At 44.1% G+C, this 288,358-nt stretch overlaps 1 protein-coding gene across 7 annotated transcripts; it reads left to right on the forward strand.

The window, feature by feature from the left end:
* Positions 1-31,033: 31,033 nt before the first annotated feature.
* NFATC2 (nuclear factor of activated T cells 2) lies at positions 31,034-165,968 on the forward strand (the record flags this gene model as incomplete). 7 transcript variants are annotated; one of them, XM_083508009.1, is made up of 11 exons in its annotated part: positions 48,884-49,364; positions 61,121-62,156; positions 64,036-64,204; positions 80,373-80,575; positions 81,593-81,765; positions 96,857-96,997; positions 115,703-115,758; positions 116,673-116,799; positions 118,431-119,114; positions 151,104-151,192; positions 162,663-165,968. In XM_083508009.1, the coding sequence occupies exons 1-10, from the start codon at positions 49,232-49,234 to the stop codon at positions 151,145-151,147; spliced, it is 2,766 nt and encodes a 921-aa protein (XP_083364135.1). In that variant the 5' UTR covers positions 48,884-49,231. The 7 variants fall into 7 exon arrangements, with proteins under 7 accessions (XP_083364136.1, XP_083364137.1, XP_083364139.1 ...); XM_083508010.1 differs by lacking the exons at positions 48,884-49,364; positions 151,104-151,192 and adding an exon at positions 31,034-31,332; XM_083508011.1 differs by lacking the exons at positions 48,884-49,364; positions 151,104-151,192 and adding an exon at positions 31,036-31,332 and having other exon boundaries at positions 61,124-62,156.
* Between the last annotated feature and the right edge of the window lie 122,390 nt (positions 165,969-288,358).

A 288,358-nucleotide genomic window follows, 5' to 3' on the forward strand; every position in this document is an offset into this window, starting at 1 on the left:
GGGGCGGACCACACACCCCGCAACCCCCTTCCTACGCCCCTTTTCAAATCCCCTCTCAGTCCTGGAAGCTCACTGATTGCTCTTGGGCCAGTGCCTATCTCTTAACCTAACCGACCTCACAGAATTATTTGTAGAGAACCAGTGTAGTGTAGTGGTTAAGAGCGGTAGTCACGTAATCTGGAAAACCAGGTTCGCGTCTCCGCTCCTCCACATGCAGCTGCTGGGTGACCTTGGGCCAGTCACACTTCTGTGAAGTCTCTCAGCCCCACTCACCTCACAGAGTGTTTGTTGTGGGGGAGGAAGGGAAAGGAGAATGTTAGCCGCTTTGAGACTCCTGAAGGGGAGTGAAAGGCGGGATATCAAATCCAAACTCTTCTTCTTCTTCTTCTAGATGTAACAGCGGGGGAGAGCCATCTCTATATGCCACTGTGAGCTTCTTGGAGGAAAGATGGGTTATAAATGTAATACATATCTTTAGGATACCCTTTTTCTGGTATAAAGATACGATAATTGCAATTACACAGCATTTTGGAGCTTTCAACATGCTTTCTTACAATGCCCCTCTAAGGCTAGCCGGTTTTATTAGCAATTTTGAGGAAGGCAAGAAGTTGGATCAGAGAAAGGGTGTGGCTTGTGAAGTTATGGTCAAAGCAGGATCTGACCTGAGCTGCTTCCCCCCAGCGCAATCCTGTGCATGTCACTCAAAAGCAAATTTCACTGAGTTCAATGGGACTCCCATATAATTGCAGCCTTCTCATTACTATGTTTATCCTTTGTGTGTGTTGTTGTTTTTTAAATGATAGGTCATCTTTCAATATTTATTGAAAATAGGATGAAGAAAACAGCAACCAATGACAAACAACAACGCAGGACTACTTACTATATATTTAAAAACTGTCTCTATTAAGCTGCCCATTAAAGTCCATTTAAAAGAGACAATGGCCAAAATTGGAAAACTTCAGTAAGGGTCAGACCAAGAAATCTCTCTCTTGGTTGTGGCCACTAATCTGAAAGATTTATGTGTGGCAAATCTCACAGAGCAGGAAAGTACATTTGTGAGAAGATGCTCCTGCAAGTATCCTGGCCCCAGACAACAAAGGGCATTTAAAGATAAGCGTCAGCACCTTGAATTTAGCCTAGAAGCAAACTAGTAACCAGTAGGTCTGGTCTTAGATGTTTCCTTCAATGACAGCAGAACTTACCAATCGTTTGGGGCTAGTGGGTACATTTGGAAGTGTGTGGATGCCAGTTTCAAAATGGCTGCCATATAAAGAAATGGAGCAGTAAGACGAGCAAACATTAAGGAAGGAATAAATTAAAAAATGGTCCAGTAGCACCTTAGAGACCACCCAAGTTTGTTATTGGTATAAGCTTTCATGTGCATGCACACTTTGTCAGACCAACGTGGCTATCTATCTGAATTAAGGAAGAAGTTCTGGAAGGAATATTTACTAAACCTTTCATGGGCATCATAAGAGGCAGAGGAGCCACCTCCTAGGGGCAGAGATCCCTTCAGTCTCCCCCATAAAATATTTGAGGGGGTTGCCCCCCCAGTTGATAGCCATTCTCATTCAAAGAGTGTGCATGTGTCATGTCATGTGGTTGATCATGACCTGCCCCCCCCCCAATATCTTATTCAAGTTGGCACCCCTGATAAGAGGTCCTGGTGAGAACATCACTGGTTCATTTATCTCAATGCTGTCTACTGGTAGGTAGCAGCTTTCCGTGGTCTCTGCCAATCCCACCTTGGAGATGCTGGGAATTGAACTTGGGAACTTCTGCATGCAAATCAGATGTACCACCACTAAAATGCAGCCCTTTCCCACCATAAACAGAGCCAGAGCATCGATCCAGTGCTGTTTGCTCTGACAATTGCTCAGCAAGCTCTTGTCTGAGCTCCTCAGACAAGAGATTCCAGGGATCAAACATCAAACCATATTTATGCATTCCATATGATGCCACAATCCCATCGCCGGAATAAATAGCTCACAATCTCTTGAAACCCCAACAGCATTTGCAGAGCAAGGGCACTTCCAAAACTCGCTTTTCGCTGTCTATTTCTGTCCTGTGGAACCTGTAACTATTGTAAATATTGACGAAGCAGATAATATTTGAGTCCTCCGAGACAAAAGGAACAGATTTCATTGTTACAGCAAAGGCTTTCCCTCCACATGTTCCCAATTTCCCATACTAAAATGGGTTACATAAGTTCTGTGTAGTGGGCCGTTATTCTAAAAAGCTGTCCTGAATTAATGGTGAAATGTAATTAAAAGCTAGAAATAGTTTTGGAGAGACAAGGGGAAGTTCTGCAATACTTTTTCACACACACACACACACACACACACATTGCACAATTCTAAAAATGTCACAGATTTCCATTGCAGCAGCTGGCAGAATTTTGGGAGCTCACACGTGATTGGTTAAGCTTCCAGGTTTAAGCTTGCTCAAAGAGTGTTTGTGCCCTTATTTCCCCACCCCCAGCCACATTACAGAATTATACCTATCCTATGAGTCCTGTAGTTTAATGGTTGCTAGCCACTATATTTCAAGATTAGCCTGAACTCTAAACTGTGGTTAATGCTAAACTGCTGTAAACGGAAAACTGAAACAAAAGCTTTCACTCTCGTCCTTGCACCTAATTGTGATCTGTGCCTTCTGCCTGTTGCTGTTGCTGCCCTTGCCATTCATTCTGAGTCCAGTCCTTACCTGCAGGTTTCTGTATCACCTTATCCATTCATCAGAAAACAACATCAGTGCTGATAACCACAATTTAGGTGGGAGTTCTCTCTCTCTTTTTTAAAGGGATGTGGGTGGCGTTGTGGTCTAAACCACTGAGCTTCTTGGGCTTGCCGATCAGAACGTCGGCGGTTCGAATCCACACTACGGGTGAGCTCCCTTAGTGCCTGCTGGCAAGTTGATTGCTCCGGCGGGAAGGTAAACAGCATTTCCGTGTGCTGCTCTGGTTTCCACTGTGCCAGAAGTGGATTAGTCATGGTGGTCACATGACCCAGAAAAACTGTCTGCGGACAAATGCTGGCTCCCTCGGCCTGTAAAGCGAGATGAGCGCCACAACCCCAGAGTCATCTGCGACTGGACTTAACTGTCAGGGGTCCTTTACCTCCTCCCCTCCTTTTTTACATTTTCTGGTTAGGAATTTGGATTTTTGTTACTATAGGTTGCATGTCTATCTAGGGGAGGAGCCAGAGACCCCCTGGCATCTCTAGCTAATCATAGCCGGTGATGGGAAAGATCTCAGATTGAGACTGTTGGGAATGTCTGCCAGGCAGAGGACACAATGCTTAGCTAGAGGGACAGAGTCTGACCTTGTTTTAGGCAGCTGAATATGCAGGATTGAACTTCTTGATTGCATTGTGAAGAAAGTGATATAAGCAGAGTAATATCTAACAGGCTGATGTCTCTGTTTGCTTTTCAGTGTTTGCGCCATTAAACATTAGTTAAGAAGCAACTGAAAAAGTGGGAAAGGTTATTTTACTATACAATGATACAATTTTGCTGCTCAAAATTCTTTCCCCACATATTTTGACTAATTGAATATCTGCCAGATATTTGATATACATAATGTGCAGTGTTATGCAATTTCAGTACTTAATATTTGACAGTATTTGATAGTTGACATGTAATGGTGTTCCGTATTTGACAGACCTAGCAATGTGTAACATTTCAGACACGAGTCAAAATCAATGCAACCGTTGATTACCGACAAGTCAATATCACTTGAATTTGGAAGTGAAATTTCACATTCAAAACACAAGATGAAAGCACTGGAAATCAATACTGGAAATCTTGGATATTTATGAACGTTTGCTGGGGCTACAACAGCAACTGGCAGCCATTGCAATGGGAAAGGGAAGCAAACTCCGGCAGTTGCTATTGGGCAGTACAATCCTATACATGTGTTTTCAGAAGCTGCTACCATTGAGTGGAACTCAAGTAATTACGTATAGGAATGTAGCAAAAACTAGACCTGTTCACTGTTATTTTCATATTGATCCAGGGCCATAACAGAAATGCAAAAAATACAATATGTAACACTAATAATAGCACAACTTTCAGATTGTAGCAATGGACAATAAGTAGGGCTTGGGATGGTGAGGCCCTGACTGACTACAGCTACAAAAGCTAAGGCTTCTGAACAGACTCTTGGGCTGGAGTGTTGTGCAGGGTTTTTTTTGTTTTGTTTTGGGTGGGGTTGTTGCTGGCTTTGATATTGAATTTTTTGTATCTTTATTTTAGCTCTTATGATTTATGTGGAAACTGTTTAATTTTGTTGTGTAGGTTTGATGTTTTATTGTGTATGGCTACTTGTAATAATGTATTTTTTCATGCTTTAGGCCTGCTTTTAGTTATGGAAAGGGGGCATACAATTAAATGATGGATGTAAAACCTTAGGCCTGGGATGGAGAACCTGTGGGCCACACCACTTGTTGGATTCAATTCCCATCAGCCCCAACCAGTCTGGCCAATGCTCAGGGGTGATGGCACTTGTTATCCAACAATATCTGGTGGGTCCTAGGTTCCCCATCCATGAATGAGGGAATAGTTGCTTATTTGTGTCTTTTTGTGTATGCAAGTTTGGAGAAGTGGGTTTATGGGGAATTGTGTCATAGGGGAATGCATGGAGTGCTCTGGTTCCCACAAAGACTTCAATGGGCAAGAGGGTTTCACAGGCCCACAGTCGAAAAAACAAAGCACAAATAGCACAAACCCCTGACTTAAGCGACACATCAAACATTCTGGTGTTCCCAAGTCCTCTGCTTTTTCTTTTTAGCTTTGCTTATGGCACATATGTACATAAAGAAGATGGTGTCCTGTTCAGATCCGTTCAAAGTGGTAGTAACAAGAACAATCTGTGCAAAAGAATTTAGTGCATTAAAGATGACGGTAATAGCCATTCTCATTTGTCCTTCTATGTGAAACAGATTTTTAGTTTAAATATGCACTTGGAGTAGGTTGAACTATATCCAGAAACTTGCTTGCCATGAGGAAAGCAGAATTATCCACAGTATTAGAACGAGGGAACAGATGAGCTGATTGCGCCACAAAACACTACCCCATCCTTTCAGAAATGCGGGCCAAATCATTAATCTGATGACCCATGAACTAAACCTTCTGTGATAAATATTCACATGCAGTTTATTCCGCTAAGTACTGCACATCTGTTCCCAACCTTTAAAACTCTGATTGCACTGTTGACACTTCTCACTTCAAGTCTCAACAATTCTCTTCTCGGTCATTCCAAGATCTGCCACAATGTAGTGGGGAAGAAGAGAGAGCAGGAGGAAGCATGAAAAGTGCTCTGTCTTTTTTGTTTATTTGTGAGATTCAAGATTTAAAGAGCAGGGATGGGAAAGAGGTGGTTGGGCTCCATCTCCCACCAATTCAAGTCAGTATGGCCAAAGGTCAGGGATGATGAGAGTTGTAACCCAACACTATCTGGAGTGCTCCAGGTTCTCCATCCTTGATTTAGATGGCTATTATTTATCTGAAGAAACTAACAAGACCCTGTGGACCACCCTCCCATCAGATGTCAAAGAAATAAACACCTATTTGACGTTGAGAAGACATCTGAAGGCAGCCCTGTTTAGGGAAGTTTTTAATGACTGATGTTTTAATGTATTTTTAATCTTTTGTTGGAAGCCGCCCAGAGTGGCTGGGGAAACCCAGCCAGATGGGCGGGGTATAAATTAATAATAATAATAATAATAATAATAATAATAATAATAATAATAATTATTATTATTATTATTATATCTACATAATCAGAAGTATTGCAAGATGACTGAGCTGAACAACCTCGAGTCATTCTCATCTGTAAAATGTGCTCACCAGAGATAACAACCCTACTTTTTAAAAAGATGTGACTGCTGCTAATAGGATTATAGATTTGGGGGCAATATATTTTGAAGCGGGGGGGGGGGACATTTTGCCCAGCATGCCCAGGGCCTTAGACCTGGCAGAGAAGCCCTTCTCGTTGTTCCATAACTGAGAGAAGTACATCAGTTGATGATACTAGTTGTGGCAAGCACGCCAACTAGGGGTGGAGGTGTCTTTGCTCCCTTCAAAATCTGCTGGTGGAGGGCTTGGCCCTTTCAATATTGAGGGGGCAGAGGAGACTGAGCACAGTGCAGTTCAATGGCTGGCTTCTCCTGAGCACAGTAGAGGAAGCCACACCATGGTGGGCTCTACACTCAACCTCCTCCTGACGATGCGACATCACACTCCTGATGTGCGATGGGCACATGACGTCACACACACAATGTGTCAGCTGCGCATGTTCTCACACATATATCTTAGATAAGAGCAGGGTTGGCAAAGACTTTTCTCTGTCAGAATCAACAACACTGGCCTAGATCAAGCAATTGGTCTCCTTCAGTATAAGGGAGATTTATATCAATGTTTATGCAGTGGTACCTCAGTCTACGAACTTAATTCATTACGGAAGTCTGTTCTTAAACCAAAGTGTTCTTTAACTGAGGTGCGTTTTGCCTCCCGCCACCAGTGCCCTTCCACCGTTCGTCTTCTGTTCATCTTCTGGGGTAAGGTTTGCTAACCGGAACACCTACTTCCGATTTTGCAGAGTTCGTTGCCCAAATAGTTCATAGACCAAGGTAACACTGTGTGTGTGTGTAATATTTAGGCACATGTTAAAATTATGGCTGCATCAAAATGGAAAAGTTGTTAAAAGTAGTGGTCCCAGTTTTAAACATTTAGTCCACTTTTAAAGCCAAACTAACATCAAATTGTGGTTCCAGTTACAGATAGGTAGCCGTGTTGGTCTGCCATAGTCAAAATAAAAAAATTCCTTCCAGTAGCACCTTAAAGACCAACTAAGTTAGTTCTTGGTACGAGCTTTCGTGTGCATGCACATCCTATCTGAAGAAGTGTGCATGCACACGAAAGCTCATACCAAGAACTAACTTAGTTGGTCTTTAAGGTGCTACTGGAAGGAATTTTTTTAATCAAATTGTGGCTTACTGTGGACAGCACTTAGAGCTATATCTTCCAGATTCCAAAAGCTGAAGCAAATCTTCCATCTTGAAAACTGATGTCACTCCAAAAGCACGCCGCTTTTTCTCAAAACGAATGATGTCACTGAAATGCTGTCACCTAACTTTGGTCCGTTATAAAGCAAAATACTCCGCACACAGAGAAGTACGATTTCTTTACATCATCTGTAAACTTGAAGCTGAGTTTTTGGATGAAAAGGCCACATTTACAAGGGCCACTGTTCTCTTCAACAACGCTCCCTTTCTGACAGAGTGGAGTCTAAAGAATTGCTGCATTCTGCAACTGCTGTTGGTATATGACTAACACTCTTGGATCTCTCTACAAACAGGGACATCCATGGAATTCTTGACGCAGCACGTATGAATCAGCTCTCTGCTGTTTGATTTGGATTTTGAAATGGTAAAGGGTCACCAGAGATACTAGGCCTTATTAATATGACGATATTAATCATGTCATAAAATTAAGCAAGGCCAGGGCTAAGGAAAAGGCAAACAGGATTCCTGTACCTTTAATAGCTGCCGGAAAAAGGTAATTTTCAGCAGGTGTAGATTTTCTTGCCCTCGTGTGACAAGTTGCACCTGCCAAAATTTTCTAACAAAGTCCTGCCTTCCTTTGGTTCTGGGTCACTCTGCTTGCAGCACTTGAAGTCAAGATGGAGTAGCGCTAATGGAGAAACTATCTCAGCATCATAAAGCATGAAATGGAGCTTGAGACTCATATGACTTTATAAAGTATGGTATAGATTCATAGCCTTTCCCAACACCAACAGAGATATCTGGCCCCTGCCAGATACACGTGTTGTAATATATTTTTGCTGACATTGTTGCCTGCTCCTTTTTGGGGAGGAGGGAGCTTTTTCTAATTGATACTTGCAAAATTGTGTAAAAAAAATCTGTTTTTAAGGGTGGAAAATGCTTTGGTGTGGGGAAATGATGTAGAATTGGAATGGGTTGCAAATTCCCTACCCTGCTAAGTTCAAGGAACAGGTGTACAAAGCCCTATACAGCTTGGGACCAGGGTACCTAAAATATCTTGCCCAACTGATCACTGTACTCTGCAGGAGAGGGCATCTTATACAAATATAGAGGAATTGGGCCTTGAGTTTTGTGGCATCTTCTCTTTAGAATCCCCCCCCCCTGTTACATATTAGACAGGTACTATCTCTGTTGCCTTTTGGTCACCTGCTGAAGACCTTCCCTATCCTTTTAAGTGGATCTCTTTATCCCTGTCTGCATCTACGTTGGAGCTATTTTTAAGTGATTTTATATATGGAAGTGTTTTTAAATGTTTGCATTGTTTTTGAATATGGAAGTGTTTTATATAATGAACTGTTTAATTGCTTTTTACACACATGCACACACAAACTCATATATAGTCTGCAGCCATTTTCTTTTTATGATTTTATGGAACCTTGTGGTGAAGGGCAGGTAAGAAATCTAAAAAAAGTTCTGCTAGAACATTCTGGAATGCCAAACAGAAGCGAACGATACAAAACTTTGGTACTTTCTCAAGCTGCACGTTTTCCTCCCTGGCTGAATTTTGCTCAGTCTCCTTCTGGGAGTCAGAACCATGTTATGTGTCCTTTTGCAAGTTGAGCTCCTCCTGCCCCCTGAAAAAATTCTTCTACTGCAGCAAGGTCTCTGTTTCCAAACAACTACAATCGTCTCCCTTCCCCCAGTGACTTCCATAGTGATCTGCACTCTGTTTTGAACTTCTGTGCCATGAGACACTGAATGATATTTTCTCCTCTGATACCTCTCTTCTCCTTCCCTTGCTCACGCAGTCTCTTCTTCTCTTCGGGGTTCCACGTGAACTTGACTTGTGGGGATTTCTTTTGATCTTCGCCCATGACGTTTCCAATGGCATACACATTCTAGACCTGGAGATTCCGCATTAGCACAGTAACTAGTGATCTGCTTCTCCTCCATGGATTTTTTTAACTCAGGGGTCAGCAAACTTTTCCAGCAGGAGGCCAGTCCACTGTCCCTCAGACCTTGCAGGGGGCCAGACTATATGTTGAAAAAAAATATATGAACGAATTCCTATGCCCCACAAATAACCCAGAGATGCATTTTAAATAAAAGCACACATTCTACTCATGTAAAAACACACTGATTCCAGGACTGTCCACGGGCTGGATTTAGAAGACGATTGAGCCTGCCCCAGTCCCCAGGCCTTAGTTTGCCTACACGTGCTTTATCCCCTTTTAGAAGCCATAGAAACAGAGATTATGCAGTGGTTCTCAAAAGGTGTGGCAGGAGAGGATGGCAGTTGTGGCAGGAAGATTCAAGGACAATCAAAGAAATATGAGTCATGTTCTTCGGTAGCTGCATTGTTTTATAGTTTCTGGGTGTCTCGTGATCATACAGTGGAACCTCTACTCGCGTATGGAATCCGTTCCGGAGGTTCGTTCATGAGTCGATCCGGGTCGCTGCTAGAAGCACCATTCTGCGCGTGCACCGTTCTGCGCATGTGCGCGAATCACGGCAAACCTCTTATTTACTTCCAGGTTTGTCGCAGTCATGACTTGAATTGTTCGCAAGTGGGGTGGTGGGAAGTAGAGGTGCTACTCTATTACGAAGTAGTTGTGTTCTGTGTTATGAATCAAGCACTGCTAGGAGTTGTCTTCACATGCAGTGGAACTCCCTAACTCACAGAGGGTTTGAGACCCATCGGCTAACCTCACCTGGCTTAACTGGCCAGTTAAAGCCATTCCTGGGGTGTGTCCGCTGTCACATGCTGACAGCTTCTAGGAGCCACAGGTGAGAGCTGAGTGCAGGTTGGGGACCAAAGGTGGGGAAAGTACCCTAGAAGGAGCATGTGTCTCCCACCAGAAATACTACCCCTCCCTTAACACTCCATATATGTATCTGCGTGTTCAGACCCAGAAACCTCCCCCCTAAATAAATTCACACTTGACTCAAATTTTGGTTTTGGTTTTTGGCAGAATTTAGGCCACAGCTTTATTGATTACAGAAAGTGACTGGTTGCATAGGCTCTGGTTCAACTAGCTCCCTGCCATGCATTTAGTGCTGACCCAGGGCACCAGCATAGGTCAGCCAAGGGTGAACACCTGGATAAGCGGAGAGCCAGGAAAAGGCTATCTCTGCCACCCAAATGTCCCCCTGGACTCAGGCACGGGCACAACCCCCTCTCAGGGGTTGACAAAACTATTGAGTCCCTGGATTCCTTTAATGGAATGCCCTTCACACAGGGATGGCAAGAGTGTTCTCCAATCCCTACCACCTGAACCAGAGCCTATCAGCAACCTTACAAGTTGTGATGATTTGCTATGCGGCAGGCGAAACCCAAATGGCAACAGCCAATCAGCCAAGTGGGGAAAATTCCTGCCGTGCCCCTGTCCCAAGGACAGATGACACACAACGGCATAGCAAGGCCAAGCGCAAAGGCCTAAAAGTAGGGAGAGGTGGGTGGGTGTTCCAAATGCACTCGCCGAAAGAGGAAGCTCTGGGTCAGGTGCATGGGCATAAATAGGTCCCTTGGACTGTTTGGACTGCGTCCCATTGGCCAGATAGCACCCAGCTTTGAGGGACCTACCAATCGGGTGTTGTGGCTAACCAATCGTACCCACCCACAACACAGGGAGTCGGTTTTCCAGGTCTCACCGCAATACGTGCCCTCTTTAAGGGAGGACCCGATATATGTATGTATCACAGAATCCCATTCACTGCTACTGGGAAAGTGCTCCATTTCAGGACACAGTAGCAGTGGGTACAAATCCTGCCCTGAACCCACAACTCTGGCTGCCCCCACCACCGGTGCAATGAGTTTCTGGGTGCAGAGCATACTGGGGTACGTTGCTACTCGCCACGGGTCCTTGCAATGTCTTGCCCCCATGTTCATTCATATCTACACATGGGCAGATTTCTAGCTGACCAAAAATAAAGACCTTGTGTAGTTTTTAATTTTCCCCTCTACCGTAGCTGTGGCTGTGCGTAGGCTACAGCTGTGTTCACCCCTTTGTGCTGTCAGCTAAGTGATTTATGCTCATCACCAATCTTCTTGGTTTCAGGGCAGCTCCTGTTGATGATCTGGCAGTGGGTGGGGGGAGGGGGAATGAGAGGACAGAACAAAGCGTTCAGTAAAACCAACGCCTGGAGGAAATATCAGGTGTTAACATCCAATAAAAGCTGAACATGCCTGAATCAAAGCGCATTGCAAGGTACCTCTTAAATAGCCCAGACAAGAACTGACCTAATGCTGAGGGTTTTTATTACGGTTGCAAGAAACGCACTAATTATAGAACCTGGACTGCATCATGAACTGACTTGTCAAGTTAACTTAGCATCCCAAGTATCGACAATTACATTGTGAAGGCTTTTCCGTCCTTAAATAACTTAGCCTGTTGGCCCATTGAAGCAGGGAGCAGCTAAATTTGAAGTGCTGAAAGAAATATAGCGCTAGAAAGAATGTTTTCGTTGATGGGGGAAGGGTTATTTTTTTCAGGCCAATTAATGTCTCGGTTGTTGCGTATATATTTCTTTTTGTTGCATTAAAAAAAATCCTCTTTGCATAAATATATACTTTCAAACAATTTCTTTCATAATGCCAGGTATTTTAACAACAGTGTAAATCAGATTTTACAGGGCTCACGTGTGCATGTGTGTGTTTTTTCAAACATGGAGCTCATTAAATGTGTGAAATTCAACATTAGCTGGAGGGTGTGGTCAGCGGCTGTGGTAATGAATAGCAAATTGTGCTCATATTTAAGGTTAGACTCTGTCTCCTCTTGCCATGATTTTAAAATAACAGCTCCTTCATTTAAAAGAAGGGGGGAAACCACACTGCTTTATTCACAAAAAAGCTGGGTTTTCTAAGGCTTTCTAAGGAAGGTTAATTGGGAAAACACATGCATATGGAGACAGTGGCTCAGTGACAATGTTGCGTATGGATTCTCTCTGTAAAACCTAATTCACAGCTTAGTTTTTATGCAGTACAGTATATCTAATGATTTCATTGCTGTACTTCCAACCGTTTAGAATATGAAGGTGGCACTGCTCCAGAAAAAATAATTGCAACTAACTTGTCCCATTGATTTCTTTAAGATTCAACTCTCACCTGACTCATGTTTAATCTCTTTAATTATTTTGGAATGAAAACAATGGGCTGAATTATTTAAGGGAAATATTGCCTGTATTTTCCGTGGCACATTTTTCAAATGTTTAAAAAGTAAACGAACGACACACGGCTTGCAGGTCACTTGAAGCGGTGGCAGCTGCCATTCTACAGTAGGCACAGTCGGGGCGGCTCATCCCATTTTGCCACCTGAGGCAAAACAAGAATGTGCCGTTCCCTGCCCCTGCTGTGCCACCCACTTCCGCCACTGCTGGGTTGCTCCCCTCTTGTCAAAACTTGGTGAGAGGTGGAGCGCTCCGCAAGACCTTGACAGGTTTGCTTTTGTTTTATTATGTATTTTGTCTACTCGTTTTGCGCTTTTATGTTGTGAACCAATCTGGGACCTTCAGATGAACGGCGACATACAAAATTAACAATAATAGCAATACTAGGGACATGGGTGGCACTGTGGGTTAAACCACAGAGCCTAGGGCTTGCCGATCAGAAGGTTGGAGGTTTGAATCCCCGCAACGGGGTGAGCTCCCATCACTCGGTCCCTGCTCCTGCCCACCTAGCAGTTTGAAAGCATGTCAAAGTGCAAGTAGATAAATAGGTACCGCTCCGGCGGGAAGGTAAACGGCATTTCCGTGCACTGCTCTGGTTCGCCAGAAGCGGCTTAGTCATGCTGGCCACATGGCCCGGAAGCTGTACACCGGCTCCCTCGGCCAATAAATCGAAATGAGCGCCGCAACCCCAGAGTCAGTCACTACTGGACCTAAGGGTCAGGGGTCCCTTTACCTTTACCTAATAGCAATACTAAAAAGAGGAGAGGGAACACCACACACCGGAAGTAGTAGGGCAGGCCGGCCACCACCTCTTACACTTCTGCCACCTGAGGAAGCCACTTTAGCATGCCTCATGGGGGTGCAATTTAATGTTTTTGGTCCGTTAAGCCTTAAGTGGCCTTGACCATGAATAACTGTGAGGCGCAGCTCTTTCTTCTGTATTTTATTAAAGCTTAACAAAATTGACCTCTTGATTATATGTTGATCAATATGCTCAAAAACTTCATTTGGGGAGGGGGGAGGCAGTAAAGCTCAACAACTTTTTTGTCTGGATTTTCACTTTCTGAAATATGGCAACCCTCTGAACAGCCTGTGAGCACCCTATGAACATACGGGTCAGTTTACTTCTAACCAGACATGCCTCAGATCAAGTTGTAAGCCAGTGATCACATGCTTGCTCACTTGTGTGGCTCGTCACCACTGAATATGCTGGGACTTACTTCTGAGTAAAAGCGTATCAGATTGGGCTGCACCCTCCTGGTGGTTGTCTAGGCAAATAATGTTGTTGGTTCGGCCTGGTTCTTGAGGTGAGACATATCAAGGCCTGACTCCTTTGTTGGAAGTTTTTAAGCAAAGGTCAGATGGCCATCTGTCATGGATTCTTTATTTGAGACTTCTGCATTGCCGGGGGTTAGACTCTACAATTCTATGACTATGATTCTATGACCATTACTAAAAAGTCTTAGTATGGTATCTAACCCAAAGCAATATCCATTACCAAATGATGCTTACCATATGAATCTATGCAAATTGCATATGTATCATAATATGCTTACTTACTTACTAGATTTATATACTGCCTTTTGGTCAAGGTACCCAATTTTAATAGACTAAACAATTATATGAAATGTAGAGTCCTCTTGGGCCATGGTATAGGTTCTCCTTGGCCTGGACTCCCTCACTTCTGCCTTCTCACAAGGCACACAGGTCAAATATTTCACTTGCTACATACATTTCAAATTCATATATCCAGCAACAACATATTTGTCTTTAAGACCTCAAGCAGCAATGCCTATAGCTTGTTTAAAAATTATGTCTGACTTTAAAATATCAGGCATGATTCTAGGCCCATTGTATATACAGTCATACCTCGGGATAAATACGCTTCAGGTTGAGTGCTTTCGGGTTGCACTCTGCGGCGACCCGGAAGTAACGGAGCGCGTTACTTCCAGGTTTCGCCGCTCGTGCATGCGCAGACGCTCAAAATGACGTCATGTGCATGCGTGGAAGCGGCAAAACACGACCCGCTCATGCGCAGATGCGCTGTCGCATCTTACGTTCCGTTCGGGATGCGAAAGGGGCTCTGGAACGCGCCGCATTCTACCTCTGTAGAATGTCCCAGATTTCCAGTTAAAGTGATCTCTGTTAACAGAGCTAAGACAGGTTCCTGCCTCAGTGCCTGGAAAGCTGGTTTGTTTAGACCACTCACTTTATAGAAAATTATCTTTTACAACAAAGCAATATGCATATACCAGAGGTGGGGAACTCTCCCACAGGCCAAATTTGACATACAGGAGGGGCCATTCACCTTTCAATCACCTGCCATCACAACAACATCAGATGACCTGCTTTTGCCCCAGGCAGAGTGCTGCTCTTTGAAGTCCTGCAGATCAGCTGATTGTCAGGTCTTCAAAGTAGTGCGCATGCTGTTATGCACAGCTGACACGATTTAAGTCATTTACAGCCACCCTTTAAATATGAAGTTCAAAAGCACAGTTTGAAAATGCTCACCATTTGCATCATGAACTTTTGCCGCATTTCTGCAGAAGTCTGTCCCAGCTCTAAAATCAGCTCTGCCCCACCCCTCTGCTCCCAAATCCTGCTGATTATAGATTTTCATGGGTTTTATTCCAAGTAGATTCCTGTGAGACACCACTCTGTCCCTGACAATGATCCTATCCAGACAATTCCGGTGTTTGGCTATCCTGCTTCACTGAGCTACAATATGCAGAAACAGTACAGTGCTTGGGTTTTTGTAGCTCTCGGGATGAAATAATGTTGGATTAAAAACTAACCTCTTAATCCTTGGCTTGATTTGGAATACTGATTTCCCTCCTTCCTTCTAAACAAGCTTTGCTTTCAGAATATTTGCTTTTTTTATTAAAAAAAAAATGCAATCTCCATGTCTGCACGCAGAACATGAGTCATAGAATTACAGAGTTGGAAGGAATCGCAAGGATCATCTAATCCAACCCTCTGCAACAGGGAATCCCTGGCAGATGGCCACCCAACCGCTGTTTAAAAACCTCCCATGAAGGAGAGTCATCAGAATTTATTATCGATTGCAATTCAGATGCGAGCGTGCACCTACTGTGGCTGGCTCAAGCGTCCCATGAAAAGAACATCAGACAGACAAAAAACAATTCATCATCCTTTGGTGTAAACCTCTTGCTTTGCATAAAATGGACTGAATCTTTCCTATGAACAAGCTGTCCACTGAACGCAGCTGATTCAGATGTTCCATTCTGAACTTGTTCCATCTCCATATTGACCACTGTCCTACGACCAGGTGGGTTTGCAGGGGGTGGGCTGTCCCCCTAGTATCACAACACAACAGTGGTAATCCCCCCAGAGCAGGTTACTGCAAGGTTAAAGGCTGGGGTGGGCTTCTGTTTTCCACAACCCTAGTGGATCTATGGATGTTTTAAGAGGTTCCATAAAAAAGTAAAAAGACTCAAGGTCTGAACTGTTCACAAGGGGCTGCCTTTATATATAATGGTGTGTTTTTTTGGGGGGGGTGGAATCTCTCAGTCTTGTCAAGGCCATCTCAAGACATTTTGCTTCCTGAGGCGAGGGACAAGATGGCTTTCCCACCACCCACATAATGGCTCCGCTTGCATGTAACCCTAAGCCAACCATGGCTTAGCAAGAAGGCATATGCTCTCAGAGGATATTGCACTGCTTTGTTCCTCTGGTTCTGTTGCTGCTGTGGTGTCCTGAGCTGCTTTGCCCATGCTAGCTCTGGGAGGAGGCACAGGAGCCCACACCTAGGGGCTGAGGGGGCTACGGACCCTCCAATAAAATATTTGAGGGGGGCTGCCCCCTCCAAAGTTGATGGGTTTCCCATTCAAATGGTGTTGGTGCATCGTGCCATGTGATCGATTATGCAGGTCAGGGCTTACCTGGCCCACTCCACCCCCCAATGTTTTATTCTAGTCAGCACTCCTGGGAGAAGGTGTGCAATTCCTCAGCTGGAGTAGGCTTGAAGCAGATGTCAGATGTGCATGTAGGAGCCAGGACCTGTGTCCAATATGACTTTGCAGGACTGGGGCCTTCCTAAATTTGTTCTGAAGAGGCAAGGCGCGGCCGCACAGGTGAGGCCAGTTGTTAACTCACAGCACCTGATGGTAAGAGCTGGGAAGGGATATAAGGTCAGCTTTTCCCTTCAGCTCTTTGCCACAGCAACACGCTTCCTGCCTTGGGCTTCTTGCTTCCTGATCCTTGAACCTCGGCTTTTTGATTCCCTGCTTCTTGATCCTCGGACTCTTGGCTTCCTGACTCCTGGCTTCTGGACCCCCGTTCCTGCTCCTGCTCCTGCTGGGATTTTGATCACCCATGAACCGGACCGTGACAGCAGGTGAGGGTCACCTGCCTCCTCAAGCCCAGATGCTGCAGTCAACATGCAAAGCACAAAACGGGAAGCAGAGCTGAGGTGTTGTGTCTGCCCAACTGCCGTGTTGATGGACCTCAGCTTGGATGCTCCAGGATCCCTGAGGGGCTGTGCTTCAGTCTGGACTTACTTGGCATACTGACTTCCCCCAGGTAGGTCAGGGGTTCGGGGAATGCGCTATCTCCAGTATCAGAAGTGAGATACCTCAGAATACCCATCGCTAGGGATGATGAGTGGGCAAAGCTGTTGCACTCATGAGTCCTGCTTGTGGCCTTACCACAGGTCTCTGGCGGCCACTGTGAGAATAGAATGAAGGACTAAATAGGCCTTTGGTCTGATGCAGTGAGGCTTTTTATGTTCTTATGACCAGGCAACCTTTAAGGTAGGAGACAGTCCTCTGTGTCCTACTTCGTAGGACACTTCTGGTTGCATGTTTGTTATGGCTGGAAATCCCCTTTATGAACTGCACTTACTATATATTTTTTGCTCGGTACCCTCCGCTCATGTGGATTTGGTTTATGATCTGTCCTCAGCAGCGCACAACGGCAGAGTCTTTGTGGGTTATTTACTTTGGAAGGGTGAGTGTCTTTTTTCAAAATTACTTATTGTTGCTGTGAAACAGGAATGCTCTTGCAAATGGAAAACAGAGTTGGCTGTTATGATAAGCCCCAAAGAGCTACCATGAAGGTTTTGGGAGCACATCCTCAGGAAACCTTGAGAGCGGATCTTCTAAAGAGCCTGAGAAAAAAATAATGTGGCAATACGGAGTCATTGCTTTGCTTTCCTGAACATGTCTTTGCATCCTGCTGTAGAGCCTTTTCCCACTGAGTGAGGTGGGTCAGGGATAGCCAATTGGCAGCCATATGAGCTAAATCCAGCCCCTTAAGCATTTTTCTTCCTTTGACCCTGGGTAAAAGCAGGGAGTGCGCCTACACCCTTGTGCAAATTAATTGAAACAAACAATGTAGTTTAGTGTACAAAACTCATACATACATGTAAAAAACTCACATGTACATTAGTAATGGATATGACCTCCGCTATTTTAAAGCAGCATTTGAACATGGTTTGGCATGGGGTCTACTAGCTTCGAACAGTCACTGTTGATTTTCGGATTCCTGTACAGTGGTGCCTCGCAAGACGAAATTAATCCATTCCGCGAGTCTCTTCGTCTTGCGGTTTTTTCGTCTTGCAAAGCACGACTATTAGTGGCTTAGCGGCTATTGACGGCTTAGCGGCTTAGCAGCTATTAACGGCTTAGCGGCTTTAAGAAAAAGGAAACGAACTCGCAAGACGTTTCGTCTTGCGAAGCAAGCCCATAGGGAAATTCGTCTTGCGGAACGACTCAAAAAATGGAAAACTCTTTCGTCTAGCGAGTTTTTCGTCTTGCGAGGCATTCGTCTTGCGGGGCACCACTGTACCACACTTGAATCAGCGCCTGAATGAGCTTCTCCATAGTCGTACAGTCTACAGCACAGAGGCGACTTTTGCATATAGCCCACAAATTCTCTTTATATATATATAATAATTTTTATTGAGTTTACTTTATTTTTACCATAATCACAATCTGTTAAAATCATAACATCACCTATAGCCTTGCTCAAACTGAGCACTGACTCCCCCGCCCTACTCCTTGGCTTTCATAAATATTCACTTACAACTTAGCCTTTCTATATCAACCTATTTACCTTCTTTGATGCTTATAAAATTTACCTTGATAATTGTAAAGAGGTTCCAAAAATTCACATTACAAAGTATTTTAACTCAAACCTGCAAACATTTTCAAATGTTTGCAATGTTCTCTCATATATTGCATAAATTTACTCCAGTCCTTTTCAAACAGCTCATCGCTCTGGTTTCGGATCTTCCCCGTCAGCTTCGCCAGTTCTGCATATTCCATCATTTTAGTCTGCCATTCTTCCAGTGTTGGAACTTCCTGCTGCTTCAATTTCTGGGCTAAAAGTATCCTCACGGCTGTGGTAGCATACATAAATAAATTTATATCTTTTTGGGGAATTTTTTCTCCAATTATACCCAACAAAAACGCCTCTGGTTTTTTGACAAAAGTATTTTTAAAAACCTTTTTCAGTTCATTGTATATCATAGCCCAGTAGGCTTTTACCTTAGTACAGGTCCACCACACATGGAAAAAATTCCCCTTCTTTTCCTTACATTTCCAACATTCCTTGTCTTGATTTCTATACATTTTAGCAAGTTTAGACGGAGTCAAATACCACCTACACATCATCTTCATTAAATGTTCCTTAAGTGCCATACATGTAGTAAATTTAATGTAAACCACACTATAAGAAAATCAATCTATGAGGTTTGGAATAGATACAAAACATTATTAGAACGCAAAACCCCATGGTGGCTTTCACCATTGGAAGCTGTTGCGGTGAAAAAGAAAAATATGGAAAGTGATTGGGGTACATATAAAGATTTGTTGATGGAAGTGTATAACAAAGCTTAAGTCATTTGAAGAATTAAGAGGAAAGCTATCAGATTGGTTGCACCTGCAATTATCACCAATTGCAGGATGTATTTAAAGAGGATAAGAAGAAGAATGGTTTTTGTAATACTAAATCAAAAATAGAGACTGAGTTGTTAGATAGTAAAAGGAAAACATTGTCGAGAATGTATAAGTTATTACTGGAATGATGACATACAAAGGATGAAGAAGTAAAGACGATTATGATTAAATGGGCTCAAGATTTGGGTCACAATATTGATTTTGAAATGTGGCAAAAATTGTGGACAAGAACAATATAGCCCACAAATTCTCAATGGAATTTACGTCTGGGGAATTCCCTGGCCAATCAAGTACCTGTATTTGCTGCTCTGTCATGAATTTCTTCACCACTTTCGATGTGTGACTGGGGGCTAGGTACTGCTGCAATATCTCAGTACCACCAGAATACCTCTTTTCCAGCTCTGGAATAACTCTCTTTCGTAGAACCTCAATATATTGTGGTGAGCGCATCATTCCTTCTATTGGCTGCAGGCTTCCGACACCATAATGATCAACTGTTTGTTTTGAGTACTGTACAGGATTATGAGTAAGATTTCTAGAAAACATGATTTGTTTCAATTAATTTGCACAATAGTGTATATCTTTTGCATCCAGAAAAGGTCCCTGGTTCAAATTATAGCATTTCTAGTTTAAAAAGTCGGGTGGGAACTGATGGGAAAGACCTCTGCCTGACATAGTAGAGCCACAATGCCAGTTGAGGGAAGTCGGCATATTACAAACTTCAGTGTTAAATCACTTTGGGATCTTGTGTGCCACAGCTAATATTGAGCATGTTGTTGTTGTTTAGTCGTTTAGTCGTGTCCGACTCTTCGTGACCCCATGGACCAGAGCACGCCAAGCACTCCTGTCTTCCACTGCCTCCTGCAGTTTGGTCAAACCCATGCTGGTAGCTTCGAAAACACTATCCAACCATCTCATCCTCTGTTGTCCCCTTCTCCTTGTGCCCTCCATCTTTCCCAACATCAGGGTCTTTTCCAGGGAGTCTTCTCTTCTCATGAGGTGGCCAAAGTATTGGAGCCTCAGCTTCACGATCTGTCCTTCCAGTGAACACTCAGGGCTGGTTTCTTTCAGAATGGAGAGGATTGATCTTCTTGCAGTCCATGGGATTCTCAAGAGTCTCCTCCAACACCATAATTCAAAAACATCAATTCTTCAGCGATCAGCCTTCTTTATGGTCCAACTCTCACTTCCATACATCACTACTGGGAAAACGATAGCTTTAACTATACTTTGTTGGCAAGGGGATGTCTCTGCTTTTTAAGATGCTGTCTAGGTTGCATATATGCTCCATAACCACAAAGCTGTCATTGCTCAATGCTAGCAACTTTATTATACAGCAAGACCTGGTGCCCACCGGGGTTCCATTTCTGCAGCAAAATACACTGTTTGGCAACTGAAATGACCCTGGAGACTGCAGATGCTGATAATTCCTAACTAGATAATTTGCAGAACTGTTTAGAGCACCAGACGCTTAATCTCGGGGTTGTGGGTTTGAGCCCCACGTTGAGCGAAAGATTCCTGCATTGCAGGGGATTGAACCACATGCACCTTGTGATCCCTTCCAACCTTGCAAATCCAAGATTCCATTTATTCAACTAACTCGGTGCAAGGAAAAGAACAAAGCAACAGGCTTCTGATCACAGTTTTCTTTTCTATGGAATAAGAGCAGCAATAATGAGGCTTTGTGAGGAGGGTCTCTGCTCTAGCAGACAACTCAGAAGAGGCCTGACCCTGCGAAGGAACACCTGGGGCAACAAAGCAACAATTTGTCCTCGTTTGACCCAAGCCCACCTCTAACAAGGGGACAGGAGACCCAGTGCAGATGGAAAGCAACTAATCCAATATTTGGGAGAAATGGTGACAGGGGAAACATTTGAAGGAAGGAGGAATAAATAGCCTCTTTTTTCTGCCGCCTACAAAAATAAAACCCATTTTTGTGTTACTAAAAAAAGAAAGGAAAAAAGCGGGGGAGGCATCTGGCCTTCCATTGAGAAGGAATTGAAATCTATAACTATATAGAAAACTCTTCTGGTTTCTAGGGAAACTCCTTTGGAGTTCCTGAGGGTTATGCAACATCTGAACTAGTTCTTTTGCCAGTCCATGGTCACTCTCAGGTCTCCTGAAGCAAGGCCAGAAACAAAAGGTTCCATCCGGAAAGTTTTAACTCAGCGGCAGAGCAGAAGCCTGTGGAGGATCCACATTTCTCTCGCTGGCTTTCTCCAGGAGCGCTTGGAAGGCTGTCAGATGCTGGGCTGGTTGGGGAATGCTAGTCTTACGGAAGGCAATCTCTCTCGCCAACCCTCCTCTCTGGAGCTGGATTGGAGTAGCAGGATTCAGCATTTTTCAAACTTGGAAAAAAAGAGAGAGAGAGAGGACACTGGTGGAAAATGGATATTTTAAGAAAACTCTGTCATGTGAACCACCAGGAGCAAATGGAGTTTTGGGCTATTTAAAGAAAGACAATGTATTTTTAAATCTGTCCTGGCCGAGGGAGGCCAAGCTAAGTGTCCTAACCGTGGAAAGGGGATTCTCCCAGTTGTAATGTAGGAATGCGGGGGCAGATCTTTCCACCTGGGCAGCCTGCATTCTCCATTCACTATGGGAAACATGCTAGTTTTATGAGACCCCCCTGTCCCTGAGCAATGCCAGGAGTTGCTATACTAGTCCTAATCTTTCCTTTCTGGTCAGCATCACCCTCCAGATGTTCAATATCACATTCATGCAGGATAACACACCTGCTCAGTTCCCCTTGATCTTATAAAAAATGTCCCTTCTCAACATGAAAGGTGTTACACCCCCACCATCAATATTTTTACATTCACACGACCTCTGAAGGAACCTTACTCTCATTCTGGACAAAATTGCAGTAAACTAGAAGGGAGATTCAGGGGTCTAAAGATAGGGGAAATGTTGTATTCTGTGTGGAGCCCCTGTTTATGCATGCATCTGCATTGTAGGATTTTGACGGTTTAGGTAGTGGCTCTGCTTTTTTATATATAGTTACATAGATACTTCTTTTCCTGACAGTGTTTGTATGGTTTCGTCATGGCCTTTGGCCAGTACAATAGAGCTTACTGACATTTACCTCTGCGCTACTTCTCTTCCCGGTGGTGTTACTCATTCAAGTAGGCCAAATGCGTTTTCTAAATCCTTTCAGTTTTCTGGATGTTTGAAATATATTATGTCCACTGTCTCATGTATGTGTTGCTCTTAATACAGTCTTCGTCTTAGCTTAAACACAATTCTTGCAAAAAATATTGCAATGCAACACCAGTGTTCGTGTGTGTGTGTTTTTTTCACTTGGAAGGGCTATTCAATTTATGATAATGGGAAATATTGCCCCAGAAAGCTGTTCTTGCAAGCTTTTAAGCAGGGATCATCAACAGGCAGCACCAGGGCATGGACCCTGAACTATTTTACTGCATATTTGTGCATCTGGAAGTCACAGCAGGAAATGACCCTCGTTTGTTTGCATTTGTCCTGAAGCAAAGCACTCCCTGGTGCATTTTAAATTATTATATGAAGAATTTTCACAACGGTTTTTTTAAAAAAATGCTACGGAGGGTACTTGAGACGTGAGTGAATGAACCCTCTGGTGAATTCGGGAAGAAGTGCTTTCCTCAGGAAATCCTGAAACAATTTTGGGTGAGAATGCCGGCAATTGCATGGGAGCAACCTGCTGCTGTTTTGAATACACCCTCAGAGTTTAAGGTGTCTCACATAGTCATACAACTTTATGACATACCACATAGCTCAGTTGCCAACTCTGAGATGAAAGGATGCATGTAGGAAGCACCTCTATCATCTCCTCAAAGTGGCCACGCCATGAAGTGGTCACTCTTCACCAAGGACAATGTGGAGCTACTACATGACGTCACTCTCAGCCATGTTCAGCTCCAAGACTACTGCTTGCCTTTAATTTGCATGCAAGCTTATTTCAGGGTTTTCTGGAGCAATTTCCACTACTGTCTTCATTTGTGTGTCTTCTGTGCTGAAGCATTGCTTCTTTAAAAAATAGTTGTGGGAAATCCTCACAGGATAATTTGAAATGTACAGAGAGTGATTTACCTTGGGGCAAACAAACAAACAAGGGACATTTCTTGCTATGACTTCCAAATGGACGTATAATATGCAGTAAAACAGATACACATGGTGCTTTTCACATGGCAACATGTACTGGTTTATACGTCTTTTCTACATCCATGTAAATAGAATATTGTGTCCCCATGGCATTGAAATCAATGGTGCCTATTTAAATGTGGGTGTCCTATTCCTTTCCATGAGATTTAAGCTCCCCTGCCTTCATCTTATTACACCCCCTCCCCGCCGCCCCATCTCTAGCCTTGCTGCTCATGGTAAAGTCCTCCCTTCTTAAAAACAATTGTCCTTAATGGGGATGGAGGAATGTTGACTAGAATTCTGGAATCTTCAGGGGTCACTGTGGCGTTCGTATGGAGCCCCTGGTCGTCTCATGGACTATTGACTCATACACCACTAATCCGCTGCCACCAACCATGTTCTCCCCTTAGTCTCAGTCCCCTTAGTCTCAGTCCGGTTCTCAAGTTAACAGTGAAGATTGTAGTTTATTGCAAACACAAATAGACTTTAAATGCATTTGAAACGCTGTTACCCTTTACCCTCTTAGTCTTATTTTATCCTGTCTCTAACTCTTCTACCTCCCCTCACACAAGAACCAACTGCACTAACTGTCTCTCTATTTCCATCTGTCTGCCAACTGCTTTTTCCCAAACAACTAACTGTCTAAACCTCAGGCTAAGCCCTTTTTATAAAGAGGTAGGCTCAGCCTCTGGCTTTTCTATTGGTCTACCTATTAACTCCTTCTCTCCCCAAAACAACAGGCAAACGCCACAGTCACCAACATGGCGCCCAGAGAGCACATTCACCTACAGAGGCCTTCCCTGATGCTCAGTTCCCGCTGCTGGCACAAGTCTTGACAGAAGCATTCCATTATAGCCAACAGAATAGCCTCTGGTGTAAGCTTGGCTGCTGTTTTTGTTTGTTGTACCCATGACAGTTTCTGCGGATTGTAAATAGTCCCTGCCTTATAGAAATACCCTTGTGAAGAGAGGTTTCCAAAGTGCTCTTTCTAATGTAAATTTTATCTGGTGTTTTTTAAAAATATATATTTTATTTCTTTGCTTTTCTGATAACATTCCACATCAACAAAGCATAAACAAAAGCGATACAACAAAGAAAAATCTTCCCTTTCAAAGATTTTGAACAATAGACAAAAGATCAGAAAACATTCACTGACTTCCTATTCCTCCCTTTCCATGGTTCCTCTTAACCCCTTTTCCTTGTGTTTTCTTAGTTCACTCTGTCTATCGCAGACACTTTTATATACTTTATTTCTTACTCGGCTGAAAATTTTACCTTCCTGCTAGGTAAATTGTTGGCTTATAATACTTTTACATATTTCCTGCAAATAGTATCCAGTCCTCTTTACATCTTTCATCATTTTGGTTTCTTATTCTAGTGGTCAACCCTGCTAACTCTGCATATTCTAACAGTTTAATATGCCAATCTTATTTTGTTGGCACTTTATCTGTTTTCCATTTTTGTGCTAATAATACATGGGTGGCCATTGTAGCATATAGAAACAAATGTCTCTATTTATTGGAAACTTCTGTTGTTATTAACCCCAGCAGTAGTGCTTCTGGGTTTTTAACAAGAGATTTTTAAAACATTTTTTTTTAAAGTTCAGTATAAATAATTTCCCAATAATTTTTAATTATGCTACACAACCACCACATGTGGTAGAAGGTTCCTTCTGTTGTTTTACACTTCAAACACTCACCTTTTATTGATTTTGACATTTTTGCTAATCTGTTGGGTGTCAGATACCACCTACCCTGCATCTCCACAAAGTTTTCTCTTAATGTATAGCATGCCATAAATCTTACATTTACTTTCCACTGTTGTTCCCATAGTATAAAATCAATATTGTGGCCGACGTCGCTAGCCCAACTTATCATTGTCAGTTTTACGGTTTCCTCCATTGTCTCCCACTCAAGTAATAAATTTATCTGGTGTTTTCTAATGCTTTGCTATTTTGAAAAATGCATTGGGTGCGAGTAATGGCAGGCAAGTGGTGTAAGGGAGTCTCATTGATTTCAACTGCAGAGAGTTAAGCTTGTGTTTGAAATCACAGAAGTGCTCATGTTTTGGCTGGATTGCACCCATTGTTTTTGGAGTCACCTGCTGACTGATTTATTTGTGCATAGCTTTATTCAAAACAATGGTGTTTTCAGTTGCGACTTTTAAATAGGTATGTGTGTGTGCTTCAGTAAGTCTCGAATGTAAAAGCTACATTAGCTAGAACGTACAGTCAATTACTCCTCTGCTTCCACACAAACAGCATTCACAACCGGTGCAACACAATGCAAATGAAATTCAGACTTAGGTCATTGTGCTTGAATTAAGAGCACTGGGCTAACTGCCTTTCAGAGCTGAATTGTTTTCTCCTTCCAGGACTGGGGAAAGGGATACAAAACCTCCTTAAGAAATAGACTCTTCCTCGCTGGACTCTTCCCCAGTGGTTTCCAGGCCCAATTCCAAGTGCTGGTTTTGACCTATAAGGCCTTAAAAGGCACTGGATCGCAATACCTCAAGAGACATCTCTCCCCATATAGACCAACCCAGTCCCTCCAATCATCAGCTGAGGCCCTTCTCTGTGTGCCTCCTCCACGAGAGGTTCAAAGAGTGGCAACGTAAGAACAGGCCTTTTCTGCAGTGACTCCCCATTTGTTGAATGCTCTCCCCAGGGAAGCTCAGCGGGCACCTTCATTCCATATTGGTAGTGGCTCCCACCCTGTGGAACGCCCTCCCATCAGATGTCAAGGAAATAAACAGCTACAGTGGTACCTCGGGTTAAGAACTTTAGCTAATGGGGCCGGCTGCCGCTGCTGCGCCGCCAGAGCATGATTTCTGTTCTCATCCTGAAGCAAAGTTCTTAACCTGAGGTACTATTTCTGGGTTAGCAGAGGCTGTAACCTGAAGTGTCTGTAACCCGAGGTACCACTGTATCTGACTTTTAGAAGACACCTGAAGGCAGTCCTGTTTAGAGAAGTTTTTAATGGTTGATGTTTTATCGTGTTTTTAATATTGGGAGCCGCCCAGAGCGGCTGCGGAAACCCAGTCAGATGGGTAGGGTACAAAGAAATTATTATTATTATTATTATTATTATTATTATTATTATTAATTATTTATATCTTTAAGCAGCAGGCAAAAACATTTCTCTTCTTCCAAGCCTTTGGCTAATTAAACAGGCCTTTTAAACCATAAGGGGATGGTATCATAATTGTCTGTTACTATGTTATGTAATTTTGTGCTTTTATATTCTATAGTGAGTGCCATGTGACCCTTGAATGAAGGGCAGTATAGAAAATTAATAACTAATGATTTGCAACAATAATTATGTACTGCATGCAAAGATACAACCCAGTGACCCACAACATGCCTTCTTTAGGAATTAACTATAAGAATCATTAAACTGGGACAGATTTAAACTGCCGCCCCCCCTTCCAGTTTTGAGAACCTTCGCTTCCTCTCCTTCTTACACATCCATTACATTCCAGGTCTCCCCCTTCCTCCTCTGCTGAGCTTATGCAGGCTGACTTGTGCAGCTTTTTTAGAGTTCAGCAGAGGTTGTGTTACATAACTCAGCCCCCCTGGGCACCGGAGCATTTCCACCTTAGTGCTTCCAAAAGTGACACAGCAGAGGAGGGGGCGCCACGTTCCCCCTCACCTCCGATCCAGTTGCTACTACACAAACCCCACCACAACAAAACCAGCAGCAGAAACTCCACAGAATGCATTTTGGGCACCAAGGAGAGGAAGGATGGAAAAAGGTCTCATCTGGTGCCAGCCAGCCAGCCCACAGTTTGTGCAGCTGGAATCCAAGTTCACTGGCAGGTTTGTCCCTCTCCCTCCAGAGTTCTGTAAGGGCAACACTGGGCCTAAGGAAGAAGAAACTGACAGGCGGTAAGAAGGCAAGTGGAGGCTGGTTGGGGGCAGGCAGAGACTGGTGGGGCAGTGCCCCACTTGCTCACATGCACTGAGTGCCACTGGTTCAGTCTCTGGCACCTCAAGCTAAGGGATCTGGTAGCAAGTAAAGGGAGAGATCTCTTCTGCCTGTAACCTCGGAGAATCATTAATCAATAGTAATGGACATGAAGAGGGACGCGGCTGGCGCTGTGGGTTAAACCACAGAGCCTAGGACTTGCCAATCAGAAGGTTGGTGGTTCGAATCCCCACAACAGGGTGAGCTTCCATTGCTCGGTCCCTGCTCCTGCCAACCTAGCAGTTCGAAAGCACGTCAAAGTGCAAGTAGATAAATAGGTATCGCTCCGGTGGGAAGGTAAACGGTGTTTCCGTGTGCTGCTCTGGTTCGCCAGAAGCTGCTTAGTCATGCTGGCCACATGACCTGGAAGCTGTACGCCAGCTCTCTCGGCCAATAAAGCGAGATGAGCGCCGCAGCCCCAGAGTCGGCTACGACTGGACCTAATGGTCAGGGGTCCCTTTACCTTTACCTTTAATGGACATGAACCAGGTTAGTAGATGGGCAGATTGTCTCACCTTGTATAAAGTGGCTTCCATTGTTCAGTCCTTCAGTGCTCGCTTAAGATTGAACGGGGAGTCTTGTGAGCCGCAGGCATTAGGAGCACAGAACAAGAGGTTGTTGTGTCTCCTAGGATTTAAATAGTTCAGGTGTTTGGCCATGTATTCATAACAGTTAAAGAATGTTATAGAAACCCGAGAAAGAGAATATGGATTTCTGCCTGCTTTCGAAGGATTTGCTTATGGGCTCTATTGATTACTTATTGAAGGATTGATTTAAAACATTTCTGTACTGCCCTTCATTGAATCAGATTCCAGGGCAGCATGCAACAATATATTGTAGATTTTAAAAAATTTAAAAAACCTAATGCAGTATTTATGGGAATGGGTGATTGTGACCATTGCAAAGTTATAAATCCAGAAAAAGATGATGTGTGTTACAACAAACTGATATGCAAAAGCTCTCTTCTGCAGGAAAGTAAACATCCCGCAAATATATATACCGTATTTTTTGCACCATAACACTCACTTTTTTCCTCCTAAAAAGTAAGGGGAAATGTCTGTGCGTGTTATGGAGGGAATGCCTACGGGTGGCATGCCTACGGATTTTCCTCCTCTAAAAACTACGTGCGTGTTATGGTTGGGTGTGTGTTATAGAGCGAAAAATACGGTATATATATATGGCAATAGTCTGAATATAACATAATCTATGATACATACTAGTGTGGTATAATAGCTAAGAGTGTTGGGTTAGGTCTGGGGAGGTTTGGGTTCAGAAGTCCCTGCTCTGTCAAGAAGGGTCCTTGAGTGACCACAATCTCTTCACCTAGCATTCCTCACTGGGTTGTTGTGAGGGCAAAAGTAGAAGAGGAAGACTCATATACACCCCTCTCAGTTTCTCAGAGAAAGTGTAGGATAAAAATGCAGTATCAATGGAATAAAAACACCAAGCTTGGGACTATGGAACTACTTCTTTACAGGTACACAGTTAAACTATGGAACTTGCTTTTTCCACAGGGTGGCTGCCAACTTGGATGGCTTTAAAAGAGGATTAGACAAATTCATGGAGGGTAAGCTCTCAGTGGCTACTAGCCACAATGTCTGCTCTGCCTCCATGGTTGGAGACAGCAATACTTCAGAATACCAGTTGCCGGTCGGATTAGACGACCCATTGGTCTGATCCAGCAGGTGCTTCTTCTGTTCAGTGGCCAGCCAGATTTCTAATTAGGCATACAAGCAGGACAAAACAGCAACAGCCTCTGCTATTTGTCCCCAGCTTGGTCCTTGGATAAACTGCTTCAGAATATGAAGATTGGTCATTTTACTATCTTAGCAGAGCTCACTTAGTGAAAACTGTTGGACATTCTGCAATCAGAGGTGCCATCTTCTCAAGAAGATTGAGGGGACTCCATGCTACGCCCTGACATCACACATGTGACATTGTGGGACGTCCTGACATCATGCACACAATGTCACAAGGAGTCAGGGAACAGGGCTCAATGCCCTCTGAAGACTGAGGGGGCCTGGCCTCCTCAAAAACAAAACACTGGTGGGTGAAAGTGCCTCGGCCCATAGGAGCTGGTGTTTATGCTCTCTAGCTATATTTGGTGAAGACAGGTTGATGTTCAGAGTTGGGCAGATCTTTCAAATGAAACTACACATACTTAAAAAAGATTTCAAATACCAATAGATTCTCACCTACCTCACTCTTCATTTAAGTTTTCCCCAGTAAATATCTGCCATCCTGTCACTAGATATATGGTAGAAATGGTGTTTTGTTTCAGAAGATTGCTAGACTGGAACAGAGAAGAAGTAGCAGCTGATTGATTTACAGCTGGGTCAGAATCCAGCATCTCATTTCATCAACAATAGAGATTTAAGCATCTGGTTCACTGACACTTATGGCTGGAATCCTACCAGTGTGTAGGTCTCTGGAAATCCAATTGAACTCAATGGATCCTCCAAGGCCTGACTATGTGTCCCATAGCTTTCCAAGGGGCCTCAAATCTCATGGTGAGCCCTATGGTGCAATGGTTGGAGAGGCCAGGGTTGAAATTCGCACACAGCCATGTAGCTCATTGGGTGACTTTAAGAACATCAGAAGAGCCTATCTAGTCCAACATCCTGTTCTCACCTTGGCCAACCAGATGCCACGGTCAACTTGCCAGCAGGCACTGAGTGAAACAGAACTCTCCTCACTTGTGATTCTCAGCAACTAGGATTCAGAGACCTAGTAAAAAGGTAAAGGTAAGCAACCCCTGGACGGTTAAGTCCAATCAAAGGTGACTATGGGGTTGCAGTGCTCAATCTTGCTTTCAAGCCAAGGGAGCCAGCATTTGTCCACAGACAGCATGGCTAAACCTCTTTTGGCACACAGAACACCATGATGGAAGCCAGAGTGCACAGAAACGCCAACTACCTTCCCCTCGCAGCGGTACCTATTTATCTACTTGCATTGGTGTGCTTTCAAACTGCTAGGTTGGCAGGAGCTGGGACAGAGCAACGGGAACTCACCCCGTTGCGGGGATTCGAACCACCGACCTTCTGTTCAGAAAGCGCAAGAGGTTCAGTGGTTTAGACCACAGCGCCACCCGCTCCCTGCTTAGCCTTTCTTACATTAATTTGCCTCTTTCCCCTTTAAAACCATCTCTGCTCCTCCCTTTCAGCCCTCCCTCTCCCCTGAGAGGGGGAAGGGGGGGAAATGGGGCAGCAGAAGGACCCTGTAGGTAGCCTTGAACTTTTTCAAGGTGTTAAAATGTTGGGGGCATGAACCAGAATGCAGTAAATGTAGTGGTGACAATTGTATTTAGATGAGTGCTCAGCTTAGGCAGGATCAGATTCCCCTGGAATTTTATTGGTGTTTTTGAAAAGTAAGCTGATGAGTTGAAAGGTTTTCCTGCAGTGGTTATTATTTTTTATTATTATTATTATTATTATTATTATTATTATTATTATTATTATTATTATTATTATTATTTATTTTTGGAGACTGGGGGTTAAAGGTGCCGAGAGAGCAAGAAAACTCCTCAACCATCTTTTCTCTCTCCCCCTTCGTGCGCCCTCTTTCCCCCCTCTTCGCTCCGCTCAACAATCGGGCGCTTGTGCTGAGAGAGAGAGAGAGGGAGAGAGAGAGAGAGAGAGAGAGAGAGGAAAGCCACAGGGCCGCCTTTTGGCTCCGGCACAGGGAGACGTCATGGATTCCTGAGTGTGGAAGTTTGCAGGAAAGCCCTCCGTTTAGGAGATGGAGCCGATCCAAGGGTTTCCATGGCGCTGGGCATAAACAGGAGGAAACAGTGAGGGAATCCCGTTATTTTACAGCATTCAACGACTATAAACACTCGGCGCAGGGAAGGAAGTGGCCTTTCCCTCTCGACTTACCCTCCTCTCGGGGCACGCAGAAGAAGCGCCCTCCGCGCGCTCCCAGGACCCACGCGCGGACCCTCCACGCGAAAGCGGCCGGCCAGCTGCAGCAGCAGGGCTGCCCGCTGCGCGCCTATGGTCTAGAGAAGAGCACCTACATCCATAAATATAAATATATATATATATCTTTGCTTCTTTCTCTCTCTCTGTGCATAGAATAGCTTTACAACCATCCAAATGCAGAGAGAAACGGCGTGCCGGCTGGTGCACTACCATCACATCATGAGGTCTGTGGATCAAGGTAGAGTCCTTGCATTTTTTTATTTTTATTTTTAAATGGAGTGTTTGAAACTCTTTTCTTTCCCTTTCCTCCGCTTCTCTATCCCTGGCCTTGATTGTGCCGCTCGCGGCTGAGGAATCTCTCGCGCAAGCTTCGCTGGGACAGAGCGCGGCCAGCTGCTCGCTCGCTCCTGCTGCCGCTTCCCTGCTTGTTCTCCGGGCTGCCTTCCTTTGGGCGCAGCGCTTCCCGAGGGAGCGAAGTCCCCTTGCAACCGGCGGAACTGAATTCCGCCGGGACAGGGGCTGTCAAAAAGCGCCATTGGTTTCCACGGGACATGCCAACAGGACCCGCTTCCTAACTTCTGGAGGTGGTGATGTCCGAGGGAGAAAATAGGAAACAGGGCATTCCCGGGGTTTGGGGAAGTCAGGGTGAACCGCCACCTAACATCTGACATGCCCCTTTTTTGTGACTGGGGATGGTGACTCTAGTAAACGGATGATTAATGGCGGGGGCTGTGCGAGAGCCAGCAGCGATATTCCTGCCCCCGCTTCACATTTCTCCTTGGAAGAAATTAGCTCTCTCCAATCTACGCTGAAAGAAATAGCCTTTCAACTCTACCCAGCCTCTTACAAACCCATCATCGTAGTCGGAGAAATTCGGGTTTGTAAACAGCCGGTCCGGTTTAACTCTTGATTCACTGTATTTAGAGGGTCAGGGGCCTTATCTATACATAATCTGAAATCGTCCACAATTTCAGGGGTGGGGTGGGGGGAGCTATCGTTTTAAATCAACAGCTCCCAGTCCCAGCAGAAGGTACTGTATATGTATATGTATATGTATATGTATATGTATATGTATATGTATATGTATATGTATATGTATATGTATATGTATATGTATAGATGGGTAGTTTATATATATATATAAACTACACACACACACCTGCTTACATAATATACGCGTGCTTTTATTAAATATAGATATTGCGCATCGCTTTGATATTTTTGATTATATAGCGGTACATTTTTTTAAAATATAAATGCGTGATATGTGTATGTCGACAGGGGATGTTTTAAGATTAGCCAGAGGGCTCCTGTAAACCAGGCAATGTCAGATGATCCTGGCCGTGTTTACTCAGAATAAAGCCCCCGCGCGTTCATTGGTGTTGCTTTCACGTAAGTGCACCTTTGCATTTTTACGCGGAAGTAAATTCCAGTCATTCCAGCGGCGTTTCCTCCCAAGTAAGCATGCTTCGGCTCGCAGTCCTGCGACTCCTTGCCCTCAGTGCCCCTTCCTTGCCTTAGAGGGCACCTACCGGTACCTACCGGATGCACAAACGCACCTTTATTCTCCCTGTTCGTCCCACACCCAGCCAAGCTAGGAGGAGAAGCGGGCAGACGAAACATCCTGGCCTTCGACCGCGAAGGCTTCTCTTGGCCTTCATATTACCCTCCCCGTTTTATAGGAGAAGATGGCATCCCACCAACCCTCTCCCCTGTTTCCTGCCCCTGCGCGGGGAAAGAGTTGGTGTCCAGACGGTGTCCAGTGCCGCGCGGCTTCGCCGGGGCGCTCTGGGTCTCCGGGGCGCATGACGCACGAGAGAGGCAGCCATTGGGAGAAGTGGAACCGGCCGCGGCGGGAGGAGATCCCCTGCAGGCTGTCTGGGAGTTTGTGCCGGGAGTGTGGAGCCTATGCTCGCGCTAGCTCACATTGCCTCCTCCACGTAGCGAGAGTTCAGGGGTTCCTAAGGGCAGGGGAGATTCAACAGGCAGGCTGGATGTAGGCTTGGTCGTGCTCCGCGTGAACGGCACCCGTGGCCAGAAAGAACTACTGTAAATTAAATTAGGTCTGCAACAGTGGCGTAGCGTGGGGGGTGCAGGGGGGGGCCGGGCGCAACACCTGGGGGTTAGGGTTAGGGGGCGCAAATCCACGGGTTAGAGGGCGCAAATCCACGGGTTACGGGGCGCAAATTACTTGCCTTGCCCCGGGTGCTGACAACCCACGCTACGCCACTGGTCTGCAATCAGAGCTAACCCCCTGCTGGAGCGCGGTGGGTTTTAGGAGGGCGCTGGAAACATTTATTTATTGCATGTGCAGTATAGCCCACCTTTTCTTCGAAGGTGGCGGACATGGTTCTTTCCCCTTGCAGATTCATATAATCCGCACAACGACCTTGTGAGGTAGGTTGGGCTGGGAGACGGTGGCTGGCCCAAGGGTCACCTAGCGAGGTCCATGGTCGGATAGGGGATTTGAGCCCTGGTCTTTCCCAGGTCCTAGTCCAACACTCTAAATACTAGACCAGGCATAGGCAAACTCGGCCCACCAGATGTTTTGGGACTACAACTCCCATCATCCCTGACCACTGGTCCTGTTAGCTAGGGAGGATGGGAGTTGTAGTCCTAAAACATCTGGAAGGCTGAGTTTGCCTATGCCTGCACTAGACCATACTGTTAGGCAATTCAAGAAAAAATAATAGCCTGGTGTCTTTATAAAGTGCCTGATCCGAACTTTGTAAACTTATCCCTAAATCCAAGTATCATTTGAGCTGTCCAGGCAATGAGGAATCCTTGGTTGGGAATCAGCAAACTCTGAACATTCTGGTTGCCACCCAGGATGACTATTCCTTTGCATGATTCCCTGTGTGCCAGTGGGTCTCTCAGATACTTAGAATAGGAGTGGGCAAACTGTGGCCCTGCAGATGTTGTTGGACTCAACCTGCCCCCAACCAGTGTGGCCAGTGGTCAGGAATGGTGGCATCTGGAAGGCCACAGTTTCCCCATCTGGCCGGGGATCAAAGGCAGAGATCAGGAATGAAGGAGTGATGGGTTTAAGGGAAGTCCGTGGCAGGTCAGGTGCAGCAAGGTTAGGGAGCGTGATTTGTGGGTGCTCCTCCCCAGCTCCTGTTCAAATGCATCAGCTGCAGCTTTCCCCCAGCATGGAGTCTCAAGGTGGCATGAGAAGCTGGTGGAGGTACTGCCAGCAGCATCTCGAGGGAGTGATTGACGCGAAAGGGGCTTTCATTCTCTCTTCCCAATGCCTGTGCATGTGTTTCTCCCCCTGTCCACAGAGACCATCCCTAGACAGCAGGCTCACAGTTGGGTAAGAAGAGTTGGTGTGGGGAAAAGGTTGGAAGAAAAGCAAATGGAGGGTTGTGAATTTGTGGGGAAGGTCTATACTTAGCTTAGTCCCTGGTTCAATGTCCAGCATCTCGAGGTAGGACTGGGAGAGAACTCTGCCTGAAACCCTGAAAAGAGCTGCTGGCAGTCACTGTGGGCAATAGACCAAGGGTATGGCTCACTTTAAGGCAGCTTGCCATGTCCTATGTTCTCCTACGACTGGGCAGAGTAGGCAGGCAAGGTCTCCCTTGTATGCACAAACAACCTGTCCCCTAAGCAGCACAGCAGTTCCTCTCCCACATTAAGCAATGCAGAATAACTGCTCCCTATTAGGCAAAATTGATCTGGACCTACTTTCCCATTTATCACAAAGCTGATCAGAATATTCACTTTTCCCCAGTTTTTAAAGGGTGGGGAAATGTTCTTCTCTTACACTTTTCAACCATTCTGCTTTTGAGCATGAAAGGTGTGACTAATTAATCAAAAATACTTAGCCTTTATTAACCACAACAATCACATTTATATAGTTGCTGTTTTCCCACCCTAGTAAGCTTATTTAGTTAGTTAGTTTCAATGTACTGTCAGTTTATACATTAAAAATCGAATACACAACGTGCAAAAAATGCACCTTAAATATAAAATCTAAAACCAGGAGAGGTGGCGGGGGACAGAGAATAGCATCGGTGCAACAGATCTAAAAAGTACTAAAATATTTAAGATGGAATTGCCTGGGGAAATAAAAAGGTCTTAGGTTGGCACAGAAAAAAAGAATAATGTAGGCACTAAACAGGCATCTCTGAAGAGGATGTTCCACAATTAGGCTACCCAAAATTCAAAGGGTCTGCCTTCTAAGTAGTCATTTCAGTTGGCAGGGATACTTGGAAGATGATCTCAGAGTCCAGTATACATGGGAAGAGATAACCTGCCCCAAGCTGTCTTGAGCTTTGAAGCAAGGATGGCGAACCTATGGCCGTCCAGATGTTGTGGCAGCCTCAGCAAGCATGGCCAGGGATGGTGGAAGCTGCAATCCACCAACATCTGGGGGACCATATGTTCTCCATCCCTGCTTTAAAAGTTGATGCCAGGACTGGAGCTTTCAAAAAGGGTTGGACAAATTCATGGAGGACAAGTATTCTAGCCATGATGGCTCTGCTCCACCATGCTGTCAGGCACCATGCCTCTGAATACCAGCTGCTGGGAACTGCAGGGGGACAGTGCTGCTGCAACCATGTCCTGCTTGCAGTCTTCCTACAGGCATCTGGTTTGACTATATCAGCAATCTTGCAGTCCTAGTCTGACCACCTGAAGTGTGTGGGTAGTTTTCAACAGCAGCTCTATGATATAATGCATCACAGTCATTGGACGAGAGGTTATCATTCATAATTGGGTGTGTTAGCCTAAGCGGATAAAAGGCACTTCATGCACACACTGCACAACATCAATTCACTAGTCATCATTGTTATTCCAGGGTCTGTATTGCAGGTGACAAATAGAGGATGAGAGAAATATGCCTTGCCTGTTGGTTATGGCTGTGGAGAAACTTGAACCAAGGTCTTCCTGGCTTGTAGCTCATACTCAGCTCCCACTCTTCCCTGGCAATCCAGAAGTGTTGAAGCAGTTAAAAGACTGGCCTTCCAGATGTTGGACTCCAACTCCCATCAGCCTCAACCAACATGATCAATGGGCAAAGATGAGGGGAGTTGTAGTTCATCAACAAACGGAGGGTCAGATGTTCCCCATCAGCATATTAAGTGGTATTATCTAGTTCAGGTTATGTTAAGTACTCTATGTTAAGTACCCTAACTCCACCTTCCCCATCCTGGTGCCTCCAGATGTTTGAACTACAACTCCCATCCCTACCCATTGGCCACAACAGCTGGGTCTGATGGGGGTTGGAGACACCAGGTCAGGCCAGGGAAGACTGCTCTATCTGCTCAGAAGGAAGTTCCACTGAGTTTATTGGGGCTTACTTCCAATGACTTTTTGCAAAGAATTATGGGAGCTGCAGTTTGTTGTGGGTACTGCAAATTGTAGCTCTGTTAAGGGGAAACTACAGTTCCCAGGATTCCTTGAGGGAAGCCATGTGCTTTAAACATGCATTGGGTGTGCTATAAATGCTTGGTGTGGATCTGGTTAGAAGGTCATTATGTGCTCTGTGAAGTGAGGATTAGAATCTGCTTTGGTGATTTTGAATAGAGAAATGGTAGTCAGTCTGGAGCATGCAGTATACATATATCTGTGTGACCTTAAAAACCTTTGCATATGGGCGAATCCCATGGAAATCCTTCACTTCAGGGGTGCCAACTTGAATAAAATATTGGGGTGGGGGCAGGTAAGCCTTGCCCTGCATAATGCGCACTCTTTGAATGGCAATGCCTATTAACTTTGGGAGGAAGAAGAAGAAGAGTTTGGATTTGATATCCCGCCTTTCACTCCCCTTCAGGAGTCTCAAAGCGGCTAACATTCTCCTTTCCCTTCCTCCCCCACAACAAACACTCTGTGAGGTGAGTGGGGCTGAGAGACTTCACAGAAGTGTGACTAGCCCAAGGTCACCCAGCAGCTGCATGTGGAGGAGCGGAGACGCGAACCCGGTTTCCCAGATTACGTGACTACCGCTCTTAACCACTACACCACACTGGCTCTCACAGACCCCTCAAATATTTTATTGGAGGGCCAGAGGGACCTCAGCCCCATGGAGTTGGCTCCTATGCCTCACATATACCCAGTGATTTTTTCCGGGGGGGGGGACGGGACACGCAGGTGTACGCATACCCCTAAACATTTTGTGACTCTAAGTTTGGCCTCATTGAGGGGCAGTATTTCAATATGAGTAGGAAAAAGAGTACCCCTAAACACTATTTTTATAGAAAAAAAAGCACTGCATATACCTATGCACGCACGCAGTCCTTTAATATGGAGCCTAGGATATTTTGCTTATGAGAAGTCATATTGAGATGGAAAAGGATAAAAGATCCCTGAGTACTGTACTAATATTTCCTTCCTAGCGCGCGGTTTACGCCTCGCACAGTAACGCTGCAGAGAGGCGTGTGGCTTGTTTCATCAGATGAAATAAGCTAGCGAGAGAGGCTTTCTGCAGCAGGCAGAAAAAAGACAGTACCTCAGCCCCACCCTGGCTGCTAAAAATAACTGCTTCATTCTCTTCTACTTTCACCTCCTTGGATAAACGTCCCAGCTCTCGGCGGCCGAAACTAGCTCCGCAGTTCAGATTATTAAACTTGCACCCAAATGTTGTTGCCCAATCGTAAAACGCGGCCGCCTGAGGACAAGTCGGGATCCCTTACTGTCAGAAGGGGGGAGAGGTCTAGATTCACCGCGGCAGACGGGAAAGCAGCCAAAGAAAAATCCCCTCCTCCCTCTCAACTATTGGTATAACCCTTTCAGGCACGCGGGACAGGTAAAAGTGAATGAAGCATCTCTCCCTCCCCTCGACGCCCCGGCGCGCCTGGTTCATTCACAATGAATTGGGCGAGCGAATCCCCTCGGTTCTGTTCAGTAAGCAGATTTCAAACCCATCCAATGCTTTTTGGCGAAATTCCACCTCTCCGCTGGTCGTCTCCACCCCAGCACGGAGAGCGGCCAACGGCTGGCAGAGGGAAATATGTGGCGTGACTCGAAGGGGCGGGATCCCGGCGGAGCATTTGCGGGAGAAACTCTGGAAGTCCGCCGAGCTTTCCCGGAGTAGACTTTTTAAAGTTCCCTTAGCAGCAAGGAAGGATTAGCAGGGGCGCTAAAGAAGGCAGCTAGGGCAGTGTTGGGCTTCTTCCTGCCTCTGTGGGCCACACAAGCTTTTACGTATTTATTACATACTAGTTCGGGCTCCCTTTAACAAAAACTTGCAGTCTACTGCACAGAAATTAAATGGGTTAAATAAAACAAAATTTTTTAAAAAATGAAATAAATTTTAAAAAATTTAAATAAAATAAAAAAGCAATGAAATGCAATACAGTGGAGAATAAGAAGTAGGCTAAAACAGATTTAACTTGGTGAAACAAATTTAAAGGCCTGGGAAAATATAAAAGGGGTTTGGCTCACACTAATAACAAATTAGTGACATACTTTAGAGTGTAATTCTGAGACACAGCTGAATTAGACTCTGTGAAATTGGATAAGGGTTGGATGCTGGGTTTTATTAATTAGTTATTATATTAATACCCCACATTTCCTTCAAGGAGATCACAGCAATGTGTGTGGTTCTTCTCCTTCCAATTTGATCCTCACAACAACCATGTGAGCTTGCAGATAGTAACTGGCCCAAAGGCACCCAGTTCTCTACTGCACCAGACTGGGAGAAGAAGTGCTAAATCCACATTTGTCGCCTGCATTTTTACAGTTTAACAAATTGGTTTGTGAATTCTGGTTAAGTCGCATGAGTTGTGCCAATGTGAGTGTGTCTGTGGCTGATTCATGCATTCCTTGTGCCATGCAATTTTATGCATGTTTGCTCAGAAGTAAATGCCACAGGTTTTTAGTAGACTTCCAGAGCAACCTAACCCACTCGCCCCTTATGCCGGTCTGTGTGGGGGTGGGGTGGGGTTTGGCTTGATCTGAGGTGTCTCATCTTATTGGCTCTGCTGGCTGAACTGGCCTCCCAGGTCACTCCATGAGTGTGGAACCTTTGCCTTCCCACACCAAGCATGCAGGCAAGCAGAAGACCCACTGGCAATATTCCCACCAGTGGAAAGCCCCAAAACAGAGTTCCAAGGGCAAGGAGAGGGCCTGTCGAGGCTTGATCATTGCACCAGCCTGGAGCTGGTGCAGGGATTAGGTCCAATCATCCTGCCTGCACTTCTGCTGCTGTTGCTGCTGCCATGAGAAACCAGAAGATGGAGGGGATTTAGGAGTACTGCCTAATTCCCAAAGAAGTGTGCATAGGATTGCAGCCCAGCTTCCCCAAGAGTAATTTGTAATTTCCCCCTCGCTAGAGATGAACAGCTGAGTTGGTCAAACTCAAATGGTGACTGGGAAAATATGAGGATGTTTTTTTATACGTGTAGCTTTTTTAAATCCGAAAGGGATATCCTTGTTAGTTCATCACAGCAGAAATAACAAAGAAAGCATCTGAGAAAGTGGGCTATGGGACACAGATGCTTATGCCACTATCGATGCCAGGCCACTCTAAGGGTATTTTGTGCCCTGGGTGAACTCTTGAGTGACTATCTCCCTCTTCAGTCTGGAACAATTGTTATGTTCATTCCAGAACAATTAGGCTGGGCCTCATTAGCTGCCTTGCCCACAACCCCTTGAACATAGGAATGGAGTAAAGTGAGAAGGGGAGGACACACACACACACACACACACACACACACACCTACCTGGTCTGCCACTTCAGACTCTGTCCTGTTTCTCTTTCCCACAGAAGTAAAAAAAGGTAAAGGACCCCTGGACAGTTAAGTCCAGTCAAAGGTGACTATGGGATTGCAGCCCTCAGCTCACTTTACAGGCTGAGGGAGCCAGCATTTTTCCACAGACAGCTTTCTGGGTGATGTGGCCAGCATGATTAAACCACTACTGGTGCAACAGAGCACCGTGACGGAGACCAGAACGCACGGAAACGCTGTTTACCTTCCCACCGCAGCGGTACCTATTTATCTACTTGCACTGGCATGCTTTCAAACTGCTAGGTTGGCAGAAGCTGGGACAGAGCAACGGGAGCTCACCCCGTCATGGTGATTCAAACCACTGACCTTCTGATTGGGAAGCTCAAGAGGCTCAGTGGTTTAGACCACAGCACTACCCAGTATTTGGGGTGGAGTCAGTGCAAGGTGATGGTACTTGGTCCTGTGTGACTGCATTGGGTACTGAGTTTGTATCGTTGGTTGTCAATGAAAGGCTGGTTATCCACATGGAGGGGGCACTGAGAGACAGGTGCTGAGTCTGTCCCTAGTGGCGGACCTTGGTGTCTCAGTTTTCAGTGGCTCCCTGTGCAATGCCAAAATCCGGTGCTGCCCTGCCTCTCACCTTACACTGGAGTAATAGTGGCAGAACCTGCCCCAGTGCCCCATAACCTCCATGCCTGGTGTGACCCTCCCTTAGAGGCACCTCTGCTGCCTGTCCCCCCCCTAAAAACTTCCAGTGGATGCAGACTGGCAACAGCTCAGGATGCAGTGCATGCAACTCTCCCATCCCATCACAATGAAGTGAAGAGAGGAGCTGGAGATGGTCCTGGTTCAGGCAAGCCAGGATGAGGCTTGGGGTGGCTCACCCCCCCCCCGCCAAAGAAACTGCTGGGCTGGCCAGGCTGAGACCATCAGCTGCGGTCACCTAAGCAGACAAAAGCAAGTCTCGCTGAGATCCAGAGGCTTCGCTGTGTAATCACTCTAGTGAGCTGTCTAGTGAGCTGGGAATTTGTCCCCTCCACTTAGCCCTCTGTAGCCCTAAGTACCATTGCCATGATAATAATGGTTATTTCTGAATAGACAAGCGCAAGTCTGTCATTCGTCTTTCATAAGAGTCAATGGTGCCAGACTTTCTCCACTGAAGGGAAAGCAAAGAAAGGGGTGCAAGATTTATTAGGAAATCTGCTTCCCACCCACCACAATTCTGAGCCTTGACAACGGGAGGTCTGTTGCTGTTAGCAGAGAAGTTTCTCAAGTCCTCCAAGTGGCTTGCCCTCAAGAGATTTCGGACCACAACTCCTATCAGCCCTAGGGATCCCAACCCATTGCCTCTGCTCTTTGGGGCCGATGGAAGCTGTAGCCCCACAGCATTCTGGGATGGCGCCATCTTGGGGAACACTGAACACATCCTCCTCCTCCTCAGCACCAGCCTCTTTGGCTCTGACAAGATCTCTGAAGCTGGAGCTGCTATTCTTCCTGCCAAGACCTGCTTGGGAGTTTTCCCCACAGAATAATGTGTGGTGGCACATTCTGGATAACAAAGACAACATGAAACTGACAGTTGCTTGCTCTTTTAGCACCACCATCACCATCAGTTGCTGCCTTTCAAATTTTGCCACCCAAGGTAACCACCTAGTTCACCTAGTGGTTAAACTGGCTCTAGTCACCATAAATAGATTAGGGAGAAATCTAACCCCCAGGCCAGCACCAAGGAGATTTGCATTGCTCTGCTAGTCTTTAATGTGTCACAACACTGTCTTTTTTCTTTCTTTCAAAGATACCCAAAGGAGGCCTACACTTAAAGAGAATGATAAATAAATAAATGCACATCCATAAAGCACTACAGTTCATGTCAGTAGGGCTTACATCCAAGAGGGAGAATTGTTGTCCTAAAAACCCTTAATATTGGATATCTCAAGCTGCAATTCGTTGGCAAAGTCTTAGCAAAAAAAAATCACATTCGAGAGACAAACGGAGTTGAGCAAACTTTCTTGCTCAACTAAAATAATTTCGTCACTCGCCTCTTTGGAGAACTGGCTTGGGATAATAATATCTTCGGAAGTCTTTCCCACTATTTGGCTTAATATATACTTTTTATTATGATATGTACATTCCATTGGTTTTCAAGGCTGCCTTCAGCATTTTTAATGGGAACATGGAGATTATGAGTAATTTTTCCATTGGCTGTTCTTACCCAAACCACACTGTGCCTTAGATTGGGAGAAATATCTGTGACTCAGACCGACCCCCAAATTGATTTTTTTTTAAAAAAGATGGACTTGTAATAAGATGCTTTTGCTATATGTCTATGTTCCTTCAATGTGTGTGTTTTGCTTTCACCAGTATATAATTATAATGGGCTTCCCTCTTGGCTGGAAACCGTGATGTGCCATTAACTGATTGTACGCATATTCTCTCCAAACTCTTAGTTATGCCAGGGTTCTGTATCAGCAGAAACTCTCTGCACCATAGGAGCCAACAATAAAATAGTTGAGGGGCCTGCCGCCCCCCCAGTTGATGGGCATTATCATTCAAATGATGTTCGTGCACCGTGTTATGTGATTTATTTTTCAGAGTGGGGCTTACCTGCCTCTCCCCCCCCCCCCAATATTCAAGTTGGCACCCCTGCTCTGCAAGGTATATTCTTCCAAATCCAAGACCATCCGAGGCCTTATTCAGGGCCAGGTATCCTTTGACCCTCTGTCCCTGGCTATTGACCATGCTGTCTGGGTTGAGTCCAACATCATCTCAAGGGCTGCAGTCCCTGGCATAATTCATACAGGATAAGAGTGGCAGCCTGAAAATGGTGCCACAGTGATGTCGTGCCTCATGGGAAGTTGTCGTCTGGTTGTTTGGCCATCTCTGTCAGGCCAATGTTCTCTTACCTGCTTTACATTTTCAGACAGAAATCACTCTGGTGGATATTGCAACCTGTAAAGAAAGGTAATAGCAGAGGTTGGCATCATCAGGCCCCTGCTAAGGCTCACCCAAGCCACAAAAAGGTAAAGGTAAAGGTAAAGGTAAAGGGACCCCTGACCATTAGGTCCAGTTGTGGCCGACTCTGGGGTTGCGGCGCTCATCTCGCTTTATTGGCCAAGGGAGCTGGCGTACAGCTTCCGGGTCATGTGGCCAGCATGACTAAGCCACTTCTGGCTAACCAGAGCAGTGCACAGAAATGTCGTTTACCTTCCCGCTGGAGCGGTACCTATTTATCTACTTGTACTTTGACATGCTTTCGAACTGCTAGGTTGGCAGGAGCAGGGACCAAGCAATGGGAGCTCACCCCGTTGCAGGGATTCGAACCGCCGACCTTCTGATCGGCAAGCCCTAGGCTCTGTGGTTTAACCCACAGCACCACCTGCATCCCCACAATAGGCTTGCTGCTAATCTCTGGAGCCATCTGTTGCAGTTTCTCCTCTTCCTTGTTGCTGCGGGTTCACCTGCCATCTCTAAGTGGCCAGCCAGTGAGGAGAGCAACAGATGGCTCAGGAAGCTTTGCATGCCTGGTCTCCTCCCTCTGGAAAATGGTGGATGTCGGCCCCTCAGGGAGGGGGGCACTCAGCACCACTTGCCCAATGGCCCTTAAAACCTGGAACTGGTACTGAAAAACCAGCTCCTAAAACCTGATTAATGAGAACCGTGCGGTTGGATGGGGTCAGAGGGCCATTAAGTTCAACCCACACTGCTCCAGGGTACTATCTTCCACACATCATGCCTCATATAAAGTTAACCCAGACCACCATGCAGAGAGCAGGTAATTCTGAGTGACTCAAGCAAGTGAGCCAAACCACAAAGGAAGTGTCATGGAGTCACTAGCCAATAGGCGTCAACTTAATTGTAATCCTTCGTATGGCAGTCAGCCTCAATGAATGGATTGCGTTTTAGTATGATGAAATCAGCTCAGCCATTTTGTGCACTGAGTATTTTGTTTGCTTCTCTTGTGTGGTGGGAGGTAATAATAATAATAATAATAATAATAATAATAATAATAATAATTGCCAGACTTGATAAAAAACTAAAACTCACCACTAGAGGGCACATTCAAACAAAACATTCAAAATTACTGTATCACATGATTATCAGTTCAAAATGTGATAGTATATGATTATGAGTGTGCAAACTTAACTTTTATTAATTTACCTCTTAAGGAGCTATTATTGGGGTGTAACTATTCAGTGAATAGAAACTGGAGTCTTTTTCTTCAATGGTGATGGAAATATTGATGGAGCGCTAAGTATTATATTGAAAATAAGTATTCTGAACATAAACAATTATTTATTATTATTTCTTCGTTATATCACAGCCTTCTTTGAAGGAATTCATATCAGTTTATATCTCACCCACCTTGTGAGACAGGTTAAGCTGAGAGTGATGGACGCTGGTTCAAGGTCACTCACATCTTCATGACTGGGTGGCAGTTTGAACCAGCATCTCCCTAGTCCTGGGCTGTGTAGACACCGTGTAGACACTGTGCCTTTAAAGCACATGGGCTGTGTAGACACTGTGCCTTTAAAGCACATGGGCTGTGTAGACACTGTGCCTTTAAAGCACATTCAAAGCACAATCTTTCTCTCAAAGAACTCTGGGCAAAAAGAACACTGTGAGTTCCCCTCTCACAGAATTAAATTTCCCAGGACTGCTTAACAAACTACAGTGCCCAGAATTCTTTGAAGGAAAGAAGGTGCTTTGAATGAGCTTCAAAGGTATAGTGCAGGGGCCTGCCACCCGCGGCTCTGGAGCCGCCTGTGGCTCTTTTACACCTTTGCCGCGGCTCCGGGGCGGATACTAGCGAGGGGAGGAGGTGCATTGTGCGCCCCGACACTCCCCACTGTGACGGGCACTGTACTGTCTGTGACGTCGCATGGGGGCGGTGTGTGCATTAGTCACGCACCGTCCCAACGTCACCTTCCTGCCCGCCCGCCCGCCCGCTACATTGTAAGGGGCATGGTCACTGTTTTGAAGGGGAGTGAAGAACACACACACACACACAAAAAGGTAACTTGTTAATTTAACGTTTATTTCTATGAGGAGGAGTAATTCTGAGGGGTCAAACAAAGAAATAATAAAAAAGTGACAAAAAAGTTATTTTTATAATGACGAGTTTTGCGGCTCCCAGTTTTTTTTTTCTTCGGAAATGGGTCCAAGTGGCTCTTTTTGTCTTAAAGGTTGCAGACCCCTGGACAGTGTGTGCACAGTCATGCTCTGACACTGACCTCTTCACCATGCTGGGTCTCAAGCAAATGTTTACATGCTTCATAACTAATCCTCTATCTTTAGTGTGTAATAGTGGAAGAAAACCAGCACTAATTTTGACCCACTGGCTTTGCAGACATCAAAAAGTGCTACCCCTTGATGAACATGAAAGGCAATTATTGCTTAGTAATCAAAATGTTATCCTTGCACTTCAGTATTGTCTCATCTCCTAAGGGATACTTTTGATACTCATGCATGATGTAGTGCTAAAAATAGTATCGTAGGTGTTTAAAGTTGTGTGCATGGTTAATTCTGCATGAAATGAAGGAACTGCCTTTTAAAACATTTGAATGACAATCCCTATTTAACCTGATCGTATCAGGGGGCCAATCTTCCTCCATCATAAAGGTGTTACCTATATTACCTATCTTCAGTTATCATTTCTGTAGAGAATCTTAGTACCTGAGATCATATTCTAGCTTGGGGCTACATCCTAGGAAGTGTTGGGTGTGGTTTTGCTAAGTAGACAACCACATTCAAAAAAATTTATATGCATGAAAATCAGTATGATTCATCATTATAAAGATACGGGAATGTTTAAGAGCTAGTTTAAGTGCCTCTTGAGAAAAAGCCTGCAAACATGACTTAAGTCTAGTCTGTTTGCTGTCAGCATCTTCTTCCTCAATTCACATTACCCTTTACAGAGCAAAAATAAGGACAGGCCCTTGAACCCAAGGACCTTACAATCTGAATACTGGCAGTGGGTCAGAGGGCAGCAATAGAGAGCAGTAACAAACAGGAGGAAAAGGAACAAGGGCTGGCTGAGGATTATAGTGTTAGACAGGCATGCCTGTTTTGCTGCTGTGGTAGATGCTTGGCTCTAAGACATCTAGGGCTCCTCCATGCACTTGTCTTGGTGGAACCATAGACGTGCATCTAACCATCCATACATGCATATGTTTTAAGACTGCTGTGAAAATGAATATGAAGACCAAGTAAGCTCAGAAGTCCTACTGCTAAAGTTTTATAGCTGCAGTCAAAACATGATTGTGTATGGAAGTACAGTAAGTGTGAAAGCACTATAAACGTTGGCTCGTTCTGTTGCTGTACTTTGTTCCATTTCATTTTTTCGATGCTGATTATGGGAGGCCATCCACAAATGTCATACAAATTATAGAGGGCTAGATTATTGCTGACTGAAAGCCCTGGGATTTAAAAACACTTAAAACACTTAAAGATACTTAAGTGTGTGAATTGTCACTGTAAGATGGGCAGCCTTGTCCTATTGTCTTTCAAGAGAGCTGATGCTGTGGCAAATTGTGGCCTAGGCTGGTTCCTCCCCCCCCCCCCCAGTTTTCTGGTTCAGTGTTTGATGCGATAGTCAAATAAAATTCTGAAAGGAACCATTTCCCTCAAATCAATTCAAAGGCTTTTAAGAGGGACGCGGGTGGCGCTGTGGGTTAAACCACAGAGCCTAGGACTTGCCGATCAGAAGGTCAGGGGTCCGAATCCCCACGATGGGGTGAGCTCCCGTTGCTCGGTCCCTGCTCCTCTCAACCTAGCAGTTTGAAAGCACCTCAAAGTGCAACTAGATAAATAGGTACCGCTCCAGTGGGTAGGTAAACGGTGTTTCCGTGTGCTGCTCTGGTTTGCCAGAAGCGGCTTAGTCATGCTGGCCACATGACCCGGAAGCTGACCGCCGGCTCCCTCGACCAATAAAGCGAGATGAGCGCCGCAACCCCAGAGTCGGTCACGACTGGACCTAATGGTCAGGGGTCCTAAGGCTTTTAAGAAAATGTAGCAGCTTTCTCCAGTCTCTTTTATACCAATATCAAGTCCTCTCTTGGCTCTCTGGTGCCCTCTGGTCATCATTTCCTCTTGTCTGGTCAACTGGACTGTACAAGCCACTCTAGGATTTGGTGAGAGTACACGTGAAACAACTGAAATGGCATGCCATTTGTCTGTGATCATAGAATTGTAGAATTGGAAGGGACTCTGAGGAATTCTTTCCTGAGGATAATTTTATTTTTGTTGTTATTATTGTTATTAGTCCCCTTTTTTCCCAGCAAAAAAGAACTCGAAGTGACCTAGAAAAAAAAGTTATAAAGAAGTGTAAAATCAGGGGGGAAACCAACCCATACCACACCAGTTTTTGCCGTTAAAACCTAAGGTACTTGAGGTATTGGGGTCCTCAGCTGCACAAGTCTTTACAGGTCAAAACCAGCACTTTGAATTGGGCCCAGATGCCAAGGCTTAGATCATGCACAGCAGCTCACCATGTCTTCCCAGCATCCTTTGTAATGTTGCAAGGGATTCTGGGAGCACATCTGGAATCACTCATTCTGCCTTTCTAGTACTTCTGCACCTAATTTCATATAGAGATAGGCATGTGTAAGCCACACTGAGCCTGCTTTACTCATAAAGGCAGCTTATAAAGAGTTTAAGTAAATAAATGCATGAATATGCATGCTCTCATCTCCCATGTTTGTGTAAAGACATGGGGTGGAGTTTGAAGGCTGTTCCATAATGGTTGATATTTGATTTTTTGACAATTTGAGGATATGATTTGATTGTGTTGACACAACACACTGTCACACTAAGGTCAACTTTTTAAAATACAGCCTTGCATCCCTCGAAAATCCATTCCCACGGCTATACGTCTCCTTCCCATGTTTACCAGCCGTCCCCACTACCAGCACATACAAAGAAAAACTTCACCTGATGGATTTCTGCATCTCCAGAGGGGAAGGTGGGTGGCAATTCGACAGATGCGGGTGGCCAAACGAAAAGGAAAAGACAGGGCTCCTGCAGCTTTAATAGTTGTGTAGAAGGTGGGATGTTGCCCAGTCTTGGCCCTGCAAAAGTGCCTGAGCCCTGCTTTCTGTGTCTAAACACCCTATGCTAGCCTTAATATTGCACGCCACCAACGACTGCATGCTCTGCACTTTTTTAAAGTATATTTTGGAGCACAAATCAAAGTGTTGGTGCTGACCTTTAAAGCCCCAAACGCCTCTGTATACCTGAAGGAGCATCTCCACCCCCGTTGTTCAGCCTGGACCCTGAGGTCCAACTCCAAGGGTCTTCTGGCGGTTCCCTCCCTGCGAGAAGTGAGGTTACAGGGAACCAGGCTGAGGAGGGCCTTTTTGGTGGTGGCACCAACCCTTTGGAACATGCTCCCATCAGATGTCAAGGAGATAAGTGGCATACAACCTTCAGAAGACATCTGAATGTATAGGGAAGTTTTTAATGTTCCATGTTTTGCTATATAAGTTGGAAGCCACCCAGAGTGGCTGGGGCAACCAAGTCATATGGGCGGGGTACAAATAAAAAAATAACAAAAACGATTAATGCAACCTCTTTCCCCTCCACCCCCATTTCTCAGACCATCCTTCTCCAACCTGCTGCCCTGAAGATGTTTCGGACTACAGTGGTACCTCGGGTTAAGTACTTAATTCGTTCCGGAGATCCGTTCTTAACCTGAAACTGTTCTTGACCTGAAGCACCACTTTAGGTAATGGGGCCTCCTGCTGCCGGAGCACGATTTCTGTTCTCATCCTGAAGCAAAGTTCTTAACCTGAAGCACTATTTCTGGGTTAGCGGAGTCTGTAACCTGAAGCGTATGTAACCCGAGGTACCACTGTACAACTCCCATCGCGCCCCAGCCAGCGTGGCCTTGCCTGATGGCTGGCTGGGGCCGGCCGCGGGACTTGCGCTGCCGAGCATCCTCAGGGCACCAGGTTGGGGACAGCTGCTGACCTCCGCTCGAGGCTGGGGCGGCGGCTGCCTGCGCTCCTCCCGCCGCCGCCGCCGCCCCCTCGCCGGCTGGAGGCCGGTCCCGCCTCCCGGGCGCAGGTGGCCGCTGCGAGCAGGAAGTCCCTACTGTGCATCTCGCCGCCTTTGCGCTCTCGGTGTGCAGCGGCCGCGGCGCGCCAGGGGCCAGGAGCCGAGCTAGGGCGGGCCGGAGGTGGCTTCCCCGTTCGCCTTGCGAGCGCATCTTCGCTCACACGAGACCCGGGGCAGGAAGCTCGAAACTCGCTCCTGAGAGAGTCAAACGGGCTGAGCGGGTGGGAAATCCTAGACGCGTAAAGAGAACCTCGGACTCCACTGAGAAAGGGCTTTGCATTTGGGGAAGGGAGGCGTGGGGCGCTTGGGATTTTTCATTTCATTTCATTGTAGAGGGGAAAGCGAGAGTTTCCTTTCCCGTTTTCCTTTGGCCCCCTTTTCACAATAAAGAGGCCACCGACAGATCTCCTGATGGCTTCCGGTCCAAAAAGTTCCGAGCCGAACTCCCAGCCCGGAGACCCCGCTCCGAACCCCAACATCAGCCCTCAGGAAGAGCTGGACTTCTCCATTTTATTTGATTATGACTACACGAACCCGATAGCAGGTTTGTGGCTTCTCGCCTCTGTTCTTTATTTCATTTCATTAAGTCCTCCTCCCCTCAAAAGACCTTGCTTCGGCTGCAATGGATGCTACCTTGGTGAATTCATGGCTCCAAAGGGGCAGAGATAGCGCTACCTGCTATCATGGGCGGGTGCCTGGAATAAAACAAGGTTTTTTTGGCACTTGGTCAGGGAACTGTCTGTATCTGCGAGAGAGGAAAGCTGTACTGCGCCGCACAGGAAAGAGTTGTTTTGTCCAGTTAGCACTAAAGAGGGCGACAGGGAAGCGTTAGGATGTTGGCTGGAGTTGGATGGGAATCACTTGTGGCAATGGAAGTTTTACCTTTCTGCCACCAGCCTTCCTCTGTGGCTACATTTTTCTTCATCTCTCCAAAGGGATGAATGATCAGAAGTTCTAATTGCGCAGGCTCTTATAAGGATGGGCAACGCGTTAGGGGTGTGTGCGTGTGGCAGAAGTTTTAAGCAACTAAGAAAATAAACGATAAAATATACTGTCACAGCACTGCAGCAGATCAGAGGGCTGTTCTCTGCCCAAGTATTTAACTGTATTGATATATAATGTGATTGTCTTTCAGCTTGTGGATATCATAGTTTAATGGCACCTGTCAGTTGCACTGTAGTTATTAGGACTGTTACAATATACAGTACAGACCCATAGTGAGCAATGCTGATTAGTCTGTAGAAATGGCAACAGTGCATACATTATTATTAGACCATGGCTTCTGTTGTTGTTTTTTAAAATTTAGCTTGCTTTATGGTGTGGCTTGAGTAGCTAAATGACAGGGCTGTACTGCTTTGTACAAAAGCACATGCAATTTAACATGTTATGTGTGTAAGAAGATGCCATGGATACTCAGATAATGTCTGTGCTAGGGCTATTTACTTATGTTTTTGGTGGTTCTTATTTTTTATCTCTAAGCTGCCTTGAGTCCCATCAGGGAATAAAGCAGGGTATAAATAAATAAATATAGAACAACAACAATAATCATACACGTTCTCCAAACAATTGGATGTCATAAAATGCCCACATCTTTCCCATGTTTTGTGTCATCCAAGGTAAATATTGCCCACACACTTTTGAATCCACTGAGAGCTGTATTCTGCCTCCAGTGTGAAAGCATGCTAAACATGCATGACCCATGCGTTTCCTTCCTTCATGGTACATCTATGTTTGAAAAAATGTCATATATGAAATAGTACTGTAGGTACTTTTAAAGAATGTTAGAATCCAGTATCTGGCATGGAACTTGCCTGCTGATGCAGGGTGGTCATCCGTTAACCCATGGTCGACATAGTGGTCACCAGTGACTCTACATGTCACCACTTCATGCTGATACCCTGAAGTTTTATTAAGCTTTCTTGAGCCAGGACTGCATATGTTCTGCACCATATTTTGTTAACAAAACTGGAACATGATAGTCCGATCCGAACACATGAAAAAGACAACATGTTGCACTATGGGCAACATCCAGTTATTTCCACCTGTTTGCAAAATGGAAATCTGCTTGCACAATGGGACTTACAGTTTCTTTTCTTCAGCCCTCATGCACACACACCCCAAATCTGCTCCACAAGGTCCACCAAGCCTTTGAAGCATCTTTTGGGGGTGCATGGGGGAGGAGGAAAAGGAGCAGCCCCTTTACACAAGTGGTCATTTTTCATGCTGCGTTGGGTCTCATCTGTATTATAGCAACCTGAAATGATAACATTATTTCCCATCATTGAGTAGTCACTTTTCTTTCAAGGATCAGACTACATGAATAGGTTTTACACTGCAATCTGGAAAATGTCCCATGGAGTTCAGTGTGGCGTACTTCCAGGAAAATGGGTATAGGATTGCAGCCTTAATGACTCCCCCCCCCCCGAAACGGTACAGCTCCACCTTACAGTGGAGTCTATGCTGCTAGTGCTGCTGATCCAACTTGCCACAAGTGAATTTGTGACCGAATCCTACCAACTGGTACTCTAACCAATCTTGCCTTTCAAACAATGGGGAAGAGTGCCCATCTAGGATCATTGGAAGCTGCCTTGTACCATGTCAGACCTTTGGTCCACCTAGCTCTGTACAGTCTACACTGACTGGCAGTGGCCCTCCAGGATTTCAGGCAGGAGTCTCTCCCAACCCTATTGAGATGCTGGGGCAGAATTTGGGACATTCTGCTTACAAGGCAGACACACTGAGCTATCACCCTTCCCCAAAAGAGGTGTCTATGTGTGTTCATCAAGGAGGACTTTTATGACTTCGGCCCTAAGACCTGGAGCCTGAAATGTAGCACCTCAATTGTGATTCAAATACAGACCACCAAACTCAGACAAGCAAGAACATGTAGGGAGATATTCTCTACTGTAGCCCCATTATCCTTTCCATAAACAATTAAATTAAAACTTGAACTTCCTCCAAGCCAATGTCTGACTCTGATATTTGGTGTGGCTTTCTGTGATTTCATTATTATTTCTCCACTTACCTTTTTGGAAACACACACTTTGGAACCTTAGACTGGAACATGATATTACAACATTCGATGGCCTGCTTGAATGTATAGCTTGAATGTATGCTTATAGCAGAAGTTGAGGGCATCCTATGCCAATTTTCATTGGATCCCAGCTTGTGGCTCAGTCAGTAGAGCATGAGACTCCTAATCTCAGGGTTGTGGGTTTGAGCCCCACATTGGGCAAAGGATTCCTGCATCTCAGGGCGTTGAACCAGGGTCTCTTCCACCAACAGCCAGTGGTAGATCTGGACTTATCACTGTAACAAGTGCAGTTCAACATAGCTTTGAATGTATCTTTTGAGTACGTAGTGACATCAATATAGGATAAGTGAACTTTTACTATTTTCTTTTGTATGGAAACAGGAGGTAGCACAGCTGAATGTGCTTTACAGTAATTTAAAATACAATAAGTAGTATTGGGATTTCAATCTAAGAATGTTAAAGGTGCATTATGGCTTTTGAGCACGCTGCTATAGTGAGTGTAGTGAAGGGTGCCGTTTGAATGAGTGAAGGCAATGAACGTGGCTAAGAATACTCTAAAATCATGTACTCTTACAGTGCCAAAACCGTGACTGAGAATATCTTTTCCAGTGCAATAAAAGCAACTGTAGCTGCTAATTTACATTTTCAGTGATGGGTCAAGAGAAATTAGCACTTTTTTGCAGAAGCCTATGAAGCTTGTGTGTGTAAATTCCTTTTATGTTTGTTGTAAGAAAAAGTAAAAACAAAAACAAAACAAAATACAACTGTGACTTTTTTAAAAGCAAAAGCAAAACCAAGGTTAAAGTCTGAAACTCGCTTATTAGGGAGCCTGAAACTTCGTACTGGGTAAATCTGCACAGGATTCTGTTGCAAATCCTTTCTACCTTGCTAGCTTTATACAGTACATCTGAGATATTTTTAAGGTGTTGTAGTGAATTTTAGTTGAAATGGAAATATGTGTGTGCATGCATCTTTAATAGCACAGTGCTTGCGTAATGTACCAGATACGGTGGTTTGTTTTTTATTTTATTATGTATTTTGGGTTCTCATTTTGTATATGTTGTGAACCACTCTGTAATCTTCAAGTGAAGGGTGATGTACTAATCAATCAATCAATCAATCAATCAATCAACCAACCAACCAACCAATTAAATAAATAGGTAAAAGACTGAGCTATGAGCTGAAAAGTCCCCTGTTCAAATCTCACCTCAACCACAAATCCACTGTCCTCCAGGACTAAGTCAGGCTTTAATCTTAGGAGCATTTACTAAGACGCGGGTGGCACTGTGGGTAAAACCTCAGCGCCTAGGGCTTGCCGATCGCATGGTCGGTGGTTCGAATCCCCGCGGCGGGGCGAGCTCCCGTCTTCGGTTCCAGCTCCTGCCCACCTAGCAGTTCGAAAGCACCCCTAAAGTGCAAGTAGATAAATAGGTACCGCTTTCTAGCGGGAAGGTAAACGGCGTTTCCGTGTGCTGCGCTGGTGCTGGCTCGTCAGAGCAGCTTCGTCACACTGGCCACGTGACCCGGAAGTGTCTCTGGACAGCGCTGGCCCCCGGCCTCTTATGTGAGATGGGCGCACAACCCTAGAGTCGGACACGACTGGCCCATACGGGCAGGGGTACCTTTACCTTTACCTTAAACCCTACTGACTTCGATGGGACTTACTTCTGAGAAAACATGCTTAGAATAAGTGCAAAGCAAAGAGTAGTTGATGGGTAGGTCTGTTATTTAAACACACAGGAGTTTTAAAGCACAAATCGGTCATTTCTCCCAGATGCACACAATGCATTTGTTCATGGCGATCCACACCTTTGCACTGCAGTGTCCTTGCAAACATCCAACATATGGCACTTGAATCACACCCACACCTGTGGTATTGGGGCTTGGGTTCAAATCCTTGCTTTAGTCGCAATAAGCTCTATGAGGGACCAGCTTAACCTGCATTAAGGGGTTGTTCTGAGGATAAAATGGAGTGGGGACCATATGTGTCACCCCCCAAGTTTCTTGGAGGAAGGAATTAACAGTTACACACGATTCTAATATTGCAATGATTGTGTGCCACTTCTTGCCCACACTTGATGTTGAGAAGAATATGGCGTTGTAGAGAGTAGAAAGAGCCCTCCAGAGACAGTTTTACTTGTACTGGATGCCTGGATACTGTGATTATTATTAATTTTGTATATTTTCAAGATGGAAATAATTAGTGTAAGGGAGATCACAACGAAAGTTATAATCTGGAGGACATTCCTTGTCTTTCAAAAGACACCATTATGAGTCTGTAAGTAATCCTTTGTACATCAGTGATCTTTAATGTACTAAGATTAAAGCATGTTTACAAAGAGATGGAAATTAAAAGAAGAAGAAGAAGAAGCTTCAGTCCACATGTCTAAGTGTGCCTGGCAGTTCTGGAAGTTGACTGTTTCCTAACTGATGTTAGTTGCATCTGAACTGAAGCTGCTTACTTGCAGTTTTGGGATGTTCGCCAGAAACGTAACCATAGCAGAGGGTCATGAGCCCAGGCCTTTTCTTCTTCCTCTGAAAGTTCTCATACTGCATCCAAATGATGTTTTCCAACTTGGATGGAGTGGAATCATTTAAGCCTCTTTGGATGCAACTTTAGGTTGGTTCACATGCATGTATTCGTCTGTTGAAGCCTGCAACAGCAGCAAATGACTTGCATGTGTGAATGGGTCTCTGCATATCGGACACTACAGACAGAACGGTCATGTTGTCTGAAGTCACCTTGAATTCACTGCTTCTCGGTAGAGTAAGTTCTCACATTCAGCAGCTGGCCAGGAACTTGAGACATCCAGTGATATATGCAGGGATGGGGAAAGCCCTAAGAAAAGACAATTTAGCCTGCAACTCCCACCTTGTCTTGAGGCCAGGGAATAAACGTATTAAATTGCATCCCATTTGGTTAGACCAGTGTTTCCCAAACTTGGGTCTCCAGCTGTTTTCAGACTACAATTCCCATCATCCCTGACCACTGGTCCTGCTAGCTAGGGATTATGGGAGTTGTCCAAAAACGGCTGGAGTCCCAAGTTTGGGAAACATTGGGTTAGAGTGCAAGGTTGGTTGTGTGTGAGAAATTCCTTGTCCCTCACCCTTCCCATTTCATCCCTGTGTAGCCCCCCAGAAGCCTGCCTTAGGGTTGGGAGACTCCCAAAAAGGACTGCGATAAGGAGTTGGGGGGGGGGTAGAATTGGGCAGAGGCAGATTGCAGCCTTATCCTTCCCCCACTACTGCACTCCAAATTCCAGGCCTTTCCTTAGAGCCCTCCAATCCTTTCAAAAGTCTTTTGGAAGGGCACAGGAATCTGCATTGGGAGGAACTGGTGGGGAATCCCATTTGCTTTAGTGAATACTGCATATACAAGCTCCTGTACAGATATTCCCGTGTGATTACGGCAGGCATAGGATATCCCAAGACACACACCCAAGCTGCAGTGCCATAAAGTAGTTAAGGGAACACTTGTCTCCTACCTGTGCTTCCTATGGGAGGATTTCTTCGCATGTTCAGGATCATTCAGGAGTACTACATGCTGGGAACAAGCAGCAGGCTATAAATCACATCCTGTTCGTGAGCACGCAAAGGCATCTGGTGGACTACTGTTGTGAAGATCAGCCTTCCCCAACCTGATATCTTCCAGATGTTTTGTACTACAGCTCCCATCATCCTTTTCTGTTGGCTGTGCTCTCTAGGGCTGATGGGAATGGTTGTCCAATAATGTTCAGAGGTGCCATATTGGAGAAGGGTGGACTAGATGAACCTATGACATAGTCCAGTAGGACAATCCTTATGTTCCTATGACCTTTACTTTGAGGAAAGTTCAGACCTCTGGTCTAGAATGCTCAGGCCAGTGAGTCGTAAGAATGGGATTTTTTAAGATGGGGCTGTAGTTTCTCCAAGCCTAGTTCTCACTTGGCAGTGGACTGTACCATTTCAGGTGAAGGCTGTCATAACCAAATGCTCCTCTATAGCAATAAATAAATAATTCCACATAAGGTGGAGAACCAGCGTGTCAGGGAGAAAACTAATGCATCTTCTCCACACCTAGTTCTATGCAGGGTATTTTGTATAAAGGAACAGCCAGCAATTCAAGCCCTCACTTGCCGCCTGAAGTGGTAGGGCCCAGCCATCGTGTGGCCCAAGTGATAAGGTTTCCTTTGATACGTTTATCTCCACTGATAATTTTTGTTCCTCTCATAAGAAACTATTCTCCACAACAGTTGATCACTGCTAGCCATCTCATGCAACCAACTGTCCACGACGTTTTATTAGCGCTGGCCATCTCATGCAGCCAACTGTGGCAACATGATAAGAGATGGAATAGCATGATAGCAAAAAGCATTGAGCTGGAAGTCTGCACACCAAACCTCACAGCTGCCACAAACTCAATTAGGCAGGTCTCTAAGCTTGACCCCCTCACCTCCATATGCAACATGTGGAATAATGCTGGTCTGCCTTGCAGTGCTGTTGTAAGGATTACCTTGAAAGTGTACATGAGGGATGTTGAATACTTGAAATGGATGATGATAACTGCAGCTTCTTTCCTTATTAGTCTTAAAAAGTTCCTGTTAGAGTTTCTGTAGTCTGGTGCTTATGATTACACTTCCCAGGATGCCCTGGGTGGGGAAAGCAGAGGGGAGAAAGAAGGATAGAGAAGTTGGTAGGGTCCCCAGCAGTGGCGTAGCGTGGGTTGTCAGCACCTGGGGCAAGGCAAGTAATTTGCGCCCCCTAACCCGTGGATTTGCGCCCCCTAACCCGTGGATTTGCGCCCCCTAACCCGTGGATTTGCCTAACCCCCCGATGTTGCGCCCAGTGCGGCCGGCCCCCCCTGCACCCCCCACGCTACGCCACTGGTCCCCAGAAATGTAATAATGATATTTTAAGTTTGGCAATCCAGCCTAGTGTTTTGACCTTGATGTGACAAAGCTACTGAAACCAATTCATAATTTAGATCTCTTAAAAAATGCCACACCCTTAATTCAAACTTAGACCTTTCCCTCAGTAATCAGGCTCGCCCAACAGTTTGTGCAATCCCACCCCCTCTTTTTTCTTTAGAGTCTCAGGGTAGGGGGCTATTCTTGCTTGTAAATTGCAATTCTTCAGAATGGGCAAGTGATAATTGTTATCTGATCTTAATCACTAGCCCATAGAATGGATGCAGGTGACGTCTTGTAACAAACAACCTTGTCAGAATAAACGACAAGGCAGAATGATGCCTGCTGGGCACTTTCTGCCTTCCCATGGTTTGCTGCTTGTGCTAGGATGTGAAGATCAGGACAGATCGTTCAAAAGGAAAAATCAGGAGCTGGGAGGCAGAAGGCTGGGTTTGCTAGATGTTAATTTCAAGTAGCGTTTTGAAGATGTGGACACCTAGCTAGTTCTAGCTGAGATCTAGCTTGTGATTGGTAGCAGTGGTTATTGCAGGGAAGTGTCGCTTTCTGCTGAAATTGCATTTGGGGGGGGGGGTTAAAACAAAATTACAGATAAGAGTAAGCATTTGTTCAATCAAACAAGAGCATCTAAGACTTCTTGGTTTATGTCTTTGGTTTTCTTCACGCTCCTCCCTCCAGATAGACAAAATGTGTGACATGAGGTTCTACTTTAAAGTAATAAATGCAGTGGAGATGCTAATGCTTAAACAGAATGTTTTATTCAACAAAATTAAGGGCAGTGAGAGAATACAAATGCTGCAGGCACTTGTGGGTAAAGTGAAAATACTATTTTCACACATTTCTCAAAATGTTGCTTCCTCCCATCCCCACCTCCTAACGTCAATTTGGGTAATTGATTGCAAGTTAAACTATTAATTTTAAGAAAAGCAGAGCACACTTAAGTAGGCACTCTAATTTTATAGTCTAAAATGAAGTGTGCTGGATTGTTTTAACTGTAGTATAACGCCAACAGCTACTGTATGTCTGCTTTTAGTTGCCTTTGTTCTCAAGAGTGCTATCTTTAGTTTGTGATTACAGCTAGATTATGGATTACAGAGATCCCATCATGGGAATGGTTGTGTCTCCAATTTCATCCTAAATTGTTTCATGCTAACTGGCAGAGGTGCTCTTAGCAGAATCTGCAGTTGCCATGTTACTCGGAGGAGTAAAAAGGTAAAGGTACCCCTGCCCGTACGGGCCAGTCGTGTCCGACTCTAGGGTTGCGCGCTCATCTCGCTCAAGAGGCCGGGAGCTGGCGCCGTCCGAAGACACTTCTGGGTCACGTGGCCAGTGTGACGAAGCAGCAGCTGGCGAGCCAGCACCAGCGCCGCACACGGAAACGCCGTTCACCTTCCCGCTATAAAGCGGTACCTATTTATCTACTTGCACTTAGGGGTGCTTTTGAACTGCAAGGTGGGCAGGAGCTGGGACCGAACGACGGGAGCTCACCCCGCCGTGGGGATTCGAACCGCCGACCTTACGATCAGCAGGTCCTAGGCACTGAGGTTTTACCCACAGTGCCACCTGCGTCCCTTTTGACTCGGAGGAATAGCCTTCTAGAAAAGCAGCTTCTGCCTTGAATTAGGTTGGGCTGCTGGCTGGCTATGTAGTGCTTTCCAGAATTGCATTTAAAAATACAACAGCAGTAGCTCCTACAGAGCCAAGTCAGGTTGGCATGACCAACAGCTGAGTGTTTGCTAATTACATGCCCAGTCTTGGTGGCAATGAAGTATGGGCTGGCTAATTAAATTGAAACCACATCAGGGGATTTAATCTTAAGGACAGGAACTGCTGTGTTCTAATCAGCCTCCTTTTCTTCCCACTCCACAGCAGAGTAACAAAGCTGAGCTTGTACCATCATAGCTGTTCCCATGGCTGCAGACTATGATGTCACAAACAGATGCATTATGGCCATAACAACTTGTACAACAATTTCATAATTTATTCTACACTTGTGTTATTTGGAGAGGTGATGTACCTCCAATACACATCTAAGAGCAGCAGCAAGAAGGCCAGCTGACGCCCTTCCTCCAAGTCAGAACTGGAGCTGGGTAGTTGAGTTTTGCCAGGGAGTTTGTTGTATCACTGCCAACACCATATTCTACATTCAGCGTGTCAAAAGGAGGCATTCATGGCTGTTCTGCAATCAACTGGAGAAGCCACTTCATGCAAAATTTCATTTGGGTTATAACCATTACTGTAGCAATTTGAACAATTTCCTTCTGGGTAGTGTAAAATAAAAATTGGATGTGATGTTTCACTCTAAGAAATGCTCCATCCTCAGGCTGTTTTAAATGTCGCAGTTACTTTTCCTGTATAAAAGGACTCACTCCTGTTTAGGAAAATGAATAAAAGCTGTGTGCAGATAGTCACACAGTAGGTGGCCCTTGATGGGAGTGGCAGATAGATGGTAAAGCATGAATGGCTAAGCCATAGTCCTCCGGATTTTGTTGAACTCCTTCTCTCTTCAGACCCAACCAGCAGGGCCAATGGTCAGGGATACTGGAATCTGTAGTCCAATGATATATAGGGACTGAAGTAAATCTGACGAACAAACAACAAAACCCTCCAGTGTGAACAGAATCATGATTTGTACTAAATACATTTGTTTGAAGTTAGTCAGTGCAAAATGAATTGGTTTCTGCCCCTTAGTTTGGCCTACCCAAATTTGTGTTCCCTAGAATTCAAAGGGAGTATTAAAAATGCTTTTTTAGAACTTTATTATAGTCTTTCTCAATATTATCCTTGTCCACATGAAGGAGAATTTTCCTGTCAAATTGAGGAAGGCGATAAGACTTTTAACTTAGATGAGATCTGAACACTTCCAAGAATGCACTTTTATATTGTCAATGTCTGCCTAGATAAAACTTTCACCTCTTATCTATTGGAATAAAATAAAGTTGTGTCTGAGATTAAATATGGAACTGTGTAATACTTGTTCTCATTAATTCTCTCCAGCCTTGGGGGTGGGGTGGAGGGGCTAGAATGTATCTGCCAATATTGTGTTGAGTGGAACATTTCTGAGTCTTTAAAATATTTGAAGTAAAATATGAGACTAGGGGAAAAGAGGCATATTTTGTCTATTTTGTCAGTTTATTTGGTGAGGTGTGTGGAGGACCCCACACACCTCACAAAATAAATCCGAGGAGGAGGATTCCCTCTGTCCCCCATTTCTTGTTGGAAACATTTACAACACGTGATCTTTAGAAGGTAAAACCATGGATTTTGCAGATTTTCAATTTGAAAGCCTACCATCCCCATTTTAAAGAATAAACATAACTGCAAACATGACTGCATGCATGAAACATACCTGTGATGGATAGACAGGAAATTAGCTGCTATGTCCCATAGTTCAAGGGAGTAGAGTAATAGGGTACAGGTCTGTGTTCCAGGGCTGGGAATCTAGCTGTTTTTGGAATCCCAACTCCCACCAGTCCAACAGTGAGTTGCAATCCAGAAACTCCTGGAGGGCAACCATCTTTGATTTATGCAGTGCTTCATTTAGTGTGATCGTTCACCAGGGTTCAGTTCTACCACCTGTTTTGAATGTCAGAATTCAGGTTTGGATAACAATCAGTGATCCTAAAAGTACTGGTGCATACAAGTAGATACACACATCCTTCTGTCACTGAGTTTTTACAGGCAGGCTATAAAATAACCTGCTTCTGTTTCAGCTAGACTGCAGTTTTCAGCATCTTTTTGTGTTTGTTATTTTAAAAAGTTCTGCATATTTAAAAGCTAGCAAGTTCTTGGAAATATCGGAAAACACATTTTTAAAATCTTCAGCTCAATTCAGCTAGGCAGACCGAGGGCCCAAGGCTTCTATGCATTTCATATTTGATTCATAATACAAAACAAAATAAGTTATATGCCCATGTCCTAGATAAGGCAACACCGGAAGGCATTTTTAAAATTTACGTTGGTACCAAAATGTGCTAACACAAATATATGCCAGTTATAAAGCAGGGGTGTTCTGGATCTGGCCGCTATATGGGAATGCTACAGGTTTAACAGAGTCTGGGCTAATAGGGCCTCATGAGAATTATCCAAGTGGTACCGGGAGTCAGGTGTGTGGGCTTAGTTGCCCTGGTTTGACTCTGCTGGTGCCTTACAGGGTGTGGGTGGTCTCAGGATGGTGCCGCTGCTGCTTCTGTTCTGAGAATGACCAACTTTGAAGCAGCTTCCATGTGTGATCGATATAAATATGCAATATCTTTACAACCTTTTCCTAACACACTGTTGCTAATGCCTTCTTGTTAACCCGTGATTGCTCAGCTTCTGCCGTGGTATGTCTAGTCTTAAAAGCCACCCTTCTTTTTCCAGAAGAACCGACTCCTTCACATAAAATCATCAGCCCACCCTCTGGAGTTACTTACCCTCATGATGATGTCTCGGATTATGGCCTCAAGCCATACACCCCCTTCGCTTTGTCTAGCCTTTCGGCAGATCACATGGGCAGATACGGACAGCCAGATAGCCTAGGGTCAAAATGCTACTTGGACCCGGGCAAGGCTGCCGGTCCCCCCACTTTGAGCCCTAGGATTGAGATAACACCATCTTATGAACTGATTCACTCGGGGGGTCCCTTCAGCAGCAGAGACACAGATCTATTGGTAGAACATCAGTCCAACTCAGCTACTGCTAGCCCAAGGTTTACCCTGCCTGTCCCTGGCTTTGAGAGCTACCGAGAACCGCTGTGCCTGAGCCCTCCTAGCAGCGGCTCCTCTGCAAGCTTCATTTCAGAGACAAATTTCTCTCCTTATACCTCACCATGCGTTTCACCAAATAATGGCCCTAGTGATGACCTTTGTCCACAGTTTCAAAACACCCATGCTCATTATTCCCCTAGAACCTCGCCAATAATGTCCCCACAAGCAACCATCGTGGAGGATACCTGCTTGGGGCCACGTTCAACATCTCCACGTCCCAACTCAAGGTCGTCATCGCCAGGAGCAAAGCGGAAGTACCCTTGCCCCGAGCTCTACGGGAGTCAGCAACCTTGCACTTCTCCACGGCAATCGAGGACCCCCTCTCCGCAAGCCTCACCCCAGATCCCCTTGAGAGAAGACGGCTCTTCCATCACTTACACCCAGTTATCCACCTCTTCTAGCCTCATGGATGCAATGAGCAACCTCACCACCGATCCCTCTTGCGGAGTCCCCACAAAAATATGGAGAACCAGCCCAGAACCTTCGCCGATGTCTTCCCACAAAGCCAGCATGCCATGTCACGTTCTTCAGCCTATTGAATACATTGGGCCTTGCGAGCAGGATGATCGGAGGAACCCACCACCAGAGTCTATCTTATTAGTGCCGCCATCTTGGCCAAAGCAGCTGATGCCTGCAATACCTATCTGCAGGTAAGCTTGCATGTCTTGTGGTCACTCTTGCTAACAGGTCTGATAGAATTTGTTCCTGATAGCCCAAACCTCCATTATGCGTGTGTATGGGATGGTCTGCCTTTGCCTACTTTCTAAACAATAACTACCACCGTGATACCCAAGGTATCCAAAGGCTCTTGCAATACAGAACCTGTTGTTTGGGTTGCCAGCCAGTTATTATGTTATGGATGCATCCAGAAAAATGCATTCTGATATGTAGCCAGTTGTTGGGAGATGTCATGTCCACCAAACATGGGATCACTCCGGGAGTAGACTCATTGAAATCATTGGTCCATCTAGCTCCATACAGACTGAAATCTCCAAATCAGGAGACATGCCTAGTTTCATTTGTGGATGCTGAAGATTGAACCAGGGATCTTCAGTATGCAAAGCAGATTCCCAAGCAGATTCCCAAGTAGGAATACAGTAGTACCTCTGGTTGCGAACAGGATCCGTTCCGGAGGCCTGGTTGCAACATGAAAAGAGTGCAACCTGAAGCACCGTATCTGTGCAGGTGCGTGGTGCGATTTGGCGCTTGTGCACATGCGTGAAGCATGATTTAGCGATTCTGTGCATGTGCAAGTGGCAAAACCCGGAAGTAACCTTTCCAGTACTTCTGGGTCGCCGCGAGACATAACCTGAAAGAACGTAACATGAAGCAAACACAACATGAGGTATGACTGTACTTGATGCACCAATCATCTAACTTGGTATAAGGCAGTCTCCTATCTCTCTAAACTGATAATAAGAGTACAGTTTGTACACAAAAAGGGACGTGGGTGGCGCTGTGGGTTAAACCACAGAGCCTAGGACTTGCCAATCAGAAGGTCAGCGGTTCAAATCCCCATGACGGGGTGAGCTCCCGTTGCTCAGTCCCAGCTCCTGCCAACCTAGCAGTTCGAAAGCACATCAAAGTGCAAGTAGATAAATAGGTACCGCTCCGGTGGGAAGGTAAACGGCGTTTCCGTGCGCTGCTCTGGTTCGCCAGAAGCGGCTTAGTCATGCTGGCCACATGACCTGGAAGCTCCCTCGGCCAGTAAAGTGAGATGAGCGCCGCAACCCCAGAGTCGGTCACGACTGGACCTAATGGTCAGGGGTCCCTTTTACCTTTGTACACATTAGATTTGTTTGCTGCTCTTGTTTGTCTCTGTGCATGTACAAGCTCACCTCCAAACAGAAGAAATAATTTGCTAGAGGTACTTTTTTACCAGGGACCTGTTTCAAAGGGTGGAGATATTAGCAAACATATGATTTTAATGAGATACTGAGAATGTGGGGACAGAGCACTTAGGTAGACATAAGAAAGGAGTTCGTAACTCTTTCTGTACCCACTAATTCTCCCTTTCAAGTGTTTCCCCCAGCTAGCATTCACTGAGCTGGACTTAATTGTTTTCAGAGGAAAAAAATCGTTTACGCATGTCCAGCGGAAGCATTTGCGAGGAGCAAGGCTAAAGCATCTCTGCTTGCCCACTAATTTCTCCATTCAGTGTTGTCTCTTCCCCCTCCCTGCATTAGTGTAGTCAAACATAAGAGAGGCCTTGCTGGATCAGATCAAAAGCCTATTTACTTCATCCAGCATCCTGTTTTCCACAGCAGCCAACCAGATGCCCCCAGGAACCCATAACACAGGGCATGAAGTCAACAGTCCTTTTCCTACTGCCTCAAAATCTGGAGGCTCCATAAAGTAATTGTGATCCATAGTCATTGACAGACCCTGTGCTAATTCTCTGAGGGAAGGTGAACCCCTCCATTTTTCTTAATGGAGGCTGTGCACCCTGACCTCTCTTGAAAGAAAGAGAAAAGCCAACCTGCATTCCATAATGACGTTCTCCAATTAATGTCCCTCTTCTCTGCCCAGCATTCCCGTGCACTCCCTCCCACCACTTGAATGGCCCCTCTCCAGTCATTCTGGCTCTTACGAGCTGCGGATTGAAGTGCAGCCCAAACCCCACCACCGTGCCCACTATGAGACGGAAGGGAGCCGAGGGGCAGTCAAAGCGCCAACAGGGGGGCACCCCGTGGTCCAGGTAAGATCTTTTTCTTGGAGAAGATGAACTGCAACGGCTTCTTGATAGCTCTGTTCCTCTTGGCAACCTGCCATAGCACCACATTGTTTGGGAAAACAAGGCTAGTGCAACATATTTATAAAAAGTGTGTATGAATAGCAGACAGTAGTCTCCTACTGGTCAGGGAAGATATAGTTCTTCTATCCACTTTACAAATACTTGGAGGCCAGGCCACTGAGTCATTTTCCTGACTCTTGTTTTCATTTCATCGTTTGCTTGTGTGTGTGTGTGTGTAGCACTTCAGTTTTTATAAACTGCTTATAGACTGCTTCTACATTATGTGATATATACGAAATAAAGTACTCTTGGCCCTTCCAGGACACAAGGTACAGTACTTAGCTCTTCCATAGGCGCCGACTCCATGGGGCCTGAGGGGGCCCGAGCCCCCTCAAAAATTCGTTTGGGGGGGCTCCACCCCCCCAATAATCTCGGGCGCCCCTCCAGCAGAGCGCCACCGCCGCCCCTCCCCAAGCCCAAAATTCACAGGGTCGGGCTGCATGCCTCCTGCCCTCCCTCCCGAGCAAAAGCTCCACCCAATTTCCTTCGGAGCTGATTAATAGGTGCAGCACGCTCTCCCCTATTCGCTCACGAGGAGGCGGTGCCACTTTATCTGCATATTCATGAGCTTATTTATTATTCATGAGCTTTCGCGGGCTCCCCCAATATTTTTTATAAGTCGGCGCCCCTGAGCTCTTCCCTATAAAACAGTCCTGGTCTAGAGATACCTATAAGTCATTTTAAATTCCTGACTTTAAGAGAAGCCTTCACATGCAGGCATAAGTAAGGTTGTTCTATGGTTTATTTTTTTCAACAATAAAAAAGTTATTGTGAGAAGAAGAAATGGGTGCTTCTCAGGGATTGAGATGATATAACAAGGTGTGAATAAAGCATTTTGAGTTTGACAAACAACTCAGTATGATTGCCTTGAAAATAACAGGTCTTGACTGATGTTTTAAGATGGAGCTGTATCGAGATACAATGGAGGAGGCCCAACTCTGCTGCTTCAGCCTTTGCTGAACTTCGCAGTGGCATAGAATCATTCTGTAGAGTTGGAATTCAGAAAGGCAGTTGGTAGTGAAGTCAACCTGTGTATATATGTTGCCCTTTGTAGGGCTTGGCAATATAAATCAAGCTGACATATGGGTGGTTTGGAGTCACTTATCTCTCCTCCTTTTGCAATATCTTCTTTACGCCAGGAGGAGATTGTTTCATTGGCCAGGGTTAGAGTGTGATAAGAGGAGAAGCACTTCACAGAGCTGGCACTTAGTTCAATGAGGCATTTGATGGCCTACTGTAAAGTTTATGTAGTTGTAAAGTGATAGGGCCACAAGTTAATTGAGTTCATGCATTCATAGAAGAAAAGTCACTGAGTTCAGAGTGAGATTTTTTTTAATTATCTTTTTTGCAAGGTGGATTGAGGTTGCAGAAGTAGAGATGGGGTGTCATGGGGATAGTGAAGGATCAGGTGAACTCTCTTGAGTTTCATTGCAAGTGTGCAACTCCAGGCTACTTTTAATGGGAGAATTCCAGCTTGGCTAGTCTAAGTTTATGGAGGAATTAAATTAGGACCCCTTAGTACTAAATATGACATGTGTTGCTATGACAGAGATCTAAAGAAGAGGCATGAACATGAACATGTAAGAAGAGACATGAACCGCTGTGTGTTCAGCTGGACTCTTATAGCTGCTTCCGGATAACCTGTTTATTGAGCGTTCTTCCTGATTTCTTTGCAAGGAGGTTAGATGATGTTGTGTCAAAGCTGGAGTTATCCCACACTTTGCATTTCCCACCAATTTCCTTATTGCCAAAGAGTCTGATCTTTTGGGGAAGAAGCAGATTTGTTGCATAAAAGCTTGTTGCATAGCTCATTCGGCAGAGCACGAGACTCTTAATCTCAGGGTTCGAGCCCCACATTGGGCAAAAGACTCCTGTATTGCAGGAGGTTGCACTAGATAACCCTCCTGGTCCCTTCCAAATCTACTATTCTATGAATTGCACAATCTGAATTTGCCAGTATGTATCCCATCCGAAAATAGTGATAGTCTAGAATTGCCCTTGACTGTACTTTCTTGCCACAGCAGTTCCTAGGGCATTAAAAACCAATCTGTGACTTGTCTCCTTAGCATTGCAAGTTGTTGAGGTAAAACCAACAAGCCTGGTTCTGTGTTTCTTCTGTCCTGCTCACACATGGATCCTAGCCAACAGATGTTTTTATCCCCCAAAGTAGTCTAGGTTTCCAAGTGCAGGGAGATTTTTTTGGGTGGGAGAGTATTTCGGTACCTCAGTCTCCCATCTGCAGCACATCACACCAAGAGCTGAAACATGCTGGTGATAGTCTAGCATGGTTTTGAAGCTTTCCCTAATCAGATGTACTGAAAGGGGCACATTGAATCCCCATAGAAAGGATGGCTGGATGCATCCTTTTTTATCTTTAAGGCTATCTGTTTGTTGCAAATGATTTAACACTGTGGTGTGTGGGATGAAAGGATACTAGAAGGGTCATCTGTCAGAAAGTTCTTCCTGATGTTTAGTCGGAATCTCCTTTCTTGTAACTTGGATCCATTGGTCCAAGTCCTATGCTCCAGAGCAGGAGATAGCAAGCTCGCTGCATCTTCCATGTGCACAATTGGGGTCCCTGATTGCATGGGGCACTTAAGGGGAAGTTGTCAACTCATGCATAGGCTCCCCCTTGCAGATATCCATGCTGAACATGTTCACAAGATAGCTCTACACATGTACACGATGCATGAAAAGGACAGATGTAAAGTATACACAGGATATAGGTTATTTACCTATTAAGTCAATTTGCATGGCCACCCAAAAACGTATGTTTTCCATATGGCATAAACACATCAAAAGACTAATATACAATGCTGAAAATAACACAAAAGGTTAAAGACGGCTACACATTCTCTCTAGCTCTGCTTTGCTTCTTTGACAACTGTACTTGGGCAGAGAACCTTGTGGGCATGAATGAATATAATCAAAGATTAATAAATTCCAATCCAGCGATTTCATTGTGCGCTTGTTTGTGTTTCCCTGTTCCTGACATTACTTAAGAGTTTGAGGGAGGAGGTGCCCATTCTGTTGAAGGAATCTCTGAAATACGACTCTGCTTACTTTTTTCTTTCTTTCTTTTAAAGTCGTCTTTATTTTTGTGGGAGCTACTTTGGTCAGGGAAGGGAAGCTGCGCAGCAGTGGATCTCATATCCTCCCCAGCTCTATCTTGTGGTTTTGCTCTCTGAGGCCACTTCTTCTTCTTTGCAGTCTTGGGAGTTTGGCACACGCCGTTGAGGAGTATGTGCTCGCAGGGTGCTCCTAGAACACCAGAACAATTGTCTGCCTGTTAAAGTGAGAGCCTCTGGCAGGACAAGATGCATTCAGCGAGGACATGGGCTTTTGTGTGTTTAACATCTTGTTCGAGGGCCCAGAATAGCAACAACTGGCTCTGTGTTGAGGACAAAGGCTGGTGTTGACATGGCGCTTCCCCTCCCCTCCCCCCCACCCAGGTTGGCACAGTCACCCAATTTGGAGAGGATGTGGTACACAGAGACATCCTTTGCCTCTCGGTAAACTCCCGTTTACCAGCAGTTGTTTAGACGTTTGTACAAAGGGTAGCCCCAGGCAGCAAGCTGCTATGAGCACAGAAAAGTAGAAGTGAACTATGAATGCTCAGCTGTGATAGATGCACTCGGCACATGCTCAGAGGCACCTGTTTTTGTATCAACGAATTCAGATGTGCCGGGGCTGGTCTTCATGCACTTGTAAAAGACTTAGGCCCTGAAGTTAAGGCCTGGCTCAAATTAAAGCCTAGAGAGACGCAGAGGAAAATAAAGAGCACCCTTAACCTTTTCTACTGTGCCTCGAATTCTGCATCTGTAGCAAGCTGTTTATGAAAATAATCCTAGACACGGGTAGAGAGGAGAGGGGCGGGTGCTTAACCGTTTCCCCAAACCAGCCCTTTTCTGCTGCAATTGATTTAAAACTTTTCTACGCCAGCCTCCCCCAGGACAGATTCAAGTGCAGTTTCTAAGCATCAGGCTGTAACAACCAGACGAAAATACATAACATTAATAAGGCAGAACAGATCGCATAACAGGACTTAAATACTACATGAAATGCTTTGGCCTGGGACCTGAAAACTAATAATGCTGGTGACAGGCAAGTCACAGGTGGGGGCCGCTGCTGGGAAGGGCCAGCAGCCAAGCTACTCTCTTTAGTTGCTGGATTAGTATTGCTTCTGATAGGAGAGGGACCCAGAAGAGGGCCTCATCAGATGATCTTAAACAGCATGGGCAGGATGATAGGGGGAAAGGCACTCTCCTGAGTCCCATACTTTGCAGGGCTTTTAAAGCATGCAACGCCACATTGAATTTGGCCTGGAAGCAAATAAGACAGCCAGTGAAGCTCTTTTGGGACCAGTGAAGTGTAATTTGAATTGCTTTCTGCCTAGCAACAAAAATTACCCCCTCGTTCAGTGACTTTTCCACCCCTTGGCGTTCTGGATGCATATTTAGCCTTGTAACCATGTTATCTAGAACTCTTCTGGATAAGAGTTGCCCCTGGAAAGTGGCAGGCTGGGGAAATTTTGTTTGCGGAGTTTTGTTAAGGTGGTTGGGGTTGTTGCTGGGGAATTTCTGTTGTTGGTATCTTTATTGTAGACCTTGCGATTTACGTGGAAGTGGTTCAGTTTGGCTGTGTATTTTCTGGTGTTTCTTTTACTGCCTCGGGCATGATTTGAACTGTGGAAAGGCGGCATACAAATATAATTATGTGTGCATATTAAGCACGCACACAGCTGCTCCCCCCCCCCAGCGCCATCCCTTCCAGAAGTGCTTTCCTCTAACATGAGTCACCATTGGGGATTTGTTCCATATGTTCCCATGTAACATGTAAGTAGAGGACTCTAGTCACAGTGACTGCAAAACACCAGCCACTGCAGACTGCATGCTGTATGTTGCATTACCCATGCAAGCCTCAGCACTCGGTTGCAGAGTGATGTGCATCGGTGCTTGTGTATTAAAAGAACAAGAGGAAGGAAGTGACAACAATTAGAAAAGGCTAAGCCCCCCCCCCGCCCGCTCCATGCACACACACACACACACACACACACACACACACACTTCACAAAACATTTCACAGCAAACACGGCCTTGATTCTTGCTTAGAACTAGTAACACATCATCCAGCTCCTGTGTAAGTCCCAGTGTTTATTACTACAGGCTTCCTTCCCCCTGTAACTGTATTTGTCATGTGTCTTTCTGAGCCCTGAATTAATGCAGTAGACCAGAACTTTTGGTGCAAATTAGAGGCTGGATTGCGGGTATTATGCAGAAATGTTTACTCACAGGAACGCAATGAACTCTGGACTGTGTGAAATCCACATTTCTCGGTTCTCTGTGTGTGACTAAAGCCTAGTGTGGAATGCAGTACCCCCTGATTGAAAGACTGAATTGTTTTTAACTATTTTTATTTTGTATTTTTCTTTTTCCTTTTTTATTTTGTAATATTTTGAAAATCTTAATAAATATCTTAAAAAATAAATAAATGGAATGCAGTACCCTGATCCTTTGCCCACCCCACCCCTCAGTAATTGAAAAAGTAAAGTTCTAGTCCACATGGTTCAAGGGGCCACTAACGCCTTGGCTCAAAAAAGGACAAAAGAGGACATGAATTCGTGAAACTTATGTATATGGTCATTTAGATGCAATTATAGAAATCCATTATTGTGATTTAAATAGAAAGATGTAGTCTTCCCCACTATGGTAAAATGTGCTGAGACAGGTGACCTGTATCACTTTGCTAGCCAGATGCTAACTGCTGATGGGCGACTTCAAGGCACCTTCTGTTCTTAGGGTTCTTTATCTTAAAGTTGGACAGATCGTCAAATAAAGGACTTCTTTAGATAGGCGCCTATCTTCTGACAGCCCTTCAAACGACTATAGAAGAGGACATGAACACTTAATCTGGAGAAAAGTTTCGAAATGTGTCTTGCTGCCTCTTTATGAGAAGTGTGGGGATGGGCAGAACACACAGCCTTTGTGTTCAAGGATGGCCTTTCAGTATCCTGTACAATTCCCTACTGCTGTCAGACAGCTAGTGGTACCCTAGGGCCGGACAAAACATGACCTTAAATTTGTGAATGCATTCAGAAGCATCTGCTTTTGAACTTAAAAAATAAAAGCTGCATGGGAGGAGCTAGTTTCAGGATTGAGACTGCAGCACATGGGGAGATGGATTAACCCTTTTTGCCCAAGCTGTGATTCTACCCTTGGAAGCTGCAAACAGGTGCCAAAACCAGCTTTCCTCCTACATAAAATAGCAGCTGGGAGGGGTGCTTTTCACTGGGACAGCACTGTGTAGGATAGATTAAACCCCTCCTCTCCCCATGCAGCAGAATCCTGATCTTGTCTCCATCATTATTACTTTGACAGGTAACAAGAAAAGACATGTTTAAATGCATTATAATCTTGCGAAGTTTGGCCCTTTGTCTCCAGAACAGACAGTCCTACTCCTTCTCAAAAATCCATATTCTCTGAAAATCTGAAGCTTGATGCAGAATGCATCTTCTTCTTTTTCTGCTAAGGCTGTTCTGGCTCACTATACGGCTGCATACCAGAAGGGTCATGCCATTTTCTTGGGGGAAATGTGTTATGGCCTCGTAGTTCAACAACAGGTAGAATTTGGGTTTGGATTTAGAACAGGGATGAGCAGAAGGTGGATTGGGCTATACTACGGGATCTCAGGATAATTTGCAGAAGACCATCAAGGGTTTTTCTGACCCTCAAATGTTTAACAATAGCAACAAAACCAAATTGTTTCCCACCTAAATTAGGTTGCTGAAAGACTTTCATTGTGTGATAGGACTAGGAGGAGTTCTTCTGGTGCTGAAAAAGAATTCCTAAACGTAGAATATACCCAGAGGCACCCTGTTCTTCAATTCTAAGCATATGTCTTTTGCACCTGCCTGTGGTTGGCAAAACATACCCTAGTCAAAAAATAAATAAAGTGGATTTGACTGGACTGCCCTGCTTGCCCCAGATGTAGAAGAAATTTATATCCCTGTTTTATAAAGCAGAGTGGGCCAGTCTTTCCAAAGGATACGTGAAATAAAAATGACAAAGGGCTTCGTATGTTAAAAAGAGCGCTGGTGAAAACTTAGTGCTAATACGAGCCAGTGGCAGTCTTCTGCTTCAAGCTTTACCTGTTCCTTTGACACCAGAGGGAGAAAATGTCTCAAGTGCTTTCTTATCTACTTCCGTGCAGCAGGAAAAGGGAAGAGATGGGAGGAAGAGACTTCTCACTTAGCTTTGTATTTGCTTTTAATTAACTGTAGGCAGCGGGGATTCCATGTTCCAATTTATTTATTTATTTGACACAGAGGTCAACAAACGGGTCTCTGAACTACCACTGGCTTATTGGGAAAATCTGGCCACACAGTGTGTGTGCCCCATTTGGAGCGATGTTGTATTTTAAAGACTTCCACTAGAAATATGCCCAGTTCTAAGCAGAAGTGAACAGGTGAGCTGCCAGTCTTGAATGGAGTTGGTCAAATGCAATAGGAAATGCCCCCAAGAGTATTGCATTGAAAACTGGTATATGCACACACCAGATGAATTAAGGCGGCCATTTGCCAAGTAATAAACATACAGAACTGCAGTGTACGTGTGTTGCTTGGTAAGGTGGTTCCTTATTGACCTGTGAAGGGTTTAGTTTCTGATCAGGGACTTGCAGAGAAATGGTGGAGTTTAGTCTTCTTATCACACGGCTGGGTGCTATAGATATATGAAATTGTCATGTACAGAACCAGACTGTTTATCCATTTAGCTTGTCAATGTCTCCCCTGAGTGGCTGTCCAACAGGCAGAGAAGGTCTTTCCCGGTCCTGCTGCCTAGAATCATCTTAGCCAGAGACACCAAGAATTGAACTTGGGCATCCCATTCATTTCAGTGTGACATATTGCAAGTAAATATGTTATAAGACTGAAGCATTTGATGTATATACATCACCTGCCATGGTATCCTCTCCCACTCCAGCCACCCCAAACATCATATTGTTGACAGGGGTTTATGAGCCACTATCAACTTAATTTATCAACTGAAGGCCGAGTAAATCACTGGCTCCTGTGAATTCATTCACACACATTCCATTTTTCCTTCTGGAAGAGTGGTCTGTGTTGTCTAGACAGGAAGATGAGTGTGATCATCATTGAAGATCCTGATTTATGAGAAAAAGCGTACCACTCCCTAGAAGCAAGTTCTCTGGAAGGAGGAAACAGGCCATCCCTTTCTAGCTCCTTCGCTATGATGCAGACCACTTCTGTTTTCACAAAGTGTGGTTTAAGCTGTACTTCCCATCTTAAATCCATCAGAACCTATCCTCAAATCCAACTTCACATATGCTAGGGCTGCCATGTGTCCTACTCTGCAGAGGTCAACCACCTGTTTTGAAGGGCTGGCAGTCCTCTATTTTAAGGTGACTTTTATTTGAGGGCTGTCTAGTCTCAAGTCTGGTTTAAAAGTAAGGAACCCTAAGAAAGGAGAGCAGGAGCCCTGAAGTTGCTCCTCAACAGTTAACAGCAGACTGAACTATTACCCATCACCTGTTGCCTCCTCACTAGGGTGAGCCATATTGCATTTCTCTTTAAATGATTGTTGTTGTTGTTTAGTCGTCTTAGTAGTGTTTGACTCTCCGTGACCCCATGAACCAGAGCATGCCTTGGAAACTCTCACTTTCTTCTCAAAGCTTCTCCTTTTTTATGTCCATGGAGTTTTCTTGGTAAAATACTGGAGTGGTTTGCCAGTTCCTTCACCAGGTGGATCACATTTAGTCTAAACTCTTGGCTATGACCTGCCCATCCTAGGTGGCCCTGCACAGCATAGCTCATAGCTTCTCTCAGTTATTCAAGCCCCTTCGCCACAACATGAAGGGGTAAATTATTGTAGCTGTTGCTAAATTTTGCATCTACACAAATCAATTAGTGTATGGAAATGTTATGTAAATTTGTGTTACATTTTGTTCTGTTTTTTGGGCGATGCAAACCCTCTTTATAGGCGATACATAAGTGGCCATTCTGATATATGTTTCTTCATTGCAGGATATCACTTTATCTCAGTCACTATCCCAGTTCATCCATTGCTTGCTTGCGTTTTCTTTTTTTTACCCTTTTACACATGTGATAGAGAAGTTTTTGGCTTGATTTTTCTTCTCAGTGCTAAGCTACATCTGGTCAAGTTTGCATTTTTTAACTCCTTCCTATGGGGGTATAAGGACCTGTGGGCCTTTGGGAATCTGAGTCGTAATCTCAAAAAACAGAAAGGCATGAACAAAGTTTGTTGGCATGTGTTGTGAACTGTGTACTTTGAGCTGCATGCATAGCTATGCTATGTATACTGAGCTGGGATTTTTACCTAGGCTTTTTTATACAACATAGCCATTTCTGCACATATGGTGCTAGGTGTTTGTGCAAAATAAACATTCTTATGTATGCATGCATTTATCAACATAACATAGTTCTGAAAGTGACCTCATTTTTGCACATCCTGATGAACAGATGAGAGAATGAAGCTCATTTTAAAAAATGGTGGGAGGATAAATTTAATCATGCATACACACACACATTTGCATAATCAATCTTTGCAATAAAATCAACAAGAAAAGCCTCTCCTTGTTTGCTGAATGATGTTATTTATTCATCTGCCAAAGACCAATTACAGACCAATCCAAGTCTAGCTGTGTTAATATAACTGTTATGCAAAAGATGGGAAAAAATACAGTAGTCCATTTCTACCAAAAGAAATAAATAAAATCCCAAAATAGAATATGGAAAGGTACACATCATGTCTGTCTTCTCTTTCCCTTTTTTGGTAAATGTGACTCAAATGAGTTGATTTTTCTTCAGTCTAGTCTATATATAATATACTTTGGGCAGGGGGTGGGGAGGCTTATTGTGAATAGCTTACCTTAGAGTTCTTTTCAGGGTTACCATGTCTAAAAAAATGTATATATCCCACCTTTCCTTCTAGATTTTTCATTTTCTCTGAAAATGGAAACAATGGGATGTTAAAAATACTTATCAAAATGCAAAAATAAAGTTATAAAAAATAAAGGTCAGTGGCTTGATGTTCAGCAGTGATCTTTATTCCTAAAGGTGTGTGTCTATATTAACACCGCCAAAGTGGCAGGTGCAAAAACTTGACCTCTGTGCAAAAACGATAAACATTTTTGTGTGTGATTCAGAACACTTTCTTAGCAATGGTGTCTCCACATGGGAGTGGGGGACACAGAAGACCCTGGTGACTGGTCTTCAACTCTGGAAGACATTTTACCTGGGGTCTGGTCTATTCATGCAGCAGAATAAGGTGGGGATAGGATGGTAGAGCCATAAGATGGCAGAAGAGGCTAAACTGCCCCCCAGCCAAATATTTCAGTATTTATCTGATTTTTTGTTTTCTAGAAACTTTTAATCTCCCCTCTGGGTGACTTACAAAAATAAGATGCAATATACAATTTCAATATAACAACAACCCCCCCAACCCCCAACCCCCATATGACAGCAATAGCCACAGATCAATAAGTGTTCTGATCTAGAACATGCTTCCATTCTAGATTGGGGACCCATGTCAGTTTCTTCTTGAAAATTGCCCCATTCCAGTGTTTATTTGCCCCAGAAGGCAGGCAGTATTTGGGGTTAACAGCACCTTCAGAAGGTGGATAGTAGCTAAGGGTAGGGGCCAAAGTATTTTTAGAAGGGGGAAGGGGGAGAGGACCATGTTCCAGATCAGGATTCTGCAACTGCTTTTTCTTGAGAACAGAAGAGGCCAGTTGAAGCAAACCTGAGTGATCGATAGACACAGAAATGACATTTATGAACCAGGAGCAACAAAGAGTCTTTTGGCACCTTAATAATAAAATTCATGTACATGACTTTAGTTTGTTGTTTTCAGTGGGTTTGCTTTGAGTATAACTTAATTGGAAGCAAGCTTAATAGGTGCATGGTGGGACAAGCTGCGGGAGCCTGGATCCCATCTCATCAGATGCACGAACTGTTGTTAACTACAGTAATGAGTAAAAAATGATGGGTGTTCTTCCCCCTCCACCACCGTCTGTATAAACATGTGAATAATAGGGAGCAGTTTTTGGCCTTTCTGCTTCACATAGTGCCATATATTTAGTGCTGTACGGGTGAAAGCAAGATGGATCTGAAGACTGTGTGTCTCGTGGGTTCCTCTTCATTTACCACATTGTGGGAAGGTTGCCAGCGATGCATAGATGTTGCATGTGGTCTCATGGGGGGGACGGGTTAATTCTTACTATGCAAGGATACCTCCTGCTGACTTTTGAAAGGGAGAACAAACAAAGAGGAACTCTTTTGACCATGGATGCTATTAGCTTAATGTTTCTGTTCTCTGATCTTCCTGTCCTGTTTGCTTTGTACGGCTTAATCAAGGGTTGTTTTTTGTGTGTGTTTTTTTTGGTATATAATGTGGACCAAGTAATTGAAAACAAATTTAGCATGTCTCAGACCATCAAGTTCCCTTTCAGCTGGATTGCTGGCTTCGCAGTAGACATGTCTGCTTTCAATTTTCAGTGATGTGAGAAACATAGAATGAATGGCTTGATTTGTAATTGTGAATGTTAATAATGAAAGAGATATTCCCTGGTCTCAAGCCTACATAGAAATTCTGTCTCCGTTATGCTTCATATAACAAACCCCAATTCAAAACTCCGCTGCTATTCTTTACTGAACATTTTCATTCTTTGCTATGTGGTTGGGTTGTTTTTTGCTCTCGAAGTGCCCAATTTATTTCATGAAAACATGTGATGTACATAGAGCACACAAATATTTGTACAGAGAAAGATTACCATGAAAATGCCAAAACCTGCTTGTTTAAATAAACTCCTATTTTAGCTGGCAATGATTTTTTTTTTTGACCTGTGTGCCACTACCTCTGTCAAAACCTGTCCAGAGAAGATGGCAGAAATCTGGTTTATAACACAAACTTGCATTTTTCACAGTGTTCTCCTTTCATTTGTGAGTGTTTGGTTTTCACCTTGAAAGCAGAGAAATGCTTTCAGGTTTCATGTAATTCAACAATATGCAAATATTTGAGAAGCGAGTAGCATATGTTGAATTACATGAAACCTGAAAGCATTTCTTTGCTTTGGCAGTTGTGTGCAAGCAACCCCAAATATCAAGTCTTTAAAGCTTTTTGGCAACTGTGGGCTCCCAAGCCAAGAGAGCAAGGGAATTGTTCATCAAACTGACTTGAGCTAATCTTTAGGCATGGCTGTTAACAATAACATAGGAGCCCCAGAGCTCTTCTGTTCTTAGCTAGACAAACTAGGGGTTTGCGTAATAACATATGTGTTGCTAAGGCCAGGGACCTCCTAAGGGTGGTTTGTTGGTTTGTTTATATATGTGTGTTTCCTTCTAGTATCCAGGTTAAAAAAGCAGACAAAGTTTTAAGGAGTAGTCAAAAGGAAACGTCATGCTTTTGGGTGACAGCCATGATGATGATGATGATAATATTATGAAATAAAATCAGGGTTTGTGGGGATCACTCTTGAGTTCCTTGGAAGAAGGGCAAGATGGATGGATGGATCCACAAAGAGGGGATGGGAATGTGGAATTTCACATGTTTGAGATAAGAAGGTCCCAGGTTTCCAGGTACACTTGGGGAAATCAAGAAGAGCTGCTGTTTGTCCCTATAGAACAGCCTTTCCCAATCTACTGCCCTCCAGATATTTCTGGACTACAACTCTCAACAACTCTAGGTCAGAGATGATGGAAGCTGTAATGGTCCAAACCACCTGGAGGACACTAGTTAGTTAGTGAAGGCTAGTTAGCTACTTCTAAGCTTTATGGACCAGTGTATTTCAGCATAAGGCAACTTCATATGTTCATAGCTCTAGTTTAACTCTTCTAATTGTGAACCTAATATGTTGTTTCCTAACTGGAAGCCTTCAGTTTTTATTTTAATGCATTCCCTACAGTAGCAAATGGGGATGCGGGTGGCGCTGTGGGTTAAACCACAGAGCCTAGGACTTGCCGATCAGAAGGTTGGCGGTTCATATCCCCACGACGGGGTGAGCTCCCGTTGCTCAGTCCCTGCTCCTGACAACCTAGCAGTTCGAAAGCATGTCAAAGTGCAAGTAGAGAAATAGGTACCTCTCCGGCGGGAAGGTAAACGGCATTTCCGTGCGCTGCCCTGGTTCGCCAGAAGTGGCTTAGTCATGCTGGCCACATGAACCGGAAGCTGTACGCCGGCTCCCTCGGCCAATAAAGTGAGATGAGCACCGCAACCCCAGAGTCGGCCACGACTGGACCTAATGGTCAGGGGTCCCTTTACCTATACCTTTACAGTAGCAATGGGTTTTACTGCTTGTGGGTCTTGCAAACTGTCTTAACTAAAGAGATGACATCAGAAATATGAGACTCTTGCTGGGCATCTGCCTTCTCCTAGGTGGGGTTGTCCAAGCCATTGCTAATCTGCCCACACAACATTGCCCAAAGCGAGAGAGCTCGGGGCAAACCACTCCTTCCCAGCATGTGGTCATGTATGATAGTTGCTGGAGAACATCACTCACAAATGTCAAGGCATAGTTTTCCTCTTCCGCTGCATCTCAGCCTTGCGCAAAAGAAAATTGTGAGCATGTCCAGTCTTTTCTCAATATGTGGGATGGGGAGGGAGAGAAAGTAGTGAGCCGCTTGTACATTTCATTTTGCTGCCTCTATGGAATCGCAAAGCGGCAAAGGAGCCTTCTTTGTGGAAAAATATATATTCTGTTTTGTTATTTTCTTCTCTGTCTCTGGAGATTGTGTGTGTGTGTGTGTACAGCACACACACACTTCCTTGGATTTAGTATAATCATGACTGCAGATTATTTCTTCTACTGCTAGATTATTTCCAGCTATTCAGAAGCAGGAAATGCTTTGTCAGCTGGCAATCTAAACCACCAAAGACTTTGGCTAAACTTTTGACTCGATGCCTCACCTATTGAAATTAATCCTTTGGGTTTAGCTTTGAAGTTTATCCTTGGTTAGAATATCCATGCACCCAAAAGAGCCAAGAGACAGAATTCCCCAAATATTCAGTTCTCAAAACGAAGACACAGATTGCTGATGTTCTTCTGTAGGCACTCTCTTTTCAAAGTGACTGAAGTCTGGGATTTGCTGGGACTCATAGGAGAATTTTGTCATGCAGATTTATGAGGCTGCTATAACAGAGCACTCGTCAAGCCTTCTCTAGTGAGAAGTACCACAAATATCTAGTCCTGTTGTGTATAAAAATAAAAAGCAACTTTCCTAAAGATGTACAGGCTCCCTACCCTATTCCTTCCACTTTTTTTTTGTAGGATTGCAACCCAGCAGAGAAAATGTTTGCCGACTAATTGTATGAGCTATAGTCAATTAACCAATTAAATCGGGGTAAATTTGCATATGAGGAAAATAGTTCTAAAGTAAAATAAAGAACATGCTTTATTTTACACATATGTGCTGAAACAAGCATCATCTGGGAAGAGGCATTCATTCTCCCATCTCTTGCATGCCTCTTTTATTATGGTGCATGCTACTGACACTTTTTAGAGGGACGCGGGTGGCGCTGTGGGTTAAACCACAGAGCCTAGGACCTGCCAATCAGAAGGTCAGCGGTTCAAATCCCCATGACGGGGTGAGCTCCCGTTGCTCGGTCCCTGCTCCTGCCAACCTAGCGGTTCGAAAGCATGTCAAAGTACAAGTAGATAAATAGGTACCACTCCGGCGGGAAGGTAAACAGTGTTTCCGTGTGCTGCTCTGGTTCACCAGAAGCGGCTTAGTCATGCTGGCCACATGACCCGGAAGCTGTACGCCGGCTCCCTCGGCCAGTAATGTGAGATGAGCGTCGCAACCCCAGAGTCAGCCACGACTGGACCTAATGGTCAGGGGTCCCTTTACCTTTACCTTACTGACACTTTTTATGTGCTTACTTAAAACAACAACAACAACAACAACCAAAACTTTAAAATATAAAATTTGCTGCCTATTTAATCAGTGTCACCTCTTTAGTCAGTTTTAATTATAATAGTTTTAATGATTAAACTAACTCATTGACTATGTCTTTGGAATGGACCAGAAGTAGCCTAGACCCACTCATATCTATTCATTCATGCAAATGTCATTTGCTTTGATTAGGAAGAGCTAAGCTGAGCTGCTTATTTTAAAGTTTTTATTGTTTTCATTATATTTATATCTTTCCCTTCCTCCCAAATAAACCTAGGGAGGCAAACAATAAGTAATAAAACAACAAAAACACCCTGAAAATTATTCCAATTCAGATGCAGACTGTATGATGAAAGGTTCAAACAATTCTCCCTATGCCATCTCCTAATTATGTAATTTGAGGATTTGTAAAATACTTTTACAAAAGTCGCTTTAGATTTGTTTTGCACAAGAGCAACAGGTAACAGTCCTGTGAAGAAGGTTAGGATAAGAATGAGTGACTTGCCAAAAGCTACCCAAGGAGCATCATACTTGAGGAAAGATTAGAACATGGATCTCCAAAATAAACTACTCCCAATGCCTGCACTGTTAACCACCCATGAGAAGTGTCAGAGGTTTCTAGAAAACAGTTGGGGATTTCACAAGGGAGCCTTGGGCTGGTTAAATGATCGCTTTTTAAATGTGTTATGTGTTTGTGTTTTTGTTGTAGTTATGTTATGTATTTTGTGTTTTACATTGTAGACCAACCTGTGATCTTTGGATGAGGAGAGTAATAATAATAATGATAATAATAATAATAATAATAGATTCAACATTCTGAACCTGAATTTATTCTAGCCTTGCAAAGTTAGACCACAAAAGTTAATAACTTGTAAATATTTTTCACTAGCCAGCATGCTCTTGGTCATTGGTAGCACATCAATAAACTGAAGGAAAGACATACACACACACACACACACACACACACATGTTTTTTTATAAAAGCTTCATGTCTAGTCATCTAGAGGTGATCCTCATTTGCTCAAGGTGATCAAACAAGTTATTACTGTACTTATATATCTCTCTCTTTCTGATACTATTTTTATTTTGATTTATCTACTCCATTTGTCATTGAAATGATGATGTAATGATTTGGTCTTTTGCCAGCTTCATGGATACATGGACAACAAGCCCCTAGGTCTTCAGATCTTCATTGGGACAGCAGACGAGCGGATTCTTAAACCACATGCTTTCTACCAAGTCCATCGCATTACAGGGAAAACCGTCACCACCACCAGCTATGAGAAAATAATTGGCAACACCAAAGTGCTGGAGATTCCCCTGGAGCCAAAAAACAACATGAAAGCAACGTAAGAGTGCTATTATGAAAAGTGTCTTGTTACAAGATATTAATGGAACAAAACTGGAGACTTAATGTTAATGCAGAAGGCACCTGCATTTAGCTTGAACAAAAAAATACTCAAGGGCGAAAGACTTACAGTGACCCAGGTTTGATTCACAGTGTACGTGATCTGTATGAAAAAGCTGCCTGGTTCCATCCCTTGCATCTCTGTTAAAAGGATCAGGTAGCAGATGACGAGGAAGACTTCTTTCTGGCCTGAGACTCTGGAGGTCTCCTGTCATTTAGAGTAGATGAACAAGTGGCAAGGTAGATGAACCATTGATCTCACCTGTTTATGAGGCAGCTTCCTTCTGAGCCTTTTCCAAAAGGGACAGACTTCTGCAGGATCATTGTGGGTGATGATACTGGGCCCTGGGAGTGATTTAATACCTGTTGGAGGCAGAAATGCTTCTGAATACTATTTGCCTGAAACCATAGGAGGGGAGAGGGCTCTTCCGCTTGAATCCTGCTTTTGGATTTCCCACAGGCACCTGGTTGGCCACTGTGAGAACAGGATGCTAAGCTACATGGGCCAGTAGCCTGCTCCACCAGGCTCTTCTTTCGTTGCTATGTTCATGTCTCAGTGCGCATTAGAATTTCAGTCCTACTCTAACGACTACACCACACTGATTCTTTAATTTTAAATGTATCTTTTAGAACATGGCACCATTGGGGCGATGTTTGGGGAGTCATAAAGCCCTGTTCTCCCAGGCCTTTTAAATAAATAGGTTGGGGCAGTCTGTTTTTAATCATTTTTTTTTAAGTGTAGTGAGGTGGTGGTTGTTGTTGTTGTACTTAGGCAGTTCCTGATTTTATGTTTTATTTTCTGGTGAAAAGTGACATTTAAATCCATCGTTGTAATCAGTGAGGTAAAAACAAAATGCAGTGTGAGCCTCATCTTTCCCACCTTGCAAATGTGTTCAGGTGTCATTGGGTTGTTAATTCTGTGGTCGGGTATTAACTAAGGCTTTGGCTTGTTCCGCAGCATTGACTGTGCAGGGATCCTCAAGCTGAGAAATGCAGACATTGAACTGCGGAAAGGGGAGACAGATATTGGCCGGAAGAACACCCGCGTGCGACTGGTCTTTCGTGTACACATCCCCGAATCCAGTGGCAGGATTGTTTCCTTGCAAGTGGCATCCAACCCCATTGAATGCTGTAAGTTGCATTTTCTCTTTAATTTCACTATTTTCTGATCAGTGGCGATATTTTCCATGCTGCAACCTCTCTGTATCCTGTGCGTCGATCCTAAATTAGCTGAAGAAAGCATGTCTCGAAACCTGTGCATAATTACCTGGGGGTAAGTCCCACTGAAATCAGGAGGACTCACAGTCAAATTACACATTATGTTAGCTATTCAGATATGCTGTTAAGTGCAAGGGTTTTCTTTATGTATATAAATGCTAGTGATTCTGGGATCTTAGCATGGTGGTGAAATGACTTAGCACCTCTACCCACTGTAGTCTTGAGGCAGTATTCAACTAAATAGTTGCACTAGCACATGAATTGACACTAGTAGAATGGGATTTGTAGTTTGGCCCTTACCACCACCTTCTGAGGAAATCTGTTCCACTGTTGCTCTTACTGTCACAAAGTTCTTCTTGATGTTTAGTTGGAATCTCGTTTCTTGTAACTTGAAGCCATTGGTTTGGGTCCTACCCTCTGGAGCAGGAGAAAGCAAGCTTGCCCTTAAGATATTTGAAGATGGCTATCGTATCTCCTCTCAGTCTCCTCTTTTCCAGGCTAAACGTACCCAGCTCGCTCAACTGTTCCTCATAAGTCTTGGTTTCCAGACCCTTGATCATCTTGGTTGCCCTCCTGCACACGTTCCAACTTCTCAATAGCCTTCTTAAATTGTGGCACCCAGAACTGGACACCGTATTCCAAATGTGGTGTGACCAATGCAGAATTGAGTGGTCCTATTACTACCCTTGATCGTGACACTATACTTCTGTTGATGCACTCTAGAATAGCATTAGCTTTTTTTACTGCTGCGTCACACTGTTGATTCACGTTGACCTTGTGGGTCCACTAAGATCACTAGATTATTTTCACATGTCCTACTGTATAGAATTAGGCGATGCAGCATTAATACAAATTGATAACAGAAAGATGCTGCTAATCCCTTGACTCATTAGAGAACAATTGAAATTATGGAGGTACTTCCAGAACAGATAGAAATCTGAGATATGGTACACAAGTTGTCAAAGATCTCCTGATTATCTGAAAAGTCTGAAAATGAGACAATTGTTATGACTCTCACTCTGAACACATCATATCCAGACTGTTTTTGGGCAGTACTCCAAGAGACAGCAGGACAAGCAGCGCATGAGATCAACGAGAGGGGTGTGGGAGTTTCCCTTTGCACTCTTCGATAAGCCCCACATTGGAGAAGAGGGGATTTCCACTGGATGTCTCAGTGACTGCCGAATGTGGGCTATACTGTCTCAGCAGATCTCCCATGGAGAAAATGTTCTTGGCCCTCTAGCATATGTTCATCCCACCGGAGATCTCATTTCCAGCTATCATCCTTTCAGTGTAGGAGGTTTGCATCAGGAACGAAGGGTGCTCGGTGTCTTCACAGGATAGGACCGGTGGAAGGGCCTCCATTCTGGCACATCCAGAGATTCTTAGTCATTTTTGGAGGGCTTGCGCTTCTGAGTCTCTTTGCTCATCCGGTGATGCTTTATTGTTAGTAACCTGAGCTTTCTCAGTGGTTTGGGGATTTCACAGAATCATAACGAACCATTTTCACTTCTTTTATTGTGTGACTCACAGTAGTGTACAAAACCATGTTGTAGCAATAAACTGCCTGAGAAAGTTTACTTAAAAGACCCACTCTGTGGCTTTTGATTGTAATGTAAGCCTTCCCCTAAGGGAGCAGTGGGGAACCTGCAGCCTCTCAGTGTAACTCTTATCATTTTCCACCATTGGCCTTTTTGGCTAGGACTAATGAGAACTGGAATCCAACAACATTTTATGGCCACAGGCTCCCCATCCCTGCCCTGAGACACATCTGCACTGGAGATGCTCCCTGTTTCAACATGTTGTTTAGGCTGCAATCTGAACCTCTGAAAAATGTGTCCTTTTGAGGATCCCCAGGGACATGGCAGGGTGAAAAGTCTTTGCCCTGTGCATCTCTTTGATGATTGCCAGGGTACCTTCCTGGAAGGCATTTTGGCGATCTCTGCCAGGAACACAGCAGGGCAAAGCATCTTTGCCCTGGTGCATCCTCTGCAAGAGACGCTGCAGGGCCAAACGTCTTTGCCCTGCCACATCCCTTTCACAAAGGTAAGGTGGCTGGCGGCATGTGGAGAGATGGCAGGCCAAGTCAACCTGGCTGGGTTGGAGGGCTGTCGCACATGTGACGTCATGCACGCACGATGCCCCCCGCCGCCTCCACCAGCGCAATTCGGCACCTCTGGCAGATGCTCTGTCACTGAGATATACCATTTCTCTTAATGGCACCACTCAATTAGAAGAGGAAACTCCAAGGTTTGTGAAAGAATAAAAATCTTTTTTTGGGGGGAACCCTAAGTGAGTCGGACATCCCAAAGCAGCTTAATGGGGACTGTGCATGCTTAAGGGACACAAAATATTAATATTAATTGGAGAAAATTAAGAAAATTCAGAGTTGCATCCAACTAAGTCATACTTGGAGCAGACTCATGACTAACTTAAGGTCATTTGTTTCAGTGGGTCTGTTCTGAGCATGGCTTGGTCCAATGTGACTACAGTGGTATGCAGAAGAGGGGAGAAAAGACCTGTTGCAGACTAGAAGCCCCTTAAGGCAAAAAAAACCAGCTGTTGTTGTTTTATTCTCTCCTGCAAACCTGTTCTCTTTATAAATATTATTTTGGCAAAATTATAGTTAAAAGGTGTCCATTTGAGTGATTTAGACTTTTCTACAGTCTTCAGAAAGTTGGTTTATGCCAATGACTTTTGGTCAAATATTTTGTTTCCTTTTAATTAGCTGCCTTGGAAAGTTTCCTTTTCTTTTTGTTTCTTTCCTCCTCTCCAACTCAGTTTCCCCATAAAATTAGATATTCTGCATTAACGATATGTGTTGCAGTTGTAAATTCAGTGGAAAGAAATAGTCAGTTTAAAGAATGTATTCATCTTGGCAGGCTTTCTAATGCTTTCTTGCTTTCTTGCTAGTGGATAGATTATCAACAGTAGGCTAGCGGCTAGTTTAAGCGTAGCAAAGAACCATACTTGTGACTCCCAGGAGATTAATCTGCCTGCCGTTTTCAGGCAGCATGCTATGAACACTCTGCATTTTCAGTAGCTTCTCCAGTGAACTCTGAAAAGCGTACCTCTCGCTTTCAAAAAATGCATTATTTTAATGTTACAGCTGCTCTAATAAAACCTTTGTTATGGCTACGCTCATAAAGACTTTGTATCTAGGAACCTACGCTGAAAACGAATGATGCAAATCGGTGGAATAAATGCAAATAGGCTTACTTTTCACAAACACATTTTGTTTGCATGGTTCTTTCTGAACTCACTCTTTAATCTCTTGTGATAGGGAGGGTTGTAAAGACTAGCATAGTGGCAGGAAGAGTAGTATAGTCTTAGTCCCATCAGGGAAAAAGGCAGGGTATGAATTAGTATAATAATAACAATGACAGTAACAATAGCAATAACAGTAAGTAAGTAAGTAAGTAAATAAAATAACTGAGTAATATTCTAGGAAAAGCTTCTTCGGGAACTTTGCTTTTACTATTAAAATGAATATTTCTAGCTTGTCTGGTACCAGTGGTGGCCAGAGTGAGGTGGAGTTTAGAAGAGGCATTTCCCAAAGATTCAGAAATAAAAGTAGATCTTGGTGAAGCCTTTCACTAGTCTTTCCAAAGCCATTTGCACACTGCCTTCTTCTAAAAATGCATCTTACTAGAACTAGAAACGATAACAGCTTTCATTTATGCATTTTAAATAGTTGGACAGTCATCTGGCTAACAGAAGATGCAAAAACCTTTGGGTCTCGTTGGGCTTCTTTCCCCCTTTGAGTTTAGAATGAGCAGGAAGTGGGAGGGATAAAAAAAAAGTCTGACATGAACTACAAAGTTATTCTGGGTTTATTCTGGTGTGATTGCCTACACAGGAATCAAGGGTTGGGTACGGCACATAGTGAAATACAAGGCTGCATTTTGCTTGCTGGTCATCCTGTTTGAGGAGTTGCCGGGGTTCTGTCTCTTCCAGTAATTGCTATCGCCAAGTAATTCAAGCAGAATAAAACTTAAAAACCCAAGGTGGTGCATGGTTATAGAACAGTGCGTTTTAATCTCAAGAGATCACTTCCATGAAGGTTTAAGAGGAAGTACTTTATTGAGTCTACTAAGACATTCTGATAGTTAACCCTGCCGGCCATTTATCTCCTTCTTTGTAGGGTTGGTGTTCTGCAAGCATTATTCTTTAAAAAAAAAAAATACCAGGTTTAGTGATCCATTCTTATCTATCTTTACTGCTACGTACATGTCTTCCTGAGAAAGGCTGAGGAGAGATATTGGTTTTGGATTTTTGTGATGTTACAGTTAGGGTGTCAGCAATATCTTCCTGAAGGGCACCCAAATTCTGCTTGGAATAAGTGAAGCATATGCCTATCCATTTAATTATTTGCATAATTTATTACAGTTGCAATATTTGGGCTCTTGCAGAAACCAAAAGAAGGAAAGAAAGGTTTCCAGTTGGTGAGAAAGTGGTGTCCGGATGGATTTTTCGTAAAGCGGGCAAAATGTCTGAGAAAATGTCCGAATTTTTTTGGAGACTTTGTCCAAAAAGCTCAACAACTTTGTGAAATATGGCAACCCTAAGATACAGCAACTGCCCTTGGCAATATGGAATTCACAGCCACAAGATGTGGCAATGACTCACACAATCTCAGTCTAACCATACCTGTCACTGAACATGCCGCATAGGGTAAGGCTGGGATTAAAATAATAATAATAAAACCAAGTTAAGGGCGGCCTGATCCAGATTGAGACTGCAGCTGCAACCATCCTTAAACCCATGCACATGCATAATCTAAATCCTGGTAGATCACTGGTTAGTGTGTAATGCTAGGGACATCTTTCTTGACCTAAAGCAGCTTGCAATACAAGAACAAGACTATATATTGATGCATTATTACAATCAGCAGTCTAACACCAATTCATTTCAAAGCAAATAATAATGCTCCAAATATAAGAATTGATTTCAGTAGTGCTAACGTTATAACATTTAAAATGTATTGCGATATACACCATAGGAGTCATTAAAACGCAATACGAATTGATAGGTTTTATCAGTCGTTGCAATACAGAAGCCAGAATCAGATAGCCATAAAAATTTCCAGTCCACTGCAGTCAGGTATGAATAAATAATATCACCAGAAGCCAGTTTCTCTAACGTGCCAAGAGCAAGAAATAGCAACCAGATTTTTTTGCAGCCGGCAGTGCAGTAGCTTAAATGGAAGCTCCATGTGTCTGCTGCTTCTGAATGTCAGGAGTTGGAGGGGCGTGTGGCGGATGACAACCCCAGGAGGCTCTTCTTGCCTTCATGTTCTTGCCATTTCTTGGAAGCATCTGAGTAGCCACTGCTGAAAATAGGATGTTGAATGAGATGACCTTCGGTCTGATCCAATAGGGTTCTCGTTCTCTTCTTAGTACACACCTCCCTGATTAATTTCCAGTCCTTCACCAACTAATGTTGACAAACGCTCTCTTCACTTCTAGATGTGGGCTAGATGTTCCATTTTCAAATTGGAGAAACTCTGCTTCCATAAGCCAAATTCAATGCCAGATTCAGGAGCTTTGTGGCAACCTACCTTCATGTTAAGAATTTCTCCTACTCCATCAAGCCTCAGGATCATTGAGAGCTGCTACTAGTAATAATATCCAGAAATGCAGCCTTCATAATGGCTGCCGTTCCCTGTTAGATTTTGCGACTACCGACTTTAGCAGCATCAGATGGGTATTGCCAGGGCTTTGGGCATGCTATGAGTATGCAAAATGTGCAACATTCGATACAGAAACTACTTCCCTGAGAATCTAAATCTTTATCTGTTTGTTTTTAAAGCACATTTCTAATCTTTAAGCGTAAGGATGTGTTTTAAAGTATGTGGACAATGCCTGATGAAATCTCAGAAACCAGAACAGTACCCATAAGGGTAGCCAGGGATAGGAATGTAAAGATCGGTCCATTTTGGCTATCTCAGTTTCTCATTTTTCCAATCTTAAATTCAGGTTTCTACTGGCATTTTTAATGCAAGTTTCTCCTAATAATACATTTTTGTCTGCAGTTTTGACTAATCTACTCTTTTTTGTAAGCACTTTCTCATAACATATTCATTGCTATACACATTTCCCTGTTATATATTCATTTTTGTAAACGTTGATTGGAGAACTGCATCGCAAAATGTAGATAAGTGTGACGTCTGAAAGTTGGTTGAGCTTTGGTTCTCATGTTGCTTTGGAAACAACAAGCTCAATAAATGCAACCTTAAATGTGAACTGAATTGCATTTTTCCTCCATCCCTGCTTGGGACACATAGCTCTTTCCCTGTTTCTATGAGAAGAATACAAAAGAGGAGGGATCGTGTAAATTTGTATAAATGTGCGCAGGCTGCATAAATGTATACAGTCTACTTGTTGCTTCAGTTACACCAAGCCCTGGGCACTTCCATCACACTGAGCATGTGAACTTCCCTCTGGCATTTCCTTGACACAGAGTCAAAAATATTGCTGGTGAACTTGGTCTTGAAGCAGCCTAGCAGGTTGACTGGCTTATGTGTCCTAGCCTTCCTGGTTCTCCCCACGTTAAGCCAAATTATTTTGCTTCCCTATTTTGGCCCCTTTCTCTTGCAATTCTGAGGCTCAGGAAACAAAACTCAACAGAGATCCTGATAACCGCAGTTCCCTTTTTTGTTTCTCTTCCACTGCTGGCCATAATGTAATTTTTGGCACGGACTACCCGTAACATCTTGATTTGCAGGCGGTCAAATAAAATACAGAAAGAAAACCCCCTCACGCCCCCAGTGCCATTAGCAGAGTTGACATGCTGTTTCAAGGCAAAAGTGAGTGTTTCGCCTAGCATTTGCTTTCCTGCATTATGTCAGTGGCTGTTGCTATTGAAAGTAAACACCCCAACGGGATAAGTCAACAGTGTTATGTTTATACAGAGCTCATAAACTACAGTAGCTGTTGGTCTGCTTTATGGAGTGCCAGCCCCTGAGGGGAAGAGAAGGAGCAGTGTGAAATTACTGCCTACATTTCACCTATCCTGAGCTTTAGAAACGGTGAATTTACTGGGGATTAATTTAATAGAGCATACAAAAGAAAACAAGCTTCGTCCGAATGATACCAAGGTCTCTGTTTGCGTTACTCCCTTCCGTACACGAGAACGCCAAGCAGGCTAACGACAGACTCTCATTCCTTTTCATATCTTTCCATCTGTCCAAATTTGGAATCTAAAAATACAAGCTTCAGGGTTGTAAATAGAAAATAGAAAAATAGAAGCTTCAGGGTGGGTGGCCCTCATTTTTTTTCAAACAAGACGCACAAAACCAAATTTAAATACACACCAACAACCAGAAGGCAATTTCCACACTACATTGTCAATAGATAAGATTTAACAAAGACATAACGCACACATACCCGCTCCAACAACCGCAGTTAAAAACTCCCTGTGATAGCAGATTAAGACATAATGGTTACAGGTAACAGTGGCAACAAAATGGCCAAGTTCCTCCTGCATACATATAGCTTCCAGCTACTTTGGGCTGGTACTCATGGTAGTTTAAAGTGGATTTGATGCATCTGATGGGCATAAAAGGATGTCACATAGAGGAGGGAGAAAGGTTGTTTTCTGCTGCTCCAGAGAAGCGGACACGGAGCAGTGGATCCAAACTACAAGAAAGAAGATTCCACCTAAACATTAGGAAGAACTTCCTGACAGTAAGAGCTGTTCGACAGTGGAATTTGCTGCCAAGGAGTGTGGTGGAGTCTCCTTCTTTGGAGGTCTTTAAGCAGAGGCTTGACAACCATATGTCAGGAGTGCTCTGATGGTGTTTCCTGCTTGGCAGGGGGTTGGACTCGATGGCCCTTGTGGTCTCTTCCAACTCTATGATTCTATGATTCTATGAAATGTTCTTTGCGACATCCACACATTGTCCTAATCCAAGTGGCAGCCCGCATTTCCTCTCATTTAACTAATATTTTCCTTCCAGTAGCACCTTAGAGACCAACTAAGTTTGCTATTGGTATGAGCTTTCGTGTGCACACGTCTTCAGATACTAATAACAAACTTAGTTGTTCTCTAAGGTGCTACTGGAAGGAATTTTTTTTAATTTTGTTTCGACTACGGCAGACCAACACGGCTACCTACCTGTAACTAATATTTTCCTGATCCACTGATACTGGAGTAAGGGAGGGGGTGGAATCATAAAATCTCAAATTACCGGAATGGATGTTCTGTTGTGTGACTCGACTTTCTTTTTAAACAGGTAAACAGATGCCTGTGCACACGCCCACAATAGAGCTCATGTTTCTGTAACTCAGAAGGTAGAGAACTAGTAGGGTTGCCATATGTCTGGGATTTGTCGGTCGAAAATAATGTCCAGGCGAAATTTCCAAAATTCAGTAAAAAGGCGGATCCGGGGAAACCCGGGCATATGGCAACCCAAGTCGGAAGTGTTGGTTTTTTGCCGATTTTCCTCAACAATAGCTCAAACACTTCATTAAAAAAAGAGATTTTGAGAGAGAAAAAAATCATCAACTTTACTAAAAAAAAACACCTCAACAACTTTTTGAAATTTGGCAACCCTAGAAATAGTAACTGAGGGGAAGGAACATAGCACAAATACATCCCATTGAGAATGTCCACCAGTGTGGATGGGAAGCACTGAGATAGAGTTCAATTGAAAGTGCTTATGTGTGGACGAATGATCAGAAAAGCACACATGGAAAAATCAGATTTGTGCTACCCACGTGCACAATAACACTCTGGTGTGTACACAGCCTCAGGATTTGTGGCCTTCAGGAAGTAAAGGATTTTGTTCACAATCTGTTGCACTTTCCCACACAAGGTTTTTAAGCAGAATTTCCAGACAGGAATTCCCAACACTGGAAAGGTAGTGGAAGTGTGTTCCCTTCTTATGGGTAAGGACACATGTGACTCATGAAGTAGCTCTCTTTGTGTTGGCAGTGCAAAAAGAGTAGAAATAAATTGGTTGCACAAAATGTGGTTAGGTATTACAGCTCATCACCTTTCATTATATTTTTTTATTTGCTTGTTTTACACACTGTAAACATTTATAGCTGGTTTTATGCTTTCGTTTGTAGATTATACATTGTTTGCAGTATTGCAAGGCTGAGATTTGTTCCCTTGTTTGACAATGAATGATGGGCCCAAGCAAATAAATGAGACTGGCTGACTAATTGGCTTTAGGGGAAAGTGCAGAAACCCAGCCCTTGGTATTCTGTATTCTCATTTTGTATTTTTCTGTTGTTACCTGCCCTGGGATCTTTGGATGAAGGACAGCATACAAATTTAATTTGATGATGATGATGATGATGATGATGATGATGATGATACAAGAAGTGAGAACAGCACCTTAGCCCAGGCATAGGCAAACTCGGCCCTCCAGATGTTTTGGGACTACAACTCCTATCATCCCTATCTAACAGGACCAGTGGTCAGGGATGATGGGAGTTGTAGTCTCAAAACTTCTGGAGGGCCGAGTTTCCCTATGCCTTCCTTGGACTAAGGCAGTTTAGAAATGCCCACAATGTTGTTTGTCCCTTTTTTACTAGATATTTTAAAAAACAAATGTGTTTCTATTTTGAAGATTTCAGAGAAGTTGAATAAATCATTTGCCTTGGTTGGACCTCTTAAGTTTATCTTATATTCTCAAAGAGGCTGTGACTCAGTGGTAGAGATGTACTTTGCCTAGAAAAGATCCCAGGTCCAGTCTCCTGGATCTCATGCTCAAAGAGGTTTAAGATAGAACCTTCTCTAATTTAATCCATCAGGGATGTCGCTGGTCAACATAGTCACTATTGAGCCAGTCAACCAATAGTCTGACTTGGTCAGTGGAGGTAATCTCAGATTAGGGTGTAATACTGAAGAAGTAATAAGCAATACTTCATGGTGTTTTAAACAATGATATGGTTGTGCCATAAGGCATATTCACTTGGTCACCTGCTTTGTGTTGTAGCTCGCAGGCTCCACACATATTTAACTTCATTAAGCATATGTTTATATGCTGCTATTAATCATATTTTTGTATGTTGCTGTTCTTGGAATGATCTATTCAGCATACTTTTGGAATATATGTATTTCCTATACAGTGGTACCTCGGGTTACAGATGCTTCAGGTTACAGACTCCGCTAACCCAGAAATAGTACCTCAGGCTAAGAACTTTGCTTCAGGATGAGAACAGAAATCGTGCTCCGGCAGCGCGGCAGCAGCAAGAGGCCCTATTAACTAAAGTGGTGCTTCTGGTTAAGAACAGTTTCAGGTTAAGAATGGACCTCCAGAACTAATTAAGTTCTTAACCCAAGGTACCACTGTAATGCCATTCTTCATAAGACACTAAAATACTTAACATTAATAAAACTATAATGCAAAAATCATAATAATACAAAGCAATACCAGAATAACGGTGCAGTCCTTTGTGCGTCTACTAAGAAGCAAGTCTCAGTGAGTTCAATGGAAGCTTACTCTCAGATAAGTGTGTGTTGGATTGCAGTCTAAAATATTCAAACTTTTGGTTGTGGTCCTCCATTTTGGAACTCTCTCTGCATAAGGTGGCCCACAACTGCCCATGCTGCTATCTTTTCGGCATAAAAGGAACTGTTTAGAACCCCAGGCAGATTTTTATTTGAGTACCTGGGTGTCAAGCCATTTAGGGCTTTACAGATAAATGTAAAGGGACCCCTGACCATTAGGTCCAGTCATGGACAACTCTGGGGTTGCGGCGCTCATCTCGCTTTACTGGCCGAGGGAGCCGGTGTACAGCTTCTGGGTCATGTGGCCAGCATGACTAAGCCGCTTCTGGCAAACCAGAGCAGTGCACGGAAAAGCCGTTTACCTTCCCACCGGAGCGGTACCTATTTATCTACTTGCACTTTGACGTGCTTTCGAACTGCTAGGTTGTCAGGAGCAGGGACCAAACAATGGGAGCTCACCCCATCACGGGGATTCGCACCGCCAACTTTCTGATTGGCAAGCCCTAGGCTCTGTGGTTTAACCCAGAGTGCCACCTGCATCCCTTTACAGATAAATACCAGCACCTTAAATTAAGCTTGGTAGCAGAGAGCTGTGGAGCTCTTTCAGAACTGGGGTGATTCATTACTAACTAGCTGTCTTCAAGGGCAGTTGCACATACAGTTCTCAAATGTAATCCTTTCTGAAAGTACCGTTTGACTTCTGAAACGTTCGAAAACCAAGGCGCGGCTCCCGATTGGCTGCAGGAGCTTCCTGCACTCAAGCGGAAGCCGTGTTGGATATTCAGCTTCCAAAAAATGTTCAAAACCGGAACACTTACTTCTGGGTTTTCGGTGTCCGGGAGCCAATTTGTTCATCAACTAAGCCGTTCAAGAACCAAGGTACCACTGTATAATGTATTGCAGTATTCTGAATGGGAGGTCACTACTTCATGATAACTGTAGTCCCCATCCAAGAGAGATTGTAACTGACATCCTAAGGTAAAGATTCTTGGCTCTCTAGGGACAAAGCTGAATCCAGGAATATTCCCAGGTGCAAAGCTGATCCTTCAGGGAAGCGCAACTCCATCCAAAATAGGTTGAACACCATCTCCTTGAATGGAAGGAATTCTGGATAAACTGTAAGCTGGAATCTGGGAACTATTCTATTAGCTAAACTGAAGGCTTTGTAGCAGAATGTATATATTCAAAGCACATTTGTCAAGCTACATTGAAACTCCCTTTGGAAATGTCCACTCTCAGGACCAATACAGCTGAAATGCTCTCAAAGACAACCTTTAAGCTTGTTTTCTTTTGAATGCTGTAGTTCGGTTTATTTATTTATTGCTAGATATCATTTACTCTTGAGTTTTCAGAACCATAAATCTCCTGTTAGTGGTAAATCCAATTATGAACTCATCAGGATCTTGACTGTTTACAAAGAGTGATTAATCATATAAGCCATGTGGAAGAAATAAGCAACTTCTGTGAAAGTAATCTCAATGTATGCTCTTAACAGGCAGCCTTGTGAGCCAGCTGGGTGAATAATAAACTGTGAGCTCCTCAATTTTTAATATATTTTATTTTATTTTTAAAAAAAACACCTAAAATTGCATGAATGATTATTTGTGATAAGTGCAGAACTCTGCTTTGAAAAGTACTGTTAGAAGTAAATTTTTAATGATCCAGTGAATGGCTCTTAGAAATCCAAAACCCGCTGAGAATTAATAGACATGCTTCTAGTTTTCTGAAAGTCAGTATACAGGGGAGCAGAGCTCCATAATTTTTTCCCCCCTTCAGATCAGAAGCAATGACATAATTGGCCAGATCTTCGGGGTAACTGATGGACACATAGTCTCTGGCAAGTGACGGAGGCAATAACAAGGCTTTCAAGTTTCTTTGTGACAGTTTAGCACAGAGGAAGTTGGAGAATGAGAAAAATAATCGAGCAGAGGCTGCATACTTCTTTCCTTTCCTTTGATAGAGTTTCTACTTCATGCTAGCCATTTGTTATGCTTTGTATTGCTGCTGTTTGTTCTCTGTGTGAATCTAATCTATAGAGCGGATGGATATTTTATATTGAAATTTTATGTTGTGAATCTCCTTGTGATCTACGGACAAAGGACAGTATACATCATAATAGCTGCCTGTATTTTTGGTCTCTCCTTGGGGCTGCCATGATGAATCCCCACTCTTCAAAGTTCACCTCTAGATTATTGTTGGCAGAATTTTATCTCTTAAGGTCTAATCTTTGGAAGGCTTCTTTGTGTTCAAGCTTATAGAATTGCAGTAAGATTGTTTTAGCAGACACAGATGAGTAGGGTAGCTCAGTGGTTGTACAGGTGCCTTGCATGAGGAAGGCTTGATCCCTGGTTTTCCCTGTTAAAAATATCTCAGGCAGCTGGGCTGGAGGACCTCTGCCTACAATCTTTGGAAAGGTGGTGCCGTTCAGAGGAGACAGCCATGGTCTAGACCAGGAGTAGGGAACCTGTGCCCTTCAATATGTTGTTGAACTCCAAATCCCATCAGCCCTATCCAGAATGGTCAGGAATGATGGGACTTCTTCTCCAGCAATGTTCAGAGGGCCACCAGTTCCCCTCCCCATCTGTAGGTGGACCAGTCATATCAGCTTCCAAACAGAATATGCACCATTGTCACATTAATTTGAGGGTCAACCCTCAAAATGTATAGCCTATTGTAGTTTCTTTCATTAGCCACTGAAAGTAGCTTGAAACCCATCAACTCCACCGCTCTGCATACAGCCTAGTCTTCATTTCCTGCGTATGGTTTGGCTTGATTGCTGCTTCTTCTTTTTTTTAAAAAAGCTCTTTATGAAAAGGTAGGCCATATGACTTGTTAACCGCAAAGGCAAGCCGCATTTTTTACACACCACTATGAATCTGTGAAATGTGGACTGAGTGTTAGTGTGCCCAGTGGGAAGACTCCTCATGCCAAAGGTAGCCAGATGTGTTGGACTCCATCTCCCATGAGTCCCAGCCAACACATGGCCAGTGGTCAGGGATGACGGGAGTGGAACCCATAACAGCTGGATGGCATCATGTTGGCTACTGGAGAGGCCGTGCACAGATAATTATTTGATACAAGCAGGAGGAAATAAAAGATCCACCCACAAGCAGAGAGACTGTGTGAATTGGCTGTCAGGTAAAGGTTAATCACCCATCAGAATAAATCTTTTCTCTCCACCCCCCACCTCCGCCCACCCCCAAAAGCACAAGCAGTTAGGATGAAGAGATGTTAAACTGTAGAACAAAACCCTCCAGAGGCCTTCAGTGTAGGATGGGACAGATGTGGAGGAGTTTGAATTCACGTCCTGAACTCCTGGGTCACTTAGTTGCCCTAGAGATGCATCTGGACCAGTCAAAGACAGGAGTACTTGATCCTTCCCAGCTGTTGCAGTTGTGGGGGGAGATTTCTCAGATGGCAGCTCTCTTGCATTATTCTGCTTCTGATGACAAGGGAACTCGGTTATGTGGACGGATGCTGTGTGCTTCTACTGAGTCTTGTGCACTGATTTAACACATTCTTATGAAACTATGGTTCCCAGTGCTGAGCTTGGTGTCCCCAAGAAAGCAGGGCAGTTGCTAAGGGAACGATATGCGCCTCCCCACCACCCCTCCAACTCTATACTGAATCGGGAGGTAGGATGAGGAGAAGGTTGGAGGTCTTCTTGTGTTTTTTTGTGGTGTGTATTTTTGTGTTTTGGTATTGTAAATCGCCCTGTGATCTTCGCATGAAGGGAGGCACAGAAAATAATAATAACAACAACAACAATAATAATAATAACAATAACAATAATAACAATGTGAAATTCTTAATTACAGAGGGGTGAGAATAAGACGGGAATGTAATTTTGAAGGTCATGGTTCTCACAGATATACCTAATCATTTGGATTGTTGTCCGCAGACGTGTTTTGCTTCCAAAATGATTGGCATGGCACCACCATGGTTCCAGTATTAGAGGGAATGGTGCATATGCATACACACACACACACACACACACACACACACACGTATGTGTACATAACCTGGAGGGCAAAGTAATGAGCAGTGGACACTTCCCTGCTGCCTAGATGGCTCCAAGGCCTTCATATTTCAGCTTGGAACGAGTTACGCTCCAGTTCTTTTTAAAGGAATTCAGGGCTATCCACTGGAATCCAATCTGCAGGTGGTATATTGAAAGTTCCAGGGTTGTAGAGTACTTGCACTTGAATATTTGGCCATTGACTTGGAAATAGACATGGGCTGACTCCAGCTCATTCAGCCGAGTTCTCCTTTGTCAGGGACAAGGAGTAAGGCCAGTGCAGCTGGGGCACTGCAGCCAGCTCCTGATTATTTCCATATAAAAATGCTTTGAGTATAAATTTATTTTTCCTCCTCTCTTTTTTCTTGTCAGCCCTAAATTTAGACTCGTGGAGAAGTTCCTTTGGCAGGGAGGGGATGGCAACCATGACAAAATAGACCTTGTTGGTAGTTTTGAAAGTTCCTAGCAAAAAAGAAAGAAAAGAAAGATCTGGTTTCATTCATTTCTCTGTTTTGTCCACAGCCCAACGCTCTGCTCATGAACTTCCGATGGTCGAGACTCAAGATGTTGACAGTTGCTTAGTATATGGTGGACAACAGATGATCCTGACGGGCCAGAATTTTACTGCAGAATCTAAGGTTATATTCACAGAGAAGACACCAGGTATGCTGTTCGTTGTATTATTTTTCTAATTAGGCTGGTCAAGGAGAACCATGTCTTATAGGACTGGGTCCTACAAACGGTCATTCAAACAGGGCCAGCATAACCAGAAATGAATTACTTTATTGGAACACAGCAACGCTTTGATTTCTGACCTGAATCATACCTGACCTCAAAAAACAAAACAAAAATCTTGAGCGTGGACTCATTGTTTTCCCTAGCCAAACATCACACAGGTTCAAACAATGGTGATGACTAATAAGAATACAGCACATTTCATTCACATGCAATTATAAAGCAGTTAAGGCTGACCCTTAAAGCTCTGACTCATTTTGGAGCTAGTTAGTAATAGCTGCCACCCGCTTTGCAATCTCTCAGGGACTGGCTTCCCCTTCAGAGACGTGCCACAAGCACCTCATGCAACTGGCGATTTTAACCTTCTTTTGCCATTATTGTTTAAAGCAGCAGCCAGCCATCCCCGGTTTGCTACACTGTAAGCCGGTTCTGAAACTTGCAAGAAGAAGCCCCTGGGGCTGCACAGGAGCTGCTATTTGGTGGTGGTGGTGGGAGTTGAAAGCCTCATTGTGCCTGTGTTGGCCAGTGTGCATGCACAGAAGTGCACACATAATGGAGGCTGTTGGCTTTCTTGCCTGAATTAGGATTTGCTTAAGGTGGCTTTGCAAAGGTCCACAAAGTCTGTTAGCCCACAGTCAGTGGCGTAGCGTGGGGGGTGCCAGGGGTGCCGGCCGCACCGGGCGCAACATCTGGGGGGGGCGTGAGTCCAGAGGGAAGGGACAAGTTCCTTCCTCCGCCGGGCTCCCCGCCGCCACCGCCAGCCTTGCGCCCTAGCGCGCGCACGCCCCCCGCTGCCGCTGCGGCTGCGCTCCACTCATTGCTCGCAGGAGGAGCAGCCGCTGCAACAGCGCCAACGCCGCCACCGACTCCTGGCCGGGCACGGGCAGCCTCCGCACCCCAACGCTGACACCATCCCCTCGGCCCAGCCACAGGCGGCGGCTGCTTCTGCTGACTGGGAGGGAGGAGAGCTCCGAGGGGCCTCGCCGCGCCCTGCGCTCCCCAAAACCCTCCGAGAGGAAGCCGGCGGGCGGGCGAGGGTCTCCCAGCAGAAGGGGGCGCCGCTGGCTCCGGCTCTCAGCGCAAGTCTCAGCCTCGGGGGGGGGGCGAGGACGGAGCACGGCTGGAAGCCCCCGGACCCGGCCGGGAGGAGGAGAGGCGCTCGCCAAGCCCGGATCTGGAGCTCCACTTACAGCCCAAGGAGAGGAGGGGGCGGGGAGGCGCCCGAGGGGAGGGGGCTTCGGCTGCCTCGGGTCGCGGGGGCTCCGCAAATAATAAATTTCATAAATTCCTGCTGAGCCTTTGGGGGGGGGTCCTTGGCTCCTTCGCTCGCCCCCAGCCCCAGTGGCGTAGCGTGGGGGGTGCAGGGGGGCCGGGCGCAACATCTGGGGGGCGCTCTCACTCGAGTGCTAAAATCCACGGGTTAGGGGGCGCAAATTACTTGCCTTGCCCCGGGTGCTGACAACCCACGCTACGCCACTGCCCACAGTAAATTAGCCTGCCTGCCCATGCATACTCATCTTAGCCATTTGTGGAAAACTGAGGGTCAGGGGAGGGAGAAGTGAGGAAGAACCAGCTCTCATCTGCTTCCCTCTGTTTGGTGCCTTGGAGTTGATTTTTTACTCACCACAAGTGACCAGCAGTTTGCAAACATGAATTAATTGAGCTACAAGGCGGAGCCAAGCCTAAGCCTTGCCCCTCAATATGCTGCAATGCCCTGGTCCTTTATGGAACACCACACTATTAAAGCATTACAGAAAGTTCAGTTCGGTTCAGTTTATTGTGTTTTAGCAAACAGCCATTACACACATAGAAATAAGAAGAACCACAATACTGCTACTAATTGTGGTTTACATTTCTACTCCCTGACCTTTAGAGGATAAATCATTTCCTATACCCCCTTTAAGTTTAAGACCTCCCCACCACCCTTCTCCTTCACCAGACTAGATGCATAATATGAGGTGTGTCTTGTTTGCAAACCCCGGCGGCAGAAGGATGTCCTTTATACTTGGAAGCACCATTTTCAAAAGTCTTACAATTGGAGCTTCTGCACAGGTGGAGCACTTAATGCTAGTTCATTCAAATACAGGCAGATTTAGAGCTGTCCATGGCAACTTTTCTTAACAGCACAGTTTGACTTAGCTTGCATGTTTCCTACCAGAATGCTGATGAGCAGCTCTGAGGGCAAGCAAAGCCACAATAAACCCACTGTGAGTGGATTGTGCATCCTCCTCGGTGACACTGTCACTGCTAATTTCCTCTTTCAGATGGCTGAGGCTAAGAAAAGGCCCACATTTTTATGAAAGAAAGAAGAAAGTATGCCAGCACTTGGAGGGGGAAAGCATGCTTGCTTATCTCTCCATTTCACTTTGATGACTCATGGGGACATGTACACCCTAGCTGTACTTTCACTCATCACAAGACCAGACCAGCCACGCTGCTTAGTTAACACTAAGCAAAAAGGAAAAAAGCAGTGATTATGATGTGGGCAGTGGTCTTATATACTGCAAAGTCCTCTGGTGGATGCTGCATATTTTTGAACGAAGTACATTGCATGCCTTGCAGCCTCCCTCCCCAAGGGTCAGGCCACTATTACCAGAGCTAGGCTGCACAATTTACCCTTGATTGTGAATTCAAGTTATATCCCCTTATAGGATTGTATGTTAATTTATGTGGGAGGAAGTAAAGAGGTGCATGTGGGAATACTGCAGGTGTGAGGATCAATGCTTGCTGCTTCCCTCTGGTGACCCAGAATATTACTGAGAATAAACAGGACTGGCATTAGTACTCAGCCTCTCCAGGCATCTGGGCAAGGCCCCAGCAGCCCAGCAAGAGCTGTGGTGGCAGCTGGATCTTGGAACTCCGCATGCTCATTATTCACAGTGACCTCATTGCTCTAGGGAAGTGGCAGCCCACAAAGACCTAGAATGATGTTGCATCAGAGGCATGATGGGGGCAGTGTCAGATTTACGTATAAGATAAACCAGTGTGAGCCAGTGTGGTGTAGTGGTTAAGAGCGGTAGTCTCGTAATCTGGGAAACCGGGTTCGCGTCTCCGCTCCTCCACATGCAGCTTGGGTGACCTTGGGCCAGTCACACTTCTTTGAAGTCTCTCAGCCCCACTCACCTCACAGAGTGTTTGTTGTGGGGGAGGAGGGAAAGGAGAATGTTAGCCGTTTTGAGACTCCTTAAAGGGAGTGAAAGGCGGGATATCAAATCCAAACTCCTCCTCCTCCTCCTCCTCCTCCTCCTCTTCTTCTTCTTCTTCTTCTTCTTCTTCTTCTTCTTCTTCTTCTTCTAAACAAGCTATAGCTTAGGGCCCCACTCTCTCGGGGGCCCCAAAAAAATTTAAAGGAAAAAAACCTGGATGTACATTTCCAAAATAAAAAAACAAATAAAATAAAACCTACATACAGCAACAGTGTAGGCTCCTATTTGTTATGTGCAAATGGCTTTAGATACCTATTAGGTCCATAAATTACCATATATATTCAACACAAAAAGAAACCAGTGAAAATTTGTTGTTGACAAAGGACAGCTGGACATATAAGGGGCCTCATTACCTTCAGTAGCTTAGGGACTCATCAAATCTAAATCCGGCCCTGATGATGGACAGTCACAATGGTAGGCAGTTTGCAGCTACAGAAGTACCTCAGTTTTTCAACATCTCTGTTGACGAACATTTTGGTTTTTGAACGCTGTAAACCTGGAAGTAAATGCTTCAGTTTTCAAACATGCCTCGGAAGTCGAACATGCCACACGGCTTCTGCTGAGTGCAAGATCCTGAGGCCTAGCTGTCAGCTATTGAGTTTTCGGTTTTTGAAAGTTTCAGAACTCAAACGGTCTTTCGGAACGGATTATGTTCAAAAACAGATGTACCACTGTACTTGGCACATCTCACAGCACTGATCCTCTATTGCAAGCAGGTTGGCCAACCAAAAGGCCCACCAGTGTAGACACAGCAGAGAACACTGTGCTGGCATGGGTCTCAAACCTGGAGCCAGCCTTGAGAACTGAGTCTTCTCCTATCTGCACAGCTCTATCCTGGGCTTTGTTTCTTGGACTCACAGGAAAGTGACAGAACGTTGCCAACAGGCTTCTATGTAAGTGGATAGCTTAGTTACGGAAAAGTCATATGGGCAGTGAAAATCTCAAATGAATTCAATCTTCATTCCACACCACACAGATATTGAGAGTTGATGCAGTGCCCCAGCTAAGAGGGTGGGCTTTGCAAGTCCATAGTCAGAATCTCAGCTCAGCCTTAAATTTACTGGGCGACCATGGGCATTATCGTTCAACATCAACCCTCTTCCTTGTCCTCTCTAATGGGGGATAATATTGTCTGTCTGTCTTACAGGGTGCTTGTAAGGGTTATGGAGTGGATGCATGTGCAGTGTTTGGAACATGGGATGGAGAGTTTTTCCTAATCTCCTTGCCTCTCCCTCTCTACACCCTATGCTCAAATCTATCATTGAGGTCATTGCTTCAAGCAAAGCTTAAGTCCTGGCCAAGACTGAAGTTCCAAACTCAGCCCCTGTTCCCTCATACCAGACACAGCCCCCAAGCCCTGAAAAAGGAGGGGGCAAAAAGCAGTGAATGCCTTTGAAGGCGCAGATATGTGTCCATAAGTCTTCAATATTTGGAACCTCTGGCAGTTTCTCCTAGGTCACTTCTAAAGAGCCAATGTGGTGTAGTGGTTAAGAGCGGTAGTCTCGTAATCTGGGGAACCGGGTTCACGTCTCCGCTCCTCCACATGCAGCTGCTGGGTGACCTTGGGCCAGTCACACTTCTCTGAAGTCTCTCAGCCCCACTCACCTCACAGAGTGTTTGTTGTGGGGGAGGAAGGGAAAGGAGAATGTTAGCCGCTTTGAGACTCCTGAAGGGGAGTGAAAGGCAGGATATCAAATCCAAACTCCTCCTCCTCCTCCTCCTCCTCTTCTTCTTCTTCTTCTTCTTCTTCTTCTTCTTCTTCTTCTTCAATTTAATCAGAAAAGTATCATTTCTAAGTTCCAAATGCCTGCTGGAGCAGAGAGAGAGAGAGAGAGAGAGAGAGAGAGAGAGAGAGAGAGAGAGAGAAAGTTAGGTTATCCTTCCACATCATAGGGACCTCAAACCTGAAAGTGCTGTAGGTTCTCAGTTTGCTATATATCAATCTTGTGCCTTGAAAATAACTGACCCTTGCTGTGTTGATTTGACCACACTACATATTAATGAGATCAGCAAGCAGCTTATAAAAAGACACAGTCATTCTAAGCCTGGCACAGGACATGATGGAAGGAAGTGAACTCTGGGGGACTGGGAGTTTGCAAGCTTGAGAGCTAGCAGCAACTGAATAAAGCAATTGTTTTCAGGAGACCTGTGTGTGCACTGCACATGTAGCATGTTTATTTATGCCCATCTGCGAATGAGGCATAGTGTGTTGAGTTGCACATTGCGCACTTAAACGAATGTTGCAATGATTTAGCTGCTTACCCGCTCCTCCAGGTGGGTGGATAGGAGTAACAATTGCTTCTGGGGAAGTGTAAGCCTTTTGGCCATGTCTGGATTCCTAAGTTACTGCATCAGCTCTCAAATACCGTGTGCTGTGGAGTCATTTGGCATTTTCGCTAACCGGTGATTCTTTAGTTAACTACTGTGTCTATTTATATAGAAGCCAGTTTCCATTGTTCAGTCACACTCCTGCTTGACCAAGAAAGAAAACCCAGGATAGGCCTGTATAATAAATAGAATAGCCCTGAATGACTGGGGATAAGTATGGCTTTCACACTAACGGCACCCCCTGGTGCACTCAAATATGTGAATGCTGGCCATTCACTTTTCTATGGAAGAGTAGAGAGCTGCATTTAAAGAGACTGGCCTCTATGTCTGTCCTCTTTCCATGTGAACAAGCTGCAAGACCCTCAGTGTGGTGCAAGGTTCTGTTCTGAATGCACACACACACACAGAGAGAGAGAGAGAGAGAGAGAGAGAGAGAGAGAGAGAGAGAGAGAAATGTGCAGGAACAGTACCTGCCACAATGAGTGGCCTGGCAAGCTGCAATGTAGTCATAGAATCATAGAATTGCAGAGTTGGAAGGAATTCAGAAAGTAAAGAACTGTGGATTCTTCATTCGTCTGCTATAGCCAGTGTGGTGTAGTGCTTAAGAGTGGTAGACTCATAATCTGGGGAACTGGGTTCGCGTCTCCGCTGCTCCACATGCAGCTGCTGGGTGACCTTGGGCTAGTCACACTTCTCTGAAGTCTCTCAGCCCCACTCACCTCACAGAGTGTTTGTTGTGGGGGAAGAAGGGAAAGGAGAATGTTAGCCACTTTGAGACTCCTTCGGGTAGTGATAAAGCGGGATATTATATCCAAACTCATCTTCACAATATTCACTTGGTCCAATCCAATATAATAACACCCAAGAAAGTCACTTTCTGTGAACAAACATTACCTTCAAACCTCAATTCCAAATATCATTGTTTCTTTTTCATGAAGGGCTCTTCTTAGGTTCTTACAACTTTCCTTAACTAATATTTTCATACCTGCCTTATTCTTTTGGCTCTTTAATTGGTTTTAACTGATTTTGACTTTGTATTTGTCAACTGTTGTGACCCGCTTTGAGATCTCATTGTGGAGGGTGGGAAAGGGTGGGTAATTATTTCAATAATAATAATTGATCATTATGCACAATCTTCACTCATCTCTGCCGAAAACATGGACCAGTGCAGGGTTTAATGAAATGCTCTGCATGTTCTAGACTACAGGTATTAGAAGTGCTAAAACAGCATTTCTGGTCCCTATATTTATGGCTGTCTGGATCTGCTCCCAGATCCACTATATTCCAGGGCATGGCAGAACGATGGAGCTCTGGTATGTGGGGGCGAGGAGAATAATAAGGCAATGGAGGAACATGTAGACTCCCTTTCCAAGGCCAGACATCTAATGCTATCATCACCGTGGATAGATATGCAATGCCGTGACACTAGGCAGCGTGAGATTTATTTATTTTTTACCTTTTCGTTGTGGCCTCTAGTGTACTTGGCAGCAAGGAAAAGCTTTCCTGTAATGCAGCCAGCAAGTGTCAGAAGGAGAACGGGGGAATCCCAGAAAAATATTGCAAAACTTTGGGGGAGGGGGGTCTTATTATGAAGACAAACATATTTTTTTTAAAAAAGAGTGGCCGTGGAAACTGTGTTGCCATAGCTGAAAGAGAATCACTGAGACAGGGTGGAATCCAGTGTTTTGGAAGGTCTCCCCGCATGACACATGGTTTTGGAATTTTGCAGCTGGTAAGCAAGCCCTCATTAACAAAGGCAGCTACTACTGGCCTAGATTCCCTGGCTAGCTTTCCACTATGGGGGCGCCTAGAAACAAGCCTGTCTGTGATTACCCAGCTTTGCAACGTGTTTGTTTAAAGACAATGATTGCTTTTTAATTCATTTGTCTTGGAACGGACAAAAGGCAGAGGCAGGGAGAGGGACCATCTTCTATCACCTGTTGAAAGCTAATTGATCACATTAAAAAACCTGGCACAAGGATTGGAATTCCCTCTTCTCCCACTTAGTCATCCCATCCTGGTGTGACTCATTTTATTACATGGAGGTTCCCAGTGGTTTTATTTTGAGTGGAGCTTTTGTTTCGTGAAGTGTTGGTGCGTTTTATTCTTTAGATTTTCGCTAAGTATATTTCCATGAATTGGCAAAAAGACATTAGTCCAAAGCAATGCTGGAACTGCATTGGCCCCTGCTGTTTCACTACTCAGCTACTGTTGTTATGTTTCGTGGTGGCTTTAGCTGAATTTTTCAAACAAACAGCTGAGTGAGGAAGCGCCTTTAAACTTGTTCTCTGGTGCAAAATGTCAGTTTTGGGGCTGGGCTACAACTTGAATGACTAACGCCCCTGGCCCTTTCCCAACCAGATCTTGACATACATCTTTGGCCTCCATGAATCATCTTTGACTTCTCTCTCGGTGAAATTAAAGCATTGGCCGCAGCTCAACATCAGACCAGCTTAATTGGCTATAATGGGCTAGTCTCTTGACCTACATGAATCAAACAAGCCCACCTCAGGACCCAGTCCTTCTGAAGAAATAAAACAGTCTGTTGGCTCACCAACATCAAATTCTTTTAAGCTGCGGTAGCTTCTCTAAAATTACAGAGTTACTTCTTGTAGGGCAAGGAAGAAGGGGAACATAAGAACTGCTATGCTGGATCAAATCAAAATTCTGTGCAGTCCGGAACTCCTGCCTTCCACAGCCACCACTCTCGGAAATGTGAGAATCAGAGCATGATGGATATGAACAACTCTGTTCATACATCATGGACGGCTAATTGCACCTAACTGGTGACTGTGGGTAGAGATTCACTTCTCTATATGAACTGAAAGATGCAACCACCTTCTCGGTAGTGGTTCCCACCCTGTGGAACGCCCTCCCATCAGATGTCAAGGAAATAAACAACTATCTGACTTTTAGAAGATATCTGAAGGCAGCCCTGTTTAGGGAAGTTTTTAATGTTTGATGTTTTATTGCTTGATGATGGTGTTGTGAGCCACCCAGAGTGGCTGGGAAAACCCAGCCAGATGGGTGGGGTAGAAATAAAAAATTATTATTATTATTATTATTATTATTATTATTATTATTATTATCCAGCCAGTTCAGTGGGGCCTGGATAAGGCTTGCAATGAAGGTGAACGTCAGAATCAACTGTGCACCCAAGGGACTGATTTTGTATAAGGCTCATAAGAAAGTTGCCTTGCGCTGAGTCAGACCATTAGGTCAGACCAAATTCTGTAATTCCTGCTGATGTGACTCAGAGGAATTTCATCAACTGCAGTTGACATTTCTCCCTCAAAGATGACCGAAGTCTTGCTCACACTTTGTGGTACCAAGCTGTCGCCCTCATCCTAAACCCCCATATAGTTTCACAGGTATTTGTGTGTGTGGAATTATGTGCCCAAAATTACCCAGGCTTCACTGTGGGAAGATAGAAATGCTTTCAAGTTGTGGATCAAAAGTACTGATGCATTTGGAGAGTAGCTAAGGTATGTTTCTAGGTGAGTTAAGGCCAGCTCTGAAATCTGGTGGCAAAACAGCTGGTCCGCCATTCCCCATCTCTACTACCGCTCTGCAAAATACTTCATAGTCTGTTACTGTTACCTTTGCAACAGCTATGTTCACCATTATTCCCATTTCATAGATGAGGAACTGAGGCCAAGAAGATGGGCCGCAAGCCAGTTTAATTTAGCACCAGTTGGGAGCCTTGCCAGTGGCTTCTGTGAGAGGTGGATTGTACCCATAGCAAATTTTGGTCCAGGGCCATAGAGGAAGACTCTGGCAGAGGTGGGACTTGGACCCAGATTGGTCCCCCTCATTGAGGCTCCGATTTGTATTGTTTGGAGCAGATGTGCTATTGGAAGCTGCAAGCAGACAGCTCCTCCACAATGCGTTCAGTAAACGTTACTTACTTTGGACATTTCATTTGACAGCCTGTCAAGTCTCTGCTGTGAAAACCTCAGAGTGAGCTTGCGAGAAATGCAACGAGAATTTCCCAAACCTCCCAGTCCATCTCTCATGCCAGCTCAGCTAAGCTGCGGCAGAACCTACGTTTTTACTGCCATTTCACAAACCCGTAGTAATGAGTAAGGGACCGTGAGCAATGTGTACAGGCTTGGCGGACCCTTTAATTGGCTAATTAAGCCAAACAACTCTGAGGGTACTGTAGCAGATCAAGCAGGATTTACCTAATGCAGACTGACATCTTGACTTCCCCCAGAGTTTGGCACAAAACTTGTGGTCCGATCACAGCTCGGGATAGACGGGATAGAATTACACTTTTTCTTAAAAACTCCTTTCTTTCTGTAGAGAGTTGCTGACACCATCAGATCTGGTGCTGGAGCTTAATTTCATATTAAGTCTCCCGGTGCCAAAATACGTTGCTATACTGTAGTATGGAGTTAGAAGTGTTGCCCAACAAAGACTGGCTTGATGTGTACTTAGCGTGCCACAGTCTGATTTTTTGGGTAGGCATAATGGTTCTCACCACACTTACAAGTGTACCTTGTGTGTTCCAAGTATATATTCCAGTAATGCTCATCTGAAAGACAGACATGAGCCCCATGCATACCAAAACCCAGGGGCTTTTAGGGCATATCCATACCACAAACCTACAATGGGTTTAGAACACATTCGTCCACCAGTTATATCTATATTCTACTTTTTAGCTAAGATTTGTTCTTAGAGTGGCTTGCAATTAAAATCCACACAAAGGACACAATCAAAACATTTCTACATAATTCATAAGATACAAAAAAATCAACAATGGTAACCCTCTAAACAGTGCCCAAGCCCAAGAGTCTGTTCAGCAGCCTCGGCTTTTGTAGTTGGAGTCAGTCTGGGTCCTGCCAGGTGGGAAAAGGCCTGCAAGGCAGGGATAAGTTCTACTAGGACTTAGAGCTAAGATGAATATATCATTGTTATATTGGCTGTCATATTGTGGTACTGATTTTCCTGTTAGCTAATTTGGGTTTCCTTTTGGGAAAGAAAAGCAGGTTATACGTGGAACGAAAGGTCCCAGCCCACACAAGCATCCCATCTGCTTATTTTATACCAGTCTGATGTCATTTGTTTATTTCAACTTTTTGTACCCAAGTTTCCCCCAGTCCCTCGCGGTGGCTCACATCACCACTTAAATTTACAACAGTTACAACATCCCACTTTCTACATGCAGTAGGACCAAGCAAACTAATTAGTCAGCCATATACCTTGAAAGAAAAATCTGAACGGCAGCAAAATAAGAACCAAAGAACAGGAGTGTCTAGACAAATCTCTTTGGAGGAAAGGATACAAGGAATTGCCTTATATTAAGTCAGGCCACTGATCTGTGCAGCTCAGTACTGATTGTACTGACAGTAGTTCTCTGGGGTTTCAGAGGTGGAATCTTTCCTGAAAATGCGTGGGATTGAACCCAGCACCTTCTGCATGCAAAGCAGATTCTGTACCACTGAGCTGTAGCCCTTCCCCAAAGGGGAACTACAGAAAGGGGTTAATAATAATAATAATAATAATAATAATAATAATAATAATAATACATTTTTATTTATATCCCGCCCTCCCCAGCAGAAGCCGGGCTCAGAGGGGCTAACAACATTAAAATGATACATCATTCTAAAATCATTTCATTATAAAATCAGTTCAAATCAGATTAATGGCAACCATTGGGCTAGAGTTCTGTGAGGATTGCCAAAGGAGGGGGTCAGGCTGTGCCCTGGTGGAACAGCTCTGTCTTGCAGGCCCTGCGGAAAGATGTCAAGTCCCACAGGGCCCTAGTCTCTTGTGACAGAGCGTTCCACCAGATTGGAGCCACAGCTGAAAAAGCCCTAGCTCTGGTTGAGGCCAGCCTAACCTCTCTGTGGCCCGGGACCTCCAAGATGTTTTTGTTTGAAGACCATAAGGTCCTCTGTGGGGCATACCGGGTGAGGCGGTCCCGTAGGTGCGAGGGTCCTAGGCCATTTAGGGCTTTAAAGGTTAAAACCAGCACCTTAAACCTGATCCTGTACTCCACCGGGAGCCAGTGCAGCTGGTATAGTACCGGATGAATGTGATCTCGCAGCGAAGACCCCATAAGGAGTTTCGCCACGGCATTCTGCACCTGCTGGAGTTTCTGGGTCAGTCTCAAGGTTCAGCCCCACGTAGAGCGAGTTACAATAATCCAGTCTGGAGGTGACCGTCGCGTGGATCACAGTGGCTAGGTCAGGGCGAGAGAGATAAGGAGCCAACTGCTTAGCTTGGTGGAGATGAAAAAATTCCGCCTTTGTTATAGCCGCAATCTGCACCTCCATGGAAAGGAGCCTCTTCTCCTTCGTATTAACAATTGGTGTTCTCATAGCTACTCCCCACCCCCAAGAATCCTAGCAATTGCATTGTGATGAGAGTGCTGAGAATTCTGTTAGAGGTTACTTGCCTCCGTCCTTACAGAGTTACAGTTCCCTGGGAAGAAGGAACGGCTCTTAAACCAATTTGTCTATTAGGTGCAAGTCAGCCTTAGGTTTTGTAACAGATAAATCCTAGCTACTTTGTCGATGATGCATTATATCAGCCAAAATTGCTTTGCAAGAATATGTACGTTAGGGAGAATTGCTTACAAAAACGTGTGTATTAGGAGAAATTGAGACCCAAAGGCTGATGAATTTCCACGAGGACTTTCTTAAAAAACAATTCCACAAACTGATTGGGAAGCGTGGAGACCTGCCTTGGAATGGGTCTAGATCAGTGTTTCCCATACTTGGGTCTCCAGCTGCTTTTGAACTACTATTCCCATCATCCTTGACCACTGGTCCTGCTAGCTGGGGATGATGGGAGTTGTAGTCCCCAGCTGGAGACCCACATTTTGGAAATAAGTAAACCATGTCGTCCAAGAATGCCTACAGCTATCTCACTGTGGCCCTCTCTACCACCTTCCTTAGGAAGGAGATGTCTGCAAATGATCAGTACTTAGTCCAAACAAAAGGGCCCAGGGCCAGTTTCTTTAGGAGTGACCATATCACCGCCTCTTCCAAGGGGACAGGGGCCACCCACTCATGCAGTGAGTCATTGCCCGTGCTCTAGAAACAACCGGTCAGACCCCCTCTGTTGATAAGCCAAGAGTGACAGGCATCAAGAGAGCACGTGGTTGAGTGTATAGCCGTAAGCCCTTTGTCCACATCATCAGGCTGCAGAAACTGATTCCACACCACAATCACACACTGTAGCACTGGGTACTTCAGTTATAGCTGCAAAAACTACAAGTAAAGCTGACAGTTTTACAGAAAAGGAAACAGAAGAACCCAAGCTTTGGAATGTAGGAAAGTCCTGATCAGTGACGCCCAAAGGATAACTCTTTAGGCCCCTTGCACATAGATTGCAAAGGTGGATGAGTTTGTAGTAGGGTGCAAAGCCTCATCCCATTGCCCAGAGAAACTTTGTGTTCAGCAAATTTGTATCCCACCTTAAACAGAGGTTGCTAAATGGCTCACATGACAATATAATAATCTGAATAATCTGAAACAGGCAGCTGGCTATCAGCAATGCCAGAATTTTAAACCACTGCATAAAACTGTTCTTTAAAAAAATCACCCCATTTCCTTCCAAGCAGCAGTTTAGTAGTAGCCAGAAGAAAAAAATGCAACACCACATTTTAGCAACAACAGAAACAGAATTTGTTTCTTAAATTCATAGGTCCCAATTCATAAAATCCTTTAAATGTCAAAAGGTTAAATGGGGCCTGGGAGTTAATTGAATAAAAATTGAATAAATAACATGACACATTTTTTAAAAATGTAATAAACAATATCTGAAATATTAAGCACTAAATTCACACCTATTTCGCTTTCCCCTGCCTAGCAGCTGCTGCTTCACAACAAACAATAGGTGACAGGGTGGCCATTTTGCTCTCTTTCCCAGCAAAACAACACTGATTTCTTAAATTTATTCTAGCCTCGTCTATTTTGCCATAAACTCGCAGCAGTGCTAATATTCAGAGATGTTAAGGGAAAAGCAAATATTGACTATCTAAAATTAGGACTTGTACACTCAAGATTATAAAAGCAAAGCAGCAAGCCAGATGGAACATTGTATTTAAGCAGAAAGGTCAGTACAATTGCTGCGAGGTGTTTACTTTTTATATGAGGGTACCATATTTGAAGAAGCAGATTTGTCCCAGGCAACAAATTTGCTAGGGAAACATTTGCCGGCTATGCCCATTGATGCATCCGTGTAGAATTATCTGCCATTATCATTAGAAGCTTGTGCCATAAATCAATGAAAATATCATCAATTAAGGGGTGTGTGTGTCATTCCATAAACCAATGAAAACCTCATCCATTGTGTGTGGGGGGGGTGTCATTTCACCTATTTTGATCATACACCTCCTGTGGACTTTGGGGTTAATCTAAACGTCATCTGGTTATGCTCAACATTTTTGATTCACAAGGTTTTATTAGTGCCATCCCAGGGGCTTGGTCACTAAATGAAATCAAATGTTTCTGTGGCTTTAGAATGATTCACTGGTCTCTTGAGTACTGAATCTGATTTTGCAGGCGGTGCCTGATTGGTGTTAGATCTGTGCTTGTGACTATGTTTGTAAGGCTGAGTGTTCACATTCTGCAGACTAAAGTTGCAACGAGGTGGTAAATTTATTTGCAAGGTTTAAAACACAGAGAGGGAGTACAGTAGTATTGAAAAACTGAATCTTCTGCCTGTAGCCTAAAGTGGTTCGATCCAGTCTCATTTCAGGATTATATCTTTTTATTCTATGGCATGTGTCATTCAGGACAACTCCTTCCCAAAATACCTAGGGGGACCTACTTTTCCCTCTTCCTTCCAACTTCCCCTCAAAGCCCAACTTTTCTGTAAAGCATGTGGGATAATTACCTCTTAGTCACCATCTCCAATTAAAATGCAGCAGCGTTTGGTTGTCGTTCCTTTTTTTTACCCTTCCTTCGGCTATCTTGGGCACTGTTGAAATGTAGAATGCAAGCTCCTTGGGGGCAGAGACCTGTCCTACACACACCCACACACCCATTCATGTTTACTATGTGAAACCTGGTCCATAGGTGCATTATAAAGCAATAGTAATTGTCCCACGCAGAAGGAGAATAAATTATGCAAAGCAAGTAAGTGCAAGCAAACGTTGCAGAATTTTCAGCACATGGGTTGCAGAATTCAGCTACCGGTAATGTTGGCACAGAGTTATGCTATCATCGCCATCATCATCCTGGGTTTAAATGTCTGCCCGATGTTTAGTCTGTTGTGCTGCTGTCTAGGTCACCTTGACTTAGCTGAATGTGTGCAGCAACACTGTAATTAACCTGTTTCAAAAGCTAACTGTTCACTTGGGATGAGCAGCTGCTGTGCTTGCCCTGGGTGGTTTGGTAGCAAGGCAGCAAAACATTATTAAAATTTGGAAACCTTACATATTAGCTGACTTCAGAAACAATGGAGTACTTTGTGCCTGTGGGGAACCCCCTGTTAGTAAGGGCCGGGGTGTAAACTGCAGTCACAACAGGGGTAGTCCCAGAGGTCCTTCTGACTCAGACACATCTGAGTCATCACTCCTCTTCTGCCTCCCCCTTCCCTCCCTTCTGCACCAATCCCAAGGGGCAATGATTATACTCCAGGCTTTCAACAATACTGAAATGACTTCCATGTTTCTTCTTTTGAATTGGTCATTCCAGCTCATCAAACTAAACCCTTTCTCCTTACCACTCTCTAGAAAACACCCATACTTATTTCATGTTATCCAGAGTCAGCCCTGAAACCTTTTGCCGGCTTGACTCAGAGAGGATCGCCCCAGTTCCATAAATACCTTTGTGACACCTGTCAGGTGCTGCTTGCCTCCTAAGCTATCCTGCAGGGACTGGAGAAATTGCAGGTAGTTGACGTCATCCCACAGAGCAACAATTAAAGGAACAGAAGTATCAGCTAATGAGTCCGTCCTGTCAAAGCCATTCCCACCCACCAAAGCGGTGCAATGCAACACAGTCTCCCTGTGGCTCTCTTGCCTCTCCCTGCTCCAGGGCAAACCCCTGCCTCACTATTTTCTTTCTCCAAATTCTTAGAAACAGCAGAGGTGGTAGTAAAGTTCTGGGCTGCACCGCTTCAGAACTGCAGGCGAATGTCTGCATGAATGCTCCCGCACACAAATAATTATTTGCCCATAGAAAATTAGCGTAAATAGGGAGGCAGCCAGGCGGCCAGGCTGAACCTTTCCTCCCAGGTGCCTTCTTTTTTAAAAATAGGGAATTTTGTCTCATATGGTCAGGCAATGTCCCATCTGCAGCCTGAAGCGATTCAGTGCAGAAACGAATTAATTGCTTCTGGCACAGCCCATAAATTTACTAGTGCTGTGATGCAAGCACTGCCCTCATCAGAGGCGAGGCAGGCCACTCAGCAAGTCTTTTACTCTGACAGAGCAGGAGCTGTTCTGGTTGTACTGGGGCTTCTGTGATGGGGTCCTCCAAGCCAGAGGACATCAATGTGACATCCTCAGGCTGGAGGGACACTGGTGCCACAGGCTCTTCTGACCGATGTATTTCTGGAGTTGACCCTTCATGCACTTCTGCTTCTGAGTTCTCAATCTGATGCCCTGAAGGAGGAAGAACAGTGCTTTCTCTACCTACTATGGTCCTAACAACCTCATCTCCCAGCACTCATTAGGCCTAGAAGGCAATCTCCCATAGCCACTGATGGAGGCCTACCTTTCAGCTTGCACAGTCGCCACAGAAAAGACAGTCTTCATTGGAACAGCGGCAGAGGTGGAAATATCATGCGCTGCAGTCCTGGCAAATACCAGCCTGTCCCTGTGGTAGCTATTCATAGTTTATTTTTTAAAAAAACACACACAACCGTGGCACATCAGGAGACATGATTAGCATCCCATCTCGTTTGGCCCTTAGTCTCCTGTATAAACATATAATTTCCAGAATTTGAGAATCAGCACAGCCTGACAGAAAATGCTAGACTTGGACCCAGAAGTTGCCAGCTGAAATCATTGTTTAGCCATAGACTTATCCTAAATCCAGCACTGTGCAGTTTAATTGTGCTGTTTAATACCAATTTGTCCATTTGCTTTAACTTGAAATGTCAATTATTTCCAACAGCACACAGTCTTACAGTTCACTGTTCAATGCCTGACGCCTGCTACCTTAAAGCATTGTTGCATTTTAGTTTTTCCCCCTCTGTTATTAAGCAACCTACATATGCAATTATGCATCACTTATACGTTGAATATTTCGTCTGGTTGGGCTTTACTTTGTGATCACTGGACACTGCACAACTGTAAAAACCAAAGGAAACAGAAAGCCAAGCAAACCAGGACTGGTTTTGCAGTTTTTATTTTATTTTTCTTTGGACAGTCATTTGACATATGCAAAATGGGAAATAATTGACCAGGTGGCAGTATCGTTGAGAAGGAACAAAGGTTTTGAATGAGCCACACACTAAGAAGATGAATTGTTTTTTAAAAGGCAAATGGTTTTCTTGGGAGCATTAGTAGAATTGGGTAGGTAGGAGGTGATTTTCCATTCCGTTTAGCACTAAGCCAACTCTTTGCATGAATGTACCTGGGTGCAATCCAGGGAAGTTTAAGCATGTTTTAAGTGCCAATGAAATAGCTGTGTAAGTTGTGAAGACTGCACCTAATATGCTGACGAAGTAGAGAGGAAGGAAAGAACCTGGTGTAGGGTCTTAAGAGCAACAAGGAAAGGGCTGGAGGAACTAGGAAAATTTTAGCTCAAGGAAAAGACCAGAGTGTGTGGGAACATAATAGCAATTTGAATATTTGTAAAAGGGCTGCTCAAAGCAGGATGCTGATCGTGGGTTTTATTTCTTTCTTTCTTTGACACTCTTGAGAGTGGACCAAGATATGAATAACTAAAAAACTGGAGGGGAAATCTGTGACTTGGGTAGCAGATCCTCCAGGAAACACTTGTTACTAGAAGCCTTTGAAAAAGCTTGACAGAAGCAGCGAAACTCCAGCAAGCACATATTTGTTGTTATTAATCTCTGCTGTTGTTATGGAAATACTTAGGGTGGGTGGCCATTAAACGTATTTGCAATCATTTATTTATGAAAACTTTGCTACCACTCCAAGTAGTCAAAGGTTTATATTTTCACAGCTGACCCAAAGCCTTGGCCAGTGTTGGTGAGTTGGTAGGGTGGGCAACATTATGTATGTTTGTCCATTGTATTTTGTGGGGCTTGTTGTTTTTGTTTAGTCATTTAGTCGTGTCCTACTCTTCGTGACCCCAAGGACTTGAGCACACCAGGCACTCCTGTCTTCCACTGCCTCCCGCAGTTTGGTCAAACTCATGCTGGTAGCTTCGAGAACACTGTCCCACCATCTCGTCCTCTGTCGTCCCCTTCTCCTTGTGCCCTCCATCTTTCCCAACATCAGGGTCTTTTCCAGGGAGTCTTCTCTTCTCATGAGGTGGCCAAAGTACTGGAGCCTCAGCTTCAGGATCCGTCCTTCCAGTGAGCACTCAGGGCTGATTTGCTTAAGAATGGAGAGGTTTGATCTTCTTGCAGTCCATGGGACTCTCAAGAGTCTCCTCCAGCACCATAATTCAAAAGCATCAATTCTTCGGCGATCAGCCTTCTTTAAGGTCCAGCTTAGGACCATATGAGCATAGGACTGCAACCTGAATCTTGACGTGCTGCAGCGTTTGAATCCTACCTTTGCCAGGAAGTCACTAGGCAAGCTGCTATGCTCTCAGGCTTAGCCTTCCACCTGTAATGTAGGGATATCTCGTTTTAAAAAGTTGTTGTAAGAATGACAGCAAGAAACGCATACAAAGTACAGTGGTAGCTTGGGTTAAGAACTTAATTTGTTCCGGAGGTCTGTTCTTAACCTGAAACTGTTCTTAACCTGAAGCATCACTTTAGCTAATGGGGCCTCCTGCTGCTGCCCCACCGCTGGAGCACGATTTCTGTTCTCATCCTGAAGCAAAGTTCTTAACCCGAGGTACTATTTCTGGGTTAGCGGAGTCTGTAACCTGAAGCGTATGTAGCCTGAAGCGTCTGTAACCCGAGGTACCACTGTACTTTGGACATGTTATGGTGCTGTAGTGGTGAGGAAGAGCATGACCCCCTTTTTTCATGCTTGACTTAATATTTCTTTCAGATGGGCAACAGATTTGGGAGATGGAAGCCACCGTGGACAAAGATAAGAGCCAACCTGTAAGTAGTGGGCACTCAGCACATTCTCCCACTTCTCCTTCAGGTACCAGGTTTCATTCTGTAGCAGCAGAAATGCCTCTGAACACACAAAGGATGCAATCCAGTTGGAACTGGGTGCATTGTTGCAGACATTGGGATCAGTGGAGTAATTTTGTTTACTCATTAGAGTACTTGCACAGGCTGCCTTTTAGCAAACGGTTCTCAAAGTGGTTAACAAAAGCATGTTTCGATAAAACTTAGGCACTCTGTTTTGGATTGTAGCCTAAGCACACATGTTGTGGCCTTAGTGTGTTTCCTCATGGTTGGGTTTGCTATTAAGCATATTCATGAAACACTGGTGAGACTCGTATAGGCTGTGATCTTGCAAAACAGAGATGTGTGCAGTTTCCCCACTGCTGGCCACTTAAATCCAGCACCTTTCTACTGTGTTATCCAAACGTTCTTGCCCAGTTACTAGTAATGGAACTTCACATTCTCCTGGGTTTCTGCAGCGATAACTCTTCCCTACTTCTAGGTAGCTAGAATCTAAGCAAGAGCTAGAGGTCAGTGAGAACCTACCCAAAAGTAGGTGCAGTCTACATGAAAACAGAACTTCCCAAGGGTAGAACTTATTTGCCACCAGCATGTAAAGGAAAAAATGTCAGGCAAAATATACAAGGCAAGTTAATAGAAACAGGGGAAACTGGATAATTTGTCAGGGCAGGATGGTTGTCTTAAAGTTAGATTATGGATATAGTAAGGAAGGAAGCGTGCTTCAGATTTTCTGCAAGATCGGCTACGTCGTAACTGGAAAAGCAATACGCCTAGTACACCCCATGACAAATGTACTAACAAAGGGTACTGATATAAACAGAGTGCCTTCTAATATCATATTACTGTCTCTTCCCCACACCCATTTTAAAAATTACTTTCAGAATATGCTTTTCGTGGAGATACCAGAATATCGGAATAAGCACATTCGTTCTCCCATCAAGGTGAATTTCTATGTGATCAATGGAAAACGGAAAAAAAGCCAGCCACAACATTTTACCTATCACCCAGGTAATTATTTACGAAAAGGAATGGAATATGGCACAATATTTGGCAATTAAATATTATTTATCTTTTATCTATCTATCATCTATCTATCTATCCTGTTGAACCAGAATTATCAAGCATTCTGAGATGCTATCTTTTAGCCAGCATTACAATTAACACAGCTCAAACCATCTCTGAATCAATGAATTCTAAATGCAACATCCAAGGCTACAAATAAAGCTGTACAATAAATCCCTACAGCTTCTTTCTTCACACCTACATGGTTCTAGACTTACACATTTTAACACAGAGAGCAGTTTTCATGGCCAGCACCAATTTATTTTAAAACATGCATATCACTTTATTTTATTATTTCAAAAGTTTGTATACCGCTTAATCATGGTTATCTTCAAGTAGTGTTCAGAAGAAGAGATTCAGAATTAAATATATTTCGTTGAATGCTGCCCTATATCTCGCACAAGGGAAATTTTCCTCTTCTTCTCCCCCTGTACATGCCACCACATCTGTCCCCGAGCCTGCTCTGGAGGGTTGGGGGAACCTCAGAACAGATTTAGGGCGCATGTGGGGGGAGAAAAGAGGGAAAACATTCTGTTGCCCAAGGAGAATTCTTCAGAATTCCACTTTTTCTAGGCTGGGTATATAGATGGCCATGCTGCGGAAGTGAAATATAACAAATTCTCCAATTTTACAGCTAGGGAACTGTCACTAAGATGGTGGCTTGTCCAAGACCACTCAGTGAATTTCTGGCTGGCCAGGTTCAATGCAGTCTCCATCAGGCTACACTGTGGGGCTCAGGTCTGTGCAGTATTTGGAATGAACTAGTGTGATTTAATGAAGTTCAGCAGATTAGTTCAGAAGTCTCTGAACTACACCATAAAATAGTTCCCACGATTGTCAGGGGAACTTAACATGAATTAAGTCCATTTTGCGGTAGAACGTTGAGCAATTTCTAGTTCAGGTTCATTCTCCTACCGGTGTTTTTGACTCTTTGTCTCTTTGTGTCTTTAAGCTTCAAAACTGTAATTGTTGGGAGGAATAAATTAAGCAATTCACATTCTACAGTTTTGATGTTTTCTTAGCCTCCTTAAATATATTGTATACTTCTGCACAGCAACTTGTAACATTCTGAATACTGAATATTTTCTGCCAAGGATCCTTTGGTGAACTTGAATTGAACTGTGAACTGTATAAAGAGACAAATGTGAACTGGAAACGTTGAATGCTGGGATAGCTCAGTCAGTAGAGCATGAGAATCTTAATTTGAGGGTTGTGGGTTTGAGCCCCACATTGGGCAAAGGATTCCTGCATTCCAGGGGCTTGGACTAAAGGACCCTTGTTGATGCCCTCTAATGCTACAATTCTATTATTCTATGAACCTGCGAGTCCATGAAATAGATATACTTCCATTTTAAAATGAACTTTCCAAGCCATGGGTCTGTGATGGCCCATTCACACATTCAAGCCATCGCTTGGTGTTGCAGCAGCAGACAAGTGCTAACATGAATATGTGAACCAGAGCTAAGACTGGGAGAAAATGTGCAGTGTGTTGGTTGTTAGTACTCATTCTTCTCTCTCCTCTTAACCGTTTCCTAGACGTTTGTTTAGAGCTATGTCCTTTGTGCCCTTTGTTCCAGTGCCTTCCATAAAAACAGAGCCCATTGATGACTATGATCCAGCTTTAATCTGCAACACAGTACACAGTGGTCTAGGAACAGTAACACAGCCTTATTATTCCCACCATACAATGGTCTCTGAGTCTCCTTCCTGTCTTGTGGCCACGATGGCTTCTTGCCAGCAGTTGCGTTCCAGCCTGTCTTCTCCTGAATCTCGATATCCTCAACAAACCCCAGGGGCTGTAATATACCAAAGAAGCAAGAGTCTCAGTCCTAGCCACCTGGGCTACCAGCAATCCAGCTTGATGGCTGCACAAGTTTCCATTCCAGATGTGCACAGGTCTGTGCTGGTGCACACAGGCTCTCCCAGCCAAAGTGCAGCAGTGCTCCACCATTCTCCAGCCAATCAGCAGTCTTCCCCCGTGATTCACTGCTCTCCCACCACCAATCAGCAGCTGAGGTGTGAAAGCCATCAAGAATTCCAGCACATCATGTGTAGTGAAAATTTCACATCTAGCGGAGTGAGATCCACCCAACCTCAGGTCAGCCAAGCCCAAAGGTTAAGCCCAATTTCGTACCCTACCGTGATTCAGCAGCAGAGAACAGCCAAAAATGGACCGCCAGTAAGCGATCAGAAGGAAGCAGCGCCAGCTGGAGTCACGGTTAAACAGGAACAGAATCTTGACCAAGCGTATTTGGATGATGGTAAGCACGCTAATTTAAACATACCCTGTTTATCCAGTCTGCACCTCTGTATGAAAGTGGTGTGATGACCATTTTTGTAGGGTTCAACTCTATGGTTTGGAAAGTGTGTGTGTGTTTCAATACAAAATCTTTCATTTATTGAATTTTAAAAGCTGGCAGTGTTCTTTAAGGTCTGGAAATTTGTTTAATTCTCTTTGGAAAACATTTGCATTAGCATCAGATGCTTTAAATTTATGAGGCATATTTTTTGCAGTTTCACAAACAAAACTTTGAGCTGGAATTCAGAAATGTACACTTAACACCTGAATTTGTGCAGATGCTGCTTCTCTAAAATTCTTTTGTAGTGTGCTGCACCCAAAATGTTTTATATCATTCTATGAAGTTTGCAGCAGGCCTGCAGGTTTTATGTTCTGGACATTTTATAGAGGTACCTGAGTATGTAGATTACCGAAAATGTCGCTTTCTTCTTGTGAATTCAGAGGTTTCTGCTTTTGCAACCAATAAGAAAAGCTGTAGCAAGTTTTGGTTTGACTGCATCCCATGTTGTTTGCTTCATCAATAGGTCAATTAATTGTTTAAAGTTGTAACACACTTTCCTGTTGTGTTGTACAAAGCTGGGATGGGGAAAATTGCTTTAGAATTCCACCCCTGTTCATTTCCATTTCAGAACTCCTGGCTATTTTGCAAGACAACAGCCAGGCTCTTAATTTAAAATATACTAGTGTCTTTCATTATAATGAGAGCACCTCACTATGGCATCTACATTTAAATAGAGACGAGTTACCCTGTGTGATGGGTGGAAAACAAGACTTTGCCTTCTGCCACACAACAGTGTTCACAACGCAGGGTTTTACTTTCTCCAATATCAATGAATGACATTGAAAACCATTCGTTTATGCAAGAGGCAGCAGTGATGTGAGGAGCAACCTCATTGGACTAAACATGCCCTATATCTCTCAAACTGTTAAATTCCATAGAATTTAATGAGAGCCATTCAAGACCCAACTCACTGGTCCCAGTTTTAAAATGCACACCCTAGCAGGAATTTCCCAAATAACTTGGCAGTTTCGTTGCTGTTGTTTTTGATTTTCCTTCCTATGTGAGCTTTTGCTGAGAGGCTAGTCAACCTGGGGCCCTCTGCATGTTGTAGAACTACAACTCCCATCAGCCCTAGCTAGCAGGTTCATTTATCAGTCTCGTTCTAGTGGCTAGGAACTGGGTGAGGTAACTTGCTACTGTACCATACATGGGGGCCTGTGACTATTTCACTGAAAAGAAGAGGGCCACTCATAGCTCAAAGCCATTCAGGAGGCTTGGCAATTCTGAACATTTTAGGGTTTATCCACACTTCGGTTTTCCTAGGCATGAGACAAGCAGAAGTGTGGACTAACCCTTTCTTCGGTTGCTGTGAACAGAGTTGGATTTAAGGGAGGGTGACCGGTTCGCCTGCACTGGGGGCACCACAACAATGATAAACAATGGAGGTGGGGGACCACCAAATTTTGACAATGCACAGGGTGCTGCTGGAATTTTAAAGCTCAAAGTTTGCCACTGCTGTGGATACATCCTGAATTGCATATAGTTTGGGATACTGGCAGTCGTGTTAGTATGAAATGGTTTTCCTACCATAGGGAAAAGGAAAAGCACAACTAATGAAACACATACCAGAGATACCGACTAGGGAGTGAAGTACCAATAGCCGTCCTATCTAATCTTTCCAATGAAAAATTAGCACTGCAAGCCATAATCCTATTTATTTTTTCTGAGCTGCTGTCCACTCTTTCCCCCTCTCATCCCCACAATGAACTTTGGGTCTTCATCTTACTTTGTTCTGTGTCCAGTTTTCTAATAGCCAGGATTCCTTTCATATCTCATTCTTCTTGAGAGATTTTTCATTTGCTTGTTTTGTTTTTACCATACACCCCCCCCCCCTCCTTGAAGCACTGCCCTCGTTGTGCTGCTACAATTTTGAATTTATTTAAATCTGTATTCATTTATTAAAATAATGCATAGGCTGCTTTGCACCCAAGGATCCTGATTCAGCTTACAGAAGAACATCCCAGCACTTAGGGTGCTGTCCACCTAATCCTGCATTTGATTTAGTCCAGGGCCATTAATTGCACAAAAGTAACTTAAGGATTCAGTATGTTGGTTGAGCTGCAACAGTGCATGACCCCTGTTCTTTCCTCCTGGTTTCTCCATTTTTCTGCAAGTTGTCCTTGCATTGCATATTGTTACTTCTCCTTTTTTATTCTTAGAAAGTGGAAATGAAGTTGCTCAAAGCTGGCTCTTGGAAGGCAATGAAAGCACCCAGAGTGAACTGAAGGATGTTCTAGGACAGTAAAGGCCGCTATAGGCTTCATTCATAGACACTAGACCAGCCTTTCTCAACCCTGGATCCCCAGATGTTGTTGCACTACAGCTCCCATCATCCCTGATCACTGGTCCTGCTAGTTAGGGATGATGGGAGTTGTAGCCAACAACATCTGGGGACCCAAAGTTGAGAAAGGCTGCTCTAGGCTGACTTCTCCCATGGCGTTTAATAGCAACTACTTTGGGGTAGGCAAGGCTGTGCTCCACTTGGGAGGTCAAGGCAAAAATCTTGGCTTGGCACGCCAAAGGCTTGTATGCTTCATTTCCCCCACCAAACCATCCTCTGTTGTGCATGGATTCCGTTTTTGCTTTGACTCGCCAAGAATTGCCTCCAAACCATTTGCACACTTGCTTCATATCATGACTTGGATCCTTGGTTGGCATAGTTTGCCTGATTTGAACATGCTGCTTTGCCTAATGTGTACTTCACAGCAAACTATGATTTAAGGAACCAGGAAAATGAGGTGGGAATCCACATATGAGAGAAGGGAGAGTCAAGGCCGTGGCACATTCATGGTTCAACTTAGGGGATGGAGGATGGGACACACCTCTCATCTGTCTCTAGACAAAGTCATCAGCTACACCACATCCTTGCCATGAATGAGGAAAACATGCCTAAAGTGATGTAGAAAGTCTCTTGCATTTTCTAATTTCCCATTGCCTGGAAAACATCCATTCATACTTTCACTGTGATATTTTAATGTAGCTACTCTTTTCTGCCTCAGACACACTGAGCTTTGATGAAAGGACAGGAAATGCAAAGTTTTTCTTCTGCTTTCCCTCGAGCTTTTAGGGTGAGCAAGTTTGTATGTTTTTGAGGCCTGTGGTTTGATTAGAGAAATGATAAGTTATAATTAGAACAACTTTTTGTAGCAGGCATGACCATTTTTCTTGCAATTCATCCTGGGGTGTAGAGGATTTTTTTGAATAATAATTTTGCATGTAGCTGAACTACAGGATTAGGTATCAGTTGTGTCTTATCTTTATTGATTCTATGGGGTCTTCTGAACATATGCATGTGTGTATAAAATGTGTGAAATGTTCTATACAGTGTCAGGCCATTGGTCTTTCTAGCCCAGTATTATCTGCTTAGTCCAGCTGCACAAATATAAGATGGAGGACACCGGACTTGCCAGTAGGACACGTGAAAAGGATCTAGGGGTCATAGTAGACCACAAGCTTAACACGAGTCAGTGGTGTGATGCAGCAGCAAAAAAAAGCTAATGCTGTGCTAGGCTACAGTAACGGAAGTATAGTGTTCAGATCAAGGGAAGTAATAGCACTGCTCTATTCTTTCTTGGCCAGACCAGACCTGGAATACTGTGTCCAGTTCTGGGTGCCACAATTTAAGGAGGATATTCACAAACTGGAATATGTGCAGAGGAGGGCAACCTAGATGATCAAGGGTCTGGAAACCAAGCCTTATGGGGGAAGGATGAGAGAGTTGTGTATGCTTAGCCTGGAAAAGAGGAGACTGAGAGGCGATACGATAGCCATCTTCAAGTATCTAAAGGGCTGTCACATGGAAGATGGAGCAAGCTTGTTTTCTCCTGCTCCGGTGGGTGGGACCCAAACCAATGGATTCAAGTTACAAGAAAGGAGATTCCAACTAAATATCAGGAAGAATTTTCTGTTAATAAGGGCTGTTTGACAGTGGAAACAATTCCCTCAGGAGGTGGTGGACTCTTCTTCATTGGAGATTTTTAAGGAGATGTTAGAAGGCCACCTTTCATGGATGCTTTAGCTGAGATTTCTGCATTGCAGAGATTTCTGCATCTGCAGAGGTCCGCGAAGCCTGGACGTGCTGAGCTCAGCGCGCGCAGGCTTCAGCATGCAGGCAACTCTCCGCAAGCAGCAGGAGCGCTCCCGCTGCTTGCGGAGAGGTGTGCGAAGCCTGGAGAGCGTGAGGGGTTGGTGCGCACCAACCCCTCTCGCTCTCCAGGCTTCAGTGAAAGCCTGCATTCACCCCATAGGATGCACACACATTTCCCCTTCATTTTTGGAGGGGAAAAAGTGCGTCCTATAGGGCGAAAAATACGGTACTTTCCTTTGTATCAGATAGTCTGATATATTTCTAACTGATGGTCCTAGGGACTAAACTTGGGATCGTTTGGGTGCAAAACATGTTCTGGCATGGAGTTGTGCCTCACCTCTTTCCTTCTGTTCATGCCAGATTTCCATAGGAGAAGCCATGGCTGTTTGCCTTGTAGCTTGCCTCTAAAATAGCAATGGCTCCAGTTTCTTCGTGCCTTTGCTGCAAACAAGGCACTTGTTTCTCTAATGATTTAGAAAGGTGTCTGCTCTAGGGTAACCTATATGAATTTGCAGTTTTTTGCTAGCCAGTGTGACTTCTCAACCTGTGATGTGATAACATGTGTCCTCCATCCTCGTTTCTGTTACAGGATTTTATAACTTCTCTTGCGATAGGGCCTGACTCTTATCTCCAAAGAACTGTTGTTCCACAGAAGTCATGGAGAGGCTTGAATAGCTGTTTGTAAAATGCACAAAGATCTTTGGCTATAAGGTGCCACATACTTGGCTCGCTGCCCAGGTATGTCCATTATAAGGGGAAAAGGAGGGGAGGACAAGCCCAATTCCTTTTCAGAACTCTTCCTCCAGTAGTATTCTCAAGTGGCTTGCCCGACCATCTGACAACATGCGAGCTACAAATAAAAAACAATAAATCCAAACTCAGCACCGGAGGAAGGAAGAAAATGAATTGAATGATTAAAAAAAAAAAGTTGTTCTACTGGCACTTCTTTGTTCTTGAATTCAGGAATCCTTTAATTGGTACAGTACAATGCCCGCAGGCAAGTTTTGCTATAAAGTGTTTCCTGTTCAGAAGAACATACAAAATCTATTAAGAGAGCAAGATCACCACAGAACGGAACTTGAGAGCCTCGCTCAGAGTACATATTCACAATTTGTGTTTGCACCCATCACGCAAAGGGTCTCTCAGGCGACAGGAAAGCCAAGAGGGGAACAAAAAACCCTCATCTATTTGGGAAACAAATATTGTTAAATCAAAGGATTGGGTGATCCTTGGGGAAGATACCTTCACCTGCCTTGCAAGCTGAGCATTCTTCTTGTGAATTTTTTGAGTGCTTTGTGCATAAATAGTGAGAATTTGCCTGTCTTGGAGCTCTGGCAAATACCGAACTTCAGCATCCTCTGGAGACAAGGTAAAAGACCCCGACAGTTAAGTCCAGTTGTGAACGACTCTGGGGTTGCGGCGCTCATCTCGCTTTACTGGCCAAGGGAGCTGACGTTTGTCCGCAGACAGTTTTTCCAGGTCATGTGGCCAGCATGACTAAGCCGCTTCTGGCAAAACCAGAGCAGCGCACAGAAACGCCGTTTACCTTCCCACCGGAGCAGTACCTATTTATCTACTTGCACTTTGACGTGCTTTCGAACTGCTAGGTTGGCAGGAGCTGGGACTGAACAACAGGAGCTCACCCCGTTGTGGGGATTTGAACTGCCGACCTTCCGATCGGCAAGCCCAAGGCTCAGTTGTTTAACCCACAGTGCCACCCACGTAGTTCCAAATAAATAAGGGCAATAGCACACCAATTACCTTGACCAATGGTAGTTCCTGGCAGCAGGCAAATTGATCACCCTGAGCTGCATTGGATGATATCTCTCATCCAAACCATCCCTATGCATGGAGGGTTCAGCCAAGGACACTGGAAGAGCCAAAGTCCAGCACCCTGTTCTCAGTGTGGCAAACTAGATGCCCGGGGGAAGCCTGCGAGCAAGACCTGAGCACAACAGTGGTCTCCCTACTTTGTGATTCCCAGCAACTGGCATTCATACTGCCTTCCACCAGTCTCCCCCCTTCTGAGGGATTAACCATTCAATAGTGGCCGTTGTGCATTGGATTTTATGTGCATAGGCTGTAATCAGGCACTGTAATCAGGGCTGGCACATAGTGGTGTTTGGCAAAGATGCTCCCGTTCCCTTCCATTTGATGGACTGGTTTAGATTAGAAGTATCTTCCCGTCTCGGTTCTTGCGTTTCCTCAAAAGCTATAGCTGTGCATGTTAGTGCAAAACATTTCCATGTGGATCAGGCATGTTAAATGCAGCATTTGACCATGGAACTGAGCTTGGCGAAACATTCCCCATGGGCAAGGACCTGCCTTGGGCAGAAGAAAGAAGCTGTCAGGTTTTCCTAACCCTTCCTCCTTGCCCTGCAAGTTTTTAATACGCACCCTTTCCATATTGGGCTGTTTTTCTTTTCCGTAGTGAGATTCTAGGACAGGCATGGCCAGACGTGGCTCTCCAGTTCCCATCATCCCTGACCACTGGCCCTTTTAGCTGGGGATGATGGGAGTTTTAGTCCCAAAACATCTGGAGCGCCAAGTTTGGTCATGCCTGTTCTAGGAAGTGTGCCAGTTCACAGCTGCATCAGTTTGCCCCCTATTCAGATCTCATCATCTCCCCAGTTTTCTTTTTGCAAATGCCACAGGTGAGATGTGTGCAAAATTCACAGGGCAACTAGATGCAAAGGGGAACAGGAAAACAGAGAGAAATGCAAGTAGGTGCACCCTGCAGGTATGAGGAGCTGCTCTTGGTTGAATTCTTCCTTCTATATATATCTAATTGTTCCTTTGCATCTGGCTACCCTTTAGATACATTTACTATTCCAGAATATCCTGCGGGCTGTGCATCAAACGTTGTAACCCCTCACTCATCTTTTATACAGCACTTTTTAAAATTTGCAAAGCAGTCGGGGTGTCTGTCCTCACGATAATTTCGTGAGATAGCTTCCGGTCACTCCCATTCCACAGACGTGAGTACTGAGGCCAAGAGACGTTCCCCAAGGCCTTGCAGTGATTTCATCCCAGAGCCAAGTCCAGCTCTCTCTTCATTGGACCACATTGGCTCTAAAGCCGCCAACAGTTACCAGCACTGAGAAATCAGTTTCTAGATGACACACAACCACTTTCAGTGATGATTTTGAAATACGGTAAGAGTTGCCCAAGAGGAATGTGGCTGGGAACTCAACCACAATAAAACTCATTCCCAGACAAGCTGCGGACATGATTGCACCACAATGTAAATCACGAGCTACTCCCTTGCTCCTGTAAAGGAGGCTATAGAAATACCAAAGTCATTGACCAAAACAAGATGTAATGTCACAGTAATTTAGGGTTGCCACACGTCCAGACATATCCAGAATACTGCAGTCAGCAGCCGTGTCTGGGCAGAAATCAGCAAAAATGTCCGGGAACATCCAGACTTATGGCAGCCCATGTCGGCAGTGCCATTTTTGCACTAAAAGATAGCTCAAGACCAGCAAATTTTTTTGCATTTTTTAATCAACAGTAATTAATTTTTTAAAAAACTGTTATAAGGGATGTTAACAAACTCTGCATGAAGCATCAAGTCAGATTCTTCTTATTTTCCCCATTATACCATCTACAGAACTGAAGCATAAATATTTCTAATTGCGCTCAAGAGCAGTTGGTCTCTAACCAGGCTGCGCTATGATTTATCCTTGACTCAGGAACTTTTTCAACTGCTGTGGTTTAGCTCCTTCAGCTCCATTTTCCTTTATCCCCATTCTCTCTGTCCATTTACTGACTGGAGGTCTCTCGACTGTCGTTCTCCTGCTGCCCATCTCTGCTTCCAGCTCCTAACTGAATCCTTCCACACTCTCCTTGATTCTTACTCTAGCATTCATTTTCATGCTACTCTTCCTCCAAGGATCTCAAAATTCCTTGTCCCCATTTTATCTTCATAGCAACCCTGCAGAGGCATGTTAGGGTGAGAGAAATTCACTAGCCCTGCATCACTCAGTGAACTTTGTGAATGAATGGGGATATGAGCCTGGGTTGTACTGGCTCATGACTGAGACTTTACCCAAGGGTTGCCGGTGTTATTTTTCTCAAAGGACTCTCTTAAACATCTCCAGATGTTCAGCAATTGAAGGTTTTCCTGACACGGAGCTGGGGGGGGGGAGTACATCTGCTAAATTTCTGTGCCTAACAGATAGAAAAGACTCAGGAGTTCAATAGGAAATGGCCCAGAAGAGTGCCAAATATCTCCCTCATTTCACTGGGCCTTCATGCGGCTGGCCAATGTGAGCAGCCATCTTTTCCCCTCTAAGAATGCCCAGGGAATGATGATGTCACCTTGTTCCTATTCGGCCATTCTGCAGCAAATTGGAGCAGTGTCTGTGACTGGTGTTCTGCTGCTATTTCATGTGGTGGCATATTCCTCCCCCCTTACTTTCTCCCAGTTTAGGAGAACAGCCAGAGCTCAGTGGCAGAGCATCTGCTGTATGCGAAGAAGGTCCCAGGTTAACTCTCTGGCATCTCTAGGTAGGGTTGGGAATGGCGCCTGTCTAAAATTATGGAGTGCCACTGCAAGTCCATACCCTTCAACGTGTCCCAGAGGAAAACCAGGATGTGGGTCTTTCAGGGCCTTGCTCCCGCACAAGTCATTTGACCCATGTGAGAGCATGCCCCCCCCAATGTGCATCTTTCAGGGCCACAATCTCGTGGGAACCAGGTAACTCCTACAAGAACATGGCGCCCCAAAATTCGTGTCTTTCAGGGCCGCGATCTTTGCTGCCAAGTAGTGTGGTGGAGTCTCCTTTGGAGGTCTTTAAGCAGAGGCTTGACAACCATATGTCAGGAGTGCTCTGATGGTGTTTCCTGCTTGGCAGGGGGTTGGACTCAATGGCCCTTGTGGTCTCTTCCAACTCTATGATTCTATGATTCTATCTTGCAAGCATGGCACCCAAAAATGGGATGTCCCGATTAAATAGGGAGAGTTGGGGGGTATACCAGTCCCATCCACTGAGCTGGATGGGACCAGTGATCTCACTCAGTATAAGGCAGCCTCCTATGTTAAGGCGAGACAGAACAAAAAACCCTACCACGTCCATAGAACAACAAATAATGAATTTCTGACTCCTCCTTTAATTATTATTACTACTATCTCTCACCCCATCCCTGACACTGGCTTTCACCTTACCTAACTTGTTTTCAAAGTAATCGTGATACGTTGCATGGACTTGAGTTCTTAAACAAGGAATTGCTAACCTAGACCACATCACAATTTCTCACTGTTCGCTGCGATCAAACATTCTCCTGAACCCAAGGGGTTAAATGTGGGGACAAGGGTGCGCCCACACGCCCCTCTTCCAACATCCATGCATATGTTGCCCATGGCCATTAGCCACTGACTTTCCCTGTGTTGCATGGAAAAGTCTGAATAGGGTTTTTGCTCATGTCCACTTGAATTTTAGTAGATTCCTCTGCGTGATCAGAGACCCTGTTTTACTGGGATCCCCAGTTGCACAGGGAGTTCTGCTCATGTCAAATGAACAAAACCAGAAACTCCCTGCAGGCTTTGCTTTGGGTACCAGGGGTGAGGAGCATGAAGCACATGAGACTTGCCCCTGCCTTTAGTCCTTGCATGTTCAGGCTAACTCCTGAATACCACTATTAATTTTAACACAGATATTGGTCAGGAAGAGAGTCTGCCTTTTCAAAATAAATATTAGGAGAAGAAATAAAATTGAAAGCTTTTTTTTTTTCTAGATTCCACCATCATAAAAATTATGCTCACATTTCCACTGAATCTCATATTCATATTCAGCAGCCACTTAGAATCTCATTACAAAAATTTAGCTCCTGGACAAAACAGACCATGTAATCATTTATAAATAAATGTCAGTTTGATTTATTTGTTGCAGCCACAAGACTTAAGAACCACTCGTAAGCACTTGGAACAAAATTTGAATAGTATGAAACATCCACACACTGTAAAACAACAGGTACTCTCACACTTGTTCAGTATTAGATTCAGGTAGGTAGCCGTAGGTATTTCGACTTGTTCAGTAGTAAACAAGTATAAATGTTTTGATTGAATAAAAACATCCGGCATCAATACAGAACAGCTGTCCATATCAGAAATCTCCCGGTAATCTCACATTGATCCATATAAAGAGCATAGGAATTTGCAAAATGCAATTGCACTGTTGCCAGTTTCAGTTGAAATTCACAGATATGTGCAGTGCAAATGGCTACATGTCTACTCTGAAGTAATACCCATTGAATTCAGTGGAACTTTCTCCCAGATGTGTGCAGTGCCTTTTTTTCTTTAAAAAAAATGTTTAGAGATACTCTCATTTTCCTACTCACATTGAAATACTGCCCCTCAGTGAGGCCAAACTTAGATTCACAAAATGTTTAGGGGTATGCGTACCCCTGTGCCCCCCCCCAAAAAGCACTGGGTGCATGTATAGGATTTTGAAGCATAGCACTTAGAATCATTGTAGAGTTGGGGGGGGCACCGAGGGCCATCTAGTCCAACCCCCTGCAATACAGGAATCTTTTGCCCAACATGGGGCTCAAATCCACAACCCTGAGATTAAGAGTCTCGTGTTCTTCCAACTGTCTTTTATTGCAATATGGAAGGCATTAGCTGGAATCTAAGAAGGGTGAAAGCATGCCTAAAAATTGGTCTATGTCAACTAAATAGTTTTAAAACCTGTTTTGTTATTTAAGCGTAACGTACTATGGTGCTGCCTTAGCCTTGCCCAAAATAGCTAAGCCACATCGAATAAACACATCGTGTACAATGTTTCTGGCTGCAAGTGGTCTGATACCCATAAAGCAATTGACCAAAAAGCCAGATGTCTGAATCACTGAGACAAATTTTTGGGACCAGTTGAAAGTTAGGTTGACTAAATGTAATAGGGCCTTTCTCCAAGAAGCACATTTTTGGCAGTTTTATCATCCGGCATGGATGGTAATCTAATCCAGTAGTTGAAAAGGGTACAAATGTAGCTTAATTTCAACTGGTAAATGTCCAATTCCTGTACTTAAACAAACAGAGTGAACACCTGGCTGGGGGTTCCTTATGTACAGATTAGAGTTTTGCTCTGTAAGAGTTTGAGACAAGGCAACAGTGGGCGCTCCATATCTCTGCACGATGACGTAACTGTGGCCAATGAAATGTGACACACAAGTGGTATGGAAATGGTTTTCATGCCCCTTCACGTGACCTGTTTATTGAGCATTCATCCTGCACAAAACTTATGTGGAAGTTAGATTATATTGAGCATTTTCTCTGATTTGTTTGTGGGGCGGTTATCCGACAATGGACATCCATCCTGCATTTATCCTGATTTACTTTCATGCTGTTTATAGATCTCCCCATTAGTCATTTGTTCATCCCACCATTTACTGTGCGTTTCACTGTCACTTTCCAAACCACGAAAATATGCTTCTTTTTTTAAAAGTGCATTTACTGTGCTTGGGCAACAGAGCCTTTTAATCTACTTTAGCTATGCAAATTTAAAGTTGAGTCCCTCTCAAAAGAGTGACAGCCTGGATGCACCCTTTCTTATACGTATTACAGATGACCTTCTTTTATTGCTGTGCAGCAGAGGCAAGAGTTTGGTGATGGATTCTATTCTTGATTTTCTGAATATAAAGATTTTAAAGTCTGAGCTTTACCACCTCTGCATGTTTTGCCAAAACATCCGGTGCTTCCCCCACCCTGCCTTCGCAAGCAATGAGAAAGAAATTACCTGGTGGTGAATCACGCCAATTTTCCACCCGTTTTGCCAATCCCTTTTCTAAAGAATAGTTGTGTGTTAGGGGGAACCTCCTATCTACCCACAGCTGTATTTGGCATGAAAGCATGACTAAGTTTATTCACCCAATCTAGGACAGCTCTCTTAAGTTGGATGCTGCAGATTTCTGGAGAAATGTTTAAACCAGACAGGAACTAGGCTAGAAAGAAATACAGCAGCGAGGAAACTAGTGTTTGGATGGGCTATAGACCAGATTGATCTACCATCTGCAATTAGACGAGAAACAAACAAACAAATAAACCCAAGAGTATGTCTAGAACCAACCCAGGGACTGAGTCATCTGCAAGAACAACGATGAACACAAAATTACAGCATGTACTTTTGCAGCATTCGCACATAGGAAACATCTGGTTGGTTTAAATCTCGCTCCTTCCTTTTCTGGCCTTCTTAAGTTCAGAAGGTGGAGGGTATGGAGAACCCATTTGTGCAGGTTGGAGGGAAATCCTTAGAGCTTGAGATCCATTGGGGAGAGTGAAGCAAGTTGTCTCGGGAAGTTGATTTTGTGTGGTGTGAAAGGAGAGCAACTTGTTCGCTATTTGATTCATTATTGCTGTATTTTTTTACTGCTAGAGGGGCCTTTTGTATTATACACTTCAACCTGGGTATCGGGGTGCCATTTGTTGTTTTGACTTAGGTAACAAAGCACCTTGGGCTGTTCTTGTTAATTGAGGCCCATGCTTACACAGAGTTGTAGTCAACATTAGCAGACCCATTGATATTGATGGACACGACAAACTTAGCCCCATTAATTTCAATGGGTCTACCCTGGGTAGAAGACAGTTGGCGGCAGGGTGCTGTTGCTATCCCTGATTTAAGCAATATATTTCTTACATTGATTGCTAGGGTTGGCAGATATCAGTCAAGATATGTTTGCTTTTAAATCCTACACGGTCAGGATTTCCATATGCAGTCTCCAAAAGGGATCCTGTGTATTTAAGAGTTGCAAAAATGTCAGAACTTCACCATGCATGGCTTTCCTCATTTTGTGACATTACAAGAGAGAGTTCAGACTTCGTGGAGCCTTTCTTTCTGTGCTACAGGAATGTAGGACCTTCTCAGGAGTATAGTCTTGGGTTATATGTTCTGCCAGATGTATCTAGTAGGGTCATCAGAATGGAGCACACATGTGCATTTCTTCTTGTTGCGCTTCCACTTTGGTTCATACTCTTCATTTCTTCTCCATCCTTTCCAGAACCTTGACTGTCTTGCCCATCTTTTTGCAAGCATTTCTCCCCTTTGCACTTGTCATAGCTATGGCTGGGCTGCTTGTCCCGGGAGTGCAAAGTAACCACAGCAGATGTCCTCTTGCCTCCAAAACCCTGGACCCTGAAGTGTCAGTGCCTGCTGATGGAGGCAGCCATAAAAGAATACTGCAGGAGACTAGGTTTTTGCTCTGTGAGTTTTGTCTGAAGTCTTTGTTTCAGTCGGAGTTAGCAATGGTCCGTTGGGGGAAAGGGAGGCTGTTCCACCCTTTCAACTATACGGAGAGTTGCATTCCAGTTCACAGAAAAGGTGCCTCAAGAATGTTAACACTGCCATAAGGGGTCATAACCAAAGTTCTCCATTATACGATGCATGATTAACTTGTGGAATTCATTGCTGCAAGATGTGGCTGTGGCCACGGGCTTAGAGGGCTTTACAGGGGCACTAGACAAATTCATGGACGATGAGAGATCTGACAAAGGCTATTCAGTAACAGGTTTGAAAGGGATAGCTGGGGGGGGGCTCTGAATATGGGAAAAATTTGATTTCTCCCTCTCAATAAAAAATATGCATATCTGTGCATGCTATACACTAGTGTATCAGGGAGTAAACTGGGAGCAAACATTTAGGGAATTCTATAGGGGGCCGAGATATCAACAGAATGGCGGAGACAGTTCTATTTCATACCCCTCTAAAACGATAGCATTCTGAAGCAAATAAATCTACAATCCCAATAAAAATTGTAGGTGCAAGACAACCTGTTTATAGATAATTAATCCAGATTTGTTTGCAGAAATTTTGCAGGGACGTTATACAAGCTTGGTTGTTTATTGAGTGTTCTGATTTGTTCACTGGGAGGTTACATAAGGTGCAACAATCATTATCCTCACTTTACAGTGCATTTATTTTCCTGTCACTTTACTTATTGCAAAAAGTCTGCTTTTTTGGTTAGCAGATGTGTTGCGCCGGAGCACCGTATCAGCTTTAATGGCGTGACCTGAGTTTGCCAGTATGTGATTGAATCCCATTTGAAAATATGCAGTCTCGGAAGTGCCCTTAGTAATCTTCAAGCCAACAGTATTTTAACCTGGTCTCAGTTGTGTTGCATGTTCTGAACTAAGCAGCATCTTCTATATTTCATGGCGTTCTGGAGTGTGGGAAAACCCTTTGAAATAAGGCTAAGAGACATTCCATAATATAACAGACACATACTATCTGTACATTAACCAGGGAGGCAGCCAAACCTTGCATGCAGAAATGTAAGGTAATTTGAACTGGACTAAGAAATGCAATCAAATACATGGAGTTTGAATTTGTTTTCTTGATTTTCTATACAGGGCTGGTTGAGCATTCCCTAAGTGTGAGATGGCTGAAGTTGGTTTTGGTGTATGTGTATTTTTTGTTTAATAAAAAATTACTTCATCATCTATGAATGAATCAAGTCAAATATAGGACCGAGAAGAGAGAGAGAAATGTATGAATGACTCCTCTGACATTTGCAATGTCTCATTTGGGGCTGGTTTATTTGGATGGTTTTAAACCTCGATGGAAAGAGTGAGGATGACTTAAGGCTAGCAGTGACACACAGTTGTGTGTATCTTTCCTCCTCCTTTAAAAAAAAAAAATCATCAGAAGCATCCCCAGGAGGCTAAAGGTTTGAGCAGATGAACAGGAGTGGGGAAGCTGCTGATTAACCCTTCCCCTTCCAGTCATTCTACCCTCCAAAACCATCTTCCAGCTACTTTTTCCAAACTGAGGGGAAAGATATGGGAGCCTGTATATTTTCCTCCATGTGTAGAGACGGTTGGTTATGAGCATGAAAAACATGGGGAAAGGGTGAAACTGCCTGCCACAGCCAATCCTCTGCTTAATCTCCCACAGCTACTTTTGATTAAGGGAATCATCCACAGCAAGTTCAAACAGCAGCATGTTATATCTCGTGTGAGTAAATGAAAAAGTGCTACTTTTGGCCTCAAGCGGATGAGGGCAATCCAGGTGCAATATTAACCTCATCAGACTCAAAATACGGTCTGTATATGTAATATATTATTGGCTTTTTGCACAAGATCGCTACCCAATGTCACAAGCCAGCGCAGATTGAATGCACTGATTTCCGTGGCTGTAGGAATCTGAATGCATGCAAGTGAAGACAGATCTGACTTGGCAGCTCGGTGGCATACAGGAGCTCCCAGGTTCAGTTCCTGGCCCTTCCAGTTAAAAGCACCTGGTAAGAGGTGCTGGGAAAGACATTTACCTGAGACCCTGGAGAGCAGGTACCAGCAGCTGGGAGTACTGGTTGAGAGGGACAACTCATTTGACCTGGTACAATGGTATGTTCCTATATAGGTAGTTGTTGAATGAAAGGGGGGATGAACCTGGTTACCATATGCTGCTTCCCCTCAGGATTTAAGGCCGTGGTCCTCTGCTCACTTATGTGTGCAAGCACACAGACCTTTTTAGCTCCAGTGGGATTTGCATATGTATTGGCTGGGTTCGAGGTTCAGGTGAATCCCTCTACTGTGTGGACACGTATGCCTTCAATGAAGTGTGTAAAAAAAAGATTAAGGCAGCGGAGTGATTCATGATGTTTGGCATGGGAGGCAGAGAAGGCATCATGAGGAGCCCTTGCAACGGCAGCTTTTCTGAAGCAGCATTTGTGCAAGCGTGGACATAGACATGAAGCCTAGAAACAAGGACGGGTCAGGCGGTGGTCTAAGAAGCAGGCCCAGGAAAAGGATAAATCTCTAGAACAGCCCTTTGTGTAATTTTAAGTGGGGAAGAAGGAGGAGGAGGAGGAGGAGGAGGAGGAGGAGGAGAAGAAGAAGAAGAAGAAGAGAGAGAGAGAGAAGAGAGAGAGAGTCAGGATGCTGGTAGCATCCGGTTGCCCAGGAAAGTATAAAGATAAGGGAAGGCTTCTTACCATCCTTTTCTATTCAGTATTTACAGGCTATAGAACCCAACCTCTTGGATAATGGCATTGTCCCAAGTGAATCTCCACCCTCTCCATCTGTCCCACTTCCTCATTCGTCACTTCTATGGGAGCTGCTAAGTGCCCTCCATCTTTGAGCTCTTTGCTCTCCTACTTTCAAGACTTGCCTGGGGTTTTTTGGGGGGGGGTCTAGAAGACACCGTGTCACCCCCCCCGGTGCCTCCTCCTCCTCTCTCCCATTATTTCCCAACTTTCCCCCTCGTCTACATCTGAGCTGTGACCTCTCGCAAAACACTGTTGTAAATCCATACTGTCTTCCTCTTCCTGCTCCCTGGAAGGTTCAAGAGGGGCAGGTGGTCTCCACCATTCCTCCTCTGCCCAGCCTCTGACAGATAGAGACTGAGACTGCTTTTGGCACCAGTCTCTGCCTACCACCAGCTCTGACTGCCCATCAGCAGCATAACACCCTCCTTCACATATTACCTCTGAGGGAGAAGGTCCCAGGTTGAACTTCTGGCATTTCCAGGTAGGACTGGAAGAGTCCTGCCTGAAACCATGGAGAACTGATGACAGTCAGTGTAGACAGTACTTAGCTAGATGGACTGAGGTATCTGACTTGATAGACTATAGCTCAGTAGGAAAAAAAGATTTCCCACCCTTGGTCTTTAGCTGTTGCAGCTAACAGACACTGGACTAGGCTGTTCTTATTTATGGTAGCTTGCACAGTGCTCTAGGCCCAGAGATGTTTGAAAGGAACGCGTACAACTGTAAGGCTACTCCATGGGCCTTGCATGGTCTCTAATCCCCTCTGCTGTCACTAGTCTTTTGGCACTTGGGAAACCAGTGAAAAGTGTTGGTTGATGATTATGGATAAGAGGCCATATTGAACAGGGCAACCAGAACGATCAAGCGCTTTGAACACCTTCTGTGTTAGGAAAGTGTACCTTGTGGTTTTTTTAGTTTGCAGAACAATGCTAAAAGGAAGAGATAATTAACGATGGGGAAGAAAGTAATTCGGTTCATATTTTAATGTAAACCCACCAATTTTGCGCCAACGATAATGCAAACCGAGACACCATCCTTCAAAATTTCCACTTTTCCGAGTGTTGTGATGCAGTTCTGTGACCCAAAAATTAATAGAAAAATTCACAATTCATATTAGTGAAAATAGCATGTATAAATGCATTGTGTAGGAGAAAACTGCTGGAAAAACCACTTTATTGCACAAAATTTTATACAGATACATATGTGCTAAGAGAAATTTGCGCAATCATGCATGCAAAATCCCATGCAGGCTTTTCTTTTAAAAAAAGAATTGCAAACTAACATGGGCAAAGTGTGAACACCAGGTTGGGAAAATAAGTAACTGAGAGAAATTGAAATTGACAGATTCCTCCTTCCATAGAAATAATAGACGTCTATTAAACATTACATGTGTTTTGAATTCTGTAATACTTATAAAACCTTAATTAACAATAACTTTGGATAAAGAGAACTTTATTCTCCCTGTCCCATAATCCTAGGACTTGGGGCCACTTAATTTAAACCAACTGAGAGACAAAAGAAAGTATTTTTTTCACATGATGCAAAATTAATATGTGCATTTCCTCCCCACTAGATGTGGCAATAGCCATTGGCTTTAGCTGGCTTTAAAAGGAGGTTAAATTAATTAATGGAGGATAAGTCTGTCAGTGGGTATGAGTCATAGTAGCCAAATGCAGCATCCATGTTTAGAATCAGTATGCCACTGATTACAGTGGGAGAGGATTTTTGCTTTCTAAAGTGGCTGGCCAGTATGGGAATAAGTACTCTGAATTTTACTAGGTTATAGCTTCATCTACCAGGGCTCTTCTTGTGCTCAGTGCTATCACTGGCGGCAGACCCAGCAATAGTGGTCTTTCTAGTCCATGGGTAGGCAAACTAAGGCCCGGGGGCTGGATCCGGCCCAATCGCCTTCTAAATCCGGCCTGCGGATGGTCTGGGAATCAGTGTGTTTTTACATGAGTAGACTGTGTCCTTTTATTTAAAACACATCTCTGGGTTATTTGTGGTGCCTGCCTGGTGTTTTTACATGAGTAGAATGTGTGCTTTTATTTAAAATGCATCTCTGGGTTATTTGTGGGGCATAGGAATTCATTCATTTTTTTTTTTCAAAATACCAGTATAATATGGCCCCCCACAAGGTCTGAGGGACAGTAGACCGGCCCCCTGCTGAAAAAGTTTGCTGACCCCTGCATCTAGTCCATCAGGAAAGTATTATTGCTATTGGAAAGGCTTCTCCAGAGCTTGACCTTCTAAGTAAAAATGTTCCCTGTGTTCCACAAGTCATTAAAACCACCCTCTCTCCTCCTTGTTTGTATGTAGAGACGGTTTCTCCCCCCCACCCAACCTGGCAGTGCAAATAACTCAAGCCTTTAATCACAGCTAGACCATAATATTTACTAGCATTTCAGCAATATTGTGGCGAACAGATCAAGACATTCATTTCCTCTTTTGCATGCAGTGAGCGATACATGCAGTGCACGTCTGGTTTATGGCAGGAAACTCATGTTGCTACACACAGATGCTCGGCTGCGCACAGAACCCAGCTAGGTTTAATTGGGATGATTTGAAGCAAATGAAGGGGAGAGAGAGAGGAGGTTTAGGAGGAAACGCAGCCTCTCCCTTTGGCCCCCATGCTGGACCTGTTTTGTGTTGCTTTGCTCAGGCTGTTGTTGAGGGAAAGAGCCTGACGTCAGCAGCCATTGTGTGCTGAAATTGGGTATAGGCAAATCTGCCAGTATCAATTTCTCTCCGTTTTTCATTTTGCCAATCTGAACTTCAGTTTCCACACCAGTTGGCTTTTTTTTTTAAAAAAAAAAAAGTCATCATCTGCCTCTTAGTGTGAATTTCTTCTAAAACACACTTTTATAAGCAATTTTTGCCTAATATACACAATTTTTGCGGAGCATTTCCTCCCAATATAATTCGTGTACAGTGGTACCTCGGGTTAAGTACTTAATTCATTCTGGAGGTCTGTTCTTAACCTGAAACTGTTCTTAACCTGAAGCACCACTTTAGCTAATGGGGCCTCTTGCTGCTGCTGCGCCACCGGAGCACGATTTCTGTTCTCATCCTGAAGCAAAGTTCTTAACCTGAAGCACTATTTCTGGGAGTCTGTAACCTGAAGCGTATGTAACCCGAGGTACCACTATATGTTCTTTTCACAGATCATTACATTTCCTCTCCTCCTGGTCTTCCACTGACAATGCTTCATCTATCTACCCCGAATCCTCCTTTTCCTTTTGCTCACTGGGTCACAATTCTCCTCCCTGTAAAACATTGGAAATGCATGAACCATCCTTTGAAAGGATGCTGTTGCTTCTATCCTTTCCTCTCTCACTGTAGCCTATTTGTGTGTCAAATTTTGAACTGTAAGCTTCTTGGGGCAGGGACCTTGTTTGTTACTCCCCAAGATGCCCTTCATATTGCTGTGTTAGCCATCACTTCCACAGTCCAGGAAGTTAAAATTTCTTGCCTCGAGAATGCGAAGCACACTGTAGCGTCTTGCTAGATCTGTTATGATGGCAAAACAAATTCTATGGAAACCATTGTGAAGGCTGGCCTGGGACAGCTGGGGAAAGCCTTGTGTTGTTGATGTTTTTGGCATCATCTTGATCTGGATTGAGATCCTCGAATTCTGTGGGGGGAACCCAGGAGAGAGCATTCTTTTTTTCTTCTTTTTTTCCATACCCAAAGTGAAGCCCTGCCAAGCTGGCATAAACGCCCTCAACTTTCCAGGGGCTTCTTTCCAAACACAGTGTGTGCCGCCTCCTAAAGATAGTCTTTACAGTGGCCAGGCCTGGTGGAAAACATGAAGTCTGCATGGATTAGCCCAGGAATTCATTTGGACTGATGACTTGGGCTTCCCTCTATAAACAGCAGTAGTGTTTTCATCTTTTGGACTGGGCTACACATTTCGGATCCCTCCTCCTCCTCCTCCTTCTTCCTGATAGGCTTGCCTGAAGTTCAAGCTGTGCTGCAGAAGGCACATTGCAAAACCCTATTTCTGAGCGTGGAAAATAGCATGAAATCAATGTGGCATGTTATATATATAAAAAATAAATAAATTACCCAGTTCTGCTTTCAGAGGGGGCTCTATTTTACTTTTTAAAGAGCACAGGAGTAGGCTTTTTTTTTAAAAAAAAAAAGAATATTTTTATTTCCAGGTGAAAGGAAAAATAAAGTTTCCACTTTCATCATTAGCCTATGGCATGATTTTTATTTTTATTTTTTATAAAGTTCCCTTTGACCAATTTCCTTAAAGCATTGCACTCAGAGTGCATTCCACCTCTGGGTATCTTAGCGTGTGTGTGTGTGTGTGTGTGTGTGTGTGTGTGTGTGTTTTAAGGAAAGGGTACTGATTCTTTTAGTGGAAGCAAAAGCTTATATTGGCAGAAGAATACATAGGCTTTAAAGTTACACCAGATCTCTTTATTGGGCAGGAGTGCAACAAAACTTAAAAATAATTAATATGGAATCAAAGTGGGGTGGGATTGAGATTTCTATGAAATGCACAGTGCTGAAAATTGCTTTCACGTTTCTAAGCGCTAAAGTGCTTTAGCATTTTTCTCAGAAAATTTCTTTTCCTCCTCTCCCTAGAAAAAGGAAGCTCCCTTGTAAGTCCCCCCCCACCCAGGTACCAACCCTGAACTACCACAATGCCCTATTATTGCAATGCAATACCCCAATGCAAAATGATGGCCAGGGTGCTGAAACGCTGTTGCAAGGTATCAATCCCTGTTAAAAACTTAATTCCCTGGCCAGAGTGCTGGAAGCTACACAGGTGAGTGGTGAGTCCACTGCAGATCGCTCACACAGGCCTGCTTTGGCTTGTTGTCAGCTGGGCTACAGTATGGGCATGACTGATTTATTTCATCAGCTAATCTAACGACATATGCATAAAGTCATTTGCATCATATAGTCAGTCAAAGTGAATCTGTAGCAATCACTTTTCCTGCTTGTGAATCTTGGGTATTGACTTGCATTGTGCACAACATTCTGACAAATGGTCCCAGCTGTTCTGTGATGTGCACAACTTAGCAGCCCCAGCGTCGACATCCTGGACACTCTTTGCTTCATGAGGGGTATTTGGTCTGCCGAGGAATGGAAGCAGCCGTCACAATTCTGAACCGCAGGAAGCAAACAAAGCCCTGATGAGCTCCAAATTCTCAACAGCTGGTTGCAGATGACATTTTTAAAAATGAAAGAAATGAGGAAGGGAGGAAGGAAAAATACAATCCTTAGCCCTGCTGCTTTGGGGCAGGGGGCTTGTTTCTGTGCTGCCCTCCTGCAGCAACATGCCAAATCGTAGTGGGTGGTTCAGAAAGCAACCAGGAAAAATTACAACATAATATTTTGATGTTATGAAAAGTATACAGACTCAAACAACTATTTTGTGCAGTGACAGACCAACACAAGTCACTGGTAGAGTTGGGGGAGTTGAGTTCTGAGAATTAGTTCTGTGCTGAAAGCTGTCCTCCAGTTTCTTGGAAGTTTTCTTCCTCTGAGAAAGAGCTTTCAATTTTTCTACCTTTTTTTGCAGGGCACTTAAGAATTTCTTTAGAATTTTGGTGGCTGCAGAGTTGAGCATACCATATAAATGCAAGGTGGCCATGGGTGGTTTTCTTCTTTTCTTGCTATGAAATATTTCTGCAGCCCTCTGCTTTCTAATGCTTGCCCTTCCTGATCTGGAAGAAAACTCAAAAAAGGAACGATGTATTCACCTGAGCTTGAATTTCAATGCAGAAATTGGGAAGACTGGCTTACTGAGCACTTAAATGCAGTGTGCTCACAGATTTTGTTGTTAAGGGAAGTTCTTCCTTTTACCTTAAAAAGCAAATCCACACCAATTGCCTTAAAATGAGACAGGTCATCACTTCAAATAAAATAAAATAAGAACAAATGAACAGTTGACAGGCAGGGCCATAGCTAGGGGGTGGCGAGGTGGGCCCCCACCAGGGGCACAGGCAATGGGGGGAGCAAAATCGGCTAAAATATGTCCATAAACATAAATATTGATTATTGCCTCATAAGAAATGGTTTTCATTAGAGGGTGAATTGAATGGGGGGGGGGTAGAGGAGAGGCAGAAAGAAGAGCAAATTTGTCCATGGCTAGGGGGCGCGATCAGGACAGTTCTGCCAGGGGCGCAAGATCACCTAACTATGGCTGTGTTGGCAGGTGGAAAGTACGCAGTCTCCCCACCTTCCTGTGCTTACAGGAAATTCCAGCCAATGTTTTCAGGAAGCAAAAGCAGCCAGGAAGGCTGCACAGTGCAGACCAGAGATGTTCTGTAGAATTTCTGTAGAAATTCACTCACAAACACTCACTGGCCAATTTGAAAGACAGGTAAGGCACGGGGAGGGGGGACCCCAAACCCCACCTGCACTTCACAGAGTTTCTCTGAACTTTTCTGTCCCCTTTGATAATTTGCTGATGCAATGTATCTTCTCATTACTTGATGGAGAATTGGGGTGATTTCCTCTCCCCGCAGTGCTCATGAGAATAATTGTGAAACATCATCATCTATATCACCAATTCAAAGCTGGGTCAGGAATTACCACCAGGAACCATTATACTTTAGTGGCCAACCACCATGAAGGAGAAATTGTGATTGACACCACTGGCTTCCAATGGGCTTCTTGGTTGCCAGCCTTGCCCCATTCTGCTCTTTTCTAGCTAGGAATGGAATTTTCTGAAATAGCGATGTCAAGCTTATCCATTTCAGCAGCTTCTTCTGATCACAGGTCTGCCAGTTCCAGGATGTGAATGTGTGACTGAGCCATAAGGCAATTAGCTAAACAGTTTGTGTTGGACAGGACACATTAATTATTACGTAATTTTCTTTCTCTTCAAAACTTACAACTGCCTTTCTAAAGAATATTCAAGGCAGCAATAGAGCAATGGAAATACATGAAGAAAATATCAGTTTGCAGTGATCAAATATAGCAGAATAAAAAGAGCTAAAAAGGCAGCAGAAGTGTAGGACCAAGAGCAATAATCTGCAAAAGTTCCCTGAAATAAATGTGTCAAAGCTTCCTGTCTAAACAGGACAGCAGTGGGATCAGAGAGGCCTCCCTAGAGAATATATTAGGCACCATAGCTAAAGAGTTTCTGTCCTGGGTACACACTTGCTATTCTTCTGAGGCTCAAAACAGAGGAAGAACGGAGTCTTTGGAAAAGTTAGTATGAAGGCAGGTGATTCTTTTATTATCCATCCAGAGTCAAAGAGATCAATGCAAAAGTGAAGGCACTACTCCATGGCAAAGACTGCAGCCCAAACAAAAGGTGTGTGGGGAGAAATTAGCTGTTCTGATAAATAAATGGGTCCTTTAGAGAGGTGGGGGAATCCTCAAATCAAATCAGCACCTGTTTTCCATCCACTAAAAATTCGGGATCCCAGTGTTTACCATTTTTCTTTGGAAGCTTGCAGGTTTTAGTTCTTATGTGTGGGCATTGTCTAGTAGAATCTCAGAATCCAGAGTGATCTGCAAGCAGGAATAATGGGCGATCAGCCCCATGTGTAGCTCTATGACTCTCCTTATGAAATGCAGAAGCAGAATAAATCATGAACAACAGCTGGATCTGCAGATCAACTTACCGTACTTTGCCTAATTTATACAGGTTGCGGAATTCAACTTTTGTTGACCCATAGTTTTGATTTTAAAACACAGAATATATGAGGTCCCTGTCCACGTCTCATAAACTAAGGTTTTATGTCACCCTAAATGGATTTGCTTGGTTGCCAAGCATTTTTCAACTGTGTTTTGGACGTTCCTTTTTCATTTTTGGCTTGGGCAGGCAATCAGGGAAGGTAATTCCAAGTCTGGAAGATAGTTGACTACTGTTGGCTGCAAATAGGTGACTGCAGAGTGCATTGCACTGGGACATACCATTGCAGCCTGCATCCAGCTGTTAACAGATTCCTAGTGTGTACAGATTTCTACAGCCAAGTCTCTGCAGAACTATGAGTTACAGGGGAATGTTAGTTTGAATTTACAGCTGGTTTGCTGTTCTTTCCCATCAAAATTTGTATGGAAATCCTCCGTTTCTCCTTTTCAACCAAGCAATCCTCTGCAGATCACCTTAGTAACAACATTCTTAAGAATGGATACTTTCTGAAGTATGCTTGCAACAAGTGCATTTGCACTCCAGATTTTTTATGTCCAGCTGTTCCCTAATTATAGCTCAAAGAGGGGGTAATAAATGGGGGGAGGAATGCTGTTCAGAAAACAACACTTTTAACATGCACACTAGAACGATAGACAGCTGAAAATGCCTTGAAAGGGTCATTGCTTTCGCTCATGCTTTTCTTTTGATGTGCTATTGCCTCTGACCAGTCAGATGTTGTTAAATGTTTCTGAAAACCTAGTTGAGTCCAAAGGCAAATGTGAGATGGGTGTGCACACCCAAAACAGTGATTCTTCAATCAAAACACCCTTTACTTTCTAAAGAAAAACTACTATACCTCTTATGCTTTCCCAAGATGGCTTTGTTCTTTACTAAAGAATCAAGTTTAAAAAGATCCCATTCTTGCATAGGTATGAATGAGTAAGTCCTGTTTTAAATCAGCTGTGATTGTATGACCAGCGAACAGCTCTTCATTCAGTGAAGTCAAGCAGGCAGTGGAGTCCCCATGCCAGGCTTCCTCATCAAGGCTGCATGGCTGAACTCTTGCTGCCTTCTGGAGCTTCTGGGGGGGATGCGTCAGCTGGCCAGTCCACCAGGGGGTGCAACACTTGCCCCGGGGCACCGGCAACCCATGGTATGTCACTGCAAGCAGGAATCCTCAACTTTACCCCAATGAAGAAAAAGTGCAGGGGAAAGAGATGGAACAGAGTACTGGAGAAACAACTTTTCCTTTGGCATTCCCAACAGGCTCTTCGGTTTCCAACCTCAATTTTCATTGATCCTCTTAACCCTTACAAAGCTATGGGTTTTTCACACCAGCCACTGTAAAATCAAAAGTGTGCCTAGCGGGTTGCTTTTAATCGGCACCCTTTTCACCTCCAAACCTAAGGCATTACCGTCAGTGTCACTTGCTCATACTGAAAGTTTCTGACACCGAACATTTCTTCCTCTTCTTCTCTTAAACACAGTGTCGTTCTTTGCAATATGTTGCGGGCCTTGTTTATGAGACAGCGAGGCGTGCTGCAGTACCAGTTTCATGTTCCCTTCTAATTGCAAGGTAGCCTTGGGGGATTTTGACAGGGTTTTATGTTGTTGTTGTCTTACCACTTCTGTACCTAAAAATATACTTCTTTCTACCAGAGCTTGAATTGCCCTGGGCATGAGTCTTTGATGCTGTTTTCAGTGCCAAAGCTCAGTCATGGAGTGCAGGTGTGATATTGTGACTTAGCTGAAAGCCTGAGTGAAAGAGAGGCTACTTAAATAAGGCCCAAACCACATGATTCTTACAGCTGACTTTAAAAAAAAAAAAGCAATTTGGGAGGCTGCAAGTTTCAGTATGAGAATGGCAGTGAGCAGGGTCTGCTGAACCTCTTTCCATTCTGGTCTACTTTTTCTGCTCTGAGTTGCCCCACTCCTTCTGTACTAACATTTTGTACCCTGTGGGTGCAGTGCTGCAGATGACAACCGCAGAAGAGGAAAGCAACCATGCTCTCCTTTCTGGAAGCTCATAGCTCACCCATACTAAAACTGTAGTTTGACTTAGCTAGTCATCTGAATGAGAACAATAGCTCAATAAAAAATACTGTACATACATACTGTACATAATTTTATTTGTATGCTGCCTTTCCATAGCTCAAGGCTAACTGTGTTTTGGTTTGTGTATTGATCCAGGAAAGTGCAAATTGGGGAAGTTTGCATTAAAATGTGAGCCAAACCAATTTCTCCCTCATCCCTAATATGCATTAAAAGGTAAAGGGACTCTTGACCATTAGGTCCAGTCGTGGCCGACTCTGGGGTTGCGGCGCTCATCTCGCTTTATTGGCCAAGGGAGCCAGTGTACAGCTTCCGGGTCATGTGAACCAGAGCAGTGCACGGAAACGCTGTTTACCTTCCCGCCGGAGTGGTACCTATTTATCTACTTGCACTTTGAGGTAATTTTGAACTGCTAGGTTGGCAGGAGCAGGGACCGAGCAACGGGAGCTCACCCCGTCGTGGGGATTCGAACCGCCAACCTTCTGATCGGCAAGCCCTAGGCTCTGTGGTTTAACCCACAGCGCCCCCCGTGTCCCTTTAACATGCATTAGCACCACCTTTATATAAATTCCCCTCCTGCTTCATTTCCCTTTTTCTCCTGTTGTATAGTCTAATGTTGGCATTTAGATTTTAAGCTCCTCAGAGCAGGGACTTGTCTTTTTGATTATAATTGCTCTTTAAAGCACCATATCCATTGTACACACTAAATCTGCAATATGTTGCAGACCAGTAGTATCGATTGGACTAGCTTTCAGGTTTATGAGAGTGAACAGTGTTGCAATGGTTGTTGGGAGAGCTGCAATCTTAAGAGCTGCTGAAATTGTGCTTTCGCCTCTGTTAACAAGGATGGGATAGCGATGAAGGAGGAATCCATTTTAAATGGACTTATACACAAAACTTTGCAGTTCGAACCCAACTGAGCTTTCCCCACATAGAACCACGTCTTGCTTTGATCACCCAGCTTCATACAAGTAATAAACGAGACTAATTTCTACTTGGTTTGGCACTTAGAAATGAATGAACATAGGTTAGTTGTCGTTTTTAATTAAATTTTATTAGATACAAAAAAGAAAAAAATATACAAGTAACCAAATACAAAAAGAAAAAAGATACACGTTACCAAAAGAAAGGGAGGGAAAAAATAAAGAATACAAATGTTTTACCTATTCTCTTGCATATAATTATTTACACATCTGTAAAACAGTATTCAAAAAGAAGAAAAGAAGAAAATAAGAATAGAAAAGAAGTAGGTTAGTTATGTTCATTAATTTTAGTGAATCTGCTCTTGAGTAGAAGTAGCATTGGATTCAGCCCTATTCACTGAGTGCCCCACCAGTTATTTATTTTTAATAATGCTTCTTTCTGCACAAGCTGGAACAAGGTAGCTAACAGCAAAACCAGATAAGACAATATAGCAATAAAAATTACAGCACAATAAAAGAACAGATAATTAAAACAATATGAATCAGAGAGAAGCAATAAAATCGCGACAATGTTGACTGAAAAAAAGAAGCCCATTGCCTTTCATGCCTATTAAAAAGCAGGGAATGGACCAGGAGGTGGAAGAAGCAAACGTACCTCTTCTGGGAGGCTGTTTTGTAATCTGGGTACCACAATTCAAAAAGCTCTCTTTTCTTGTTCGCATCAACTGAAACCTTTTCGGAAGCAAGACTGTAAGAAGCGTCTCGGAAGCCGAGTGAAGTTTCTGAGCAGAAACAAAAACCGTAGGTTTTCTTTTTTCTTTTCTCAGGCTAACCAGATTCCCCGAGTTAGAAAGCTTGTGTCTGCTCCCTGAGAAATTCTAACGTGTGAATGAGTACACACTGACTTCAGTCATGTGTAAACTAAAATTAAGCACCCATTTAATATGTTCTCTGCAATTTACTAGCTAGGAGAGCCAAATGCTTGACTCAGACACACATGGTTTTCCTTTCACCACCCCCATCAACCAAAACCATCTGGCTACATATTATTTTTTTTATTTTTGCAAAATTGTACTTGATGATTACTTCATTGTTTGAAGCTAAATAAATAGTATACGCCACACACTAGAATTCCACAGCGCTCAAGGTTCCTATGTTTATCCAAAAAGGCACATGAACCTATAGTTATTCAGATTCTACCTATTATAGGACAAACTATTAATGCATTAGATAGTAAGCTTTTTAGCAACAGCTGCTCTGCTTGTCATGTGCTAATAGTCTGGCTGCCATTTGTTAAAGTCACCTGAGGTTGTCAATTGGTGAATTACAGCAAGGGTGGGGGACCTCTGCTCCTTCTATCCTCTGATTCCAATCCTGCACTCTGATGCACAGTTATATAGAGGCAAGTCCCCTTTTCCCAGCTGCAACAAAACATGTCTCTTCCATATTGGTTTCTACAGTCACAGTAGGCGCTGTAACCTTCCAAAAGTTTGACTTCACTCACAAAGGCACACTCTTCCATTGTCTCCTGAAACAGACAGACGCCAACAACTTTGAAATCCCATTGAACTCAATAGGACTTACTTCTGGGTCAACATAAGCAGGACTGGGTTGTAACTGGGCTTTTTTAAATATAAAACTTGTCCCTGCTCACCATTTGTTGTTTTGTCTTATAATCTACATTTACTTTACAGCATTATCCCTGTAACTTGATCTCCAGGGAATTAAGCAGCCTGCATGCACACAGTACCCCCATTAACTGATTAACTGTGTGAAAGTCCTCTGGCCATCAGAAATGTAATGACTTTTCAGCTAATCACTCTGCAGGCTCAGGTGTGGCATTAATGATTGACAGGGCCTTGGCCGTTTGCGCAGCAAGCTAGAGTGGGGCTTTGCAGACCAGTGACTCAGTGTGTGTGGATAAGGAGGCCCTTTGCTGGGAATGAACCTCTCTGCCTCTGCTTCACTCCCAGTTGCCTGGGGACATTGGGGAACGGGTGGCAGTTCATCAGTAGAGCACATGAAGAGCTGAATTCCTGGCATCTCCCAATAAGAGGATTAGATTGCAGGTGATGTGAAAGAACTCTGCTTGAGACCTAGATTCCTCGGGCAAAAAACAGGTGTTTGTTTTTATGTTAAAGTATTTTTATCCAGCCTATTTGCTTTTAACAAAAGAAGGGCATGAAATTCAGCCTTCTGGTAGTTCATAGAATCATAGAATCATAGAATCATAGAGTTGGAAGAGACCACAAGGGCCATCGAGTCCAACCCCCTGCCAAGCAGGAAACACCATCAGAGCACTCCTGACATATGGTTGTCAAGCCTCTGCTTAAAGACCTCCAAAGTAGGAGACTCCACTACACTCCTTGGCAGCAAATTCCACTGTCGAACAGCTCTTACTGTCAGGAAGTTCTTCCTAATGTTTAGGTGGAATCTTCTTTCTTGTAGTTTGGATCCATTGCTCCGTGTACGCTTGTCTGGAGCAGCAGAAAACAACCTTTCTCCCTCCTCTATGTGACATCCTTTTATATATTTGAACATGGCTATCATATCACCCCTTAACCTCCTCTTCTCCAGGCTAAACATGCCCAGCTCCCTTAGCCGTTCCTCATAAGGCATTGTTTCCAGGCCTTTGACCATTTTGGTTGCCCTCCTCTGGACACGTTCCAGTTTGTCAGTGTCCTTCTTGAATTGTGGTGCCCAGAACTGGACACAGTACTCCAGGTGAGGTCTGACCAGAGCAGAATACAGTGGCACTATTACTTCCCTTGATCTAGATGCTATGCTCCTATTGATGCAGCCCAGAATTGCATTGGCTTTTTTAGCTGCCGCGTCACACTGTTGGCTCATGTCAAGTTTGTGGTCAACCAAGACTCCTAGATCCTTTTCACATGTACTGCTCTCAAGCCAGTACCTGGCCAGCTAGATGCACCTGGGAGGTTCATGGCTTTTTTGCAGCCAGAACTTGCTGGAACTCAGTTCTGGCACATCTTTTCTAGAGAAATAGTACTGGGGAAGCTCACCTTCTCCCTCTGTGGCTAAACTTCATTTAGAGGAAGTTTGTCACACTGAGGGCCAAATTCCTGTCTGGGTCACCTTCTGGGTCCATGTGGCAATGGTAGGTGGGACCAGAAGCAAAAGGAAGTGGGGCAGCCAATGTAAATTTAAAGGTGCTGACCTTTAAAGCCCTGGACAGCTTCAACCCTGTATACTTGAAGAAGAATCAACCCAGACACTGAGGTCTACCTCCAATGACCTTCTGGCAGTTCCCTCACTGTAAGAAGCAAAGTTACAGGAAACCAGGCAGAGGGCCTTCTTGGTAGTGGCAACCGCCCTGTGGAGCATCCACCCATCGCATGTTAAGGAGATAGATAACTACACGACTTTTGGTGTTTTTATATCTTGCTGGAAGCCACCCAGAGTGGCTGAGGTAACCCAGTCATATGGGCTGCATATAAATAATAAAATTGTTGTTGTTGTTCTTGTTGTTGTATTATTTACAGTAGGCTAGTTTGTTCACACACCCCTCTATCATCCATTCATTCAACAAGGAAGCATTAGCTGAGACCAAGGACACATTCCAGACAGGGACAATTTATTTGCGGAGGGCGAGAAGCAGGGGCGCTGAGAGTGGTTACCTGGGAAGAGGGTGTGTGGCTGAGGAAGGGGTGTTCTGGAAGGGTCCTGAGGGTCAGATGGAGAGGCAGAAAGGGCCACAGTTTGGTCCCAGGTCTAAGGATTCCCATACTGCCTCTAAAAGCAGCAAGAATGGCCAGCGGCTTGGGGGTAGTCCAGGCATAGGCAAACTTGGCCCTCCAGATGTTTTGAGACTACAGTTCCCATCATCCCTGACCACTGGTCCTGTTAGCTAGAGATGATGGGAGTTGTAGTCCCAAAACATCTGGAGGGCTGAGTTTGCCTGTACCTGGGGTAGTCCCTGCTTTTAAAAGGTCCTAAAGTGAAAGGGTCGGTGGAGAAGCTGTGGGCCATTCTTTAAAAAAAGCAAAACGGCAGGTGTCATTTTTAGGCAATGGGACCAGGCAGCCCTTTTGAAAAGTGGCAGTTGCATTTATTGACTGAACGAAGATGTCTGGAAAGGGAAACGCTGAAGAAAATTCTACTGCAGTAGCAAAGAGCATTTATGGATGGCAATGCGTTATTATACTAATACGTCATTTAATGTTTCTGTCAAAGCAAATACTGTGTGGTGGGACTTTAATGAGGTCTGACTGGAAAAGTGAAACAATATTGAATTGAGGCCATGTGATGAGAACTTTCATAAAGACTTGTACGTTTCAGATCCCCCCCCCCCCTGCAGTTCTTTCTTAGTAGGTTATAAAATGTAGAAATGAATGTCCGGAGCAGAAATATTCCCCCGCCCCCTTCCATATATGATTTGTGCCACTTGCAGTGTGACTAAGGTTAAGCACTATACTCATGATGGAGAATGATTGTGTACAGCAGGTGAAACTGAGGGAGTAGTTATGACTAACTTAAGTCCATTGATTTTGGGGGCAGGGGGTCTACTCTGAATATGACTTAGATTCTACCCTGTGTGCCTAACATCCAGCTAATAAACCAAGGTGCTAGTCTTCAAGGCAGCATATAGTTTGTAAAAACAGAGCTGTTTGCAGATTATGCTTTAGTGGACTGTATTCACATGGTATCTGAAGAAGTGTGCATGCACACGAAAGCTCATACCAATAACTAACTTAGTTGGTCTCTAAGGTGCTACTGGAAGGATTTTTTAAATTTTATTTTATTTATTTTATTTTGTTTCGACTACGGCAGACCAACATAGCTACCTACCTGTATTCACATGGAACATCTTGAATATTGCCCAGTAAGTTTTCACCTTCAAGGCATGCGTGCACACACATATATAAATGAGCTATTTCCATGAACCTGTTGGGAAAATTACATTGCAATCTTTTCTAGAACGTAAAGGATACGCCTGTTGTAGACTGCCTATTAATACTGAGCTGTCATGGAATTTGCATCCTGGTTAGAGTACTGTACGTCAAACATGAAAACATGAGAAAGTTACTTCAAATGTACCTCCAGCTGTTGCAAGTGAAACATTTCGTGTGAATGCTGGCTAGTTGGTCCAGGGGTGTGTAGGGAAGCAATTCATGTGATAGCATTTAATGTGCAACAGAAAGCAAGCATTGTAACATTTGACCTTTCAACAGGGTCAAAGGTTACATTTCTTTCTCAAAAATGGTTTTGCAAATCTTTTTCAGAGCTGATAGACACACACCTTAGCTGGATACAAAACATTATATGAGGCAGAATGACTGTGCTTTTTTGAACCAAGCAATCAAAGTCCAAGGTAATTGACATTTTCCTGACTTTTGTCTAGCTGCAGATTTTCTTAAATTTTGTTTGATTTAGCTGGGTTTCTTCTGTCAATGTCATTTTGGTTTGGTTTGGTTTGGTTTTGGTTGAAAGGTTAATTGTAGAAATATATAGTATTTGGTGGGTAGGGAAGTGGTTGGGCGGCAGGGCTGTGACATGTCGCATGCTGTGTTTTAAAAATCATTGATATTTGCCAACACTAGCTGTTCTTGTTTATGAAGCATTTGGGGTCTGGAGTTTTCCAGGTATTTCAAACGCATTTGCCTGTTCCAAAAATGAACGTGGCCCCTGCTCCTCAGACCGCCCCATCTCCAGCATCATTTTCCTATGGGGACTTTTCTGTGCAATTGGTTTCTTAATTCTCTGGCTGTGCTCATTTTGTGTACAAAAATAAAATTAAAAAAAATCTGGTTGATTTCAGAAGGAATAATTTGCTTGGAGCAAGCCGTGCCGTATGGTGTGTATCTTATCTGCAGCATAGTTCAGAGACGAGAATGCAAGCTATATAGCAGATTAACTTCAGGTTCTTTTGCCAAACACTAGGGGCTTGATCCAGCTGCTGATAAATTACAGAGCAATCCTAAATATAGGAAACCATCGTAAATTGCACCAATTCCAAAATCCACTCAGGGCTAGGCTGGCAGATGGAAAACACACCCCATTTTATCAATGCAAGTTCCACATGTTGCCATAACCAAGCTGAATGGAGTTAGGATCCGCTGTACATCCCCCTGCCTGGTCCTTCTCCTGCCACTCTGCTAGAACGCCCGTTTTTCAGGGCTTAACAGCAGCTGAGCTGCAATGAAGGACGTTAACTCTGGCTTATATGCAGCTGTAGGGATGCAGGTGGCGCTGTGGTCTAAACCACTGAGCCTCTTAGGCTTGCCGATCAGAAGGTTGGTGGTTCAAATCCGCACAACAGGGTGAGCTCCCGTTGCTCTGTCCCAGCTCCTGCCTACCTAGCAGTTCAAAAGCGTACCAGTGCAAGTAGATAAATAGGTACCGCTGTGGCAGGAAAGTAAACGGCGTTTCCAGCACTCTGGTTTCTGTCACGATGTTCCGTTGTGCCAGAAGCGGATTAGTCCTGCTGGTCACATGACCTGGAAAGCTGTCTGTGGATAAACGCTGGCTCCCTCGGCCTGAAAGCAAGATGAGTGCCGCAACCCCATTGTTGCCTTTGCCTGGACTTAACTGTCCAGGGTTCCTTTACCTTTTACCTTTATATACAGCTGTGCTGGGCTGTGGGGTTTATACCTATTAGGTCCATAAATTACCATATATATTCAGCACAAAAAACAGTGACAATTTGTTGTTGACAAAGGACAGCTGGACATAGAAAGGGCCCCATTACCTTCAGTAGCTTAGGGCCTCATCAAACCTAAATCTGCCCCTGGTAAGAGGATTCTGCTCAGAGACTCCCATAATTCAAGCACTGGAAGTAAGGTGAGGGATGAGGGAAGATTCCGTTCTCTTCACCTGCAAATCCCTTTTTGAGATATAAAGTGGACACCTCGCTCCTGCTTTATGCATGAACTGGGTGGATGCATTGCATAGCTGCTGCCATCACTTCTATTGTGACCTTCAACCTTTGGTTTACAATGGAACTATGGTTTGGGTTAACCATGGCTGCTTAAGCATGCATTAAATATCGAACCATGTTTAGCACCAGGAAAGGGGAGGAAAATGGCAGGGGTGGGGAGATAAAGGGTAAGGGGCAAGAGAGGACATTTCCAAAAATGATCTCATTTGTAAAGATCTTTAAGCCATCTTCAAATTTATTTATTTTTCACCAAATTTAGTATAGAGAAGAGGAAGCCAGTGAGTCTAGATGCCCTTTACAGTGTATGCATTTCAATGAATACATTGGTACCTCCGGTTAAGAACTTAATTCGTTCTGGAGGTCCGTTCTTAACCTGAAACTGTTCTTAACCTGAGGTACCACTTTAGCTAATGGGGCCTCCCACTGCTGCTGCGCCGCCACCGCACGATTTCTGTTCTCATCCTGAAGCAAAGTTCTTGACCCAAGGTACTTTTTCTTGGTTAGCGGAGTCTGTAACCTTAAGCGTATGTAACCTGAAGTGTCTGTAACCTGAGGTACCACTGTACTGGTTTCTGGTGGGGTGGGGGTGGGGGAATAGGACATGGCTTTTTAAGGGGTGAAACGTAATTTTTGCAAATTTCTTCAGTGACAGTTCTCAATAATACGTTTTTGGGTGTGAGTGATTCAAATTTGCTATTATTTTTGTGATTGGACAACAATTAGCTTCCTAAGTCTACGCGTGATGAAAGAAGCACATAAACTGCTTGTGAAAAACCAAAGAATTTTAATTTTACCTTCTGAAAATGTCAGGTAATTCTAAATGGTAATCAAAATAATTAAAAATATTATTAATATAACTGCAAGTACTTCACAATCCTTTTTAATAATTTCTGTTCAATTTTGCCAAGCAAAACTCAATTACATCAATTAAACCAAAATATCTTTTGAATTCCCAAGACATGTTATGACTTTTTGGCACCCCTCATTTTTGGAATTGGAACATTCTGTAGGGGGACAGGCAGGAAAGACCTAGTTTGGGGCTTCCTGGAGCCATCTCCTTGCCACTGTGGGAAACCAAGATACTTGATTAAGTGGCCGCTGGTCTGATTCAACAAGAGTTTTCTTACATTTTTATCTCAGCCTCAATGATAAAATGGGAAGGGGACAAATTTAATCGACAGATTTAAAATTTGCCATAAAGTCTTTAAGCAAAATTCACACAACTAAATTGGTGTGGTATTAATGAACCTGTTCTGCTTTCAATAAATGATGAAGAGGCCACAAGAGCTTCAGGGCAAGCTGGCTGATTGCAATACAAGCCACATTTATGGTTCTGTTGGGAGGTGCTGAAATGGATAGAGCTGTTGCTGGAGATGGGTTAGAAATCAGCTCACATTTAAAGGTGAACCTGGCTAATAAGCACTTTCTGAAATAACACACAAACTGAAAAAACAGCCACCGTTCGAAATCTGCAGTTCCTCAGATTTAGCAATGCAGCTCACTAATACAGTAACGTGTTTCAAAAATGTACAGTATATGATAAAGTATGCATAAAATTGCCTACATTGGTGAAAATAACAAACAAAAATTCATTGTATTATGGGAAATTGCATACAAAAATACATATATTAGGAGAAACATGCTAAAATTGTGATGAATTTTCATGAGCAGTTTAGATATATACAAATATTTATGTGGAAGTATGGAAAATTGAACGCGACACGGATGGCGCTGTGTCTAAACCACTGAGCTTCTTGGGCTTGCCGATCGGAAGGTCGGCAGTTCGAATCCACACGACAGAGTGAGCTCCTGTTGCTCGTTCCCAGCTACTGCCAACCTAGCAGTTTGAAAGCACGCCCCCAAAAAGTGCAAGTAGATAAATAGGTACTGTTCCGGCGGGAAGGTAAACTGTCTGCGGACAAACGCTGGGTCCCTCAGCCTGTAAAGTGAGATGAGCGCCTCAACCCCAGAGTCATCTGCGACTAGAATTAACTCTCAAGGGTCCTTTAACTTTACCCTTACCCTATGGAAAATTGAAAACGGAACATTGAGAAATGGAGAGAAATCAAACTGAGACATTTGCCCATCACTAGATATAGTTTAACCAAACAATGGTTAAATTGCTAGTTTAGAAGAAGAAGAAGAAGAAGAAGAAGAAGAAGAAGAAGAAGAAGAAGAAGATGATGATTTATACCCCGCCCTCCCTGGCCAAAACTGGGCTAAGGGCGGCTAACATCAAATATATAACACATCACCATAAAATCAAGCAATCAATTAAAATACATCTTAAAATCAAGTCAGAATCAAAGAGAAATCCAATCAGATGGCAACCCGCAAAGTAGGAATGAGGACCTTAAATGCTCACCAGGCCTAACTGTTTATACTGATCTTATATGAGCTTGTGAGAAAGGTTGGGGGGGCACTTTCATGCAAGTTCTTATAAGGATGCCGAAGCAAATGCATAAACGCTGATGAGCATGGCGCATGTTTACATGGATCGGCTCGTGCCACGTGCACAACACACCAGCTGGGATGTGTGCCGATGCTTCTGCTCTGTAATACAGGCTGTTCTTGGGTGCGCACTCTTTCAAAATCTGTTGTCCACAACACTGTGATCCTGTGTACACAGCACTCCCCTTTATCTAAACCTCTGATTATCTTAATCTTTTGGATGCCGTCCCAACCATTTGAGGGCACATTTTTATTAGATATTTACGAGAATCAAAGTGCGGTATTCAGGCCTCAGGAATTTTTGGACTCTTTACCATCACCTCCCCCTTTCCCCCTCCACTGCAAAGGCAGAGTGAGTCATAATAAGCCTGAGATATCTGCTGTACAATCATCAAAAGTACATAAAAAAATAAGAGTGGATTGGAAAAAGTGAATATGGAACAGTTGTTTACCCTTTCATGTGATATGGGGACCGGGCAGGAGGGGTGATGACATGAACTTGTGGCAGGTTTTAAAAGCAATGTGCTCCACACCCCCGCTATGAATAGCATATATTTAACATGCCGGATGCATTCAAAATTAGTTCAAAAAGGGCCTAGATGAAATTACTGACAATTAATTTAAGGTGTTTCTCCAGCATGCACAACGCTGCCCACTCCATTGCACTTGAAAGTGTAAGGAAATATGACTTTAGAGACTTTCAACCAAGTAGAGGATGTTTCATTAATTAAACAACTGCTTGTGTTGCTAATTTAATCATTGGGTTGCCAAATGGCTGCCATAGATCCTATATACGAAATACTGGAAGAACTAGAAGGTTACTTAAATACTTTAGCAAAATAATCCACTCATTGGCACAATTAACACTCTCGTTGACATTCTCTTTCGGTTTTCTTATGATAAGGCATGAAAAATAGCCCTCAAAATGACTTTACTTGCAGCTCCACCAAATTGTAAATGTGTTGTTGCCTATTAAAATCGGCTCCTGCCAATTAATCAAGCAAACTTTAGTTGATTGATCTACTGATTAAATTAATCTAAGCTTGTGGCATGAGTTACGTTGTATTATTTATTTATTTGAAAAACCCTGGAATCTGTACGGCATAGCTCAGCCCATTGCCAATCTAGCTTCAGATTTTTTGCTGGCTCCATAGCATTAATCATGAACAGGCAATTGCACATGAGGCAGTATAGGCTCTGTTACATCAGGGCGCAGCCTATTAGTCTTTTGCTCACTGGCATGCAGTTGGAAGGTCAACCATCCACTCAAAAGCATCCGGGCATACAGTTTAAGATAAGTGTGCTGCTGATCAATTGCCAAAGCTTAGGATGTTGCTTAAACCTTTAAAAGGCTGGTGTGACTTATCAGGTCATGACATTTTTTGGATAGCTCTGGGGGAATAGCTCTAGAAATTACCCTGATTTAGCGTGATGCTACACAGTATTCACCATTCATATCCAATCATCTATACTCTGGAGATACCCTTATCAAAGTTGCAGGTCAAATCAGTGTGACTTCTTTAATGATGTTCCATGTATCTGGGCAGCACTGAGCTGCAGTGGCAGACTTTGGGCTCTCAAATCTCAGCGGCTCCCCATGCGACACTAAAATTCAGTGACACCTCCCCCCCCCCCCGCCTCTCACACTCTGTTTTGTGACCCCTGTGGTGCCCAGTGCAAACGCAACAGTTGTGCCACCCAAAAACCGCATTTTGGGGGGCTAAGAGTTGCCATGAAGGACAACTTGGAAACGTTCACTAACTAACTTTGCATGTTACTGGAGAGCATTACTGTTGCAAAGAGAAGTGCAAAAAAAAAAAAATCTCAAAAGTGACACAATATGCAGAAGTGGGTTGTTTGACTGTCAAGGCATGGGCTATTTCAGCGGGCACCCTCAGTGCTCTTTGACATACTGGAGCGCCGGAGATGACAGCTTCAGGCTGCAATCCTAAGCACACTTACTAGCAAATAGGACCCATTGAATTCAGCAGGACTTTCCTCCAAGTAAACATCTTAAGAATTGTGCTAGGAAACATTCCTGCTTTTTAAGCATCTTCACTTTATTGGGCACGCAATACAACGGCATTTGCATTTGTGCAGGAAAGAGGATGCTGCCATCCTTTTCGAATATTCGTTGTCCACAGCGCTGCTCCTGGTGCAGTCAGCTCTTTAATGCACAATCACATAATGCACAAGCCATCTTCACAATTCATGTCAAAAGAGGGTACACGGAGCTCTCCTCTCCATTGATGTGAGGGGGGATCTCATTGTGGGCAGGAAGACCCATGTGTAAATGGGCACAAATGAAAAATGGCTGAAATCAGAGTAGGGGGTGTGACTTCAGTTCTGGTCTTAGCTGCAAGAGCTTAAATGCTGATTGAAACTTGATGCCTCACATGCCAAAGGTCGTTAGTGGTGCTCCACATGGCTTCAGTTGTGTTTAAATTACAATTCATGTGTGCAGCACTTACCCTCCAATACCCCTCTGATGAAAATCGGGACATGTAAGTTTTGGTGCCTTGGTCTCATGGCTGCCCGCGGACTTGTGCAAGACAGTGGCACCACTGCAAGCACCAGCTCCTCCTCCTCCATGCTGGCACTGGAGTGGGGGGGGGGCAGGACATTCCAGGATCACATCAGAAGCCGGTATGGGTTCTGTGTAATTCCAGGAATGCCCTGTGAAAATCGGGACACAAATCGGCGCAAGAGAAATCCAAAGTGAGATCCGAAAGCCCGGTGCAGGAAGAAACCAGACAAGCCCAGGGTGCTGGCTGCTTAAATGAGCAAGGGTTGGATTCAATGGGTGGGTCCACCATTGGCTCCGCCTCCCCCCCCCCCCGCACAGCCCAAGTCCCAGCCTGCACCCCCATTTGCCAAAGCCCCCTCCGCCCATCAGGAAGGGCCCAGCCAGGTTGAATTCCTCCGCCCCAATGAAGCCTTCTCTGTCCTGCAATGCCGCCACACGCGAAAGGGTGAGCGGGCTTATGCAGGTAGGGGCACGCTCTGTTCTACACTTGCGTCCCCCAGTTTCAGCAATCCTTGTGCAGGACTGCTGAAGGCAGTCTCCATAGCTGGCAAGAACTTTGCAGAGCTCCCGCACCCACCAAGTGAAATGCTGAATTCAGCACTGAATGCTGTTAATTGGGACTCAGGGCTCCTTCTCCCCGAGGCAGTAAACCTGTATCAGGCCTGTACCACTTCAGAGTATTGTTGAAGGCTTCCTCTGTCATGTGGCAGAATGTTCCTTGATGGAAAAAAAGAGATCACCCTGCAGGGAACTCCCATGCCAGGAAGGAGGCCAGACTAGAACCCTATACTCCCTGGCATCTAGTTTTCTGTGAATGTTTATTTTATTTTTTGGCAGGGGGTGGATGGGAGGAACATTCAGTTCTATAAATTTCCATCTGAAGAGGTACAGACCAGACACAGGTGAGGGCAAGGTATGCGTACCTTATGCACTGACTTGCATTTTGTGGGCATAATCCAGAGGAAACTAGGTGTGGCAGCAAACCTGTGAAAGAAATGAGACCTGATTCTTCCATGAGATGTGTTCAGCACAGCTCTGAACTGGGCTTTATCTATCCCTAGAAGCACTTGCCTCAGTACGCTTAAAAAAGGTTAACGTCATTTTGCTCTTTAATCCATCAGGGATTTTCCTTGCTCACATTTAAAATGTTAACACTATTCAACCATTCCGCCCTGCGCGCACACACACACACACACACACACACACACACACACACTTCTTTCTTTTTCTTATTTGGCTGCCTTGGTGCTTTCTAACAGGAAAAATGTCGCATTTCCAAACAGGTTGATTTCATTAAATAAAAGGAAATGTCTCTACAATGGAGAGCTCCCCCCCCCCCTTCTCCTATACCTAACTATGTGAACAAATGTGTTGATAAATAAACCAGCCCGCAGCTCAGTCTTGCTTGTTTACAGAAAGGAAATGAAGCTCCACTCCCTCATTAGTGCTGATGCCCACCTCTTTTTACCTAACTGCTATTTTTAGCGCTCAAGAGACTGAAAAATTTCCATTGAAGATCTGCTCTTCTCATTTCCTGGGTAGAAAAAACAGGAAGGCTTTTTTTAATTTTTTAATTTCTTTTTTTTTTAAGTGTCAGCCTTTGGGTCGTGTGAAACTAGATCAGTTTCACCTCCCGGTGGCTGCTCCCTTACATTGCAACACTCCAGAAGGGCAGCTGATCTGGGAAGCAAGTGTGCTTTCAGGCTTCGTTATTTACAAAAAACCAAGCAGCTCCCGAAAGTCCAAATATTAAAAAAAATGTACTGCCTGATTCCATGCATTTGCATTGAACTGCACTCCAAAGGTTTGGAGCACATTCGCAGCACAATTTTATGTTGAAGGACGTTTTATCAGGAGCAAGAGTGTATAAGACTGCAACAATCTTAGACACATATCTTATGTTCGTAAGATAAAATCTCACAGTGTCTTGGACTTCACGGATCTTTTCACTGTAATTTTTGCAATCCTGTGGTTGCAGTTGAGGAATCTAACGTGATATCCTGTGGAATATCCCAGCCCCCTCTCACTGCCCCCCACAAGAAAGATTAAAACAAAACAAAACAAAACAAAACATGATAATCATTTAACTAACAATTTCAAAATTCAAAAGCCAATGTTTGTACTAAAATTGTAATAAAATCACTATAAATTGGCATGTTAGTCAAGAACATTGGACAATTGTTAATCAATATAATTCTGAGAGTTCATTAAGTTTTTCCGCATGGAACCTGGCCAGTTGCATCATGCTGCACATTTCAGTAAAAGGTAAAGGAGCCCTGGACGGTTAAGTCCAGTCATAGGCGACTATGAGGTTGCGGCGCTTATCTCGCTTTCAGGCCAAGGGAGCCGGCATTTGTCCACAGACAGCTTTGTGAGTCATGTGGCCAGCATGACTAAACTGTTAATATGCCATTTACCTTCCCACCGCAGCGGTACCTATTTATCTACTTGCACTGGCGTGCTTTCAAACTGCTAGGTCGGCAGAAGGTGGGACAGAGCAACGGGAGCTCACTCCGTCACAGGGATTCGAACCGCCGACCTTCCAATCAGCAAGCCCAAGATGCTCAGTGGTTTAGACCACAGCGCCACCTGCACTACATTTAAGCTATGTTTAAGTAGCTGAGCCCGAACAGCAGTCAGCCAATGTTCAGCATTGCCCAAAAGGAAGGGAAATGGAGACCTGGGTAATAGTGGAGCAGCAGAATTATTTTTTAAAAGGAACTGCATTATCTGAAAGATTGCCTCTTCAGACATTCTTTCCCATGGTCGCTGAGATCCAGAGAGGATGCTGTCCTAGCCATGTTATCCATGCATGGAGTTTAAGGATTTAGGAGGAGTCACTCTTGAACCTGCCTTGGGACCTTTTTGATTCTAGCATCACTGTGCTCTTCAGATACTGGACATTCTTTGTTTAGGCTGGCTTTAAGTGGTCATTGATTTTGGGTTAATGAAGAGTCAGACACGACTAAACGACTAAACAACAAAAATATGTGATGCTAAACACATCTTTAAATACTGTGTTTGGGATGCCAACATTCTTTGAAAAGAATTAGCAACAGGTGTTCTGGATCAGGGCCACACACGGTGTGGGGATTAACCCTTTCTTCCATCTTTTACCCCAAAAATCCTTTCCCTAGAGTTGCCATTTTTTAAATCTTTTGTTTTTAGTTGGATATGTACTTGCTTTGATATTTTCTGGTTTGTTCTATCATTTCGACCTTGATGAGGGGTTATTCCTGCAAGCTTTATGGAGCATGGGCTTAAGCACATGGAGGCATGGAGAATACATACTGGCTGACAAAACCAATAGGGGATTGGGTACATTTCCCATTCATTATGAGAAATCATCGTAATATGCCCAAGAATGTGAATTGATCAGAGATGCTTTTGCCTGGGCAATATGCATAATTCCCCACATGAATTGTGGATCAATTACCCAATGTGGTTACTTGTGCATATTTACTAACATCACCTGAACATCAGCTAAACATTGCCCAGCTAAACGTGCAAAATCCCTTGTTTGTGTTCTCAGTTTGTGGAAATAAATGTTTTGGAACAGGAAACATCCTTTAATTCTCCTCTTTGAAATGAAACGGCTAGTGCCAGGTTTGACAGTGGAACTCTGTAAACACTAGTTGAGATGGATTTTTTAATATTGAAATTGTGGATAGTATTTTTATACCTTTGGCCATGGAGTCATGGGGTTGTGAAACTTTAGAAAAAGCACAGATTTCAATCATTGTCTCAGAATCCTGTTATCCAGAAAATATGTTAGTTCTCATCTTCTTGTTGCAAAAAGGTTTTTTTAAAAGTTCTTAAGACTGCAAAGAGAGGCTCGCCATTCTGTGAGTGGTATCTAGTGGAATTTCTCAAGCCAGAAAGGATTTTCAGTGAGGATGCACAGACTTCACTGCTGGGTAGAACTCCTACATATACAGCTGTCAATTTTGCCTGTTCTTAGTTCAGAGTATAGGTTGAAAAATGGGGGGTAAAAATGAGAAGCTATGGCATTATGCTGCAAATAGTTTTAGATGCATTATTACATTGCATTGCCATTTTGTATTCTTCCCTCCCTCCAAAGAGCAGAGAATAATATATTCTCATTGTAGGACTGGGGGCAGAGCATTGTAGGACTGGGGGCAGAGCAAAAAGTAGGTGATGCTAAAGAGGTATTCCAGCTAGGCAAAAGCAGCCAAGAAGGATACAGAGCAAAGCTAATGAGAGTTTGACCACACACACACACACACACACACACACACACACACACACACACACATTGTTCTAGCCAAAGGCCATGACAAATTTGTATTAAGCAATATTATTAATAAAGTAATACAAAACATACATCTGTAATATAAAAATCTGCAAAGATTTAGCCATATTTATTAGCATTAAAGCAGTTTCCCTTGTGCATCTCTTGACAGCTCTAATTCAAGTATTATTTTGCCCTTTTAAAATCCAAATCGCCAACATCCATGATGTAAGAGAAAGAAGTTACCAGATGAAGCAACTAACTCAAATCCAGCTTGATTTCAGATTAAACCTCTGAATCGCCACAACAATTTATAGTGATTTTATCTAACTCATTTTTTTTGTGGGGTGGTTTTCTTTAAGCCAGTGCACAGAGGCCTACTCTCTGTGTTACAATTATTGCCGCTCAAAAGAAACCAAACCACTTCTGCCTGCATTTACACACACATTTACATTTTATCTTCACAACAACCCTGAGATGGTAGATTAGGCTGAGAAATAGTGACTGTCCCGGTGAGGTTCACGACTCTGTGATGATTCGAACTCAGGTCTTTAATCACTCATCCATGCTGGGTCTCTGCATTGCTTTTGATGGCAAATCACACTAGTTACTTCATTTACTGTTCCCTTTAATTGTAACACCTTTTTCCCCCTGCTTCCTCTTTTCTTTCACAGTTAACGAAATTATCAGGAAAGAGTTTTCTGGACTCCCTGCCAGAAGTCAAACATAGAAGAAGAGATTTGCGCGACAACTTTTACTGAATGCTTCCGTACCTGACCTCTCAGATTCTTCTCCTGCCCCGTCAGCCTTCTGCTTCCTTAACTGATCATCTCAAGGCACCGGTTCAACACCAGGAACAATGCACTGGCTTCAAACTGACAGCTTTGACTAAGCAGCTCGGCACCTCTCACTGTAAACATCAAAAAGAACACTCTTCCTTTTGTCCAAAGATCATGTCGTTCTCATGTAGCAATGCATGTGCTTGGCACAACCTATTAATATGACTACAGAGAGAGAGAGAGGAAAGAGGACTTCAGCAGCAACGAAAAGAGAACATCAATCTAGAAGCCTGTGTTGAAGCAAAGTAAAATTCTGTGTGTGCTGGGAACAACAGATGAATTGCAAAGTCGCCCACTCAGCAAAATACAGAGTGTGATGTTCCTAGAAAATTATCAGATTTGGGGAGGGAGGAAATTAATGGCCAGAACTAATTATGAGATAACGCATAGGCAGTGTGAGGCAGAAAAACATAAAGAAACAGATCTCTGCTTGCATCATGTATTTTTGTTCTTTTTTAAACCGAGGCATCGCTCTGCACGGTATCATAGGAGCTTCGGTGTAATGCAGGAGGGTTGCTGTAATGGAAAGGGGGAAGAAAACCAGGCAGTGTGGGCATAATGCTTTGTGATTGTAGCTTTACCACATTGTTGCTCAGATCATGGGATGCACTGAAGTCACATTTTCACTGCTTTGGACTAGAAAAGAGACGAACTCAAGGCATAGTACAGCCCAAAATTCAGTTGTGGGGTTTTTTGTGTTTTTTGGTAAGGCCTGCAGATTTCACAGAAGAGATTTCAGCATCTGCTTAAAACTCATTTTTGAAATCGGTGGAACTTACAGTGGTTAACTTTGCTTGGTGGTGCTTCCAGTTTCCTATTAATTTATCAGGTGCTGCATTTGACTATATGGATGGCCCTGCAAAATTGAAACAGGGCAGGTTGTTGTTTTTAGGTCCCCCCTCAGCCCTACAAAGTGCAGAATGTTTTTAAAGTCATCTCAACTTAAACTGGAAAGTGCTATTATGTTTTGTTTCTCGGGCTTTTCAAGTTCATCAGATCTCAAGCTTTCTCATAAGAATCATAAGAGCAGGCAACCCTAAAAGATCTTACACTTTCAAGTTTTTATTTACAGAAAACATATGATACTGAATAATTGAGGCTGCCATCTTGGGAGTTACCCGGGAGTAAGCCCCATTGCATTCAATTGGGACTTATTTCTGAGTAGCTGCATATAGTATTGTGCTGCCAATTATTGAAATCAAGTGCAGTTTCTTGGTGCTCATTGCGATAGTTCTCAAAACGCCCAGAAAACTCAGGGATCCTTCTTAACGATGTTGCAACAGAAGTGGTTTTCCCCTTAGTGAAGTATATTTAAATTTCCTAGCAAGAATGATTAACATGTTCTCAATGTGGAGATCTTGTTTTCTCTAACGGTTGTGTTGCAATGAGGAACAGCCTCTCTTCTTGGCCACCTTGCCGTATTGCAGAATTGGGGACTCAAGAGTCAGTCTACACATCTGGGTAGAGCACATGGTACAGATTCCTGAAAGTGCACCATTTCAGACTGAAGATGGGGAAGCGGGAAGTTGTTGCATGTTGTCATGTTGCTCCAGAACATTTTCTTGCCTGTGGAAAAGTATCATGTCAGGGTCAGACTGCAGATACTTCTACCTGACATGCTAGCTTGTCACAAGTGTGTGTGTGTGTGTGTGTGTGTGTGTGTGTGTGTGTGGTGGCTTCAGACATGTAGTTCCCTATCTTCAATCCCGGGAGCTCTGTACCCAGATGTGTGGACTGACTCAAGCATAGTCTTTCAAATAGTATACTGAAACAGCTAGTACTCTTACTGCTAAAGTACTAGCTCACAGTTTGTGTCCCCTGCCCTGGCCTCACAACACATGTTGGGCAGAAGGGAAACAAGTCCTAACGCCCTGTGTCAACTGGGCACTCCAAAATAATTAGTAGCCGCAGGAAGAGTTCCTACAGACCCAGAGCTATAACAAGTCCTTCCCATTGCACCAGCTCTTTATTAATGATAGTGAATTTGTAGCAGTATTTGCTCCCTGCTCTCCATTCTGTTGATCTGATTCCCTCTTGGGATGTCTGCACTACCAATCAAAGAAAGTGGGACCAGTTCATCTGCCATGGGCGTCTTTAAAGTTTGTGCAATGTTGGCAAAGCGTGCTACATTCCAGAAGTTCTGTTGTGCTGGCACAGCTCCCTACCAGATGATCAAGTCAAAAGTTACCAAGTCCACACAAAGTTAGATGAGAGTTTTGCATTCCATCCTATTTCTTTTTTAAAAACGAGGCCACAGAAACTCTTGTTGCATTTTTTCCCCCTGCCTTTGGGGGATGTCACTGTTTCCATTAAGAAGCCATAATGACATTAAAGCTGATCTTGTTTAGCAAGGCACATTATAACACTGAAAGTAGCTAAGGGAAATTTTTCTAAACCAGGCTTCCTCAACCTCGGCCCTCCAGATCTTTTGAGACTACAATTCCCATCATCCCTGACCACTGGTCCTGCTAGCTAGGGATCATGGGAGTTGTGGGCCAAAAACATCTGGAGGGCTGAGGTTGAGGAAGCCTGTTATAAAGAGTCTGTTATTTTGAGGAAGAAGGGAGAAAAAGAAGCATCCCCTCCCCTCAAAAAAGGGGCCCCCAAAGTAAAGTACTCCACTTATTTAAAAATCCCACACTAACAACTCAGTGGGACCCAAATGCCTGCCAACTGTTTACATCCACTAAGCATAATAACATGATTAAAATGGGTTGTCATCAGTGCTAATCCTACTCAGAGTAAGCCCATTAAAATTAATGGGCAGGACCAACTTAGTCCCATTAATTTCAGCAGGTCTGTTCTGAGTAGTTACAAGCTATGCAACATATTATGCCAGTAAGAAAAAGAATCTCCAAGGTTGCAACCTGGCAGCTCCAACTGGAGGGCAGGACAGATGTTTCTGGCATGTGAATTGGTTTTCAGTTTCACCTGACTATCCTTTAAAGCCAGTCCACAATCACAATTCATATTCATTTCAACAACAAATCCACAGATGCCTGTCAGGATATCTGGTTTTCAGATCATACCTTGGGGTCATTCTCATGCCAAGTAAAGTACCAGACGAAACATCCAATTGTTTTGTCCATTCTTTGGTTGCTGTTATTTGTCCTAAAAAGAAGTGCCTTTTAAAATATAATGCTTATCGCCCAACGTAGGGCTTTTATGCTGGCCCGTTTGAATGTTTTTCCCTCAGCATTTGTCAGGGGAAGATATCAAAACATTCCTAGAAACAAGAGATTCTGCAGATGTTCTATGAATGTCCCGGACACTGTAGAGCATATTCTCTTTCATTGCCCATTGTACAGTATCCCACGTCAACGCGTGCTGTCCCCTCTTTTGGGTGGCCTGGAACCCCAGCAAGGTGAATGTGTGGGATTCTGCCTATCCGACGTCGACCAAAGGGTAACGGCGGGGGTAGCCGAGTTTTTGGCAGCAGTCCTCCAAGGAGCAGGTTAACAACGAAAACCACTGATTTTATATGTATATATATATATATGTACGTAGCCAACTGCTGCCTTTTATATATATTTCAAGGCTTTTATATGTTATTTCCTCTTTTATGGTTTTATTTGCACAATGCCTAATAAAGGTTTGATAAGTAAGTATAATGCTTATCTTGGCTCAGTACAGACAAGCCAAAATAAAATGCATTAAAAAAAAAAAAGTGGTGCAAATTGGGCAAGGCTTTAAACATCAAAACAGCAGTAAACGAAAACCAAACATTTGGCAGATTTATAGTGCTTTTGGACACTCTTATAAGCTAAGAGAACTATGTGGACTTGTGATGAGGCTTACGCAATAAAGGGACTAAAGTGCATTTTTTAAAATAGAAAGAATAGAAGTAAAGCGAAACAAAATGATTTCAGCACAATTCCCATCACATATTACATAGGTGAACAGGACTTCTGGTGTGTGGATCACAGGCTCTGACAACCTATTTGAATTAAAATTGCTCATTGAGAATGATGCCCTGATCTTGCATTTCTGTTCAAGAGCAGGGCAATGTAAGTTTGTGCAGGTGATAGTAGAGTCTATTTTGGAGTGCTGTGCTGCATTCCTGCTTTTTCCCTTCCTCCCAACAAGACAGCAATACATCATGTTATCAATCACATTGTGGTACCTCTGATCAATCCTGAGGTGTGTATGCTTTCTTGCTAAATCAGGGACATCCTGTATGGTAATATCCATACAGGGATCAATCTAGGGTAGGTGACAGATACAGAGCTTTAACACACGCTGAGGCAACCATCAGGTGTCATCACAAGCTTTAAAAAGTACAGACATGTGAATTATGCTCTCTTTTCTCCAATTTCCATGGGGATGAAGTCACAACAGATTATTTCAGAATGATCCATATGCTTCGTTCAGTGCTTCTTTGCAAGTTGCAATGAAACAAATGGGAGGTGTACTGCTAAATCCTCTAATATCTTCCTTACCTGCTGGGTTACAGTTTCATATATCTGTAGTATATAGACTACATTTTTTTATGGCTATATGAAGGCAAGCTATCCTACTGCATCAGCTTTTGAACATTTTTGCAAGCACCTGCTTGCTAATAATAGAGCCTTAACCAGGTATATATGTATTTCCAAAGCAAGGGAGGCCTTTTCAAAGCCGCTGTATAGATCTCTCTTTCTAATAAAATAAGTGGATACATAAAGGTAGCATAAATAATTTTGAAAGCTTCCGTGTACTAAATTATTTCTTTTCCTTTTGCAATAGTTTTGCAGCATTATTGATTGCAATGTTGACAAAAGCTTTGGGGGCTGTGGAGTGTGTGTATGTTCAAAGTAACATCAGGTTCACCTGGGGCAAGTGAACTGCCTTGTGTGAGTAATTTGTTCTCAGTTTCTCTGGAAGACAGCCATAGTTGCATATGAGGAAATTCTCTCTTTCCTCAGTTATCTGAATGTTTCACTACAGTGCCTTCCTGCTATTGTACCAAAAGTCCTCCCAAGGCATTGTCTGTAGGCTGACAACTGTAATGCATTTTCCATCAATGTTATACTGTGCTAAAGTATAAGCAAAATATTGCAACTCAAAAGATCATCTCACTGTGTTTGGGTTGTGTTGGTGTTTTTTTTAAAACTCACTTTCCTATCGCATCTTTGCCTGCAAATTACAGGATGAGCTCCTGTAAACTTTTGCACCAAATTAGACAATACAGAGAAAATGAAGCCATCCATCTTAACATCTAAACAGTCGGCGGGTATTTACGGAGACGGCAGATGTTAGGAAGGGCCTTTTGTCATTGTTGAATGCCTTTTGGAAGTAAAGATTGCCAGAGGAGAAATTGCAGAGGAAGATAATTTGTCATTAAATGCTCACAATTTGGTTACAAATTATCTCCCTCTTTTTTTTTATTTGTGTGTGGGGCGGAGGCTTCTCTTCTATTTTTAATGTGTGAGATTGAACAAAATTTGAGATCACCTGAATTTTAGTGGCTTTGAGGTTAAAGTGTCTGCTGGATGTGATGACAGTGGTAGAAAGAATGTTGAATAGTTATGGTTTGCACTCAGTTAATACTGTCTGTGGGTACAATGCAGCCAAATTGAAGCACTTTTTCCTCTCTCTTCTTTTTGCTAGATAGTAGATTCACGTAAGATGTACGTCATATAGACAACACAAACCCACTGATTTCAGAGAGAGAGAGAGAGAGAGTTAAGTGCATGCTTAACCCATCAGTCAAAATCATTGGGGCTTCATGCTTACACCTGCCTTGACTGTGTGTCTCATGTAAAGATGTGTCTTTTCCATCTTCTTGTTAAAATACAGCACGTTCTAAAATGTAGAATATTTTCAAAGATAGCACTAGGTTACTATATTAAAAACATGCTGCTTTTTGATGTTATATCTCAAAGTTCTTGAAATTAGATAGCACAATTATTATTATTTTTTGAAAATATATATATTTTGTACTATACGATCCTTTTAAAGAAGAAGAAAAATGTCTACTATGCTTCTTAACTGCCACAAATAATGCAACTCCTCCATGCTGGTATTTATAAATCTCCAGTTTGCATTCCTTCAGCTGCAGCTTTAAATAAGTGCTCTTACTCAAAAGCAAGCATGGTTGGTATTGTTGAATGCAGCTGGTGTGATGGGAGGGGTAGTCCAAAAAAACTGGAGGGCACCAGGTTGGGGGAGGCTGCCTCAGTGACTCTTCGGTGTGATGTGTAAGTCCGTGTATGTTTATGATCCTGCCATTTTGTATGGCTATTGACATTTTAAATATAACCTTGGGAACAATTTGTCCATTGAACGTTTCGGTTGAAAGTTTCCTCACATAAGTACTGCTGAATAAGAGATGCAAAGAACAGTTATCTGTTTCGTTGACAACTAAATAATGTCATAGCCAGTTTATAAGGTTTATTTATCCATTTCTACTTGCTTGTGCATAATGAATGTAACAATTAAATAACAGCATCTCTCGCGTTTCCAGGGCATTGCACAAAGTCAAATGAATGTGCTGTAGCAATTGTACAATCTCATATAGGCCAAAGTGGATCGGGTATATTGTTGATATGGCAAATATGTCTGGCAAGGCTCTTTTGTGCGGCCTGCAAGAGACTGAGAGTCTTGATAATCTTAGCTTTTATTTGTAAACGTTAGTTTCTAGTCCTCACGCTTACAGAGATGAATGTCTATTAATCTAACAGCGAAAAGCTTAAATGATCAGAAAACAGGAAGAGAGCGACAGGATGCACAGATTCATTTGTTTTTAAAGTCTACATTTTCCACGAGTTTCAGAGTATTAACTCAGGTTCTTAACATGTGAGGATAAAGACTATCGGAAGAAATACATTGTAAAATAATAAGCACAGTGGGGTGCAACCCACACTTAAGCTCTCCTGTTTTCAATTGAATTTAGGTATTTCAATCTCTGGGTTGTGCACATTATATGCAACAACAGTACTTGGCACCTTTAACGTTCCAGAAAAATGATATGCAAATTGTTTTCTGCAATTAACTAATGATATACTAATTAGCAGCGGCCTTCCAGTTCTTTTCCTGAAGTAGTTGGCCATCCCTCATACAATGTTGCTATCAAATGTTGGGAAGGAGTTTGGGTCCAAGCTACATCAGACTGAAGTCTATGGATATGGAATTTAACTGATTTATTATTATTATTTGCACTAATTTGTGTGTGTTCATCTCAGCTTGTCCCAAAACTGATCCAGAAAACTTTAGTTAATTGCCCACCATCTCCTGCCATTTGGAAAGTCAGGTGTAACTGCATGGAGCACCAAGATATAAAGTGCATCAGTCTTGCTTTCGTTCAGTAGTAAAATATAACACAGTTAATCTTACTTGTATGTATAAGGGATGTTCTCGGAAGCCGAAATGTTGAGACCGTCCTGTAATGGGGCACCAGCCTACTGACCATTATTGATTATGGAACCATCAGGTTGAGAGGCAACATGCCAGCTGCAGGGAGCAAGAATGGGAGAGAGCTTTTGCCTCTGTGTCCTGGTCCTTGGCTTCCCAGGAACATCTGGTTGGCCACTGTGGGAAACAGGATGTTAGACTAGATAGCCCTTTGGTGGGATCCGGCAGGGCTTTTCCGAAGCGACACCAAAGATTTCGATTTCCCACATCTGTAAACCAAATGAAAGAACTGTGCCGATCAGATTGCACATTTGGTTAAAAGACGGCTCTCTTCCATTTTTTTGCTGGTTGTCAACAATTTTTGCACGCAAGAAACTGAAAAACTAAAATACATGTTTAAGCAAAAAGAAAAAAAAAACCCTGGTGAAAACACTCTTAAGGTGCAATTCAGCATGGGCAAGAAAGACCCTTTCGTTCTCATGGAAATCAAGCATAACATGAATTTTGGGGTGTTTCCAGGTGCTCTAAAGAAAATATCCAGCCTATATTTGCAGCTAGCATTGTACATTATTTACTGCAAAACAAAAAGACGCCTAAAGGGAAAGCAGCTTTTAAATTGCTCAGATATATATATATATATTTTAAACTAAAATTGCTTGTTCAAAATGTTTTAACTTTTTTAAAACAACAACAACTGAGGTTGTATCTTGATATATCCCCCATGTAATGTTTTAATCTCCAATTTAATTGTGATTTTGCTTTTTGTAAAATATTTTTATACAGCTTGTATTATTATAGTATAGCAATAAATCAAAGGGCAACAAGTACTGTATGTGTGTTGTTCTTATGCGTTCATACTTTTTGTGTAATCAGAGGGAAGACATGTAGGGCGTATATGAGAAGCCTCAACAAGAATGCTGCAGCTGGGTTTTCCAAGGATCGAATTGCTGCTTACATGACCCTCAGCCTGATCCAATTAAAGTACTCTGGCTGAACTGATGTCCAAGACATCTAGAGGACATCAGGTTGGCAAATGCAAGCCACACATGTCCTGTGAAGCAGGAGCCAATGGGACATGTTTAGGACCTTCCCTAAAGGTAAAGGTAAAGGGACCCCTGACCATTAGGTCCAGTTGTGACTGACTCTGGGGTTGCAGCGCTCATCTCGCTTTATTGGCTGAGGGAGCTGGCGTATAGATTCCGGGCCATGTGGCCAGCATGACTAAGCCGCTTCTGGCGAACCAGAGCAGCTCACGGAAAAGCCTTTTACCGTCCCGCTGGAGTGGTACCCATTTATCTACTTGCACTTTGATGTGCTTTCGAACTGCTAGGTGGGCAAGAGCAGGGACCGAGCAATGGGAGCTCACCCCGTCGCGGGGATTCGAACCGCCAACCTTCTGATCAGCAAGTCCTAGGCTCTGTGGTTTAACCCACAGCACCATCCGCGTCCCTAGGACCTTCCCTAGTCAGCAGGTAATTTTGCAGAATGGCAGTAGGGTATGAGAGGTGGTAGACCTAAACAGCCAACCTCACCTCCTAAAGTGAACTGTTGGCCAACAAACACTACATTCTCTACTCTTTATTCTCTGCTTTCAGTTTGTGTTGTTGGCCAGTTGGGGGATCTGAGAGAGGTGGCTTTGGGGAAATTAATTCCTGCGTCCAGTTAGCGCTTCCCCTGTGCAGCTCTGCTTTGGGGATTGAGGCTGACCTGGCAGGGAGCAGAGTAGCAGCGGTCCTGCGTCCGTGTGAGATGAGGGATAAATCAAGTCCAAAGACAGTCCGGTTCTTATCTCTAGAAGCGTTTATTTACAAAGCAGTAAAACAGTCACATTCCATCGGAACCTTCCGGCATCTTTCCCGTGCTCCAAAAGCACACACTGCCTCTCTGCAGCTGAGCTGCGTCTCAGGTAGAATCGAAAGCCAGTCTGAACAGCGACACAGACTGTGACGCACTTCTCTGTGTCAAGCTCCTCCCAGATACAGGACACCAGGACACCACGGAGTTTTAACCCTGTCAGTTCCAAACTCCACAGTGGCAATATGAGTGTCTTTTAGCCAAACTAATAAACGATCCTTGTAACACTTGTTAGGTTAAGACGTTGGTTATGATAAAAGCGTTTGTGGGCTAGAGCCCATTTAAAATGTTATCCTCGGTTGGGAGATAATGCACGATGCAAAAGAGGGGGAAGCGCTGGGTTTAAAATAGCAAACAAATGCAAAAACACATCTGTGTCCGTATGGGCTGGAAATAAAAATGAGAACCAGGGTAAAATCTTTCCCTGGTTGGAAATTATAGCTGTCAATCACATTTGGATATTAAAACATAGAAAGGATAGTCAACTCTTTGGACCACCAAGGAGAACAGTGGTATCTCAGGTTACAGACGCTTCAGGTTACAGACTCTGCTAACCCAGAAATAGTACCTCGGGTTAAGAACTTTGCTTCAGGATGAGAACAGAAATTGGGCGGCAGCAGCACGGCGGCAGCGGGAGGCCCCATTAGCTAAAGTGGTGCTTCAGGTTAAGAACAGTTTCAGGTTAAGAACAGACCTCCAGAACGAATTAAGTTCTTAACCTGAGGTACCACTGTACTTGGTCCAGCCTTGAAGTCCCTTTGCAGTCAGTCATAAGGGCTCCCAGGATCCACTTCCGTTGTCTGTTTGTTGATCCCCACATCACAGGAATTTGATTTATACACTGTAGAGCATTTTGAGGCATTATAATTAGCTGTGGTCCCTGCATTGCAGGGGGTTGGACTAGATGACCCCCCCAACCCCTTCCAACTCTGCCATTCCATGATGCTTATAACTGCCATACACAACCCTGGCAAACACTTTCCGTGTCTCCTCTACAGTGACTGAAGAGCTGAGCTTTAAATGAATGACATTCCTTACCGATGCAAAAGGAAACACCTTGAACACACCCATCACAACTTTTAAAAAACGGAACCAGCAGAAGAGTCGTTTCTGCAAAGCACATCACTGCCCCCTTGAGGAAAGCATCAGCCTACCCCCCCCCCCCCCATAATTCTGGCACCACAGAGACATTCATGTTAACATACCACACACTGTGAGCAAAGTGCTCCTGCTTTGTTGACAACGCAGAGCCAGTTATATTTCCTGTCAAGAGATGCATGGAGCTAATGAGAAAGAAGGAGGAAGAAACCCCAGGATCTGGCAAAGTCCCAAGCAGAGTGCGGCAGTGAGTTGTAAAGTCACATCCACACATCCGGCTTAACAACATGACTGAATTAGCAATGCATTCCTTTGTAGGATATGCTGCTAATAAGCCCATATGGCTCTGTTTGTCAAATGCTCTTCCATGTTGTTGTTAGTCTTGCATTTATATTAGTGCATCTACGAGCGGTGGAGGCTGACGAATGGGGCACTGCCCTAGCAACCTTGACCAAGGGGAAGATGGCATGTGGCTGGAGCATGCCAAGAGACTGATGGGATGGTGGGGGGTGAGGAATAAAAGCACGAAAGCTGTGCAATCCTAAACCTATTTACTCAAAGGTAAATGCCATGGCAAGTAGCAGGTGTGGTGGTGGGCCTCCATTGCTCACCTGACCTCCCTCCAGCTGAGTCACTACACCAGGACAGAGATGAGGAAAGTTGAGGCAGAGGCAAGGTTGGTGTAGTGCAAAGCCATTGGCAGAGCCAATCTGGTACTCCTGCCGAAGCGTTTGAACTGGGCTGACAACACCAATACCTAGCCCCTCCAGCTCCTTGTTCAGCTATGCAGCAGTCGAAAGGAGGTTAGGTGAGTGGCCCAACCTCACAACGCCTTACCCTACAGGTCATGGTGTTCAGTGGCAATTATTTCCAGGTAAGTAGGCACAACATTGCAGCTAAAGCGCTCCTGCCAGAAGGCTATTTCAAGCTCAAGGCCCTTATTAAATCCAACATTATCCATGGGTATCATGGATAATGCAAGTCTGTAGCTTGCAAGTTTCCCAAAGCTGAAAAGCTTTATCCAGGAAGTGGGTGGGACTGTGCAACTGTCTGGGCTATCAAGAGTGAAGTGGAAAGTTGATTTGGGAGATAAAGAGTGCAGCATATACCAAGTCTCACTCAGTAGGGTGTGAGAATCTAAAAACAAATAAAAAAGAAATATTCCTTGAATCCCTGTTCAATAGCAACACCCAGCCATTCATTAATGGCATTGTTCAGTATTTTAGGAACTAGCAAAATGGGCAAGTTCCTGAAGTATCTATGTTAGGAACCTAAAATAGATTCCTAAATATATTAAGAAGTTCTCCTGTGCACAGCCCATTTACTCCAGTGGACTTCTGCAAGAGAGTGTGCTAATAGATTGCACCTTTTTGCTACCACCGTGTGTGTGTGTGTAAGTGTGTAACTGGTCGATATCTCTTCCAATGTACCGTATTTTTCGCTCTATAACACGCACCCGACCATAACACGTATGTAGTTTTTAGAGGAGGAAAATCCGTAGGCATGCCACCCGTAGGCATTCCCTCCATAACACGCACAGACATTTCCCCTTACTTTCTAGGAGGAAAAAAGTGAGTGCTATGGTGCAAAAAATACGGTAATTGTTGGTTGCCTAGAAACATCCCACTTTGATGCACATGGCTGGAACATGTGGGAGAATCAATGTTGTTTACAAAACACAAAGTCATTGTGATGGCAAAAAGCATGAGTCAGCGTGACCCCTGAAAGGGATTGCTGCAGCTGGAAGAGACTCAGAGGACAGAAATGCCTCAGCAACCGAAACGAACTCTCTCGCATGCGCCTAAGCCAGCAAGAGATGCAATATCTCCTCTTGGAAAGGAAAAAAAAAAGACAGGACTCAAAAAAAGCACAAACGCTTCTCTGCTGCCTAGCAACTGACTGTTATAGCAACAGTCTCCATGGGAAAGTGGAGGGTTTGTGAATGAGTTCTATAGTGAGCTCACTTCAGCTGACATCGCCCCCACCCTGGCAAACACTGCAGCCCTCAGTCATTCAAGCAAAACCCTTAATGAAGGCAAATTGGAGAGCTGCCTAAATGTGAATTACTGCTTTGGGGGTCACGATTAGATGCCAATTTATAAGCATCAGGGGCGCTGACTAGATTAAGGGAAACAAATTGCCATGTAGGAGCCTGAGAGGCCATGAAATCAAGATAAAGCTTTCAGTCGTGGAGGGATGGAGCTCTTGTGGTCCTCTAGACATTGTTGGACTCCAGCTCCTATCAGCCCCCAGCCAGCATGGCCAATGGATGATGGGAGTTGTAGTCCAACAACAAATGAAGAGCCACAAGTTCTCCATTCCCGAGCTGCAGGGTTTTTTTCAAAACAGTTTTATTACCTCACCTGCTCTTAGAATGGAGCAGGCCACGTGCTGCCCATCACACCTGCCAGATGAGCAGGGTATAAATAATAAAATTATTATTATTATTATTAGCCTGCCCTGTGGATGACCTGGATCATTGACAGCTCATTGACAGCTATGGACCCATGGGAAAAGTCTCCCACCAATCCTAGAAAGGAAAACAACAACAACAACAACAACAACAACAACAACAACAACAACAACAACAACAACAACGTTGCATTCTACCATTCTTCCAAAGAGCTCAAGGTGGAGTGCACATTTTCTCCCCTTCCATTTTCTCTTCACAACAACCCGGTGAGGTAGGTTAGGCTTCAGAGCTGATTTGGGATTTGACCCCTGGTCTCCCAGGTCCTTGTCCAGCATTCCAGCACTCCGCACTGGCTATGACTTACTTAGGAGAGCATGGGAGTTTCATATATTTCCTTTGCTCTGAGATATATTAGATCAGGGGTCAGCAAACTTTTTCAGCAGAGGGCCAGTCCACTGTCCCTCAGACCTTGTGGGGGGCCGGACTATATTTGGGGGGTGGGGTAATGAACAAATTCCTATGCCCCACAAATAACCCAGAGATGCATTTTAAATAAAAGGACACATTCTACTCATGTAAAAACACGCTGGTTCCCAGACCATTCGCGGGCTGGATTTACAAGGCGATTGGGCCAGATCCGGCCCCCGGGCCTTAGTTTGCCTACCCATGTATTAGATGAAGCCTCTGGAGTTAATGCATTTTTTCCAAGACTACACAATCAACCACCCCTTTGATTAGATGTTTAGTTTATTTTTACTTAATCTTTCCGCCCCTTAATTCTTACTGGACACCACAATGTAGTTTTAACTAGACACAAAGCACACATACAATATGTAAACCATCTTGCGTTGCAATGCATAAAAGCCAATAAAAAGTCCCTCCAGGGAAACCGAGGGTGTTCATTTATGCTCTTACATTAATTCGTGATTTTGCAATCTATAGCTATAATCTGAAAACATTTACTCCAAATCTTTCTGGTCACTGCAGCAAATGATGTCACTTTGTACAGGGTAATTAATAAATATATGTATGGAAGTAGAGCATAGACGAACAGAACAACAGTCCCTAAAGTAATTCAGATCCACTAATACAGATGCGTGACATTTCTCCTGCAGGAGTGTGCACTGGTGTCAGAGGAAAGTATTGGAACCCTGTGCCAGCCCTACTTACAAAAGCTGTATTTTCACTGGTAATTGATCATAAATCTGCCAAGTACGGTGTTCAACAGTCCTCAGTCTTTAAACAGCAACATACTCAATATTAAATTCTATGGTGCTAAATTTGGAGCAGATTATGCCTTCGAAATTAAAAACATATCTCCGCTCTGCAGATTCATTGGCTTCTTACCAAGAAACCACTGTCTTTGTATTTAACACAGATGTGAAAAACGCCAAAGTGCTTCTTAAGCCAGTTAAAGAAGGCCCTGTGGTTCTGAATGCCCAGTCCTGGGAAGGATGAGCCCACAGTTGAGTCGGGGGTAAGGAATCCCTTTAGACAGTGATCTGGAGCAAATGGGCAGAGCAAGGGAACTATAGTGGTACCTCGGGTTACAAACGCTTCGGGTTACAAACTCCTCTAACCCAGAAGTAGTTGCTCCGGGTTGCAAACTTTGCCCCAGGATGAGAACGGAAATTGCGTGCCGGCGGCCCAGCAGCAGCGGGAGGCCCCATTAGCGAAAGTGTGCCTCAGGTTAAGAACAGTTTCTGGTTAAGAATGGACCTCCGGAACGAATTAAGTTCGTAATCCGAGGTACCACTGTAAAAGGCAGTGAGTGTGTATCCACACAAAGTCCTGGTATCAGAAGTGGAAGGCAAGGCCTGGAGAGGCTCCAGGTAACTGTCAACTTGTTTTGACAAGCCTGATGACCTCTCTTAGGTTCTGTCCCTTTGGTGTAGAATGGCTATCCTTAAAGGGTCAGCCTCCTGGCTTGAAGCCAAGCACTCCATCATCTTTCCATCATCTCTTCCTGCACACAGTACCTGTGACACTGAGCAGATTCACCACCTGAAGCTCCTGGTGAGGTTCAGCTCATAGACTGTAGTCTTTGAAGGTCCTAGCTCAGAGGTCTCAGGTTTCAAGATTTTAGGTACTGGTGCTCCCTGGACTCAGCATCCAAATCTAGTACTTCTGTGGGTGATGCTACTAATGCCATCCCATTTGAATCAATGTCCAAATCACTGCTAGTAGTCTAGCTCAGAACACTGAGTAAAGTTCCTTTGATCGTAGAGGTTCCTCTGCACTTACAAGGGATGTGGAAGAATGAAGTTCAGAATGACATCCGGTCATGTTGTGCCCAATCACATTAACAAGTTATTTGGATTGTTGAGACCTACCACTTGCTCTTTAGAACCTTTCCTTTCCTGGCTAGTGAGATCTGCCAGGGATGGGATTTGTATATGGACCTCAGAGGTCATTTATGCTGCACTAAGAAATGGAGCAGCTCTTGCCAGTGTGGTGTAGTGGTTAAGAGCAGTAGACTTGTAATTTGGTGCACTGGGTTCGCGTTCCTGCTCCTCCACATGCAGCTGCTGGGTGACCTTGGGCTAGTCACACTTCTCTGAAGTCTCTCAGCCCCACTCACCTCACAGAGGGAAGGAAGGGAAAGGAGAATGTTAGCTGCTTTGAGACTCCTTAGCGTAGTGATAAAGCAGGATATCAAATTCAAACTCTTCTTCTTCTTGCCACCCTGAAGGAATAGGTGGTAAAAACCACTGCTTAGAAAGCCACATTAAAGAAATTTTTGCACAATGTCAAGTTCTCAGAGCAAGTGGTGTCTTCTCAGCTCCAGACAGTCTTCGAGGACAAAACAAAGGCCACCAAAATTTAGCATCAAAACTAATGGAGGGGGCAGCCCCCACAAAAACATATGAGCAAAGGTGGTCTCAGTGGCCAGAAGTGATTTGTTTTTCTCCCAGGCTGTGGCAGCTTCACCTGCCCTATCTACAGAAACTAGACCTTGCATTGGTGTGAAATGTGTAGTTAGGCCTTCCTAGCCTGAGATAACAGGATCCAAGTCACAATGGGGAAAAAAAATGTTGAACAATAAGCAAGATGCAGAACAGATCCCAATACCTAACATTTCACTTCAGTACCACAGAGCTCCAACCATCTATAGCACTTTCAGATGGGACATATGGTTCGAATGGCACACTGAGGAACAAGCCACCCATGAAAAGTAGAAAACACTATTGAATGATCACAATATGAACAAAGGCCTACAGAGATTCTTCCTATTAATTGACTCTCTGATGGGTTACATTCCAGAAATTCTGTATGTCTCTGGACCATGAAATGAATACCCTTCTTTAATAAAACAATGAGTATCCAACAATTTATTCCAGATGCTATATGTTTCATGAGTGCTTTGTCAGGTTTCTTCCATCAAGCCTCATAGTTCTTGGGATGGACAAGATATTAGAGACAGTCCCTACACACATTTTTGTGTGTGGCCGTATTGAGTGTGGAAATGACTTGCTGACTCACATACCACCCACCTCAAATCTTCAGCTGAACAACCTACGCTGGGTGTTCCTCCATAAGTGTCAGTAATTCGTGGGTGAGCAACGGAGCAACTTTCTCTTTCCTCATGAAATTTTTGCTCCTTTGGGGGCTCCCTTTTGTGAATGCAACAGCCTATCTGCTGACTGGGGAACATGGTTCACAACATGCAACACCAGTGTTCAAACATCTACACTGACTGCCCATTTACTACTGAGCCGGGTTGAAGGTCTGTGAATTAATTTATGAAGCCTTGAACAACTTAGGTTCAGTGTATCCTTATATCCCTATATTCGAGGTCAAGCACGGAGAACATCTGCAGGGATGTTGTTGGTCATCCCTCAAGTTGAGAAGGTTCATTGGACATCTACACAATACCGAGTCTATATTCCCAGTCCTGTGGAATGGCACCTTCTGTTTTAACCTTGAAAAAGTAACTGAAAACTTTTCTTTGCCACCAGGTCTATGCAGATGGGTATGAAAACATCTTTGGTAATGGTTAGCTGATTATCTATGATTTTGAATTTTTACATGGCATGCATATCAATCAATCAGAACTTTATTAGCAAAGCCAACAGGCCACAGCTATACAAGAATTAAAAATAAAATAAAATAAACATAAAGAGGGGATAAAAACAAACAAAAGGAGGTCCGTCAGATGAACACGTCTGTCACTCAGATGGTGGCCCTCAATTTCACAGCTCTCTCGATGTACCTTGCGACCTTCTCTGTTGTCTGACTGTCCGTATCAGATAAGAGAAAGAACAGTATAATGTCTTGTGGACGGCCAGGGTTGGGGAGAATGAGTGGAGTAATAATCTCATTCCTTAGGTCTTTGTAAAGGGGGCAGGATAGGAGGACGTGGGACACTGTTTCCGTGTTACCATCTCTACATGGGCAGAGTCGTTTTTCAAATGGAGTCTTTTGGTAACAACCTTCGAGTACGGCAGAGGGAAGAACATCCCATCTAGCCAATGTAAAGGCGCGTCTGTATTTTGGGATGGTTAATTTAGACAAATATGAAGCTGGGAAGTCAAAGTGGGCAGGGGGAAAGTAAGTATACCATGGACACATTTTCTTTAAAATAGTCAGGTTGTTTTGCCGTTCAATGTCTTTCAGGCGCTGGCCTATTAGGCTCTTTGCTTTAATAAGGCCCATTGATAGTAGGGATTGCGAATGCAGACCGCATGTAAGGAGTTTTTGATGCACAGTTTTGAACCACATGCTTTTATGAGGGTCTTGCATTACTAGAGGCAGTAGACCGGGTGGATTTAGATTAAGGCGAAGCCAATAGTTGAGTGTTCTTTGCCAGGTCTGAGTTTCTACAGATGGGAGGCAGGCCTCGAGTCGTAAAGCTGCATTTGGGACACAGGAGGGGACACCGAATATCTGCCTTAGGAATTTAGACTGAACAGTTTCAAGACTTGAGCAGTGGTTCCCCGTCCATATTTGTGCCCCATACAGTAACTGCGCCAGAGGTTTTGCCTGAAAGACTTCAAAGGCTGCTGGGATATATCTGCCCCCCTTCGTGTAAAAGAAGCACGACAGCATCTTAATACTTTGAGCTGCTTTTTCTTTGGCATATTTTTGATGGACATCCCAGGACCCGGTCGACTGGAAGACGATACCCAGATATTTAAAGGCTTTAACCTGTTCGATTGTCTGGTTATCCATCCTCCAGCTATACTGTCTGCATTTCCTTCCAAAAACCATGATTTTGGTTTTCTGATAGTTTATTACCAGTTGCTCTCTCCTACAGTATGCTGAAAATTCACCTATGAGCCTATTTAAGCCTATTCTTGTTCGAGATAGGAGTATCGCATCATCAGCATACAAAAGCACGGATATTGATTTGTCAGCCAGTTTGGGGGCATGGAAGTCCGGAGATGACAAGCAGTTAACCATATCATTGATGTAAAAGTTGAATAGAACTGGGGCCAGGATGCAACCTTGCTTGACCCCCTTGCTGACAGGAACTGGTCCTATAAGATGGCCATTTAACGAAGTTCTTACATACAACACCGTGTCTTTATATAAACAGCTGATCAAAAATAATAGTCTTTTGTCTATACTTGATGCGCTCAATTTGTCCCAGAGTCTTGCACGTGGAATTGAATCGAAGGCAGCCTTTAGATCGATAAAGGCTGCGTATAGCACCCCACGGGATTTTTTGGCATATTTGTCAATTAGGTAGGCTAAGGTGAAGCAATGGTCTATGGTGGATCTGCCTTGCCTGAAACCCGCCTGCTCTTCCGCTAAAATAGCTTCAGTTTCTAGCCAGCTGGTTAGCTTAATATAAAGATGTTTGGCATATAGTTTGCTGGGTATGGGCAGAAGGCTGATTGGTCTATAGCTCGCCGGGTCTGGCATAGGTCCTTTTTTATAGATTGGGATAACTATTGCCTCTGTCCAGCCATCTGGAAGTAGACCCGTTGAGTCAATCCAGGAAAATAGAGATGCCAACAGGGGGGCCCACCAGCCAATGTTAGACTTCAGAAGTTCAGCAGGGATATAATAGTTCCCTGGGGCCTTATTGTTCTTTAATTGTGCGATTAGGTTCTCAACTTCCTTTGCAGTTACTGGTGGCCAATGAGGTAGGTCCTCCAATTGGATGCGTAGTTTATAATGTTGGACTTCCTGGTCATGAAACAAGGATTGAAAATGACGCAACCACTCCATTGGTTCCACTGTACAGATGGAATTGGTGCGCTCCTGGTCCAATAGACCAGATATGGTTCGCCAAAAGCAAGTAGTATCTTTCTCGTGCGATGCCTTAACCAAGCTTTGCCATGCGGCTCGTTCAGCTTCCAATTTCTTTCTCCTTAATAATTGTTTGTAGGACCGTCTCACATAAATATAAGCATTAAGTAGGGTGGCAGTCCCTAATTTCCTATATCTCTGGTAGGCTGTTCTCGTTTGTCTCCTTGTTTGCCTGCACTCCAGGTCAAACCAGCTAGCTCCGTCCTTTGCCCTCTTTGTGGCGGAGCTGTGTATCGCTGTTGTTAAGTGGGATTTCAGTCTTTCCAAAAGTAATTTAAAGCGTTCCATGATCGCGTCTACTGAATTGCCTGTCACAATAGCGGATCGAATAAGCTTTAACTCTGCTGACTGAAGGAGGAGGGTTAGATTTTCATTCAATATTGGGGACCATTTGAGTCTTTTGGGAGCAAGTATACCCAAGTTTGCAGAAGGTATATATTGTGGCTCGGCAATAGAATAGTCAAAAGGCCGACCTGCAAGCTCTAGAGTTAGAGGTAGGTGGTCACTCAGAGTATTGTGGCCTACTTGGAACTTCCTCACAAAGCTGTAGGCAAATCTTGAGATTAGAATATAATCTATGACGCTTCCCCCTGCCTTGGAAAAATGGGTATATTCCCCGGGGCGATCCCCCTCTATGTTGCCGTTTAATATCAGCAGTTCCCTCCGTCTGGCAGCCTGCACTAAGCAGAGACCTGAAGAATTGCTTCTGCTATCTTTGGACAGTCGTGTCGCACCAATATCCGTCTGTTCTTCAGGGTCCATAAATAGGTTGAAATGAGTGTATAGACTGTTGTCATCTGTTCCTATACGAGCGTTGAAATCTCCACACACAATAGTCAGGGCAGACGGGTAAGTAGATTCAAGAGGTTCTAAAAACACCTCTAGTTCAGCCCATGAAGCCTTGGCAACAGGGTTTTTTTGGCCTGGGGGAATATAGACATTGACCAGCAGAAGAGTAGTTCTCTTGAGGCTAAGTAAAGCGGCTGTTGCTAAGGAATTGCAGCTGGGTAGGGCTGTTAGAGAATGCGCCAGCTCCGTGGAAATGAAGCAAGCTAGGCCGCCACTAGATCTGCCGCCCTTTAGAGATGGAGAGGCAGGCAGGTAGTGGCAGTTATATCCATTGAGAAATATGGGATCATTCTGCCATGTCTCCTGAAAGAAGATGATGTCAAATTGCTTAAGGTAGCACAAAAATTGTTGGTTATTTTTCTTGGCGTGCCAACCCGCGATATTCCAAGACAGCACTTTTAGGCCCTGGGCCCTTCGAGGAGCTGGATCTATGTCACCACCACGTCCAGCAGTTCTTTGGTGTCTAAAAAAACACACCCGTTGGCTCTTTTCGAGGATGACTGCTTGGAGAGAGTGTAGTGATCCTCTCTTCTTGGTGATTTGGGGCTAGGTTTTGGATTAGGGGGGGAGGCTAATTCATTCGGAGACAATTTAAGGTAGCTATGCCAGGAGCTTTGAGATTTCACACATTGATTTGGTTTTACTTTATTATACATCACAGGGGGCTCAGATTGTAATTCCACGTCTACACATTTAAAGGTACCTCCCAGCTGATTATCTATGATTTTGAATTTTTACATGGCATGCATATATATCTATATATATATGATTCATATGATCAAAGGATGACCATAGAATCATAGAATCATTGAGTTGGAAGGGACTCCAAGGGTAATCTAATCCATCCCCTTGTATTTCTGGGTATTGTGGCCTTACAGTGCAATCCTATGTACGCTTATGCAGAAGCAAGCCCCACTGTCTTCAGTAAGCCCCATGGACTTCTGAGCAAATGTGCAAACTCTAAGGACTGCAGCCTGAGTTGATTAATGGTATGGATTTTAATTGATTCATTAATTACATCTGATGTAATTAATGTACATCTTACATTAATTACATTAATTACATCTTTCCATATGAATAAAACAATCATTCTTGACTGTGAGGGGAAAGGAATGTTGTCTCTTCCGGGGGCAACTGCCTTTGGTGATTTTTATAATTATTTTTATTAAACTCTTCCTTTAAAAGTCTGCTGCACATTTAAGTAGGGGACCTCTTTTGAAAATCCCAGGTCTCCCACGTTGACTCATCTCAATTCTTATGTGGGTGTTATGTGCACAGGGTCAAGGACCAGAGTTGTGCTGAGAAGGCTTCCCTCTAACAACATCTCCCTCTCTTATAATATTAGAACCTGGGACCAACCAATGGAGCTGATTAACGGCAGACTGGAAGGAAGTCCTTCATACAGTGCATAGTTAAATTACGGAATCCATTCCTGCACGATGGCCACCCACTTGGACGGCTTTCAAAGAGGATTAGTCAAATTCACAGGGGAGAGGGCTCTCGCTGGCTACCAGCCATGATGACTATACTCTGCCTCCACTGTTGGAAGATTCTTCTGAATACCACTTGCTGGGAATCAGAAATAGGGAGCTGCTGCTGCTACATTCAGTTCCTGCTTGCGAGCATCCCATATAAATGTCAGGAGAACCCCGTAAGAACATGATGCTAGAATAGATGGATCTTTGGTCAGATCCAGCAAAGGCTTTTCATGTGTTCTTATAAACAAACATCTGAACAGAGGGGACCTGTGTGTGTACAGTTGTGCCTTAAACAACCAGGGTTCCAGATTTAGGGTTTCAAAGACTTTGCATGTACATTGTACAGACACCAAAGGAGAACTGATGTAATACCCACCATTCCCTTAACTTCAGTATTTTAATTAAGGTGAAAAATGTGCAATTTAATGATATTTCTAATCTCCTAACTTTTCCTTTTCCATTAATACAAGAGTGGGGAAGCCCTGGCCTTCCAGACAGCAGAGGATAGCATGGGGAAAGGGGGACACCACCACTCGCCTGACCTCTGGACACTCACATTGCTGTTGCTTACCAGGAGGTAGAAGGGGGGAGGGACGAATGAGTGGGGAGGTTGGTGCGGCGCGAACACACCAGAGGAGCCAATCAGGTGCTCCTCCCAGTATGTTTGTACTGCACTAATTTCCCGGCCACCTCCTCGCTCCCCACCCCCCTGTACCATCCCTACACTCGAGTAGGACCTTGGCAGAGACACATGCCTGACTGGCATGTTCTCTCCCTCCTGGTTGATCGTTTGAGAGCTTCAAAAGCTTTCTTCTGCCTGAACATCGCAGCGACGGTGCCAACTGACACCGGCACACTTAGAGATCCTCAGAGTTTGCGCATTTCGCGTGACAGACCTCAGCAACTCAGCATTTTGGCTAATCTACTTTATTTACATATAAACACATACGGAGCACTGCAACATGGCTCCCCCTCTCTCTAGCATCAGACAGTAAAGAGAAAAAGAACAAAGGACAATAGTCCCACTTCACGGAACACAGTAACACAAACATCCTGTCTCCGTCACTTCCCACTCTGTGGAGTCAAAACATATATCGTCATGTGATAGACAAAAATCCTATGACTGCAATCATAGCTCAGGAATTCTAACACCCTGATGTCAGGGACTGGACTAAAGAGCGATGGTGGGGCTGCTTCTCCTCCTCCTGAACCTTCCTAAGAAGAGGACGACAGTATAGATTTACAACAGCAGATTGTAGAAGATCATGACTCTGAGACAGAAGAAGGACAGGGCTGAGAGATAATGGAAGGGGGGAACAGCAGACCCAGAACAGCTGGCTGACATGTTATCATTAGAAAGTATTCCTGACCCCCCTTCTCCTAGAACCAGGAGGGCTGTGAAAGTGGGAGAGCAGAAAGTAAACAGACAAATGGCCTTATGCAGACACTGTATAAGGGGTGGAGCTGCTGACGACTGAGAGTAAAAGGGGGGGGGGAGAAAATTACTCAGAGCAACACCATTATTTAAAAGGGACTACATTCCTTTGTCTCTCTGTGTGAATAATGAATAAATTACAATGGTAAGGACGCTTCTTGTTTACCTCCTTTTTTAGCTGCCACCGGGGGGAGGGATAGGATTCACTGAACCTTGACACCTGAAAGCAAAAGAAGAAGAGGAAGAAGAGTTTGGATTTGATATCCCGCTTTATCACTGCCCTAAGTACAGTGGTGCCCCGCAAGACGAATGCCTCGCAAGACGGAAAACTCGCTAGACGAAAGAGTTTTCCATTTTGGAGGTGCTTCGCAAAACGAATCTCCTATGGGCTTGCTTCGCAAGACGAAAATGTCTTGCGAGTTCCTGCAGGTTCCCCCCCTTTTTCTAAGCCGCTAAGCCGCTTATCAGCTGATCCGATAAGCCGATAAGCCGCTAAAAGCAGCTAATAGTGCTAATAGCGCTAATCCGCTAATCCGTCAATGGGCTTGCTTCGCAAGACGAAAAAACCGCTAGACGAAGAGAATCACAGAACGGATTCTTTTCGTCTTGCGAGGCACCACTGTAGTCTCAAAGCGGCTAACATTCTCCTTTCCCTTCCTCCCCCACAACAAACACTCTGTGAGGTGAGTGAGGCTGAGAGACTTCAAAGAAGTGTGACTGGCCCAAGATCACCCAGCAGCTGCATGTGGAGGAGTGGAGACGCGAACCCAGTTCCCCAGATTACAAGACTACTGCTCTTAACCACTATACCACACTGGCTCTAAAAGCAATAAAACCAAAATCATCTGAGTGGCTCCACTTCACCCCAACATCCACAACTGTCTCCAGACATTCTTGGACTCCAAGAACAGCTGCAGCCAGCCGAGTCAATGATCAGGGATAGTGGGAGTTGCAGTCAAAGTACATCTGGAGGAGCACCAGATTCCCATCCCTGCATTGACAATACAGTGGTACCTCGGGTTCCATATGCTTCAGGTTACAGACTCCGCTAACCTAGAAATAGTATCTCAGGTTAAGAACTTTGCTTCAGGATGAGAACAGAAAGCATGCTCTGGCGGCACGGCAGCAGCGGGAGGCCCCATTAGCTAAATTGGTGCTTCACATTAAGAATAGTTTCAGGTAAAGAACAGACCTCCAGAAAGAATTAAGTACTTAACCCGAGGTACCACTGTACTAGCTGCATGCTAATGTGGTTGGGATCTGTTTTACAGCAGCCTGAGAACTTTATCATGCTGGTTTGAAGAACCTTGTCCAGGTCTGAGGTCTCTGGTGGCCCGAGACAGTCAAAAAGGAAGATCAAGGAGCAACTGTTCATCTGAGCCTGTTCAGCAGCGGCACCTGCTTGCTGCTCCTGGCATAACCAACTCATGTTAAAGCTCATTCTTTCACCTTGGCAAGCCAAACATTTTTGGTCAGTTCTAGGCTCTTGGGTTAGTGGTGGGTCTCTTTCCAGTGTCTGTGGGTCTTGGCAGCTGCCCAATGCTACTGATTTCTGGTACCAGGCCTGGTGCCATGTCTGCCAGTGGGTTGGAAGCATGAAAAAGTAGCAAACACAGTGCTTTTGTGGAGTAAGCTAAAATCAAGATGCCCACAATGTGCTTTCTGCAAACCCTTTCAGATGCTGCTGTTTGCAAAGCATCTTCCCAGGGATTAGAATTACAAGACTGCCTAAATGGCTGGATGCAAAATGTCATTTAAAGTCTTGGAGAGGGTTCAAAATGTACAGTGGGAAATCTCAGAGTGGAGTTGATTTGGATGTTACTGCTGGGCTCCCACTAAGCTGTTGTCCCCTCTTAAACCGAATCTCACTGTTGAAAGGCTTAGCAACTTGTGTGCTAGCCACTGTAACTATGCTTTGAACCACAGCATAGTTAAAAGTTTCACCTGCTGGTTTTTTTTTTGTACAAGTCAGAAGAGTGTGTATGTTTTTCCCAGTCACTTGGCAACTTTATTAGAATATTTCCAAGCACACATTTTTAGACATTTTCAGAACAAGAACTAAAGTTTCCAAACTAGCAAGGGCCACAGAATGCCTGGGCTTCCAAATGAAACCTAATTCCTGATGGATATACACACACAATGTAACACTGGCTTGGCTCTCTTAATGAAAAGTGGCTTTTGACAATAAAAACCAGAAATAGTGTGGTGAACATTTACTTAAACCATCTTCAGCTCTTCAGAGCCAAGAATCTTCAAAAAGAAAGGAGAAAGAATGCAATCTGTTATCCCAACAGCTGTGAACACTGAGAAGCAGTGGACAGAGGAATGCTGGGGTAAAAAATATTTGGGACTTTTTCAGAGCAGAAATGATAACATCAGCAGCTGGAGCATGTGGGCAATTGATGTTCCCTCCTTGGTCTGGCAAGCGAATGAGGTGATAACAAAGGTCTCCAGTTTGTTTGTGTCAGATCAGCATAAAGAGAGTCCAAAAATTAGGGGAAATTATCAAGCAGGGACTAGGTACTCCTTTACTTTCCTTTAGTGGGGTCCCTACTTCATGCTAGCAGTTTGAATAGTAAGATTTCTTTACAAGACATTGTTTGCATTTCTAATTAAAATGTTGCTTTTCATTTGGTTTTTGTTAGAGCTCAGTGGGTGAACTTGTCCCCCTCTCTTCCTCCTCTGTGTACCTACTAAACTTGTTCTGGGTTTCCCCCAATCCTACAGTGCAGATTAAGGGGATGCAGCGCTCTTGGCATAGCTCAAATGCCCACCCTACACAGCATGTGCCCTAACCGTGTACAATAACCCAGTCAATCATCTATTTTCTTGTACAGTGATACCTCAGGTTAAGTCCTTAATTCATTCCGGAGGTCCGTACTTAACCTGAAACTGTTCTTAACCTGAAGCACCACTTTTGCTAATGGGGCCTCCTGCTGCCGCCATGCCACCAGAGCATGATTTCTGTTCTCATCCTGAAGCAAAGTTCTCAACCTGAAGCACTATTTCTGGGTTAGCGGAGTCTGTAACCTGAAGCGTATGTAACTTGAGGTACCACTGTACATTAAACTGGAGTCATTGTCAAATACATCTTATTAGCAGCCTCATACCCAGTGTTACTTGGGAATTCGGGGGGAGGGGAAATCAGTGCAGTTTTGAAACCAGCAGTGAATATCAGTACAGTTTTGAAAGGTGCAGTCAATCATCTTGATTCAAAATGGGACCCAACTGTATGCAGACATCCTTGATCTCAGAAAATTTGGTAATAGCTTTAAGAGGTGCTCAAATGAATAGCAAACAAACAGCTTTCCAAAAAAACAACAACAGTAGACTGGATTTTTAAAAAAGAAGAAAGAATGCTTTCAATTCTGTTTGATCCCATTTTCAGATTAGTCATGAACTTTTTACAAGCACTGAGGGCTTAATTATGCTCATGTATTTAAAGAAAAGTCTGCAGAGAGATCCTTGCTGGGAGGCAGGATAAAGGGGTATTTAATATGTGAAAGTCATTCATGGGGTCATTAGCAGAAAAACAAATGCTTGAATGAATGAATCAACATATTTTTGAAAGATTCTTTCTGTGTACCACACGTTTTTGAGCGGTGTAGACATTTTGGAGACCTCCAACTGGCCACATGTTCCCTCAGCAAGCACCTGTTTCAAGAGATCGGTGGCTTTGGGAGGTAATGAAACCTGGTTCTTGACCCCACATCACAAATGTGGTTCTGTGTATGCCATATTTGTTTATTTTTAATGTTTCACAGCCACCACACTGGCACTTACAGGAATAGACCTTCTTTTACAGAGTCACTCTAGGAAAGTTTACTCAGAAATAAATCCCTCAGCATTCAATGGGATTTAATTCCTACGGAATAGGAGCCACACAGAAGTTTGTTTTCATGTGTCTGCGTGGAGGAAAAACATTCCTGTCAGCCCTCACCCTACCCCAATATTGCACATCCCACTGTCAACGTCTGCACATTTGGCATGACTTCCGAGAGCAGGGTGGAATCTAGACACATACAAAAAAAAATGCTTTTTTAAAAAAAAAAAAGTTTTAAATATATATTGAATTTGCCATTAAACTCACCATTGCCACCTAGTGTCACATTTGTATAATGCACTTAAAACACACTTAAAATGTTATATTTGAAGTTACATAGAATGATCCAAAAAGTCCTCAACGACAGAACAGGCGGAAGATAACAAGCGGTATGTTGCAACGGCTGTGAAGGCTACAGCAGATAAGAATCTACCGGTTGTCGTGATACTCATGCCATTGAAACAGAAACTTACTGCAAAAGACTGTGCATTAGTCAGCATGCGCTGATCTACACACATAAAACAAATTCACTCACAGGCGTCTTCCAAAAACCCATCCCTCTGTGGAAGGACGTGTGGATCCAGAATTGGCCTCCACAGTCACTTACGGACCCATTGTAAAACCGCGTTTATGGAAGACAATTTTACAGTCACACCTCGGGTTAAAGTTGCTTCAGGTTGAACGTTTTTGGGTTGCGCTCCGCGGTGACCCGGAAGTAACGGAATGCATTACTTCCAAGTTTTGCCACTCGCGCATGCGCAGATGCTCAAACATGACATCATGCGCGTGTGCAGAAGTGGCGACCCGCGCACACGCAGATGCAGGTTGCGTTCTCTTCAGGATGCGAACGGGGCTCCGGAACAGATCCTGTTCGCATCCAGAGGTACCACTGTACTTGCCTACGAGTGATCCCCAAAGAAGTAGGTGACACCAGCTGGCAGCCATGCATATAGCACTGATGAAAGAGAGCCCTTTGTATGTACAGTGGTACCTCAGGTTAAGAACTTAATTCATTCCGGAGGTCCGTTCTTAACCTGAAACTGTTCTTAACCTGAAGCACCACTTTAGCTAATGGGGCCTCCCACTGTCACCGTGCCGCCGTGGCACAATTTCTGTTCTCATCCTGAAGCAAAGTTCTTAACCCGAGGTACTATTTCTGGGTTAGCAGAGTCTGTAACCTGAAGCGTCTGTAACCAGAGGTACCACTGTATATAGTACTCTCTCTCTCTCTCAACCAGGAATTCTGCGTCAATCAAGGTGTCCTATAACAAAGGAGAGCCCTAGGTTCACGCTGACCTTTCTGATCGACAGAACGTATGGTCAATGGGTAGTGTGGCCAGTAGATGCAATAGCATTCAGGGGTGTGACCAAAGGGCACAGTTTTTGCTCTCTTCCCATGCATTTGATCACTAAATATGTTGTGCATACAGCCGTACGTTTTGCATTGATAATGGGACCCCTTGGCCGAACCATTCTCTGATTCAAGGTTTCAGTAGAACCCACAGAGACTTCTCCTTTGATCTGAAGTTTGCCTTCATCTTTATTCATAGAGGTCTCGCCCTCGGTACAAGCGTTTGCTTCCTCTGAGGCCTACAAAGCCCAGTGAAAACACATTTTGGAAGCCCATCATACACTCTAATGAGGCATAATGCAATCAGTTGAATACTGCAAGCATGCAGTTTGCCAAGGAAGCCAAAGGGGGAAGGTGCAGTCCTGTCGCCCTGACCAGCCCCCTCCAAGGCTTCCCTTACTGAGTTGTGTAAACATGCATCTGTTCTTTATTCTCATTCAAATGAATGCAAACTTCAGCTCCAGGAAGCAGAAGGGAGGCACAACAGCCCTCATGGAGCAACCCAACCTACACTGACGTCACCATAACTGATTGCTCCAAATTATTGCCCACAGTCAGCAGAAACCTAAAAGCATCTGTGATATATTTTTTTTACAATACCAGGTCTGTCCAGCTATAGATGTCGTTGCCACTAATTGCTCATGCACAACCAGCGTTTCCAAAGACGTAAACTTTCATCAGTCGAAAGCCTCCTGTGGAAAACCAACAATGAGCTCGGTGGATTGATGCAATTGAGCCCAGGCAATTGAGAACTGAGGCTTTCTCAGTTGCAAGTACCACATTTTTCATTGGTTTATGTAGGGACTTGTTACAGTTTTACTTGATGGCTGGGTTTTTCAGGAAATGTGCAGCATGTTCATTTCTTGAGCAGCCAAATTAGCCTGTGGCTGGAGACCTCCGTGGCAGTACAGAAGCAAAATGATTTTGTCTCAACAGATTAGTCGCTACTTACATTTTAACAAATATAGCGAGAACAAAACATTCTGTCTATTTGAAGAGAACGTAGTATTGATCAGGCTCATATTCCACCCAAGCTCGCATCATTTTCTATGGGTTAAAAATCACCCATCTCTAACTCTTCCAGAGTAAAAAGGTAAAAAAAGATCAAGGACCCCTGGATGATTAAGTCCAGTCGAAGGCGACTATGTGGTTGCGGCGCTCATCTCGCTTTCAGGCCAAGGGAGCCAGCGTTTGTCCTCAGACAGCTTTCTGGTCATGTGGTCAGCATGACTAACCCACTTCTGGCACAACAGGACACTGTGATGGAAACCAGAGCATACGGAAATGCTGTTTACCTTCCCGCCGCAGCAGGACCTATTTATCCACTTGTGCTGGTGTGCTTTCAAACTGCTAGGTTACCAGGCAGGGGGAGATCTGTGGTGCAGCTACCACCTTTTCTAAGCCACCCTTGGTGGCGAGAAAGAGTCTTGCCCCTCCATTTTTTCTTTTTCCATTCCCTTGCATTATTTGCTTTGGATCCCTCCCTTTCAGTGGGAGGGGATTAACTCCAGATGCTTCTAGACTGTCACTATTTCCAGGCAGGCTGGGGTGCTGTGGTGTCTGGGTGCATGTTGGGTGAATGAGGGAGTCTTAAGTTCCTTTACCCACAAAACTCCCTTGGACATCAGCAAACCTCCCTGTTTTCAGACCCAACACCCATGGAGCAGCCCAGCATGGCAGCCACGGAAGCTGAAATCTCCATGGTCTAACAGCAGACCTCATTCTCTGTAGGTAGGTGGACCACTTGCAGAAAGGGTGGTCCTTAATATCATGTGACCCCTGTGATATTCTCCTAAGGGAGAATGCACCCTTCGTATGTTTCAGATCAGGCTTCCTCAACCTCAACCCTAGGGATCATGGGAGTTGTAGGCCAAAAACATCTGGAGGGCCGAGGTTGAGGAAGCCTGTTTTAGATTGATTGATAATACAAAATCAAACAATGTAAAAATAAAACCCACAAAAGAGTAATAAAATGCAGTTAGCGTAAGGGTCTACAAATTATCTGTTATTACGTAAATATTTCCTTATTACAACCTCAGGCTGATGTTTCTGGAACGTTCTAAGAACATTTCACAGTATTTGGTTACCATTGTCTGCCCAGTGAGCCATTTCCTATCACAGCAGTAATTTTCTTGTAATAATGATCTTGTGTGCATGTTTTTTTGTTTTAAAAGGCACATCCGTGGTTCAATTAGGAATTCCACCTTCCGAGAATTTTGTGATTCTGTGGTAAAAAATTCTCTCTCAGGACAAAATTTTGGTTTTATGGAATTACAGCTGAGGAGAAAAGAGCAGGGGGATAAGGAAGCAACTGGTCCTCAAAAATGTTGAGGATTATGGCAAAGGTGAGTTTGAAGTAAACAACCCACCAAAAGTTAAACTGAGTATAATTCCTCAGCATATTTATAAAGGCTGGCTTGCATATTATGGACTTGGTGAATCTCCAGGTGGTTGTATAATAAAGAGAAAATGCTTGGTAGAAGACCAAGAAAACCATTCATAAATTGTGGTCGCTTTGTGATCCTGGTTCGGGTACATCCATCAATGGCAAAACTGCCTCCTTTAAGCTCTTTTAAGCATTCAGGTACAATGTCTGTGTGTTTGTGCCAAAGAAAAGCCAACTACCATTAATGGCAAGATATCACATCTTGTTCTATTTATTCAGGTGATTAAAAGTGTTAATTGTACTGGATCTAAAGGAGCTGGTCCTAGAAAGCATAAGAACTCAGGAAGAGCCTGTGGATTATCGAGTCCAGCAATCCTGTTCTCATAGTGGCCAACCAGATGCCTGTGGAAAATCTTCTAGCACAACAGTCGTTTTCCCACTGGCAGTTCCCAGCACTGCCTCCGATAGCAGACCCTCCAAGTGTCCCTGTTTTCCAGGGATGTTCTGATTTAGAGAAGCTGTCCCAGCTTCTGATTTGATCCTGGAATGTCCCACTTTTCCTTAGGATGTCCCTATTTTCATAGGAGAAATGTTGGAGGGTATGGAGTTATCCAACTCCCCGAGCCGTCTAAAGACAATCCTGTACAGGGAAGCGTTTTCTTTAATTTTTAATTATTATTAAATGTTGGAAGCTGCCCAGAGTGGCTGGGGCAACCCAGTAAAATGTGTGGGGTATAAATAGTAAAATTATCATTATGGAATGGGAGGTCCCTATTTTCATAGGAGAAGTATTGGAGAATATGTAATACAGTGGTGCCCCGCAAGATGAATGCCTCGCAAGACGGAAAACCCGCTAGACGAAAGAGTTTTCCGTTTTGGAGGTGCTTCACAAAACGAATTTCCTATGGGCTTGCTTCGCAAGACAACAATGCCTTGCGAGTTCCTGCGGGGTTTTTTTTCCTCCCCCCCCCCTTTTCCAAGCCGCTAAGCTGCTTATCAGCTGATCCAATCAGCAGATAAGCCGCTAAAAGCCGCTAATAGCGCTAATAGCGCTAATAGCGCTAATAGCGCTAATCCGCTAATCCGTCAATGGGCTTGCTTCGCAAGACGAAAAAACCGCTAGATGAAGAGAATCACAGAACGGATTCTTTTCGTCTTGCGAGGCACCACTGTAGTGGAGATAAATCCTAGCCTTCATGGCTTGTAGGCAACGTCGGAGGAAGCCTTTCAGGCACCTGGGACGGGGCGAACCGCCCATAGGGGCGGGGTGGGGGCGCACATAGGGCTGCGGCTGTCAGTGCTCATAGAGACGGAATGGGGCATGCAGTGGGGCCTCAGCCATCCTTCAGCTGGAGGGGGCAGACAGGTGGACAGCGCGGAGCCTGCAGACACCAAAACACGTGGCTCGTGGGCGCTGCAGGCCCCATGGTGACGAGTGCCGCCCGCCATTTTGTCACACACACTCACCCCGTCAAGGTGGCAAGTGGGGCAGACCGTCCCCCCCTTCGTATGCCCCTGCTTGTAGACACCGGTAGCATTATCCTCCATGAATTTGTCTAATTCTCTTTTAAAACCATGCAAGTTGGTGGTCATCTCTACATCTCTTTGTGTAGGAATCTAGTGCCGGTGTATACATTTTTATTTATTTCTTACTTTTTAATTTGTTTTTGTGTTCCCATTTTCTATTTTTGTGTTGTGAACTTTGGATGATGGGTGGTATACAAATTTAACAAATAATAATAACAATAACAATGAGATTGTCCTGTTCCCGATTGTTGTTGATATTATGAGACAGTGTAAAGATTTATTGTTAAATTCCCATTCATATTTCTACATCATATATCTACAGTGCCGCTAAAGAAGGATTTCTTTCAAAATGAGTTGGACCTAATAAACCTTTTCCTGTGCATCTGGAGGTCTCCTTCATTTTTCTTCCAATCCAAAACAGGACCCGCCCCCCACCCCCCAAAGGGCAGATACTGACAGTATCAATCTTACTCAAATAGCTGCAAATCACGGCTTGTTGTGGTGATGGCATGCATTTAAATTAACTCCCCAGTGTAAAGTATCAACAGAGTGATTTGAAATGCAAATAAAACTGAGAACTTAAAACTTTTACTCCCTAAAAGTCACTCATTTACAAATGTGCTGTTCATAAGCTCAAGTATTTGAAGCAAAACAAACCTTAAAGACATAGCAATTACCGTAGTCTTTGTAATCAGAGTATTATTAATATTAAGGAGCAAACTATATTTGGGTGAGTTTCAACTTGGCAAAAATTGGCAGAATTGCCAACTGGGGAGGGAAATATGATTCAGTTTGTATTTAAAGCCGAATTGATCAAATTTGTACTTTCCAAAATAATATGAGAACAGAAACACAGCTAGCCTTCTAAATTTGCACTTCTCCAAATTTTGCATTGCATTTCTCCAAGCAAATAGTGTTTACAAAAATGCATATATTTGGGCAAAATTTGTACAGTATAGAAATCAAAATATTACTGAAAATATCATACAAATATGCATTCTATTAGGAGCAATCGCTTGCAAAAATGTGTACATAAGTCAAAACTGCATGGAAAATGTGTTTATTGGGGTAAATTTGCAGTAAAATGATGAATTTTTAAAAGAAAAGAAAAATGCAAAAAGCTACAGGAACTGACTTGTAAAGCTGTCTGCAAAGGGGAAATGTCAGCACCTTCAAATGGACCGCTTCAATTGAATCCAAACTGCACCTGCAAATGGACTACTCAAAAAGGAACAAGCTAGGCCAAATTAGGTCTGCAAGCCGGAGGTTCTCCATGACTGATTTGTATGCTGCTTCATAGCCCCAAGAGACTCTCAAAGCAGCTTACAAAATAGTCTCAAAATATAATCACACTCAAATTTCATAACGTTATTCCACCCAGTGGCATAGCGTGGGGGGTGCAGGGGGGCCGGCCGCACGGGCGCAACATCTGGGGGTTAGGGTTAGGGGGCGCAAATCCACGGGTTAGGGGGCGCAAATTACTTGCCTTGCCCCGGGTGCTGACAACCCACGCTACGCCACTGATTCCACCCTTCTTTCGTGGGCTCTTACGCTTTGCAGGTGAATTTAATTCTATGACCACAAGAGGGAAGCATTTTCCTTTCTTTGCCTCATTGCCAGTCAAACTATAAGCCCAAAGCTTCTGCTGAAGAAAGGCTACTGGACATGTTTCTCTCAAAGAATTCTGGGCACTGTAGTTTGTTCAGGGTTGCTGGAGCTGGAACTAGGTGAGGTGTCAACTTCGGTGCCCAGAATTCTTTGAGGGAAACGATTTGTTCCAAATGTGCTTTAAAGGTATTATGTGTGCACAGCCTGCATTTCCAAAAACTGGATCAGCTGCCGCTTTGCAGGCACTTCCACACAACTAAGGGAAGGGAAGCTTTGGAGGGGGCAGGGCAGGGCCATGGCAGCGGGGGGGGGGCACCTTCCCCTTTGCTTCCGGCAGTGAAATGGGATATGCTGCTGTGACTTCTAAACTGAGATCCGATGCACCAAACAGAAACTAATCCAAACTAGTGTGCAAACTTCGTATTGAGAAAGAGGGCACATACATTTAAATAAGGTGCTAAGATACCACTTTAAACCGTCATGGCTTCCCCCAAAGAATTCTGGGTACTGTCGCTTGTTAAGGGTCCTGAGGGCTGTTGTTAAGTGTAGGAGTGCAAATATCCAGCATTTGTGGAAATGCTCAGAAGAAATCTGATTGGTTCTTTCGAACACTCTGTAAAAAGTTCTTTTGTGAATAAAACTACCTGGGCCAGGGGCTGTACACGGAAGAGGCACAGAGAGACACGATTATACGCACCCTTCCCAGAGTCTGGCTGGTTCAAGTCTCTGTGTGTATTCTTATTAATCAGAGTTCAATCATTCCTTTACTTTGCGAACACAACAGTTAAGGGTCCTGAGGACCCCTATTCCCCTCACCAGTGCTTTTTTTCCTGGGGGGACACAGGGCTACGCATACCCCTAAACATTTTGTGAATCTAAGTTTGGCCTCACTGAGGGGCAGTATTTCAATATGAGTAGGAAAATGAGAGTACCCCTAAACATTGTACTATACAATTACTATAGTTCCACTCTAGGAACTGTCAGAAGAAAAATGGTAATTGAAACATGGTAACACTGTAACATGACTTCATTTAGTCCCAGGGTATGGTCTGAGTACCAGGAACACCTACTTAAAACAACAATAAATCCACAGCAGATTACAACGTGTCGTTAGAACTCAGCCAGAACTATGTAAAAGTCGGCTGAAAAAAAGCGTTACCATAGAACTGTCAAAGGGAAAAAAACCAGCTATCTGAAATAAGCAGGTTTTCAAAGCCCATTGTAGAACCTGAATGGATGAGGTCATTCGTGCCTCACCTAGGAAGAACTTGCATGGAGAAGGTTGCAGAGGCCACGTGTTTGCCTTGCAGTCCTCTATTTGAAAGGGCTTTGTGTGAAGGGTTTTGCAGGCCAAGTCTGGTTTGGAGTGGGTTAAATTCCTTTGCCTGCTGCACAGGGGAGTTGTACACTGAACACAGCATAATCATGCCAAGTGGGATAACTGCTATTTTATATCTCATACACACACAACCCAAAAAAGAGGGGAGATCTGGAAACAGGAAAGGTTAAGGGAGCTGCTATTACCAGGATCCTGGATAGAGGGAAGTATGGAACAGAGAGGTAGGCAATATTATCAAAGGAGAGTTGGGAATAGACATCTGTCACCCCTGCTCAGCCACCCCCAGTAGTGACTTGGGTATCCCTGCTGACCCGACCTCCCATCTGGTGCTGCTTCTAATTAATGCTAAGTCAGCCCACAATAAAACAACTCATCCATGATTTGATCTCATGGATTAGATGGTGACAGGGTGTGCTCAGGCAATTGGGGGTGGGGGCGCAACCTTGCCAGCTGTGCCCACGTGGATACTTGGTAAAGTACCAGTCTGCTGCCCTGGGCTTCTTTGGGAGAAAGGGCAGGATACAAATCAAATAAATAAGATATAATAAAAGCTTATTTGTATCTCTGTGTGTGTGTGTGTGTGTGCCTCTCCTCTGCACAAACACACAAACCAGCCACAGCAATACATCTCTGCATAGCTTTCAGTGTATTCCTGGGGTGAGAACAAGCACCCAAGTGGTTGCCTCCTGAGATGAAGTTAATCTGTAGTTGGGTATCAGTTCTCCGGCTTAATTAGGCTGTCTCGTGGAGGTATAAATAGTCTTAGTAATTGCACTGATATTAATATCACCACCAGTGTTCGTATTACACACAGAGAGTGGGAATTGGCTGAGCTGCAGAATGAGAAAGTTGGCCAAACAGGGAGAAATGGGGACGGAGGTCTCAAGAGGTTTTGCACCATATGTACATTCAAGAGTGCAGGCAGACAGTCACACCACTGCCTCAAGGTGTTGCTTGGAAATCTTCAGTCCTCAAGAAGTACTTTCAAAGTCCATCTTCAAATAGGTATGTTTATTTATTATAATCCCACCCTTTTATCTCTCTCTCCAAAGAGCTCGAGGTGGCGTGCATGGTTCCTCCCCCTCCTCCTCATTTAATCTCCACAACAACCCTGTGAGGTAAGTTAGGCTGAGAGGCAGTAACTAGCCCAAGATCCACCCATGTCTCTCCCATATTGGCCTCTACAGCCACAGCAGGCGCTGTAATTCCGCAACAGTTTGACTTCACCCTCAAAGGCGCACTTGTCCATTGTCTCCTGAGACAGACAGCTTCACCCTACCTTAGCAGTTGCTTCTGACTGGGGGTGTGAACAGGGGCAAAATTTCCATCTCTGCCCGCAGTGTGCACACCCCTTTCTGTTGTAGCAGAACCATTTCCTCCATGTTTCCTACGCAGAGTGCGGACAGAAAGCCTAACTTCCTGGTCCTGCCCCTCCCTTGAGTTTTCCTTCATGATGGTGCCACACAAATAGGCAACAGCATCTGAGGGAAAATAGGGGTTGGTGGAGCCGAGTTTGGCGGATTCTCCCCCTCCCCCCTTTTCCAATCCAAGAAAAACCTCAAAATAGCTTTCAGCTGAACTCTAGCCATCTTTATAACTCACACGCAGTGGCAGTTTAACAGCAGAAAGTCCTCAGTTAGGACTGATCGTGGGGCTCATTAGATGTTGAATGACAGCAATCTTTGCCAACCTGCATCCCCCAGACAGTTGGGCTGGCTGGGGCTTGTGGAAGTTGAAGTCCAAAACATCTTGCCAGTTTGGTGAAGGCGGAATTACAGAATTGTGTTATAAGGATCATTCTGCTTGGGAGATTTAGGGTAGGTTCACTTTGAAATATAATACATTCCTATTATGCCTCCTTTAGTAGCCATTCACCTCCTTTCCAGAATTATTATCCTTAATATATTTCCTGGTAGTGCCTAGAATTCATTCAGTGCCCATTATAGTTAATGAGACAGTGCACAGAAATATACCGTGAGATTATTTCTTAAAGTATCAGCACGGAGAGTTCCTGATTTGCTGCTTCCTGATATATAAACTTTTAGGGTTAGTGCAGGAGCAGCACCTAATGCGGGAATAACAAGAAAGGAAGGGGTGTAGGGAGTATGGTTAGTTATGCAAGCAGATTATTTGGTCAAACTGACATCAGGATGCACCAAAAAGTCCCTCAATTATTCAGCTGAAAATAGTGGTGGGAAATAGAAATATTTCCTGGGAAACGTTTGTGCAAACAGTCATCTTTTCTCAATCCTCATTCAGTGTCATCCTCTCCCATCCAGTTACGGCTTATTTTTATTTCCTGAATTAGCCGCATGCATATGATAGTGTTACGAAGGTTGTGCACCACCCCCAATCTCTGCCAAGCAGTAGCAAAAGTCCAGGGAGTTCTAGGTGCTCACTGTTGGGAGTCAAGACATGGCAGAGACTGCCATGTCTTTAAGAAATATGGTTTATTTTACCCATGTTTACACCTGGGTGTAGACCAGGCTTCCTCAAACTCAGCCCTCCAGATGTTTTTGGCCTACAACTCCCATGATCCCTAGCTAGCAGGAGCAGTGGTCAGGGATGATGGGAACTGTAGTCTCAAAATCATCTGGAGGGCCAAGTTTGAAGCAACGTGGTGTAGGACGGAGTTTACAGCATTCACATCTCAAGAGGGGCTTCCTCCCCATACCAATTCAGCATTGGGTTCCAAGCAGGGCTGGATTTAGGTTTGATGAGGCCCTAAGCTACTGAAGGTAATGGGGTCCAGCTGTCCTTTGTCAACAACAAATTGTCACTGCTTTTTTGTGTTGAATATATGCTATATGGTAATTTATGGACCTTTGTTGTTTAGTCGTTTAGTCGTGTCCGACTCTTCGTGACCCCATGGACCAGAGCACACCAGGCACTTCTGTCCTCCACTGCCTCCCGCAGTTTGATCAAACTCATGCTAGTAGCTTCAAGAACACCATCCAACCATCTCATTCTCTGTCGTCCCCTTCTCCTTGTGCCCTCCATCTTTCCCAACATCAGGGTCTTTTCCAGGGAGTCTTCTCTTTCTCATCTGTCCTTCCAGTGAGCACTCAGGGCTGATTTCCTTCAGAATGGAGAGGTTTGATCTTCTTGCAGTCCATGGGACTCTCAAGAGTCTCCTCCAGCACCATAATTCAAAAGCATCAATTCTTCGGCGATCAGCCTTCTTTATGGTCCAGCTCTCACTTCCATACATCACTACTGGGAAAACCATGGCTTTTACTATACAGACCTTCGTTGGCAAGGTGATGTCCCTGCTTTTTAAGATGTTGTCTAGGTTTGCCATCGCCTTTCTCCCAAGGAGCAGGCGTCTTTTAATTTCGTGACATAATTAATTTATGGACCTAATACGTATCTAAAGCCATTTGCACATGTTGCCATGCAACCAGTCCATGAAGAATGTAGGCACCCCATATATAGAAATGAGTAAACCAGTGATATTTTAGGGAGCAGGCTAGCAGGAGGGGCCCATTACTTACATCATAGGAGCCTACACAACACAAAACACTGTTGCTGTATGTAGGTTTTATTTTACTTGTTTTTTATCTTATATTTTGTAAATGTACATCCAGGTTTTTTTCCTTTAGATTTTTTGGGGGCCCCCAAGAGAGTGGGGCCCTAAGCTATAGCTTGTTTAGTTTATACATAAATCTGGCACTGGTTCCAAGACATCTCCATGCCTCTGACCCTGCCTGTCCTCAAGTCAGCCCATCAATATGATTCTGGTCCTCAGCCTCCTCATGGAGTTCTACTTATCTCCTCCTTCTTGTTCCCAGAACACCTTGCTCCAAGTCTCTGTGTAAAATGACACTTCCCCCCCTGTGGGCACAGGCTGCTCACTCCCATGTTTTCAATCTTAAACCTTTCTCCAGCCATGGTAACTATGGTGACTTTGTTCTAACCAGGCTCAAGGATGTTTCTTTGATGTGTTGATGACTGACCATTGTTTCATAATGGCTTGCACTCAACTAGCCGGACTAGGCTAGTCTGTCCAAGCTAAACCCAGGAATTTTCATGTTTGGCACAATTCAGGCGATTTACTGCAGCCTGCGTTTTCTCTTCAGTGACCCAAATATTGTCTAAATCCTACAATTTTTCTAATTTCTAACGTTCACAAACTCTAGATCTGCAGCAATATCGTTAGCCATGAAGTAAACAGGAGAATGTCATGATGCCACAAAGGCAATCGGATTTGGCTATGGGCCAGAAACAACTTTGGGCAAGATGGAATCAATGGCATTTCAAATAAATTGAAAATTAGGGCAATACCTGGATTAGTTGCATGGGAGATCTCAGCAGACCAGGGATCAGAACAGGACGATGCAATTATGCAACATCGTCAATATACGGTTGTGTGTAGACATCACAGTAATCAGATGCAGCTGGGAGGGCAATTTAAATGAATTTTTCAACACTGCTAAAAATATTCCCAACAAATGCTCAGGTAAATTTTCTCGCTTCTCACAATTTCCACCATTGCTGTAAAGCAGAATCTTTCGCAGCTCTGTAGAGTAGTTGATAAATCCTGCAGAAACCCAACTCAGGATTATTATTTTTTAACAAAACAATGTGCGACTACATTCTGAACAGGGCATTGTTTTCAAACACATAGAAAGCAACTGCAATTGATAACGAGAAAGTAGGACAGCATGTTAGGTGAGGGAAAAATAGTATTCAACGAGCGAAGATCATCACAAAAAAAGCTAAGCAAAAAAACACCCCAAGCCAGGAAGCAAAACTTGAGGTCGTTTTGTAACATAATGGGAAAACAGCTGCCCACACCGTATGTAAAAGAAATGCTGCTATTTTCTGAAATTTCCTTTTATATTCTTGCCCCTGGGGGTGAACTCCTAGCTGAAGAAAAGCTACTTTTGGAGCAGAACTACCAGCTGAAGCAAATGAGTGTGTCCCATGTTCTCAATCTGAAATTATTCTCTTGTATCTGTTCTCTGCACTCCAACTGCTAATTAGAATTGCCACTTTTGTTGGCAAGATACAACAGCCTCTAGGTGTTGCATGATAACAGGCAACATTTCAACAGGTGAGGCTGTCCCCTGCAATGACTTCTTCTCCATGCCAAGGGATCCTTTCCTGCCAGGAAAAGCAAAGATTAAAAACATGAGAATGGGCATGTAATCTGGAGGAAAATAAGGTAACAGTGCAATCTTAAGCCTTAAAGGAACGTAGGGCAAAACTTGAGCATGGCGTAGGAAGCTGTCTTGTACAGAGTCAGACCATGGGTCCATCTAACTCAATATAATTTCCACTGACTGGCAGCACCTATCTAGAGTTTCAGACTGGTCTCTCCCAGTCCTAACTGGAGATGCCAGAGATTCAACTGGGTGCCTTTCACATGGAAGGAAGCTGCACTACCACTTTCTCTGTGGAATATTTATAATGTAGTCAAACCAACAATTAATGTTTTGCTAGATAGGCACATGACAGGTGCTGATGCTCACAGAGTTTTCCTGTAAACGTGCTAGAGAGAACTCTGTGAGAGACACTCCCACGGTGCCCTAGCAGGGGGAGGGCATGGCTATATATTCCCCTACTTGCCTTGCCCCCTCTCCTCTTCCATCATCACCAAACCAGCAGTGTGAAGAACATCTGTTGTGTCTGAGCTCCAGTGTTCAGACACCATTTTAAGCTCGGCTTAGGTATGTCTTTGTGAATGGTGAATCGCCATTTTAAGCCTGCCTGAACAAAGCTGCTGTATTTTCTTACTCTTCAACATTTTTTGTTTATTTTATTTACTTGAATTAATTAAATTTGTACACTACCCTATACCCATAGGTCTCAGGGCGGGTCACAATATAAAATCACAATATTAAAAAAAATATCCAGAAAATACATAATAAAAAAGACAACGCAATAACCTCGCCCCCTTCTACAACACATTTTAAAAGGGCACCAGTATACTGAATAAATGATATTTTTACCTTTTACAAGACTGTGTGATTTTAAGGAGGAGAAAAGGGGGAAATGGCAGGAAAATCCTGTCTGCCTTAAAGCATCCTGGATTACTTAAATTAAAAGGTCAAAACTAGCCTATCTAAGATTCCATTTTAAGGTGCACAAAGGCTAGGAAGGAAGGATAATATCTAATAAATATATCCTCTCCTAGCATCTGGTTTTATATCTTGATTTTATTCTGTGAACTACCCTGAGACCCCACCAGGTATAGGGCGGTATATAAATTTAATAAAAAATAACAATAACAATAATATTCACATTCCAACATTCCCCAGTCTATGTCTCCCCCATTCATTGCTGTTGTTGTTGTTTAGTCATTCAGTCGTGTCTGACTCTTTGTGACCCATGGACCAGAGTATGCCAGGCATTCCTGTCTTCCACTGCCTCCAGCAGCTTGGACAAACTCATGCTGGTAGCTTCAAGAACACTGTCCAACCATCTTGTCCTCTGTCATCCCCTTCTCCTTGTGCCCTCCATCTTTCCCAACATCAGGGTCTTTTCCAGGGAGTCTTCTCTTCTCATGAGGAGACCAAAGTATTGGAGCCTCAGCTTCACGATCTGTCCTTCCAGTGAGCACTCAGGGCTGATTTCCTAAAGAATGGATAGGTTTGATCTTCTTGCAGTCCATGGGACTCTCAAGAGTTTCCTCCAGCACCATAATTCAAAAGCATCAATTCTTTGGTGATCAGCCTTCTTTATGGTCCAGCTCTCACTTCCATACATCTCTACTGGGAAAACCATAGCTTTAACTATACAGACCTTTGTTGGCAAGGTGATGTCTCTGCTTTTTAAGATGCCTTATTTATGCAATTCATAGCTGTATGTATGGGGGAGCTATTTGAAATTAGACCTTTGCTGGAGTAGGGAGAAGTTATCCTTTTGTCCCTGATGGAGAATGAGAATGATGTGATTTCATTTAATATTTGGATGCTACTTTCCCATTAGGAAAGTCAAAGTCAAAAGTGGCTTAAGAACATCATGATGCAATTGATGCACAGTGGCATCTAGTTTAGTTTCAGCCACAAGGGGGAGAGGTTGCCCAGCTCTTTGCTCTCATCTCTGCATGGAACATGCTCCTCTGCCGCTAAGGGAGTAATTATGTTATTACTTACGATAATTGCGAGTTAAGTTCCAAACTGGGCATGTGAAACAGCAATCACATGATTCTTTCAGTGCACGTCAAACGTCTGCGCAGACTCCTTCAGCAAACACTTGCAATATGCCCCATAGCATTAGATGAGGAGGCGGTATGCAGCATTTGGGGCTCAGTTTAGGGACACGGGTGTCACTGTGGGTTAAACCACAGAGCCTAGGACTTGCCGATCAGAAGGTCAGCAGTTCGAATCCCCGTGATGGGGTGAGCTCCCGTTGCTTGGTCCCTGTTCCTGCCAACCTAGCAGTTCGAAAGCACGTCAAAGTGCAAGTAGATAAATAGGTACCGCTCCGGCGGGTAGGTAAACGGCGTTTCCGTGTGCTGCTCTGGTTCTCCAGAAGCGGCTTAGTCATGCTGGCCACATGACCCGGAAGCTGTACGCCAGCTCCCTCGGCCAATAAAGCGAGATGAGCGCCGCAACCCCAGAGTCGGCCACAACTGGACCTAATGGTCAGGGGTCCCTTTACCTTTACCTTAGCGAGAAGGCAAGTTAAGGGCAACACCTTATATTCTTATGTTCTGATGCAGATCCACACCATATATTTAAAAGCACCCTTAAAAAAAATCCTGGGAACTAAGGGTGCTGAGAATCACAGCTACGTGAAGGGTAAACTATACTTCTTTGGAAGAAATCATGTGCTTTAAATTTATGGAGCAGTCTAGCAGTTGGGAAAAGCTGAGACACTTGGGCATGAGACGTTGGGCATGTTGTCACCAGCAAATTTTGCTAGAGGACAATAGACTTGCAGTAAGGTTTGTCTGGTGCAAGCTTCCCCAACCTGGTTTCATACAACTTCAAATTCCATCATTAATGTCTACTGGCCATGCTGGCTGGGGCTGATGGGAGTTTAAGATTAAAACAGGGTTTCTCGTGGCCCACACAGAGAGCCAGTGTGAATCCTGACAAGACAGAAGTACTGTTTTTGGGGGACAGGAGGCGGGCAGGTGTGGAGGATTCCCTGGTCCTGAATGGGGTAACTGTGCCCCTGAAGGACCAGGTGCGCAGCCTGGGAGTCATTTTGGACTCACAGCTGTCCATGGAGGCACAGGTCAAATCTGTGTCCAGGGCAGCTGTTTACCAGCTCCATCTGGTACGCAGGCTGAGACCCTATCTGCCTGCGGACTGCCTTGCCAGAGTGGTGCATGCTCTGGTTATCTCCCGCTTGGATTACTGCAATGCGCTCTACGTGGGGCTACCTTTGAAGGTGACCCGGAAACTACAACTAATCCAGAACACGGCAGCTAGACTGGTGACTGGGAGCGGCCGCAGAGACCACATAACACTGGTCTTGAAAGACCTACATTGGTTCCCAGTACGTTTCCGAGCACAATTCAAAGTGTTAGTGCTGACCTTTAAAGCCCTAAACGGCCTTGGTCCAGTATATCTGAAGGAGCGTCTCCACCCCCATCGTTCTACCCGGACACTGAGGTCCAGCTCCGAGGGCCTTCTGGTGGTTCCCTCACTGCGAGAAGCCAAGTTACAGGGAACCAGGCAGAGGGCCTTCTCGGTAGTGGCGCCTTCCCTGTGGAACACCCTCCCACCAGATGTTAAAGAGAACAACAACTACCAGGCTTTTAGAAGACATCTGAAGGCAGCCCTGTTTTGGGAAGCTTTTAATATTTGATGTATTATAGTATTTTAATATTCTTTGGAAGCCGTCCAGAGTGGCTGGGGAGGCCCAGCCAGATGGGTGGGGTATAAATAATAAATTATTATTATTATTATTATTATTATTATTATTATTATTATTATAGTGGTTGAGAGTGGTAGACTTGTAATCTGGGGAACCGGGTTCGTGTCTCCGCTCCTCCACATGCAGCTGCTGGGTGACCTTGGGCCAGTCACACTTCTCTGAAGTCTCTCAGCCCCACTCACCCCACAGAGTGTTTGTTGTGGGGGAGGAAGGGAAAGGAGAATGTTAGCCGCTTTGAGACTCCTTCGGGTAGTGATAAAGTGGGATATCAAATCCAAACAACTCTTCTTCTTCTTCTTCTTCTTCTTCTTCTTCTTCTTCTTCTTCTTCTTCTTCTTCTTCCCAAACTTGGGCCACCTGCTGCTTTTGGACTACCATCATCCCTAGCTATCAGGACCAGTGGTCAGGAATGATGGGAACTGTAGTCAAAAAACAGATGAAGACCCAATTTTGAGAAACCCTGGTCTACAACATCTGGAGGGGACCAGGTTGGGGAATGCTGATCTACAACAGTTATGGAGACTCTATGGTCCTCTAGATGTTGTTGGACTCCAACTCCCTTCATCCCCAGCCAGCATGGCCAATGGTTGGAGACAGTGGGAGCTGTAGTCCGGCAGCATGTGGAGGGCCACAAGCTGTCACTTTTCAGAACTCTTCCTGCACATTTTCAGGTGGAGAGGAATCATGAAAATTAATCAATAGATGTTCTGGGATCATGAACAACTGGGGTGGGCGGGTGTCCAATCTAGCTTCAGTCCTTTGATTCCAAAGTGCCCATGGCCCTTTCTCGCAACCCGTGTGGCTCCTCGCTGTGAGACAGCTAAAAATCCCTGTACAATGGGGAAACAGTTCTGTAAATCCATCTTTGCCTGATATTGCTTGAAGGCCTCTTACAGCAATGTTATTGTCTCTCGAATGAATTATTGAAAACTGTCTAGTGAATTACAGCTCAGAACCATTTGTGACTTTTCCTGCACTTTGGAAACTGCTCGTGTCCATTGGACCCACTCAGATTTCTAAACCAAAAGCTTTGTCTCTCTCTGTCAGTGAAATTGCTCTAAGCTGCTTTTTATCCTGGGCATGAATCTTATTTCTACTTATTACTTTGTCTCATTTCTTTCTAGCATAGATCAGCAGTAATAACCCTGCAGCTATGAAAACTCAGCCTCCTTTGAGATACCACCAAGAATCTTAAGCTGGCTGCCAGACTTGAGTGTTACCTTGCGGCTACCTAGAGGAAGGGGATTTCATATAAAAGGGAAAGTGTTGCAGAAAACAGATGAGCAACCATCGTGCGACAATGACCCCTGTATAAGGTAACTGATCAGGCTGTTTTCAGTCTGGTAAATCAGGGCATGCATTAGCTTCTGGCTTTTTCTTCCCATAATGCACTGCAAAATTTAGTGTGACCTTAGAGGTGCTTCTGGGAAATTATTTGCATTCACCAGGAAGAAAGGAAATGAGAAACAGGATTGGGAACCAATGATGATAAGACGTGTGTTATGCTTAAAAATGTATCATGGGGGTTCTATGGTCATTGCCATGTCTGCTGGCATGTCTCTGGATTTCCAAGACTTCGGGGAGCACAGTAAATGTCTCCAAACTAACAAGCACAACTGCCAAATGAAGTCTGAAACACTTCCTAGGGATAGCTTTGTGTTGAGCTAATCAGAAGCTGATTATGGTAGTGTGAAACTGGGTATTAGATGGGGAGCCAATAGTTCCAGCACAACAGAAAATGCAAAATGAACCATGGGAAGAGAAGAAGGCAAGTCATTGATATTTTAGGATGTTTAAATGAGTATTTTAAATTGTAAAATTTAATAAAAATTAGAGAGAGAGAGGAGACAAAAAAAAAAAAAAAAAACCACTGAGCCTCTTGGGCTTGCTGATCAGAAGGTCAGCGGTTCGAATCTGCTCAACAGGGTGAGCTCCTGTTGCTCTGTCCCAGCTCCTGCCAGCCCAGTAGTTCTAAAGCACACCAGTGCAAGTAGATAAATTGGTACCACTGTGGTGGGAAGGTAAATGGCGTTTCTGTGCTCTCTGGCTTCCGTCATAGTCCTCCGTGAGCCAGAAGCAGTTTAGTCCTGCTGGCCACATGACCTGGAAAGCTGTCTGTGGACAAACGCCAGCTCCCTCAGCCTGAAAAGCGAGATGAGCATCACACCCATAGTCGCCTTTGATTGGACCGTCCAGGGGACCTTTACCTTTACCTTTTTTTACCTGCTGGAAAGTGCAGGAGGGGAGAGTGCTCTTGTGCTTGGGTCCAGCTTATGGGTTCCCCACAATCATCTGGTTGGCCAATGTGAGAACAAGATGGTGGACTAGATGGGCCATTGGCCTGATCCAGAAGGTTCTTCATATGTTTTTATGGACTTTCTCCTAGTGTCACAAAAATAGTTCTCCTGGTATTAATTACATAAAACATACGTTGTCTATGTACCATTCAAGTCCCAATGCTGGTTCCCTCCCTCCGCCTTTTGATTCCTAGTTGGATTTCAGGACTAGCCTATGCTCATCATTAATATTCCAGCCACAACAGCTCCCATGAACCCAGTGATCTCCATCAATAAAGAGAAAGTCTAGCTTTCTGAATTATTAACATGCTTAATTCAGTCCAAAAGTGAGACACACAGTTAGCTGCTTAGACCACTTTAATAGCAGGTGTGACATTTGAGCTTTTAATTAAATGGATCCACTCACCCCTCTCTTGTCTCACTTTCAACTTCACAGTAAATGGTTTTGATCTCTCTTCAGTAGCCTCTCTGTTCCTGCAGCGAGAAGGAGGCCCCAAATGGAGGCTCGCCGCAGAAGCTCTATGACCCTTTGATTGAGTTAAGAAGTCAGGAAAAATTGCAAAAGCATTGTAATGTCCAGCTGTTACATGGGACAATTAGTGTTTTACCCACAAAGGGCAAAAGGTTCCGCTCGATAAAATTAAGACAGCCAAAACGTCTCAGCTGTTTAAAAGCTTGGAACACATTGGTCTAGGTAGTAGGCTTGTTTTGTCTTTAAATTACCTTTAGAAAACCCCATTCTTTTGAAGATGCCTAGGAAACCTGTAGGACACGGGTGGCGCTGTGGTCTAAACCACTGAGCCTCTTGGGCTTGCTGATCAGAAGGTCAGCGGTTCGAATCCCCGCGATGGGGTGAGCTCCCGTTGCTCGGTCCCAGCTCTTGCCAACCTAGCAGTTCAAAAGCACGCCAGTGCAAGTAGGTAAATAGGTACCACTCCGGCGGGAAGGTAAACAGCATTCCCATGAGCTGCTCTGGTTTCACCAGAAGCGGCTTAGTCATGCTGGCCACATGACCCGGAAAAATTGTCTGCAGACAAACGTCGGCTCTCTCAGCCTGTAAAGCGAGATGAATGCTGCAACCCCAGAGTCGTCAGTGACTGGACTTAACTGTCAGGGGTCCTTTACCTTTTTTAAGGAAACCTGTGCATTTCAGAGGGTTCTGGGGAATATTTGTGGGTGCACACAGTTTATACTGGTCACTGCCAGCTTTCTTGGGCTTGTGTTGCCCTGTGTGAGCAGAAAGAACGCTCTCTAGATAGATGGGTGGGGACATTTGTTCAGCCCAGGGGCCACATTCCCTCATGATGGGCAGAAGATGAGTGAACCGAGGGATACCCACTCTCACATTTCAGCCACGTGAAGTTCAGAGGTTTCCACTTTCTCTCTTCCCTTTTCCCATCCCGGCAAGCAAGGGGCACCAACAGTGCAAGGACACCTTCTCACGATTCAAGGAGCGTGCAGAGGTTAGGGGCACGGTGGCCCATGGAGAGTCTCAAAGCCAGATACAGATGCTTAGAAGGCCACATTCAGCCTGGACCTGACAGGAACACATCCAACAGCTCCCTCTGGTTGTGTATTTCAGGAGATGATCAGGAGGCAGAGGCAGAGTTAGTTGCTCTGGCACCCGGAGCGGTGCATATGCTGTGCACCCAGGGGCGAGGCCATGGGGGCGAAGCGAACATCCAAGAGGGGCGCCACCCGTGGCGAGCATCCCAAGGGGGTGTCATGGTGAGTATCCCAGGGGGCAAGACACCCATGGGGACAGAGCGAGCCGCCCATGGGTGTGTGGAGCAAGCTGCCCATGGCGGGCTGTTTCCTGGGCGGCGGCGGGGGGGGGGGGGAGCTGCACTGCTTTGCCAGCAGCCTTCCTCCCTTCCAGTGAGGTGGTGTAGTGGTTAGTGGTTAAGAGTGGTAGACTCATAATCTGGTGAACTGGGTTCACGTCTCCGCTCCTCCACATGCAGCTGCTGGGTAACCCTGGGCTAGTCACACTTCTCTGAAGTCTCTCAGCCCCACTCACCTCACAGAGTGTTTGTTGTGGGGGAGGAAGGGAAAGGAGAATGTTAGCCGCTTTGAGACTCCTTTGGGTAGTGATAAAGCGGGATATCAAATCCAAGCTCCTCCTCCTCCTCCTCCTCCTCCTCCTCCTCCTCCTCCTCCTCCTCTTCTTCTTCTTCTTCTTCCCTCCTCTTCTTTTCTCTTCTTTTTGACAGGTCAGGGGAAGCTTCCCCCTCAGGAAGCAGCCCGGTAGTGGGGTCAGCGGCGGAGCAAGCCAATTGGGTGCCTGGGTGGCACGTGCGCCCTACACCCAAAGGCAGGGCCAGCTGCCCACACGGAGTGGAACGCTCCATAGGGCCTCCAAGGAGTCTGCCTGCCTCCTCCCACTCAGCCACCCTACAGCTGAGGGGGACACAGCGGGTGGACTGTTTGGGCATCACGGACCCTGCGCGTGCTCAAGCCACCGTGTCTCTCCCAGAAGAGACACGTGGCTCTGCCACACTGCAGGCCCCGTGGTGAGTGCCGCCCACCATTTTGTCACCCCTCAGTGGGGACACCCGAGGCAGCCCGCACCCCCCTTTCTCCACCCACAGCTGCAGTTTGCTTTGAGGTAAGACCAAACCTTCCATTTCACCTTCTTCCTTGAGAACAATAACAATGGATTTCTAAAATCATCAAGGCAGCCACTTTATTTAACGTCATAAAACGCTAGGTAAATTGGTGGTACAATATTCATAGAGTATGAAATCGCATTCTGTCCCCCTATGTGAAAATACTGGGAGCAGTGACATCTGAATTTCTGGCTTGGTGGGAAGGTGGGCGAGACACAGACGGAAGTCGCTGCTTGCTTGCTGCGAGGGCCGTGGAAGAAAAGCATCTGAAATGTACTTTACAACTGCGAAGAGCAGAAAATAGTGCCTCGGCTGCCCTACAGATTGTAGTGTTTTGCCAGCATAGCAGGGATCAAGCATAACTATTATCTTCCCCAAGCCGTTTTCTGATGCTGGTTGCTTAACTTGCCGTGTTTCCTGTAAATACTGAGAAACAAAACCCAAGACAGTGTCAATGGGAATTCTGTGCAGCCCAGAGCCGAAAGTTTAGGGGGCAAGCTCACAGTCTAACTTGCAGAGGCAAAACCTGAGGACTTTGGAGTGAACTGTCTTCTCCCCACTGCACACAAACACAAACATTTGCAACAGGAGTTTAAAATGGTGCTTACTTTTAAAAATTTGCTACCTACCAGGCCAATTTCAAGGTGTTACTATTAACATATAAAGCCCTTGACAACTCAGGACCAGTTTACCTGCAATATCACTTTATACCACACGTGCCCATTTGACCGCTTCAATTGGCCTTGAGAGTGAATAGTTTAGCCTTGAGAGTGAATAGTGGAACCTGGAAAACTAGCGCCCGCTGTGTGCTGAGATCTACCCTGGGCAAAGGATTCCGCTGATGGCATCATCAGACATGAAGCTTGAGGATAGTTGTATTAGGGCCTCAACACCATCCTAAGGATTCTTTTCCTACTGTAGCATCCTGCAAAGCAGCTCAGGAGCATGAAATAAAAACCACAGCCAGTACTGGCAACTCCTGTTTTAGGCGTGGCCAATATGTGCGCAATCATGCACAGTACCGAACCCGGAAGCGACCCAGAAACGTTATAAAGACGACACTGAAACATCACTAAAAGGGTATAGCGGGGTAGGGGGAAATGAGTTTATTTGCAGGCTTCTTTAATGGGTTTCCAGTTTCACGCAAGTGCACAATGACCCAGAACGCAACGCCCATGTGAACAGGGAGTTGCCTGTACAGTGGTACCTCGGGTTAAGTACTTAATTCGTTCCAGAGGTGCGTTCTTAACCTGAAACTGTTCTTAACCTGAAGCACCACTTTAGTTAATGGGGCCTCCTGCTGCCGCCACACCGCCGGAGCACAATTTCTGTCCTCATCCTGAAGCAAAGTTCTTAACCTAAAGCACTATTTCTGGGTTAGTGGAGTCTGTAACCTGAAGCGTATGTAACCTGAAGCGTATGTAACCCGAGGTACTACTGTATCTAATTACAGCTGGCTTGCTATGGCTTGTTGGTTTACTCCAGTGCCAAAGCAAAAGGAAACTTGGGGATGATAGCAGCAAGAGGCAGGGATGAACTTCATGGTAGACTGACAAGGCTTAATTATCTGCTTGCCTAAGATTCAGACTTGTGTGTACCATGGAAACAGTGGCGTAGCGTGGGGGGTGCCAGGGGTGCCGGCCGCACCGGGCGCAACATTTGGGGGGGCGCGTTTGGCCGGCCCTCCTCGAGGAAGCAGGAACCCCACTGTCCTCGGACCTCCTCCGAAGCCTGGCGGTGGGGCGGAGAGACCTTCTCCCCGCACCAGCCTTCGGATGGCTGTCCTGAAGACTTGTGGTGGGAGCAGTGGCGTAGCGTGGGGGGTGCAGGGGGGCCTGCTGCACCTGGCGCAGCATCTGGGGGGGGCGCGGAGGTGACTCGAGTGCTAAAATCCACGGGTTAGGGGGCGCAAATTACTTGCCTTGCCCCGGGTGCTGAGAACCCACGCTACGCCACTGCATGGAAATATTTGTCTGGAAACCTAATGGGGGTGGCAAAGGATTAGATAAGCATTCTTGTCCCTTCCTGGTGCAGTTCATCCCCTCCTGAGGGCGCTTTGCAGGAGGAAAGAAGTCATTTGGGCTACTGTAGTAGGATGTGGAGTTTGGGGCTATTGATCCTCTCCAGTTCTTGATATAATTGAATTGGCTGGATGTGCTCACTTGTACACCATTCTAAATCAAGTCACTAAGTAAAGGATTTATTTAATTTGATGGAATCCATATGGCTGTTAAAGAGAACTGGAAAGGGAAGAAATTGATCATGTGTACTGAAACAAATCAATATATTATATTGTGCCAAAAAGAAGAAGAAAAGGATTTGAAAACACAGATCTGAAGGTAACTTAGACACCAGATATAAATACAAATCAAGGGACACATGACATATTGTCTCACTTTTATAGCAATTATCATCTCCTGGCCATGCATATAGTATAGTTGTGGCTGGTGCGCTTAGATTAGAGCAGTGTTTCCCAAACTTGTTTTGGACTACAACTCCTACCATCCCTAGCTAGCAGAACCAGTGGTCAGGGATGATGGTAACTTTAGTCCAAAAACAGCTGGAAACCCAAGTTTGGGAAACACTGGGTTAGAGTGAGAGTACCTGAATTTGAATTGCTGCTCAGTACATACACGTTTTGGCTGCCAACATAGGGCTTGTGTTTATAGAAATTCAAACTATGGCCAAGTTCACATGTTCAACACACTGTACTAAATTATATTTTAGGTAACAACCAATAAACTATGACAAGCCTTTGGCTTCTAATCTCTGAGAGCCAGTGTGGTGTAGTGGTTAGGAGTGGTAGACTCATAATCTGGTGAACTGGGTTCGCTTCCTCGCTCCTCCACATGCAACTGCTGGGTGACCTTGGGCTACTCACACTTCTCTGAAGTCTCTCAGCCTCATTCACCTCACAGAGTGTTTGTTGTGGGGGAGGAAGGGAAAGGAGAATGTTAGCCGCTTTGAGACTCCTTCGGGTAGTGATAAAGCGGGATATCAAATCCAAACTCCTCTTCCTCCTCCTCCTCCTCCTCCTCCTCCTCCTCCTCTTCTTCTTCTTCTTCCCTCTCTTTCCTCCTCCTCATGTGTGAAAATGAACAGCAGTTCTGTGGTTTTCTCTAACCAAAGTTAATTTAAACAAATCAGCGTCAAACCATCATTTGATGTTCTGCTGGTTTGGTTAGTATAAGCCACAGTCCCCTGTGTCTGTATGTAAAGCATAGAATCATAGAATCATAGAGTTGGAAGAGACCACAAGGGCCATCGAGTCCAACCCCCTGCCAAGCAGGAAACACCATCAGAGCACTCCTGACATATGGTTGTCAAGCTTCTGCTTAAAGACCTCCAAAGAAGGAGACTCCACCACACTCCTTGGCAGCAAATTCCACTGTCGAACAGCTCTTACTGTCAGGAAGTTCTTCCTAATGTTTAGGTGGAATCTTCTTTCTTGTAGTTTGGATCCATTGCTCCATGTCCACTTCTCTGGAGCAGCAGAAAACAACCTTTCTCCCTCCTCTATGTGACATCCTTTTATATATTTGAACATGGCTATCATATCACCCCTTAACCTCCTCTTCTCCAGGCTAAACATGCCCAGCTCCCTTAGCCGTTCCTCATAAGGTATCGTTTCCAGGCCTTTGACCATTTTGGTTGCTGAAAAAGCAGAACTGCACTTCTTTCTGAAATGGAATAGGAAGCTTTCAGTTGCCTTCTCTTATACAAAAATATGGAGAAGGGAGGAGAGAACAGGAGCACATGAGCATGGCTCATTCATTATCACCTTCAGCAACCTGGTGTCCCCCAGAAGTTGTAGATGACAACTCCCATCAGCCCTGGCTAATGGAAGTTGAAGTCCAAACATCTGGACCTACATGCATGGGCATCCTCAGGAATTTTCCTGTGTGTGTGTGTGTGTGTGTGTGTGTGTGTGCACGTTTGTGAAACACTGAAAGTGGAAGCAGTCCAGTTCCCACACACAAAATTAAGAATGTTGCCTGTACATTCTGCTTCATATCTCAGATTCTACAAATGCTAGAAACTTAGTCTTTTGTATAATGAAAGCTGCTGATGTGGAGATTTTTAATTGGAGGGTCCCCATTGCTCATCACCATGAATGCCCATGCCTCTGTGGTTTCTTTTGTTTGTTTGTTGAATAGATTTATATCTTCCCCTTCCACCATATGGGCTTCTCTAGGTGGCTAACAAGTCAACTGATTAGAACAACAGTCACTGATATTAACGTATAAACAGCAGAACATTAAAAATAGAGGTAATTTTTTTAAAGCCATAAACCCAGGACTATCAGAGGAGTAAAAAATACATCATCATCATGAATAAAAACTTGGGCAAATTAAAATATCCTCACCTGGCCCTGAAAAGATAGAAAAGTCAGTGGGAAGTGAAGTCTCTCTGGAGAGAGAAATCGAAAGATGAGGCAGCACCTCAGAGGAAACCCCAATTGTGGCCACTACCCTCGACCTCAGATGGTAGGAGGACCTGAATAAGAAACTCCAAAGATTATCTAAGGAAGGGTAGGGAACTCCTGACCCTCTAGATGTTGTTGAAATCCAACTCCCATCAACTCTAGCCAACATGGCCAGTGGTCACAGGTAAATAGATTTGCAATCCATCTGGAGGGACATTGGATCTCCAAACATGATCTAAGAGTCTAGGTAGGTCCAGCTGTCTTCAGTGAGATTGTGAATTGGGCATTTGAATGTGCAGTTCCTTGTTGAAGCACTGGGGTATGAAATTGGGGGGGGGGAGAGAGAGAGAGAGAGAGAGAGAGAAAGAAAGAAAGAAAGAAAGAAAGAAAGAAAGAAAGAAAGAAAGAAAGAAAGAAAAAGATTTGAACATTTGCTTTTCTTCACAATCCATCTCATCGCATCTGAACTATTTTGAATGCTAGCCCCAACCCTCTATGAAGAAAGCACATTCCCAAAGGGGAGCCTGTTGTTAGCTAGTGATAAAGAGTGTTTCACATTTTCTTAGTGTTACTTCTTTTTTTTGTACAGAGATCTCTGTTCAGGAGTTAAGGACTTCTAAAAATACTGTAGCTTTATTTCAGCATTCCATATGGATATGTACGTGCCCTGATCTTCTATATCAAACAGAAAGGAAATCTGTGAAATAAGACAGCTTCCGAGTAATTAATTGCTTGAAGTGCAGTGTGAAGGAGTTTTCATAGATGGAAGACTAGAATTCTGTTTGCCTCCAGATCTCCTCCAGCCTCCTATATGTGAAGAAATGGGCCCATACAGAAATTGCATGCTGTGGGATTTCTGGACAAGCCTCTCATGTGGGAATTGGTCCTCACAGGGTCTTCAATTGCATGAAAAAAAGCCACATCGTGCATTTTTGCAAACCCTGTGTTTCATAAAATCACAGGGTTTGTTTTGAACTGCTGAAAAAATCAATAGCTTGTACTAATTTTGTTGCAAACCGCCTTAGTTCCAGTCAGTAAACCTGAGCCACAGAAGTTTCCAAATGGAATGTTTTGTTCCTTGAGTGTCTTCAAAGCCTATCAGATGTTCCTCAAGAAGATCAATAATGGTAAAAAAAAAAAATTTTTAAGCAATTTGTGGAAAAACAACATTCCCACTCCTACTGATAGGGGCAGAGGAAGGGTGAGTGGTGGGGGTGGGCAGACCTGGGTGTCACCAGTGGGAGAGACGCTGTGGCTTGGGTGCACGCAGGCTCCGCGCTGCCCAAATGGTCCACCCACTTCCTCCCCCCTCCCCCGCTGTAGGGTGGCTGAGTGGGAGGAGGCAGGCAGACTCCAGAGGGCCCACGGTGCACCCCACCCCTATGGGTGGCCCGCCCTGCCCCTGGGAGCACTGTCCCAGCACCTGAGCAGCTTCCTCTGCTGCTGACTGCAGCAGATTCCTTCAGGCAGCAGATTCTAGGCCCCATGGCACTCACTGAAGCCTTCTTGAAGTTAAGACAGTCAGGGTCTACTCAGGGTATAGATACTGGAGAGCCTTTGGGAACCTTATGTCCTCTGGCTCGAGTTCCAGAAGAATGGTAGCATATAAATGTAGCCATTGAAATAACATTTTCCTTCTTATCAATATATCTATGGCTCATTTCAGATATCCCCTCCATTGCATAGATTGGATGTCGTTTCTGGACTGGCTCCATGCTTTGGGAGGGCTTTGTGATTATGGCAACCGTGACAATGATACCCCCTTAATGCCAAAATAAACTTCTATGTGGTTTGCAAAGTATAGAAAAGTGTTGCTCCTCAACTTTTTCCACAATGGACCACTGGAAAAATGTGGCTCACTTAATTATCTTTTTGCCTATCCCAGCAATTGTAAGTGCTGCATGGTTTTGGATTGTAGTTTTACAGCTTCTTTCATTTCTTACATATTGTATTGCAGTTTGATTTCCACAGAATGCAATATAAAAGAAATAAACGAAGCAGTATGTGGCGATCACACAGGGTCCCCGGACGTGTGATGGTCTATTGATCCCTGTGCCACCACTGTGATTGCTTCCCCACTGCCACCAACCCGTTTCTCTCGGGTACACACGGAGTCCAGACAATTGTTAACATTAAACCAAGTAAACAAGTTTATTTTATAAGCATTAACAAGTTTATGGTTTCAGATAATTTTTATTGTCAGTTTCTTAATCTTAGTTTCTTTACTGGCCTATACCTTCCTAATAACTTCTAACTGATTATCCCAACTGTCTATCTGACTCCTCTTAACAGATTCTCTCACTCTCTCACATCAAACTAGCCCAACCCACAGACTTATCCTCACTCTCTCTTCTCTAACACCCGACTGACTCCCCAACAACTCCAGCTCTAACTCTAACTCCTCCCCTTGGGTTCCCACTGGCCAATCACTTCACACTCATTTAACCCTTTCCTTATGACCCAGCATGATGTCACCTAGGAGGGCAAACGCCACACAGTAAAACTACCATTAAAAATCAAAACGAATATTGAATACCATGGATGTGTTGCCTCCTGTCTTCATCCACAAATCCACAGATACACTGGATGCTGTCAGATGTGGATGATTAGCACCACCCAATCATTGCTGTTCTGCTTTAAGGGAGAAGTGGGACAGCAACCCTATTCTGTAGCTAAGTGGGCAAACCCCCTTTCCCCAGCCCCAAATGTTGATGCAGGGAGAGTTTCATTGAGACCATGGTGTGTAAGGAAAGAGAAAGAAATACCCCATTACAAACTTCAGATCGTACCCCTCAGTGCAATTTGAGGGGAGGGGGAGATAGAAAGGAAACTGACATCAAGGCAGTGCTATTTGGGAAATGGTTTGCCTGGCTGGGTTGATTCCTAGAGAGAAGAGATGGACCAAAGTGAAGTTGCTAGAGAAATGTCTGTGTGCTATAACTACGGATAGGGGAAGGAAAATGATTCAGTTCGTGTTCTGCCAAGGGTCACAGGTTATTTTGGGATTTGGAACACAAATGAACACACAGATGGGGTGAAGGAGAAAGGTTTTATTAAACAACTAAAGGTTAATTGCAAAGCATCACCATCATGCTTACATCTCTGGGATTAACAGGAACTCCATCAGCAATGAATGAACCTGACTCCTGAAGCTGCAGCTTGACTGGTATGCCACAACTATTGCCATCTATATACTGATTTGACGATGCAGTTCACATTTATAGGATAGGCTGCCTAATTTACACATGAACCAAAACAAGGAAGATAAAGATGCAAAGTGCACGCAGCTGGATTTGCAGGCAACAAGAGGAGGCAGAAGTCGTAAATCTCCCTGAAAGTCTTGTTTTGACTCATGAAAACTGAACAAATGTGATATAGGCTGTGTACACATTCCCATTTAGTCTGGCTCCCGTGAGCTCCCATTGCTGGTGCTCAAAGCTGTGTACACATGACATTAGCCACAAGCCTATGTAGCCTGTAGTTTCTCAAGAAATCCTCCTGTCCGATGCGTTTTCCCTCAAATCACCTTATGTCTGCTTGAAAACACAAGGCGCATTCACTTCAGTTACGCCGAGGTGTGTACATCTGAGACAGCTTTTGCACATGTGCAGACGACAGTGCTTGTGCATACGACAGCTTGGTGAATAGGAGTTTGAGGGGTTGCACATGTGGGAAAACCAAACAGGTAATGAGCACTGGGTAAAGATATCTGGTATGTGCAGCAAGGCGCAAATGCGATTTGAAATGCATGGGGGGGGGGACAACCTTGCATTTTAAGCTGCTAATGTGTCCATAGCCATAGAAGCATTGTGGTGTTTTTGGCATGCTCATGCTCCTCTAGTAGTTGTTTAGTCGTTTAGTCGTGTCTGACTCTTCGTGACCCCATGGACCAGAGCACGCCAGGCACTCTTGTCTTCCACTGCCTCCCACAGTTTGGTCAGACTCGTGTTTGTAGCTTCGAGAACACTGTCTAACCATCTCATCCTCTGTTGTCCCCTTCTTCTTGTGCCCTCAGTCTTTCCCAACATCAGGGTCTTTTCCAGGGAGTCTTCTTTTCTCATGAGGTGGCCAAAGTATTGGAGCCTCAGCTTCAGGCTCTGTCCTTCCAGTGAGCACTCAGGGCTGATTTCCTTCAGAATGGAGAGGTTTGAGTTTCTTGCAGTCCATGGGACTCTCAAGAGTCTCCTCCAGCACCATAATTCAAAAGCATCCTCTAGTAGTTCCTCTAGTACAGGGGTCTGCAACCCGCGGCTCCGGAGCCGCATGTGGCTCTTTTACACCTTTGCCGCGGCTCCGGGGCGGATACTAGCGAGGGGGGGAGGCGCATTGTGTGCCCCGACACTCCCCACTGTGGCGGGCGCTGTACTGGCTGTGACGTCGCATGGGGGCGATACGTGCGGGACGCACCGTCCCGACATCACCTTCCTGCCCACTGTCAGATCGCGGCTCCGGAGAGATATTTGTTTTAAATGTTGCAATGGTTTTGCGGCTCCCAGTTTTTTTTCCTTCGGAAACAGGTCCAAGTGGCTCTTTTTGTCTTAAAGGTTGCAGACCCCTGCTCTTGTAGCTCCTCTAGTAGTTGTTTATTGATTTATTGTTCCCAACACGAGTCCTATTGCAACCAAGTGGCAATTCATAGAACCACAAAGCTGCAGAGTTGGAAGGCACCCCGGGGGCTGTCTAGTCTCACCCCCTGCAATGCAGGAATCTCAGCTACGGCATCCATTACAGATGGCCATCCAACCGCTGCTTAAAAACCTCCAGTGAAGGAGAATCAGTTATCAGGGAAATATGATGAAGCTGTTCCCTGCCACCCCCCCCCCCATATAGCTTCTGTCTCAAGGTAGGTAAAAGTTTCACTGGGACTGGTTGTATGGGCAGGAGACCATGGCTGGAGGAGGAGAAGCAGGCATAATTTAATTGAAAACTATGCCTGCTGCCTTGGTAAAAATGTTCCTCCCTTTACAACAACCAATTTATTACTCTTGCTTAAAAACAGCCACCTACATCTGATACCGCACAAAGCCCATCTGCATTTGTAATTTGAAGCACACAACTCCTATTAATATTTCCCAGCTTGCTGTGAGATTGCCAGGGTGGAAGGCAAAGTTCCGAAACAGTCCAGCAATCGCTTGCTAATTCTGCGCAACCAATCTGCACGCCCACTTTCTATCTCCAGCCTGCTCCTGCACTTAAAATACTGTATACTCTATGCATTTAAGGACCCCATATCTCTTTACAAAAATGCAGCTGCAGAGGCTGGAATCAGCAGGGAAAGATTGGAAGAAGGAAGCTTGCTTTAATCCTTCAGTCATTCCTCCCCTCTGTTTAAAGGTCTCCCCCAAGCTGCTCCCCATAACACACATTTTGGCAGAAAAACGACCAGGGACAAGAAAGTGAAGAAGGCTTTCCCACCAATCTTTCACTGCAGATTCCAGATTCTGTAGCCACATTTTGCTTTGTGGAGCTAAGATGAGATCCTCTTTTCCTGTTGTCCCACATCTTAATTTCATATTGTCTTTCAAATCACCTCCCCTCTTCAAATCATGATTCGGTAACCACTGTCTTCCATATGACAGTGTCTTCCTCATCTGTTTCAATACTCCACAAATGTCATGTGTAAATCCTGCTGATCTCGTCGGCTTCTGGGTCTGCACCCAGGCAGGTGAGCTAATCAGCAGCTCTATTCTGTCAATCATCTTTCTCCTCTTAGAAATATAGAAAGCCACACTGAATCAAGTCAGGATACCGAACTCAGTATTGGCCACACTGATTGGCAGTGGATTTCCAGGGTTTCAGGCCCTGGAGACGCTGGGGACTGAACCTGGGATCTTTTGCATTCAATTCTACCACTGAGAAATATGGCATTTCTCAGGATGCATGCAGGGACATAGAATCATAGAGTTAGAAGGGACCACGAAGGTCCAGGCCCCTGCAATGCAGGAATCTTTTGCCCAACATGGGTCTCATAACCTCCAACATTTCTCCAAGAGAGTGGGGCCCTAAGCTATAGCTTGTTTAGCTTATACGTAAATCCGGCACTGTTAAGGCTTCTGTTAAGCCAGTGGAATCCACTCTGCACCTCTTGGAGCGCAAGCTGACAGCATGGTGCCACCCTCATTCTCCCCTCCGCCCCAGGCTAAGCTGAGTGGCAGAAATACAAGCCAAAGGCAGCATAAACAGAGAGCAGATTCAGGAACCTATGTCTGGTTAGAATTCCACCAAACATGTTGTCAAGTCTGCTTAATGAGATAGATGGAGCCCGGGTGCTTTGTTCTCACTCCTGGGTAGATTGTAAGGTTCACTCTTCCGCAGGCTTGAGAACTATTGAGTGCCAACAGCTACCAGTGGGGAATTGACGTTGAAAGAGAACTTGGTGCTTTTCATGTCAGGAAGAGAATTTCTTGCTCCCCCCCCCCCCAACGAGGAGCCTGTTGTAGAATAAGAATGAGATTTGTCATACAGTTAGCCCATGGAACTGGTTTTCAATAGCTCAGTGCCTTGAGATGCTTTGTGCAGGTAAATAATAATAATAATAATAACAATAATAATAATAATAATAATAATAATAGAAGATAATAGAAGATAATAGATAATGATTCTCTCTTTGAGAGCAAAGGTCTTCATCACCCAGCCAGACATTCCCAAGCAGCACTTGGGGACCTCTGAAACCAGAGAGGAAAGTTTTTGATGACATTTTGTCTCTCTGTCTTTAGGCCAGGCTTGGGCAGCTTGTGACCTAATGTGCCAAATGCAGCGGACCAATAATATATAGTTTATAGTATATATAGTATATATAATTATGGGCTCCTGTTTGTGCTTAAACACACACAGGGAGAGAGATAAGAGCCAATTCAAATGCGAGGACCCAGCACCTGCTACAGCTTTTTTTGAACCACACCACTTCAAACTTCAGGTAGTATTTACTGTATTTTTTGCACCATAACACTCACTTTTTTCCTCCTAAAAAGTAAGGGGAAATGTCTATGCGTGTTATGGAGGGAATGCCTACGGGTGGCATGCCTATGGATTTTCTTCCTCTAAAAACTACGTGCGTGTTGTGATCGGGTGCGTGTTATAGAGCGAAAAATACGGTAAATATTTGAACACTCTATTTGAAGGATTGTCTGGTCCACATCCAGATTAAAGATAATGAACTATTTGAAGGGAGGGCCGGAAGTGGTTCATCAAGGATTAGTACCTGAAGAAGAGACTGAGGACTCTTCCCCATTATCATGAAATGTACTGTATTTTTATTTAAAGTCTAGTCATTACGCATCTATACATATAAATTACCATATGTATATTTTATTCAAATGCATCCTCTTTCGACATCTTTAATTTCCTTCTTTAATAAACTCAAATAATAAACCCTAAATGTTCATTTGTATAATTTTCTTAAATTTATGCCACAATTTCCTCCCACCATGAAAGATAACTGGGCAGATCTAAGCATTATGGATGACAGGGGGGTGCTTTCTAAAGCAGCAGTCTGTTATATCACTCGTAACAGGTTGTTGGAGAAAAGCAATTTGTACGCTACTTTTTGTTTCTGTGTTAAGCATTATTCTTTCTCCTGTTTAGTTTTGAGCTGTTGAATTAAGTTTGTTTGTTTTTGTTGTTGTTGTGTTTGTTTCTGCTTTATTGTTTTTACAAACTTGCATGTATTGATTTTGAACATATTTTTATTGGTCATATTATTTCTAATTGTTTGCTATATATATATATATATAGATAGATAGATAGATAGATAGATAGATAGATAGATATAGAGTCTTATCATACAGTGGTGCCTCGCAAGACAAAATTAATCCGTTCCGCGAGTCTCTTCGTCTTGCGGTTTTTTCGTCTTGCGAAGCATGGCTATTAGCGGCTTAGCAGCTTAGCAGCTTTAAGAAAAAGGAAACAAACTCGCAAGACGTTTTGTCTTGCGAAGCAAGCCCATAGGGAAATTCGTCTTGCGGAACGACTCAAAAAATGGAAAACTTTTCATCTTGCACGTTTTTCATCTTGCGAGGCATTCGTCTTGCGAGGTACCACTGTACTTGTTTACTTGATAGGTTGTGAGCCACTTTGGGCACAATTTTGTGGGGGGAAAAGGCTTACAAATAGGCAGAGGATGGTAGTGATGATGTTCAAAAGCAACTTCTCCAACTGCCACTGAAGGAACTGGAGAAGATGGCAATGAAGGGTGATGCAGCTGGGCGTGGACAGTGAATGGCCCTTCCAAGTCCCTGGGGAGTTTGACCAGTACCTGGCCTGATCAGCTGCTGGCATTGGACCTGTCCCATAATGGCAATTCAGACACAAATTTGACTTGACATTATTGCATGCTGAGTTTTCAGGTGCTGAGTTCATTTCCTCTGTTGCTGAACTTGTGGATTTGGCTTCATAGAATCATAGAATCATAGAGTTGGAAGAGACCACAAGGGCCATCGAGTCCAACCCCCTGCCAAGCAGGAAACACCACCAGAGCATTCCTGACATATGGTTGTCAAGCCTCTGCTTAAAGACCTCCAAAGAAGGAGACTCCACCACACTCCTTGGCAGCAAATTCCACTGTCGAACAGCTCTTACTGTCAGGAAGTTCTTCCTAATGTTTAGGTGGAATCTTCTTTCTTGTAGTTTGGATCCATTGCTCCGTGTCCGCTTCTCTGGAGCAGCAGAAAACAACCTTTCTCCCTCCTCCATGTGACATCCTTTTATATATTTGAACATGGCTATCATATCACCCCTTAACCTCCTCTTCTCCAGGCTAAACATGCCCAGCTCCCTTAGCCGTTCCTCATAAGGCATCGTTTCCAGGCCTTTGACCATTTTGGTTGCCCTCCTCTGGACACGTTCCAGTTTGTCAGTGTCCTTCTTGAATTGTGGTGCCCAGAACTGGACACAGTACTCCAGGTGAGGTCTGACCAGAGCAGAATACAGTGGCATTATTACTTCCCTTGATCTAGATGTTATACTCCTATTGATGCAGCCCAGAATTGCAGAATTGCATTGGCTTTTTTAGCTGCCGCGTCACACTGTTGGCTCATGTCAAGTTTGTGGTCAACCAAGACTCCTAGATCCTTTTCACATGTACTGCTCTCAAGCCAGGTGTCACCCATCTTGTATTTGTGCCTCTCATTTTTTTTGCCCAAGTGCAATACTTTACATTTCTCCCTGTTAAAATTCATCTTGTTTGTTTTGGCCCAGTTCTTCAGCCTCAGGCAGCAGAACACCTCTCCTTTATCATTTATTTTCTGCCATAGCATGACCTTGAAATTCAGTTCACCCATAAACTATTGCCGTTTGACTGACGCCCATAGCAAGACACATACCCCATTAGAAACTTTTCAGGATGAAACCGCACAAGCTTTCTGCCTGTGTCATTATTTGTGTAACTTTCTTTGCATTTTTCTGCCCCCACAAACTTCACCAGATTAGAAAACCTGAGGCATATATATGCAGGGTTTCTTTTCAGCGAAACGTCTCGTGGTTATTTACTAAAGAGTGCACTGTTCTTTTCTGGCAAGAGTTGCCTGATCGCAAGATGGAGTATGTGCCTATGATCGTACATTTCCCAATTCCAAAGCCCCTTGCCGTGTCCACACAGGCAGGAGAATGCAATTCTGAAGCTAAGCGGGACATCCAGAACAGTCATTTGCACATTATTCCGGCTCACAGCAATTCCATAAGAGAATATATTTCACAGCTTTGTGATTAGATCAAAAAGCAGCGTCCAGAGGAAGAAAGCTTTCTCGGTTTTCCTTATATAGAAATGTCCAACTGCAAAATGATTTCTGAAGACATTTTTTTCCTAAGAGAACTAGGGCGGGAGAAAGAAATGGCTAAAATAGTTTTCTTTGCTAAAATGGCTGAGAATTCATAGTATTTGCTTAGGCTGCAGTCCTAGACAACCATGTTGCAGAGGAGCAGCCAAACATATTTTGGAACTGCAGCTGAGCAGAGCAGCCAGCCCATCTGACTCCAGGCTAACCCATTGGATTTGCATTTGGGTCTTTTCTGGATTGATAATCCAGACGTATAATTTAGCTACTTAGATCTGTTTCCAAAGTGTTATTGATCTTATATTTGGGTTTGGTTTTACGATGCTTAAAATTGTTTTGTTCTCTGCATCTTTTAATCAATCAATCAATCAATCAATCAATCATCATTATTAAGTTTCTTTATTTCAGCAGGCCCTAGGGTTGGTTACAATAATTTAAAATTAGCTAGTGCTGCAGCTTTAGCACGCAATCCTATGCACACCAAGGCTGCAATCCTAATCCCATTTATGTGGGAGTAAGCCCATAGGCTTCAATAGATTTTCAGTAGATATGGTGCAGATTGCATTGATAAATTCCATTGAATTTGGTGGTACTGGGGCTGTGCCTGCCAGGGATGAGTGAGAAATTCAGATAACATTTAAAGATGAACCTACCTAATTTGCACATTCCAAAACAATATGAGAACCAAAGCATAGCCATCTTTCAAAATTCTCACAGCTAAGTGATCTGTACAAAAATGCATACACTAGGGTAAAGCTCTGGGATAGCTTAGTTGGTTGAGCATGAGACTCTTGATCATGGGGTCGTGGGTTCGACCCCACGCTGAGTAAAAGGATTTCTGCATTGCAGGGGTTGGATTAGATGACCCTCGTGGTCCCTTCCAACTCCACAAGTCTATGATTCTGTTATTCTAAGTACGTATGCATAAAAATGCATATATATCATGAAAATAGTATACAGAAATTGCTTGTGCTAGGGGCAATTGTTTTGAAAAATTGGGTATATTAGGCAAAATTATATTAAAATGTGTATATTAATAGAAAACAGAACTAAAATGCTGATGAATTTTCACGAGGACTTTAAAAAACAACAACACATTCATAAACTGAATTTAGAAAAATTGAGAAACTGAGAGAAACCAAAGTCGACAAGATTCACCCAATCCCTAGTTCCTGCACTTAGCCCACTGAAATTGACAGCGCACAGGCTGATCTCAGTGGTCTTGTGACTATTTGTTGTGTTATAAACTTTCATAGGCAAGAGCCTACTTTGTCAGATTCATGGGTCTGCAGCTGATAGATTAAATATTCCATCTGAAGGTAAAATATTCAAATAAGTGGTCATGTATCACTTTGCATATATTATTTACGTGGGGACGTTGACAACAACTGCATTTCAGTTCCTTAAATGTTTCAGGAAAAGTCTGAGTGTGCCTTGAAAATTGCTACAAAATCAAGATAAATGCCAGAAAGGTCGTTCAGTGAACTGCTTGGTCTCTGAAAGTTTTAAGTCATCAGCCCTTGTTTATGAATGCATTCCCATTCCCCGAAAGGCCCCCAAAGGAAATTCATTATTCTGCTGCACAATTAAAACAAACACCACATGGCGCTCAAATTAATTTGCTACAAAAGCTTAACAAATCAAGCTATTTGCAATGCAAATGCTATTTCCCAGCCCCGCCAGCACTTTCTAAATACTAGCCCTGTAGAAATAAGAGACAAGGTTTCCTCAATGGTTTGAAAATGTCAGTCATTGTAGCTGCTGAATGAATCATGTTGCTGTGAAAGAGAGAGAGGGATCCGGTATCAAAGATTGCTTTCTGCTTGGGTGAGTCAGAAGCACCCAAACCAGGAACCAGGAGGGACCCAAAGGTTTTTATTAGTGGCAACACAGTTTTTCTCTATGCACTTCATTGAGTAGGAAAACAGAGATACAGATTCATGCAGTAACAAGAAATGGGTTGTTGCAATTTCCTTATGAATATACATATCACACTGTAGATCAGTACAGTGGCGACATAACAGAGGTGTATAACTTTTGGATGATGTGGAGAAAGATGACAGGGATCTCTCTCCTCATACTAGAACCTAGAGCCATCCAAAGAAGCTTAATATTGGACGATTCAGGTCAGGCACATTGACTGGTGACGGGAGTGGCCGCCAAGACCATATAACACTGGTCCTGAAAGACCTACATTGGCTCCCAGTACGTTTCCAAGCACAATTCAAAGTGTTGGTACAGCCTCGGCCTAGTATACCGAAGGAGCATCTCAACCCCCCATCATCTACCCCACCACCTCCGAGGGCCTTCTGGTGGTTCCCTCACTGCCAAAAGTGAAGATACAGGGAACCAGGCAGAGGGCCTTCTCGGTAGCGGCACTCGCCCTGTGGAACACCCTCCCATCAGATGTAAATGAAATAAACAACTATAGTGGTACCTCAGGTTAAGTACTTAATTTGTCCTGGAGGTCCGTACTTAACCTGAAACTGTTCTTAACCTGAAGCACCACTTTAGCTAATGGGGCCTCCTGCTGCCGCCGCGCCACCGGAACATAATTTCTGTTCTCATCCTGAAGCAAAGTTCTTAACCCGAGGTAATATTTCTGGGTTAGCGGAGTCTGTAACCTGAAGCGTATGTAACCTGAAGCGTATGTAACCTGAGGTACCACTGTATCTGACTTTTAGAAGACATCTGAAGGCAATTCTTTTTAGGGAAGTTTAAGTGGCTGTCACCACATCTTGTAGAAGTACATCCCAGAAATCAATGGTTGTCAGGGACTGGGCAGAAGAGGAATGGTGGAGACCGTCTCCCCAGCCTGAGAAGAAGAAGACAGTTCAGAATTACAACAAGGGTTTGAGGGAGATCACAGCTCAGAGGCGGATGAGGGGGAAAGCTGGGAAATAATGGGAGAGGAGGAAGAAGAAGTACCAGAGGGGTGATTGCTGACGAACACAGAGTTTTTAGAAAGCATTCCAGACCCCACCTCCCAGAAACCAGCGAGCATTGAAAGTAGGAGAGCAAAGAGCTCAAAGGCAAGAGGACACTTCTTAGCACCCATAGTAATGACACATGAAGGAAGAGAGGGAGGGGGTGGAGACTCACTTGGAGCAATGCTATTATTCCAAGAGGCTGCACTTCTAAGCCTCTCTCTGTGAATATTGAATAAAAAGCAGCCGGTAAGAACTTTTCCTTGTTTTATCTGTTCCTGAGAACCTGCTGTGGGGGTTGGATCCTCTGTCGCCTGACAATGGTATCCTTTTGTCTGGCCTGAATTTCTCATCATTCAGCTGCACTAGATAGTCCAAGGTTCTATCTAGAGGAGAAAAAAGCACATCCCTATCCACTTTCTCAACACATTGTATAATTTTATATGCCTCTGTCATGTCACCTCTTGTTCGTCTTTCATCTAAACCCAAAAGCACAGCCCTTGAACTCCTGGATCTCAACACATGTGACCAAATTCAAAATCAGGACATTGGATTACACACTTAAGGAGCCAAAATTTCTGCCCTCAAATACAGACAGCAAAAATAACCCGGAATAATTTGTACTTGCCTGTAAATTAGCACTGCATCCTAATTCCCATTTTTTGCTAGAAGCAGTGACATACTGTAAAAACCAGGTGAAAATGTATGCTTCTTCTAATTCACAAAGAAATATATCTGGAAGAGGAACCCATCCTGAAAACTTTGAAAGAGGTGAGTAGCATGCCTAAATAAAGGAATAAGAAAACCTGGCCCCGTCTCCTAAAATGATTCATGGAAAAGACTGAACCAAGATAAGCTATGCATCAAACAAATGACAAACGAAATGTATAATCATTTTAAATGTCAACGAGAGAAGAATGGAAATAAATGGACATACATCGCTGACATAAAATCTTAGAATAGGGCTATTTTATTTTACTGAGGCTTAGTTCAATGAAATATAGTTAGATGGTAGAGAAATGGATGAATGTCTGAGCCATTGGGCACAATTTAGCCAGTTAATTGCCTCATCCTATCCACAATTATTTAAAAGTTCCACTTAAATTGAATTTATTCCAAAGTAAGATTGTATAGGACTGCAGCCTTAATACGCAACTATATGCATGCCATTTAACAAAGTTAAAGTATGTGCGGTCTATGAAGCATAACGATATAATTACATGTACATATTCTTATAGCACAATGCTATGTGTGTTTACTCGGAAGTAAGTCCAATTTTGTTCAATGGAGCTTACACTTTTAAAAGTGTGTTTAGGATTGCAGCCCTGGGTGGTGGACCCAAGCAATCCTTACTCCTCTCTGTACCCTGGCACCCCATGGAAGTCTAGTAAGATGAATTTCCCTGGGCATCTAAATGCCCCACCTTTGATAATGAGATTGAAACCGGTTTTAATAGCTCAATAGATTGTTAACTGACTTGTAGAGCAGTAGGACTCTACTGTAGCTTGGCTAAAAGGCCCAAGGCAAAAGGTTACTCAGAATCCCATTGGATCAAACCATCCCAACTGCTCTTTAAACAAAACCAATTATTAACAAAATGTACAGAATGTGGGATTGCAGTCAGTTTAAACCGGCAATGAGTGATTTCTCCAACGTTCCAAACTGCCCTATTGACTAATATAGGCACATAAGTGCTGGAGGACTCGATCAGCCTAGTATCAGCTGTCTTTCCCTGCCTCCCTCCTGAAAGATGGGCGTTGTAGTGTCTCAGAGCATGCCAGCCGCCTTCCCAAAGCCCAGTAAGCGATTGCCCAGCTTTGAGAAAGAGGCACAAGGCTCTGACAGGGTCCTGGAGTCCTCCTGCCTCCTTCTCAGAGTGCTGCAAGTGCTTGCTTCGCTTTGGGAAGGAGGCAGAATATCTCTAAGATGCTGCCACAGGTCTCACGTTACCAGGTAGGCCTGCAATAGCAGCTTTGCACAGGTATGTGGGTGGGGCATTAAATGGAAAGTGGGATTCCTCCACTCTCTGTTTATTTATTTCCCCACCCACCCGCACAAAGCTTCCTTCGTGTAAGTTAAATGTGTGTTAAGTTGCAACTTTCTTGGCTAGACAATTGCATTGAAAAATTCAGAGAAGTACGAAGGATGGCTGTATTTCAGTTTACTTTTTTATGTGCAAATTAGGTAGGTAGGTTAACCCATATATTTTGGCGCACACAAGCACATTCATGCTAAGAAAACAAGTCTGGTAAAAAAATCAAGCCCAATGTGTTTCTCTCCTTAAAACTCTACACTTATTCCAAGTTCAGTCTCCTGAGGTTTAGCACGGAGGGGGTCAGATGTAACCATATGGCACTCACATACTGTGTGACAAATAAGTGCAACTTGCTGTATCAGCCACTGATGGGGGAAGAGTAGAACTGTGATTTTTAATTTCCGCCCACAATAGCAAGTGTAGCCAAAAATTAGCAGAGCAAAATGTTAAAGGATTAAAATTGTTAATGTCAGCATGCAAAGAGGCAAAAATCTAAAGGCATTTTCAGCAGTGTTTGGTGCTTATAATAAAACAGGCAGTGTGCATTACTGAAAATATTTTAAGGTTAAAATAGAAGCAAAGATTGAGAAGAGTAGAAGCAATTTAGATAGGGAGTAAAACTCTTCATGGTATAGATCTAATTGGTGAAGCATTTGAATTTTCTGGCTCAGTTTTAAATTTTATGGGGGAATTCAACATAATGCTAAGCGGATCACTCCATCAATGGATTTCTGTTAGCCTGATGGAGTGATCTGCGCTCTCCCCGCCCCATGTGATTTTCAGGGGTTCTCCCAATCCACCCACCCCAGAAAAAAAGTTGGGGGGCATGGGGGGAGTGGAGGGAAAATCCCAATTATGCCAGCTTCTGTTGGCAGTGCATATTAACTGAATCCTTACCTAAGTTAAAACGTTTTGGAAACAATTCCTGTTTTTTTCTTTCTTTCTTAGATGGGTGAATGTTCTCAGAACCTGTACAAGGAAAGTAGGTTAAACTCAAATCAGTCTGGCAGAAGTTGATGCCACACTAGAACATATTTCTGTAATCAGCTGCAAGTGACATTAAAAAGTAGGTTCCACACAACACTTCATGGGATACTAAATTATGACCTTCCCCTTGGCCAAAACCCTTCTATAATGTTTACTCAGAAGCCAACCCTTTCCCTTTCCACATTAAGTTAAATCTCCCTGCTTGGAAGTTCCACACTTTTGGCTGCTTGGTGTCCCTTACAACATGAATTAAAAAGTTCCCTTCTTGACAGCTCCACCATTGTTATTGCTTTGCCTTGAGCATAGAATCAGGACTGCTTATAAATGACCTGTTAATTGCTCCTTGAAGAGCCTCTCCCTTCATTTGCTCCTTCATTTGCATACAGTGGTACCTTGGGTTACAGACGCTTCAGGTTACGCGTTTTCAGGTTGAGGACTGTGGGAAACCTGGAAGTACCGGAAAGGGTTACTTCTGGGTTTCGCCTCTTGCTCATGCGCAGAAACGTCAAATCGCGTCACGAATGCTGCGGGTTGCGGACGTGCCTCCGTCATGAATTACGTTCGCAACCCGAGGTTCCACTGTATAGTGAAATAGAAAAATCTGGAGAAAAGGAGAAAGCTTCTAATTCAAGACACAGTGGTCTTGAGGAGCCTCAATAAAGCCTAGCTTATCCATTCTGGACACGCAATTGTGCTTAAACTTTTTTAAGCCATCAAAAATCAGACCTGAGGAAATAAAATCGAAGGAAAGCACAAAAATGATTTAGCAACATCACCATTAGTTTTTCCACAAAAAGTCAAGAATAGGTGGTAATTTCATGCTGAACTGCTGGTGCGGAAGCAGCAGAACTGGGCTATCCACCAAAGGACCAAAAAAAAATCTACCTGTTGTTTCTGCATCTTTAACAGCCAGTTATTGCAAAGAACCTGTGATGGAGAAAGCATTGAATGTCTGCTACTTGAGTAGCTGTTAACACCTGCCAGAAAAACATGGCAAGAGTATACAGAGAGGATTTTATAAAGACTTAAGTGGCTACCCATCAGGCTGGCTGCACTTCTGAAGCTGTCAGTAGGGAAGGACAGATGGAGATGAAGGCTTGAAGAAAAGGTCAGAAGAGATGGGGAGATGCAGAAGAAAAAGGAAGGAGGAGCCAAAGTGGTGGGTGGAGAAACTGAATCAGAGCCTCATTGCAATAGGCTCTGACACTCGTGTCAGGAACGCTGGGCAAACAGCACGAGAGGCTGATGGCTGAGAAGCTGAGTTGAGAGATAGTTGAGGATCAAGGAAGCTCAAGGGAAGGAAGGCAGAAGCCCGCTTTAACATGTGTGTCTTACAGGCACAGTCAATGCATCGACGCCAGAAGTGGGACCACCAACTGCAGTTTCCTCTGGATGCATGCATTATAAAAAGGGGTTTTTTTGGGGGGGGAGGTATGGGACCTCTGGATGGTTAGGTCCAGTCAAAGGTGACTATGGGGTGCGGCACTCATCTCGCTTTTCAGGCACACAATTGGAAAACTATGTGAGAAGAACTAGAGGAGGATGTGCGTGAGCTTTATTGTAAATAGAATGTGGGCTAGCTTTGCAAATGTTAGCTTTGTTGAGCAGGCTTTGTACGGGGGTACAGTGTACCTCTGTTGTACAAAATACCCGGGATTAAATCCCTATTGCAAAGGTGGAGCACGTCAAATCCAGATGGTGGTATCAGATGAGGCACCCAAAACCTCTCTACCTAGCCCTTCAAACTAACCCAATGCTCATCAGGCCACTCCCTCTCTCCCCATGCCAAACCCTCACTGCCCCTGCTATGCTCCTTGCTTGAGTGTTTTTTTCCTGGCTGGACACAGGTGGCGCTGTGGGTTAAACCACAGAGCCTAGGACTTGCCGATCGGAAGGTTGGCGGTTTGAATCCCCGCGACAGGGTGAGCTCCCGGTGCTCAGTCCCTGCTCCTGCCCACCTAGCAGTTCGAAAGCACATCAAGTACAAGTAGATAAATAGGTACCACTCCGGCAGGAAGGTAAATGGCGTTTCCGTGTGCTGCTCTGGTTCGCCAGAAGTGGCTTAGTCATGCTGGCCACATGACCCGGAAGCTGTACGCCAGCTCCCTCGGCCAAGAAAGCGAGACGAGTGCCGCAACCCCAGAGTCGGCCACGATTGGACCTAATGGTCAGGGGTCCCTTTACCTTTACCTATGTGCCCTTGAACTCTTGAGAATGCTTCTTGCTTGCCTGAATGGAGGACAGGTGTATGTGCATGTGTGCACAGAAACTTCTGACTTCTGTATGGCTAAAATGTATCCTAGTGTACAAAGCTGACACACCTCTTCTCAAAAAGCTGTATGAATGGATGGGATGAGATAAAGCCCTCGTCGCAACAGTTATCTCTCCTGGAGAAAAGCAGTTATTTGCTGAATCAATAGAGAGAATGAGAGAGAGCAATGCACACACAAAGAGCATTTTTGAGGCATCACTTGTAGGCATTTCAAGTCAGTTGGGATACACCTCTGCTTTTGAGCTCATCCTCTCCCACAAATACCCACAGCAACAGTAAGACCAACTAAAAGAGTAAGGAACAAAGAAACTGCTTCTTCAGACAGGATGTTAAGCTATCTATCTATCTTTCTTTCTATCTATCTATCTATCTATCTATCTATCTATCTATCTATACACACACACACACACACAGAGAGAGAGAGAGAGAGAGAGAGAGAGAGAGAGAGAGAGAGAGAGAGAGAGAGAGTTTTGCAGATTGTAATAGTTTTTAAATTGAATGGTGCAGGTGTTGTGCAAACTTAAGCCACATTCATACCTTACATTTAAAGCACTACGGTATCACATTAAACAGTCATGGCTTCTCCCCCCCAAAGAATTCTGGGAAGCTCTCAAAGCTACAGTTCCCAGAGTTCCCTAGAAAGAAGGAGATTGGGCTCATCTAACAACTCTCAGCACCCATAACAGAATTCTTTAGGGGAAGCCATGGCTGTTTAAAGTGATTGGCATGGATGTGGCCATAGAGTACAATGGAGTTACTTGGGAGTTAGTTCATTAAACAGAGTGGGCCTTACCTATGAGTGAACGTACACATAGCATTTGCCTGTTAAAGTAGGTTGGACCTCCACACTGTGTACAACTGAACTCTGACTGCAGCAAGGTATGCTGGGTACTAAGCAAAGGCCGTTTCCCCAAATATTTACTCAGATCCGCTTCTAACACTAATAAGAACACATGGGCCTTTTAAAAGGCAGAGAGCAGGGCTGGCCCTCTCATTAGGAAAGGCAATAGACCAGGAAGAGTGGCAGATAAGCACACTGCCATTTACAGTGGTACCTCTACTTACAAATGCGGTCCATTTTGGAGTGCCGCTACTGCGCGTGTGCAAAGCGTAATAGAGCACTTCTGCATATGTGCGAAGCATGCAGATCGCTTCTGTGTGTGCGCATGTGGTGAACCTGGAAGTAAACCTGAATCGCATTTGTAAGCTGAAAAGCTGCGACGTGAAGCAAACGTAAAGTATTTGGTTGGTATTTTTTGTTGGGCCTGGATAGCTCAGTTGGTTACAGCGTGGTGCTAATAACATCAAGGTCACTATTTTCCTGCATTGCACAGGGTTGGACTAGATGATCCTCAGGGTCCCTTCCAACGCAACAACTCTATGAATGAAAATTATTATGCTACTGTTGCTGTTTGGATCCCCCCCCCCCCCGCCCATGGACTGACATGGCTCTTTCTGCCTTTGCAACAAATACTGCCTATCCTTATATACCCTCCTTGTATTGCTCTTTACTACTTAAACCATCTGCTCCCATCTTTCCCTCTCATTTTAATCAAGTCTGCAGCGACTGATTGAACAGCGAGCAAGTTCTTTGAAAAGGCAGCAAAGTATGAAGAGAACCTAATTGAAAAGTAGCTAATCCAGTTAATCTCTTCAACCAGGTGATTGAACCTCCCTGATAAATCAATGTATCGCAATCCCTCTTTTAATAAATTAACCTTTCTGCTCTCCTCCTTCTGCAGGGCTTCTCATCCTATTTACCATCCACCCAACTGCAACCTGTATGGTTCCGCTCAGTCGCTCCTACCTGAGTGATGTCAAAGATGTGATCTCCACTTAATCACTGCCAAACACCTAGACAATTAACAGGCACTTCCATCAAAAGGGAAGCCTTTGCAGTTCATGAAAGCTTAAAATTATTATCTCTTTCCTGGAGGCAGTGCAAAACCACTACTTGTTGATGTTCCCATAGGAAGTAGGGCAATTTTTCATCCTCTTTTTAACATGCAAGTTGTTGCGAGTCTACAGATTTAAAGCAAATATCATGGATCAGACCTTTCCTTGGTTCAACTCATGCTCAGAAGGTTCCAAGTTACACAGAACTGTCAAATGAAGCAGCTGCTAGTCCGTGGAAGCTAAGGCCACAATAAATCTGTAAGTCTTCGAAATGCCACAAGGCTCTTCATTGTGCCCAAAACAAAGAGCAGAGTGGTGTGCACAATTAAACTGTGCACTGAATGGCAAGCAGTCTAATCCAGAAATCGTATTGGAGAATGGTAGACTCCAATTTGTGTTGGATCTTAGGAAGCTGCCTTATACTATGTCCAAACACTAGCCCTTCTAGTTCATTATTGTCTGCACTGATTGGGTCTCCCAGGTTTCCAGTACTGTTTTTTCCCCAGTGCCACAGCTGGAGTACTATGTCAAGTTCTAGGTACCACAATTTAAGAAAGATGTTGACAAGCTGGAACGTGTGCAGAGGAGGGCAACCTAGATTTTCCAGGGTCTGGAAACCAAATCTTTTGAGGAATGGTTGAGGGAGTTGGATATGTTTAGCCTGGAAAAGAGGATACTGAGAGGAGATGCGATAGCCATCTTCAAATATCTGAAGGGCTGTCACATGGAGGAGGGAGCAAGCTCTGGAGGTTAGGACACAGCCTGATGGATTCAATTCACAAGAAAGTAGATTCCAACTAAACATCAGGAATCACTTTTTGACAGTAAGAGCTGTACAACAGTGGAACTATCTCCCACGGGAGGTTGTGGACTCTCCTTCATTGGAGGTTTTTAAGCAGAGGTTGGATGGCCATCTGTCATGGATGCTTTAGCTGAGATTCCTGCTGTTATATACTAAACTTGGATCCTAGAACAATAGGCAGGTAGGATCCTAGAATGCAGGAGCAGCCCAATCAGACCCCAGGAGGAAGTTAATCAACCTATTAGGCCAGTAGGATCTTAGAATGCAACAACTGATTGGCCTGCAGGAGCAGCCCAATCAGGCTCCAAGAGGGAAGCATAATCAGCCAATTAGACGGGACTCAATGTGTAAATAATGTATATAAAGCCTGAGGTTTGGGGGGAAATTCATTTCACTGTTTCACTGCAATAAAGAGCATGAAATCACTACACAACTCCAAGTAAATCTCATTGCAGGGAGTTGGACTAGATTACTTTTGGGGGTGCCTTCCAACTCTATGATTCTATGACATCTGAAGACTGAACCTGGGACCTTTTGTGTGCAAAACTTGTGTTTTATCACTAACTTATAGCAGCCCCCCTAACATAGACTATAATTCTCCTTCTCTATGCTAAGTGTAATCAACCCAGGTTTCTCTCAGACTGGTTGGCTGATCACACAGAGCGTCATTTTCACACGGGGAAAAGGTTCTTCATGAGCTTTATTGATTTATTTCTGGACGAAATTAAAATTGTGTGTGTGTTCACCTCTGAAAACCTTTGTGGTTTGGACCCAGGATACCTTCTTCCTTCACACTGTTGAGAGCTGAGGATGAAAACCAGGCATATGCCTGGGATAGCACAATTCAGGCTGATCCTGACCACTGAAAGCAATATTTAAGGTGCACCAGTTCTCATGCCATTTCCAGAGTCGCTGCCCACTTCTGTGAGCTGAAATAGTGTCACCCAATCCTCTCTGATGGTGGAGTAGAAGAAATCCTGGAGAACTTTTTTCCATTGCTGTAGGAAGTTGGCTCTGTGTGTCACCCTGAACTGCTCGGAGGAAGGGCAGGATTCAGATGTGATTGATAGAGGTAGAATGCCTTGCACATCTCAGAGTGAAATATCATTAGTGTTGAAGGCTAACTGCCACCACTACACTTAATACTGTCTCTCTGATGAGAATAACCGGGGCTTGTGTGTTCTCTCATATTCTCGGTGCAATGCAAAGGTGCGAGAGGGACTGCCTGGGAAGTTTATATAATCAGTCATAACAAAGATAAATCAAGTGGCACAGTTTGTAATTCCAGAAGCAAATATACATGACAAAGAGACTGTGCAAAGGCACATTAGACAAGTCCTGGTTGCCTGGTGTAAAGTATAAGCCAAACTTCATGTCTGCTTAAGCTCAACATTTCTATTTATGTCCCTGATTTCCCAGAACTTTAAATTTCTTTTATAGCTACTGTCATGTATGAGGTCACCAAAGCATAGAATATAAACTTTATTTTTAAATTATGGTTTTCATCAGTGCTTTCCCCCCCTAGAAAAATAGGTGCCGGCACTCGCCATGAAGTTCAGTAAGTACCACACTTTTCAATCAAAAGAGGGGAGAAACCAATACATTGGTTTGATACTTGAAATTTCTGTGTTATGTTTTTGAAAGGATCATTTCATACCCAGTTGCAGTTGACTCCGGGCCCATTAAGACCTGTGCAACTATTTGCTAGCAGCACTATTCAGAAATATGCACTGCCAAATGTGCAGACTTAATTACTTACTTTTTCTAAATGGATTTCTAAATTTCTAAATGGATCCCCTGACTTTTACAACAGCAGAAATTCGAATAGGAGCACACAATATATTTGGTATTTTGGTTAAATTTGTACCCCACCTTTCCACCAAATAATATCCTTTTATAGAATATCAGTTCATATGCTATCTGTTTTAGTAACAGGAGAATATCCACCTTGGATAAATTCATTAGATACAGCCACTCATCCGATTACTGAGAAGTCACTTTTTGTTTTGGAATTTGCAAAAAAAAAGTTGCGCGTACTTGCTGATGAGAGTAAATACCCCTTTTTTGAACTATAGAAGGAAGAACCATCCTTTCCCATGTGCAACATTTCTTCCTTCCCTAACCGATAGATTTTATTACCCTGCCACATGACAACCCTCATTACCTTCTCTTTGGCATAAATCCCAAGCCAATTTGGCATGACTAGCAATCTTAAAATGTATGCAGCATGTAGCATGAGCAAAATAACAGCAACGAAATTTATAACACTCATTACATATATTTACAGTGCTACAATTTCCCCACTCTAAATTTTAATCACAGCTTTGTCATTCTGCTTTAGGCAGCAGCAAGTTTGCATATTATTCGGATGTAATTTGCAGAATGAGATATGAGGATTGCAGCCAGAGCTTAATGCGGGAATGCTATGTACAATCTGCGGTGTCTCACTATCCAAAGTCCATCTTACTTTCCAAAGTATCTTGCAGAATGCTTTGCTACCCAGAGGCCATTCCACTCCACTGTCACCACTAATGATGGGAGAGAAATTTGATTCATTTGGCATACAAAGGCAAACCTACCAAAAACACTTTTTCTGAAACAATATGCAAACTGGAACACAGCCATCTGTTGATATTTTTTACTTATCTTTAAAAAAACAACTTCTTATGATTTATGTGGAAATTGTTCAATTTGATTGTGGGGTTTTTTGATGTTTTATTTACAACAACAACAACTATCTTTATTACGGTCCAGAGATCCAACAAATCATTACAAAGCAATACACAATTCACACAGCCCACCTCCAAGTTAAACAAGCATTTTGTTCAGAATATAGGGATCATTGGTTCTTGCAACCACCGACAAAAACTTTGCCACTGCTAATGTTCTAGCATTTGTCCGGTCTTCCAATAGGAACCTGACATAGTGAGCCTCTGATTTTCCCGGGAAAGGTACCAGCAAGGGTAGTATCTGTTATGTACTGAAGTTCTCACCCTGGGCCAGCAGGGGGATACTGTAGATAGTTATGCAAATAAGGGATCGAAAGTGACGTTCAGTGATTGGATAGTTTTAGAAAGTTGTTACAGTAACATTGTACTGGAGCTCTATATAAGCAGGCTGACTGAACCCTTCAGTTCAGTTCTGTTCTGGCCTCTGAATAAACAAGAGCTGTTTGAAGAATCGCTGTGTCGTCTGATATGTTCACCCACAACTTAACAGTATCAGTTCAGCCCTGGCTTGCTCATATTTTGCACAGTGCAACAAAATATGTTTTATGGAATCGATGTCTTGAGCGCACGAGCAAAGTCTGTCCTGGTAGGGAACATTTATTATTTATTGTTTATGACTACTTTTGTGAAGTTGTAACTATGATTTTTTTCCATCTTCTCAGCTGCCTTGAGCATGGTTTGAACTACAGAAAAGTGGCATACAAATAACATTATGTATATCCGTAACACAGGATTATCCTCTAGGTTCTGATAAATCCAAAACAGAGATTTCTACTGTTGCTATTAACACTATTTAGCGCATCATCTCAGTATGCACTGCAAAACTAAATCCTGCAATTTAAGGGTTTTAGTAAAAAAAAAAATATCCCTGTTCTTGCACAAGGTGTCTCAATTTTATGTTATATGCTTGGACCTGAAAAATCAGCCACAGCCAATAATAATAGTTCCCAAAAACAAAGCAAGGGAGAGCAACCCAGGTATCTGTGTTCATCACATGGTTATTTTTCACTTCTTGGCCTCACATCTAACACTGAGTTATAAAACAAAATATTCACTCGGTTTCAGGTTGGTAGATTACTTGTGTAGTTTTCATTCTAATTCATTTAAAAGGCATTTTTGGGATTATTGGGGATGGGTGTTGCACATCCTACATCCCCTATAAACACAACAATGGCATATTCCTCCCACCTATTTAGAAATAGCATCACTGTTGCTGTTTATTGCTGCAGGGAGCAATATGATGTATTTGATGATGTATTGCCAATAGAGACTGGGTCTTCTAGAGAGCCTCCAAAGAACAGAACGTACCCAGTTGTGCTTCTCCATGTCTCTTTCCACACCTTCTTCAAGCTTCCAAACGCAGCGTGCAGAGCTGGGATGAGTCCATAAATATCCCTTCCTTCCTGTTGAAGGAAGGCCTGAATATTGGTATCTCACAAAACAGGGTCATGATTATGAGCTGCCTCCAGAAAAAAAATGCAGTAGGTGGACACTTAGATAACAGATTTCTGTCAAAAATATATTGCCAGGCTGCCACAAGTGATATGGTAAGGAACAAAGTTTTGTGAGGCTGCAGCCTCCTCCTTTTTTTCTTCCCTCTTTTTTGCTGTAGCTCTTAGTTAAAAAAACAACAACTCTCTCCCACCAGCAGTCCCAAAACTTTCTTTTTATCTGTGCAGTGTACACCCTCCCTTTTATCCATACAACACTCCTGTGAGGTTGGATAGACTGAGAGATAAAGTGGTCATTTATGCACGCCCCACAAAAAAGAGGATACAGATTGGCATAAGATGTGCATTGTGAATTTATATGCATGCCCTCCAACTTTTTTTAATGAAATTTTCCTATTCCAGAAGAGGAGGAGGAGGAGGAGGAGGAGGAGGAGGAGGAGCTTACAACATATATAAAAACCTAATAAAGCATTAAACATTTTTTTAAATAAAAAAAACACCTTCCCTATATAGCACTGCCTTCAGATGTCTTCTAAATGTTGTATAATTACTTATCTTGGCTCAGGGTCACATAACTCTATACCTTCCAACATTTCTCCAATGAAAACAGGGACGTCCTAAGGAAAAGCAGAACATTCTGGGATCAAATCAGAAACTCCGACGGCTTCTGTAAATCTGGGACATCCCTGAAAAATAGGGACTCCTGGAGGGTCTGTATATGTAGAGGTGCAGATTTGGAGACAATTACTAGAATTTTAAAAACGTAAAAGATTGATGGGCAACTTCAAGGTCCCTCCTACTCTCTCTTCTTAGGGTTATTATCTTTAACTCATACTTGGTCCCAACAGCCATTCAAATAGAGGATACTGTTATGTACTGAAGTTCTCACCCTGGGCCAGCAGGGGGATACTGTAGATAGTTTTCACTCAGGTCCACATATGCAAATAAGGGATTGAAAGTGACGTTCAGTGATTGGATAGTTACAGAAAGTTGTTACAGTTGCGTTGTACTGGAGCTCTATATAAGCAGGCTGGCTGAACCCTTCAGTTTAGTTCAATTCTGGCCTGTGAATAAACAAGAGCTGTTTGAAGAATCGCTGTGTCGTCTGATATATTCACCCACAACTTAACAGATACCATCAAAGAGAAAATAAAAAAATTCCTTCCTGTAGCACCTTAAAGACCAACTAAGTTAGTTCTTGGTATAATCTTTCGTGTGCATGCACACTTCTGTGTATCTGAAGAAGTGTGCATGCACACGAAAGCTTATACCAAGAACTAACTTAGTTGGTCTTTAAGGTGCTACAGGAAGGAATTTTTTTATTTTGACTATGGCAGACCAACACGGCTACCCATCTGTAACTGCATCAAAGAGAAGACTGCACAAAAAAGGATGGTCCTCTAATTTAGGACATATACCCATTCTAAGGCAGAGACTCAAAGTCACCCAGTGAGTTTTGTAAGGATTTGCACTTGTCCTCCTGCTCCGGATCAAACACTCTGACCACCATACTACACCACCTCTGATAACTCTTGCTATCTGTGCACACCTTTTCCCATAAAGTAAGATTGGAACCACAACTTTCCTCTTTCACACACCCCACAACATTATTTTTAAGATATGAAAGAACACGAATTACCTGCCTCAGAGGAGCCCACTCCATATTTCTTCATGAACTAATGGCTGTTCATAGGCTATGTCTGGAATGGAAGGAATCAAGTGTACAGCTGCAAATCACTCAGAGATTCTGCTGCATCTCTGCATCAAGACTGATTGAGCCATCCAATGACATATGATTAAATGACTTGACAGATTACCTACCACCAGGGGAAACAAGGCCAGTGAAATGAATCACACAGAGGTTTCTTCTGAACTAGTCCTTTCATCTGTGATCACTGTTCTTCAGTCAATCATTTTTTGGAGAATCCAGATGGTGTTCCTGCCACCCGGTTGCATCCCGGTGCTTTCTATGTTGTCCTCTATCTCCACCACCATCAAATCTGTGGTGTTTTTTCCTCATATGAAGCACACTTGGAGTGCCAGCCAGATGAATTAGCAAAATGCTACTGGAAGTTTTCAAGACGGATGTGCCTTTCATGGGTTCCTCTTTGCAGTTTCTACTGTTTTATGTTTGGTGCAGGTACCATGATTTGTGAATAACTGGTTACCTGTTAATTGCTATGCTATTTGACTAAAAAAAGAAACATAATAAATAAAACAAATAGAGGAAACTAGTAATTAAAGATCCCCTCCCTGACTGAAGGGAAGTCAAATGGGCCTTAGAAAGCACTGCAAATAACAAGGCCAGTGGAAGTGATGGTATTCCAGCTGAACTGTTTAAAATTTTAAAAGATGATGCTGTTAAGGTGCTACACTCAATATGCCAGCAAGTTTGGAAAACTCAGCAGTGGCCAGAGGATTGGAGAAGATCAATCTACATCCCAATCCCAAAGAAAGGCAGTGCCAAAGAATGCTCCAACTACCGCACAATTTCACTCATTTCACATGCTAGCAAGGTTATGCTTAAAATTCTACAAGGAAGGCTCAAGCAGTATGTGGACCGAGAACTCCCAGAAGTGCAAGCTGGATTTAGAAGAGGCAGAGGAACCAGAGACCAAATTGCAAACATGCGCTGGATTATGGAGAAAGCTAGAGAGTTCCAGAAAGACATCTACTTCTGCTTCATTGACTATGCAAAAGCCTTTGACTGTGTTGACCACAGCAAACTATGGCAAGTTCTTAAAGAAATGGGAGTGCCTGATCACCTCATCTGTCTCCTGCGAAATCTCTATGTGGGACAAGAAGCTACAGTTAGAACTGGATATGGAACAACTGATTGGTTCCAAATTGGGAAAGGAGTACGGCAAGGCTGTATATTGTCTCCCTGCTTATTTAACTTATATGCAGAATTCATCATGCGAAAGGCTGGCCTGGATGAATCCCAAGCCGGAATTAAGATTGCCGGAAGAAATATCAACAACCTCAGATATGCAGATGACACAACCTTGATGGCAGAAAGTGAAGAGGAATTAAAGAACCTTTTAACGAGGGTGAAAGAGGAGAGCGCAAAATATGGTCTGAAGCTCAACATCAAAAAAACGAAGATCATGGCCACTGGGCCCATCACCTCCTGGCAAATAGATGGGGAAGAAATGGAGGCAGTGAGAGATTTTACTTTCTTGGGCTCCATGATCAGTGCAGATGGTGACAGCAGTCACGAAATTAAAAGACGCCTGCTCCTTGGGAGAAAGGCGATGGCAAACCTAGACAACATCTTAAAAAGCAGAGACATCACCTTGCCAACAAAGGTCCGTATAGTAAAAGCCATGGTTTTCCCAGTAGTGATGTATGGAAGTGAGAGCTGGACCATAAAGAAGGCTGATCGCCGAAGAATTGATGCTTTTGAATTATGGTGCTGGAGGAGACTCTTGAGAGTCCCATGGACTGCAAGAAGATCAAACCTCTCCATTCTGAAGGAAATCAGCCCTGAGCGCTCACTGGAAGGACAGATCGTGAAGCTGAGGCTCCAATACTTTGGCCACCTCATGAGAAGAGAAGACTCTCTGGAAAAGACCCTGATGTTGGGAAAGATGGAGGGCACAAGGAGAAGGGGACGACAGAGAATGAGATGGTTGGATGGTGTTCTTGAAGCTACTAGCATGGGTTTGATCAAGCTGCGGGAGGCAGTGGAGGACAGGGGTGCCTGGCGTGCTCTGGTCCATGGGGTCACGAGGAGTCGGACACGACTAAACGACTAAACAACAACCCTGACTGAAAATAGGGCAATTAAGGGACAATTAATCACCATCGCCAGTAATTAATTCACCATCACCAGTAATTCTGACCAAAAACATGGGCAGAAGCTCCAAGGAGGAAATTGTTAATTAACATGGCAGAGGATCTTAGGTGAATGAGACTTACTGTTGAGTAAGTATTATTTAAGGATCTTGGCTATAGGAACAGGTGTTTCTGGACAAGGACAGATCGTGAAGCTGAGGCTCCAATACTTTGGCTACCTCATGAGAAGAGAAGACTCCCTGGAAAAGACCCTGATGTTGGGAAAGATTGAGGGCACAAGGAGAAGGGGATGACAGAGGACGAGATGGGTGGACAGTGTTCTCGGAGCTACAAACATGAGTCTGACCAAACTGCGGGAGGCAGTGGAAGACAGGAGTGCCTGGCGTGCTCTGGTCCATGGGGTCACGAAGAGTCGGACACGACTAAACGACTAAACAACAACAACATAGAACTATCATTTAAACCGTTTGCAGAAATGCCTCAGCAGCAGTACTAAAGTATAGGCCAGTGGCTGCCAAACTCCCTCATCCTACCCCACACCACATACCACTTAAAATTGTTGCTGGTCTTGGCAGACCACTTAATGATTTTTCTCCCTTTTGTAGCAATTGTAATGCACTATTGCCAGATACTGCATGATTTTTAATTGTATTTTATGGCTTCCTCTATTTCCTGGATTGTATTTTATCATATTACAATTTGCATTCCATATAATTCAGACTGCAATGAAATAAAATACAATGTAAGAAATAGAAGAAGCAATAAAAATCAATTAAAAATCCATGGACCACCAGTTTGGGACCCCCTGGTGTAGACTCTAATTTTATTTCCTAATGTGGAATTAACAAGAGAAAGAGTAGACAGCTCCCTCCTGCGTGATGTAGGAGATGTACCCATTATTTATTTCTCGCAGCATGCTAGCTTTTCATCCAAGTCTGGCAGTGTTGCTCCTGAAAAAGGTTCCACCCCAGTATAGAAAGACAACTACATAATTTATTTAGTTACTGTTATAGAGTGGCCTTTGGGGATGAGCAGATACTGAACTTGCAGAGCATGAGGAGGAAGCCTTTTTTCTTTTCCTGTAGAGAGGTAGAATTAGCTCAGTAAAAAGAAATGCTATTCTAAAACTATTGTTTTCGTCTTCACCTTTCCCACTGCATGTGAGCCAATAAATTATATAGTTTGGCCTGCTCTCACTCTGTCCCTAAACTAGTGAGGGGTTAGATTTATGGATAAGGTTGCTGTCCTAACTAGGTCTGCTCAGAAGGAAGTTTCATTGACATCAACGGGGCTTACTCATGGGTATGTGGGATTAGGAGTGCAACCTAATTTGTTGTTGGCATCTGTCTGTCTCAAGGGACAATGGAGTATGCCTCTGGGGGGTAAAGTCAAATGTTCTCCCAAGGGCGCAAGCCTGAGCAGTAGTATGGAGGTCCTGAGCTGCCCCAACAACAAGACACACACCCTCTTGGCCTTGCTGATGGTCCAAAGGAAAGAAGAGCAATACATTTGGCACCAGCTTGGCTGCAGGAGTTGCCAGAAGGAGGCTTACAAGACACCACCCAACCATCTTAGGGACTCCACTCTGGATTTGTGTAGGGTTTCCTCCTTGGACTTTTCTTCTCCTGAAGATGTCCCACAAGGCAGCAGAGGTTTAGGATCAGAGTCTTCCTTCTCCTAGAGGGGCTACCTTCCTAGGTTGATGTGCTCCATCTGCCCCTCACTTTCCTCTGCAGTAAGTGAAGTAGCCTCCTTCTTGACTGTTGGACCCACTTGTCCACTCAATGCACCAGAACCTGTCTTTACACGCAGAGGAAGCCCCTAACTCACCAAAAGTTTCAGATCCATCAACTCCCCTCCCCTTGTTTTGCCGATCAGTCAAAGCCATTTCCCGGGTTGCAGCCGCTGTCGCATGCTGACAGCTTCTAGGAGCCACAGGTGAGAGCTGAGTGCAGGGTGGGGATCAAAGGTGAACGAAGTATGCCAGAAGAAGCATGACGTGTCCCCTGCCAGAGGTGTTACCTCTCTCTTAACACCCCTAATAGTACAATTCTAACTCCCACCACTTCTGGCAGCAGGGCTTTGTGAAGTAACAGAGCTATTGCCGCATCCACAGCCCTGTTGCTCACGTCAGCCACAGTGGAAAATCAAGGAGTGAAGGTGACTGGGCCTGAATTCGATATGTAGCTGTCACATGAGAGCTGTGAGACTGGCTCCACCTCTTCCCACTCTCAGAATGCCCCATTTTGGGGGTTTCCACTGGCCCCTGCCAGTGGGTCTCATAACCACCCATACATTTAGCAGTCAGAGGGAGGTCAGCTGACTAAGGAACAACTCTGGATTGCTCTGCCAGTATAACAGAAAGGCAGATACAACACTATACAAAACCTAGGTGCAAGAGTTGTGAGGGCTCCCCAGTCTTACAACATATCATCAAGCAAGACTAGCTGATAGGGATACTTGGAGTGTTGTCTCCCCCCAAACATGACATATCATTAAATTTCAAGCGCAGTCACTTAAAAAAAAAAAAAGAACATGATTATATCTGACACAAATCTGTGTGCCTGAGCCATTTTCACAGGAAAATATGTGAAAAGCAAATTGATTTCAGAATTATCTCCTTTTCCTGTATTCTATCATAATGAATGAACAAGTTGTTCAAAAAATACTGTATACTGGAGGAATACCAGACAGTAGCTGCAAAGTAATCTTGTTGAATTAAAGTATCTTGTATAGCATTGCATAAACTTATCAAACTGTTGTAATGAAAATAGATAATTACAGACCTTATTCGTACCAGAGTGCTTTTTTCGGATTAGACATCCTCATCTCACATTGTTAAGGAAATACTGCATGCTGAAGGAATAATAACGCTTCAGGAGAAAAGAATGAAACCTTCAACTTCTTATAAAGAATTCCTGGAAAGATCTATCAGTGCTCTGGAACTTAAACACTGATAGTGATTTGTTACAAGTGAAATAGGAGGAGAATTTTGTTACAGCAAATGGAAGTGGATAATGGGTAGGGATTTAAAAATTCCTAGGGCATGGTAGGGAAGCTGTGGCCCTCCAAACGTTGCTGTATTGCAATTCCCATCAGCCCCAGCCAGAATTGCCAAGGGTCAGGTGTTGTAATTCACCCACATCTGAAGGGTCACAGATCTCAGACCACTATACAAGAACAATTATATGTGAACACTGCAAGGAGAATTTTCTTCAAGAAGCAAAATCAGTGGTAGTAGTAGAAGAAGAAGAGTTTGGATTTGATATCCCGCTTTATCACTACCCTAAGGAGTCTCAAAGCGGCTAACAATCTCCTTTCCCTTCCTCCCCCACAACAAACACTCTGTGAGGTGAGTGGGGCTGAGAGACTTCAGAGAAGTGTGACTAGCCCAAGGTCACCCAGCAGCTGCATGTGGAGGAGCGGGGAAGCGAACCCGGTTCACCAAATTACGAGACTACTGCTCTCAACCACTACACCACACTGGCTCTCTATATCTGACTCTCTATAAATTACAAGCTATGAACTAGATTGGGAACATTGTTGAAGGTGCATATTTTGCCCTATCCTTACATCCACAAATTGATAATTTATTCTAGATAAGATAGAACAATTGACAGGAAACATACCGTCAAACTCTTTGGTAGTTTCACCTGGTTACCTAAATTGGTAGCTGGAGTTAATTGTACATTTATAAATGGGAGAAATGATAGCAGTGATGCAAGAGCTTTATCAAATGAAGAGATTCTTAGAATCTAGGATATTGCTGTCATGATAAAGCTTACAAATCCAGTATGTCTTCAGGAAATAAGACAAGGCAATGAGACATTATTAGGGAGGAAATGAGTATTTTTATTATGCATTGGAATGACAAACATCAAGACAACTTCAATCCGTATTTTTTGTCGGCACCTTTATGATTTTTGCTGTAAGCTGCTCTAAGTTTTATAGATGTCATTATGAACACTGTATTGCTGTTTTAACAAAATATAAGTATATTCCAACTGCCTTGAGAAACAGCCTGAAAAAATGAAGATATCTGGGCAGTGTTTGAAACTCTGCATTTTGCGACAGGGAATTTCATTAGCACAAGCAGTTTCTGAGCTCTGGGCACTGTACTGCGCCTAAGATTTCAGATTAAAACTGCAGAGTGGAAGGAAAGGAGGGCCTTTTTCTGCCTCCCCACTTCCAGCTACTCTCTGAAGACAGGAGAAGAGACCCTCTTAAGAATATTAGGGGGGTGGGCAGGGGAAGGACTAGACCATGTGAAAAATGAACATAATATTTCCGCTGCAGTTCATTCATTTTCATCTTTGTATTCTTGTTATTAAAAAGCATGCCTAGACATTCCGTTGTTGCTCCTATAACCTAGGTTTAAGGTGCCATTCATCTCTTAGCTTTAATATCTCAGTTTCTAACACTGTATCTGTGTATGCAAGACTCAAACTGGGTTTGGCCATAATTTGTAGTGAATGTTAGCTTTGGTGTATCTTAATCTTTGAGATGCTCTGAAATATCTTGGAAATAATGTTCCCAGCTTTAATTAGAACCACCCTGAGACTTCTGGGTATAGAGAGGTATATAAATTCAATGAATGAATGAATGAATGAATGCATTAGAACAGTGGTGTGGAATTGGCAGTCCAGGGGGCATATGTGCCCCTCTGGACAGACACAGCAGGTCCACTCTTGCTCTCCTGACTGTCCCTCTTAAGAGTTTGTTCGTCTTCCACACAGCTTTTGAGAAAGAGGAGGGAAGAGAGGGAGAGATGAAGACACAGTAAGCTTTGGAGTGGGGAAAGTCTTGCCATGAGCTGTGGGGTGCAAGGAGCCCAAAAGGAAAGAAGTGGAATTGAAGAGAGAGAGAAACACAACTGGATACAGCTGGAGCAGATGATGTTACAGGAAGGGGAAGCCCCCTGCAAGTAATCATTTCTGACCTGTATTAATGGAGGGGAGGCAACTGAAAGAGAAGGCGAGATTGGGGAGATGGATGGCATAGAGAAAAGGGATTGGATGAGTGGCACAGGAAGTGAGAAGTGTGGGGTGACACAGTGTGTGTGTGTGTGTGTGTGTGTGTGTGTGTGAGAGAGAGAGAGAGAGAGAGAGAGAGAGAGAGAGAGAGAGAGATGCAATCCTGCATTGCCGCGATCTCCATCTGCTTCTTTGATTGTCTGATTGCATAGTGAGACTGATTTGCTACACAGCATAGTGCTGACATACCATACGCTATGTGATCCCTGATTGTCTGGGACCATCAGTGTAAACAAATCCAGAAAGAAAGGAACAGTAACAGGGTGTGGGGGAAATAGCAAAGAAATAAGAGCTTCTGGCTAGTGGTTCTGTACAGGATTGAAATGTGAATATGTGTACACTGGCGATGGTTGTGGGAAGGGGACCCAGGCACAGTCATCCACCACACACGCACAATTCTGAAAACTGAAACAAAGCATGCTCTTCTCACAGTGGCCAACCACAAGCCTATAGGAAGCCCACAAGCAGGCCCTGAACACAGAGCAGCGCTTTCCCTACTTACGATATTTGGCACACGACTAATTTGAGACCACAATAATGAGGTGCATAAATACAGAAGAATAAAATGATGTAAGTGTTTCCCAAACCTGGGTCTCCAAACTGTTTTCAGACTACAATTCCCATTATCCTTGCCCACTGGTATGGGTAGCTAGGGATGATGAGAGTTGTAGTCCAAAAGCAGCTGGAGACTCAAGTTTCGGAAACACTGATAAACCTGATTCTGGGATTTAAATCATGTTTTGGGGTTTTTTGTTTAAAAAGCATAGTGAAAATACTGATTAGTATTATTGTTATTATTAATTGCAGTTGTATCCCTTTTAATTCTTCAAGGAGCTCAAGCTGGTGTACATGGTTCTTCCTCTCATCATTTTCAGCGGTTCTCAACCTGTGGGTCCCCAGATGTTGTTGGACTACAACTCCCATCATCCCTGAGCTCTGGCCTTGCTAGCTAAGGGTGATGGGAGTTGTAGTTCAACAACATCTGTTGACCGACAGGTTGAGAAAGGCTGATTAAATTCATACAGGAACCCTGGGAAGTAGGTTAGGCTGAGAGGCACCCAGTACACTTCATGACTGAGTGGAAATTTGGTCTCCCAGGTCCTAGTCCAACATTGGCTCTCAAGCAGAGACTAAGCCCCGCTAGTCAAGTGCTTTGTACTGCAGAATGGCAACTGCAGTCCATATTAATGCTTAAGAACATCATAAAGGTAAAGGACCCCTGACCATTAGGTCCAGTCGTGGACGACTCTGGGGTTGCAGCGCTCATCTCGCTTTATTGGCCGAGGGAGCCGGCGTACAGCTTCCGGGTCATGTGGCCAGCATGACTAAGCCACTTCTGGCGAACCAGAGCAGTGCACGGAAACGCCGTTTACCTTCCCACCGGAGCAGTACCTATTTATCTACTTGCACTTTGAGGTGCTTTCGAACTGCTAGGTTGGCAGGAGCAGGGACCGAGCAACGGGAGCTCACCCTGTTGTAGGGATTCGAACCACCGACCTTCTGATCGGCAAGTCCTAGGCTTTGTGGTTTAACCTACAACATCATGAGGGGTTAATATCTATCTTGAGTATGTTACCGTGCAATCCTATGCATGTCAATTCAGAACTAAGGCTTACCTGAGTTCAATGGGACATTTCCCCAGGTAAGCATAGAGAGATAATGCAGACTAGAAGAATGCAAGCATTTTATTAGCTCTATCGACGTGCCTCAAACTTCCAGCTGCACTGATCAATGACAAACTAATGATGTGGAGCAGCTGCTGACGTTGTGTTTGACAGCTCAGCTGCAAAGGCTAATGCAGGACCTACTTGAATGTCAATGATGTATTTTAGCTGGGGAGAAAAAGTTTTGCAAACGCAAAACCTCTGCAAACAAATGCCAAGTAGCATTAGTCACTGGAGGGAGTGTAACAGCCGAGGAATGCAGCACTATTTCTTCCTGGCATTCAGGGAGCTCCCACCATGAGCTTCAAACACTGCAGTGGTAATTGGGTGTCAGCTGATTGCAGTGCAGCCACCAATCAACTGCAGGCCGAGTTTAATAATGAGGATCACAACCACAATCCAAAGTGTACTTTCCAATGCTTGCTGCTATAGACTGCTAATGAGAATACGCAGTCAGGGAATATTAAATCCTTGATAAGCAGGGCTGCCAGTTTGAGGAATCTCACCTGCATAATATGAATGTTTGCTAGGAGTCTCTGCCTCTTTCCACATTATAGTGGGGCCAAAGGAATCTAATTTATTGTCAATTTGTTGTCTACTCTCGTCTCATTGTTCGAAGGGTCAGCAAGCCGATTGGGTGCCCGGGGTGGCGTGTGCGCCCTGTGCCCAGGGGCAGGGCTCCACTGGGCCTCCGAGGAATCTGCCTTCCTCCTCCCACTCAGCCACCCTATAGCTGAGGGGGAGGTGGCGGGCGGACCATCTGTGGTGGCGCAGAGCCTGCGGACGCCCAAGCCAACACATCACTCCCAGGAGAGATGCACGGCTCGGGAGCACTGCAGGCACTGCGGTGAGTGCCGCCTGGCATTTTGCCACCCTCCTGAGTGGTGACACCCGGGGCGGACCGCCCCCACTGCACCCCTCTTCCTCTGCCCCTGCTAAGGGTAACAGACCTAACCCGCTAGTCAACTGTCCAGCCCAGTACTGAGGTCTTGCAATGTTCAAGGTGCAGTCGTCTCCCATGTGCTCCATCACATCAGTGCCCAGGAGGCACACGGATGAGTTCTGGTCCCAGACCCTATTCACACACGCATTTTGCAATGGCACAGTGCAGCAAGCTGCTGCTCAGCAAACCAAGGAGCCCGCAAATCCGACTCTCCCCTCCCCAAAAGGCCCCAGCATTTGCCTGAATTTGCCATGTGGCGACATTGGGCCTGATAATCTTAAACAAGTAACAGATTTCAACTGCTCAGTCATTCTTTACAATGAAGCCACCTTTTGGTTTGAAAAAAAGAGTGGGGGTTCTGCAAAAAAGAAAAAAAAGAAAGAAAAGCAAAATTTATGTTTCCCACACACACACACGCACAGGATTTAAAGTCCCTTCTGGCTTTTATTATGTTGGGAAAGTTTCAGGAAGAATTGTGTGGAGTATTGTCACACAATGCAGGTTTCTCCATCCACTCCCTCAGGCGATTATTTGGCTTCTGCAGCTTATCTTATGTCCTCATTCTGCATTTCAATTGCAGCACAGTACAGATCCACCCTTTGGCATTGACTTTCCCACTACTAACTGTGCAGAATGCATTTCGCAGCAACAAACTTATATTTTTCTTTTTAAAAAAAAAGGGGGAAGAGACAAAAAAACAAAAACAATCCAGCAAAAGGAATCTCTGAACAACTTTCAGCATTCCTAAAAAACTACAGTTCCCATGATTCTTTGGCAGAAGTCATTACTACAGACTCTCCAAGTGTCCCTATTTTCCAGGGACGTCCCTGATTTAGAGAAGCAGTCCAGGTTTCTGATTTGATCCCAGAAGGTCCTGCTTTTCCTTAAAGGTAAAGGTACCCCTGGCCATTAGGTCCAGTCGCGGACGACTCTGGGGTTGCGGCGCTCATCTTGCTCTATAGGCTGAGGGAGCCGGCGTTTGTCCACAGACAGCTTCCGGGTCATGTGGCCAGCATGACTAAGCCACTTCTGGCGAACCAGAGCAGCGCACGGAAATGCCGTTTCCCTTACTTTCGAACTGCTAGGTGAGCAGGAGCTGGGACCGAACAACGGGAACTCACCCTGTTGCGGGGATTCGAACAGCCGACCTTCTGATCGGCAAGCCCTAGGCTCAGTGGTTTAGACCACAGCGGACATCCCTATTTTCATAACTTCAATAAATACCAAAAAAAAGTCCAAACCACATTGCATAAAAAACAGAAACAATGTAATATCATTTAGCATATTAAAGTAAAGAACATTGTACTGTACATTGCAGGGCTCTATCTTCGTACTCAAAAAAAAAAAAAAAAAAAGAGGACTTGGCTCCATCCTGAGGCCCACTAAAATAAATTGGCCTCTGCCTTGGCTCTCCTGTTGAACCTGCTCTGGATTCTGCCACTTGACCCAGAAGCGTCTGTTCCCAGACCCAATACCAGAATTTATTTCAAGAGTTGACAACCTCTGTGCCAGTTTCTCTCTCTCTTTCCTTCCTTCCCTCCCTCCCTCCTTCTCTCCCTCTCTGGACTCAGTGCATGTTCACATCAGTAGCTTGAATCGCAGCAAAATCATCCCCGGCCCTTCAAGCCTAATTTGCATCGAGTTGTTTGCATCGGAGAGGGTGTGTGGGTGTCTCCACTCTGTATACATGAATTTCCTGGTTTCCTGGCCTCGACAACACCTCCCTGCACTCAACACCTGTTCATTCAACTGTCACCTGTGCTTGCACTTTCATCTGCACCTGTGCAATAGATGTTAGGGTATGTTCACATTACTGCTTACTCTGCGTCCCTCCATCTGGCTGGGTTTCCCCAGCCACTCTGGGCAGCTCCCAACAGAGTATTAAAAATAGAATCAAACATTTAAAACTTCCCTAAACAGGGCTGCCTTCAGATGTCTGAAGCTGGTTTGAGGGGGAAATGCGTCAAACAGCAGTATTGGGCTACAGGATCAATATGGACCGAGGCAAACGTCGCATGCATGAAGTTTCAAAAATTACCTGTGGGAGCGTGCTGGATGCAGAGCAAGCAGTAATGTGAACACACTTGTCTGCAAAATTCAGTACCACCAGGCTCTTCACTGCCTTTGCTCTTATCTGTAGTGTTGCGTTCAGTATAATAACTTTTGTTTACACAGAGGCACATACAAGGTGTCCACTCATGTAAGGCTGGTTGCTGGTGCAGCCCGCCACTTCTTGCCCCCCGCCCACCATGAGAAGCTGCCTTATTCTGAGCCAAGCCTTTAGTCCCTCTAACAGCATTGTCTACTGCCTGGCAGGAGCTCTCCAGATCTTGAAATAGGGGTCTCTCCCAGCCCAACCCAGCGACCCTGGGGATTGAACCTTCTTCATCCAAAGCAGAAAGTCAACCACTGAGCTATGGCTCTTCCATAAGTGTATGAATATTCATTCTACAGATGGGGAACCTGAAAAAGACCAAAATAATTGCTTCTGTGGAAGTTGGATGATGAGTTTCTGCCATAACTTGTGATCTTTCTCCCCATCCCCTTGTAAATTGAGACGGAATCATTATTATTCCAGAACAGCATGTTCAGAGTCCCTTATAGCTGTTAATCAGCCACTGAGCAAGGCTCCCATTACATTTTATAACAATTGGCGTAAAGCGTCACCCATTAGCACTTCACACATTGTTAATATTGTTTAGTCATCACGACTGCTGGTTTATTGTGAAGGCAAGCCAAAGTGTTCCCTTCGTTCCACGTTTCTGCCCATTTTTAAGGGCAGTAGCATCATGCCAGAACTCCCAGCAGCTCCTTCAGTATCTGGTCACTTCTGCTGCTTCCTCCTTCCATCAACTGGAAGATGAAAGTGCCCTCCTACAAGGTGTCTAAGATGGACTGGCAGCAGGAAGCTCTGTTTCCTAGCCAGAAAAGGGAAAGTGCCCATTAGTCAGCCAAGTGAGTAAGAGAACAACAACAACAAATCACATATCAGCATTTGATTCACTGATGAGACAGTGAGCTCTCTTTATAATATAACATGTGTTGCCTAAGATACTCTCTTCTCCCCTATGATCACGAAAGCAGTGGAAACAGATGGGCTGTTCTTACCTTAGATTTATGTCTAGCAATTATGCCAGCCTCCAACAAAACAAAGAGATGGCTGCTTCCATATTCTCTCAATGCCATCTGCAGAGTACTCTGGCCCATATTGAATTTTATCTTCTACTGTCGACATCCTTCTGTCTCAAGAGAAAATGGAGTGTGTCTCCAGGGGGTGAAGTAAGCAGCTGTATTAGCAGCACCGACATGACCTCTCCAGGACACAAGCCTTGGCAATATGTGTGGAGGGCCTGGGTTGCCCAGACAAGACCTGCCCCCTGTTCAGTCTTGCTGATGTGGTCCAAAGGAAAGCAGAGCGATATGCTTGGCTGCAGGAGTTGCCAGAAGGAGGCATACAAGGCACCGTCTTAGGGATTTGTATAGGGATTTACTCCAGATTTGTATAGAGTTTACTCCATAACCATTTCTTTTCCCAAAGGCAGTGGGGTCAGAGAGTTTTCCTGGTCGTGAGAGATCTGCATTTGCTCCCAGTACATTTCCAAGCACAATTGAAAGTGTTGGTGCTGACCTTTAAAGCCCTAAACGGCCTCGGTCCTGTATACCTGAGGGAGCGTCTCCACCCCCATCGTTCTGCCCAGACACTGAGGTCCAACGCTGAGGGCCTTCTGGTGGTTCCCTCACTGCAAGAAGTGAGGTTACAATGAACCAAGCAGAGGGCATTCTCAGTAGTGGCGCCCGCCCTCCCTTCAGGTGTCAAGGAAATAAGCAGCTAACTTATTTTTAAAAGACATCTGAAGGCAGCCCTGTTTACGGAAGTTTTTAATATTTAATGCTGTATTGCTTTTAACAGTCGATTGGAAGCTGCCCAGAGTGGCTGGGGAAACTCAGCCAGATGGGTGGGGTATAAATATTTATTATTATTATTATTATTATTATTATTATTATTATTATTATTATTACTATATCCCTTCTCCTACATGGACTACCTTCTCGGGTTGATGAGCCCCATCCGCCCCTTGATTCCCTCTACTGCACATGCAGAAATCTCCTTCTTGATTGTTTGACCCACTACTGGTCTAGTCCACTCAATCCACTGGAGCCTGTCTTCACATGCAGTGGAAGTCCCTCTATATCCTCTTTAAATGGCAGATTTTTAAATCTCTATCTGTATCTGTCTCTGTCTCTCGTGTGTGTGTGTGTGTGTGTGTGTGTGTGCGTGCGCGTGTGTGTGTGTATCTTGTCGTTGAAATTCTATTCAATATTGATCCAGAGTAGATTCCAATGTATAGTTAGCAGAGTAAAAACTTAAACACGTTGCAGGATTCCCAAAAAATAGACCAGAGGCAATTATATTTCATCTAGCAGAGCTTTGCTGCTACTGAAGGCAAATGAGCATAATTGTCACAAATCCAATACATTCAGGATTGGCACTGTCCATGAGAAATCCATTTGCAGCAGACTTAACTTAAACTTACAATAACTTATAAGTCTAAACCTTAACACTAAGCGTACTACATACAAAACACCACCCCAGAAAGAAAAGAGACAGAAAAAGAAAGTGTGAAACTCAGGCTCCTTCTGACCTTATTATTATAGTCAGCATGACCTTGACTGAAAGAAATAACAGAACCAGTTTAATCCAGCTGTACTCAGCTTCTCTGAAGGAATAACCCAAACATCATGAACCTTCTGCTTGCTTCTTTCACACAGAGAAGCTTCCAGAACCCTCTTGAATTAAGTAGAATAGGAAAAATCTCTACACATCAGATCAATACTTTCTGCACTAAAAATGCAAACTGACATATATATCTATCTACACACACACGTTTTACAATATATAAAATATGGGTTTTAACCTATGATACTAAAGGTAAAGGGACCCCTGATCATTAGGTCCAGTCGTGACCGACTCTGGGGTTGCAGTGCTCATCTTGCTTTATTGGTCGAGGGAGCCAGCGTACAGCTGGTCATGTGGCCAGCATGACTAAGCCGCTTCTGGCAAACCAGAGCAGCGCACAGAAACGCCGTTTACCTTCCCACCGGAACTTTTGACGTGCTTTTGAACTGCTAGGTTGGCAGGAGCAGGAACCGAGCAACGGGAGCTCACCCCATTGCGGGGATTCGAACCGCCGACCTTCTGATCAGCAAGCCCTAGGCTCTGTGGTTTAACCCACAGCGCCACCAGTGTCCCACCTATGATACTACCTACCTATTATAATTGTGTGATAGGCTTGGAATGTGGCTTCAGAACAAAAGAAGAGCTCCTCTGGATCATGCAAAGGCCCATCTGGTCTAGCATCCTGTTTCCACAGTGGCCAACCAGATGTCTGCGGGAAAACGATGTCATGGAGTGTGTAGGTCTGCACAGGGGCTCGTTTCCTTTTGTACCACCCTGATTTACTATCTCAAAGAGCTCTTTCTCAAGTCTCTTGTCAGGCGCAATCCTTCATCAGTCTTGGGGAAAAAATTCTTGCATGAACAGATCCTTGAAAAAGGACCTCAAGAGCATTAAGTGGTGATGCATTATGGAGAGCAATGGGTAATTCCTGGCTTCATTCTAATTACACCAAGAGCTGTAAATCACGTCACTTCTCTCCATCTAATGATTTTATTCATTTTGACTGTGAGGTTGAAGCATTTTTTAAGGCTGTCAAAATGGAAAGCAATGCTACAGAAGACATCAAGTTTCCCCAAGAAAATGCATATTTTTAAAAAGCTTGTCTAGACTAGAGTCGGGCAGACAAATAGACATAAGGTGGTAGAATTGTAGCATCTCCATTACAGCAAAGGAATTGTGGCCCCACTGATATATATATATCAATTTTCTATGTCCTCGTTTGTTCTGTTTCACATTCAGGGTATCATCATGGTGGTGGCAGGATCCTGAGCATGCATAGGGCTTGGGGATCCTGAGGCTTCTAAATCACTGTACCGGGGTGTATGTTTTTAAAAAATGGTTTGTAGGGTTTGAGCCTAGTTTGGTGATCAGGATGAAACCAGAATGCTGCATGAGCTCCAGGCATTCTCCCAATTCATGGTTGAGTAGAAAAGGCCATGAGGCTAGAGATGTAAAAAGGCATCGTTTTCCTTTCCATCCCATATGCCACACGCAGCACTGTTTCTGTTTTTCTGCAGAGTGGGTTCCACAAAAAGAAAATTAATTGGCTCGCTCACCGTTCATTGTGAACAAATCTAATAACATAATTGATTGTGTTATTGTTACATGTTTCTTCACCACTCTTTTCAGTTTGGCCGGGGAGGGAGGGGGGAGCACATCATCAATAGCATTCTGACAAAAATAATAGCAGCGGACTGTGGACCGGAGGGGCGGGGAGAGAAATAATGAAAATAGTAGTTGTCTGCCTGGTTCCTGTTCCTGTTCCTGTTTGTAGATGAACGTGCATTTCGACAGAATCTCCAACATCCCCAAGAGAGGCATTAGAAGCATGGCTCAGTGTGTGTGTGTGTGTGTGTGTGTGTGTGGCTTCTGATTGGACAAGACTGATGCTCACTGGGAATGGATCTCTAGTCCAAGCAAGACATGTTACCTGGGCAATGCATGAGCAAAAGGATTGCATGCACCAGCACTGTGGCAAGGCATCATATTTAGGGTTCCCAAGGAATGAGTGTGTTGGGTATATTTAATATGAATTAAAAGCACTTAATGGGTTTAATGTGGAAAAGAACCTGGGAACCTGTGGCCCTTTGGATGTTGTTGGACTCCAGCCCTCTCCAGCAATTCAACAATATCTAGAGCAGTGTTTCCCAACCGGTGTTCCGCGGCACACTAGTGTGCCGCCGAACATTGCCTTGTGTTCCGTGGGAGGGAGACGGGCGAGTCGGGCGGCGGCGGCGAGCACACGCGGGGCGGCGAGCGAGCGAGCTCCCACATCCCATCGCCGCTCGCTTCGGCCGGCCTACTGGAGGAAGGCGCGAAAACCCGGCGGGCTTTTGGGTGGGCGCCAAGCAAGAAAGGCGGGAAGGCTCTGGTCCCTCCCCTCCCGGCGGGGCTCCCGCACGCACCTTTCTGCGCCGCCGCGTCCCGCCTGAGCAGCAACAGGAGGAGGAGGAGGGAGGCCAGCGCCGGCCGGGTCCCCCGGGGGAGCGGGCGCTCCGGGCTGCTCACCATACCCCGCGTCTCGGGCGCAGCAGCCGGCAGTCCGAATGCATCCCGAGCCGCGCTGCTCTCTCCTTCTTCGCGCCTCCTCCCGGCTCGCGCGCCGTCCCTGCGCGGATCCGTCCAGCCTCCGGCCGCCGCCGCCGCCCCCTCCTCTTCCTCTCCTTCCCCCACCCACCAACCCGCACGGCGCGCTCCCACCGCCCCCGATGGGCGCAACCACTTCCGGGTCCGCTGCAGCCGCCCCTTCCCCGCCTCCGGCAGCCGAAAGTCCCCCAGCGGAGCCCGTCTGGCCGCTCCCCCCGCTCCCTGCCCACCTCCCGGTGTTGAGGCGCCCTCTTTCGTTGCTTCGCGGGGAGGGAAAAAACTTTAACTTTTGTGCGTCCCTCCCGGCGTGACGCTGCGCGCTGACGTCACGGGGCGGGGCTTTAATGGTGGTGTGCCGCGAGATTTTTTTCCGGTAAACAGGTGTGCCTTTGCCCAAAAACGTTTGGGAAACACTGATCTAGAGGGCACCAGATTCCCAACCCATAGACTGTGGAGCGGTTCAGATGCAAGGCCAAACCATGGTTCAGTGGTACATAAACAAGCAACAAGACTCAGATTGGTGCTTTTCCTCTTCATTCTGTTACATGCACATCCCAGCATACATCCATCATTCCCTCCTTCCTTTTCTAGTTAGAGAAAAACCATTGTTTGCTGGTAATAATAATAATAATAATAATAATAATAATAATAATAATAATAATAATATATTATTATTTATACCCCACCTATCTGGCTGAGATTCCCCAGACACTCTGGGCGGCTCCCAATCGAGTGTTAAAAGCAATACAGCATTAAATTTTAAAAACTTCCCTAAATAGGGCTGCCTTCAGATGTCTTTTAAGAATAAGATAGCTGCTTATTTCCTTGACATCTGATGGGAGGGCATTCCACAGGGTGGGTGCCACTACTGAGAAGGCCCTCTGTCTGGTTCCCTGTAACCTCGCAATGAGGGAACTGCCAGAAGGCCCTCAGTGCTGGATCTCAGTGTCCGGGCTGAACGATGGGGGTGGAGACGCTCCTTCAGGTATACTGGACCGAGGCCATTTAGGGCTTTAAGGTCAGCACCAACACTTTGAATTGTGCTCAGAAATGTACTGGTTCAGGCAAACGGGCCTTAGACGCAGGAAGGAAGAGAGATGGGAGCAGGGGGTATGGAGCAAAGCTTCTTGACTGCCTGTTCATGCAGCATCAACCAGTGGTTCAGCATGAGCCAGTGCCTTTTCAAACGCAAGAGGGGAAATGATATGCAGAAGGATGCATGACCTCTCCTCGTCCTTTATGCTTTATCCTTCCACTATCTGGATCTTCAAATGTAACATCTGGAAGCAGCTCATATGCCTTCCGATTCCATACACCATGCAGTGTTATGACACATTGATTCTGTGCTGGCACTGATGCATTAGATCTGAGATGCAGAGTGATAAAGTGTCCCCGGTGTAGCGTTTTATTGGTTTCATAAATCAAAACTCAACAACAGATCTTTCTTTGCAATCTAAAATGAGAAAAAGATCCATCAGTTCCATTAGATGTAACTATTTCCCCTGTATAATATAGTGCAACAGACTTCTTGCAAGTATTTTTCCTACTAATACATTCTTAGCACACCTTGTAGTAAAGGCAGCTCCAGATTGGCCTAGTCAGAGGAGCTTCTGGGGCCAGTATAAAGCTATTGATTCGAGGAACATATTAGTCAGAGGATTTGTGCAACAGAGGCAGCTATCCGCAATCTTGCCCCAGCATTCAGGATCAGCCAAGTAACGTAAAGCAGCTGTGACAGGCTAAGGTCAGTGCAGTTTTCCAATGTGTAAATGTGTGCTGCTGAACATCTTCATGCAGGTGTGATAGCAGCCCCTAGTCATTCTAATTAAGGACCTCTGCAGACCACACATACAGAGATCTCACAGCCCAAAGGTTAGACGGAGTTGTCCTAAGAGTTTGCTCCATGATGGATTGATGGGAGACTTGCTGCAAGGAAAAATAGCCAGGTGTGTGTGTGTGTGTGTGTGTGTGTGTGTGTGTGAGAGAGAGAGAGAGAGAGAGAGAGAGAGAGAGAGAGAGAGAGAACGCTCTTCATTTCTCTTCCTTTTTTGTTTTAAGAGTGCATCTACAGTCCAATATTGAAAACAGCTTGCGCTGTCTATAATATCCTTAAAACAGTAAATTGCAGAACAATGCAGCAATGGGAGGAGGTAGTTTGTCTGTTGCTTACAAAGGTCCCCCTCCTACTTACGTGTCTGTTTGACCAAATGCTTCACTTGTCCAGATGTCATTGAACTGCAACTTCCATCATCCCTGGCCATTGACTGTGTGGCTGAGGCTGATCAGAACTGGAGTCCAACAGCATTGCAACAGCCGCAGGTTCCCTCACTGAAAAGCAGTAGCAATTTTCTGACAGCCATAACAGAAAGACCAGAAGAAACAATGCAGCTAATCAATAACAAGCGAAACCCCAGAATTACTCTCCAGGCTCATTTCTCCTCTGCAGAGGAGAAGCTGAACCCAAATATTTCATTCCTGGCAAGAAACAGAAGTGTATATAGTTCAGGAATGGGAATGTGATTTATCCTACCCAGGAGAGTTTTTAAAACAAAGGATGAAGCCCAGAAGGTGATGATTGAGGCTGCAACCTTGCACACAATTACCAGGGAGGAAGTCTTGCTAAAGTCAACAGTACTGACTCATAGCTGTCAACTTTCAGATTTGAAAATAAGGGATCAGCAGCCTCGAAAATAAGGGACCAGCAGCCTCATCTGTCTTGGGGACAGTCTACAGGATATCTAACAATCCGTTTCCAGTGGGAAACGGCGCTGGAATAAGGGAATTTCCCGCAAAAAAGGGGAGGTTGACAGCTATGTACTGACTTACGAGTAGAGATGTATAGGCTTGTGCTGTGAGAGAGGCATATGGCACGGGGATTCCGACTGGAAATGCTTCTCACCAAGAGACCCAGATCTCTCAGGGTCTTTGCCACTTTACGCTCCAATACAGCTAAACAACGCCAACACCTGATAAAGGGGTTCATGCATCGACCGAAGAATCCTAGGGTGATGGCACCCTGGTTCAATTCCGGACATTTCCCAGGTGGGTCTGGAAGAGTCCCCTGTGTGAAAGTCTGATGAGCTCTTGTAGCAGCATAGACAATGCTAGATGGACCAAGGGTCAAGCTCATTATATAAGAGTAAGTTAAAGATCAATCCCGCTTCTCAGGGAACTCTAGAGTTCTGTGAGGCGAATAGGGGTCTCCTAACAACATGGGTGGCGCTGTGGGTTAAACCACAGAGCCTAGGACTTGCCGATCAGAAGGTCGGCGGTTCGAATCCCCATGACGGGGTGAGCTCCCGATGCTCGGTCCCTGCTCCTGCCAACCTAGCAGTTCGAAAGCACCTCAAAGTGCAAGTAGATAAATAGGTACCACTCTGGCGGGAAGGTAAACGGCGTTTCCATGAGCTGCTCTGGTTTGCCAGAAGCGGCTTAGTCATGCTGGCCACATGACCCAGAAGCTGTACGCCGGCTCCCTTGGCCAGTAAAGCGAGATGAGTGCTGCAACCCCAGAGCCGGTCACGACTGGACCTAATGGTCAGGAGTCCCTTTACCTTTACCAGCTCTCAGCCCTCTTAACAAACTGCAGTTCCCAGGATTCTCTCTGGGAAACTGTTATGTATTCAGTGGTCTGTGTTTGCCTGCGCTTGAGTCTGGACTAAGGATTCTGAGCCTCTGTGTTCTGATTCGATACATGATATCCAATCACAGAACATTTCAGGATTTGGGCCACTGCCATTGGCCCTTAAACTCTGAGCTACGATTCACAGCTTGGAAGTCTAGACAGCCAATCATGTTGGGGGTGGGAGTGGCCCAGGCCTCCAGAAATGTATATAAGCAGCTGCTTTGCCCCTGTTGTCCAGTTCTGTTGGTTCAATGAAGGTTCTTGCTGCTATCACTGTCTTGCTTCATGGGAACTCACCTACACTTCAGAAACCATGACAGCTTAAAGTGGTATGATACTGCTCAAAATGTGTAGGGCGGATGGGGCCTTAGTATACAGGCAGTGGGCATTTTATGCGTGTCCAATTGATGTATGATCACAGACACACTGGTCCTTTTGGAAGGAGGCAGAACAGGACACTCCACCGACGCATATGAGGGCCAGGAACGGAACCCCCACACAAAATGGTCACCGCCTGTATATGAATGTTAGAATATACTAGCCTAAGGTCTAAATACATTCTTTCTCTTTAAACTATTCAGGTTGGAATCCTTCTCATGCTGACGCACTGTGGGAATAAGGGTGCTACATTTTCTCCCTTTACTGCCACCTTTGCCCTCCCTGAGTTGTAAGGGTAGATTTGGTGGGGAGCCTTTTCTTCCCATGGAGTCTCCCCATGGGATCAAGATTTCTGATCTTCCCAGGTTCTAAATCTTGAGTAGAATAGACCACCCCACTGCAGATGTTTTACCTCCGGCTTGTGAATGGTTATGAAGGCAGTGTAATGATCTCTGGCAGGCAAGCAAGCCACGATAAGAATAACGACTCTCCAGCCGTTTTATGTACGTTTATTTACAAAAAGACACATCCAGAGCACAGCTTCTTGCCTGCTCGCATTTACGATAGTTGGTCAGTCTGAATTTTCACCCCTCCCACAGCAGGAAGGACGCCAAACTCCTTCCTTTCCCCTCTTGCCCTTCCATTGCCATTTGATTTTATCAAGACGCCTAGAACAGGGACTGAGAGGTTGGCCTGCCCCCTCCCCACTGCCACCTGACACAGACTCAGACCTTGGTTTATCTGCTGATGGCCTAGCAATGCTCTGGCTGTCTTCCAGCTCTTCCTCTTCTTGAGAGCTAACAGAGTCTTCCCCGGGAAAGGGGGGTGTCAAACTGCCCTTTCTCAACTCTGTCAGCCAGGTCTCATCTGCAGAGTAGTTCCCTCATTCACTTAGTTCGGTTTCTGAGTCTAACTCTTCCCCTGCGCTCTGGAGGACCACGTTCCTAACAGGCAGTGATAGTGAATGGGTAGCAAGTACAGCTTGTTCCTGCTCTTCCTCAAGCAATTTCAATCACACAGGGGATCAGAAAGCCCCAGTGCACTCAGCATATCTCTTAATATCCTGCTAGGCAAAAATCTTCACATGAAACAGAATGCTTCTGAAGGTGGTGTGCCAGATCGTTTCGTTAAAAAAATTAGTGCTACTCACCAATATTTTTTTTCCTTTCCAAAACTGGATGTGTCCAATTAGTATGAGACTCTGGCTCCGCTTTCTGCCCTCTAAGCGTGCATACGCTCTCTTAAGAAAACTCCATCTGTGAGTGTTTAACTCCTTAGCCCGAGGATAGAGTCATTTTGGCACAAAAGCACTTTGAGAACGTTGTTAATACTGAGCAAACGAAACTTCCGTCAAGAAATTTGCATAGGCCTTGCAAAAGGCACACATAGGGAGATGGTGGGCAGATCTTTCTAATTAATCAGTGCTATTATTCCCTGCTATGATGAATAATGGCTGCTAAAGGATCCAACTCAGCCTCCACAATGTCATTTTAAGTTCCGGTTCTAGGTTTGCATATGGAGCTCATTTGTACCCTCCTCCTCCAACCCTTTTCTAGCTTGCCAGCTGGGCAACGTTCCCAATAACTTTTGCAAAATGTTTTCTGACTCCCCGCTTTGCAAAGCAGGCAGCGGGGAAATCGTAAGTCAGGAGATCATTGGCTGTGCTGGTGCAGAGCCCTCAAAGGACCTACTTATGGCCCAAATTCCTCCTACTCATGGTTGTATGGCCCTGGGTTCTGCATATCCTGGGACTCCAGATTTATGGCAAGAATCTGCTGCCCTGGGCTGCATAGATGAGTCCTGATACCACCATAAGCACATAGAACTGTAGAGTTGGCTAGGAAGACTCTACAAGTGTCCCTATTTTCCAGGGATGTCCCGGATTTACAGAAGAAGAAGAAGAAGAAGAAGAAGAAGAAGAAGAAGAAGAAGAAGAAGAAGAAGAAGAAGAATAGTAGTAGTAGTAGTAGTAGTAGTAGTAGTAGTAGTAGTTTGGATTTGATATTCCGCTTTATCACTACCCGAAGCAGTCTCAAAGCGGCTAACGTTCTCCTTTCCCTTCCTCCCCCACAACAAACATTCTGTGAGGTGAGTGGGGCTGAGAGACTTCAGAGAAGTGTGATTACCCCAAGGTCACCCAGCAGCTGCATGTGGAGGAGCGGAGACGCGAACCCGGTTCCCCAGATTACGAGTCTATCGCTCTTAACCACTACACCACACCGGGTTTCTGATTTGATCCCAGAATGTCCCACTTTTCTTTAGGATGTTCCTATTTTCATTGGAGAAGTGTTGGAGGGTATGAAGTTATCCAATGCCTGAGCTATCTGAGCAGCCCTGTATAGCGAAGTTTTTTTAATGTTTTAATGTGTTTTTATATATGTTAGAATCCACCCAGAGTGGCAACCTAGTCAGATGGGTAGGGTATAAGTAGTAAAAGTATGATTATGCGATAGAACATCCCTATTTTCATTGGAGAAATGTTGGAGGGTATGGATAGGCACAAGAGTCATCTAGTCCAACTCCCTGCAATGCAGGGATCATTTGCCCAATGTGGGGCTCAAACCCACAACCCTGAGATTAAGAGTCCTTCCACAAAATTCTAGTTGGGAAGAATAAACCTTTTTGTTTGTTTTTAGTCCCAAGAAGAGGAAGCATCTACACCAGGGGTCAGCAAACTTTTTCAGCAGGGGGCCAGTCCACTGTCCCTCAGACCTTGTGGGAGGCTAGACTATATTGGGAGGGGGGAGAACGAATTCCTATGCCCCACATATAACCCAGAGATGCATTTTAAATAAAAGGACACATTCTACTCATGTAAAAACACTCTGATTCCCAGACTGTCCACGGGCCAGATTGAGAAGGTTGCCTACCCATGATCTACACAGAAGAAACATATGAAGTAGGACCAGGACCTGATCAGGCAATGAAAACTAAAATCAAAACTGAAACTGCGGGTGGAGGGGAGAGGTGGGGGAAGCAGAATTCTCACTGCACAATCTGAACACAGCTCATACATCACTGAATGCAACCCATGGTCAGAAAAGATATCTGCAAAAATAGCTTTCCCGCCCTCCTGAAAATGCAAAACCAAACCCCTCAAAATCCCATATACCCCGAGCCTTAGTGCAAAAACCTGTCCTCAAGCTCTAATAAGCTATCGCCCTGCAAAACAAACAAACACAATTTTTAGCCAGTTCTTTTTCAAAACCTTTCAGCCTCATATTCCCATAGGCTTTTGTTGTCAGAGTGACACCAATTGGATTGGGCACCAACAGAATGGCATGTGGGTGTGTCAATAGTGCCTATACGAGTGTGTGGGGAAAATTATTTATTACTATTTATTAAATTCGTGTACTGCCCTTCATATGAGGATCACAGGGCAGTTTATAGTATAAAAACACCCAAATGCACAAATCTGAAGTAGTAGTAAAAATGATGACTTTCAAAAAGTATATGGAGTAGCAACACTATGTGAGCTTGATCCACACTGACCCTATTATGATCCCCATTTGTCTTGCATAGGAAGGGACGTTTAGCCCAGGGCACCTAAGTTTAGCCCAGAGCACCTTGTAGCTTGCAGAGATAGAAAGGATGCACTGAATATGCATCTCCACAACTTTTGGGGAGGCAGATCAAATGAAGGAAGGAAGAAGGACCATGTGGGCTTACAGGGTACCTTAAATACTCCCAAACCCTAAGAATGTTTGGTCTTTGGTCCGAACTAGTAGAGAAGACTGCTTCTGAACCTCCATGTGCTGCCTACGAACCTACTTCCAGAGATGACATGAGGTTTTGGGGTGCTGGCAGCAGCTGCCCTTGATGAGCTTCAAATAATAAATAATGGGTGCTCACAAGATATCACACACAAAAAGCACATCTGCAGAGTTTTTGCAGCTCATCATCACTTGTACACTAATGATAGGGTGACAAAAGTTGGGTGCCACCCGCACTCTCTGCCGAGCGATAGCAAGAGCCCAGGGGGTTCCAGGCACTCACCCAGGGTCTGTGTTCCTTTGGAGAATTGAGACCGGCGGAGACTGCTGTAACTTTAAGAAATATGGTTTATTCACCCATTTACACCTTCAGTCTGCATGGAGGGAGTCCAAATCTTAGAGCATGCTCATTTTGAGAGGGGTTTCTTCTCCACAGCAGTGCAACCATGGAGTCCAAGGCATCTCTCCCAGCCAGCCTTCAGCCGGTCTGCCCAAGATGGATTCCAGTCTTTTCTTTCCCTTCTTCTTCCCGGCACCCCTTGCTCAAAACCTCTCTTTTCCTGTCACCTCAAACACACACCCCATCACCTTGACAACATATGGCTCCCAAGGCCAAAGGATTCCTTTTGGATGGCCCATCAACACCTTTCGTCATGTTAACAGATTTGCTCTTTGATAGGCCAGCCAGGCTGATTTGCATTAAGTCAGCCCAGGGATTCCTTGTCTGGCACAGCTCTGCAGCTTGTAAAGGTAAAGGACCCCTGACCTAATGGCCCAGTCGTGGCCGACTCTGGGGTTGCAGCGCTCATCTCGCTTTATTGGCCGAGGGAGCCTGCGTATAGATTCCGGGTCATGTGGCCAGCATGACTAAGCCACTTCTGGTGAACCAGAGCAGCGCACAGAAATGCCGTTTACCTTCCCACCGGAGTGGTACCTATTTATCTACTTGCACTTTGATGTGCTTTTGAACTGCTAGGTTAGCAGGAGCAGGGACTGAGCAACAGGAGCTCACCCCGTCACGGGGATTCAAACCGCCGACCTTCTGATTGGCAAGTCCTAGGCTCTGTGGTTTAACCCACAGCGCCACCCGCGTCCCTCTGCAGCTTGTACTTTCATCCATATCCCAATAAATCAAAATCCTACAATTTATGAGTTTCTATGGTTTAGGGAGGTCCCCCAAATCTATAATAGCAGAAACATAAATCCAGCATTCATCTTGCCTTAGCACCTCTGTCTGTCTCTTTCTCTTTGGGAGTGAAACCACCCATCAAATCAATCCCCAATTGCCATTTTGTCTCTCATGCTCCATTAACATCTGGTGATACCACCAAGAACTTGAACGGAAAGCTTTGCCGTAGATGGAGCATGTTTTACAGGATCTCTCCACCAAGGCTGCCGCTGTTCCCCTCCCTTCCTCCCACTTATTAAACAGCAGAAGCAGATCGAACAATTGCAAGCATAGACAGGCCATTTTGAGGGGTGGGATTTTGCTGCTGCCAAAATTACATGTCTGGATGTTGTTGATCTTGTCTTGTTAAGCGAGCTTTCCGCCCCTCCCTTTTTAAAAAATGGTACCAAGAAAGGAATGGAACTACTCTCCCCTACACCAAAGCTTGCAATTACACAGCTGTGGGAGACCCTTTCTTACAAAAAAATCTATATGTACTTTAATAACACCTCTGCCTTTCCACTGTTGTGTGTAGCACATGTTATTTTAGAGGCTGTGTTCCTGCAGGGCCGAGAGAGCTTGATAATGCTGAGAGGCTGGCAAGAGATGTCAGAAGGGACAGCGGCAGCTTTGCATAGTGATTACAGCCAGGGTATTACAACCTTAGATGAGCGTGCCAGGGCCTCCCCACCCCCAACCACAATCCAAAACGTTTTTTTGCTTCCACCGTGAAATCCCCTTTCCCTTCTCTTGAGAAATTCTAATTATCAAAAGACAGAGCTGCGGGGGACCCTGGCGGATCTTGTACATGTTCTTGCTGTGCTTAACAAACTGCTGTGCAGGTTCCTGTTAATTAATGCTCCAGATTTGCTTTTGTATTGGGCCAAGCTTGATTACATGCTTTGTTCCCTTCTTTGCTAGAAGGAAGAAGGCATTATTCTATTGCTCCGCTGGCTTGAAGCACAAGGCACTTTTTGACTCCGTTGATCACTGCAACATAAAATTCAGGCGCAGGGAAGCATTTTGTGGCAGAGAAATGGCTCGCCTGAGCCTGTGCCACACTTCTGTCCAGAAGTCCATTATCTTTTCTTTTTTTAAAAAAAAAGATTTTTATTGATACAGCAAGAAAAAAGAAAGAAAAACACAAATACCAAATTACACACAAGAATAACCACAGACACATAATTTTCTTAGCAAACAATAAAACATATATTGGTCTTAACACTAAAGACCCAACCTCCCATCTATTCCATATTTCAATTTCATATTACTTATTGCCAATACACACTTTTATCATAATTAAATTTATTCTTAATATATCTAATTTCTTATATCTACCTTGCAACTATTACTGAAGTTCCTCGAATGCTGCAACAGAATTTAAACTACTATATTTATTTTACAAATATTCTTTGAAAACTTCCCATTTTGAAACAAATTCCTGTTTTGATTTATTCTTTATTTTTTTTCTGATAGACCATCTAATTCGGCATGGCCTGTCAGCTTTTGGATCCAATCTTGTATAGAGGGGATTTCAATACTCTTCCATTTTGCTGCGATCAAAACTCTTGCTGCCGCCGTCGCATATAAAAAAATACCCTTCCTCTTTTGTGGAATATCCAAATCTGTTATTCCCAGGAGGTAGGCCTCTGGTTTTTTATTGAAAGAGATCTTTAGCATTTTTTGCAGTTCTGCATGGATACTTTCCTGGAACACCTGTATTTTCCTACATATCCACCACATATCCAGAAGTCCATTATCTACTTGATGTTTGAAGATTTCCACCTGCTGCTTGGCGTTCTCTCTCTGTTCCTTCGATGTGCAGGCTGCCTAAAAATATTCCCCATCAAATGAACATGGAAAACATTTGAGTGAGGATCATTTGGAGAAGTTGAATTTGAAAATAACAACCCCAAAACACAGTTTGTAACAAGAGATGGGGGGAGAAATTTAATTCCATTCACATTTAAACGTATCTAATATGCCCACCCCAAGACACTGCGTGAAATGAAATGCAGCATTCTTCAAAACACCATTCATTCATTCATCCATTCATCCATTGAATTTATATACCGTCCTATTCCCGGAGGTCTCAGGGCGGTTCACAGAAAAGATCACAATATTTAAAATTAAAATAAAAACAATAGCCCAATAACATCCTCCAAAAAAGAGTCACATTTTTAAAGGGTATAGGATGTCGATAGGCGGGTATAGGAGGTCAGTCAAAGGCCTGGTTAAAAAGAAACGTTTTTGCCTGGCGCTTAAAGGTATATAATGAAGGCGCCAGGTGAACTTTCCTGGGGAGAGCATTCCACAGACGGGGAGCCACTGCAGAGAAGGCCCTGTTCTTGTGTTGCCGCCCTCCGGACCTCTCGAGGAGGAGACACACAAAGGTGGGCCTCAGAAGATGATCTCAGGGTCTGGGTAGGTTCAAATGGAAAGAGGCAGTCCTTGAGGTATTTCAAATTTTGAAATGCAGTTCTTCAGATATGGACAAATATACTGTTGCATGCACCCTAATCTCCAAACCACTAGAGACTCCAGGGGTGCTTGCACTTTCCCAGGGTTTAATTTCCTTTGAATAAAGGCAAATGTAGATTGTGGTATCTTTAGGATATATGGTTTTATATTTACACATATCTACAACCTGAGATATGGGACGCGGGTGGCGCTGTGGGTAAAAGCCTCAGCGCCTAGGGCTTGCTGATCGAAAGGTCGGCGGTTCGAATCCCCGCGGTGGGGTGCACTCCCGCTGCCCGGTCCCAGCGCCTGCCAACCTAGCAGTTCGAAAGCACCCCCGGGTGCAAGTAGATAAATAGGTACCGCTTACCAAGCGGGAAGGTAAACGGCGTTCCGTGTGCTGCGCTGGCTCGCCAGATGCAGCTTTGTCACGCTGGCCACATGACCCGGAACTGTCTCCGGACAGCGCTGGCCCCTGGCCTATAGAGTGAGATGGGCGCACAAACCCCAGAGTCTGTCAAGACTGGCCCGTTCGGGCAGGGGTACCTTTACCTTTACCTTACAACCTGAGCATAAGATGGAGGGCTCACAGCATCAATGCTCCAGCAGATCTTGCTTCCCGTTAGGTTCCCAAGGAGATCTCCAAGTCACAGCTTTGGATCCAGCACAAAGGAGGCATGTTTCTGTGTCTCAACAAAAACTCCACGAATGGACCCGCAGGAATCATCCAGACTGACTCCCCAAGCAATAGGGTAAAGTGTGCATATAAATGCATATATTTGTGAAAATAAAATACAAAAATGCATTATATATGGGGGAAATTGCTTGGGATAAATGTGTACATTAGGCAAAAATGTGTATATTTGCACTAAAATATTGATGGATTTTCAGGAGGATTTTTTTTTTTTAATCACAAACTGATGTGGAAATTGGAGACCCGAACTTTAGTCTGTAAGAGTGAGAAACAGAGAGAAAATGAAACTAACAGGTCCATCCATCCCTAAAGGCAAAGGGGCATTTACTTCCATATCTCCATTACGAGTTTTAAAAAGCTGACAGACTTAAATTCCTTAACCAGCTGCCATCACCTCCCATTTTTGTTCCCAAGCCAGGAAGCACTTTAGAGCTTGGGAAATCGATCAAAAGATAGAGAAGTACATTTAGCAGCCCTCAAGTCTGGCCAGGTAAGAACCCAATTCATCCCTTCCTCTTACTTCTCCTTAAAAGCTAGATGCAGGGATGAACCGCTAGGTCAGTTGGCAAGACAGATGCTGGATTAGTGTGATATTCTGTCAACTCCAGAGTTCTAATGTCAGCCTTTTATCAAAGGAGTCAAGATAAAGCAAGTAAGAGAAGGAGGAGGTTGCATAAAAATAGACAGCAATTTTATAACTAACATCATACAGTTACTATCTTTGATCCGGTTCATTGCTTACAAAAAAGAACCACATCTTTTAATGTGCATTTGAAACTCCCATTACATTGCCTTTTAAAAACCTGCTGAAAACCTTCCTTGTTCTACTGTATAAGCCATTCAAGTGGAGATTTATTTTTAATCCTGACCTGTATTTGTACTAGATTTGAGACATTTTAATATGTTTTTATAGTTGGTATTTCTACTGTTGAATCTGTTCAGGTTGTTTTATAGGCAGCAACTCAGACACCAAATAAATAAATAAATAGTTTATTTAGCATCCTCTAGCGGTACCTTTAAGTCTCCAATCTTCAATCCAGTTTGTCTAATTTCTACATCAGTTAGTTATTGGTTTGTATTTGAAATTCATACACATTTTCACCTGCATTTCTCCTAATCCACTCCTTCTTTTATGGCATTTTGCTGAATATTTTTTCAGGCAATTTCTCCAAACGTATGTTATCTTGTATGTTATCTTTCACCAGTATATTCATTTTTATGTTCCCTTTCCCCTAATTCACAGATGGCTACAGACTTTCCTTCCTTGGAGGTTTTTAAGCAGAGGTTGGATGGCCATCTGTCATGGATGCTTTAGCTGAGATTCCTCCATTGCAGGGGGCTGGACTAAATGACTTTTGAGGTCCCTTCCAACTCTAAAATGCTATGATTCTATGAATGCATTTTTATTTTATTTTTTATTTTTATTTTGCACTGCAGAATAGAGAAGCATGAATTTCCAAGGACAGTTAACAATTCATTTCACATCTTGGTTCAAAAAGTGCAAAGTATGCATTTTAATGTTTCAGTGTTTTAATGTTGCATTTTAATCTTGTTTTTAAGTTGTATTCATTCAACTTGTTTTTATTATTGCTTGTTAGCCGCCCTGAGTCTGGCCGTGGCTGGGGAGGGCGGGGGATAAATAAAATTTATTATTATTATTATTATTATTATTATTATTATTATTATTATTATTAAATGCAAATCAAGCAAATTTCCCTCCCACCCGTTTCAAGCTAGGAGAGCCATACACCTTGCTAGGGCTATGGAAGACTTGAGGTAAGGAGAATGAGAACCAATGCTTTTGGCTTCCATGAGGGGTGAAAGAAATCTTTCTCCAGGTGCATACCAGACTCATAATTAGCCGATATGCAAGATTCGCACATGTACGCTTAGGCAAAGACAGAAACAAAAGACCCATTAATTGTATATATTTCCATATTGCTCATTCCTTTCCAATGTAAGAGCTGCAGCACTGATCCCGCTGTGAGGGAAGCTCCCATCTGGACAAGCCCTCGCAGAAACGAGAGCTGAGAAAGATAATTTTAGCAAAGGCATTGTGTAGAGAAAAGCAGCAGGAAACAAGACCAGAGGAGAGGAGTTTATGATGCAAGTTTAGGCAGGCAGAGAAGGAGCGGGGGGCAGGCGGGGAAAATACAAGTGTTTCTGTTGTGTGTGTTTTTACAAAGAAACCTGGAGATGCCAGAGATTGTACCTGGGACATGCAAGCGAACACTCTACCACTGAGCTATGGATCCATGGAGCTATGGAGAGCCAGTGTGGTGTAGTGGTTAAGAGAGGAAGTCTTGTAATCTGGTGAACTGGGTTCGCGTCTCCGCTCCTCCACATGCAGCTTGCTAGGTGACCTTGGGCTAGTCACACTTCTCTGAAGTCTCTCAGCCCCACTCACCTCACAGAGTGTTTGTTGTGGGGCAGGAAGGGAAAGGAGAACGTTAGCCGCTTTGAGACTCCGTAAAGGTAAAGGGACCCCTGACCATTAGGTCCAGTCATGGCCGACTCTGGGTTTGCGGCGTTCATCTCACTTTATTGGCCGAGGGAGCCGGCGTACAGCTTCTGGGTCATGTGGCCAGCATGACTAAGCCGCTTCTGGCGAATCAGAGCAGTGCATGGAAATGCCGTTTACCTTCCTGCTGGAGCGGTAGCTATTTATCAACTTGCACTTTGATGTACTTTTGAACTGCTAGGTTGGCAGGAGCGGGGACTGAGCAACGGGAGCTCACCCTGTCACAGGGATTTGAACCACCGCCCTTCTGATTGGCAAGTCCTAGGCTCTGTGGTTTAACCCACAGCGCCACCCGCATCCCTTGAGATTCCTTAGGGTAGTGCTAAAGCGGGATATCAAATCCAAACTCTTCTTCCTCTTCCTCTTCCTCTTCCTCTTCCTCTTCCTCTTCCTCCTCCTCCTCCTCTTCTTCTTCTTCTTCTCCTCCTTCCCCTTAGAGTGCATGCAGCAGGGTAATGATGGCATTGGGTGCATGCAAGAAGATCAATGGCATTGGCAGGTTAATAATTACAATAGCCTGCAGTCCTACCCAACCTATAGATCTAGAGCGCACAACGTTGCTTTTTGGGTACATTAAGATGGCAGGTAGCTACCACAAATGGGAGCCAAGCATTTTTGTTAAACGGAAATGGGAGCTGAGCATTGACACTGTTGTTATTGGCATACGTCTGTCTTGGGAGAAAAGGGAGTCTGTCTCCGGGGGTGAAGTCAAATCACAGGAGAACTGCAGCAGCTGCAAAGACCGGTAACTCCTCACTGCTGCCTCCCTTGTTGTTTTTCCTGCGTTAGCAGCACCAAAGTGACTTATTTGGGGCGTATAAGTCTGTGCAGAGTGTGTGGAGGTCCTGGGCTGCCCAGATGACAAGACCCACCCCCTTCTCAGCTGTGCTGATGTGGTCCAAAGGAAAGCAGAGCAAAATGTTTGGCACCAGCTTGGCGGCAGGAGTTGCTGGAAGGAGGCATACAAGATGCCATCCAACCATCTTAGGGACTCCACTCTGGATTTGTGGGGGGTTTATTCCTTAGCCTTATGTTCTCCCAAAGATGTCCTGCAAGGCAGCAGGTAGCCCCACTACTAAATAGCCACCAGCCCAGCTGACCAGGGGTCTGGTGGGCAGTAATGTGGCTGGGTCAGGACTGTGGGGGTCCTTCTGAACCCCTGGGGCCCTTCCCCAGTGCCCAATTTGGTTGTCTGCTGACATCAAGCATGCAATTAATGATAATTAAATGAGTGCAAATGTGTAGTATCTGTTCAAGTTTTTAGATACCAATGCTTTAAAAGAACAAAAGTCTGAATGGCAAACTGAATCTGCTTCTCATGACAAATTGCTATTCATGTTATGGCGCTCCTTGCAAAATAGGTTATCTCACTGATGCAAAAGCCTCTGGGAAGAAAAGGTGGGGGGAAACTTTCAGCCTCACTAGCTGTCTTGTCAGGCTTATTGGCACATTGAAGTAGTGCTCTGAAATTGTTTTAAGTACCTTAATCGGGCATCACAAATCAGCTTTTTGGAGGGGCTTCATTAAAGCATAATGAAGCACCACTAATTATGCAACACATTTTCCAGAGTTCAGGAGCCGTTTTTAACACTTATTCTGAGATTACTGATAATTATTACTGCAATAATCTGTGTGGAGCACTTTGAACACCTGAGTGATGCTGTCAAAAAGTAAGTCCTGTTGAGATCAGTGGGGCATACTCTCAAACACCCAGCTATGTAGCATTGCAGCCTTAACTGTTGTACATACACTTGTGGGCCTGTTGTCATGGTCTAATTGTGGGTCCCTTGCTTGAAAGTAGGTGTTCAAATCCTCCAGAAGAGGATTAACAATTTAACAGATTTTATTCATGAGAGAACAGAATCAAATATCAAGGCTAGGTTTGTTGATGGGTGAAGTATTACGTAAGCAGCTGGAGAAGGAGAGGACAGAGGGTGAAGAAATAGCTGTGAGTGGAGGGGGTGCTTTCCCCATCCTCTGCACCCCCTGGGAAACCCAACAAACCTGCTGTACCTGGAACTGCGCAGTCTGAGGAAGTACCATCCACCTTAGGAGTGATGCCTACTGTTTCCAGCAACTCTTCTTGTTGTGAGACTTTTGTGGGTGAGCTAAGAGTTTGTTTGCACCCTGCGTGAGAACCCAGAGGGTGTGTCAGAAGGAAAATGAATCCATCTTGATTTAGATATATATTAGTCACTTTGTAATAATGCAACATTTTTATACGTAACTGTATTTTTGTAATATTTTGCCTGTTGTTGCTTTAGTTTTTTGTTCACTGCTTATGACATTTTTAAATATATTAAGTGGCATGGAAATTAGTCAGTCTGTATGAACTTCTTTTTTCCACTCTTCTCTTTACACAGAAAAACAGGTCTCATCTTCTAGGCCTGTGCGTAACTTTAAAATGCCATCTACCCTCAACTCTGGGCTTTAATTCACATCCTGTTTATTGCTCTCTAGAATGGCCATCCACTTTACCCTGCTGAGTTAGTCATTTTCTGGGGCCTTTCCCTATACCTGATGAATTGTCCGGGTTTATCCTACCAGACAAAACCCTAAGCCTCCTAGCTACTTCCCCAGCCAGGTCCTATCTGGCAGTTCAACTCTCAAAATCTACCTTTTCCATACTCCCTCCTTCTTGTTTCCCATCCCAGCCATGATTGGTTAAGAGTTTCCAGGAGGTTGGTCCAATGTTCTGTCCATCCCAGAGACACCGTGGAACCTTGGAGCTTTTTCACCAGTGAGTGGCTGCCACACATGGGAGGACTATGTCCTGCCTTCTTCAGCAGCCCAGGTACCAGACTTAATTCGTAGGCACGAGATGTGCCTAGGAATCTGCAACCCCACACTCTCATCCATTCCCCTCAAGTACAATAAATGGAATGGGGTGGGGGAGAATGTGCCAGGCAATCTCAAAATAAAACTTCAAGCCACAGAAAAGAAAACAATGCTCGCTTTGGTTCAGGATGGAAGAAGAGACAGGAAAATTACTTGGCAGGCGACAGAGCTTTCGAGAGGAAAAGCAAGGACATGTACCTAGCAGCCGAAATTGAAACATCTAAAGCTTTCCCTTTCTTCTCTCTCGAAGTGATTGGGTGTGTTTGCTCTGCCACTGTGCTGCAGAAATGCTGCGGCAAGTCAGAAGCAAGGTCTGAAATGAAAAGAGCCAGCCTTGGGCACAAAGGGAATACAAATGGCTTGCTGTAATCATGCCTGTGCAGTGATATTTGCTGTAAATATGCCAGCTTGGAAAGGCTAAGCAAGAAGGGCACGCCTCAAAAGCAACAGCAAACGAGGCTCCTGAAAGATTTCATTATTTTTTTTATTAGATTCCTGACCTCACTAAGGCTAAAAGAAAAGTTTGCCATGACTTCACAGCGAGAGGCATCCTAAAGCCTCAGTTTGTTTGTTGTTTTAAACTAAAACAGAGTTCTTTCTGAAAGCTTGCATGGGTGCTTTGAATGCCTTTAGATGAGATTGCATTTGTACAGTAGGGCAGAACAAACCGCTGCAGTCTAAAGGACCTTAGTTGTGCTAGACCACCATCGAAGGGATGGAGAAGGAAGGTGGAAATGTTCAGTCATGTGTGATTCAACCAGAAGAAAAGGAACACAGGAAGACACGCACACAGGTATCAACTGAATATAAATGATAAAAGGTGGAGTACAAATTAAGAAAGCCAATCCATGGTGGCGGTTTTGATAATTTTTGGACGTTTTGGTGCAACTCAGCTTGCAGAAGAGTGGTTGTTTCTTGGGACTGTGGCATAAGGGACATCCACATTTCAAGGTTCTTTTATATGTGTGTGTAAGGGGAAATATTCCAATCCACAGTATGAAGTAATCCTTTTCATCTACAAACTCGTGCATGATGGAGTACTTCTGCCTTCTCCATTCCTTTGGTTTACTTGACACAACAGCCCAGCATTACCACTCTGACTTAGAAGTCAGATTAACTCACGCAGCCTCCCCAGTTGCTCCAATCCAAGTCAGATTAACTCATGCAGCCTCCCCAGCTGCTCCATAAACAACTCTCCACAACTCTCTTGTCACACCACCAAAGGAGCGATCCAAAAGGGTAACTGCCCTTTGGTGCCACTCCTCTGTTTCTGGCCCATCAATAGCAACCCACTGCCAATGGCAGCCTCCAAATAAATAGGCTCCCTCCCTGGAAACTATCTACAGCTGCGGCAAAGCCCTTGCTCTTCATAGCTTGACGTCAAGCATTTTGCCCATCCCTAGAGGCACTCTCTCCAGCATGTCTTGCACTGTCCGCCTCTGGGAAGGTGACTAGAGTTGCTTTCAGAGTAGATCTGGATTTTCTACTCCAGTAAAACAAATAGGCCTGTTGTTGCTGCTGTACTGGGCAGGAGAAACCAATACTGCCTGTGTCTTTCTAGGGAAAAACCGCAGCTTTGTGGAAGAGCATATTCTTTGGCTGCATAAAGATCCAAAGGATCCCAAAAAGCATTGCTGGCAAAGACCCTTGCTTGATAACTTGGACATCGGCAACCAATCAGAATGCAATACCAATACTGTGGTAGGTGGATGAATGGTCTCAGTCTGAGCCAGTGCCTTAAATCTTTATTGATTCAGTAGGGGGAGCCAGTGTGGTGTAGTGGTTAAGAGCGGTAGATTTGTAATCTGGGGAGCCGGGTTCACATCCCCGCTCCTCCACATGCAGCAGACCTTGGGCTAGTCACACTTCTCTGAAGTCTCTCAGCTCCACTCACCTCACAGAGTGTTTGTTGTGGGGGAGGAAGGGAAAGGGGATTGTTATCTGCTTTGAGATTCCTTTGAGTAGTGATAAAGGGGGATATCAAATCCAAACTCTTCTTCTTCTTGGTATTAATTAATAAAAACTGATTGGACTCAAAAACTGATCGCTGGTTCAATTTTTGCCCTGAACAGTTTCCGTAACCAATCCATTTTCATTGGCTGCCGTATGCAGTAATTCTACTTTTCTCATTCCTTTGGATTCAGCATCCAATATATCAGCTATGAATCTTTTAAAGAAGATCTATTCATCTGATGCCCGGTTTGCAAAAGACCTTGGAAACCTAAGTACTAAGAGACTCTGTCCCTTTAGATGTAGGATCAGAGGCTCCATATGGGACAGATGGCACATTTTTCCCCAGGTGGCTTGTAGCTTAGTTTCTCCACAACCACCCTGCAGCAGAAGGAGCAGCTAAGCTTAGCTTCTATGTCAGAGAGCACCGTTTGAAATGGCAGTCCATGGTACACCCACACAAGCTGCCTCTTGGTTGGTGGAGTTGACGAAGATAAGCAAATGCCAGGTTTGTTTGTTTGTTAATTATTTCTATGCTTGATGAATAGGAACCATCTTGAGGCTTTAACAGTAAGCAGTGATTACGACAGGAAAAGAACACAGGGCAGTGCTGCAAATGATTTCTCATATGTCTCTGACACATCCCATCAACAACAAAAGGGCTCTCAAGTGGATGGTGGCTGCAAAATTGTCTTAAAGGGCAAAAGGAACCTGACTGCCTCCACGAATTCGAAGAAGAAGTGAGTTTATACCACTGGAGTACTGTTTGCACAGCTCCATATGGATAATGGGGTGCATCCCTATCACCTTTTAAGCAGATGAATGATATGCAGTCTTTTCATGATCAGCAATGACACCGCAAAACAGAACACCAAGCTTTTTCAATGTACAAATGGCTTCTAATGATGATTTTAATTAACAATGAGTTCATGTCATTTTAAAAAAAGCTGCTACATTTGTGTTTCAGAAGTCTGTAGTGCTATTAAAAGGCAATGAACTCTGTTGTGAAAATTATTATCTGGCAACACTTCTTCCTTTGATTTTAGTTGGGCAGCAGCACGAGGAAGGGAAAGATTGATGTTATATGTTTGTTTACATCAGGTAATGTTGCGTAAGTCCTCTTTTTCAAGGTCACGTCCTCTTTTTCATGGCTATGTAAAATGAGAGTCATTATAGCGATCCCTAGTTAAAAATAGAATTCAGCAAATGTTTTGTCTTTTTTGCTCTTCAAAATATGGCAACTCTAACTGGGGTAGCCAATGTTGGCACCTGCAGAAACATATCTGCGCACACTGAAATTAGGCTCAAAGACACATTCTAGTGTAGCTGATAGAACTGGCTGGGCTTGGTCGCCATGTCCATCACAGTTTCTCTGGTGTGCAAATGAGCCCATGAGCCCCAAAAGTCTGGCAATTCCTGGTCTACTTCAGATGTGGGGAACCTTTGGCCCTCCAGATGTTGTTGAACGACAGCTCCCATTAACCCCTGACTAGAGACATAGAAGAAATTCAATTCCATATGCATTTAAAGCCAAATCTATAAAATTCATACTTTCAAAACCAATATGCAAACTAAAACAGCTGTCCTTCAAAATTCACAGTTATCTGAATTTTTCAATGCAGTTCTCCAGTGTTTACAAAAATGCATATTATTTGGGGGGGGGGAATGTGCAGAAAAAAATAACATATTAGCGGAGAGGAATGCAAATACATTATACCAGAGAAAATTGCTTACAAAAAAAATGTACATTAGACAAGACTGCATATAAGATGTGTTAGGAGGAATTCTCACTGAGATGCTGGTGGATTTCCATGAGGGTTTAAAAAATTCATAGTTCTGAAAAATGTGGAAAACTGAAGATTGGGAAAATGAGAAAGCCAACATTGACAGATCCTTCCTTCCCTATTCAGAAGTATATCAGACTGTACGCAATGGAGCTTACTCCCGAATAAGTGTGCATGGAATTGCAGGCAGAGAGTGTGTTAAAGTTCATTTTAACCTTAGGCAGCACTGCTGTTGCAGAGATAAACAGGCAGATCATTCTGCTCCTCTAACCATTAAAAAAACTTTTAAAACTAATATTAAAACTAGCTAAAAACAAGACATAACAACTAAAACATCTAATTAAAACAGCCTTGTAGGCAATTAAAAATGCAGGCGGTCAAGACCCCGGCCATCACACAGATGTCCAAGGGCTGCTATCAGCAGTGTGTTCTGCCAGAGCACTGGCACTCAGGACCTTGGCAGCCATGCTGGGTGCTGATGCTAGCCCTGCCAGCAGTGCACTTCATCACCATAGTTGCATAAGACAAACGCTTCCACTTGTTCGAACATCGCTGGCAAAGTCCAAGGTCAATGGGAGAAAAATCATGATATGAAGAAAGGCAGATGGAAGGTGCCAGTTCTGTGATTCACAGGACTGGAGGTTAAATATGAAGTGGACAAAGCCTATACAACATGGAGCCTACGCAGAAGAATGCTATTTGAATAAGATTCCAGAGCCTTCGTTTGATTTCTTCTCTTGTCTCTTGGCCTCTTCAGAAGTGTACGGTGGGTGTATGCTCTGACTGGCTATTGATGTTTCTCCGCACCAGCCGAATGGAAGACGACAAGCCAAACACTTAGTTACACAAAGCACATCTCTACTGGGTGCGAAAAGAAAGGAGCGGGGTTATAAAACCACGTGGCTTGGCTGCTTTCGAACAGCCTATCAGGGCTGGCCATCACCTCACTGATATCATCCTAGCATTTAACAGTGTTCTCTTCAGTGTGCTGGTTCTCAGGGGAAGAGAGATAAGGGAGCGAAGCAGCATGGGAAGTGAAGCATAGCAAAAAAAATCAACCTTGAAGGTGAAAATGCAAGGCCGTAACATTTGAAAGTTGGATTTCACTTAGCAAGCTCATCTGAAGCCAGTTTGTTTACATAACATATGTTGAGTATGTTCCTTGCTGCTTTTCCACTTCTGGCCCACTCCCCGGCTTCCTGGCTATGTCCTCCTCCTCCTCTGTAATTTCCCTCTCCCTACTGTCTGCAGGGGGTTCTATTAGTGGAGTACTGTGGGAAGAAGCTTAGGACAGTTGTTTATATTATAGGGGTAAGGCCCAAGGGGAAGTTCTAAACTTTAAGGCAGACCCAGCTCTACTGTTAGGGAGAGTGCGGTGTCCATCTTAGGCCACAGATGTTGTGAGTGGGTGAAGAGCTGCAAGACATTAGAGAACTGTCTGTGACGTATGGCTTAGTCTCTACCCCCCCCCCCCCCAAGCTAGCTTGGAGCCCTCTGGTGCAAGGTGGTTAGATTGGTCTCAACTAGGGCCAGGGTCTTTTCAGTGCTGGCACCGACTTGGTGGAATGCTCTGTCACAAGAGACTAGGACCCTGTGGGATTTGACATCTTTCCACAGGGCCTGCAAGACAGAGCTGTTCCGTCTGGCCTTTGGTGGACTCAGCCTGACCTTTATGTTTCCCTCCCCTTATAGTTTTGATCTATGGGCTACTATTAAAATGAGGCTGCATGTTAAATTGTATTTTAACCCATATTTTAATAAATTGGTTCCCCCCCCCATTATGTTTTTATTGCAATTTTACTGGTGTTAGCCGCCCTGAGCCCTGCTCTGGCTGGGGAGGGTGGGGTATAAATAAAAAATCATCATCATCATCCTCAGTGTTGAAGTGTTTTTCTACGTGGAATAAAAGGGGACATCTTGACTTTAACCTCAGGCAGCAAAATGCTTTGGGCCAGCCTTCCTTTAAGACATACATGAAATTGTATGATGTGGTACATCACTGATTTCATGATACAGTGGTACCTCGGGTTAAGTACTTAATTTGTTCCGGAGGTCCATACTTAACCTGAAACTGTTCTTAACCTGAAGCACCACTTTAGCTAATGGGGCCTCCTGCTGCTGCCACGCTGCTGGAGCACAATTTCTGTTCTCATCCTGAAGCAAAGTTCTTAACCTGAAGCACTATTTCTGGGATAGCAGAGTCTGTAACCTGAAGCGAATGTAACCCAAGGTACCACTGTAGTTCAGTCTTGGGCAGCTGACAGAAAAATATGTATATATTATCTGGTGATAGGAAGGGAGGGTCAGTAACTTCAATGTGTCGAGGCCATTTCATTACCTAAATGCTTCTGGGATATGAGTTGGCCCAAGATTCTGCCTGTAAAGTTTTTGGAATTGGAGCTGGCATCGAGAATCAGCATGGTCACACGTCTGTCAAGGGACAACAACTAGGGATGGGGGAGAATGTCAATCAGCTTCCATTTAAAGGCAGAGCTCCCTAATTTACACAATACACGAACCAAAACACAGCCATCGCTTGAAAATTGCACTTCGTTGAATTTTGTAATTCAGTTTTCCAGCCAAGTGATGTGTACAAAAATTCCATATACGAGGATAAAAATTGTGCATAAAAATCCACATATTTGAGAAAACTAACATACAAACATATGTTAAATTGTGGGAAATTGCTTGCAAAAATGTGTCTATTGGGAGAAATTCACACAAAAATGCTGATGAATTTTCACGAGGATTTTATTTTTAAAGTGAACTGATGTGGAAATGTAGCGAACTGGACTTAAGACTGGAAAACATTAGAAACTTAAACTGAAAGCTTTGACCATCCTTATCTACTACCTAAGCAAGGGTCCCACTGACACAAGAGCCCCCTGGACCTGGTCTTGCTGTTGGTGATTGCATACTACTTGGTCACCTGCCTCTTGCTGTGGCCAAGGCAACAGTGATGCTGAGAAGGAGGAGCAACAAATGCCACTTCCTGTTTACTCACTTCCTGTTTGCTCTGCCTGGAAAGTAACATGTGGCAGCAATGAAAAAGATAATGACGGGGCGGAGGCAGACTTCCACTGATGGAGGGAGGACCATGAAGTGGGTATTTCCAAGGCGCCTCCAAAACCTGGAGCCAACATTGTCTGAACCTCTGGTGACTTGAAGGCTGTTCTAACACTAGGTGCTGAAAATCTTGAGCTACAAAAAGTGCAGTGCTAGATAGCACTATTGTAAGAGAGGCCTGAAATTTATTAGCTGAATACTGGATGGGGAAAATAGACATTGTTGGTTTGTTCATAATATATGCATATACCACCAATTCATGCAATATAACATGCTGATTTACTACAAAACAGCAATAGTAGAAAAAATTCTTTGTGGTTGTGGCTCCTCTGAGCATGTGCCAAGTACAACCTGAAGTCTGGCACCAGCCCTGGTAAAAGCTAAATAAAACATTCTTAGAATTCAGAGATTTCCACATTGCGCTGGAAAACAGGCAAGGTAAGTTTTCCACACTGGCCCCAATACATCCTTCTTGGTAATAAATTGAGCTGCTTCGTGATGCTTTAACCTGCTTGCTAACGAAAGATGGACCCAATGAGAACTGATATTTCTTCATTTTTCATTCTGTCAAGATAAACAGAAACGAAAAACTGAGCATGTCTGCTTTGACCAAAAAAGCACAAGTAGCATTTCCCCCACAACCTCTGTAAAAAAAGAAAAGAAAGCTGGTCCCTATGTAGAGGCAATTGGGTGCAATGAGAAGCAACGGGCTCTGGGAAATGACATGGAAAATCCAAGGAGTGTATTTGGAGGAAGTAGTTTGGATCGCTTAAATCCAGAGAATTTTCTTCCTCATTATCACAGGAATCAAATGTTACTTTTTCAAAGTCATGCAAGAAAAATGGCTAGGGCCGACTCTGCAGTCAGCTAATATTAAAATCCAAGTCTGCTAGAAGCCTAGGTTTCTGACTAGCTATAATGTGATAGCTATTAGCAAGAAAAATGAAGTGGAACACAGTTATAATAAGTGCATGACCAAAAATGAAAAAGAAGAAGGAATAGTACGAACAAACTTATTTCTTGCTGTGTCAGAAAACACAAATCATGTACACCAACCGCTGTACTTGTCTTACACGGTTTAGAAAATGTTTCATAGTTTTGTTGTCTTTTATACATTTTATACATTCATATTCCATTTTCCCAACTTTTCCTTGCTAATTTCTGTGTTCTGTGTTCAGCTTTCACATGACCTAAAAGCCACATCTGGAAAACTAATGGAAATCTAGCATAAGGCTGCATTCAGATGGCGGTTTATTTAATTTTCCTGAGTTTTCCCTAACTGCTAATTTCCATGTTATATCTGAGCTTTCACGTGATACAAAAGCCATTTTTGGAAATATAGTGGACTGCAGTGCAAGTTTAGTGCTCATTTCCATGTTATTTGCTTCCAGGAAAAATACCTGTTTGCAAATAATGCAAAAAAAATTGTGCTGTAATTGCATTATATTCTCCTATATTTCTAGAAGTGGAATCTATGCTGTGTGAGAGCTCAAATATAGTGCAGAATTACTCAGAAGTAAGGCTACAGTCTTAAACCTTAACCCTTGCAGCTGGAGAGCTTAGGGTTCAGCCGACATTTGCCACAGAAAGCATAACAGAGGTAACAAAACTGTGGCCAGCATTAGGTAAGGCTATGAAATGGGGTATTATGGGGGCAAAGCAGGAGGAGTAATGGATCCAAATCAATTTCCTATTGAAAATCCTGCAAAAAGTGAAAAAACAACACCATCAAGCTTCCCCCACCCCCTTCTGCCTTAATCACTCCACACCTCCTAGTTCCTTATTAGGACTGATTTGCCCTCCCACTGAGTTCAATGAGGCTTCCTCTGAGATTAAGAGAATATAGGATTGCAGCCTTGCTTGTTTAGTTAGATTGTACATCACTGCAAACTCCCAAATCTTCTCCTTCCTTGTTAGGTTTTTGGCTATTTTCCTCTAGTAAGCAATCCAAATATTGGTATCCGTACAGTACTGGTAGCTACATAAATGTGTTGCAGCAGTGATCTGGTAATCACTAGGTCATCTTTAGCAAACAATAAAAAATTACTTTCCACACAAATATTCGTTTGCATTTTAAAAGCCCTACTCTACACACATCCCATGCTGCAGTGCAGTTTTGAAACATCCATGTATATCCTATATTAGGGGTCAGAAAACTTTTTCAGCAGGAGGCTGTCCCTCAGACCACTGTTCCTCAGACCTTGTGGGGGACCAGACTATTTTTTTTTTGGGGGGGGGGGAATATGAACGAATTCCTATGCCCCACAAATAACCCAGAGATGCATTTTAAATAAAAGCACACATTCTACTCATGTAAAAACATGAGTCCACGGGCCGGATTTAGAAAGCGATTGGGCCAGATCCAGCCCCCGGGCCTTAGGTTGCCTACCCATGCCCTATATGCTGCAATAACCATATGGTACCATGTTGATAACATTACAAATCCCACCATGCACTGAATCCCAATGCTTGAAACATGCATGTTTAGTAGTGAGGGTCTGACTAAGTTTTTTTTTTCCCTTCCGGTGGTGGTAGTGAGTTGAACAGTACTAAAACATCTTTGAAGAGAATGATGAAGAATTAAGCTGTAAGAATTTGAACATCCTTATGCTAACTGTAACGAGCGCCACAATAGCCCAATTTTGGAGGGATCTAGCGGTAGCAGATATTTCTTACTGGTGCAAGAAGGTATGGGAACCAGCCCTACTAGAAACATTTTATTATAAACTGAGAACCACTAGAGGTCAGAAAATAAGGACAAATCATTTCTGTTTAGTATGAATTTATTGTTTATGTTAATAATGTGGAACATAACTAATCTCTGCCCAGCCTAGAAATGACTGTGGATAATACAATAAAATAGAAATACATGAAAAGCTTTACAAACTAAAGTTCTCTAGAAATGCAGCTCACCTCCCTGGAAAATAAGGGATATCCATATTAATAGTGTTTTCATTTTTATAGATGTGTTATAATTTCTAATATTCTATCAAAAGTCCTACTGATGTCCCTGCTGCCTACCCCTTTTTGTCTCTGCTTCAATATTTCATACCTGTTTTCTGTGGTTATTTTGTTCTATGTCTGATTTTGCATTTTAATTTTTTTAAAAATGGGGGTGGGGAGAGAAAATGAAGGACATGCCGTTCAATATGGAAGATGCCAAGTGTTCAGAAAGAGCCTTGGCAATTCCTTCTCTCCACTCAGCGCACTGATATGTCGGAACATCGTGTTCAAATGTCCTGCCACTGTCATAGACTTGAGGACTTGACGTCGTCAGCGGCACGAAAAGTCACCAGGTGGAGCACTTAAACCTGCTGTTCATTTCAAAGGCCCTCCCCCCCCAAAAAACCCCAACCCTGGGTGAATGGCATCTTGTTGCTATAACAACCAAAAGGGTGACCCATAAATAGAACAAGTTTACAATACAGTTTGTCACAATGTGCCCGATGCAGTTGTGAAAGGCAGCAGGGTTTTCATACCAGAAGGGGTAATACAACTCACTTATTTCCCGTCTCGCCCAATTCCAATGGAATATCAACCATCATTCAACAGAGAGTGGAGCAAGGCCTGGGATACTGCAAGGGGAACAAGGCATTATAAGGAGCAATGTATCCTGGGTAGGGATCAGGGAGAAATTGGGTTCAATCTGCCTTTAAAGGTGAACCTACCTCACCTCACTTTCCCAAACAATATCTGAACCAAGCCATGGCCATCCTTCAAAACTTTGACTTCTCTCAATTTTGCACCACAATTCTCCAAGCATGCAAGCAAGCCAAGTATTACTCTGCCACTGTTGCTCTAACATCAATTTTGTTGATTGCATCTACAGAAAAAGATGGGAGGGGGCCTCACTCTTCAACATTTTTAACTTGCGGTTTGTTGCCCGATACAATTTTCTTCGCCCCCTTTTATAATGGTTCGATGCTGCTTTCATATTTTAATGTCTATTAGTTGGCGTTTTATTTTGCTTTCTTTTAATGTTCTCCTGTTCTGCGTAACACCCAGAGAGTGACTGTAACTGGGCACTGAATAAATGTAGAGCATATGCAAATAAATAGATTCTGCAAGAGAAAAGTGGCATGGGGGGATTTTGAGTGGGAAACCTCAGGAAGGTGCGGGGAAGTGGATGGGCAGAGTGAGATTAAGTGAGCACCCTTAGCCATGTTTGCGAGTGAGCTGTGTCTCCAGAGGCCAGCTGCTCAGGGCTATGGGACCTGTGAGTTAGACACAATGCGTCTTTGATGCTCACCTACCTCACCCAACCAGAGTTCAGGGGCTCCAGGAGTGGGTGAATCAGGAAAGTCTCCCTACTCCATGGGTAGGCAAACCAAAGCCCGGGGGCTGGATCCGGCCCAATCGCCTTCTTAATCTGGCCCATGGATGCTCCAGGAATCACTGTGTTTTTACATGAGTAGAATGTGTCCTTTTATTTAAAATGCATCTCTGGGTTATTTGTGGGGCATATGAATTTGTTCATTATTATTATTATTATTCAAAATATAGTCTGGCCCCCCACAATGTCTGAGGGACAGTGGACCAGCCCCCTGCTGAAAAAGTTTGCTGGCCCCTGCGGGCCTACTCCCTTTAACAATGGGGCTGAGGTAAAATAAACAATGATGATTCTGGCCACAATGGCTGGAAGGGATTTTACATTATTAAAAATCATTCCATTGCCTTGCAAACTTGCCTCCACGTACTTTGCCTCGGTTATCTGCATCTGGATAATGGTATGGCAACTGGTTTGCAAGTGTTTATTCATGGATACCAGAAAGGCATCCTAAAGACCGGCCACTTCCAGTCAACAGAAACTGAATAAGCAATATCAAGCAGGTATAGTATTTCTTC

This window comes from Podarcis liolepis, assembly GCF_965112155.1.
Source record: "Podarcis liolepis genome assembly, chromosome: 6".
Lineage (NCBI taxonomy): Eukaryota > Metazoa > Chordata > Lepidosauria > Squamata > Lacertidae > Podarcis > Podarcis liolepis.